Below are 280,921 nucleotides of genomic sequence, written 5' to 3'. Positions count from 1 at the left end.
TTATGGAGTCTCCACAGACAATTACACGCATTGCTCAATGGAACTGAGCCGAGGACTGACGCAGTGTGTGGTCCGAGGCCCACACGGTGAGCGGAGGGAGGAAGGGATGTGTCCTGGACGCACTCATAGGACCCAGCGTTTTTTCAAGGAGCTGGGCCAGGATGAGAAGGGGCAGGGGTATCCGGTGACACGGGGAGTTCTCGCGCTGGTGCTGGCAAGGGCGACGGGCGGCCACTTGCAGGGCGGCAGGTGCTTAGGGGCCACTCGAGAGCACAGAACTACCATAGCTGGAGTCACTGGGCCTAGTGGCTCCAAGGCAAACAAAACGCGGGGAAAAGGCAACGAACTCAGCGGCCTCAGCCTTGACTGACAGGAGGCTGGCTCAGTCCACATAGCGAGCCGCCTTCCCCCTAGGGGGTGTGAGTTCGAGCCCCGTGCTGGGCGTGGAGCCCACTTAGAACAAAACCCGAGAGGGGTGCTGTGGTGTGCGATGGAGGGGACAACACCGTGGGCGAGGCCGCCTTCCGAGGAGGGGGACCTGATGCTCAGGTGTATACGTGCCAGGGCGTGTGGGGCTGAGGTGGTGGCCATGTGGGTCCTGCAGCTGTGTGGCCGTGAGCACCCTGCGTCCTGCAGCTGTGGGCCACGAGCACCCTGCGTCCTGCGGCTGTGTGGGCCACGAGCACCTTCTCCTGCAGCTGTGTGGCCGTGAGCACACCCCGAGTGGGGGGAGAGCTGCCCTCTGTGGGGACAGGGAGGGGCCGCCGCCCTCAGCTGATCTCCTGGTTCCGCTGGCCCCCACCTTCCGGGCCAGCCCACGGTGGGGGGTGTGGGCGGCCACGGACTAGCTGGAGTAACTAAACCAAACCAGGCCCAGACTTGCGTCCCTCATTCATTCAAAAGGTGTGGCGGGAGCCTAAAGGGTGAATAGTTGGTTGACGCTTGAGAAAGGGCTTGAGCAATGGTTTTCAGAGCTCGCTTCTACATGATCGCCCACATAACACAATAGATACAATTTATTCTGGCCTGGCCATAAACTTAAATAGGGGTCTGTGCTGTCCTTGCTGGTCTGTTAACCATATACAATGTTCCTTCGAGGTATATACACCTGGAGCAACAAGCTTATCTATTAACCAAGACCCTAAATCTTCTGCGCCTTGGGTGTGTCTTGCATGCTGGTAGGGGGAAAGCTTGGAGGGATTCACAAATATGCTAAGAATGGACACTTCCTTATCTTTGTTTTGCTTATGCTATATAATGCTGTAGAACCTTGAATAAAGCTGGCACTGCTTGGACGTCATCCACTGTGTCCCTCCTGTCCCCATCTCTTTACTTTTATTTTCCTCATCCCCTTAGGACCCTGATCGTGTTGCCGCAGAGCACACAACGCAGCGGGGGGTGGGGTGCAGGGCCCTCCTGTGCTTGGCATGGCTCTTCCTTGCCTTCCCCGCCGCCCACGTCTCTCCCTAGTGACTCGGGCCCCGCTGCCTCAGTCTCCCCATTCCAGCCCCTGCTTGGCTCCCCGGCCCTGCGGCCTCTGCAGAACTTGGGAAAACGCTGGATCCTGCCATTTGGGTGTAGGAGCCGCTCTGTAGCTTCTGGGCCATGACCCGGTTGGGCCTGAAGAAGGCTCCATGGGGCCCTCGGGTCCCAGGGAAGGGAGGGGAGTGGTGGACGGAAGGGGAGAGCACCGGGGCTGAAGGTGCCACGAGGGCCGCAGGCCGGAGGAGGCCGCAAGGGGGCCGCAGCCACACGTCCTGGCACCTGTGGCCGCGGCGGCCCAGAAGCACCGGCAGGGCCCCGGCGCCCAGTGTGCTCCTCCTCAGGTCTCGGGCCTGTAGCCCCGCAAAGCCCTGTGCCCCGCCGCTGCTGTCTGTGCAGCTGGCCCCTCCCAGTCACCCCTCCACCCCCCAGTTCCAGGCAGGGCCCCCGCAGGTGAAGGCCGCAGGGCATCTGGGTGTATCCCTCCAGGCCTCCGGTGCCCCAGGAGGCTGAGCCACCTGCTGCGCATAGGCAGAGGTTTCTGTCCTCTGGCTTCAGGCTGGGCAAGGCCGACAGGGGCGGGAGGTGGCTGATGGAGGACAGCGGGGTGGCCTCCCCCCACCCCCGCCTCCTCTTGTGGAGCCCCTTGTCCCTGCCCCTGAGGCCGCAGCTCCCATCCAGGCCCTGTCCCTGCCCCTGAGGCCACAGTTCCCGTCCAGCACCCCACCCCACTGGTCCAGCCCCCTGCAGGCTGCAGCTCCAGTCCATGCCCTGTCCAGCCCCCACCCCCTCCGAGGCCGCAGCCCCGTCCAGACCCTGTCCTTTGCCCCTGAGGCTGCAGTTCCCATCCAGCCCCCCGCCCCCCCATCACCCCAGGCTGCAACTCCCGTCCAGGCCCTGTCCACACACAGAGAGACAGATGGCCGAGCGGGGAGGGGCCGGGGGCCGAGGGCCAGGTAGAGAGGACGCGAGGAAAGCCGTTTGGTGGCAAAGCCCAGTAATCACCCTGGGAATCTATGTGGCGCCTTTCTCCCTCTGCAAACGCAGTGCTTCTTAATCCCTGAGCACAAGGCGGGGGGGTGGGGGGGGGGTGGGGGCAGAGGCCCAAAGAAGAGCCACGGCCTCCCCGCGGCCACGCAGGCTCGGGGTGCACAGCGGGAACCAGGTGGAGGGAGGCTTTCCTTCGCCTGCTCTCTGGTCTGCTGGACACGCTGCAGTTGGCTGATAGCAGGTACTGGATGGTGGGTGGGGAGCGTAGGGAAAAATCTAGAGCCCATGGTTTGGTTTTACATCCCTTCTCTCTAAATGCTAAGAACTCTGGCTCAGTTTCTCAACACCTGTGGGTCAGGCAGGAACAGGCTGTTGGAATTTCGGCAATGCTCCCAGGTGTGGAGGGCATGGCCCGCAGCCCCCAGGATGGCTAGGGGCCCGGATTCCACAGGAGAGGATGACACCCAACATTCAGCCTCTCTACTCCCCACCCCGCCGCTGTGTGCAGCTCCTGGGCCCCCCGGAGGAATGAAGGGTAGTACGGCTCAAGGGGAAGGGTAAACCGGACATTTTATTATACACGGTCGCATAAGCGGGCAAGAGTTGCATCTGGAGCGATGCTCCTTGCATCAACTCTCCAATTTATAGGCACCCAGCCCTGACGTCCTTTTCCCGGGCCTGGAGGAGAAGTGGGTGCTCATGTAGGAAAAGGCCGTGGTCCGGTTCAGGAGGACGAGGCCTGGTGCGCGTCTCATAGTCTCAGTGGAGGAGGCCAAAGCCATTTGAAACACGGTGGCCATCCTGGTAGGTCCACCCGACGCCAGGAGTCTCTCAGGCCCACAAGGCGATGAAGGCCATGAAGGCGAACCCGGCAGCTACACAGCCCCACTTGAGCAGAGGGGCCTCGGGGCTGGCCAGTTCCCGGGGCAGAACTTCGAGGAAGGTGACGTACAGAAAGGTGCCGGCAGCCACGCCTTCTAACACAGCCTGGGCCAAGCCTCGCCCCCCCTGAGGGTCCCCTTCAGTGGCAGCCAGCCCCAGGACGAGGCCCACGGGGGACATGAGAGCCAGCGACAGTATGGACAACGCGGCCCAGCGGGCTCCAGCGCCTCTCCGCACCAGCCGCAGGCCCACGCCAAACACCACGAGCCCCTTGTGAGCCAGGACGGCCAGACAGAGCTGCACCGTGGCCGCTACCGTCGGCTGCAGCCCCACGGCCAGGCCCTCGAACACCGAGTGAAAGGACAGTGAGAGCAAGAGGACGAGGGACCCAAGGGGCCCCTTCGAGGGAGAGGGTGGCGGTCCGTGGCTGTGCAGTCCCGGGACGTGAGTGCCACCCCACTCCTCCTCCTGCACCGTGGTTCCTCCAGCGGCCCCAGGACAGCACTGCAACGCCAGCGACTCCAAGAGGAAGACCAAGAAGAAGCCCAGGGAGATGAGGAGCTCTCCGTAGGGGTACCCCATCTGGGAACGCAAAGAGGGGCTGTGAGGCGGGAGGGGAAGAGCCCCAAGTACGCGGGGCGGCCACGGGGTGGGAGGCGAGGGATGACCGATCCATAGAAACTGGCCGCCTGCTTGCCCTGCTGGCTCTCACTCTGGCCTTAGCCCCTCTGCTTCAGATGCTTCCAGATGGATGCAGCATATTGGGCGGAAAGAAGGCCAGGGGAAGGAAGCCAAGAGCAGGGATGGGCAGCGACAACAAGAATCCCGGAGGGACCAAGGAACATGAGGTGTCGGGGTTAGAAATCTGGGGAGCGAGAGGCGTGGCAAAGGGGCCAGAGAAAGGCCGACGGTAAAGCAGAGCTCTTCCTGGGGTCCCACACATCCAAGGGGTGTGCAGGCTTCCCCTTCCCTCTGGGATGTCGGCTGAGGAGCAGAGGGGACGCCCGGTTTCCCGACACCGTCCTCCCAGGAGCCTCTGGGCCTGCTCCCCTCCAGCGCGGGGCCCACGGAGGTACTTGCCTGAGCGGAGTCGGAATCCTCAGAGGCGTTGCCCACCCTTTCCGTCCTGTTCTAGGGAGAGAAAGGCGGGGATCAGGTGCGGGCAGGGCAGCTCGGCTGCCTCCTGCCCCTTCAGCTGCTCGGCTCCCCTCCACGTCCCCTGCGACTGGCCTTCAGGCCCCCGGAGCGGGCCTCTCGCTGGCTCCCACCCTCATCCTCTGCCGTCCCCACCACTCGTCTCCGCCACTCGTTTTGCTTATTGCTCCGGCCTCACCGCCCCGCCGCTCACCTGCATCATGAGCCCCTGGATCTCAGACTCGATTCCCTCCAGGGCTTCGGCGGTCATGTGCATGAGCCCCGCTCCCAGGAAGACCCCCGCGGAGGCGCAGCCCAGGAGGCTGAGGGCCCGGCGGTGACGGCCTAGGGAAAGGAGGAGTCACAATCCGGTGGCCGTGAGACGGCGCAGGTGCACAGGAGCCGGAGGCAACACCCCGGGTCCCCGGCTCGGGGACGGTGAGGGCCTCGGAGCAAGGGCTCGGGATGGGCAAGGGCTGCGGCCATGCCGCCGCTTCGGGGCTGGAGGCGGCCGGCGGTACCTGTAGCTGCATCAGTGTGGAACCACTTGAAGCAGATGGGAATAAGGCCGCAGCCCAGGGTGAGGAGCAGCAAGGCCAACAGGCAGCCAATTTTCGCTCCTAGCAGTGGCTCCATCCTGGGGGGGCAGGAGCAGCAGATGCCTCAGAGCGGCAGGTGGCAGTTGCGGGGTTTGGGGCGGGAGAGTGGAAGCAGGTGGTCAGTGCTGGTGTCTGCTCTCCCGAGTCCAGGAGGCTGCTGGGATCCTCCTCTGTTGCGCTGCCTCTGCTTGCACAGCCTGCATAGCTGCCTGGGGCCCTGCCCCAGATTCCCGCCCTCCCCCTACAGGGAGGCCCCTCCCCCGGCTTCCAGAACGGGAAACCAGAAACTCCGGACTCCCTGCCAGGCACAACCCGAGCTGTGTCTTCTCTTCGGGGCCATGACTAATCCCAAGGCCATGGACACTCTTACTTCACGCCTGGGACTGCTCCAACGCCAGGTGGGAGTCTAGGGTGGGTCCTTCCCAGACCCCTGGGTGCGCCTCATTCAGGGCGTCAGATCTCAAGCCTCCGTGCCCCTTCCACCCCGCCCATGTCCGCAGGTCTCATGGGTCATTGTGCTGATATCCGAACCCTACCTTTTCAGAGGGGATTTGAGGCCACCTTCAGGTAAGGAGGTGGGGCTGAAAGGTGCGGCCCGCCATGCTGTGGGGACTCTACGGAGGGGACTCCCCTCTCCTGTAACCTCAGAAACACAGCTCCAGGCATGGCAATTTCCAGGTGTGTGGGGGGAGTGGAATCTCCAGCATTACAGTATTAATGCTGTTCCAGCTTTTGACCGGGCCGGTTTTCAGATATACGTAGAGCTTCCCCGGCTCACGATGGGACGACATCCCGATGGACCCACTCTAAACTGCAGTGCATTCAACGCACCGAAGCAGCCGATCCCAGCCGAGAGCAGCCTCCAGCGTGCTCATGACACCCGGATGCCAAGCCCGCAGTTGGGCAAGATCATCTAACCCAAGTCTATTCTGTAATAAAGTGCTGAAGTCCACGCACTTTGCCACACGCCGTACGGGACGTGAGAAGCAGAGTGGCTGTGTACCAGCCCTCCTGGCACTGCCGCCTGGGAGCCGTAGCTGCACAGCATCACCAGAGACCACCGTACCCGACTGCCAAGCCGACAAAAGACTGGGTTCTACTGGATGCGCCTCACTTTCATCTCATCTTAAGGTTGAAAAGTTTGAAAATCAAGCCATGATAGGTCGGGACTGTGTCCTGGGGGAGAGAGGCTGAGATTTTAGGGCGAAGAAAACTGCTCTAGCCCTGAAACAGTGAGGCTGAGTGAAAAACTGAGAGACGACCCAAGCAAACCGAAGGGTCCTGCCTGGATCTATGGGGGTAGAGATGGAAAACTCAGGCTCCGTGGCGATCAGCTCTTGAGGAAACTGGGCTGGGGAGCTGACGAACCCTGAGAAAGATAGAAGGAAAAGGGAAGAAACCACAGGCTGGGCAGCCTGGCTCCCCTTCTTAGTGGCCCCCTAACAACCCGATGCCCACTGGGCCGGTGCCCGGAGACTGGGGGCAGCTTTCCCTACCAGCCCCACCACTTCCCCGGGAGTCCTGGTCTCTGGTAGAGGCAGCAGCACTCTTACTGGAGAAGGTGGGCTTGGGGTCCGTGTGGGAGCGTGGGCACTGAACACCTGTCATAGGATAGGCCGTGACGACTGGGCCCTGGACCTTTTAAGAATCATGAGATCCATTTCTACGCTTTGAAAACTTTATTATTATTAAAACCTCTAAAGCGAGAACACACAGGGCTACCAGCGCTCCCACCCTGGATGCCAGGTAGCTTCAGCCTTGGCAGGCCTAAGGAAGAAAACACTTGTTACGCATCCTTGTCGACCCTCAGGGGGTCTTCAGCAGGGGACGGGGGCAGCTCCGACTCTGACGGTGTGATCACGGGTAGAAGATCTCCCCAGGAGCTGACGCGAGCACAGCGATACAAATCCCTATAGTAAAGAGAGGTCAGTGTGGGCTGCAGGGTCCTGCCAGCTGTCCCCAACTTTGGTTACAGCCTTGGTACCTGCCATGCTGGCGGGCTGTGATCACAGCGTGCTGCATGTGCCCATCTGGACAGCACAGGTGACAGTGCACGTGGCGTGGCCGTTTAAGGACAGGCTGAGTGAGACGCGGCCATCGAGGAGCTTCCTCTGGACGCCCCCGGGCAAGAATTACCATCGAGAACTTCTCCTCTTTTTGCTTCTTCTTGTTCTGAGATAAAAATATAGAGACGATTTGAAGGGAAAAGAGATGGGAAATAAAATCATGACCCCCCCTCCCCGAGTCCCTGCAGCCCTTTTCATACTCTGTAAGCCATGCACACCCAGGCCCCCAAACCTCCAGGCTCTTCGCTGACTTCCCCAGCTCTGCCTGCCTCGTACTCTTTATCATCTGCCCCCTCGGACTATTTTCTCTCTGCTGTAGGGTTCTCCGGATACATACCCAGCTGAAGGGGATGCAGTGGTAAGCCTGAGAAAAGCTACAGGCCAGAGGTTTAGAGGCTGCCAACTGGGGACAAGGAAGTTCATGTGGACACTGTGAACACGGAAAAGAACCAGAGAATCATACAACTGAAAACTCAGAGTGGCAGAGTTAAGCAGGGTGAGGGAGATGGGGGCACAGGAACCAGGGGCAGGGAGAGCGGGGAACAACCAAGACCGAGACTGGATGGGGACACAAGACAGCAGAGACTGGCTCAGCTTCACCCTCTCACTTTTCCTGGCCACAGCGGAGTTCAGGTCTTTGCGTGACGGAACGGCAGAGACAACACTCACCGGGGCAAAGACAAAGCCAGGTCGAGGGTCCAGAGGTGACTTCTCCTTCCCCTGAAATAAAAAAAATCAGGCTGGGTCTGAGGGGTGTATTCTTGTAACTCCGCGTCTGTACTCAGTAAACGGAGGCCTCCTTTAACGTTCAATTCTGATAATGACTAACTAGGCTCCTTGAGTTAAGCTGGCTGCTTCTCTAATACTCCAAACAAAGGACTTTTTCTTTGCAGGAGGAGTAAAGCAGGGACTTGGCACGTAACGTGGTGCTCTCCCTTGTCAGCAACCTCTACTTGCAGAAAGGTCCCATTGCAGGACAATTCAATTCACGATCATCCACTGGCTCACACCATCCCCAGAAGATAAGGTTCTTGGCTTAGCAATGCCCTGAGTCAGGGGTCCGCGCACTTTTTCTTTTTTTAAAGGCCCAGGGAGTAGACAAAATCAGTTTCTGTGCTGACTTGTCAACTCCACTCTTCGCAGGCCACATGGCACATACGAAGATGGGTGAGAGGCCAGATGTGCCCGCAGGCCCTGGTTGGCTAGTCACCCCCCTGCACCGTAAGGAGTGCGCGTGCTAACACCCTGAGCGTTACCCCACCACTGCAGGACTCTGAGCAGTGAGGCTCTTCGACTCGCAAGGGAGTAGGGCTAACTGGCGAGATGGTGGCGCAGGAGTGAAAGGAGAAAGAATCCTACCTTGAGGACCAGGTCCCTGGCATCCATGAGAAGGCAGTGGCCAGCTTTTGTTCCATTCTCTACCAATATCTGCTCACCAAAAAGGAGAATAAGCATAAGCCCTGAATTACACGAGGACACAAATGCTAGCAGCTCCGTGGGAACTTCGCCGAGGGAGTCGAGGGCCCTAAAGGAAAGGGCCATCCCCACAGCAGGTGGGGCTGCAGAGCCTAAAAGGGGGACGAACACACCTACGCTTGAGAACAACGGTCAAGTTCCAACGGAGACAAGAGAGAAGGAAACGCGTGAGATCCGTGAGGCTGCTTTACAACTTGAAGGGCAGAGGAATTTCAACTCACCAGAAAGTGACCTGTCTTGCGCCACAGGGTTTGGATGGTCTCAGTGCGGTCAGCCTTGCTGGGCAGTTCACTTAGGGAGAAGGCCGACACCACCACATCGAACTGGACCTGAGAACCAGACGCGGCGCATGATGGACCTGACACTCCCCCGGCCTGGCCCTTCCGGGAGCGTCACAAACTTCCCTCCCCTCGTATTTGTTCTCTTCTATCTTCTAACACTCCAGGCTGGGTTGCAAAACTGAAATCACAGTTTTCCATCTGCCAAATTCCACATTTAAGATTCTCTGAAGGTCGTCACTTGCCTTGGGTGACACAGGGAGAAACTGCCTGAAGAAGACACCTGGAACGTGAGGCTCCCCGGACGCTGAGCCACCTGTGGAGTGAAGCAGAGGCGTGGCAGCGGTGAGTGCGTAGGTATAAAATGATGTCTCGGCAAGAAACACGCCCCCAAGGATGAAGGACGCCACTAGGGAAGGGCGAGATGCAAAAGGGTAAGCAAACTTGCAAAGGGCTGGGGAGACTGGGTCAGCTGTCCTTTCAATCCTACCCGACCCATCCACGGCCCAGCAAAGGCCTCCACCACCCTCTGCTCAGCTGTGAGCTCGCAGGAAATCAGACTCCTCTTCAGCTTTTAGCCCCCCTCCACTCCCCGGTAAAACACCCTTTCCAGTTCCTGCTCAACTCCTCCAACTTCACAAGAGCCCTTCCTTATCCTTTGTCCTCACCTCTCAGTAGCTTTTCTGCCAAATCCAACATAGCAGCTGAGCTGTCCACACACATATACTCACGGAGGCTCTGGCCCCAAGCACTGTGAGCGGCCCTGAGGTGGCAAAATATGAATCACCATTTCTCGCGACAGTGTCAGCCCTAAGAGAGCCCTCTGCCCCCAACCCCACCCCTGGGAAACAGAGTGTTAGTTTAAAGCAGTTTTCTTATTTCATTTAGGACTCCTTAAAAAAAAAAGGGCAGACTCAAAAAACGATCTGTAGGCAAAAAAAAACAAACAAAAAACCAAACAAACAAAAAAAAAACCATCTGGTGATATGCCCTGGACTAAATTCCGTTTCTTTTTTATCTTCCTAAACATGGGTCTTTTGCTCATCAGAAGTTCCTTTAAGTTCTGGCCCTAATCCACATACCCTCTTACGTCTTACCCGATCCGAGGGACTAAACATTCTAGTTCCCTACTCTCTCCTATTCTCCCCGTCTGGTCTCCCAGTGTCTTGGGGTGTCGTACAAGGCTCTCTAGAGCTAGAAATGACAGACTGAAAGAGACTTACCAAGTGACAGAGCCGGTACCCGAGCCAAAGTCCATTAGGGTTTGGGGCTGGAACTTGGGAACTCGAGTCCGGATCTGCAGAAACACACAATACCCCACAGCAGAGTTAGCGGATGCCTCTCTACGGCCCCTCTGCATCAGGGGAGCACGGCAGGCCAGATGAGATGTGAATGTTCCTGGAGAGTCAATGGAAACACTTAATACAATGGGAACCTCCTGAAACAGTGATTTTTAGACCTTTCTTGGGTCACAAAATCCTTTCAGAGGATAAACAGAGCTGCTTTAAAAAATAAATAAAAAAAAAAAAAAAAAAAAAAAGTGCATGCGTTGTCCCTAGAATCATACCCCAGGAGACCACTTTATGCATAAAGGAAGCGATGGTTAAGGGTTGGAAGCTGAGGGGCTTTCACCTCATGGAACGCCCTGGAGACCGCTGCAAAGCCGCCATCCAGTCTTGCCGCCATATATACCAGGCTCAGTCTCTCATTGTAGCTGCCAGAAAAACCAGAGAGTCACAGCCACCAGGGAATAACGCCCATCCCACAGGCATGAAATCTCTAGAGAGGGGAGAACTCTTACTCCCGGGGCTGAGTACTCTCACTCCTTGGAAGGTAGGGGTCCTGAGCTACACACCGGGCAGGCCTCCCAGACGTGGACTGTGTCTCTGTGCTACCCCAGTCTCCAGCTAAAGACAAGATTTCTTTCCCCTTCTGTAGCCTTTCTAGTCCACCTTACGTCAGTTCTTGCCAATGGTAGGTAGTTCTGCGCAGGGTTTGCAGCACGGCTTGGCGAAGCCTCTCCTCTGCCGGGGGGACGTCTAGGGTGAGAACAAGAATCCACGGTGGGGACCGGGGACGCACAGGGCTCAGATCCAACAGCTGAAGATCGGCCTGCCCACGTCCTCTGCAGCTCCCATCCTGGGCAAAACCTCAAAGCTCACGAGAAGCCCAACCTAGGGGGGAAAAAAATCTCAGGTAGGAGTCACCGCGAGCACCATCACCGCCACGGCGAATCAGATGGTAGCCTGCGTCTAACGGCAGCTCGTTCATCAATACCAACCCCACCCCACAGGTTTTGTGCTCTTTTATTTTTTATAGATTTTATTTATTTATTCATGACAGAGAGAGAGAGGCAGAGACACAGGCAGAGGGAGATGCAGGCTCCATGCAGGGAGCCTGACGCTGGACTCGATCCCAGAACTCCAGGATCACGCCCTGGACCAAAGACAGGTGCTAAACTGCTGGGCCACCCGGGGATCCCCGACTTTGCGCTATTTTAAAGGGAAGTGTTGGGGATCCCCGGGTGGCCCAGCAGTTTAGCACCTGTCTTTGGTCCAGGGCGTGATCCTGGAGTCCCGGGATCGAGTCCTGCATCCAGCTCCCTGCGTGGAGCCTGCTTCTCCCTCTGCCTGTGTCTCTCATGAATAAATAAATAAAATCTTTAAAAAAATAAAGGGAAGCATCTCGAAGATTGAAGAGCATCGCGTAAGCACGGTATTCTGTGGATTTTCTCCGGGCTGTGGCGTCTCCGACGTTCCGAGAGGGAAGAAAGCGGGGCCTGGAAGTCTTGGGGCTCAGGATGGCGTGGGTCTGCGGGCCGTGTCCCCCCAGCGCCTACGCTGCACCGGGTGAGGGGAGAGCGGGGAGCACGGGATGCATAAAGGCAGGTGTGTGAGATGGAGAAGCTTCACGGTCGTGAGAGCGGCTCGCTGAGCCCTGCCTGGCCTCCGGGCCCGCTAGGGAGCCGCGTTCCCGGAACACAAACGTAGGCCGTCCCGACCCGGGGCGCCCGGGAGAGGCAAGGGCAGCGGAGGACCCCGTTCGGCGGGACGCGGGCCCTCCGTGCGGCCGACTCTCCTGCAGGCCCCACCTGCGTCCTCCAGCAGCCGCTCCTCCAGGCGCCGCGCGCGCCTCTGCAGCTCCTCCGGCTCGACGGGCACACGGCGGCTCCACAGGTAGTTGCGCAGCGCCGGCACCTGCGCCTCCACGCCCGGCAGCGAGCTCTCTGCGGGTCGGGGATGCAGCGCCGTCAGCCGCGTGCCGCCGGCCCCCGCCCCCCGCTCCGCCTCGGGGCTCGCTCCGCCCCGCCCCGCCACTCACCGAGCAGCAGGGCCCGCGCCGCGGCGGCCAGCACGGGCGGCACCCGCACGCACGGCAGCTGCAGGACGCCGGGGTGCCGGCGGTGTGGCCTCCGCCCCAGGAAGCCGGAGCTGTTGTCCACCTGCGACGCGCCCGGCGCGACCCCCGCGAGCGCCTGCGGGCGGGACGGAGACGCTGACCGCGGCCGGGAGCGCCCACCCGCGGCAGCGCCGCCGTTCCTGAGCCCCGGGGTCCCTCCGGCGCGGGGAGCGGGCACTCACTCGGGACCCGGGGGCTCCGGGGGCTCCTCCGCGCCCGCGGCTACACCGGCTCAGCGTCAGCAGCGGCCGCAGTCCCCGCGCGGTCGCCATGGTGCCGGAGGCGAGCCGGAAGCGGAAATGACGAGACCTGTGACCGCGGAGCAGCGTCAGCCAATGAGAAGAGCGAGTGCTTCTGGTGGCCAATAAACGGTCGGTATCACCTCGGAGGGGATCTGCGCTCGGGTGGGGGCGGGGCCGGGCGGGCAGAGGGCGGGACCGGAGGCGGGGCCAGGATAGAGGGCGGGGCCGGGCGAGCAGAGGGCGGGGTCGGAGGCGGGGCCGGGGGCGGGGTCCGGCCCCGCTGCCCCGAGAGCAGGTGGGAGCGGGGCTGGAGGGCAGGGGGCGGGGCCGGAAGCGGGGCCAGGGTAGAAGGCGGGGCCGGGCGGGCAGAGGGCGGGGCCGTAGGCGGGGCCAGGATGGAGGGCGGGGCCGAGGTAGGAGGCGGGGCCGGGCCGGCAGTGGGCGGGTCCGGAGGCGGGGCCAGGATAGAGGGAGGTGCCGGGGTCGGAGTCCGGCCCCGCTGCCCCGAGAGCAGCTGGAAGCGGGGTGGGCGCGGGGCTGGCGGGCAGAGGGCGGGGCCGGAGGCGGGACCAGGGTAGAAGGCGGGGCCGGGCAGGCAGTGGGCGGGGCCGGAGGCGGGACCAGGGTAGAAGGTGGGGCCGGGCCGGCAGTGGGCGGGGCCAGGGTAGAAGGCGGGGCCGGAGGCGGGGCCAGGATAGAGGGCGGGTCCGGGGGCGGGGTCGGGCGCCCCGCTGCCCCGAGAGCAGCTGGAACCCGGGTGGGCGCGGGGCCCCGAGGCTCGCGTCCCGAAGTCCGGGGGTCGGATGGGCGGGCGGGGACCAGCCCCTTCCTGGGCGCCCCGGAGCCGCGCCGGACACAGGGAAACACTGCACCTGTGTTCCTAGCCTTTCTCTCTGGAAGACTCCGAAGTCTTGGGGTCCCCCTCCTGTGTGCGAACGGCGAATGCAGCTAGGGAAAGATAAGAAAAAGCAAATGGAGGCCCCCCCCCAGGATAACAAAATGATAGTCCATAGATTTTTTCTTTTTTTTTTCTTTTCCCCATGTTATTCCACATAGTACGCTGTGCGCTTGGACGAGTAGGTAACGCGCAGAAGGTTAGGTGCCCGATGCTGCGGGAAGCCCATCCACGCAGCGAGGCGTCCGGGAGACGGAGAAAGGGAGTAAATGGTTGGAGGTCACGCCCAGGATCGCAGAGCTTGTTAGATGACAATTAGATTTAAACCTGGGCAGGTTAGGGATGCCTGGGTGGCTCAGTCATTTGACGGACAGACTCGATTTCAGCTCAGGTCACCATCTCAGGGGCTGGGAGATTGCGCTTCCGGCTCAGCGCCTGAGTTGGCTTGAGATTCTCTCCCTCCCCCCTCCATGCTAAATAAATAAATAAATAAATATCTTTAAAAAAAATGAACCTGGGCAATCCAAGTCTGAGCTTTACCTTTATTATTATTATTATTTTAAAGTTTTAATTTATTTATTCATGAGAGACACAGAGAGAGGCAGAGACACAGGCAGAGGGAGAAGCAGGCTCCCTGCGGGGAACCTGATGCGGGACTCGATTCTGGGATCTTGGTATCAGGACCTGGGCCAAAGGCAGATGCTCAACCACTGAGCCACCCAGGCACCGCTGGATCTTTACCTTTAACCAGGTGCTCTACTGGAGATTGTTGGCATTTGAATGCAAATGAGCAAGTTAACTAGGAACCATAGGCCCAATGTCAATTATGATCACCATAGCAGGAGATCTAAGGAGTATTTTCATAGCTGCCTAGAGCCTAGAGCCAAGATCTGCTTCTCCACATGGGTTCAAGGGACAATTCCTTTAAACCTCATACAGGCCTCTGTTCCTGAAGAGAAACGTAGAAGAAGGAGGTTAGTGGGGCAAATTATAGGTACCGTCACTGCAGTTGATCTCAGGGCTGCTACTGGCCCCCATCCATTCTCTCCTTTAATATCCATTCTAATTTCCCCTCACCCCCCCTCTATCATGTTCTCATTCTCAGGTCTTAGTGGCTGACCTGGTATTACGACCCAAACATTCATTCCTGAGGGGTCCAAACCCTTGATAGTCCTATCTCTCTCCGGCTGAGATTGGTAAACATCCATACTCGCAGTTACGATGGAGCTTGGGAATTCTAGGAAGCACCCAAATAGATCACTTGGGTTCTACATGCATTCCTGTCTATCCCCACTGTGTAAAAGCATCCCTATCTCCTTCCTCCTGCTAAGCAGGACTATTTCACCCTGACAGTCTGGTAACTCCTCTTTTTTTTTTTTAATATTTTATTTTTAAATGATCTCTACATCCAACATGGCGCTCAAACTCGCAGCCCTGAGATCTCATGCTCTACTGGCTGAGCCAACCAGGCACTCCTGGCTATGCCGCTTCTTATCTGCTGGTCCCTGGACCCAAGAAATCCAAAGTGTCCTGGCAGCAGCTGTTGTATGTAGTTGAATGAGAACTTCAATGTGTCCCTTGGCGGGAGTGCATCCACTTTGGGTACCTGGACCTTTGGCCCTGCAGAGCTCAGAGTTACAGACATGAACGTGCAAAATTTCCCAGTGGGTCAGTGGGCGTGTTGTTAAGTGGAGCCACTCCTGCTTCTGCTTTCTGGTTGCTGAAACCGTGAATTCCTCCTGTTGAGGCCACAGTATAACCTGGAGGTCTCTGGTTTAATAAATACACGATATCCTGAAGAGGGGTACCCATCCTTTCAGAATGTTGCCTCTGAGCTGTTACTATAGCTGTGCCTTTAGGAAGCCAGTCTCCCCTCTCTTCCTTCCCTCCTTTCTCTCCCCTCCCCTCTTGCCTTCCCCTCTCTCTCCCCCTCCACCTCTTTCTTGGAGCTGGAGTGGGCCATGTCTTTTCTTTTGGTCTGAAGTAAACACCAGTCAACTCTTCTCCTTAGTCCTCTACTTTCTTGCAGAGGTGAAGTGATATTACTGAAGTATCTTCAGCAGAAATTAGTGGAGCTGTTCTGAACTGCAAGTAAATAGATTGTCATAGTTTAGCTAATTCTTGGTTATAGACCTCTGTGACTTTGGTTTTACTTATTGAGCTAGAAGAGCCATCTGGTGATCATCTTCACTGCCTTTTCATCTCTGATGTTTACCTTTTATCTTTCCCATATTTGATAAATGATTTGTCCTCACTTGACCACTGATGCAAGGTACACAGGAGGTTCCAAGCCATGGTCTTGGTGCCAAATGTGCAACGTTCCTGGTTATGACGGGCTCTTACTGAGATAGAAAGATTTTCTCTTCTTCGTTCAAACAAACCCCCAGGAGCTAGTTGGGGAACTATCTAGTCCTCATTTGTAAGGCACATGGATACTGACGTTACTGGTTATTACTTGTGATAAATAGACGACATCCTCTTTCAACCCTTTCTTCATAGATTAAAGCTCAATATTTGACATATGCTCTATAATTATTATTGCAAGCAAGGTATGTGGGGAAAGGATTTTTAAAATGCAGGCACATGTCTACTTATTCCCTACTATACATATGGCATTTAGCATACATAGTGCTTGCCACATCAAAGGCACTCAGAAATGTCAAATAAGTATTAAAGATCTAAAAATGTCCCTCTGTTGTCTTCACAAAGAGTGTATATATATCAAATATCCTTTGTTTCTTGGTGGCCATTGGGTAGTTTTTATTTTTTCAATGGAATTCCATGGGCTACATTATTTGTATTCCTCTCGTGTGGTCCTCTTTTCCTATTTAGGAACTTCTAAATGCCTTTCCTTTTGTTGTGTTTTAGACATTTTTCAGAAGGCAAAGGTTTTGTGTTATTTCTGCTTATGATGGTACTCTATGTTCTCTATTTCTATAATTAGTTTCCCACCTTTTGCCAAAGAATGTTTCTTCTGTCTTTGAAGATTGATTCTGTGTCTTGTATTTAATGTTCATTTTTGGAATCTCAGTATATTTTAGATCGATTCTCTGGGAGCCAAGTGAGATGCATTACCCTTTTTTCCCCCATGCAATTAAGGGGAAAATATCATTGTTAGCCAAATTACCAAACTCATTCAAATGTCAGATGTTTAGGTTCCCGACATTTGACTAAGCTTTGTAAACTATACTTGATACAATGTAGAAATGGTGATATAATATAAAGATATCAATAAATTCCAAAATAGGAATTTCAGGTTAGTAGGTCCTGTTAATAAGTTTGGGGACCAAGGTACATATTCAGCAGGTAGACATTGTGTATTTCCACCAGCTGGACTGTTGCTGGAATGCAATTAACATGACCCTGGTCTCAGGATGATGGTTGTCCAAGAGAGGATGAGGCCAGGAAAATTCTTAGAGTGACAAAGACTCATTAGATTGGCCAAGTTGAGTGAGAATAAAATTGTTGAATTTCCTCACTACTTACAGCCCATTGACAAGTCCTTGAAACAGGCAGAGTGACATTCCTCTAGGGACTCAGCTGCCCCACTGTTAATACTTTGCTCAGGGCAAAAGGCAATCTTAGCTCAACCCTCAGGATCCTGTAGGTCTACTTTAACATATAGATATTCCTTTGGAAGCTTCCTTTATCTCTACCCGCCCACCCCCAAGATACATGTTGGCGATCATCCCCTAAGTATAGGACCCCCCAATATACATCTGACAGGTCTCATGACTCAGGTTTTACTAGACAGTAATAAATGATCTTTACCCAACAATAGCTGGCTCCCTCAGGGTCCTAGAAACCTTGCTTCCAAAATTCCTTAGAGACTTACACCATCCCTAACCCCTCCAAACTTGAAAGTATACAATGGGCCCCTCCTCATGACCCCAGTGCAACTCCTCAAGTGCCCTGACCCTGCCTTAACAAGGGAGAGGGGGGGCTTGCTGAACTGTACCTTTTTTTTTTTCTCATCTTGGACATGTATTTTATTGTATAGAAATTTCCTGCCGAATTTGTCAAGAGATGCCTATGAGAATCTAAATTGGAGAACAGGGACAGGCAGGCCTGTCAGCTCTTCCTGCAAAACCACACAACACTGGGACAACAATTAGCCGAGCCTTAGGGTACAAGGTGATGGACCACCCAAGGTACCAAAGATGTCTCAAAAATTCTTGGCCGTCGCCTTTGAACCCTACTGTCTTTCCTATACCATATGGTGCCCAATATGGGGCTTTGAGTCTTTTCACCTGGACTCTGAACCTCAATGCAGACTTGGTGAGTACTTTCTCTCCTCTTCCTTTACTCTCATTTCAGGGGCTTTTCAAGGAATGTAGTCTTTGTTTGTTTGTTTTTTAAAGATTTTATTTATTTGACAGAAAGAGAGCACAAGCAGGGGGAGTGGCAGGGAGAGGGAGGGGGAAAAGTTTCCTTGTGGAGCAGGAAGCCCAAAGCAGGACTCCGTTCCAGGACCCTGGTATCATGACCCAAGCCGAAGGCAGATGTTTAACCAACTGAGCCACCCAGGAGCCCCAAGGAGTACAGTCTTATTAGGACACTTTCCTGTCGATTGCTCAGGCTGTAATCCTCTAGCCCGTGGCTACTCTACAGGGAGGAGGAAGCCTGTTTTTTGGCTGGAAGTTAGTGCCTAGCTGGATTGGTAATAAGACCCAGAAATTCGATGCCCTCTCTTTATTCCTGTCCGTATACAAAGTTGTCTGGGGCACGGGATAGCCACCAAAGTCACCAGGACAGCTGCCAATCTTAAGACTCTGTGTGATGTTTCCTCCTCATTGGCCTAATGTGATTCCCCTTAGCATCCTGGCCTAGCTGCTTCTGACTGCAGGACTTCCACTGGGAGCGGGCCAAAATCAGTACCCAATGGAATTAAAACCTAACGGGGGACTGTTTCCTAGGGAAGTTGGCTGTAAGGACTACGTGTGTTGGAATGTTGCTTAGATCATGATGGATTTTTATCTTTACTATTTTTTGTCAATGTCTTCTACTAACTACTTAAGCTACAGAATTGGGTAATTTCCCCTTGTAAAACTCTTCTAGTGTTCTCCATGGGCTAAAAACAGGGTGCTTCAAGGCACCCAACTGTAGCCTAGGATGCGAAGAGGAGGGGGTGTGTGACACTAACATCCCTCCCACAGGGGCCTTTATCATCAGCTGTAGTCATAGGAATTTTTGTTTGAGGGACGCCTCCAGTTGCTTTGACACCAGGAACCTCTGACATATCCTACAGGTGGGATGCTACCCCAGGAGTGGCGGGGGGTGGGGGTGAGGGTGGGGGGAGATTTTCTAGGTAACGGACCTTCTCGACTTCTCTCTCTTTTCTTCAGTTCATAAGGGCTCTCCCTTGGGGGTGCCTTTTACCACACTGGAAACCATTCAGACTGCAAGACTTAGGAAAGGACTGATCTCCTGTCACATTGTGTGGCCTCAGGAGGATCTGTCAGACCTCTTCTGCAGAAAACAGGGAAGAATGTGTTTGCCTGAATGTGTCTGGCTAGTAAAGCTCCCCCTGACATATTGGATGATAATTATCTAGATAGGCTTCCTCCAGATAAACCCAAGAAGAGCACCCCCTGGATCTAACACCACCCACTCCAGATTTCCCCACTAGGGTATCTGGTAAAAAGTGACAACAGGATGGGGATCCCTGGGTGGCTCAGTGGTTGAGCATCTTCCTTTGGTCCAGGGTGTGATCCTGGAGTCCCAGGATCTAGTCCCATGTCGGGCTCCCTGCAGGGAGCCTGCTTCTCCCTCTGCCTGTGTCTCTGCCTCTCTCTCTGTGTCTCTCATGAATAATAAATAAATAAAACCTTAAAAAAATTGACAATAGGGAGGATCCAGGTGGGACATATTTGGTATTTAAACTAAGTTAAGTTTGGCGGTTTAATTAAGATAGACATCTTTAAAGTTATCAGCATTAAATATGAAACTTTTATTCTATCTAGGTTTGGTAAAGGTCAAGTAAGCTTGTGTTATCTCTGTTGCAATTTGTCAGCAAAAAATGACTTAAAATGATGGTGAATCTGCTCTGTCTCAAAGTTTTCATGGGTAATTGTTAAGATAGCTTTCAAAGTCTTTGGTAACATGAAACTTTAAAGTTTTGCTTGGATGATAAATGGGGTTAAAGTCATTGGACATCTAGGTCTTTTCCAAATAGCAGAAAGTGCTAACACATTGATTACTGGACATAGGTTTTTGTTTTTGACTTCTTGAGACATTAAGGATATTTGTGTCTGTTGGCAAACAAACATGCTTTGTGCTTATCTGATTCATAAATTTGCCATCTAAAGAGTTCTGGTGTAACAGTTCACAACTGGTTACTACTTAGTCTTCACTGGAGACTAAAGTTTCTAAGTGCAAAATTCTGCTAAATGTAATTAAGATTGATGGAAATAAGGGAAGCAACTCTGTATGCAGAAAGGTAGGAGGTATGTAAGAAAGATAATGGGAATGGAAATACATTTTTGTTGAAGGTGAGAGAAAGTGATTTTGTCCTAAATGAGACCGGTTGTTTGGAGAGAAATGGCTGCGGACAAAATCTGAATGCATAGGAAAGTTGTAGAAAATGGGAAAACTTTGGAAAGGAGTTTTATATTTGGTCAGGATGGACTAAGACTGAAATGAATGAATTTTAAAAAGATTGAAAGTCTGCTTTCCTTCTGTTAAAAGAGAGTTTTCTTGAATTGTTGGTCTGCTCTTGATTAAAAAATGTAAACAGTTGTTTTTTCTTTGCTTGCCCAGAAAAATGAGTTTCTAGGTTTTACCTTTATCAGGTCTTTGATGATCCCTAATCCTATTTAGTCATGTCAACCTTTTCTAAGGTTTTAACAAACTTCCTCAAGATTAAATCATAAACGAAGTTTTGTTGACAAATTAGGCTTGTTTATTTGGTACGTTGCATTCTGGTATAAGGTCATTGCACCACCAGATATTCTGATTATTGAAGTGTTATGTGTCACAGAAGTAGCTGAATTTCCTTGTCAATTGCATCATAATGAACTTTTAAATTGGATCATTACCAGTGTCCTCCATTTCTGAGTTCTTGTCATTTATAATGGTTCCTATTCCCTTGCAAAATGAGTTTCATCTTCAAGGAGATTCGTAAAAAGGACTTAGGACAAATACAGGTGCTTGATATCTTTAAATTCCTAAAACCGAAATGGGTAAGAATTTCCAGAACTAATTAAGAGACTACATTCAAACTGAACAAGAATTATTCACATGGGAATAAATGAATTTAAAAAAATGACTGTAGTTTTGTGACTCTTGTTTGAAACATCGATGATTCTCTAATGTTTGCTCTTCCAGATTAAGGAAACTTTCTCTTAAGATACCTATGACTTACAAAAATGTGGTAAATTATCCATTTGTGAACAAATTAAAGCATCTCTCTACCTGAACCCTCCGAAATTTAAAAGGTCTCAGTAAGTATTCTTTCTTCCATGGCAATCATAGTCATTTGCCTTCATTCAATTAAGAATCTGTCTTGCAACAGGACACCATTGGAAATATTGGCTATTTTACCAAGGTTTTGACTGGAACGTCATATTTGAGAGAGACATACATAGACTCAGATATGACAAAACAGCTTTAAGGAACTAAGGTTGACTTTATGAAACCTGGAGCCATAAATCCCATTGGAAATGTTGGCTTGACACCTTGCTTACAGAGTTCCTAGCAGCCTTACCAAGTGAGCAAAGAATGTCACTTTCTAGCAGGTACAGGAACTTCAGGATATATATTGGGGACCTCATGAAGAGGAATCCACCCAAACTTAGAGGTCTTGTAGGCAACATCTGATGGCAAATATTTGGCTTGGCTTCTGGCCTTGAGGCTAAGAGTTCAGCTTAGAGATTCCTTATAAAAATTCCGGCAAAGCAGATTTTAAAAGAATCTATATGGTCAATTGCTATTCTTGCTGAGCTTATGTAAATAATTAGGCCTATTTGTTAAAATCAGACTTTTTTTTTTTTTTTTTTTTTTTTATGATAGTCACAGAGAGAGAGGCAGAGGGAGAAGCAGGCTCCATGCACCGGGAGCCCGACGTGGGATTCGATCCCGGGTCTCCAGGATCGCGCCCTGGGCCAAAGGCAGGCGCCAAACCGCTGCGCCACCCAGGGATCCCAAAATCAGACTTGTTTTACAAACAAATTAGCCTCGATTTGGCTATCTCTGGGAATAAAGGTAAGTTTAGAGAGAAAAATTATGTTTCAATAACACACCTTTGCAGATGTTAAATCCTAGTTCTGATTGTCTTTGAATGTCGTTTGCCTAAGCTAGACAGCTTTAGGAAAATTTTGGAGAAATTGCCACAGTAGCTCATGTATAGACAATCTTCATGCTTGTTAGTCTGTGTAGATAATAGCAAGACCCCATGGGCATATGATTATTTGAATAGCTGAAAAATGGAATAGATGCCACAACAATTGTATAACTTTAGCTTCGATCAATTCCGTAAGGCTGGGATGACAAAATTGCTCCTTAAAAGCCAGGCCATAACCTCGCTTCATGGGGTTAACTATGGGTTTGTGGAGATAATGGATGACCACACTTTATGATTAGATTGGATGATGCACTTGGGGATGCTCTTTTCTCCTGAAACAAGTCTTCTCCCACTTGTCAATGATTGTTAAGACTGGACCTCAAAGAGGGCTTCTTGATGGTTTTACCCCTTAGGCATATTTATCCTAGAAGCCACCTCTGTTGATGTATAATTGCAAACAAATGTTTTAGCCAAGCATGCAACAGCTCTCCTGGTAACAGGAGCCTCAAAGCTCACTCTGGAACAGTAATGACTGTAACGACTTCACATCAGGTCCAGAGTATCTTAGCGATCAAAGGCCAGCAATGGATGAGGGAAAGCCAGCTTATTTAATACCAGTCTATACTTATGGATATACCTCAAATAATACTTAAAACCTGTCGGATTTTAAACCCAGCTATCCTTATGCCTGGACCTGACCATTGTACCTTTATAGAGCACAACTATTCAGAGGTTATTGATTTTGTTTATTCTAGTCAACCAGATTTAGAAGATCCCCCCTTTTTAAAAGATGTTATTTATTCATTCATGAGAGACACAGAGAGGGAGGCAGAGACACAGGCAGAGGGAGAAGCAGGCTCCATGCAGGGAGCCCGATGTGGCTCGATCCCAAGACCCCGGGGGTCACGCCCTGAGCCGAAGACAGTTGCTCAACCACTGAGTCACCCAGGCATCCCAAATAAAATCTTTAAAAAAAAAAAAAAAAAAAAACAAGATCAAAGCCCTAAATGACACTCAAAATTGCATTTTTCTAGTGAATACTTAAGGAACACAAATGTGTAAAGCAGTTTCACAAAATAGAGTGGGATTAGATGTTTTAACTGCTGCACAAGGTGGAAGTTGTGTTATCATAAAAAACAGAAATCAGGGTATACATTCCAGATTACTAACAAAATCTTTCTGGGTTTCTGACATGAATACTCAAATCAGTCAAATCTCTTTCCTTTAATGATTGGTTAAACTCCTGGACTGAAAATTTTTGTCAACTATCAAAGGACTCTTATTTGAGCTTTTTCTTTGTATTATTCTAATCATGTTTTGCTGTTTTCTTCCATGGCTCTCCACCTGGTGCCGAGGCTCCTTCACTGCTGTAACTTCGAGCCCACAGATAATCCTTCCCGCTCGGGAAGATCCACGCATGTGGTCTCCCTTGGCGGCTACTGCCTTTGCCTTTCCTAACTCCTATATCTCTAGGAGACCCGATGGACCAGTGTCGACCCATAGGTAGGGACATCTCTACACCCCTATTCGGCAGGAAGAAGCTACAGAAAATGAGACTTTCTAATCTCAACAACCTTAAAGATTTAAGGGTCACACTTGTTCAGGGGAGGGGCACCTGGGTGGCTCAGTCAGGTATAAATCTGCCTTTGGCTCAGGTCATGATCCCAGGGTCATCGGCTCCCTGCTTAGTGGGGGCCTGTTTCTTCATGCCACTCTCCCTGCTTGTGCTCTCTATCTCAAATGAATAAATAAAATCTTTAAAAAAAAAAAAAAGCAACAAATTTTCAGGAGGGATTGATGTGGGAAACAAAAGCAGAAGAAAAGTTATTAAATTTCTGTACTACTTACAGTCCATTGACAAGTCCTTGAAACAGGCAGAGTGACATTCCTCTAGGGACTCAGCTGCCTCTCTGTTGACACTTTGCTCAGGGCAAAAGGCAACCTTAGCTCAACCCCCAGGATCCTGTAAGTCTACTTTAACATAAATATTCCTTTGGAAGCTTCCTTTATCTCTATCCACCACCCCCCCTCCACTCCAAGATACATGCTGGCGATCATCCCCCAAGCACATGACCCCCCAAAATGCATCTGACGGGTCTCATGACTCAGGTTTTACTAGACAGTAATAAATGACCTTTTCCCGACAATAGCTGGCCCCCTCAGGGTCCTGGAAACCTTGCTTCCAAAATTTCCTTAGAGATTTACACCATCCCTAACCCCTCCCAATTTGAAAGTATATAATGGGCCCCTCCTCATGACCCCAGTGCAACTCTACCTGCCCACAGGTCCTGTCCCTGTGCTTTAATAAAATCACCTTTTTGCAGCAGAGATGTCTCAAGAATCCTTTCTTGGCCATCAGCTTCGAACCCTAATGTTTTTCCTACATCGCCCTATTTATGAGATTTCTTAAGAACAATATGATATCATAATTTGACATGGTGAGGTGAAAACCCTCTATTAAAACAAGCTCACGGGATCCCTGGGTGGCGCAGCGGTTTGGCGCCTGCCTTTGGCCCAGGGCGCGATCCTGGAGACCCGGGATCGAGTCCCACATCGGGCTCCCGGTGCATGGAGCCTGCTTCTCCCTCTGCCTGTGTCTCTGCCTCTCTCTCTCTCTCTGTGTGACTATCATAAATAAATAAATAAATAAATAAATAAATAAATAAATAAATAAATAAAAATAAAAAAAATAAATAAAACAAGCTCACTGCAATGGGGGATGAATCTTTAAAAAAATTTGTTTAAGTAAACAAATCATACAATGTACAATATATGCCCAGTATTCATTGACTGACATCCTTCTGATTCATTTCTATGTATCTTAGAGCTATAAGCGCTCTTCTTTTTCTTTTTTCTTTTTTTACAGATTTTGCTCATTCATTTGACAGAGATTGAGAACACAAGCAGAGTGCGAGGGAGAAGCAGGCTCCGTGCTTGGCAGGGAGCCAGATGTGGGGCTCTATCCCAGAACCTTGGGATCATGACCCAAACTGAAGACAGATCCTCAACCAACTGAGCCACTCCGGCACCCCAGCAGTCTCTTCTTGTTACTCACTTTCCATTGTTGAAGAAAAAAAAATTCACCTGAGAATGAGAAGATCTAATTAAGATAGGGAAACTGCAAGGCCCCATTAAAAAAAAAAAAAAAAAAAAAAAAAAAAAAAGCTGTTTTTTTTTTCTCCCTTTCCTGTTTCTATTCTTGCAAGGACCTACACCCCTATCTTACACATGCCTAAGTGTATATCCTCCTTGTCGGGAACAAGTAGTTAATAATTTCTTTGGAGGCTTCCAGCACAGTGGAGAGCATCTGGGGAGCAACAGGCGAGAATAACCGGGCGAAGCCACATGTGTGTATTCCAGACCACTGGCCCTGGACATCTCCATCCTAAGACCCCCTGGCTCCAGGGAATAAGTGATTTATGATGCACTCCTGGTTCCTGTCCTTGTTCTGACCAGTTCCTGGCTGCTGGAGAGGACACATGCACCAGACCACAATTATCAATAAAGAGCCCAGACCCCAAGCAAAGATGAGACTTTCTCTCCTTTCCTTTCTCCGTATCCCAGATCCTCTTTCTGTGTCTGTATTCTCTCTATGTCTTCAATAAACTCTGCTCTCAGTTCTCTGCTCTTGTTTGATTTCTATCCAATGCCAAGCCAAGGACCCTCTGGGCTGGTCCTGTGGGACCCCTTCTGGGTCCTCAAACCTGGCCAACCTGCATCATAACTGGCCTTATTACTCAGTGCATGAATCAGAAACCATCCCATCTAGCAAATAGAGGGGAGCTTAGGAATCATAGGAAATGGAAGGTTTTCACAGGAAAGAGGGTGGAACAAGAAGTTATTAGCAAAAGAAAAAGAAAAAAAAAAAGGTTGTTTCAGATCAGGAAGTCCTCTGTGGATCAGGGGGTTTCATCAGGCCGATTACTGCACTAGTGCTGAAATTTCAGATTGACTGTTAAGAGGTCCTATTCCTGGGGTAAATTCAAATTAATTAAGTCTTTCTTTGCTGTTGTGGGGGGCAAATGATGACATTTTGGCCTTTTGTTCCTTTTCCTTCTCCTCCTCCTTCTCTTTTATTTTATTTAACACCATCAACTGAGAACTACAACCTGGGCTGGCCAGATGCCTTCTAGAGAACGGGGTTTCCACCAGTGGCTCCTTGTCATTAACGTAAAGGAAACCTGGGTGATGGGATGTGTACGGCTTAGAGCAGAGCCTCCTCAACAGGAGAAATAGAACACAGAGTTTTCCCTTCTGACCAAACCTGTAACAACATCTCTGTACCAGAAGACACCACTTCCTGAGTCAAGCTGGGCTGTCATCTGTGAAATCTGGCAGAAAGTGAAAAATAATGACAATTTTTATAAAATTCTGGAACAGAATGTTATTTATTTTTCTATTTTATTTATAAATTTTATTTATCCATTTTGTTTTATGCTCACTTTGAGAAAAGTTTTAGAAGAATGAAACTGCATGTAGATGAAGTCAAGCCAGCACATCATAAATTTCAGGTTTTTATCCGTAAAATATCTACCTCCATCTAGGCTGGCCCAGATCTCCTTCTATATGTTGAGGGGATCCCTGGATGGCTCAGTGATTTAGCGCCTGCCTTTGGCTCAGGGCGTGATCCTACAGTCCCAGGATCGAGTCCCACATTGGGCTCCCTGCATGGAGCCTGCTTCTCCCACTGCCTGTGTCTCTGCCTCTCTGTCTGTGTGTGTGTGTGTGTGTGTCTCATGAATAAAATCTTTAAGAAAAATTAAAAAATTAAAAATATATGTTGATTAAAGAGAGTCTTGGGTTAGAAGAGCATGCATTGGGGTGCCTGGGTGGCCCAGGAGTTAAGCATTCCACTCTTGGTTTCTGCTCAGTTCTTCTTTTTTTTCTTTTTTCTTTTTTTTTTTTTCTGCTCAGTTCTGATGTCAGGGTTGTGAGCTCGAGTCTGGCTCTGTGCTCAGAGGAGTCTGTTTGGGTTTTTCTCTCTTCCCTCTGCCCCTCCCTTGCACTCTCTCATTGGAATAAATAAATCTTTAAGAAAAAGAGCGTGCATTTCTGTTTTGCCAGCAGTGAGGTATGTTGTTAATGCTGTTAAAGAAGCCCCAAATGGAGTCATTTGTCCCCCACAACAGCAAAGAAAGATTTAATTAGTTTCAATCTATTCCACGAATTTGACCTTTTAATAGTCTGAAATTTTCTGATCTGGGCTCCTGCAGTAAGTAATATACATGATAAAAACCCTGCAGCTCCCACTCCCCACCCCAAGATGTCCTGGCCTGATACAATCCTTTCTTTCCTTTTGCTAATAACTTTTTGTCCTACTCTCTTTTCCTATGAAAACCTTCCATGTTTTTATTATTTTTTTTAAAGATTTTATTTATTTATTCATGAGAGACACACACAGAGAGGCAGAGACCCAGGCAGTGTGTCTCCCTGCGGGGAGTCCAATGAGAGACTCATCCCAGGATCTCGGGATCACAACCTGAGCCGAAGGCAGACAGTCAACCGCTGAGCCACCCAGGTGCCCTGAAAACCTCCCATTTTGTTTGATTCCTAGAAGCTCCCTTTTACTTGCTAGATGGGATGCTTTCTGATTCATGCATTGATTAATAAAGCCAATTAGATATTCAGAGTTACTTCATTGAATTTTGTCTAAGAATAGCAGTCTAAATTGGAACAGAACAAGAGCTTCAAGGAGAACAGGTCCCCACCCTGGTAATCACAGGCCCTATAACAGCTGGAAGGGAAAGGCCACCATTGCTGAGGAAAAATTTCAGACATGATTATCAGCTGTCAGGCTGTTGTCCTGAGTGGAGAGAATAACTGAAACACTCAACAATAAGAGAAAGGATAAGTAAATGATGGAAATCTAGGATGGAAAACTATGCTGCCAGTATAAAATACACCCCGGGAGAAAGCTTATGGGAACGGGAAGACATTCTCTTTATTTTGTTATGGCAGGGGAGTGGGGAAGGAGGAGCAGAATCTAAAATACTATGTATCCCATCACACATTGTATTTTAAATATAATAAAAAAATGCTGGTTGGAAATTTGTGAATATAAAGAGTGTTTATCTTTGGTTGGTGAGATTACAGCTGACTTGTCTTCATTTTTTTGGTTTTCTTTAAGATTTGTGATTTTTTCCAGATTTCCTAACATTTCTGTATTGAATATGTGTTACTTCTCTAATAAGAAAAAAAATAAAGATGTATTTATAATATTGGCTTTTTAATTCAGACGTTCTGAGGTCCTTTCCAGCCTCATCAAACCCTCTTCTTGCTGCGGGGGGGGGGGGGGGGGGGGGGACCACAGGCTCACCTAGACTTTTGGACTCCTCCTCCAGGTGGGTGAAACTGATAGAGGAATGTTTGGAATCCAAGGGTTACTCAGAGAGTTCTTAACTGATTTTTTGAGGTCAATCCACTTCTTTCTCCCCAAGAACACTTCAAGAAAAATGCTTCATCCTCTGGATAACTGCAATTTTCTCTCTGTTGTTTTGCAGAAGGTTGAATGCTAGTACACACCATCCAGGGAACCTATACTTTGTTACGAGAATATTTTTCTCCAAGATGAATCACCATTGACTTCTCCCTTGACCTCTTGCTGTTTTTTTCTTATGAAGGCAAAGTTGGTGTCAGGAAGAACATATGAACTTAGGATGAGGACAGATAGGATATCATCAAAAGCCTTGATTTTTACAAATTGAATATATTTGACACAGAATATTGTGTAAATTTAAGATATACAATGTGCTAACTTGACATATTTATATATCATACTATGATTGCTTTTGCAGCTATATTTAGTATCTTTACCTCATTACATAATTATCCATTCCTTTTAGTCTTTGGGATAATTACACTTTAGTCTCCTGGTAAGTTTGGTAATTATGGTACGGTATTCATTACACTGCGCATCAGAGCTCTATGATTTATTTACTACTCATTGCAAGTCTGTACCTTAAACAACATCAGTCTTATCCCCTCACCGTTACCCCCTGGCAACCACCATTCTAATCTCTGGTTTTTAGAAGTTTGTTTTAGATTCCATTTATAAGTGATACCATGATAAACTCGTCTTTTTCTGTCTGAGCTATCTCAGCGTAATGTGCATGAAGTCCATTGGTGTTGTTATAAATGTCAGGATATCTTCGTTTCTCATGGATGAATAATCCATTGTGTGGATTATTATTATTTTTTTTAATCCACTAACCGGTATATGGGCGTTTAGGCTACCTTAAGGGCTTTACGATGAGGAAAAGGCAACGAACTCAGCGGCCTCAGCTTTGACTGACAGGAGGCTGGCTCAGTCCACATAGCGAGCCGCCTTCCCCCTAGGGGGTGTGAGTTCGAGCCCCGTGCTGGGCGTGGAGCCCACTTAGAACAAAACCCGAGAGGGGTGCTGTGGTGCGCGATGGAGGGGAGGGCGGGTGCCCACACAGACGACACCGTGGGCGAGGCCGCCTTCCGAGGAGGGGGCCTCAATGCTCAGGTGTACATGTGCCAGGGCATGTGGGTCCTGCAGCTGTGTGGGCCGTGAGCACCTTCTCCTGCAGCTGTGTGGCCGCGAGCACCCTCCTCCTACAGCTGTGTGGGCCGCGAGCACCCACCGTCCTGAGGCTGTGTGGGACCGAGCACCCTCCATCCTACAGCTGTGTGGGCTGAGAGCACCTTCTCCTGCAGCTGTGTGGCCGCGAGTCCCCCCCCCCCCAGTAGAGGGAGAGCTGCCCTCTGCGGGGGACAGGGAGGGGCCGTCACCCTCAGCTGACCTCCTGGCTCCGCTGGCCCCCACCTTCCGGGCCAACCCGCGGCAGGGGGTGGGGGTGAGGGGTGGGGGCGCAGGGCCCTCCCGTGCTTGGCATGGCTCTTCCTCGCCTCCTTCCCCACCGCCCACATCCCTCCCTAGTGACTCGGGCCCCGCTGCCTCAGTCTCCCCATCCCAGCCCCCGGCTCGCCTCCCCGGCCCCGCGGCCTCTGCAGAGCTTGGGAAAACGCTGGATCCTGCCATTTGGGTGTAGGAGCCGCTCTGTAGCTTCTGGGCCATGACCCGGTTGGGCCTGAAGAAGGCTCCACGGGGCCCTCGGGTCCCAGGGAAGGGAGGGGAGTGGTGGACGGAAGGGGAGAGCACCGGGGCTGAAGGTGCCACGAGGGCCGCAGGCCGGAGGAGGCCGCAAGGGGGCCGCAGCCACACGTCCTGGCACCTGTGGCCGCGGCGGCCCAGAAGCACCGGCAGGGCCCCGGCGCCCAGTGTGCTCCTCCTCAGGTCTCGGGCCTGTAGCCCCGCAAAGCCCTGTGCCCCGCCGCTGCTGTCTGTGCAGCTGGCCCCTCCCAGTCACCCCTCCACCCCCCAGGTCCAGGCAGGGCCCCCGCAGGTGAAGGCCGCGGGTGGAGGGCATGCTGCGTGTCTTCGGTGTGAAGGAAGGCAGGCAGACACATTGGCCTTCTAAAGACACAGATGAAAATTCAGGCGTTGCCTTTATTTCAGCAAAATCACTGTGTTGTTACAGTCTAGCTGTTCTAATTTTTACACAATGTATGTTTTTCTTATGAATGTCAAATTAGCTGATCTTTCTCAGATCATTGTAAGTTATTAGTTTTTAAAAATTAATTTCCATTTGATAATATTTTGCTCTGTTAAAAGGTTGTGGTAGTGTTTATTATCAATACTGTTCTTTTTTTTTTAAGATTTTATTTATTTATTCATGACAGACACACAGAGAGAGGCAGAGGGAGAAGCAGGCTCCAGGCAGGGAGCCCCATGCGGGACTTGATCCCAGGACCCCAGGATCATGCCCTGAGCCAAAGGCTGATGCTCATCCGCTGAGCCCCCCAGGTGTCCCATCAATACTGTTCTTAATGCAATATTTGGGGGAGCCTGGGTCGCTCAATGGGTTAAGTACTCAACTTGATTTCACCTCAGATGGTGACCTCAGGGTTGTGGGATTGAGCTCTGCAGTGAGCCCCACATTGCCCTCGAGCCCTAACCTGGGTTCCTCACTTAGCAGGGAGTCTGCTTGAGATTCTCTCTCCCTTTGCCCCTCCCCCTGCTTCTGGGCATGTGCTTTCTGTCTCTCTCAAATAAATAAATAAAATATTTAAAAGAAAATAAAGCAATATTTAGATTTGAAAATGAGTTGTGAGTTTTACATATCATGTTGTAACATTGAAATGGGGTTGCATGTGTTACATTAAGATTATCACAGTGTTACAGATATTTTTGTCTTATTACATAAAGTTCTGTGACTTCTTTTGTGATTTTTACCACTTCTTCAAGCAATATCTAGATATATAGAGTCTTGTAAAGAATTAGTATGAAGGTTCACACTACATAGGTACTAATTTAAGGGTAAATAAAGTGAATATTGCAAAACATGCCTCAGCTGTCATCGTGCTAATTCGTGAGTACCCTCAGAACTGTGTATTAGAATGTGAAAGAAAAGAAGGAAAGAGATGCTTGGCACCATGATACATTACCTGGGTAATAAAACATAAAAATGCACTGCAGTCATGCTTGCTGTATGGACTCAACCAGCCAAGCACCCCTCACAACGGTGCCTCCTGTCAGTCAAGGCTGATGCTGGTTGGAGTTATTTACCTTTTCCTTAAAATATCAGGGCTTTAAGGTATAGAAGTAGCCTAAATACCCATATATGGGTGAGTGGATTAAAAAATAATAACAATCCACACAGAGTTATAAAAACCAGAGGCTAGAATGGTGGTTGCTAGGGGGTAGGGGTGAGGGGATAAGACTGATGTTGTTTAAGGTACAGACTTGCAATGAGTAGAAAATAAATCATAGAGCTCTAATGTACAGTGTAATGAATACTGTACTATAATTACCAAACGTACCAGAAGACTAAAATGTAATTATCCCGAAGACTGAAAGGAATGGATAATTATGTAATGTGGTAAAGGTACTAAATATAGCTGCAAAAGCAATCATAATACAATATATAAATATGTCCAGTTAGCACATTGTATATCTTAAATTTATACAACATGAATGATAATACACACCATCTGGGGAACCTGGGTAATAAAACAAAAACAAAAAAAAAGGCACAATCTATACACAGTCTTGTCACTCAGACATAGTTCCCTTTTAAGGATGTTGGGCAAGAGGTGTGGAGAAGTATTTCCCTTGGATCAGAGCCATGTCAGTCATGAAAGCAGAGGTTTAGGAATATTGGTCGCCCTGGACGTCAAGTCACAGAGGCACCTGTGTTCCTTAATACATTTATTATTTTGTATGTTTGTGTCAGTTACCTGTCAGCCTTTTTCAAATGTGAGGCCCTGGGAAGGGCCTTGGTCTAAGGCTAGTTTCTATTGTGTCTTCAACACTGAGGCAAAGTCAAGTACACAGTAATAGGTGATTCCTAATAATATCTGATCAAATATTTTTTGAGTGAAAGTGATGCAGGCCTAATAGAGATGTGTTGGTGGCTTTCTGGATGCCCTATAGTTAGTGAATTTTAAGCAAAGAAGAGTTTCTTTAGAGTACAGATAAGAGGGAGAAAGGCTCCAGGGCAGGAAAAGTTTAGAATTGTTGGCCAAAAAGAGATTAGTTTAGAAATGTTCTCCAGGCAAAGTACAAATACAGATAAACTCTTGAATTGGCTTTGTATGGACATTAGGAGAGTAGTTTCTATTTGAGCCATGAGGGCTGGGCCCAGAGTTCAGACTGAAAGAATGCTGCTGCTTCAGAGAGGAAGGCATAAATGGCTCTGGCCTAAAATGGGGACTGGCAATGCGCAACTTTGAAACAACCTGGGGCAGGCTTCAAAGCCTCCATAGTAAGTGCGATCGTGCCAAGCCAAATTGTGGGTGTGAGACAGGATCTATAAATCTTCTCTAATGCTATCTAGGGAAATATTGACTGTGAAAAAAGTCATTGTTACCGTGGAAAAATAATATTTGCTCTTCACATAACTGTCAATCAGAAGAAACAGGAGGAGGTCCAAACCAGGGAGGCATAGGGATAGAATAGAATCTCAGGCTACACTTCTTGAAGAAAACGACTTTGTCACTCAAGGGTGTATCAGAACAACTCAGCCAACTGACTGCCCAGCTGGCTAAGAAGGTCTCGGTGTGGACCTGTCCTTGAGCTACGCTGAGTCAACACCATTTGCCGCCAACCTCTGCTTTCCCTCTCGGTCTAGAGGGTTAGGGGGAGAAGTTTTAGAGAACGGGCTCAGCAAGGTTTAAAGTATAAAAAGGAAGGGCCATTTTCACAGACTTGCACTTTTCCAGAAATTTTAGGGACCTGCTGACAGCTGTCAGACTATATTTCTCACGTATAGCTCTTCTTAAGAAAAGAGTCTGTGATGCGGCGAATCTTAACTGCTTTGGGCCTTGTAGCAAACTGAGGTTGTAAGCTGCCTTCTGGGGCCCAGTCCTAGGGATCTACCTAGCTTAGGAAAAGTCCTTCATTTAACTGCAAGTTTGGGCCTGTGGCTTCTTGCTTTAGGGGGAGAAAGAAATTTGGCTACAGCCTTGGCAAACTCTCGGAAAAGGGTAACTGGGATATAAAGGGACAATTCACAGTAGAGGATTATGGTTAGTGAAATGCGCCTTGGGGAAGGTATCTACCCTCACTAGTGAAGAAAGACATATCAAAACATTGGGACACAATTTCTCCTAATAAAATGGCAGGTTGCAGTGAAACCTATACTCTATGCCTAGCAGATGGCATTGTGAATAGGTACAAATGTCTTGGAGGGCAATTTGGAGTATGTTAAGAGCCGAAAGGATGTCCTTTGATCCATTGATCCCAATTTTGTTTTACTGTAAACACTTACAGGGTCTCTTCCATATGACAGATAACGTTTCAGGCAGAGACATTGGAGATCGATGTTGTAGATCGTTCACTTCAGGAACTAACATTCTGCAGGGGGATGGGGGGGGGGGAGCACAGCTATCATCCCTTCTTTCCAGCTGGCTTTGAAGGGCTCCTTCTGAGGAGGGTCGAGTAGAAGAAGGTGTGACCAAGTGTTTCTGAGATGTGGAGAAAAGGCAGTGTAGAAAAAGTGGAGGGAATTTGCAACAGATTTCTTCACTAGGAAAGGGGGAAGATGCTGTGTCTCAGGCAGGGTCTGATCCCACTTCCTATCCTTCATAGAAAACAGGGTTCTGAGGTGGACTCTCCTGCTTCTGCTGCTACATCAGACTATTTTCTGGGGCCTGGCTCCTCCTCCTCTTCTTCTTTCTCTCCTCCTCCTCCTCTTCTTTTCCTCGTCCTTCTCTTCCTCCTCCTCCTCCTCTTCTTCTTCTCCTCCTCCTCTTCTCCTCCTCCTCCCCTCCTCCTCCTCCTCCTCCTCCTCCTCCTCCTCCTCCTCCTTCTTCTTCTTCTTCTTCTTTCTTATTAAAAAGTAATTCACTCATTCATTTGTTTTTATTAAATGATTTTATTTATTTATTTGAGAGAGAGAGCTGGACGCACATGCACACAACTTGGGGAAGGAGCAGAGAGACAGGGCGAGGGAGAAGCAGACTCCTGGCTGAGCAGGAGCCCAACGCAGGGCTCAATCAAGAGTCACAGGCTCCACTGCCTGAGCCAGCCAGGTGCCCCCAGGCCCAGCACTTCTACGGTGGCATCAGGGCTACAGAAGGTCCGGGACACCCCGTGCGGCCAGTGTCGAGGGCGCGGTGAAGGGGCAGCGCAGGGGAACCGTCTCCAGGCCCTGCAAGTCCATCAGTACCTTCGCTCACAGGAGCTTCTGCGGCGCCGTAGCCGGAATCCCGTAATGGGCAGCTGTCGCCTCAGCCGCCGAAAATACCGGCTCACCAAGTGCGTGGGCTCCAGGCCTGGACCCTAGTGTCCCCGCACGTTTAGGATCCGGTGCACGCGCATCCTCGCACCCGGGGGCTTGTGTGCGGAGCTAGGCGGCTCCTGTGGACGCGGTCGGGGATGTCGGCTCCGCCTTCCGTGCTGCCCTCTTCCTTCCTGAAGCCGCACCCTCGCTGACCGTGGCCCGCCTCTCTCTGGGCTCCTCAGGAGCGGGGGTGGGGGTGGGGGTGGGGTGGGGGGATGGAGACAGTGGGGCGACCTGGGTGGACAACCAGGGAAGGGCCGCTGTCTCCTCCGGGGTAACTGCCCTCTGCCCGGGGTGCGACATCCTAGGCTGGCACCTGCTGCTTTCCCAAGTCTCCTTAGCCCCCCCTTCACCCGGGGAATCTTCGCTGGGTGCGCAGTGCGTGGGTGGGGGGCTGAGGAGGAACAGGGGGAAGCACCTTTTTCCGAAGCCTTGATGCCCCCTAAGGTGATGCTCTCTGACTCTTGGGGCCAATTTGTTCTCGAGCTGCTCTAAGGGAGCCCCGCAGCCCGCAGCCTCTCCCTTAGGGCGCCCGCAGCCTCTCGCGCCTCTACCCGCACCGGCCCGCAGGGGGCGCCCCGCTCCCCGCGCCCCGCATCCGGCGCCCCGCATCCCGCTCCCCGCATCCCGCACCCCGCGCCCCGCATCCCGCGCCCCGCATCCTGCTCCCGCTCCCCGCTCCCCGCCCCGCGCCGCCCCTTCTCGGTTTTGCTTAGCAAAGCCTGAGACCAGCTTTGTCTTCTAAAGGCTCTTTGAGCCCCGCGGAGCGATGGAGAAACAGACACGCAGGACTTAAAGACCTCAAAGTAGGCGGTGCTCTAACCCAGGAGCCCCCAGAGCTCTTGGCTTTTCTGTCCAAGGCCCAGGTTTCTTTTCTAAAACCAGCAAGTATTCAGGTTCTTGTGTCTATCACAGTCCATCCGTCCGTCCGTAGTATATAAGCGGGTACACGCGCACCAGCTCCTCCATGTGTATCGTGTGTGTGTGTGTGTGTGTGTGTGTGTCCACTCCATCTTATCCCCCGCATAGCAGCGTCCTATGCACAGTGTTCTGCACCTTGTTTTTCTGGTCACTAACAACATATTTCAGCACAGGATGTACCTCACAGTAGTAAATGGCGGTATGACCTTCTAGTCTGGTCTAGGGCTATTTCATCATTTCTTTACATCAATTTGTTATTGGGGTGAACACTTTGTTCTAATCTTTTACTACTACAGACCGGCTGGAATAGGTATCCCGGGACAAAATAACAACAAGCGCTGTGTGTTTAGCTATTGACAAACTCACTTTTATGCACTGTCAGTGTTCCTGGGACCTGGTCTAGTTTTTTGCACAGTGTGGGTCAGAGGAAGCTGTGAGTTGGCAATATCAATCACGTGTGTGTCACTGGCCCCATGAAATCCTGGGAAAGTATTATTTTTTAGAATATAACAACATGACTAGAGAAATGTTTTGCTTGAAATGAGAGCCTGGTGACATCTTTGCCCATTGAAGTCACCATTATCATTTCAGAGTCCTGGTATTTTTAATACTGAAGGCAGTGAAAGGAATCCCTGTTTTTATGTGTTAGATAAACTTGGATGCAAGCAAAGGCAACTAATTTAGTTTCTAAATATAGAAGATTTTAGACCAAATTGCAAGCTCTCATTTCCAAGCGACTTCTCTGGGGTAAGCACTTATTTAAATTGACTGACTCATTTCATCCTCAAAACAGCTTGCAAGATAGGTACTACTATCTTCAATTTAAGATTTTATTTATTTATTTATTTATTTATTTATTTATTTATTTGAGAGAGAGAGAGAGAGAGAGAGAGCACATGCAAGAGTCAGTAGAGGCTGGGGGAGGAGCAGAGGGAGAGAGAGAACCTCAAGCAGACTCCCCGCTGAGCTCAGAGCCCAATGTGCACCTCCATCTCACAACCCTGAGATCATGACCCTGAGATCACCACCTGAGTTGAAACCAAGAGTTGGCTGCCCGAACGACTGCAGCACCCAGGTACCCCTATTATCCTCATTTAAAGATGAGGTTGCAGAGGCCCACATAGTTAATAGTAGTGACAGAAGGAAGAGTTTCCCTCAAAAGCCAGAGTTTTCCCATATATTCTGGGCTGCCCCATAGAGGGAACTGGGATGCACATTATCTTTAGGGTAAATCTTTTCTTTCCTTTCGCCTCTATTTCTTCATCTCTAAAATAGGAACAATCATCCAGGATAACTTATCTGTATTACCTGGTGTATTTTCTAAGTAATGATGTTGTTTTCATAATAAATTACGCGTTCTAGAATGTGAGAGATGGAAGGGGTCTCCACTCTGGTGGTTCTCATCTCACTCTTTGTATCCCCAAGGACTCCTGTCATTATCCCTGTCTGTGAAATACATGTTTTTAGAACATTCTAAGTAAACTGGTATGTTTATTTTGGGCCATTGTTATTGACCACATACATACAAATATAGTTGTCAAGCAGCACTTCTCATTACCTGATTTAAATGGAATTATCTTGGGGCCCCTGGATGGCCCAGTTGGTTAAGCATGTACCTTCAATTCAGGTCATGACCCCAGGGTTCTGGGATTGAGCCCTACATGGGGTCTCTCATCAAGCCTTGCATTGGAGTGGAGAGCCTGCTCAGTGGAGAGTGGAGAGCTTCTGCTCAGTGGAGAGCCTGCTTCTGTCTCTCCCTCTGCCCCTTTCCCCCAGCCCTCTGCTCACACACACACACACACACACACACACACACACACACACACACTTTCTCTCTCTCTATCTCAATTAAATAAATACAATCTTTTAAAATGGTATTATCTCTACAACAACCCTCTGCATTCAAATGCTTCCTTATCTCATCCTATTCATTTGTAATGTGAGTAAATGGGTTTTCATTAAAGTTTTGGATTATTACTAGTATACTAGTTTTATCAAGTGTAGCATACTTAGAGGGGAAGGAGTTGTCTACACTGGCACCTGAATTCAGACCTTCCCTACAGCTGCTTCTCTGCCCCACCACTCTTTGAGGCTAAGGATGCAAACATGGTTATCCATTACCAGGCTATTAGCCATGGCAATGGGAGGAGGAGATTAATTGTAGCTGAGCTGTCAACCCAAACATATAGGTTTGGTCACTCAATTAATGACTTTTCCTAGAGATGCAGAAGGCCAGCTATTGCATTAAGGAGTGAAAGAAGGTAGGATTCCGGGAGGAATTTTTTTTTTTTTTAGTCTGTACTAAGATGCCTAAGAAGACTTTATGTAATTTAAAGATTTCTTTATTTTAGAGAGAGATAGTGTGCATGCACACAAGCGAGGGGAGGGGAGAGGAAGAGAATCTCCAGGCCAACTCGGCTGAGCCAGAAGCCTGCTGTGGGCCCCATCCCACCACCCATGAGATCATGACCTGAGCCAAAACCAAGTCCCACGCTTAACCGCCTGAGCCACCCAGGCCCTCCATGAAGACTTTAAACGTATGTGGTGATCACTAATATATAATCCTTGTGTTCCCCTGATTCATAAAGAATCTCATATTTGGTGATTTTTTCTTCTATTGTATTTGGGAAATCGCAGAATTTGAAGGCATTGGAAGTATTTTTGTTGCCCCGCTCTCCTCTCAACAAAGATGAAAACCAACTGTCTTTATAAAGCCCCTCGTTACTGGAGATCTCGTAGGGAGGGAGAGGCTCTGGGGGTTGAAAGATCATGAGGAGAAGAGCTCCGCTGTCCACCATTCTAGTGAGGAGACTAATCTAGCATTCAGCATTTCTTCTGCTTCTGCATAAGGCCTGTTTTGACTAGCATATCAGAAGGTCCAGAATGGCTGCCAAAAAGACCTTGTAAATCTGCTCCATTTGGGGATGGAGGCTGCAGTGATAACAGAACCCCTAATGCCACCTGAATGGGGAGGTCCTGGTGAGATACGAATGGTTGGGGCTGTGGTAGGATATTCTTTTCCTCTGTTGTAGGTTATTCTAGAATAGCCCCCAATATATCACACTACATATATGACCTTGTGTAATCCTCTCTGACACTAACTCTAGGCTGCTTTGACTAATGGAAAGTGGGTTTGGGTGTTGTGACTTGTGTTCACTCTCTTGGAGCTCCGAGCACCACATAAAGAAATTCAGCTATCTTTCTAGAGAACTATTTGGGAAGAAGGATCCTGGCAGGTGAGTGAACACCAGGAGAGAAAGGCCCAGTGTCCATCATCCCATCTAGGGGACTCAGTATGTGAGTGAAGTCATCTTAAATGATAACCGCAAGATCCAGTCCAGCTGACACCAGGGCTGTTCAGGGTTGAGCTAACCTGAGTTCAGCCAATTTACATAATAATGAAAATTAATTTTAAAAATTGCTGCTTTAAGTCACTCAGATCATTTGCTATGCAGCAAATACATGCAGCATATATTTATAAATATGTAAGAAATGTATAGTAAATCTCTATATGTATATAGGATATTTGTGTGTGTGTGTGTGTGTGTGTGTGTATGCCTGATGCAAAATAAGTGTTTAGAAGTGTTAGTGGTTTCTTTCTTTATTTCTATGCCTTCTTAGATAGCCACATAGCAGGTAAAGGGAGAAGGACGCTGAGGGGACCTAAGCTATGTATCACAACAATTCACCACCCAGGACATCTTCCTAAAGTTAAAGATATTTTGCCCTCTTGCTTTCTATTGGGCTAGAGGTAGCTGAGAGCAAGAAGAGAAAAGTTTCCTGCTTTAGAGATATCTGAGAAATGAAACCACTAAATTAATACTTGCTGAGGGATTGACCTCTTCAGGCTATTAGCAAGTCCACTAACCTGATGGTCTCAGAGGTTCTTACTCCTGAAATCACCCCTCGCTCTTCTGTGCTAATCTTTCATCTTGCTCAAATGCAAAAGTTGTTTTGACTATTACATATATATATATATATATATACACACAATATAATATTATATATTTAAATTTTTACATGTGGAGACTTATGTTTATAATGCACCATGCAAATACAATGATTTTATTTCATTTAATCATAATGTGAACCAAATTTACACACATTCACAGGCTGTTTTGAAGGTGAAGAAAAGAGGTGAGCATCTCCCAAGAGTCTACAGTCAGCTAATTGAAGAAGATCTGGACTAAATCCCACACTTCTTGCCCTCAGCCTTCTACTCACATAGCTGAGACCGTGTCATGGCCCCAGATGCCTCTGTCCAAAGAGGCAGCACGCACTGTGCTCTGTGAAAGGGGTGCTGGTGCATACTTTGTCCAAGGAAGTCCCCAGATCTCACTTGCTGTCATCAGGGCCAACCATCCAAAGGCCTATGCAGAGGCTTTGCCCAACATCTGTGCTCAGGATAGGAGACGAGCGCGGAGGCTTGGGTTTCACGTAGGCTGGGAGAGATTACAACCAGGGGAGTGGCCCTTCGGTGTGACCTGTCTGGCTTCTTAGTCATTGTTGGCTCTCCTGCAGCAGTGGGAGCCAGCCTGACCTATCCTCTTATTCCCGGTGTTTCCCACTGTACATGGTTGTGGTAGGCGCTCAAAGTTTCCTGAGGCAAGGACATCTATCTGATCGACACCTGTCTGTGAGGCTCGGTGAGTACTCCCTTCCCTCCGCTTGGGCCACTAGGAGGACAGATGCTGTTGAAATTTTCCTTTTTTGTTCTTGGTCTCGTGTCTCTTACTGATTTATTTCTTTCTATTTTATTGTTTTCTTTTTCTCCCTCTCTCCCTGCCCACCTCCACTTTCTTTTTTACAATACAAGATATCTTAAATGTAAATTTTATGATTAATTTTGTAAAGAAGACTGACTGGCAAATCAGACAAAACTGATCACATTTTTTCCCTTCTGACTCCCTGGGGCTTATTTGTCTCTTGGATGGCAGATACCAGGGGAGGAGGCCTCAGCCTCTTAGCCTAAGGCAGGGACAGGCACAAGTCCATCTGCATCCTGATGCCTCTCAGTCCCAACTAGGAAGAAATCCCGTGGATTGGTACATGGTCTTTCAGTGCAATGGCTTTCCTTGTTTTGTGATATGGCTGATGAACTCATGCTTAAGGGCAACGTTGTCGTGCTGCTAGTGAAACTAGTTCAATCACAGAGCACCCTGCTGCAGGACAGAGGTTTGCCCAATGGATCTGGCTCCTACGGCAAAAACCTTTGCTGGGCACGCTGGTTCCAGAGGGATCATAGTTTCTTGCTGTTGTTGACAACTTATTTTTAATTTTTATTCTTCTTTAAGTAATCTTCATGCCCAACATGGGGCTCAAACCCACAACCCTGAGATCAAGAGTCACATGCTCTACTGACTGAGCCAGTCAGATACCCTAGGATCATAGATTTTTAAAACTCTGGCTGGGGTCGGCCCAGCCAGGGCTCTCTACGGATATAGGACAAAGGAGCACCAGAGCACCAGTCCACATGGCATCACAGAACAGTGCTAGTCTCTGCGTGGGATGGCATGAACAGAACCCTGACATCTTCAGAATATGAGTCATGTTCATGTAGAAGCTTCTTTAGAGGTGCAGCATGGATTTTAGTTCATGATAAGCCTTAGAAGAAAAGCCAAACATTGGGCTCCAACTGGGAGTCTCTCATATCTCTCTTAATGGACTGGGACTTTGACATGAGGGCCACAATGGCATAGCAGGGAGAAGATGTAGACATCTTCTTGCTCAGTTTGTGACTGAAGAAAATCTTAAAATTATCCTGTTGCAACCATCTGGGTCAGGGTATCCCATTGTCCAACAACTAACTTAGTAGTTTCCAGTCTAGACTCAGGAAAGGAGTCCCAAGAAGGAAACTTATATTTGTCATTAACTCATTAACTTCTCCACATGTTCTAGAAATACTGTTTCTAATTCTAATATATTATCTTACAATAGGGACCCATTCAGGAGACAACTTTCTGGAAGGATATGTCAGTATTTTTGAGAATCACTGGGAATGGCCCCTCCCATCCTGGAAGTTGTCTAGAAAATAAAGAAGAGAGGGGTGCCTGAGTGGCTCCACCGGTTAAGCATCTGACTTTTGATCTCAGCTCAGGTCTTGATGTCAGGGTCATGAGTTCAAGCCCTGAGTTGGGCTCCGTGCTGGGTGTGGAGCCTACTTAAAAAAAAAATGAAGAAGAAATATGAGAAGAAAAGGATGGAGAAAGAGAGAGAAAAGAAGGAAGAGAAAAAGGTGCATAGTAGGAAAAGGTATCTGTAAAATGGAAATTATTTTTCATTTCTGAATTAGTGGAGTTCTTTACTAACTGCATTAGATGTGCCAAACTCTGTGTTAGGGCCTAAAATCAGGAAAGGAGGAGAATGTATTATGGGAGGTGCTATCCTATTTTTCTTGTACAATTCTTGTTCCAAATTTACACTTTGAACTTGTGAAGATGCCTTTACCCTAGCTCCAAAGGTACTATGGGCATCAGCCATCAATCAAACCTCCTGAGATTCTACAGGCCGGGTCAGTTCCCTGACTCTCCTTCTTTTTAATCCTACTCCAGCCTACCAAAGGAGGCTACCAGCCTAACATAGAAAAAATACATTACACAGAGGCCTAACATCGAAAAAATAGAATAAGGAGGGACCATTTGCAAAGAGGAACCCATATTCCTTTTTGTTTTTAGTCATATCCCCTTTTTTTCTTCAAACAGACATTCTCCATCTCATCACCTTCCACTGCTGGAAACTTGAGTCTTTGAATTTCTTACTGTTCAAAAATTTGCAGATTGTTAAAGTATTTCGTTAAGTTCTTTCTGTTTTTTTTTCCCCTCTGCTTCACTTGCACTGGATTGACTTCTTTCTCTCATTTTTAGTCTTACCTGATTGCTGCCTCTACTCTATGTCAGCTAACAACCTGAAAAAACACAGAGGTCATCCTGTGAGATCTCAAAAAGAATGAGTGTTGTGTAAGGGACACTAAGTTTCTAGAATCTTGTGTTAGTTCACATGTATGCTGTTTTCCACACACCTGTTATTTATATTCCCAGTGGTTGTTATTTTACTATGTAAAATGGGAATTTTATCTTTATTTATAAACCAGCTGTTTGTGGACTGAGCATTCTATTTCTGAAACTGTGACTCATAGGGTATATTAAGATCCCCAAGTAGCTTATGGGAAATTAGAGAAACCAGATGCATGGTAGAAGTAATAACATTTGTATGAACGTGGTTTTATGGGAGTTTAAGGGATGGAGGAAGTTATTTTCCCTATTGTATCCAGGAATGCTTCCAGGAGGAAGCTCCATCTGAGCAAGGCAATGAGGATGAGCAGGGGTTTGCTGGGCAATAGGGAAAAATGGGCAACCTTGATAAATGGATTGATACGGAAAAAGGCACAAAGGGGAGGAAGGTCTAACTGCTAAGATATACATGTTAAATCACTGATCCAGCTCCTAAGTGAGAAAAATTGGAATTAGAATCTTGAACTAGTATAATATCATCTTCCAACAGAACTAACCCATATCATTTTTTTTACTATCTTTCTATATTCTTATTATCTGAAAATGCAATCATGTTATTGACGTCCTTAAATATTAAATATGGACATAAACTTTGACCTGGACAGGACTGAATGCAGAGCTAGTCATCTGCTTTGTCATCTTGTTTTGTCAAATTCCTCAATTCCTTTGATTATTAAGCGAGTTTATTCACGTACGTGGTATGTGAAGCATTTTGATAGGTGATAAGGATGTAAAAGTGAATTAGGAACAGTGTAATGCTGTCATGCTTGTAGTCTCTGTAATGCTAGTAGTAATGGTTCTAGTCTCAACCGGTAAAGAGCTGAACTTGAGTGTTTGAGAGGCAAAGCCCACACACTGCAGTCAGAGGGGGTATAGCCAGCTCAAGAGCCTCTCTGATTTGCTTATTCAGTAGGTTTTGTTGTTGCTTGTTTTTTTTATTTTTTAATAGGAGTTTTGAAGTTAGTGGTAACTTATCCAAATGGGAATTTTCACATAGAAAATTTGCATTCTGGCTTCCTTAAAAGTAGCCAAATGTACGGTCACCACTACCTCAATGTAACTATCAGCTAGGGAGTCTTGCTAAAACTGAGACTGAATCAGCTTCTAACATACTACTCTCCTGGTGGAATCAGAGTAAATGAAATAAATTGTTGCAAGAATTACTTCTTTATTAACTCTATGAAAAATATGAGGAACATCTCTAGTGAGCGATTCGAAACACTTCCATAATGATGAAAATATGGAGCCTGCTTGGTTTTGAGCAGAATTGGATAAATCTGACCAAATCTTTGACCTTGGGCTTCCATTTTTTCCATAATGTCTTTGGGTCTTTTCTTCTTCTGTGAAAACGTTTTCCAGGTAACGTTTGAGTTTAAAGCTTGAGATAAAACTCTGTAAATATGAAATCTGAATGACGAGTAGGAAGTGAGATGATTGATGTAAAGTGGGGCACAAAAATATTTAAAGCATGAACTGTCGTGTGTTTATTTTAATGCAAATGAATAATCAATACGCTAAATCTCCAGTTTCACATGTTTCATTGCTTAGAACTAAACTGCGTGAAAAAGTGTGTTGATAAAAATAGGAAATGTTAATTAATAATACAGATGGGATGGGAGCCATGGTGCCAGTTTCCTGACGTCTGGGAGACTCTAAGATAAACAGGCTTACCTGGTCTATGCCGTAATTGTCTGGCTTCTCAATTTGAACCTGTTTGCCAACAATGCTGTTTTTCAAGAATAGTCATTACCAATGATATATTTAGTAGTTGGGTCTTTCCCTTTGATGCCTTTTCTGAGAAATTGTTGGTCCCTTAACTGTTAAGATATGTTCATCCCCCAAAGCCAGGGTATTTTCCTGCATGGAGCATCATGCCCTCCTCTCTCCTACTTGCCTCATATCCTTCCGTCAAGAGGGACAAGCTGCATTGTCTGCTAAAGTGCGTGAGCTTTTTAAGAAGGGCTTGACTCACAGCCCTACTATTCACCTACTACGTCATGACCTCAGACAAGGTGTGTCTTTTCTGCCCGGAAAACAGTAAAATTCTTTCCAGATACACAGACCTAAGTCTGACAGTGGGTTATTCTAGATCCTAAGCACAGGTAAAAACACCAGGACGTGCAGAGAGTGTAACCTACTCAACAGCATCATCGGGGGGCTTAACCCCAATTGCCCGGTGTGAAACAGGTACGCCGAAGAGGCCGCGTCTCCTGGTTCATTTCCAATACTCCACAAAGCATACAAATTGTGAGTGATGCTGAGATATTTTAGGCTGCACTGAACCCATCCATCAAAGCTTCCTTTTAGGTTTAATGAGTTTTAGGCCTCTTGTTTTCCTATTAGACCAGAGGTTGAACCCTACTGGAGTTAGGCAAGGAGGGAAACTACCCCACGGATGTTTGTTGACTCCAGGGCGTTAGCCAACCACCACTCTTCACACCTGGACAGGCTCAGGGGCGTAAGATCACCCTGTAGTCTCCTGTGCTGAACCTTTCTCTTGCTCAATTGAAAAACAGCTCTGAGGGATACGGATTTGCATGTTGCCTTCCATGTAATAGTTACATGATTTCTTGATCATCTTAAAGCAACAATAACAAAGCAACAATAATAAATAGACATGTTGCATTAGTCAGGTTTCTCCAGAGAAACAGAGCCAAGAGGATACACATAAGAGATTCATTATAAGGAACTGGTTCACGCAATGATGAAGGCTGGCAGGTTCTAAGACCTCACAGGTGATTCGGCGGCCTGGAGATGCAGGAGAGTTGGTGGTGTAGTTCCAGTCTGAAGGCAGGCAGGCTTGAGACCCCGGGACAGCTGATGCTCCAGGGTAAGTTAGGAGGCAGAAAGCAGCCCATGTCCAGTTGAAGCCCATCAAGGAGGAGAATTCTGTTTCATTTGGGGGAAGGGTCTACCTTTTTATTCTATTCAGACCTTCAAGTGATTGGATGAGGCTCACCCACATTAGGGAGAGCACTCTGCTGTACTCAAACTTTAAGAAAAAAAAAAAACAAAAACAAAGAGGGTGGGTGTTTGGCTGGCTCAGTCAGGAAAGCATGTGGCTCTTGATCTTGGGGTTGTGAGTTCGAGCCCCACATTGGGTGTAAAGGTTACTTAAATAAATAAACTTTAAAAAATGTATTAATCTTACCCCAAACCATCCTCACAGAAATATCCAGAATAATGTTTGATCAAATATCCAGGCACCCTGTGGCCTAATCAAGCTGACACATAAAATTAACTATCACATAAGTATACATACAAACATATGTGTATATATAATAAATTTTGTTTCAGGTAGCCAGGCTATTTCTTCTGGATTTAGGTATAATCTTTTAAGAAAATCAGATTTACATTAGTAGAAAAATTCAGAAACACGAGTTGCATTTTTCATAGACACTCTTCACACACACATACCTACTCATTTCTTTTATCAGGGATTCAGAGAACTACAGAGAGTCTGAGCTGGAAGGAATTTGTCAGGTCTTTCTCTCTAAGTCTTTCATTTAGGAGCTGAGGACCAGAATGGGGGTGTCGTTTGTCTAGCTGACACAGGACATTTGTCTAGCTGACAGAACTGGGAATTAAATACATGGCTCCTTGATATGAGGATTCCACTGGGGCTGTGTGGCAATTAGACAAATGCAGTGGGTCTACGTGCAACCTGTAGAGGTCTCCAGGTAGAGGGATGGAAGGAAGGAAGGAGGCAGGAGCTGGGACTGGGTGTGCAAGAGGAAGGAGGATATGACTTGGTGAACTCCTCAGGGGAGTAGAGTGAGGAGAGAAGAGAATGGGAGAGACTGGGAAGGGCTGAGGGCCTGGGGTCTGGGGAAGGAGGGACTGAAACCAGGGGGATTGAGACACAGGTGCCCTACTCTCTGCCTCTTCATTTCCTCTTCGGGGACAGAAAACATGACTCAGATGTGGGTCCTCTTCCTACTCTCTTCTGGACCAGACTGTCTTCTTCTAGGCCAAGAACGGTGTGATCAACCCCCCAGACTCCTCAGCTCTACCACTGGGGATACGAATGAGAAGCCCTCCCCTCTATGGCAGGGTGGGTTCTCCACGCTCAGCAGCACTTGGCACAGGTGACTACTCCTCCTCCTTGGTGAGGCTTCTTATGACAGAAGCCAGGATGAAAAGCACCCTGAGATCAGTCCTGGCTCCCCCAAGGCAGACAGTCAAGCCGCAGGCTGGTTACTCGAACGCCACTGTGGCTCTTCTGTGACCTCACAGAGCATTTGTTTTCAGCCCCTTCCAAAAGTTCCTTCTCTTCTTCCCGGTACTTGGATTTGGGGGAGCCCCAGGGTCAGTATGTCCTTTCTCCATCTACACACACTGATCTTACCCAGTCTCAAGGCTTTAAATGCCATTGAGATTTCAACAGTTCCCAAATTCATACCTTTAGGCCAGCTCTCTCCTCTGGACTTCAGACTCATATTTCCAAGTGTCTGCTGGACATCTCTGTCAATTCAGTTTAATAGACCTGTCACGTCAAACTTACTATGTCCCAGACGGGAAGACTGACCTTCTCTTCTCTTCCTCTCCTACAACTGCTTCTCCAGTAACATTCCCCTCCTTGGTCAAAGGTAATGTCATCCTTTCCATTTTGAGGCCAGCAGTTCCGGGGCTGTTCTTGATTCCTTTTTTTTTTTTTTTTTTGTCCCCCTTCCAGCCTGTCAGTAAAGTCAGTTGTTTTCACCTTCAAAACTCATGCAGCGTCTAGCATCCAGCCGTCTCTAACCTCCTCCACTGTTACCACTTAGTCCGAGAGACCATGTCTTCCCACCAGGATCATGATAAAAGTCTGGAACCTGGACTCCCTGCTTCTACCCTAAACTTCATCACAGCAGCCCGAGCAATCCTTTCCCACTAGAACTCAGGTCATGCGCATGACCTCGGCTCGCCAGCAGGTGGCTCCCGGAGCTGCCTCGGCGGCGCGCTCGGAAACGGCGGAGCAGTGCCGGGCTTCAGAGGACGCGCGCTCGCTGTGCGCCCCGAGGTCCCCCCCCACCTCGCGGAGGAGGCCTCGCGCCGTCAGGTCAACTGGGCCGCTGCCCTGGTGGCTTGACCTCCCGCCTTTGTTCGGCCTTTGCATTGCCGGGTCCTTCCCACCGCTATGGAGAGGCGGCCCTTTAAGTCTGTATGAATGCATTACCTGTGCAAATGGAAATGTAAATTAAACATCAAAAAAGCAAATCTAGTAAAAAGGATGTTTTCCTTTGGTCCTTGTTTGTTAGATTCCAATTTTCTTATCCAGACACAGTTCAGGGTTTGTTTGTTTGTTTGTTTGTTTTTTATCCTTTCAGTCTTTACACAGTCACATATGTTACACACCTTTTAAAGCTTGTTAACATATATATGTGCACGTGTTTCTCTCCTCTTTTTCCCTTACAAATACATTTCACAGGCAGTTTATTGCACCATTACTTATTTCCCACTAAGAATGTATCTTGGCATACTGGCATCCTTCATGCAGTAGCAAAAGCCTACTTCCTTCTATTTGTATGGTTTTCTGGGTTTTTTGTTTGGTTTGGTTTGGTTTGGTTTGGTTTTCTGTTTAAGGATGTATCATTATATTTTAACCAGTCCCATATTCAGAAAATTCTGTTTGTTTCCAAACTTTTACTTGTATAAACAAGCTAGAACCCTGGAACAAAACAGTAACATCAAGTCCCACATACTTATCCGTAGTGCACATGCTGTCTTCCTTGGAGGTAAGTTCTGAAGTTCCTGCATGGGAGAGGGGACAGGGTGCTGTGGGTTGAAACAGAAAACCCTTCCAGATGCACTTGCTGCTACTGGACCTAATGAAGCCTAGGAAAAGTGAACATTTTTGGCACAACATATTATTATTATTATTAGTAGTAGTAGTAGTAGTAGTAGTAATGGGTGTCGGAGAAGTCAGTATCAATTGGATTAAACTCTGGTCTTTTAATACTGGGGAGAGTTACAGTAATAGTCATTTTAATATATAGTGGACAAGGGATACATGGGTGGCTCAGTCAGTTAGGCATCTGCCTTCGGCTCAGGTCATGATCCCAGGGTGCTGTGACCGAGCCCTGTGTCAGGCTCCCTGCTCAGTGGGGAGTCTGCTTCTCCCTCCCCTTCTGCCCCTCTCCTGTGCTCATGCTCTGTCATCTGTCATATATATAAATAAAATCTTTTAAAAAATTAAAAAAATATATATGGTGGACGAACAGAGATGCTAGGATGGCCAGCTAACTTATTTTTACATTCATTATGAGCGTATTCTGGAGCAAATTGTAAAGTTCCCATTTGTAAAAGAATTTACCTAAATTACCTCATTTAAGCCTCACAATAGACTGTAAGGCAGGGTTGAGTGTCCCCAACTCCGAGGCTGTCTGAGGCCCCGACAGGAATGTGATAGCAGGTAGAAGCCCAGGGACAAGCGTCTACCCCAAAGCTTGAGTGTCCTTGGCTGCGGCCTGTGCTGGGGGAGGCCGCCTGTGCGGGAGGGTTAACTAACCTAAGTTCCATCCATCAGGCGCCTCGGGTTCTCATCCACTCTCAGACACCAGCCTTGCCAGGGTCTTGTTTCTAAGTAGTAATGTTTCCTTAATAGTCTATTTACAGAATGTGAGAGATAGGGGCGCCTGGGTGGCTCAGTGGTTGAGTGTCTGCCTTGTGCTCGGGTCAGGATCCGGGGCCCTGGGATCGAGCCCACGTTGGCCTCCTGCTCAGCGGGGAGTCTGCTTCTCCCTCTCCCTTTACCCCTCCCCCTTCCTCTCTCTCTCTCTCTCTCTCTCTCTCTCTCTCTCTCTCTCATAAATAAAATAAAATCTTTTTTAAAAAAAGTGCTTTCTCTAAATCTTTAAGGGGCCATCGTGGTAAGTCCCGTTGGTGCTAAGGGTTTTTTGTTGACTGCCATTTTCAGGTCTCCATCCTTGAACAGATTGTGAAATTTATTGAATACTTTTTCTGCATCTAATGAAACGGTCATATAGTAACTCCCAATCAGTCAGTGGTGTGGAATGGTATAAAATTTCTGGATGTAAGCAACTCCAGTTTCCTTTTCAACGAATGAAACCTTGATCTGGGCCAGAAGCGGCAATTTACAGGCAATTGCTCATAAAATTTCAACCGGGCAACTGGCATTAGGATCATGTGAGGACAGTAAAATTAGTTAATACATACCAGGGACAATTTCATTTGATAGCACCAATAAAGTAATCAATAAGATAGAATAATCAGAAGCAGCTCAACTGATTAGCACCAAATTAAGAGGTTTTTTTTTGTTTTTTGGTTTTTTTTTGCTTCTCTTTATCTAAATCATGTAATTACCTCTTCCTTCTTTTTCATAAAAACCCATAGCTCTCCCCCCACATGAAGTGGCACTTTTCTGATTTTTCTGGAATCTGTGCTCCCCGAATTGTAACTCTGAGACCCCAAATAAAAGTCTTTGTTCCTTTTAAGTTTCACTTTCTTTTCCTGGTTAACAATGGAGTGAATTACATTAATTGATTTTAGAGTACTAAACGAACGTTGGCTTAAATCCTTTTTAGTTATGCTAAATTATTTTTTTTTATATATAACTGAGTTGACTTTGCTAATATTTAAGGATATTATTTTGCATTTGCGTTCATGAGTGAAATTGGTATGTATTATTATTATTTTTTGTATCATCTTGTCTGATTTTGGTATCCAAGTTATAAGTTAGCCTTCAGAAATGACTTGAAGAGTATTCCTTCTTTTTCTATTTCCTATAATTGGAATTGTGTATTATTTTATTATTTACAGAACTCATCTGTAGTGGTGTCTGGCCCTAACATTTTCTTTGTGACTATTTTCAATTTCTGTTACAATTTTTTTTAATGGTTATGGAGATAATGAGTTTTCTATTTCTTCTTGAGATAGCTTTAGCAGGGTGCATTTTAATCTAGGAGTTTATCCATTTCATCTAAAGTATTTAGATGTATTAGCACAACCAGGTGTTGTATGGAACTGTTGAATCACCACATTGTACCTTTGAAACTAATGTTACAGTGTATGTTAACTAACTGGAATTTAAATTAAAACTTAAAAAAATAAATATATCAGCATGAAGCTATTCATAATCTGTTTAATATTTGGAACAACATCTGATTTCTATTTTTTTTAAGATTTGATTTATTTATTAGAGAGAGAGAGAGAGAGAGAGACAGGCAGAGGGAGAAGCAGGCTCCATGCAGAGAGCCGGACACGGAACTCCATCCCGGGACCCCAGGATCATGCCCTGGGCTAAAGGTGGTGCTAAATCGCTAAGCCACCAGGGCTGCCCCAACATCTGATTTCTGTTCTGACATTTTATTTGTACCTTTTTGTTGATAAAACTTACAGATGTGTCTCTCTTATTAGGCTTATTAAGCAAAGACTTTTTTAGATATGCAGAAACTAAATGAGTTCATTGCCTGAAGGAAGTCCTTCAGACAGGAAAAAAAAAGACAACAAGTAGAAATAGGAATGAATTGTGTAGACAAGGAATGGAAGACATTGGAAATTGTAACTACATGACAATATGAGTAATTGCTGGGAATAGTGCATAGAAATAGTTTTGGAAGTTTTGAGTTATAATCCTAAAATACTGGATTTTGTTCTCCATGAGGGAGTATGCTTATTTTCTAAACCAAAAGCTCTGATAATGTCATTTTATTTAGCCTTCCAATAAATGTCAAATGCAGTAAACTTGTCTTCAAATTAAAAAGAAAAAATCTTGGGCAGCCTGGGTGGCTCAGTGGTTTAGTGCTGCCTTCAGCCTAGGGTGTGATCCTGGAGACCTGGGACCGAGTCCTACATCAGGCTCCATGCAGGGAGCCTCTTTGTTTGTTGAGATTACAGCTGACTAGATTTGGGGGGGTTGTTTTGTTTTGTTTCAAATATTTTATTTACATATTTGAGAGAGAGAGAGAGCGCATGAACATATGAGGTGGGTAGGGGCAGAGGTGAAGCAGACTTTACCTCTGCCCCTTCACGAGGACTCTGAGCTGAAGCCTGCCACTTAACTGACTGAGCACCCAGGTACTCCTGTTTTGTTTTTTTAAGATTTGTGATTTTTCCAAATTTCCTAACATTTCTATGTTGCATATGTGTCACTTCTCTAATTAGAATTTTTAAAAAAATATTATTTAGGATATTGGCTCCTTAAATCAGATGTTCTGAGATCCTTTACAGCCTCACCAAATCCTCTTCTTGCTGTAATGAGAATCACACATTTGCCTAAAATTTTAGACTCCTCCTCCAGGTGGGTGATAATGATAGAGCAATGTTTGGAATCCCTGGGTTGCTCAGAGAATTCTTGGCTGATTTTTGTGGGGCTAGTTCACTTCTTTCTCCCCAAGGAGACTTCAAGGAAAATGCTTCACCCTCTAGATAACTATATTTTTAAAAAATTATTTATTTGTTTCTTTTAGAGGGAGAGAGAGAGAGAGAAAGAGAGAGAGTAAGCAAGTGAGTGCCAGGAGGGGCAGAGGGAGAGGGAGAGAGAAACTTAAGCAGACTCCTTGCTGGATGTGGAACCCAATGTGCAGCTTGTTCTCAAGACCCTGAGATCTAGACCTAAGCCCAAACCAAGATTTGATCATTTAACCAACTACACCACCCAGGCGCCCTAATTGCAATTTTTAAAAAATTGTAAAAATTGTCTTTGGGATTTTGATAAAAATTGCATTGGAACTGTAGATTGATTTGAGTAGTATGAACATCTTAACAATATTAATTCTTCCAATCCATGAACGTAGGATGTCTTTCCATTTATTTGTGTCTGCTTTAATTTCTATCATCAGTGTTTTATAGTTTTCAGGATATACGTCTTCTACCTCTTTGATTAGGTTTATTCCTAAGCATTTTATTCTTTTTAGTGCTGTTGTAGTGGGATTGTTTTCTTAACTTCCTTTTCAGATGGTTTGCTGTTGGTGTATAGAAATGCAACTGATTTTGTATCCTGTAATTTTAATGAATGTTTATTAGTTGTATCAGTTGTGTGTGTGTGTGTGTGTGTGTGTGTGTATGTGTGTGTGTGTGGCCTTTAGGATTTTCTGCATAAAAGGTCATGTCATCTGCAGAGATAATTTTATTTTTATTTTTCATATATCTGATAAGAGGTTAATTTCTTTCTTTTTTTTAGAGGTTAATTTCTAAATATATTAGGAACTATACAAATCAATAGCAAAAAGAATAATTAATCCAATTTTAAAATGGGCAAAAACTTGAATAGACATCTCTTCAAAGAAGACATACAGATGGCCAAGTATATGAAAATATGCTTAACATTATTAACCATCAGGAAATGCAAACAAAACCACTTCATACTTGTTAAAAGATATTGAGATAAAACTTTCACACTTGTTAGAATGGCTCTTATCAAAAAGATAAGAGATAACCAGTGGTGGGTATGGAGAAAAGACAACTCTTCTGCACTAGCGATAGGAGTGCACATTGCTACAGCCACTGTGAAAAACACTACTGAGGTTCTTCTTCAAAAATAAAAAATGGAATGCCTGGGTGGCTCAGTGGTTGGGCATCTGCTTTGGCTCAGGGCATGATCCTGGTTTGGGGATCGAGTCCCATGTCAGGCTCCCTGTGGGGGGCCTGCTTCTTCCTCTGCCTGTGTCTCTGCCTCTTTCTCTCTGTGTCTCTCATGAATAAATAAATAAAATCTTTAGAAAACAAACAAACAAAATAAAAAAAAATGGAATTGCCATTTGATTCAGCAATTCCACTTCTAGATATATATCCAAAAGAATTCAAGTCAAGATCCTGGACAGACAGAGTCTGAAGTGGAGGACAGTCTTGTGCAACTGAACCCTTAATCTGTGAGATATGTACTAACTCTAGGTAGTTACTGTGAGAATTAAATTAAACTACAGGACACCCCGTTGGTGCCTGCAGCGAACTGGAAAATTGCTTGCTGTGGAAAACCACAGCAAAACCACATATAGTGCCAGAAGTTTTGTGAATTAAAAAATAGACCCATAATAGGAAAAAAAAAAAAAAGATCCTGAACAGAGATCTGCACCCTCATGCTCGTTGCAGCCAAGATATGGAAACAACCCAAATGTCCATCAACAGATGAATGAATAAAGAAAAATTGGTATATACATGTAATAGACTATTTTTCAACCTTGAAAAGGAAATCCTACCATTTGCAACACTGTGGATGGAACTTTAAAACATTATAAGTGAAATAGGTCAGGCACAGAAGGATGAACTCTGCATGATTCCTCATAAAAGAGGTATCTAAAATAGATGTATAGACACAGGAGAGTTGTAGATAGGGGGAGGGCGACATGGAGAGTTGTTCAATGTATATCTAGTTAGTTATACAAGCTAAGTAAGTTTGCTGTACAATGTAGTGCCTGTAGCAAACAACAAGGTATTTGGGTATTTAAAATTTTGTTAGGAGGCTAGATCTCAGGTTAAGTTTTACCACAAAACAACAACAACAACAACAAAGAGACACAAAGAAACTTTTGGAAGTGATGGTAACATGAGTGTGTACATGTGTTCAAACTTATTATATGCATTAATTATGTGCAGGTTTTTATTTTTTTATTTTTTTTTAATTTTTATTTATTTATGATAGTCACACACAGAGAGAGAGAGAGAGGCAGAGACATAGGCAGAGGGAGAAGCAGGCTCCATGCACCGGGAGCCCAACGTGGGATTTGATCCCGGGTCTCCAGGATCGCACCCTGGGCCAAAGGCAGGAGCTAAACCGCTGCGCCACCCAGGGATCCCTATGTGCAGGTTTTTAAATGTCAATTATACCTCAATAGAGCAGGAAAAAAAATAAATTGTACTTTCCCTTCTGCCCACAGTTCTGATTGTGGAATGTGTTATAATGAACAGGAATAAATCTTTTGGACTGAGAGGGTTAGACTGGGAGAGCATAGCATTTAGATCAAGAGACCTTCATTTTAGACAAGAGAAGAGATGGACTGAACATAAAATGGACAGACCCAGGGAATTTCTAGAGAACTTACTCTTTGCAGACAATTTCTAAGAGTGTGGAAACCACTTCCTCTTTATTCTTCTGATTTTTTTTATATCCCCTGGGCTTGGAAGGTGGGTCAGGCTTCTCAAAACATAATAAAATTAAGTTTGACTTCAAATATGTCCAGTTTCAAAGACTGCAGACATCCCTTAGCCAAGGGAACACGAAGAGTCTGGAATGAGGAAAATACAAGAGAAGAAAGAAAAAGTAAGATCTCAGCAAAATATCCTGCTTTGCATATATCTTACTGAATTTTTAATTTTCTTACTGAAAAATTTCTGAGCACTGTCTCTGAGCTCTTAGGACTCAGGACTCAGAATAGGAGGAACAGGAAATGATCGGACCTTAAGCCTACAATATCCAATTTACCTCAAGTCGCAGTGTGAGATCCAGTTGCAGGAACCTGTGGCAGTTTCTGCAAAGGTAGAGGTGTCCATGCATTGTGCCCCTCAGCTGTTCTCTCCTGGCCTAACTTAAAGAGACCTTTTGAGGTGTGTGTGTGTGTGTGTGTGTGTGTGTGTGCGCGTGGGTGTTTGTCTTACAGGAGAGGTGAGCCAGGGAAGGGAGGTGATTTGCTTGATGTTTCAGCATCCTTTCCTTAGTCTCAAAAAAGTGGGGATCAGGAAGTTTCTACTGAGTGGCAACATTCCTGAGAGCCACTGTATTGCCCGAAATTAGAAGTTACTGCGCTACAGGTCTTAACAGTTGGGAAGATAATTCAGTGAAAACATGGAATCATTTTGAAAGTGAACACCCTTAGAATGCATCTCTTTGCTCTCACTACTTGTGCACTGTCATGAATTCAGATGCTCCTGGATTTCTCTGACATAGAAGTCTAGAGACTCTAACATAAATCAGGATCTCCTACATGAACATTCTCAAATAGTCTAAAAGTTTATTAAGTAAAAGTACAAAAATGTGTGAAGGTCCACTAATAATACCCAAGCCAGGTTATGCCCAGCTGATTGTCTCTAGGGTGTTCCGGGTCAGCACATAGTGTTAAGAACAGGGACACACGTGTGCTATAGTAAAATGTGAGTGAGCCATGTAATGGAATAGGCCAGGGGATATGAGACATCTGAAAGGAAGAAAAGGAGACAAAAGGAGACAACAAGAGGAAAGAAGGAGGAAGGAAGGATATAAGGAGACAAGAAGGAAGACTCCATGAAAAGATACAGCTCCCAGTGTGACAGGCACTCTTCCTTCCCTAATGCCTGCGGTCTGGTCTTGCCTTGCATGGAGCCCCTTTCCACTGAGTCCACAGGACTGGAGGCTCCCTGGGACTGGGGTGTGTCTTTGAATCCCTATGACCTGGTGCATGACCTGGTTCATGCTGTTTGATTGATGAGTGGGGGACATGTTTACATCTGACCCAAGTTTGCCAAACATCAGTAAGTATATAAATCAGAATATTCTACTGATTGTATGTGGTACTACTCTCTGCTCTATATCTCAGTGATCATTTGTCTGGGTTTCCTGCTTTGAACTCTAGTTGTTCTTTAGGACCAGTGCCATGGTGAGAATCCTAGAGCTTCAAATCTCTTACTAGTGCTCTCCTGTTGAAGGCTGGCTCCGGTTTGTCCAGAGCCTCCCTGCTGCTGGCAGGAGCCTCCCTTCAACGGGCGATTCACTGCAAACACCATGGTTCCCACCTGACCGAGAGTGCCAGGCAGTGCTTGAAACCTCCAGCGGTGTCTCTCCTCCCACAGGGCTGGTTCTTCTAGAATTCTGACATCAGCCTGAATCAACTAAACATTTGGCCTTGGACTCTGGTCATTCTCCTTGGGAGCCAGCTCTTTAGACAGTTCAGTATATCATGATAAGAAGCAGCTTCTTTTACTCGGTAGCCGGTCTTAGGGGTTTCTGTGTGACCAAGAGCCCAAAGTGGAGGACATGATTAAGGGGAAGTTGGAAAATGCATGTGTGAGTATCTTAGGTATCCTAATGAATCCTCTGAAAAGTAGTGGTGTGGAGGGGAACTTGATCCTACTGCACACGAATGCAGCGCTGCCCTGGTTAAGAAGGCTTTACGGAAGGCTCTCGAAACCACCAGTCGGACCATCCGTCGAGCCATGGGGGGGGTTTAAAATGGAGCCACAGCGCCGTGTGGTTTGCCTTTCTTTCCTTCTCCTACAAAGTGAGTTTCAAAGGTCTTTAATGCCCTCTTATCTTAGAAGATTAGTATTGTGGGAACAGAAGATTCCACAGGTGCTCCACTGGGGTGGGGAGAGGAGAGATAAAGACCAAGTAATTTTACTAATGCAGATTAGTCAATGATCTTAATCCTCTTAGATCTTAGAGGAGGGGTATTGCAGGAGCTTTAGTAGCACTGGATGCTCTCTTGAGAAAGAGGAGTTCCTATGTGTTACGGAAAAGTTTACAAAAATCTGTTTATTGTCATTGGTTCTAAGATATTTGCAATGCATGCTAGAACATGAAAAGCTCTGTTATAAATTCAATTTAACTTTATTTTGTTCTTTGTCTCCAGCCATTTAGGCCCTGGAACCCCATTTCCCTGTAATTCCTGATAAACTGGAAAATGCTCTTGATTTATTTCATGATCCCCATTGGATCCTAGGATTCTTTATCTTCCCCCGTTTGCTCTTCAGTTTCAGTGTAATCTTGGTGTCACACTAGCCAGTGAACTGGGACAATAGGAAGAGCACACAGTTCTGAATGGAATTTATGATGCCAGTCAGTTACTACAGCCTTGTCAGATAGAAGCTGTCAATTGCTGATGGAAAGGTCATGTCATTGACCTTGATGGCACAAGACCTACAAGAGTAACATGAAGAAATTCCTCTACTCCTCCTCCAAGATAACCATGAAATCATATTCCCACTCTCCTCTATTCTTCTGAGAGGTGGGTTGTTGACATGAGAACAGTCTGAACGGGGAGGGGTTTGTGAATGAGGCTGCAGAATGAAGTTAGCCCATGGGAAATTTTGTGAAACCTTTCTCCCTCGATGTACATCCATTCTCTGATGCCAGTGAGCCTTCCAAGTCCAGAAAGCCTCTTCTTAAGTTTCCATAGCTTTATGGGTCTCTATTTGCAGGGAGGACGAAGGGAGGGCTTTCTCTGAATAACAGAGCTTGATTCCTAAGAATTGCAAAACAAATAAGATTTTTAGAATGTTGATCAGTTACTTAGAACCTAACAATTTGAAACATAATTCTAATTTAGTAAAATCTTTAATATATTTATTGTTAGAGATGTAGAAGAATTATGTCCTTGAAAAATTCTTTCAGGTTTAATCAGATCAAGTTTGAGACCTGTGAACTCTGCCCTTGTCTCATCTTTTCTCTCTCACATTAACCCCCACAGAGCTCAATGTGCATGGAAAATCCGTTTGGCATTTTGGGAACTATCTGTACTAACAAAGGAAAAACAAAGACCTAAATGAAACTTATCAAATACCAAGGTAGTAACAATGCCATATGGTATAGCCCATGCATTCTGAGGTCACTGCAATTGGGCCACTTGGTGGAAAAGGCAACTTGTTAGGCACTGACCCCGGGGTCCCTCTTTTCATTAAAAAAAAGGGAACCCCCAACAGATATTCATTCCTATTTGCGTGGTGTATAATCCTCATTTTTCCTATTGGAGTTTCTGTGTCTTCCTTTCCTTTCGAACAAATAAAAGATAAGGATATTCCCTCTAGGAAATGGATGCTGACCTAACTTCTGTTAGGATAAGGATTGAATCAGTACATTAAAGCATGCATGTGTGGTGGTGATAGTGGGTGGGGGGAGATCATGAAAATATAAGGAAAAGAGAGAAAGACTTCTAAGGCCACCATCCTTAAAGCAGCCCATGAGGAATTGAAAAAACAAACAAACAAACAAACAGACAAAACAGCAACAACAAAAAGACCCTCTGTTACTTATTTATTTGAGAGAGAGTGAGTGGGAGCAGGGAACAAGGGACCAGCAGAGGGAGGAGAGAGAAGCTCAAGGAGGTTCCATGCTGAGCCTGGAGCCTGACATGGGGCTTGATCCTATGACCCTGAGATCATGACCTGAGCTGAAATCAAGAGTCGATGGCTTCACCGACTGAGCCACTCACTGCCCCAGGAAAGCCTAGATTTCTCAAAGGGGAGACCATGTTGACTGTAGACTCTCATTTGAGTGAAATTTGGATCAATTCACTACAAGGAGTTTATGAGATCCAACCTGAGTACCAGCAGTCAAATCCCAGGTCAACCACTCTCTCCACTGTGACTCTGAGAGCGAGGTGGCATGCCTGTGGGGTTCTGAGGTTCCCTTCAGAGGACAGAAGGATGTAATGAGCCTTGGTACTAGACAGAGAGGAAATGAGTGATGCTTTCCCTTGAGGAGTCATGCTAAGCGTTCTGCCATTGGCAGCAGTAAGTAGGAGCAGTAGGCATTGGAATGATGGTAGTGGTGGCAACAATAAACTATGCTAAGTAATGACAGATTTTGTACAGATGTTAACTTACTGTAAATACTGAGAATAGATAAAAAGTAATTGCATTCAAAACACTAACGCAGAGATTTAGAACCATCATTAGAGAGTGACAGAGAAGGCTGTGAGATGCCCCCACTGGATTACGGAAGATACACAGGGGCTCTCTCTCCATTGGTTCTCTCTATATATGGTTTTCTTTCTGCCAAAAAAGTGTAATAGTTGGACTGGTGTTTGAAAGAATCTGCGTTCCCCATGAGTGATCATGAAAGGCTACTGATGGAATAAAGATCTTCTCTTTGATCGTCCCCTCCTTTCTCAGTGGCCTCCTGAGAGTGGCCTTCTCCTTTATCAGCCTCATTTATCGTGGTCTGATCAGTCTGACCACACAGAGAGCAACAGCCTATCCTCTTTGGGTGCATGGTCGCCATGTGAAGCTGCTAGACAGCTTGTTCTCAGGATGAGGTCATTGAACTCTACTCACCATGTGGTCTGTCCACACATTCTAGATTAAGATGAAGGCTGCCTTCTCATTTCTCTGCTGATGACAAATCCTGAAACTGCACCTGCCCCACTCTAGGTCATCCTGTGTATAGCAATGGCTTTAATCTCCTGGGTCATCCCTATGCACTTGAGCTGTAGGGTTGGTGTGGGATATGGGTTGCGGCTGTCACACAGAGGGCCTGAAAGTACAGACTTGGAGGTTACGCAGAAGCCTCTCCTGCATCACATACGCTCTCTCATCTGTGTGCTTTCTCCCAGTACAGGTTCCTAGAGTCAGGTGTCACATTTAGTTGCCACATCTCTTTAGCCATTTTTAATCTGTAACATTTCCACAGTCTTTGTCTTTTAGATCCTTGAAACTTATGAAGAAATCAGCATCTCTTTTTAATTTTTACTTCTAAATATAATTTTTTAGAACAGTTTTAGAGTCACAGAAAAAATGAGCAGAAAGTACAGAGTTCTCATATGCCCTCTGGCCCCCATGCTTCACATGCACAGCCTCCCTCACTACCAACATCCTATACTAGAGTGGCACATTTGTTATGACTGACGGACCACATCGACACCTCATAATCAACCAAGGTCCATAGAATACATTAAGGTTCACTCTTGGTGCTGTATATATGTACATGACTACTTTTCCCCCCCTTTTGTTAGCCTATCTTTTGTCAGTTTAATTTGTAGGTCCCCAGGCACTGAACCCAAGAGAGTAGAGGAAAAAGTTTCCTCCTCACCTCTGTTTCCTCCACCCATTCTGTAATCACATGTCCAGGGTGAGCCCTGGCTCTTCACATCATCAACCCTTGTGCTCATTTGTTCACTCTTGTAATACATCTAACGTAGTTTGAGAATTGCTCTGCCCACACCACTGTAATGAACAAGACTACCCAAAAAAGTTTAGGATGTGTTTGCAGTTTTATACCTAAACCATAAACTCAGAGATAATAAAAGTTGTTTAGTAAGTGTGCGGTACAGCGATGCATAACCAACACGATGTCGTTAGCCTTCGGTTGTACTGCTGTTGCCTTGGGGCTCAAATTCAAGCCTGTGCTTTTTTTCACTACATTATGTTCCTCAAAGTCAGATGTGAAGTTAAGTGGGCATAGAATCAGGAGCAGAAAGTGGTTTTGAGACTGAGATGGTAATATGCAGATAAGCAGGCATATATATCTGGCCACCCCAGAGGGAGGTCTCTTTTCTTTCCTTTAGACTAGTCAACGGACATGATGAACTGATTACAAAGGGCATGCCTGGAAGGGGCTGGAAGGTCAGTGAAAGTTCAGGACAAATCCCAGACCTCCCTGCCTTACTCCCCACACCAGTCTAACTTCAAATACTTTGTTCTGGAAGAGAGTATTTTCTGAAACTTGAAGAATCACCAAGAGCTCAGAAATGTTAAACAAATACTACATTGTTCACTGAGAACTTTTTTTTTTTTTTTTTTTTTTTTTGATTTTCACTGAGAACTTAAGTCAATAATGATTTCATTATTCAGCTGTAACTCCAGTCATCTGAGCTGGCTGACCAAGCTCCAGCTCTGTGATGTTATCTGCAATGGTGCTTTTTTCTGCGGCCTGGGTATACCTGGGAGATTTGAAGCTGTCTCGAGGCAGCTTCCCCCAGGAGCCTTGCAGGAATCCAGGGCTCTTGAGAGGGAGTGCAGGAGATGGGGCAAGATGGGGGACTGCAGATAAGATAGCCCCGGCTGTGGATCGGCTCCCTTCACCTTTCTGGACACCTTCTGCCTACCAAACAGAAGGTAGTAGTCAAAGGCAACCTCTAGGTGCAAGATGAGCTGCGCTGTTTAGACATCTCTTTCTCCAGCCTTCTTTCACTCCCCTTGCTTCCTATTTACAAACGTATCTGTTGTATTTTTTCCCCTGGGAGACTCAGGCACAGCCAGGGCTCCCACTATCACCCCTGTGGAATTGTGCTCAGTCTGTACATGGAATCCCAGGGCTCTCACAGGGGCACCGCTTTGACCATCTCCGTGCCTACTGCAAGTCACCCCAAAGTAAATCTCAGCGCGTCTACAGTGATGCCCAAGCCCAGATCTGCCTGCATTTTCCTGACACACCCATTCTATTTGCACTGCTGCCCAAGTCTATAAAGATAAAATGTAGGGCGCCTGGGTGGCTCAGTCGGTTACGTGTCTGACTTCAGCTCAGGTCATGAGGAGACCTCAGGGTCCTGGGATCAAGCCCCATGTTGCACTCCCTGCTCAGCGGGAGCCTGCTTCTCCCTCTCCCTCTGCCTGCTGCTCCTCCTGCTTGTGCTCCTTTTGTCTCTGTGTCAAATAAATAAATAAAATCTTAAAAAAAATAAAGATAGGATTTAGAGACTTGTTGGTCTATCCCTCCCTCCCAATCAAAAATTTCAATCACTGTCACCTCTACTAATTCAGAATGAAAACTGAACTTTTAATTTTGTCTCTTGAAGAAACAATATCAGTACTGGTAATAATAATAATAATAATAATAATAATAATAATAATAATAAAATTCTATTAGGGCTTACTATATGCCTTGAATAGGGTGACCATATAATTTACCCTCTGAATTGGGACACTTTTGAGAGTGAAAAGGGACATTATTACTTATTATGCCAAGAGAACAGGCATGAATAGGGATGGTCTTGGGCAACCAGGGGCATATGGTTTCGGAGCCATGAACCAGTTTCTTGCTATTACGTCACATGACAGAGGGGTAAGGGGAGCTCTCTATGGTGTCTCTTATAAGGGCACTCGTCCCATTCACGTGTGCTCCACCCTCATGACCCAGTCACTCCCCAAAGGTCCCCCCTCCAAATATCATCACATTGAGAGTCAGGTTTTAATATATGAATTGGGTGGCGGTAGGGAAACAAACATTCAGTGTATAGCATCTTAGAGTAGGTACTTTAATTATTCCTCATTTACAGACAAGGAAACAAATTACGGAAGTTGACATATTACTGATTTTTAAATTAGTAATGCAGGACTTTTGTGTATTAATCTGCACTCACCCGGAAAAATGCCAGTCAATGTTGCAGGAATGATTTAAAGGGTAAACTGATTCCACACCCCTGTCCAAATACACTCCAATACGTATGCATTGAGATTCTCTTTTATTATTGCTTTGCCAAGTCATCCAGCCTGTGTGTTTTATAGATGATGAAATCGAGGTCCAGAGAGGTGAAATGATTCTCCTGAACATAGCAACCAGTCATGAAGCTGCAACTCATACGTACAGTCTCTCCACTCTACTGGCTCTATTCAAATACGCAAGAGCAGTTTATGGAAATGAATATTATATCGTATGTGCATAAAGAAGCGACAGTTGTGATGTATGTCAAGTACTTGAGAAAACTCTTGAGAGATTGATATCATATTTTAATCTGTATAATGAAGATAAATACGGCAACCGTGACTTAATGTGTATCATATTTTATGTATATGAAATGAGGCGTCTCAGTAATGGGTCGCAGACTCCTTCTATACTAGATAACTGTCCCCATGACCTAGAAGACAACAGAGATGATGCAGACTTTTTAAAAATGATTTTATTTATTTATTCATGAGACACACACACAGAGAGAGAGGCAGGCTCCATGCAGGGAGCCCAATGCAGGACTCAATCCAGGGACCCCGGGGTCACGCCCTGAGCCGAAGGCAGACCCTCAACCGCTGAGCCACCCGGGGGCCCCCAGAATCCTGTTTTAAAACAGAGGTTTGAGGCAAACAAGGCCCACTCAGAGGAGAAAATTCCATTGTTGGAAAGGACGTTCTTCTGCTGCTCATATTCTTAGTCAACTTTGCTGCTTCTCAGCGGCATCCTCTTCCCTGTCCGGTACCCACCTCTCCCTTCCCGCCGTCCTTGCGGGCAAGACAGTCTCCTGTATGTACCTTTTTTTTTTTTAATTTTTTTTATTTATTTATGATAGTCACAGAGAGAGAGAGAGAGGCAGACACATAGGCAGAGGGAGAAGCAGGCTCCATGCACCGGGAGCCTGACGTGGGATTCGATCCCAGGTCTCCAGGATCGCGCCCTGGGTCAAAGGCAGGAGCTAAGCCACTGCGCCACCCAGGGATCCCTCCTGTATGTACCTTTACCCACCTCTGCCCCATTCCTGGGCTACGCTCTATCTCTGCGCTGTATTTTCAGTGTCTTCTCCTGTACTGGGTCTTTCCTCAAGATGTGCACACCCTCATGTCATGTCATGTCACCCTCACGTCATCTTCTCCCCAGCCACCTCCATCTCACGAGTGCACAAACCCGCTCCTTCTCTTCATGGTCAGCCTCCTTGTTAACTCCATTTCCTTGTCTCTTCCTCTTCAACTTACTGAAACTACTCCAGCAAACACTCCATTGCTCTCTCAATGATAAAATCTCATCATCTAATAAAGTATTTCCTTCTCAAACATCTTTAAAGATTGTAAGGTATGTATATGGCGTATGTATATATATATATGATATGTTATGTATATATGAACATACACATAGTGTGTGTGTGTATGTTCTCTGTACACATACACATACAGAGAAAGAAAGGAAGAGTGTTAGATGTTCCCCCCTGCCAATCTTGTCTTTTAATGGGCCCATTTAGCCCATTTACAGAGTATAATTATTCATTTGTATCTACTATCTTATTTTGCCTTTTCTATTTGTCTCATTTGTCTGGCATTTCTATTTCCTCTCTTTTCTTCCCTTCTTTCTAGATTAGTTGTGTGTTTGTCATTCTATGGCAGCCATTAAAGCTGTTCACAAATAATTCTCTTGTTCCAGGCAACTAGAAGGATCCTATTTCTCTGTCCCTTGTACTTAAGCGTGACCATGAGGTTTTCTCTGGTCAGTGAAGTGGGAATAGAAGTGGCATGTGTCCCTTCCAGCAGAAGGGTTAAGAGCTGTTCTGTGGGGTGCTATATCGTCTTTTAAAAAGTTTTTAAAATATTTTATTTATTTATTTATTTATTTATTTATTTATTTATTTATTTATTTATAGTTAGTGGGTAGAAGAGAGAGGGAGAAGGAGAGAGAGAATTCCAAGCAGGCTCCCGCTCAGCATGGAGCCCAACACGGGGCTCGATCTCACGACCCGAGATCATGACTTGAGCTGATATCAAGAGCCACCCAGGCCCCTCAGAGATTCTCTTATCTGAATAAAGGCGAGCCTTCTGAGAGTGAAGCTGCCCTGGGTCCCCACTGGGGAGTTTTACAGCATGGAAGAAGACCCACAACTCACACCTGCAAAAGCAAACATTCGCACAAACTATCTTACTCCCCATTTGTTCCCCTAAAACTCATTTATCTCTCCTAAGAAAACATAAACAAGACCACATTTATTTCCTATAGAGTCCTTTCCCTCCCTTCTTTCCCCTATTAAGTTAATATATAAACCTTTATCCGTAGCTGTTCAAGGAGCCACTTCTTCTGTGCTCCTACATAGGCACATGCACGGACATGGTCTATTTTCCGGTTAACCTGTCTTTTGTCAGTGAATTTGCTGGGTCTCTGATGTGAACCTAAGTCGTCAAGAAAAGTTTTCCTCCCAACCGCAATCCAGATGATGTGAGTGCTATGAAAGGACTGAGAGACAAAGCCTGGGTGTACTGTAGGGTGTTGGACAAACCACGGGAACGTGGGACTAGAAGCTCACACCATACCACAGCTTCCTTAGCCCCTCTTCTACTTTCAAAACCATACAGGTTAGCAAATAATGCTGACTTTACTCAGGATTTCTTGGATATAACATGGCAACATAACAAAAACACTTCCCTTTAAACAATTCTCTTCTTTCCACTAAGGTCCCTCTCTTCTCTCCTCTTCCCCTTTCTTCCTCTCCTCAGGGCTTCAAAACTGCCTACTTTTCTCAGTTCAGGGTTTTAGCAAAACAAAAGCCCTTTACTTAACCTCTAATAAAAAGGGAGTCGGAGATGGGTCAGTGTGAACGAGACACTCTTCATGGAGGATCTCAACACCACCCGATGTGAGCAATCACTTATCGGGCTAAGGACCCTCCAAGCCCTCTGCACATCTTACCTTATTTCGTCCTCGTAATAAATCTAAGACATGCATATCATCATCCTCATTTCAGGGATGAGGTAGCTGAGGAACAGGGAGACAAATTCAATTCTGTAACTTGCCCAGCTCTTAAGATGCAAAATCAGAATTTGGACTGAGACAATCTAAATCCAGAGCACGGCGGGTATTTTGATCATCCTGACTCCAGAGTAATTGCAATTGTCACCCAGCAAAAACAAGTCTTTCTAGGAGGTGTGAAATTGCATAAAATTTCTGGCCATGACCGACTCCATCTTGAAGCTCCATTTTCCCTTTTAATGAACTTTTGAATTGGGCCAGGCCCGGTGATTGTTTTACAAGCAGTTTCTTATAAAGTCAACGGGACACCTGGCATCCTGGATCATAAAACTGTCAGTGTGGGCTTTCGGGTGACCGAGTAATTAATCAACGCATATCACGAAGAGTGAGGTTTGATAACACCAACCGGTTAGTCGATCACAGTGTAAATAAGCACGGCTCAATCTGCTAGTGCCAATCACGGTGTTTTCTCCTTCTCCTCTCTTATTCAGGTCAGGTGTTGGCCCCCCCTCGCCCTCTTCCTCCTGGGACCCCTGCTCTTCCTGTGAGGCAGGGCGCTTCTCTGAGTACTCTGGAATCTGTGCTCCAGAAAATGCAATTCTGAGATCCCCCAATAAGGACTTTTGTTCTTTTTCAATTTTGCCTCATTTTCTCGGTCTACAGAGGGAATTCTGCTGCTAAGAAATATGACGTTCTCTATTTTTCCTCCAAAAGGGATTTTTTTGGGGGGACACCTCGGTGGCTCAGCAGCTGAGCATCTGCCTTTGGCTCAGAGCATGATACTGGAGTCCTGGGATCGAGTCCCACGTCGGGCTCCCGGTGCATGGAGCCTGCTTCTCCCTCTGCCTGTGTCTCTGCCTCTCTCTCTCTCTCTCTCTCTTTCTGTGTTTCTCATAAATAAATAAATAAAATCTTAAAAAAAAAAAACAAAAGGGATTTTTTTTTCTTAAGTAGTTTCCACACCCACCATGGGGCTCAGACTTGAGACCCTGAGATTGAGAGTCCCACGCTCTACCGACTGAGCCAGCTAGACATCCGTTGGGGGTTTGGTTTGGCTTTCATCTCTCTCCTCAACTCTGACCTTACAGGAGTGGTTGCTGTGGCCGAGAACTGCCGCACGTTCACCTGCCACCCCAGGAGTGCTCAAGTGGCCAGCACCGGGCGAGCCACAGGTCTTCTCCTCCCCGCCAGGGCACAGCCCCAGGTCTGCACAGGCTTCCAGGTGGGGGTAGCTAAACGCCTCACTCCCTTCTCCCCGGAAGAGGTGCTGTTGGAATGCTAGCCATGCCAGGGCTCCTGGGGAGAAAGAGGACCTCCTTTCTCCCCCGCTGCTCTGGTGGTCACATGTTTATGAGTCCTTTGCTAACCACCAAGCACTATTTGGTGAAAATCGCCCCCTGAGATTACAAGGGCCTTGCTGGGGTTCAGGCATCAGTACCCTAGTGGCTTTCTCCACTGCTCCTTGGAACCAGCAAACAGATGAGGTTCATATAAAGTTCCTGTGGCCAAGCCTCACCCTTCCCAGCAGTCCTGAAAAGAGTGGTGTGGATGGTTCCCTACAACGTCCCCTCCTCACAATGTCCTTGTTTCCCTCTACACTGAAACCAGGACGCTCCTCCCACCCATCTTTTCTTGGAAGCCAAGCCCCTTTGTAATCTGTATAAGATTCCCTCTCCAGGGATCAAGGGATTGCAGAGACTGGCCTTCTGCTCTCTCCTAGAGACCACGCTAGAGACCCAGGTCAGTGGCCAAAGACGTGGTCTCAGGGGCTCTTTCTGCTTCTGCATTGGATTGGAGGGACCAGGGTTGGGGAGGATAGAGCCTGAGAGAGCCTGGGGTAGGCAAATATAGGGTTGAGCACGCAGGCGGCAGGGAACCAAGGGCACTGGGGGAGCCAAGCATCTGTCTTGGGGCTACAGTGGCATCCCTTTGTGATGCCCGTGTCAGGCACGGGGCTGTTTCCCTTGTGGCGAAGGACAACAGGCCTCTGTCAGTCATGATCCTGGACACGTGATTGCATTTCAGGGATGCAATGTAGCTCATGGTTTATTCAAAAGGATTTTCTAATGAGCTGCTTGAGCACTGGGTATAAGTGTATTTATCTTTCAAACATATTTTAAATTTAAAAATCTCTAGTATTCAGACACAGGATTGTGGGATTTTAGTTCACTCTGGAGGTCACCCCCAGAGGGGAGGACCGCCTCTCCTTAGCTAGCGGGAGTTCAACGCCCTGGAGAGTGGTGCGCGTGGCTGTGTCCTTGCCGGGAGAATTGCACAGGAGGAGGTGTCTCTCCAGCTGCCCCAGGGGGAGGCTGAGAGTGGGGCAGCCACAGGCGGGAGCTGGGGTTCTCCCCCTGAGGCGGCGCTTGTCCTTCTCTCCCCTTCCCAGCTAGGCTCTTCCAGAAGGCGAGCCCGCCATGGCTCAGGAGAAGTTCTTGGTGCTGTTGCCACTAGTGGTCCTGGCGCTGCTGGGGCTGGCCTGCGTGCAGCCTTCTCTGGCCAGGGAGTCGAAGGCCATGAAGTTCCAACGGCAGCACATGGACTCGCACCCCGCCGCCATCAGCGCCAGCTACTGCAACCTGATGATGAAGCGCCGCAACATGACGGATGGGTGGTGCAAGCCCGTGAACACCTTCGTGCACGAGCCTCTGGCAGACGTCCAGGCCGTCTGCTCCCAGAAGGATGTGCTCTGCAAGAACGGGCAGTCCAACTGTCACCAGAGCCGCTCCCAGATGAACATCACCGACTGCCGCCTGAAGAACGGCTCCAAGTTCCCCAAGTGCGTGTACACGACCACGCAGAAGGAGCAGTACATCGTCGTGGCCTGTGAGGGGAACCCCCACGTGCCAGTGCACTTTGATGCGTGTCTGTAGCTCTCGGCCTGAGGCCAGAGAAGCGGGCGCCCTGTCGCAGGTGGCACCTGCTACCCCTCCCCTGCCTTCCTGCTCTGGGGAATCCCTGCAGCCGGGGCTCCTCCGGCTTGCTCCCAAACCCGGGCTGCCCTGCCCAGGGCTGCTCCGCTTGGTCGGGGGGCGGGGGCCCCATGTTAGCCACCTCACCGCTTCTTTCAATAAAGCACAGCTGTGCTCACCTGGGTTTCCCACGCTGTCGCCCTCCCGGTACTGCCTGTGTGATCGCTCCTGCAGGAGCTGCAAACCTGGCTGTAGCTTTGGGAGGCATCATCAGCTCATCCGAAGCCTTCTCTTCTGACGCTTGGCTTTGGTCACCCGAGATCATCCCTTGTAAACCGCCAGGCTGCTAAGCGAAGGCTACTGGGGATAAAAGGGGGCTATAGCCTGGGAGTGGGTGCTGGGTGAGCGGCCCGGCAGCCGAATGCAGAGACAAGAACCTCTGCCCGGAAGGAGGGTAGCCTCAGGAAGACCCTGCGCCGCCCCTGGGTGCGGGGAGGGATGTGGGAAACCAAGATCCTAAATTGTCATTTTCCTTTTTTGGGGTGAGCTATTACTAATCAGAAGAATGGCCATGTCTTAGCTGGAAAGTCAAAACCTTCAATTTAGGAGCCAAAGGGGACTGTAGAGATAATTCCGTTGAAGGAGAAAAAGTAGATTTTGGCTTTTGTATCAACTCCATTCGAAAGGGTCCGCCTAGAATGCTGTAGGAAAAATTCTTTTTTTTTTTTTAAATAAAGATTTTATTTATTTGTTTATTCCTGAGAGACACAGAGAGAGAGGCAGAGACCCAGGCGGAGGGAGAAGTAGGCTCCCTGCGGGGAGCCCGAGGCAGGACTCAATCCCGGGACCCCGGGGTCGCACCCCAGGGTGAACACTTAACCCCTGAACCCCCCCCAGGTGCCCCTAATAAGCAATGTGCATCTCCGGAAGGCACCTTGGACAGACAGACACGTGTGCCCTTTGCCATCGTGGGCCTAATGTAATGCTCACTGTTATAGAGCAACAGTCTGAGTCTCAGAAAGGCTAAGTGACTTGCTCAGGGCCCTGCTGCTTAGGGGCACAGCCGGGACTAGACCCCGGGGCTCCCGGCTTCCAGCCGTTGTTCTGCTACCAGAGTGGAGACAGGGAGAAAATTCTGCAGTCTCCCTTCTCCTGGGGGTTACAGCAGGGGTGCCAGAGGTCTGCCTCTTGATTTCAGCTCAGGTCTCGATCTCAGGATCTCACGGTCATGAGTTCAAGCCCTATGTTAGGATCCACGGAGCCCACTTAAAAATGACAGCGGGGGCACCTGGGTAGCTTCGTGGCTGAGCATCCACCTTCGGCTCAGACCGTGATGCCGGGGGCCCGGGACTGAGTCCCGCATCAGGCTCCCCTGGGGTCTCTGCCTCTCTGTGCCTCTCTCTGCGTCTCTTGTGAATAAATAAATAGAATCTTCAAACAACAGCAATAAAAATTCAAAAACAAACAAAACAGCCCTGCACGCTGTGGACGGAGCTGTGCCCCCCCCCCCCCCCCCCCCCCAGCGGAGGCTCCCTCTCAGGCTTTCAGGGCACTTGCTCGGCTTGGGGCCTGCTTCTGCGCAGCCATTGGAAAGGCTAGAGACTCAGCTTGTGTCACCACTTAACCACTTCGTTTGACCCCTTGTTCACGCTTGCATGTGGCTCATGGAACCAGAGAGAGGCCCTATTTCCATTCATCTGACCAGTCTTTATGAATAACATCTATAAGTGTTGGAAGGGATGGTGTTTCCCCTAAGTAAGGCAACCCTTTTGCTTCTGTGGGAAGGAGAAGGGCTGGGGGTGAGAGGGACCAGACACCCTTGCATTTCTGTGGGGGGATCTCACTCTTACTGGCAGTGAGGATGGAGAAGGAAATGTAGGGTTTCTAGATAGATTCCTTGAGCCAGAATTTGTCTTAGGTTCATCTCAGCCTTGTTCCCCATCCCAGCGCTCCTCACTCCCCTCTTGCTGGTGCTTTCCTGGCGTTCTTAAGGACACCCATTTGGGGTTTCGCTGCTTCTGTATCCACACATCCGCCAGCTCTGGCTTCCAATCTCCCCCACGCCGGTGCTGGGGCCGGGGCCTGCTGGGGCGTCCATCTGGGAACACAGCGCTAGGTGAAGACTGGTCCACACTGGCCCAGCCAGGCAGCCCGGGCGAGGGGGGCAGGCTCTGACTGCGAGGACCCTGGGCAAGGAAAGCCAGAGTCCTGCCTGGAGAGGCTCAGGCGCCATCAAGGAGAGAAACATCTCAAATAGCGTGGGGAGGCAATGGAGCTCCGTTCAGTGGGGAGACTCGCCATCCCACCAACCAAGGAGTACTAACCCCTTCCAGGAGGCCGATCTGGCCGACTGATTTCAAACTTAAGGTGCTGGCGCAGTGAGGGGAGTAGCTGCTTGCAGGCACAAAAGGCCGTAGTCAGTGATTCTTTCAAGGATAGTGCCCATTTCCAGAAAATTCTTCAGACCAAACAAGCTTCAGGAACTCGGGGTTCCCGTGCCCAGACAAGCACATCTCCGGGTCCGGCTTCTCCTCACTCCCACAGCTTCAAGCGTTCCCTCGAGTGACAGCGTCTCCGGCGGCTCCTCTCCTTCCTCCCCGGCTGGAACCCTCCCTTCATTCCTGCGGCCAACGCCCGGCCCGCGCTGCGCCCGTCAAACTGGACCAGCCCTCCAGGCCCAGAGGAGCCCCCGACGGCGCAGACCTGCGAATCACCAGGCTCTGTCTTTCCAACGCTGCTCACCCACAGGTGCACCCGGAGCTCCTGGCTGACCAGAGGGTGCTCCCAGCGCCTGACTCAGCCCTCACCGGGGACAGCGGCCCTTGCAGGGCTCCCGATCCATGATGGAGGGTCCCGCTGAGGGCGCCGGTGACAACGCGCCTCCCCAAGGCCAGACGTGGCGCGTCTGGAAGCATCTCCAAACTCTGCCGAGTGTCACTAGGGGACAAGGTGCACAATCCCTCTGCAAATCATTCAGCAAATTCGCGTGTCCTTTGGGCTGCTTCCTGGATGCGATACATACGTGGATGGCAAGATGCCCTCTTGGCCTCTTCCCTCCAAGTTCATCTCCCTTCTCACTCTCTTACTGTCTTAATTAACAATAAAGAAGGAGTTGTTCCTCTGAAGGAACAGGGTACCACTGGGCGTGTTCGCCCAATGGGTTTGGTGACAATACTTTAAAGCTCATGACTGCTGTCGTTCTCTACTTTCTTCTAGCTACAAGTCTGGGCAGGGCCTATACCCAGGACCAGTTTCCTTCCTTTTCCACCCTCCATGAGAGTACAGCCGGGTAGGTGATTGGGCCAGGGCACCTCATTTAGCCCCAGCCCCACTATCAGCTCCCTGTGCCCTGAGGCAGGTCTATAGCTCTCTCGGGACTACAGTTTTCTAATCTATAAAACCAAAGGGATGGGTTTGTTCAAAGTCCCCTTATGCTGATGACTTTCTAGACGAGCATCCATTCTCTTTCTAGCAGAGCTGGCATGTGTGTGAGTAGGCATCTCCAGAATGGTCGCCTCATTGAGATCTGGTTTAGTTCAGAGCTCTTCTCTCAACACGAAGCCACCTTAGAGGCCTAGTTGACTTCGGCACCTCCTAGTGCAGATTTCTCTCTCAGGCAGCTTTAGACAACCTCCGAGTGTCCACGCTGGCAGCTAGCCTCTGCCAGGGCTTGTTAGGTGTCCTGGGCCTTGACAACCCTTGGATATTTCAGTCTGGCTCTGGTGCCACAGAGGGGAGAGACTAATGCAGAGGCAAGATTAGGGCAGGAGACAAGAACAGGACCTGGAATTTTCTGAGTATCTTCGAAACATGCCTAATAGAGCCTGAGGGGTGCTTAGCTGGCTCAGTTCATAGAGCAAGAGACTCTTGATCTCGGGAATTCTAAGTTCAAGTCCCATATTGGGTGTAGAGATTACTTAAAAATAAAGCCTTTATAAAAAAGAGAGGTTGAGAGCTGGGCCCTGCTTTAGGCCAGCCTGTTTGGCAGCTTCTCTTCCCTACCTCCCTCAAGCTCTCCCTTCCTTTCCATAAACACTGCTGAACAATTATTTAGGAGGAAGGCTGTCCGATAATGGGGGCTTGGGCTGTTGTAACATAGAGACAAAATCTGTAGGTGGACATGACTAGTCACACATGTGGTCATGTTTATAGACCTGTGAAATTAAGGAGCTTCAGGGCAAGGAGGGCCATTTGTGATCTGGCTCTAAGCCCTTCACCTTCAAGGTAGAGAAAATGAGGCACAAAACCAAGAACAGAATGAAGAAAACCAAGTCTTCATTCCTCGAGTGTGTGTTTTTATGCTTTGCCTGCAAATTTTTGTTCTTTTTTTTTTTTAATTTTTAAAAATGATCAGACAGGAAAACTTATCTTTTCCATATACGAGTCTCTGAATTTTAACACAGGTGTAGAATTGTTACTGGATGATTTCTCACTGCCTTTAACTCAGGAAATGCACGGGGAGCCCTGGCCCTACAGAGGTCAACTGTTCCATCCCAGGAACCTCAAGGGGTGGCTGGACAAATTTTCAGCATAGCTCTCGGCTGGATCTGCCAACACTGTTGCCAAACAAACTCAGATAAACTCATCACAAGAGACGCTAATAACTCAAGAGATGAGTTTGGGAAAAAGAAAGGGGGAAATTTATTTCCAGGGCCAGCAGCTGGGGGAGGTGGCCAGCTCAGGCCTTAACAACCAATCTCTTTGCCTGCAAGATGGACACCTAGAGTTTTATAGGAGGAGATTCAGGGCAGGGAATGGTACCTGCAAGAGAGCAGGCAAGGATCATGGGTGGGATGGGCATGTGTTCAGCCCATGATCTTCGGGAAGGAACGGGATATGTGGGATGGTTTTCTAGTCATTCTGTTGATTTCAGGGCTTTTCTGGTCTGGAGGTTGGAATGTTCCTGGTCATTATCAATGCCTCAAGAAAGTGCAATAAGAAATAACCGTTGGGTTCTATAGTTGAGGAAGAGACTCACTGACAGAACTGTACAAGCATTATCCCAACCAGGACACAGAACAGTTCTATCATCCCCATTTCCCCTTGTGCTAATAATCTTATATAGTCATACACTTTCCCCCACTCCCTCCACACCTAAGAACAACTGGCCTATTCTCTGTCACTATTGTTATGTCTTTTCAAAAGATTATACGAATAGAATTACACAGTATGTAACTTACCAAGACTGCCTTCTTTTTTTTTGTATATATTTTTATTGGAGTTCGATTTGCCAACATATAACACCCAGTGCTCATCCCATCCAGTGCCCCCCTCAGTGCCCGTCACCCAGTCACCCCCACCCCCCGCCCACCTCCCCTTCCACTACCCCTTGTTCGTTTCCCAGAGTTAAGAGTCCCTCATGCTTAGTCTCCTTCACTGATATTTCCCACTCAGTTCCCCTTCTTTCCCCTTTAATCCCTTTCACTATTTCTTATATTCCCCATATGAGTGAGACCATATAATGTTTGTCCTTCTCCGATTGACTGACTTCACTCAGCATAATACCCTCCAGTTGCATCCATGTGGAAGCAAATGGTGGGTGTTTGTCTTTTCTCATGGCTGAATAATCTTCCATTGTATATAGAGACCGCATCTTCTTTATCCATTCACCAAGACTGCCTTCTTTTACTCACATAATGCCTTTGAAATTCATCCAAGTTGTTGTGTGGATTATTCCTTTTTATTGCTCAGTAGTGTTCAAGTGCATGGATGTTTCATAGCTTTTTTGTCCATTCACCCACTGGAGGACATTTGAGTTGATTCCATTTAGGGTGATTATGAAGACAGCTGCTTGAAACATCTGTATACATATTTTTGTGTGAATTGGTAGAAGAATAGACACAGGGATCAATAGGACAACCTCAGTAACCCAGAAACAGACCCAGACAAATATAATCAAATATTTTTTTTTAAGTTTTTATTTATTTATTTGTCAGAGAGAGAGAGCCCAAGCAGGGGGAGTGGCAGAGGGAGGGAGAAGCAGGCTCCCTGCTGAGCAACGAGCCCAATGTGGGGCTTGATCCCAGGACCTTGGGATCATGACCTGAGCATAAGGCAGATACTTAACTGACTGAGCCACCCAGGTGTCCCTGATCAAATGTTTTTTGACAATGGTGCAAAGTGATTCTAGACAGAAAAGATATTTTTTTCCAACAAATGGTGACTGAACGTTCAAAAAAACCCATGCAACTCCCTTCCCCAAATTTCTAAATCTTAAATCTTTCTTCCCTTGCCCACTCTTTTTAAATTTTATTTAAATTCAGTTTAGTTAACATAGAGCGTATTATTATTTCTTGTAGAATTTAGTGATTCTTCAGTTGCATATAACACCTTCTGCTCATTAAATCAAGCGCCCTCCTTAATACCCGTCACTCAGTTATCCCATCTCCCCACCCCCTCCCTCTATCAACCCTCAGTTTGTTTCCTATGTTAAGAGTTTCTAATGGTTTGCCTCCCTCCCTGTTTTCCTCTTATTTTATTTTTCCTTCCCTTCCCCTATGTTCATCTGTTTTGTTCCTTAAATTCCACATATGGGTGAAATCGTATGGTATTTGCCTTTTCTGACTGACTTATTTCACTTAGCATAATACTCTCTAGTTCCGTTCACGATGTTGCAAATGGCAAGATTTCATTCTTTTTGATCCCCTGACAGAGGCAACTCTGCACCAGTGGAGATATCACAGAGGCAACTCGGCACCAGTGGAGATACCTATGATATGCTTCTTAGTACTGGACCCACCAGCTGGATTTGCTCTCAACCAGAGAGTAAGTGGAACTTTGAGGTTGGAACAGGGCAGGCAGTGAAAGCAAAGGAAGTGAGAAGAAGGAAAGTACGGGTGGGGCATGCCTGGGTGGCTTAGTCGGTTAAGCATCCAACTCTTGATTTCAGCTCAGGTCATGATCTCAGGGTCCTGGGATCCAGGCCTGCTCCAGGATCCATGCTCAGCATGAAGCATACTTGGGAATCTCTCTCCTCATCTGTCCCTCCCCCCTGCTCGCAGGTGTTCTTTCTCTATCTCAAATAAATAAATAAATCTTTAAAAAAAGTAAGGTAGTAAGGAATTATGGATATGGCGTCAAGGTAGTAGGTCTAGAGAGACTTAGAGGTCAAAGTGATGAGAAAATAAGATAAAAAAGGATGACATAATTGGATACATAGTTCCCTTGGTTCTGTTGACTTCCTATTCTGGAAAGTTCACTGATTAAATCACTCAGGAGTAGGAGGAAAATTTATTTTTTCTCACAGGAAATATACACTTTTCCAAACTTCTGCTTTCCTCTCTTGGGCTTTTAGGAATGGTATGTCCACTCTATGGCAAGCCTCGATATTTTGCTTAGGTTCAATAGTGTGATGTCCAAAACTTGTAGTTTTTAGAGCATCCATGCACTCCTGAAATTTCTTTAGTCACCCTAGATAATGGGAGATGTAAAACCATCATTTCTTTCCTCTTACTCTCTAGTTTGATTCAAGTCATTGCAAATAGCAAAGATTTCATTTTTAATGGCTGAGTAGTATTCCAGTGTGTGTGTGTGTGTGTGTGTGTGTGTGTGTGTGTGTGGCTCTTGTGGACATTGTTGCTATAAATATTAGGGTGCGAGTGCCCCCTTTGGATCACCACGTTTGTATCTTTGGGTTAAATGCCTAGTAGTACAATTGCTGAGTCATAGGGTAGCTCTATTTTTAACTTTTTGGGGAATCTCCATACTGTTTTCTAGAGTGGCTGCCCCAGCTTGCATTCCCACTAGCAGTGTAAGAGGGTTCCCCTTTCTCCCCATCCTCACCAAAATGTGTTGTTTCCTGTCATGTAAGGTGGTATATCGTTGTGGTTTTGATTTGTATTTCCCTGATATGGGGTGATGTTGAGTATTTTTTCATGTAACTATTGGTCATTTCTATGTCTTCTTTGGAGAAATGTCTGTTCATGTCTCTTGCCCATTTCTTGACTAAATAACTTGTTCTTTGGGTATTAAATTTGATGAGTTCTTTATAGATCTTGGTACTAGCCCTTTATCTGATATGTCATTTGCAAATATCTTTTTGCATTCTGTCCTTTGTCTCTTAGATTTGTCGACTGTGTACTCTGCTGTGCAAAACTTTTTTATCTTGATGAAGTCCCAGAGTTCATTTTTGCCTTTGTTTCCCTTGCCTTTGAAGACTGCTCTAGCAAGACCTTGCTGCGGGGGAGGTCAAAGAGGTTGCTGCCTGTGTTCTCCTGTAGGAATTTGTATGTATCTTTCATCCGTTTTGAGTTCAAAATTCAAAATTAAGTAATAGGAAATCAAAATATCCAATTGTTCAATACTGATGGTAATTACACACTTACTTTTTTTAAGGTTTTTATTTTTTATTTTTCATGAAAAATACATAGAGGCAGAAACACAGGCAGAGGGAGAAGCAGGCTCCCTGTGGGGAGCTTGATGCAGGACTCGATCCCAGGACCTTGGGATCACACCCTGAGTCAAAGGCAGATGCTCAACCATTGAGCCACCCAGGTGTCCCAATGGATCACTGTTTCATCTGAGAGACTCATGTGCCTGGCAAAGCAAAGTTTGTTTACCAATCCTTTTCTCTTCTCACCTTCTTCTGAATTGTCTCCCCCTTTTAAAGCCCTAGACCCCTAGCCTTTCCTTAGCTCAGGATGGTCCATAAGCCTCAGTTGGCTAGCTGCTACTTAGTCTCATATTTTTGTAGGGCTCCTGTATTTATGGCATATTAAAAGAGTTTTTGTTCTATTAACTGCCTTTTTATGATGCGGGGACTCACTCTTAGCCAAGAACCTAGAAAGGTGGGGATCCCTGGATGGCTCAGCAGTTTAGTGTCCGCCTTCGGCCCAGGGCATGATCCTGGAGTCCCGGATTGAGTCCCACATCAGCTCCAGCATGGAGCCTGCTTCTCCCTCTGCCTGTGTCTCTGCCTCTCTCTCCCTCCCTCTCTCTCTCTGTCTCTCTCTGTCTCTATGAATTAATAAATGCAATCTTAAAAAAAAAAAGAAAAAAAAGAAAAAAAAAGAACCTAGAATGGTACACGTAAAAATTACTTTTCCTCTCCTGTGCCTAGGACCTAAATGCTTAACCCCAATCAAATTCTTTTTTTAAAAAAATGATGTTATTTATTTATTTGAGAGAGAACGAGAGCAGGAGAGAGGGGAAGAAGGAAGAACAGACTCCCCATGATCAGGGAGCCAGAAGGGGTTCGATCCCAGGATCCTGAGATCATGACCTGAGCTTAAAACAGATGCTTAACTGACTGAGCCACCCAGGTGCCCCTAGCCTAATTTTCATCCCAGTCCTTCAATATCTAAATTCACTACCTGGTCCCAACACCATAACTTCTGTAATATTTCAGTATTTGGCCAAAGCAAGAATGTTCTTAGATCCCAATGCTTTTTCTTTTCTTCATCTATACTTTCTCTTTATGTAATCCAATAGACCATGGGAGAAATGACTCTAAGGCTACAATGGATTGCTATCCCTATTACTATTTATTTATATTTAAAACATTAGTTGATCCCATATGGAAGCCAATACTAAAGATGTAAGATGTGTCATTGTCAGCGTTAGAGCCTGTGTGTGAAAGTACCACGGAGGTGCCTGTGGTACCTTCCCGTAAACATAGGCCATGGGTTCAAGGGAAATATGTTAAAGCCCTGGGCAGAGTGGGAGGGATGGAGAACTGTCTTCTCCAAAGTCCCAGGGACACAGGCTGAGACAAGTGGCAGAGGCCCTGGGTCTCTGAGAAATGAAGGTGAACTGAAGCCCAAATGGTTCTCCTGAGGATGTTGGCAAAGGCAACCTAGGTGGCTCCAAGCTGGCAATTATGGGAAAGGGACCCCAAACACACATATTCACAGTCCTTAGAATGCAGGAGAAAATGATTTTATTGCTGTGAACAGGTGCAAGGACGCTTGGCCGAAGGTGCAAGAGGAAAACCATGGGGCCTGGGCCGTTCTTGGCCCTCTGCCCTATTGCCTTCCTGTAGTCAGCCAGCCACCTGTTTTACTTTTAGATAAAATTATATTTTAACCCTTCACACTTTACTGGTGTTGTTTCCTCTCCCTGGATGCTCTTCCCACCTTGTCTCCTGGTTCCTGACTCACCTGCTCAGCTGCGTTCAGCTCTCCTCTCCTCTGAGCTTGTCCCTCTGCAGGCACAGCTGTACTGTGTCAGCCTGGATTGTCCAGCTCCCACCAGCACCTCCTGCATTCCACTATAATCATGAAATTATATTACCATGTACTGAAGTGTACTTGAAGGGTGAATCCAGTTAGACAACCTCAGATCGGCAGCCCCCGGGGGTTCAGTCAGTTAAGCAACCAAGCAATTCTTTCTGTGGGCTCAGGCGCCGACTCAGGTTGTAAGATCCAGTCCTGAAGTGGGGCTCTGCACTCAGTGGGGAGTCAACTTGGGCTTCCCTCTCCCTCTCCCTCTGCCCTCCTGCTCCTTCTCTCTCTTTCTCTATCTCAAGTAAAAATAACCCCCTCCCCATTATAGAACATATAACAATATATAAAAATTCCTTTTAGTAAAATGTTAAAAGATGGTGTTTAAAATCATTTAGGAAGAAAATGGATTTAAGCACAATCAGTATAATAGCTTGGTGTTGCTGCTTGGGTTTTCCCACATCTACTTTCCCCCATGTGGATAGTTGCACATTCATTTCCTTTCAGGAACTGTCTTTCTCTTTCTTCTGTGCAATATCCGTGGGGTTATCCATCCAAGTTTCGAATCCTCTTCCCCGGGCCAAGTGACGCTCATGAGATTCAGGCTAACCAGCCTCTTTCCTGTAGGAGACCAGAAGGGAGCACCCTAAAAGATGGCTCTCTGACACAAAGATTATTTTGAGAAACTGAAGACAAAAGAGCAGCTCTGAAGGAGAGTATAAATTCCCATTTACAAAGAAGGGGGATTTATCATAATAGAGAAGAGTTATTTTCCTTTCTGTAAGGTAGTTCTTATATTATGTATCTTTTTATTAGAACTTTCTTTTTTTTTCTTAGAACTTTCATGGGAACATTATATTTATTGAAGACATTATTTATTTATTTAAAAAGGTTTTATTTATTTATTCATGAGAGACACAAAGAGAGAGAGAGAGGCAGAGGGAGAAGCAGGCTCCATGCTGGGAGCCAGACGTGGGACTCGATCCCGGGACTCCAGGATCACGTCCTGGGCCAAAGACAGGTGCTAAACTGCTAAGCCCCCTCCCCGTCCGCCCCAGGGATCCCCTATTTATTTATATTTAAAACATTAGTTGATCCCATATGGAAGCCAATACTAAGGATGTAAGTTGTGTCATTGTCAGCGTTAGAGGCTGTGTGTGAAAGTACCACAGAGGTGCCTGTGGTACCTTCCCGTAAACATAGGCCATGGGTTCAAGGGAAATATGTCAAAGCCCTGGGCAGAGTGGGAGGGATGGAGAACTGTCTTCTCCAAAGTCCCAGGGACACAGGCTGAGACAAGTGGCAGAGGCCCTGGGTCCCTGAGTAACGAAGGTGAACTGAGGCCCAAATGGTTCTCCTGAGGATGTTGGCAAAGGCAACCTAGGTGGCTCCAAGCTGGCAATCACGGGAAAGGGACCCCGAACACACATACTCACAGTCCTTAGAATGCAGGAGAAAATGATTTTATTGCTGTGAACAGGTGCAAGGAAGCTTGGCCGAAGGTGCAAGAGGAAAACCATGGGGCCTGGGCCGTTCTTGGCCCTCTGCCCTATTGCCTTCCTTCCAATCACACAGAGCTCCCAATCTGAAAAGCATCCAAAGTCTGCTGTCCCTTACTCTCGTCTCACATCTTGGCCCTTTACTTATTTCTTCTATGGGAACCATGGGAATCAACAAAGGAAAGAGAAAGCAGAGACATCATGAGAGAGCCTGGCCCAGGGGGAGGGACCGCAATGGCCACCTTGGTCTTAACCGAAGTGTGTAGGACCCAGCGGGACGGTGTCGTCTAAGTGGACGGGAAGCAGAAGATTGGGAGGGTAGCCTGGCTGCGAGTTGTTACAGGCAACAATGTAGAACTGGTTCTGGTACGTAGTACGGTAGGTGCACTGGGGCCGGCGCCCAGTGAGAAGGCAGTAGGTCATGTTCACCCTCCCTGCGCTCTTGTGGCAGTTTCCCAGGCCATTCTTACAGGTCATGTTGGGCTGTTGACAGGTAGCAACCACGTTTTGGAAGGACTCTTGCAGAAAGGTGTTTTGCCCCTTACATATGTTAGGGCGATAATTGATCTGAGGCATTTCAGTGCTGCATCTCACCGGACCCGCTCTGACGTGCTCGGTGATAAACCACCGAACGGCAGTGACGCCTGGAGGCGGAGCAGCAGCTGGAGGCACTGGTCCCCATGATCCCAGCAGCAGCAGCAGCAGCAGCGGCCACGGCCCTGGGAGATGCAGCATCATCCCTCTGGGCAGGAGGAGGGAAGAAAATGAGGGAATCACAGTGGTCAGAGCAATAGGAACAAAATGATCCTTCCCAGCCATTAGGTGCTTATTGTGCCTTTAAGGTTTCCTTGCTCCTTTCTTGATCTTCATTTTATTTCATTCTTTTTTATGCTTTTATTCTTGGTTTCAGAGCGAGCGAGACAGCGGGTCAGAGAGCACCCAAGGGATGGGGGCCGAGGGGGGCTGAGAGGCGCACTTGCCTCCGAGCAGGACCCCACAGCCGGGCTCTGACGGGCTCGGGCTTAGCCCCCCCCCCCCGCCCCCGCAGAGGCAGGCGCTCTCCCGGGGCTCCCCGGAGGTCACCGGGGGTCACCGGCTGGTGGTTGTCACCTCACCTGCCCGGCACCTTGAGTGTCCAGGTCCCGGAGGGCCTGAGTCCCACCAGGAGGAACAGGAGGTAGGAGTACTGCACCCCCTGCAGACCCCGGTCCCCTCCCTGTCCTGTCCCCCCGAGGGACTGACCCTGGGCCCGGCCTCCCTTCCGAGGCCCTGTCCTCCCACCGGCCGCCCTGGGCCCCGGGTCCCCTCCTGCCTGGGCCGCGGCCGCCCTCCTACCAGGTGTCCTGCGAGGCTCCGGATGTCACCCAGGCCACGCGCAGCCCGACTCTGAGGTCGAGCCTGCTCCCCACCCTGGGGCGGCCTAAGTACCCCGGGGACCTGCGTACTTCCTGGGCGGGCCAGGCCTTCCTTCCCCTTCTGCAGCAACAGGGCTGCGGCCTTGACCTCAGGTTCCAGCACCAGACCCGCCGCGGGACCTTGATGCTACGGTGGCCACGGCCCTGGACCTGGGGTGCGGTGGGGGCCCCCGGCACGGGTTACCCCCCTGCTCGGTTTCCTGGGCCACAGCCCCGGCTGCCCAGCCTCAGGAGCTCATGACCAAGTGACAGGGACCATCACACAAACAGGCACATCGCAGGGTCAGGACTGAGCTGGGCTGCAGAAAGGAGCGCTGGGCGCAGGGACAAAGGACAAAAACTGAGTGTGTGCTCGGCCGGCTCTCAAGTCTCCTCCTCTACAGCCACCCGGGTTAGGGCAGGTGCCCACCTCCGCACGTCCACAGTCGCCAGGACCCCAAGCCCCCTGCAGAGGAGCACCCCATCAGAGCCCCCGGGGCCGGGCGGGACCCCCCAGCCCGGGCTTCCCGTCAGAATTGCCTGGGAATCTGTCAAGGATGCCAGGAAACAGAGTCTGTGGGGAGCAGGCTGGGGCCTACACAGGTGTGCTCAGCTCCACAGGGTGCTGATCCCCATTCCCAGTGAAGAGCCCGCGTCCCCACCCTGGGTTCCCCCCAACGCTCAGGTCCTGGAGGTTTAGCCACTTGGCACTTTGTGCTCCTTCAGGTGGTGAATTCCTGTCTGGCTGCCCCAGGATAGCTCGGGACAGGGAGCGCAAGACCCCAAGGGAGCTGCCCTCTCCCGTCCAGGTCTCTTCCATGATCTCAGGTCTCACAAGTGCAGGGGAGGGAAGGCCTCTGCCTCTTCCCTCCAGGCCGTCCCTGCGCCTCCATAGAGAAGCAAAGCCCAGACCAAGGAGAGGAAAGCGGGCACATTCCCTTCTGGTCAGTGTGAGGGGACGCGGGAGCCTCCTGGGGACAAGGACCCAGGAGGAGGTTAGGGCTTAGTGTCCCCTGCTGGGTCGGGGACAGGGGGCCCCGAGGAACCCTGGGCCGCATCCAGGGGGGAGCTCAGTGTGCTCGACAGGGGGGCAACACAGGAAGACCTGTGCTCAGAGGTGTCCCTGGCTTTGCAGAGAGGGAGGCTGCTCTCCTCTGGGTTGGGACACCCTGGCCGGGAGGGGTTAGGACCTGCCCCCGGGGAGGTGAGCAAGCCCTCCCTGCAGCCGGCACTTCTCCGCGTTCTTCAGCCGCAGAGGTTCAGCACGCCAAGCTGCCGCATCCCCTCCACGTCGCTGGGCCTGCTGCCTGCAACAGCAACTGAGCCCAGGCCTGGTCCCCGAGATCCCACAGGGTCAGCGTCTCTAAGCAGGCCACAGTCCCTAGGTCCCTTCTCGGCACATTCAGGCTTCCGGGACGCTGCGTCCTCGGGTGGCTGTGGCCTCTGTGTGTCCCGCATCTGACACGAGAGTGACCCGAGCAGTGAGTCTGGGCCTGAGGCTCAGGGCACCCCCGCGTCCCGGGGTGCCGGTCACTTGGATGGCGTGTGAGGAGCTGCAGCCCGGGCTCCTGGGGCCGTGGAGGCCGGTGCCCGGGTTGTCCCGCGGGGGCTCGTGCTGGGTCCTACAGCCTCCTTCTTCTTTCCCCACAGGCGGAAGGCACCCTCCCCTGTTCTCAGGCCTGAATCCACCGCTTTGCACACCTGCTGAGGGGAAAAGTGTGCAAGACCCGCAATGCACGAGAGCGACCACACGTGGTCCCCCATGGAGCGCCCAGACCTCCTGCCAGACGCACCAGGGGGAGCAGACGGGACAGAGGGGACCCCTCGGCGGGTCCGTCATGTTCCAAACGCCACGGTCCACAGCAGGCGATGCTAGGGATTTCCTGGTCACCGCCAGGCACGTGACCTTGGTCCACAGAGAGCACACGTGGGCATAAACCAAGATCACGTTGGAACTGCTTGTGACATTTACTGATGTAATCATTATTAATTAATGAGCCACCCAGAGGAAAACCAGAGGGAAGAGGAGGAGGGGCGGTGGGGACGCTGCATGGAGCCCCGAAGGTGAGACCCTGGCCCTTTATGGACATTCTGGCCGTCTGGTCACCTGAGCTCTTCAGGGCCCTGTCCTGCGGCCAGGCTGGAGTTCGGGAGCGGGGTGGTGGCCCGGGCCGGGAACTCAGGCTGGGCACACTGGGCTGGGCAGCACGTGGCCGCCCGGGGCTCTTCCTCCCTGGTAACCGGGGTCCCGGCGACGAGGTCGGCTTGCCGCTCCCTGATGGCTCAGCGGGTCCCCGGGTCCCCGATGACGCTGAGTTGCCTGCGGGCCTCCACGTGGGCCACACAGGGGGCGTGGGGACCTGCCCCCTGACACTCTGCTCGGCCAGGCCACGGCTCAGGGCCCCCGCACCTGGGCAACACTCCTGAAGCTCTCACCTCTCAGCCTTATTTGACTTTCTTCTTTCTCGAGGACACTGCACTGAACATGGGGCTCGACCTCTTGACCCCATGATGAGAGGTCACAGGCCGGACCACCAGCCACCCAGCCTCCCCCTTCTGGGGGCTCTCAGAAGTCTGCTGGGGTGGCTGCACCTGGCGGGTGCCACCAGAGCCTGGCCGAGGCCCCGATGACCCCTGCCCCCACGCTGCCCCCTCCAGGCTCCCCAGCCCCGCCTCTCCTCTCTGCCAGGGAGCTCTGGGCAGCTTGTGGACCCGGACCCCAGGGGCGTCCCAAGGCCAGGCCCGCGCCAGGAGGCTCAGCCCCGGGTGGGATGTCGCAGCTCCCGGAGGACACAGCTCCCGCACGAGTCACAGTGTGTCACCCCTCCGCACGGCGGCAACAGAATTTGAGTGTCGGGTCAGATGACGTTGAACCTTTAAGGACCGAAGAACAATGTGCGCAGACAGCAAGATGCGGGGCAGGAAGGACCCTTGGGCCTCGGGCGGCCTTCCCTGCTGTCCTAGGTGGGCGGGAAGGGGGCGCAGGAGGCCGTCCAGGCCTGACTCAATCGGCTGATTTGAGACAAAGAGTAGTTTTTCTTTCGAGGCGTCTTTTCCATTTGTAAATTCATTTTTCAAAATGCCACCAACAGTGCCAGGAGAAGCAGGGAACGCGATGTTGCCCACATGGAGGCCTACAGGGGACGGCCCAGCGGGAGGGGACGGAGGAGGCCGCGGGCTTCCTGGGAAAGGGGAAGCTAAGTTCACCAGGATGGGGATCTTCTGGAATTCTTTGTCCCTCTTGGCAGGTCCTAGGAAGTCCTTCCCTTGTGCTCTCACGGGCTCATTTCATTTCCTAAGGTGAGGAATTACCTTTCAAAAAGTCAACAATGTAGATAAATACAAGCCAATATAGAGTACTCAAAACAAATCATATCGTTTTTCATCTGCCTGGCGTATTTCAATAAATAAAATATAAAACCATCGGTGTTCCCTCCATTCTCCTTGCCATTCTCACTCCTCTTAGCTCTTCTCAGATGACATCATAACCACGGAGTGTGTGCAGCCCCGTTTTTACTTTTGTATTTTATCCATAACATATTCCTAAGTGGCATCAACCTCTCAATTGTGCTTCTCTTCAATTTGTTTTGGCTGTTCTACGGGCTTTTGGCTCTTGCCCCTCGGGATGAAGATTCTACGTTTCATAACTCAAGAGGTTTTTTTTTTCTAGCTTCCCCGAAGTTCCCGTAGAACATAGCCTAGTCATGCAAGGAATTTTCTCCACAAGTTTCTAAGGAAGCCAGTCTAGGAGACCGATCTGGGCTTGTCTCCTGGGAACTCCATCCAGATTACCCTCCTCCAGGGTTACCCCTGCCCAGGGCCTTATCACTCTTTTGTGCCCAGAAGTGAGTCTTTGATATTGGACACCTGTGCTCCAGGCTATGCTCAGAGTGAACCCAAGTGCCCTGGATGAGAAGACACGGAGCAGGCTCACAGGGAAGGCTGGCCCCCGCCCCCGCCACACTCCTCATCAGTCCCAGTGCCCCACCTCTCACGACTGCCCCTTTCTTCACTGCTGCACACTTCCTGGCTCTCTACTCTTCAGATCCACGGATTGATTTCCTCGCCCAGTGACACGTAAGTGTTGGATCTGAACAGGGGGAGTCAGAGTTGGGGTTGGTGCCGAGGAGGCTTGAGAGGAAAGGGCCGGGGACACTGGACGGGGCCTCACTGAACCTGCAGGCGGTAGAGTTCAGACTGGAAAGTGACCCAATTTCTAAGATGCAAAGACCTGAAGTCAACTCAGGATTAATCCCACCGGTTGGATCTGTCCCCTCACCCCCTTCTCCCCTACGCCCGCTGCCTCCCCAATCTTCCCAAGGACGATACATTGAGGCAACTTGAATCCTGGTCTTCTATCCTGGTGAGGTCCTGTAGACAAGGTAGAGCGAGCCACCCATGTGAATGTGCCGACTTGATGTCTATGCCTCATACAGCCCTTGACACGCTGGAAGAGGACAAAAATTTCCTTCTCTTTCAAGGTTCTTCCAGCCAGTTTCAGAATTGCGTTGACAGGGACGTCTGGATGGCTCAGGTGGCTCAGCACCTGCTTTAAGCTCAGGTCGTGATCCAGGGTCCTGGTTGGAAGCATGCATGGGGCTCTTTCCTCAGTGAGGACTCTGCTTCTCCCTCGCCCTCTGCCCCTCCCCTGACACATGGTCTCTCTCTCTCTCTCTCTCTCTCTCTTTCGCTCAAATAAAGAAATGAAATGTTTTTTAAAATTAAATTAATCAAAGAATTAAGTTGACACAAGACAGATTTAACAGGAGAAAAAACCCAAGCTTTATTATATGCTCATAAAGCCCCAATAGTGGCAGTGTGATCCCAAAGAGATGACAGAGGCAGACAGTTTTTAGACATTTTAAACAATGAGAAGTTACATTTGCTAGGAATTAACAGGACAGTGAAAACAAATGTCTGAGAGTTTTAATCAGTAAGGACTCCAAAGCGGAATCTGACCTGACCTAGTAGGTTAGTAAAAAGGAAGAAAGTTTGTTTACAGAGCCTTCCTGGCTTTAGAATCCCTGTGGCTGGTGGGTGCCTGGCTGGCTCAGTTAGTGCAGCATGCCCCTCTTGATCTCAGGGTTGTGAGTTCAAGCCCCACTTTGGGCAAAAAGCTTACTTAAAAATTAATGTAAGAAAATTAGTAGTATTCCTCTCTCCGGTGATAAGAACGTCTTTTTATTTCTTAGGACAGGAAGGGTCCCTTTCATATGAGAGGTCATTTTCTACTTTTACGGGGACAGAAGAGGGTCTGAGGGTCCTCGCACTGGCTGTTTTCCAAGTAGCTTCAGGTCCAATAATCAAATGCACTGTGACACCTTGTGGGGGAGCCGGCCCTGGGTCCCTGCAGCAGTCTCAGAAGTGCTCTCACGTACTCGTCTCGTTAGACTCTCACAGGTCTGCGAGGCAGCTATTACGAGGCCCATCGGAGGACCCGGCGCTCAGAGAGCTGAGATCCCGATTAGAGATGCCCTAGGACCCACTGTACTCCTCATGGTCAATGAGGACAGAGAGCGGGCTCATAGGGGAGACCTTCCCACACAAGCCTATGCCCTCATTGTGACCAGGGGAGTTCCCTGTGAGGGCAATTTCAGGCTTGGCACTTAATTGATTAGAACAAGATTTCAAATTTCCTATACGATCCAATTCTTAACGACCAATCCAGATGATTTACAATCATGACCCTGAGGGAAATGGCCTCTGAGAAGGATGTGCACAGTCAGAAGTGACAGCGGGCTTCACACAAGCTTTGGGGAAGTTGATAAGGAGTCAGAATTCGATAAGCACCGTCTTGCAAAATCAGTGTAACTGTAGCCTTGGGATTTCAGTGACCCGAAGCCTTCTTGCTCGGGAAATATCACCCAAGTGTCCACCCGTCTTCCGCATTCCCTTAAGCGGTGACAATGCTTTCCCCTTCACAGCTCTGAAGCTTGGAAATACCAATTTCCCTTAGAGCCATGCTCCTAGAGGGTTGATCTGGACTATAGAGCAGAGTTCACGAGAGGGTGACTGGCTCCTCGGTTTGGGGGGAAGAGCAGGCCGATGGGAGAGGTGTGAACTTCTCGCGATAACCTCCACCAAGTGTTGACCGTCTTGTGTTTGTCTCACTCAGGCTCTAGCGTATTTTCAGCTTTTGTACAGTTTCTCACGCAATGAGATTTATGGTCTCAAGCCTGGGAAGAAAAAGGTGACACTGGGCCCCACGTTGGCAGCAAAGCGATTCTCAGGTGCGAGCCAGCTCTCAGGGCAGGGTGGAGATTATGCTCTCTTGTCTCCTCCCTGTGAGCGTGCAGGTGGCTCTGGCGGCGGAGATGGCATCCTGTCTACCGATGCTCGGCCCTCTCGTGGCCCTGCTGTTTGCGCTCTGCGGGCTGCTGGTCCACGGCCAGAACCTGTCCTGGAGGGCGTTCATGGAGCAGCACTACCTGAGCACAAGCTGGAAGTTCAGCGACTACAAATGCAACAATCTCATGAGGGAAAGGGAAGCTCCAGAGGACAGGAAAGATCACATCTTCATCTATACCTTGTGGCACAAAATCGAGCATATTTGCCTCAGGAAGTGGAGAGATCCTTACAGAAACGTATATATATGGGCCCAGCATCCCTTCCTAATACTCCAGTGCTACCACAAGAAGAACAGAAAGGGCTACAGAGAGCACAGCAGCTACAGCTACGTGGAATTCCACTGTGGCGGGAACGGGTATGTTGATGGCATAGAGGACATCCGGGTGGTACACATCAAAAAATAGGAAAAGAGCGAGTCCTCCCACACCCCCAGGGTGGAGGAGCGTGACCAGTGCTTCCCAAGTGGTGGCCCCTGCCTGCCTATGTCAACAGCTCTCGCGCCCCGTTCCCTTACGTTGATGTGCCAATGTCTTCCAACTACTGAGTTGCGCACCACGTGGCGTCTTCTGGTAGGAGCTGTCTGCATGGTTTCTCTGCCTCCAATACCCTCTGCCCTCCTTTACCTGGTCTGCTCTTACCTTTTGTTAAGATTAAGCTCCCAGGGCAGCCCCTGTGGCACAGTGGTTTGGCGCCGCCTGCAGCCTGGGTGTGATCCTGGAGACCTGGGGTTGAGTCCCCCGTCAGGCTCCCTGCATGGAGCCTGCTTCCTCCTCTGCCTGTGTCTCTGCCTCTGTGTGTGTGTGTGTCTCTATGAATAAATAAATAAAATCTTAAAAAAAAAAACTTACACATTAAAAAAAAAAAAAAGATTAAGCTCACCTGGCTTCTCTCCTTACTGAACCGAGGAGTTTCCTGAGAGTGACTCTCCTCACTCCACCCAAACGGAAAGGTCTTCCCTTCCCTCCATGAATTCGATCATTCCAAGGTGTAGGACATTTATCTACGTTAGGTGTGTGTGATTAGTGTCGGTGTTACAGGCTGCGTGATATCGATTATACTTGCACATGATTTGCACGGAATGTGTTATGGTTATGGACTCAGTCGTTAAATGTGTTTCTAAGAAAATGCAGGGATTTTAGGCAGGTTAAGGCTTTATGTTTCTTGGGAATTATAAATTACGTAGGTGATTATAGCAGGAATGAGCTTATCTGATAATAATCATTTTCACTAGGAAGAGACGTAGAGTGGGATAAAGGACTTTAGAACATAAACTTCCTGAGGGTCGCCGGCGGGCAGGTGGGGGGCAAGATGGGGTAACTGGATGATGGACATTAAGGAGGCCCACAATGCAATGAGCACAGGCTCTTATAGGAGACTGATGATTCACCGACCTCTACATCTGAGACTAGTAACACTTTATACGTTGTTTAATTGCATTTAAATTAAGAAAATAAAAACTGTAAGCTTCTTCAAGGACGGATCTTATAATTTACATTTCGTGGGTAAAAAAACAGGAAATAAATCGCAGAAGGAAATGTTGAGGACACAAGTAAGTAACTGCTGAGAATTCTGTTTGCTAAATGGGCAAGAGAGATGCGGAGAAAGATAAATCTTCACTTCAGATAATTACGCCTCAAGCAGGTACGGGGAGGAGAAATACTAAACATTAGAGTCCCTTGTATCTTCAGCCTCCTGCATGATTGAATGACTCCCGTGTTGAAACAGGTAGAGAAAAGACCCAGGTAACAGCATTTCCAGGGAGGTGGCCGTGTTCCTCGTCCTGAATGTCTGGCCTCAATGAGTAGCCAAGGAATCCAGGTTGGCCATCACGTTCCACGAGCAGCTCTTCAGCTTTGCGATTTTGAACTGCACCTGGGCTTGAGCAGAGACCGGGAGGTGATGACTTATACTAGCCAGACTCACAAGAGATCAGTGTCAATCCAGTTGTTCCCTATCGATGCTCAGTTTATGGATGAGGAATACTGACTGTTTGTCTCAGCTGAGAAAAGCTGCTTCCAAATGCAGTGGCATGGGGCACCTGGGTGGCTCAGTCGGTGACGTGCCTGACTCTAAATTTCAGCTCGCGTCATAATGTCACAGTCATGAGATCCAGCCCCACAGCCAGCTCTCTGCTGAGCCTGGAACCTGTTTGGGATTCTTTCTCTCCCTCTCCCTCTTCCCACTACCCCTCCCCTTGCTCACACAGGCTCTTGCTCTCGCACTCTCGCTCTTCAACATGAAAAGAAAGACAAACCAGGTGAAAACAAAATATAATGGCCTATTTTGTGGTAGCATATTCTGGTTTCCTAGAGTTATATTTCAAAGTGGTCTATTCCGGCCTCTCACAGTAAGTTTTCACAAATACCTTATTTTAAAATTAGGTAAAATTTTTTTAAAATAAATAAAAAGTAAAATAACCAGCATGCTAGACTACAACAATGAAGGGAGAAAAACTCCATAGTCCCTACTAACTTTGTGGTCACACTGTCTAGTGTGATCCCATCTACACAAAAATACAAATATGAAATATAGGAAAGGTATATAATACATAACAATATATTGGCAGTGGTGAACTTTACGTAGAGTGGATTTTAAATGACATATAATTTGAAAGTTCCAAATGTTCTTTTTTCTTCTTTTTTCTCTTTTTGACTATATGCATCATGTAATTTTAAAACAGATATTATCATCTGTTCCCCATCAGACTCTTATCATCAAAGTGCACACAAGGGGTAGACAGAAAAGGGCAAAGTCCATGATTAGTCTCCCACGGGGCTGAAGAGGTGCATAAAACAGAACCAAGCAGAGACCAGGACAGAGTGTGAAGGGACGCTCATAGTGTCCCTGATATGAGTATCGTGCTCCTCATGCTTTCCAAAGGGTCCAGGAGCCAGGTGTCCGGGCTCCTCATCAAAACTCAAACTTAAAAGCAAAAGTACAATAAAGCAATTTCAGGACCCGGTTTTCTTGACTCAGTGTCCCGTGACTGGGGCGGCAGCCCATCTCCCAGGTCGGACGGAGCTTGGGGAGCTGCACAGAGGGAAGGCTTGTATGGGCGGGGCTGTGGGGCAAGGACATTTCAGCCACAGGAAAGAAGGGTTGTTGGAGGCAAGGCCACTTTCTTTAGGAGAAGGTCAGGGGCTCGTGGTGCCAATGAGCTCCCCTTCCTCGGGGACTGGAAAGAGCCCGTGTGGCAGATGACTCCTTGGTGCTGACAGCCGCGTCCCCACCGCTGGTTGACCCTGCATTTCTGGGGTTGGAGAAAGCACAGTGGGGTGAGGTGTTAAACCCCAGCGCGCGGGCTCTCCTGGCAAATATGACTCTATCTCACACTTGTGCTTCTCCTTTTCACTTTCCTAAATGTCCATCGCAGACCCAGGAGACACATGCTCTTATTTCCCTCGCGTGGTCTTATTCCAGGGAAGCTGTGTGGGTCCAGGGCTAGACGGCAAGTTGCTCACTGGAGGAATTCGAACCCAAGAGAAGCAGGAGAGAAAGTCACTGTGTAGATGTGCGTCAGGGAAGCCAACCTGCCTTGAGGACCTGCAGTAAGAGCAGGAGAGGGGGACAGCATTGCTGTAGGGTGGGGTTTTTTTAAGACCTGTTTATTTTAATTTTATTTATTTATTCAATTAAAGATTTTATTTATTTATTCATGAAAGACACAGAGAGAGAGGCAGAGACACAGGCAGAGGGAGAGGCAGGCTGCCAATGGGGAGCCTGATGTGAGACTTGACCCGGGAATGCTGGGATCACGCCCTGAGCCCCAGGCAGAAGCTCAAGCACCGAGCCATCCAGGAATCCCTTATTTTTATTTTAGAGACAGAGAGAGAGAGAGAGAAGGCACAGGAGGGCAGAGGGAGAGGGAGAGGGACGTCCACGCTGACTCCGCACTGAGCGCAGAGCCCCACTCAGGACTCGATCTCGCAACCCTGAGTCGGGGCCTGAGCCCACAGAAAGAATTGCTTGGTTGCCTACCTGACTGAGCCCCCGGGGGCTCCCGATTGAGGTTGTCTAACTGGATTCACCCTTCAAGGTCACTGCCATACACGGTGATATAATCCATGATTACCCGGGATGCGGGGGTGCTGGTGGGAGCAGGACAATCCAGGCTGACACGGTACAGCTGCGCCTGCAGAGGGACAAGCTCAGAGGAGAGGAGAGCTGAGCGCAGCTGAGCAGGTGAGTCAGGAACCAGGACACAGGTGGGAAGAGCATCCAGGGGGAGGAAACAACACTGGCAAAGTGCGAAGGGGAAAATATGATTTTCTACTCTAAACATAAAAGTAAACCGGGTGGCTGCCACAAAGCTGCAAAGACTAAACCCATGTCATTCAATGACATAAATGAACCCCATTTGTCTGGCTTTTTAATTAATAATGAGGAAATCAGTAAATGCCACAAGCAGTTCCAACGTGATCTTGATTTATGCCCACGTGTGCTCTCTGTGGACCAAGGTCACGTGCCTGGCGGTGACCAGGAAACCTCTGAAGCATTGCCTGCTGTGGACCGTGGCGTCTGGAACATGCCGGACCCGCCGAGGGGTTCCCTCTGTCCTGTCTGCTCCCCCCGGCACGTCTGGCAGGAGTTCCCGGCACTCCATGGGGGGGGCCACATGTGGTCGCTCTTGTGCATTGCGGGTCTTGCACACTTTTCCCCTCAGCAGGTGTGCAAAGCGGTGGATTCAGGCCTGAGAACAGGGGAGGGTGCCTTCCGCCTGTGGGGAAAGAAGGAGGTCGTGGGACCCAGCACGAGCCCCCGCGGGACAACCCGGGCACCAGCCTCCACGGCCCCAGGAGCCCGGGCTGCAGCTCCTCACACGCCATCCAAGTGACCGGCACCCCGGGACGCGGGGGTGCCCCGAGCCTCAGGCCCCGACTCACTGCTCGGGTCACTCTCGTGTCAGATGCGGGACACACAGAGGCCACAGCCACCCGAGGACGCAGCGTCCCGGAGGCCTGAATGTGCCGAGAAGGGACCTAGGGACTGTGGCCTGCTTAGAGACGCTGACCCTGTGGGATCTCGGGGACCAGCCCTGGGCTCAGTTGCTGTTGCAGGCAGCAGGCCCAGCGACGTGGAGGGGATGCGGCAGCTTGGCGTGCTGAACCTCTGCGGCTGAAGAACGCGGAGAAGTGCCGGCTGCAGGGAGGGCTTGCTCACCTCCCCGGGGGCAGGTCCTAACCCCTCCCGGCCAGGGTGTCCCAACCCAGAGGAGAGCAGCCTCCCTCTCTGCAAAGATGCGGCCCAGGGTTCCTCGCCGCCCCCCCCCCCCCCCCCCCCCCCCCGCTTCCCCAGCCCAGCAGGGGACACTCAGCCCTAACCTCTTCCTGGGTCCTTGTCCCCAGGAGGCTCCCGCGTCCCCTCACACTGACCAGAAGGGAATGTGCCCGCTTTCCTCTCCTTGGTCTGGGCTTTGCTTCTCTATGGAGGCGCAGGGACGGCCTGGAGGGAGGAGGAGAGGCCTTCCCTCCCCTGCACTTGTGAGACCTGAGATCATGGAAGAGACCTGGACGGGAGGGGGCCGCTCCCTTGGGGTCTTGTGCTCCCTGTCCCGAGCTGTCCTGGGGCAGCCAGACAGGAATTCACCACCTGAAGGAGCACAAAGTGCCAAGTGGCTAAACCCCAGTCCTGAGGACGTGGGTGCTGGGGGACACCCAGGGTGGGGACGCGGGCTCTTCACTGGGAATGGGGATCAGCCCCCCTCGGAGCTGAGCACACCTGTGCAGGCCCCAGCCTGCTCCCTACAGACTCTGTTTCCTGGCATCCTTGACAGATTCCCAGGCAATTCTGATGGGAGGCCCGGACTCGGGGGTCCCACCGGGCCCAGGGGGGCTGATGGGGTGCTCCTCTACAGGGGGCTGTAGAGGAGGAGACTTGAGAGCCGGCCGAGCACACACTCAGTTTTTGTCCTCTGTCCCTGCGCCCAGTGCTCCTCTCTGCGGCCCAGCTCAGTCCTGACCCTGCGATGTGCCTGTTTGTGTGATGGTCCCTGTCACTTGGTCATGAGCTCCTGAGGCTGGGCAGCTGGAGACCAGACGGCCCCTTCCAGTCACGCCGCGAGCTGGAGAAAGCATTCTGGAAAGCCCAGACCCACCCGCAGACATCCTTTGGTTGGTCATCACGCTTTCGTAAAATTCCCCTAGTGGGATTGAGTTGGGGCAACTCCTGCGTCTCCCCTTTACCGGGTCACACTGCTGCACACTCACTGCCCTCTGACGCCAGACTGGGGGGTTCTAGACAGGGAATTTGGGACAGTGGCTGGGTCCTACAGTTTAACTCAACTCTGAGGCTCCCTCCCTGGATGTGGGGTCAGCTCCCCCGGCTGACGGGTCAGCCCTGCAAGACTCCCCCATTCAGATGCCAATCCCAGTCCAGCTTGTCACCTGTACTCCGGGCACCTGTGCCTGGCTATCGATCTGACCTTCCCACCAGCCCCTTGTGTGTTGGGTCGACTTGCAGGAGCCGCTCCCAGAACTCAAGGGAACACTGAGGGTTTAGCAGTTTAAGAGAGGATATGATGGGGACAGAGAGCAAGAGGCGGAGAAAGAGATCCGTGGGGTAAGGTCCGAGGGCCCCTCGTGCAGGAGCTGCTGTGTCCAGGCACTTGGGGCACATGCCCTCCCCGGGGGGCTGATGCGGGACAGCCTTAGGGCTCCAGGGTGGCGGCCAGGAGAGATTTCTTGAGAAGTCTTTGGTGCAAAAAAGCTGGTTTTAGTAGCACCCGGGCACAGGCCCCGTGGGCAGGCGGAGCCACACTGAGGCCTGATGGGAGACCCACCAGATACTTTCAAGGTGGAAGGGGGGCTGGAGAGAGAGGAATTCTCTAAGGAATTTTGGAATCTTGTTTTCCAGAACCTTGAAGGGCCAAGCTAGTTTTAGAAAGGGGTCATTGGGGCAGCCTGGGTGGCTTAGCGGTTGGGTGCCTGCCTTCCACTCAGGGCAGGATCCTGGGGTCTGGGGATCGAGTCCCACGTCGGGCTCCCTGCGTGGAGCCTGCTTCTCCCTCTGCCTGGGTCTCTGCCTCTCTCTGTGTGTTTCTCATGCATAAATAAATAAAATCTTAAAATTAAAAAAAAAAAAAAGAAGAGGTCATTGGTTACTATTTGGTAAAACCTGAGTCATGAGACGGTGCAGATGGATTCTCCGGGGCCATGTGCTGGGGGTCACACAGCACATCATGTATCTGGGGGCTGGAGATAGAGTCTCCAATGGAATTTTCATATGTTCTAGAAGCTTCACCAGATCCTGGAGGTCAGGCCAAGCGTGCCCTTTGCCCTCAGCAAGGTATTAATATTGAGTCAGCTGAGGCCCGGGAGGAAGGTCACTCTGCTGTGTCAAGGACCCGGCCGCGGGCTGCAGCAAGTGAGGAAGTTTCCTTTTCTATTGCCTTCGTGGCCCACATCGTCGATGTGGCTGCCCCCTGCAAGGCCCCTGAGCCCACTGTCGGGGCTTCTGTAGGGTCTCCTCACGTGCGTAGGCTCAGCCGATGCCTCCACGGAGCCCCTGTGCCCCGCTGGAGGCTGAGGCTGAGGCCGAGGTGGCCGAGCTTTCACTCCGGGCTGCACGTCCCTGGTGCCCCGGCCCAGGCAGGGGCCACCCGGGCCCCCCCCCCCCCCCACCGAGCTGCTGCCTTTCCACCCAAGATGCTCCTGGGCTCTCACCACTTAGGGATCGGCCGGGCCTGTGGGCGGCTGCCGGGGCTCCGAGGCCGAGAGCAGTAGGTGTTTGCTGTTGTCTCATGGGGATGATGTTATTTATTTATTTGAGAGAGAGAGAGCAGGAGAGAGGGGCATAAGGAAGAGCAGACGCCCCACGATCAGGGAGCCAGGAGGGGTTCAATCCCAGGACCCTGAGATCATGACCTGAGCTTAAGGCAGATGCTTCACTGACTGAGCCACCCAGGTGCCCCCAGCCTAATTTTCCACCCCAGTCCTTCAATATCTAAACTCACTCCCTGGTCCCAAAACACCGTAACCTCTGTTATATTTCAGTATTTGGGCGAGGCCAGAATGTTCTTAGATCCCAATGCTTTCTCTTGTCTTCATCTATGCTTTCTCTTCATGCAATCCAATAGATCATGGGAGAAATGATCTAGTGCTACAGTGCATTGTTAACCCTATTCCTATTTATTTATATTTATATATTTTTAAAATTTTATTTATTTGTTCTTGATAGACATAGAGACAGAGAGAAGCAGAGATAAAGGCAAAGGGAGAACGAGGCTCCATGCCGGGAGCCCAACACGGCACTCTATCCCAGGACTCCAGGATCGCGCCCTGGGCCAAAGGCAGGTGCTACACTGCTGACCCCCCAGGGATCCCCTATTTATTTATATTTAAAACATTAGTTGATCCCATATGGAAGCCAATACTAAGGATGTAAGTTGTGTCATTGTCAGCGTTAGAGCCTGTGTGTGAAAGTACCACGGAGGTGCCTGTGGTACCTTCCCGTAAACATAGGCCATGGGTTCAAGGGAAATATGTCAAAGCCCTGGGCAGAGTGGGAGGGATGGAGAACTGTCTTCTCCAAAGTCCCAGGGACACAGGCTGAGACAAGTGGCAGAGGCCCTGGGTCCCTGAGTAACGAAGGTGAACTGAGGCCCAAATGGTTCTCCTGAGGATGTTGGCAAAGGCAACCTAGGTGGCTCCAAGCTGGCAATCACGGGAAAGGGACCCCGAACACACATACTCACAGTCCTTAGAATGCAGGAGAAAATGATTTTATTGCTGTGAACAGGTGCAAGGAAGCTTGGCCGAAGGTGCAAGAGGAAAACCATGGGGCCTGGGCCGTTCTTGGCCCTCTGCCCTATTGCCTTCCTTCCAATCACACAGAGCTCCCAATCTGAAAAGCATCCAAAGTCTGCTGTCCCTTACTCTCGTCTCACATCTTGGCCCTTTACTTATTTCTTCTATGGGAACCATGGGAATCAACAAAGGAAAGAGAAAGCAGAGACATCATGAGAGAGCCTGGCCCAGGGGGAGGGACCGCAATGGCCACCTTGGTCTTAACCGAAGTGTGTAGGACCCAGCGGGACGGTGTCGTCTAAGTGGACGGGAAGCAGAAGATTGGGAGGGTAGCCTGGCTGCGAGTTGTTACAGGCAACAATGTAGAACTGGTTCTGGTACGTAGTACGGTAGGTGCACTGGGGCCGGCGCCCAGTGAGAAGGCAGTAGGTCATGTTCACCCTCCCTGCGCTCTTGTGGCAGTTTTCCCCACTGGTGGTACAGTTCATGTTGGGCTGTTGACAGGTAGCGAGCACGTTTTCGAGGACTCAACCAGAAAGGTGTTTTTCCCCTTATATCTGGGAAGCAGATTATTGATCCGAGGCATTTCAGTTCTGCATTGCACCTGATTCGCTCTTAAGTGCTGGGTGTTAAACCACTGAAGGGCGGTGAAGCCTGGAGGCCGAGCAGCAGCTGGAGGCACCGGCCCCCATGATCCCAGCAGCAGCAGGAGCAGAGGCCACGGCCCCGGGGGGACACAGCATCATCCCTCTGGGCAGGAGGAGGAAGGAAAATGAGGGAATCACAGTGGTCAGAGCAATAGGAACAAAATGATCCTTCCCAGCCATTAGGTGCTTATTGTGCCTTTAAGGTTTCCTTGCTCCTTTCTTGATCTTCATTTTATTTCATTCTTTTTTATGCCTTTATTCTTGGTTTCAGAGTGAGCAAGACAGCGGGTCAGAGAGCACCCAAGGGATGGGGGCCGAGGGGGGCTGAGAGGCACACTCGCCTCCGAGCGGGACCCCACAGCGGGGCTCTGACGGGCTCGGGCTCAGCCCCCCCCCCCCCCCGCAGAGGCAGGCGCTCTCCCGGGGCTCCCCGGGGGTCACGGGGGGTCACCGGCTGGTGGTCGTCACCTCAACTGCCTGCTGCCTTGAGTGTCTGGGTCCCGGAGGTCCTGAGCCCCGCGCGAGGAGGAACAGGAGGTAGGAGGACTGCGCCCCCTGCAGACCCCGGTCCCCTCCCTGTCCTGTCCCCAAGGGACTGACCCTGGGCCCGGCCTCCCTCCCGAGGCCCTGTCCTCCCACCGGCCGCCCTGGGCCCCGGGTCCCCTCCCGCCTGGGCCGCGGCCGCCCTCCACCAGGTGTCCTGCGAGGCTCCGGCTGTTGCCTAGGCCATGCGCAGCCCCAGACTCTAAGGTCGAGCCTGCTCCCCACCCTGGGGCGGCCTAAGTACCCCGGGGACCTGCACACTTCCTGGGCGGGCCGGGCCTTCCTTCCCCTTCTGCTGCTGCAGGGCCGCGGCCTTGACCTCAGGTTCCAGCACCAGACCCGCCGTGGGACCTTGATGCCATGGTGGCCACGGCCCTGGACCTGGGGTGCGGTGGGGGCCCCCGGCACGGGTTGCCCCCCTGCTCGGGGTCCTGGGCCACGGCCCGGGCTGCCCAGCCTCAGGAGCTCATGACCGAGCGCCAGGGACCCAGGCACATCACAGAGTCATGGTTGAGCTGGGCCGCAGGGAGGAGCGCTGGGCACAGGGCCAGAGCTCCCTGGCCGGGTGATCGCACTCCCGGGTGTCCCTGCAAGGACATGACCCAGAGCTGTGACGGGACACTGCTCTCCAACTTCGTGGCAGCAGGGCTGGGACAACCGAGCAGGGAGTGCCGATGCCTGTGGACTTGGGCACAGAGAGAGAAGGTGCCATCTCCGGACTCCGGGGACTAGGCCGCAGCCTCACGCCAGCACCACCTGCAAAGGCTCGGGTGGAACCGGAGGGGATTGTGTGAAGGGAACAGAAGTCAGCGGGAGGAGGACTATTTTCATATGGTTTCACTCAGATGTGGAAGCCATTTAAAATCCACGTATAGTGTTTTATAATCTAGATTTTCATTTACTAATATCCTCTAAGGATTTCTCAAACCATAGAAATCTTTGAGCGCATCATACAGGGGAGCCTGGTGACGTCACGAATGGTCGTCCCCACTTTACTTAGCCAGGCCCTGAGAGGGTTACGTTTTCCCAACTGTAGCGGTTATGAACCGTGCTTTAATGACTATTCTTCTGTATTTCCTTAAAAAAAGCCTCCCCGATGCATCAAGTCCCCACGGCCACCTCACGCCGGTGGACTGCACACCCCCCAATTATCTCGAGGCACCCACACCCCCCATCATGGTTCAAGGAAGCCCTCAGCCTCCTCTCTTGTGCTCACCTCCTTCCCCAAACATACCGAAGCTGCTCCCAGTCTCAACAGGGCAAAGCCACTTTGGGAATCATGCCCTGCCTGCCTGTTGGGCCGCCCGTCGGATAAAAACGCTCTCTTTGATTAAAAACCAGTGTCTCCTCGAGCAGCCCGGGTGGCTCAGAGGTTTAACGCTGCCTTCAGCCCAGGGCGTGATCCTGGAGACCCGGGATCAGGTCCCACATCGGGCTCCCTGCATGGAGCCTGCTTCTCCCTCTGCCTGTGTCTCTGCCTCTCTCTCTATGTCTATCATAAGTAAATAAATAAATTAAAAAAAAAAAACCTTCTCAGGATTTTAAAATGCAGCAAGTTCACAATAGCACATGTGATAGGAAATGTCTCAGCCCAGAACCAAGAGCGTAGATAGTGGAGCCAGCTCTCCCTCCTCAGGCCCCTCACACCCACTCGCCATCAGGAGTATGGATATGAACTAGAGTGTGGCAGTGGTTTGCAACTATGCATAAGAATATTTATAGAATTAGTATGATTTTTGTTGTTAAAATATTATGAAAAGATCTGTCTTTGATTAAGATCTATGTTCTGGATAAAGCAGACTCCTGTGATGGGCTATCCCATGGGGCCACTAACATCTGGAATTTTGCCAGTCGACCTCTACTTGAAGACAAATTACTCTGAGATCACCAGGCCTAGCTGGTAGGTAAGTTCTGACTAGTTTTAATGGTATTTTTGGTAGTTACGTGCATATGTGTGGTGTTTGTATTTCAGCCCCTAGACCAAAGGCCATAAAAGTGCATGAAAATTTGAGAAAAGCTATTGACCTGCTGTCTAAACATGGAAACAGAACAAGATGCCTTCAAACACTTTCAGTGGGTTCATGGGTTCATGAACTTCTTGAAGTCCTCAGGTTAGAAGCAACTGTTCTAGAAAACTTGATCCCCTTGGTGGATGGACACCAGCTTTTTCATCCTTATATACTAGGGCCTTGAGGAGTGACCCATTATATACTTCCAAGTTGGCAGGAGGTTAGGAATGCATAAATCTCTAAGGAATTTGGAGGCAAGATTTCCAGAACCTTCAGAGGGAAAGCTATTCTTAGGAAAAGTTCATTTATTGTAAGTGCATCTCCCTCTTTAACGCAGAAACAGAGAGATGACTATAAATCACAAGAAATTCTTTTTAAAAATTTACATTCAATTAGCCAACATGTAGTACATCATTGGTTTCAGATGTAGTGTTCAGTAATTCATTAGTTGCATGTCACACCCAGTGCTCATCCCATCACGTGCTCTCCTTAATGGCCGGGACCCCGTTACCCCATCCCCCCAAACACCTCCCCTCCAACAACCCTCAGTTTCTTTCCCATGAGTCTCTCATGGTTTGTCTCCCTCTCTGATTTCTTCCCATTCCATTTTCCCTCCCTTCTCCTATAATCTTCTGTGCTGTTTCTTACATTTTACATATGAGTGAAACCGTGTGATAACTGCCTTTATCTGATTGACTTATTTTGCTCAATATAACACCCTTCAGTTCCATCCACATCGATGTAAATGGTAAGATTTCATCCTTTCTGATGGCTGAGTAATATTCCATTGTATATAGAGACCACGTCTTCTTTTTTTCTTTTTTTAAGATTTTATTTATTCATCCATGAGAGACACAGAGAGAGGCAGAGACACAGGCAGAGGGAGAAGCAGGCTCCCTGTGGGGAGCCCGATGCGGCACTCCATCCTGGGACTCCAGGATCACACCCTGGGCCAAAGGCGGTGCTAAACTGCTGAGCCACCCGGGTGTCCCTAGACCACATCTTCGTTATCCATTCACCTGTCCATGGACATCTGGGCTCTTTCCATAGTTTGGCTATTGTGGACATTGCTGCTATGAACATTGGGGTGCAGGTGCCCCTTTAGAATCACTACATTTGTATCTTTGGGGTGAATACTTAGTAATGTAATTGCTGGGTCATAGGGTAGCTCTGTTTTTAACTTCTTGAGGAATCTTCACACTATTTTTCAGAGTGTCTGCACCAGCTTGCATTCCCACCAACAGTGCAAGAGGGCTCCCCTTGCTCCACATCCTCTCCAACATTTGTTGTTACTTGACTTGTTAATTTTAGCCATTCTCACTGGTGTGAGGTGGTACCTCACTGTGGTTTGATTTGCAGCTCCCTGATGCCAGATGATGTTGAGGTTTTGTCATGTGTCTGTTGGCCATTTGTATGTTTTCTCTGGAAAAATATCCACAAGAAACTCTTATCAATGAAAAAAAGAAAAGAAAACTATTTTCAATGGAGAAGGCATAGACTTAAATATGCATAACAAACTTTATCGTTGTTTTTTAAATTTTATTTTAAATAAATAAAATTTGAGAGAGAGAAAGAACACAAGAGGGGGTAAGGTCAGAGGGAGAAGCAGACTCCTCACTGAGCAAGGACCCTGATGCAGGGCTTGATCCAGACCTGAGCCAAAGGCAGATGTTTAACCAACTGAGCCACCCAGGTGCCCCAAACCACACCATCGTTTGCTTGATTTTCCTGGTAACCTCCCATAATTGGCCTCATCACTCCCATTCCAACGTCTTTCATTGATCTTTAGCTGAAGATGGTATTCAAGGTGGTGGCGTGAGCCATTATGGGGAATTTTACTCAGTTTTTCTGGATATCTCCCACATATACACAGAGAGAGAGAGAGAGGCAGAGATGCAGGCAGAGGGAGAAGCAGGCTCCATGCAGGGAACCCGATGCGGGACTCGATCCCAGGACTCCAGGGTCACACACTGAGCCAAAGGTGGACACTCAACTGCTGAGCCACCCAGGCGTCCCATCTGGTGCACCGTAAAATCCAGCTCAAGTAAAGCATTCCTTAAATAACAGGGAACCATAGGCTGATAACTGACCGGGGGTTGTGTCATGGGCATACCGTGAAGGCGCACACACGAGTTGTGTCTTTCCACAATGTCAGCTTTAGTCAATCATAAAGCAAAGTTAAATCATAATTACAAAGTAGGTTCAGGGAGCCCCCTGGGTGGCTCCGCGGTTTGATGCCTGCCTTCGGACGAGGGCATGATCCTGGGGTCTCAGGATCAAGTCCCGCGTTGGGCTCCCTGCATGGAGCCTGCTTCTCCCTCTGCCTGTGTCTCTGCCTCGATCTCTCTCTCTCTCTCTCTCATGGGTGAATAAATGAAATCTTTTTAAAAAAATATGGTAGGTAGAGGATTCCAAACGCAATGATATTTCACCATGTGGTTAAACTTGGCTTCTCACACAGCAAACAGAGCAGGACATAAGACAAACCACACAACAAAGCAGATAACAGAAGGGTGTAGTAAGTTAACGAACCAAACTTGGGAAGTGAGTCTATGGCCAGACGGTTGAGATAAGGCCTCGGTCAGGCCCAGGTCAGCTCTGGGCACTTAACCGCTTCTGATTATCTCAGTTCTGTTTGGAGATCAACAGGGCAGAGCCTTTGGAGACAGTTGCTTTTTTAAGTGGTAAGACATAGAGGGGTCAGGTCTGAAGAGTCTGACAGTTTGCTGCCCAAATCCTCCCCTTTCTAAAGGGATTGAATCGGCCTTGAGCTTCTGTAGACCCCTCTGGTTCTGCTTGTCACCAATTCTGGGCTTTCAGGTGATGATGGTCCTGGGAATTTCTCCTGGCTGAAGTACTTTTAACTACCGTGTCATGGCTTGACACAGGCCTCTCCCTGACACAGGCTTCTGCTTGACATGAGAGACTCCATTTTGCCTTCTACAGGTTGTCTCAGATTACACACCATCAATCCAACTACTTTCTAGTGTTTTGGGGTAAAGAAGAAGAATAAAAAGACAGGAATTCTGGGCACCTAGGTTTGAAGGACTTGAAAGATGGCTTTGAGAAAAATTAAGATGGCCTTATATATATATACAGACCTTCCTAACAAGTTCATGTGATCCACGGAAGACCTAAATCAGGATAATGATTCTGTGAAAGTAGAGGGAGGAGACGAGGAGAACTATGGGGGCTCCCGTGTGGAGGGGCAAGCTCAGAAAGAGATCCACGGTTTTGCAAGGCATCACATCTTACTATACTTTGGGACTTGAGTGGGTAATTTTGAGAATTATAGGAAGCAATGCATGTGAAAATATGTTTTTAAACAATAAAGTGTTATGTCGATATAAATTGCCCGTAATATCATCATAAGCTTGTTCTACCCCAGTCATTTCAGTTTGAACTAGTTAATCCAGTGTTTCTGGAATAAGTGTGATAGTCTACTTTTGATGTGGAAGACAAATTGCTGCGAACCCCCAGCCATACATCCATACCTTCAACTGTGAGCTAAGCAAAAAGCTCTACGGCTTCTCTGAAATAAAGCCAGTTAATTAGGAAGCACCTTAAACTGAACTATAGAAACATATCCCTTTATACCTGCAGAGATCAAGCAAGTACAAAGCAGCACAGAAAAGTGAGTTAACCATTGTTCCTGGAGCCGTTTGTTTGGTCTGCTTCCTAGAGTTCTGTCTCCTCACTTCTCTAACAGAAGCTGTTCGGGTTGTGGCTCCTAATTTGAGTTCCTAAAGAGATATTATCTTTTAAATACAAATTTAAAGTCATTTGTTGATTATATTCTTTATTTAAACATTTTCCGTGACTTTAACTTCTTCCTATTAATTCCTTAGGATTTCCCTTTGTTAACCACTATTCAGTGTTTTGGTACAATCATTTCTCAAACCGTAACAGTGATAAATGTCCTCAGGCAGATGATGATAACATATTAGGGTGTCTTACCCTGGACTCCATGGGCTTCCAAGGATTCCATGGATGGAATTTATAGGGTCCATGAACTGGCATGGGGTGTTAACCTCAAAAAATAAAACTAGCAGTTATTTTACCAGCAAAAATGAGCTTATTCGGGAATAGCAGAGAATTGTAATCAGGGATAAGCAGGCTACTATGGCAAAACTATAGGCGAGTCCCTGAACAAAGGAGGGGAACTTTTTCTTTTCTAGAGGAAAGGAAGAAGTACGGAAAGCTGTTATAAACTGAAAGTCCGCTGGCGTTCCCTGGGAGTTGGAAGGATAGTAGCTTTCTGTTGGCTGGGTTGTGACCGGCTCAATAGGCTGGGCTGTTGGGGAGCCGGGTGGAGAAGCCCACCTTCCTGCTGGGATAGTAGAGCAGCAGGACTTGCCAAGTAGTCTTTTCCTGTTGGATCTGCAGTTGGTATGAGTGGTAGGGCATCAAAGTGCCCCCTGCTGGCCTCCACAGCCCTTCTAAACTAGGTTTCCTTTTATTAATTTTCACAGGGAAATAATGTTAACATCTGTATTTTCACTAACTTGCAACTGAAATGTAACAATTCCTTCATTTTGGGGGGCACCTGGCAGGCTCAGTCGGAAGAGTATGTGACTCTTGATCTTGGGGTCATGAGTTCAAGCCCCACATGGGGTGTAGAGGTGACTTAAATAAATAAAACAAAAAAAAATGTCTTTCTGTTGATGGTCTTTTTGGTTGTTTCCATATCTTGCTACTGCGAACAATGAACATAGGGGTGCGGGTATCTCTTTGATATCTTGGTTTCAGTTCCTTCGTATAAACCCTCAGAAGTGGGATGGCTGGATTATAGGTGGTTCCATTTTTTTTAAGACTTATTTATTTTGAGATTGGGGGAGAGGAGCAGAGAGAGAGCATACATGTACAGGTGCAACACAGAGAGAGAGAGAAAAAGAATCCAAAGCAGACTCCCTGCTGAGCATGGAGCCTGACATAGAGCTCGATCTCCTGACCCTGAGATCATGACCTGAGCCAAAATCAAAGTCAGACTCAACCAACTGAGCCACCTAGGCACCCCAGTAGTTCTATTTTTAATTTTTGGAGGAATCTCCATATGGTTTTCCATAATGGCTGCCCTAATTTACATCCCCATCAGTAGTGTACCAGGGTTCTCTTTTCTGCATATCCTCATGTTTAACGTTGGTCTCAGCTATTGGATAGTGATGTCATCAACTAGGGATGCCTGAAGGCATGTGCATTGCCCCCCACAGACATTTTCCCAACCAGAGCTGATTCTGTCGCTGGACTGGCCCTTGTGGCTCATATTATGATTGCAAGATATACCTCAGCAACAACCATCAGGGAACTTTGAAAAAACAAGACTTATTATTCATATATTCTGGAAGGTACATGGCACGCCCAAAGCCACATAAGTTCTTGTGTAGAGAAAGAGGGCACAGACTTGGGGCTCTGCCTTTATTAGGGCCTAGGGTGGGATGCCTAAGATTTTGAGGTTTCATGTTTTATTGGTGAATTTAAAACATAAAAGCAGGAATGAAAGCATGGGAAAGGAAAAGCAGGGTCACACAAACGGTCAGGTATCTATCTAGATCACCCAAGGCTGAAAGGGGAACTTCGTGGGCGGGATGGCATGGCTCCTTATCTAGTTGTACAGCTGGCAATATATTTATTTGAGATGGATGTTTTTGAAACAGATGCCTTGGCAATCAAAAGCTTCTTGTCAGGCACTTTACACTCACACCTGTCGTTTTGTTTTATCTTAAATGAGAGTCATCCTATAATAGATGCGTGGTGATATCTCATTGCAGTTTTGACTTGCATTTCCCCGGTGGCTAGTGATGGTGAATGGCATAAACATACAATGGAATGTTATTCAGCCTTAAAAAGGAAGGAAATCCTGTGATTTTTGACATCATAGATGGACCTGGTGGACATTATGTTGAGCGAAATAAACCAGACACAGAAAGACAAATATTGCCTGATCTCACCATATGTGGAATCTACAGTAGTCAGAATCATAGAAGCAGAGTTCAGTGGTGGTTACTAGGGGCTTGGGAGGTAAGGGAATCGGGGAGGTGTTGGCCAAATTTCAGCTGTGCCACTGAATAAATTCTGAGATCCGAGGTGTAGCATAGTGACTGTAGGTATGTTGAAACTCAAAATAGAGTTGCTATGCTAAGCCCCACATCACCAAATTGAGACTTCACGACAGTTTTGGCTCGTTCAGCACTAGTTAGATCATCTGCCGATAGATCCCTGCCATCCCCTGAAGGAAAGTGATCTTGCAACAACTGATCTGCTTTTTTGCCAAGTATAACATCCTTGTTCCTGCTTCCTCCTGCCTATAAACATCTTTCATTTTGTACAGCGCCCTGCAGGTCCTTTCTCTCTGCTAGATTGGATGCCGCTTGATCCATGGATCACTGAATAAAGCCAATAAGACCTTAAAAATTTACTGGGCTTAAGGGGTCCCTGGCTAGTTCAGGTCCTCTTGATCTCTGGTTTGTAGGTTCGAGCCCCACGTTGGGTGTAGAGATTACTAAAAATGAATAAATAAACTTAAAAAAAAGAAAGTCAGGGCAGCCCTGGTGGCACAGCGGTTTAGCGCCGCCTGCAGCCCAGAGTGTGATCCTGGAGACCCGGGATCCTGGAGTCCCACGTCGGGCTCCCTGCATGGAGCCTGCTTCTCCCTCTGCCTGGGTCTCTGCCTTTCTCTCTCTCTCTCTGTGTCTCTATGCATAAATAAATTTTTAAAAACTTTAAAATAAATAAATAAAAAACGAAAGTCATTTGAAAAAATGTACTCAGTTTCATTTTTTTTTAAACAGGTGGCAATACAGTACTATAAGCTCGAAATTTACCGACAGGATAAGTCCTGTTTCTTAGCACACACAGAAAATGCTGCCTATGTACGGTGATAGATTTGTTAATCAGCCCGATTGTAGGGTTTATTTCAGGAAGTATATGTACACCAAATCACTATTTTAAAAAGATTTCTTTCTGTATCTGCTATAACTCAAATGATTCCAGTTTAGTGCTTACACACACACACACACACACACACACTTACTTTCCTAGCATCTTCCCACATCTCCATTCCCCAATTTGTTTAAAATAGTCAAAGGGAGAAGGAAAGGGTGTGAGAATTGGGAGGGATCGTTCCCCCTCCACACACAGACACAGTGGTTTCTGTGTCATGGTCATGGATCTGGTGGGCATTAGTTTTTGACCAGAGTATATGAGGATACTAAGGTGTGTGCATGCTTATGAACGTAAGAATTAAAAGAGGGTAGGGGAAAAATTATCGCCCCCACAAGAACCACAGCACAGGCTTCTCAGATAACGTACTCTAAGTCCTTTATTACAAGGAAAACATGAAAGATGTTTCAATCAGGAGGAATGAGTGAGTCTTAAATGATCTAGCACATTCTTAATATTCTGACTTGCAAGAGTGATTTAAAAGATGGGAAAGAAAGAAAGGAAAACTCTTGTATCATTTCTCGGTCTTGTCAGACCCCAGCACAACAAGGAGCCCGATTATGCAGATAGAGCTCTCATTTTGCCAGCCTGCATTTCCAAATTTCTAATGCTTCTCCCAACAGCTGACTTTTGGGAATAACAAAAAGCAATTGCTTTCAAAATGCTCCCTGTGGTGAAGTGGAAAAAGCCCTGGATTAGTAGCCAGTTCAACTGGATTTCTGTCTCAGCTTTTCCGCGGATTTCACGGTCTTCCGCAAATCCCTGAACTTTGGGCTCCTACATACAACAGCATCAACAGCATCCCCCAAGTGCGGGGCCATTAAAAGGAGATGATTTAGATGAAAGCACTTTGAAATGCTGTTTAAATCCATATAATGACTGAATTCCAGAGGACAGGCTCTGAGAGCTAGACTGATTAGTATTATAAAAGAAATCAAAAAAGTTGAGTACAGAAAAGCCCAGAGTCATTACAAGTTTACGTCTGCATTTCTCTTTGATACAATTGTACTTAACTGAATGGATTATAAAGAGAAAAAAGTAAAAAGCAGAGGAGACAGAGCTTGGGGCAGCTCCCGTGCACTCCTCGCTGCTATTCAAGACGTAGGCTAAAGGCCAAGGTGTCTATCTGTCAAAGTGCACAGGGAGCTCCGGGTCCCCCTCGCAGGCAATGACCACGTGCCGAGTGCTCGCCGACGCCCGATACCTGCAGTTGGGGGCCCGGGAGCTGCCCGTCTCCCTGCAGTCCGTGACCTTCACTACGCCCTCATGGCAGTTCATCTTGCCATTCTTACACTGGATGTTGGTGGTGCTACAGATACTACGAATGTTCCAGATGTCTTCATGGACGAAGGTGTTGAAGCGCTTGCACTGGCGCGTGGTCATCTTCCGCCTTTGCATCATGACGTTGCAGTAGGTGTCGTTGCCACCCTTCCCCTCAGGGTCCACGTGCTGCCGCAGGAATCGCTGATACATGCGGTCCTGGCCGTCGGCGGGCTGCACCAGCCCCAGCCCCAGCAGGGTCAGCAGCAAGAGCAAGAGCAGAGCGCGGGTCCTCGGCGGGGCCATCACTAGCTCGGAGATGCCTACACGGACACCCAAGAGGCGGGAGAAAGCAAGGTGAAACCCGGGAACAGGGGAGGGGTGCTGAGAGCGGCCGACTGGCCTCGCCCCGACTCGGTCCCCTCTCTGCTTACAGGACTTTGTGTTGACCCCTCTTGATGGTGGGAACAAACATTTGTTTTACAGAGTCAAGCACGCAAACAAACAGAAGCCTCCGGAGCAGCAGCAACGAAAGCACCACACTAGAGACTTCAGAGCTCTGACTAACTGAAGAAAGGACCCCAGGCCCCCGGCTCTAAAATCTGTACTCTCACCACCATCCTGACTCGCCCATCCCGCTTCCTAAATATTCAAGATATGAACCACGTCTATGCTCAGAGTTGCTTCTCTCTAGCAACAGAATTCTTTTATTTAAAGATTTTACATTCGTGACAGACACAGAGAGAGGCGGAGGGAGATGCAGGCTCCCTGCAAGGAGCCCAATGTGGGACTCGATCCCAGGATCCTTCCCAGAACCAAAGGCAGACCCTCAACCACGGAGCCCCCCAGGCGGCCCCTAGCAGCGGGACTGGATCAGGGCTGGTGCTGCCTCGGGCTGTCGGACTGGGACTGGCAGGAAGTGTGACCTTGACCCACAGGGCCCTGGCTGGGACCAGGCCTGTCACAGGGCGGGAGAAATCGTCGCCCATCCAACAGGGAGAGAGCAACCCAGAGTGGCCGGGGCAGCTCCCGGAGGCAGGCAGGCCCAGGCCTGCCGCGCCGCTGAGCCTCCACCGAGCTCCCCGGACAGCTGCGGCCGTGCCACCGTCCCTCTGGGGTGCCGCCTCCTGGAGCCCGACTGAGGCACCGCCTGCACCCGCACTTTGGTGAGGGCCACGGCCAGGATGAGGCAGAACCGTCTGCTTGCCCATGGACCCTGCTCCATGCCCCCTCCTGTGTCCACAGCCGCCCTCCAGCTTTCCACAGAAAGCTGGAAGCTCTAGGCCCCTTGTGGGGCGTCACTGATGGGTGCAATGGCGCCAGGAAAAGGGGAAGCCAAGGGGCAGCGAGCCAAGGCGCTCTGCTCCTCAGCCAGCACTCGAGGGCACAGCTGGCACCCTGGTAATGGCTTCACTGCAGCGCTGTGCTTTGGGTCGTCTTCCCCAGGTCCAAGCCTGGCCTCTCCTCTTGCACAGAGCAGTCGACTTTCCCCCCTCCTGCTCCTTTATGACCGAGCTTGGAGTTCAGCAAGATAACTGGCTACAGAGAAGACTTCACTCACGCAAGAGCAAACCCACGGCGTCGGCCACACCAACCAAATTTAACAAGACACAGCAAAATATTTGCAAGCAGAAGTCCAGTGCAAACATTAATGGGTACAGCCAGGCATAGCAGAAAACCGAATGACCCCAAATCATTGCAACACATTCTTTGTGGTCAGAGCTTGCCCCAAAGGATTTGCTGCTGCACCAGGTTGACTCTCAATAAGAACTAGGTTTTTTTAAAGATTCTATTTATTTATTCATGAGACGCATACACACACACACACACACAGAGAGAGAGAGAGAGAGAGAGAGGCAGAGACACAGGCAGAGGGAGAAGCAGGCTCCATGCAGGGAGCCCGACGTGGGACTTGATCCTGGGACCCCAGGGTCATGCCCTGAGCTGAAGGCAGACGCTAAACCACTGAGCCACCTGGGCATCCCAAGAACTAATTCTGATACTGTGACCCCAAACACCTAGCTTTGCCACATTAACTGTATGACCTTGGGGATATTACTTAACCTCCCAGAATATTTTCTCAAAAATAAAACAAGCATCATCATAATCCCTGCCTCTTACAGATGTTATAAAGAATAAGTGATGAAAAAAAAAAGAATAAGTGATGAAATCCATGTAAAGTGCTTATCACAATGCCTAGCCCATGATAAGTGTTTAGTAAATGTTGGCAGTGATCTTTTCACAATTTCCATTCTTCTTGGTTTCCTCTGCTTCCTTCAATCTGATAAAAAATAATGAATGACTACAGCAAATTGTATATATTTTGGATCCTCTCCCTTTTATTTTTTAGAGTATTTCTATTCCCAAGGAACTACAAGGCTCTTCTTAAGCTGAAATATCTCACCTACTAGAATTTTCTGCTGTGTCTCTAAGAGAAATGTGTCCTCTCCACATTGCATGGAATTTTCTTCCTTGAAATGCCACCATGCCTCGAAGGACTTGACACTTTTGAGGCTTTTCTTCACTTTTCCTTGCAAAGTCCATAAAGTACAGCCGGCCAGCATTTTAATTCCTCAAGTGATTCACGCGAGGGAAAATGACCTGCTTGTGACTCGGTATTTCATACTAAACAGCTTTTGACCGTGAGAGAACTAGAAACCCGAGCAAAGAGTCCTAGGACTGGCTCCACAGCTGCTAGCAGGACGGGAAGCACCGCTTCCCCCTGCTTTGCCGTCTCCCAGGAAACAGTCATTTGCCCCAACATAGAGCAGAGTGTGCCATGGTAACGCTCTAAGCAGATTTTTGGAGAAGACACCAGTTTTCACAAATATGGTGTGACTGGCCCATGCCTTTGACCTTCTCTATCAAGAGCTTGAGGGGGGCACTGATCTGTATGGAAGTCACTTTGCCCCATATCAGGGAGACAGTACTGGTTGGAGAACCTGAGAAAGGGTCCAAAATATTCTACCAAAACCTGGAATTTTCTTACTCCTGAAAGAGTTTTTTGATATTTTATATTTTTTATTTTATTTTATTTATTTTTATTTTATAATAAGGCAAATTTTTAAATAAATTTTTAAAATAAGGCAAATTTTTGGTTTGGAAAACTTCTCCCTAACTACAGTGTCTTCAGTTTTGAAATAGATAAAGTAGACAGATTCATGGGATGAGTGTACACCGGTAACCTACTTCTCCATCACTTGTTCCCAAAATCTGAATCTTTTCAGTGAGGCTGGGCTCCCCCAGGTGGCACCGAGACATTGATCTATAACCCGAGTATCGAGCAACTAGGTTTGGGGCCCATTTCAGGGCAGTAGGGGAGGCCACTGTTGGCAATACTGTGACAACAAGAGTTATATATTCACAAGATAGCGAAACTGTAACTTTTGACTGTAATTCATTAACTGCTTTCCAAATAAAATACTGAGGCACCAGTTGATAGAAATTAGGTTAGCAGGAAGTTAATCATTTAACCTGTGGATCGATTAGTATATTTTACAGAGTATCATTAACCTAAGTGTATGTTTACTTGAAGACCAAAGCTAGATAAAGAAGAAGGGATAATCTTCTATGGCTTCCCTAGGCCTCATAGTTGCCAGATAGTCGATAATGGAAGAGGTTAAGGAGAAAAGTAATGTAATAATGAATAAATAAATACATAATAAAATAGCCATGAGGATATCTAGGAATGTTCCCTTCAAAGCAACATGCGGAAAGTGCCTCCTCCTTAAGGCGAGGGGGAGCTACGCTTTGGTATCCTTGCAGGGGCACGTGTGCACTTGTGTGAAAGGAGAAAGTGGGGTGCACGTGTTGGTGTGTAGTCCTGGACTGTTCTCCTCAAGGTCTGACACTTGTAAACGTAACACTGGCTTATTATTTGCCCCTTCTGAAAATTCCTAGTTGCCAGAAGCCCTTGATTTTCCCAGTCCTCTCTGTAAGGTGCACTTCACCGCCTTACCTTTACGGGAAGCTAACTTCCCCTCCCTGCCGACTGATAAGGGACAGGGCACTTCCACCCTCCCAGGTCCTCGCAAGGAGTTGCTGAGTAAAGGAAACTGGGTAACAATGGGCCAATAATCAGCGAGAAGACTTTGGTTCTTACCGATTTCAGAGACATTTTTGTTTCTTAAACATCTTGTAAGATGGAAAACGGGCGAAGCAGGTTGCTCATGCTCTGGGCCCGGCCCTGCATGTTGCGGCCCCACGCCGGGGCCTGGAGGGAGCCGGGGGAGGAGAACAGAGCCGCTGGGGCCTCTGGCTGCGCTGCAGAAGGGACTCGGACGACGACGTGCCGGAGTCCGGGTCGCTCTGTGCCCGCCGGGGGCCGGGGGACCCGCCTACGTGCCTGCAAGTGGTGACCTGGAAGGGAGACTTGCTCAGTCTTAAAGCTTGTCCCTAAGGGTCCCATTCTTATTTCCGCACGCGGCCTGACGCCGGCCCTGTTGCCGTGAATAAAGGTGTTGGTGTCCTTGCGGGGTGTCCCGGCAGGTGCGGCCGGCCTCAACTCGCCCGCTGCTCTCACGCTACCTGTCATCCCGGCCCGCGGCTTGGCACCATGGTGCCCGGGCAGGACGTGTCAGTACCTGGAGTCCTCCTGGGCCCGGCTCCCCGGGGTCACAGCCGCCCCAGCAGCAAGAAGACCAGCAGGGGCCCAGGCCCATCACCACCTACCGACACAGGCTCCTGCCAAGGGCAAAGGTGGCGCCGTGGGGCCCAGAACACCCGGCGAGTCAGGCTAAGAGGCCGTGGACTTTCCTCTCCATGACAATCAGGTATCTTCGGTCCCTAGTCACATCTTTTCTTATACCTTCCTCATTAATCTCAAACTTTTTGTCAATCCATTCCTTTGGAAGGTCTATTTAACAGTTTCCTGAATGGGGGCACCTGGGCGGCTCAGTGGATGAGCATCTGCCTCTGGCTCAGGCTGTGATCCTGGGGTCCTGGGAGGCCCAGGGCGTGACCCCGGGGTCCCGGGATCGAGTACCGCACTGGGCTCCCCACGGGGAGCCTGCATCTCCCTCTGCCTGGGTCTCTGCCTCTCTCTCTGGGTCTCTCATGAATAAACATATAAAATCTTTAAAGAAGAAATAAAAATTAAAGTTTCCTGAACAAAACCTCCTGCCCCAATCATTCTTTCCTATCCTTTAGGATTGCTCCGTATTTTTTTTTTTTATTATTTCGGTTAAGTGTGTCTGCCTTCAGTTCAGGTCTTGGTCTCAGGGTCCCGGGATGGAGCCCCACATCGGGCTCCCCACTCAGCCCAGAGTCTGCTTCTCCCTCCGCCTCACTCCCCTGCTTTGTTCTCTCTTGACTAAATGAATAAAATCTTCCTTAAAAGGATGAGGGGACTTTTAGGGAACCCTGGGCCCAGGGAAGGACCAATCAGAGGACCCCTGCTGGCTATGAGGAGAGCAGTTGAGAGCAGTTTTATCCTCAGGTGAACGGAGGCACACCTCATTCCCCCAAGAAGCAGGTTGTTTTATAGCCAAGGGTGGAATTATGAGGAACTATTTAGAAAGAACAGGGAGGAACACGGAGGAACCCATGTAATGCTTGGAGGTGGGTCTGTGTCAACTCCCTTGGAGGACTGGAAGACGAAGAAAAGCTTATTCTAGGCGCTGCTTCATTGGGAACTCTTTGGATTATTCTCAAAGAATATTTCCTAATTTTCCCCCGTGTGTGGACATAGACTTTACACCACAGGCAAGTGATGTTACCATGGAGTAAAACCAAAAACAAACCCCAAAACAACACCTTTGATTTTTTTTTTTTTTTAAGTCAGCTGTATGCCGCACATGGGACTCTAACCCACAACCCTGAGATCAAGAACCACCTGCTCTACTCTCTGAGCCCTCCTGGCTCCCCTCCTTAGGCCTTTTCATCACGTCAAAGGCTTTACAAGTTGCTGCGATGCTTTCTCAACTCTTTCTCCAAAGAAGAAGAAAGAGGAGGGATCCCTGGGTGGCGCAGCGGTTTGGCGCCTGCCTTTGGCCCAGGGCGCGATCCTGGAGACCCGGGATCGAATCCCACGTCGGGCTCCCGGTGCATGGAGCCTGCTTCTCCCTCTGCCTGTGTCTCTGCCTCTCTCTCTCTCTCTCTCTCTCTCTCTCTCTCTGTGACTGTCATAAATAAAAAATAAAAAAAAAAGAAAGAGGAATGCCACTATTATCGCTCAGAGCTGTGATCTCAAACTCTAGATCCCACACAACCTGGGGGTGGTGTGTCACATACACAGACACGCCCACAGAGGAAACACGGTACTTCTTCCTGGAGCATGACTTTAACTCAGTGATAGATAATTTGAAAACAGAATTAAATAAGTATCGATCATAACAAAACCGAGAACAGATTTTTTGATGAGCTTTTAAGATTTCATCTCTTATGAAATTTGAAGATTTGAGACTTGAAAGTTTGGCGTTTGCAGCAGGTAGTTTCTGATTAGACCTTTTAGTTCTTTGGACAAAAATTTAAAGACTATCCAGGGCCTTTAAAAACCACCATAGTCCACGCTCACTTTGGCAGCATGTATGCTAAAACTGGAAATGATTTAAAAAATCACCATAATCCTACACATTATATCAAATACATGTGACTACACCCACATCCAACAAAGACAATGGATTTCACTGTAAATCCGAAACTGATTTTATGGGGCACGTGGGTGGCTCAGTCAATTAAGCGTGGGACTCTTGATTTTGGCTTAGGTCATGATTGAGCCCCCATGTCTCCTCGGCTCCATGTCTGCTTAAGATTCTCTCTCTTCCTCTCCCTCTGGCCCTGCCCATCACTCCCTCTCAGAAAAGAACTGATTTTTTTTTTTTTTATAGTTTTGCTTTGCAAGTTGTTTGAGGGTAATTCATTTAATTTATGACTGGCTAGGGTTCCTTTGGCATCACACATACTGAGAAATTCTTGCAAGGGGAGAAAAATCTGACCTTCAAACGATTCTTAAGTGTAATATAATTCCTATGGATGCTACATTCAAAAATAAATGATATTTTCATAGACACGAGAGGATTAATTTTTATTTTATGCTCTCTTCTGTATAAGTCATGCATATTATTTTCCTATCAAAAATTTTCGTAGCCCTCACAGAGGCCATAGGCCCTAGCACTAAGCCTGTAGTGTTGCCAAACAGCCCGGGAGTATGACCCTGAATCTAGAAAAACAAGGAAATCTGTGGTTTTGCCGGTTACATGTGACCGAGTAAGCAAAGTGAGCTCTCTTTCTCATCAACATTTGGCATTGATCCACCTTGCCTGTGTTTCATAATAACTACAAACAAATTTGGTACGGTGCAGAAGAAGGCCAGACAGACACTAAGACACCTTTTGACCCTCCACGATACTGGTACAAATAGCAGCTGGAAAGGTTTCCATTAAGCACTTATAGTATCATTTGTAATAAAATCAGTGAAATTGCTTTCTTGGGAGTTTAGCAAAAAAAAAGTGTCACATAACTGCAGAGGGGAGAGCCACCTCTAAAGGAATGACGAGTATTCCTTCGTGGCTGCCAAGCTCTTCAGGTCTATATTGTGCTTTTCGGCCTCCTGGGTGTGTTTACTCCTTGTAGTTTTTCCGGAAGACCTCATCAACGTTTCATTGTAATCAACTAAGTTTCTCGCGCAACAATGGACAAATATTGCCTTCTAGTGTCAAAGATAATTGTAGGATCACAGGATCTCAAGTGAGAAGGGGCCTCACATGTGGCACGGTCAACACCTCTGCCAGAGGTCAGAATGCCAAAGTCAAAAAAAAAAAAAAAATCAGCGAGTAGAACCAGGGCTGATAGTACCCAAAAGAGTCATCAGGTGGCAGTGGTGGATAGGAATGTTCCCAACATTGGCCCCGTGGAAGAGAGGGGGTCTTCCTGGGAGCACAGGTGTACACAGGCGGTGGGGATACTGCTGTTCAGAGGCCTGCTTAGGGTCTCTGTCCAAACACCCTGTGCTTTAGATATTAAGTTCAAGGACACTTTACTAGATCTAAGCGGCAGAGCAAAAGTCACAAAGCTGATCTGTCCACAAGGATCTCGTCAAATAAAGATTTACCTGTTGTCAGGTTTCATGGGTGCCATTTCCAAGCCATTATCTGTGTGATCTCGGGCAAACAAGGACCTGTTTACTTGTCGGTGTTCCCTAACCGTGTGTGATCTGTAGGAGGGCAGAACCTGTATTGATCACCCGGAGTCACAGTGCCTGCCTCATGGTAGACCTCAATAGTTATGTTTTTAATGATTGACTTCATTTTCCTCTCCAGGCCTAAAGTTGTCCATCTATAAAAAGAGAGAGTCGCTAACTGTAAAGGCCTGACCACAGTTCGCATTAAAGCATAAAAGAGCCTTTTCTTTTCCTCTCCTTTTCTTCCCCAAGAATGGAATTGCAGAGGGACGCCTGGGTGGCTCAGCGGTTGAGTGTCCGCCTTTGGCCCAGGGCATGATCCTGGAGTCCTGGGATTGAGTCCCACATCGGGCTCCCTGCATGGAGCCTGCTTCTCCCTCTGCCTGTGTCTCTGCCTCTCTCTCTAGGTCTCTCATGAATAAATAAATAAGATCTTAAAGAAAAAAAAAAAAGAATGGAATTGCAGAGACAGGTTTGTGCATAAATTTAGTTGCTGACAGAGGCACCAGCCAGAAGAAATACCCAATAGATCGACTGAGATGCATCATCTCCTTAAGGCTCAGCAGGTAAGCCAAGCCCACAGGCCATCTCTAGTTAAGGCACTGGACTGACACAACATAGGCACTTCACGTCCTAAGAAAGCATGTGCTTGTGGGGATTTGAAGGCCCTCCTGGCTCAGTCTTAGAGGTTAAGGAATAGCTTTGTTTACAGGACTTGCACATTCATTCTGCAACAACTCAGCCAAGGTTTGCCCAGGCTGCTTGGAATCTTAAACCCTAAGGCATCTAGAAACCAAATTCCAGCAAGTATACACTAGGGCCACCAGTATCAACAGCTGTTCTCCCACTCATAACTTCTTCACTTATAAATTCCATACTAAATTTCCCAAAAAGAGAGGTAAAATGGAATCGGGAGAAGACAAGTAAGAGATTATATGGGGCGCAGAAGTGAACCTGCCTAGGCCAAGTGTGTAGAGCCTCCCAGATGCTGGTCAAACTCATTCACGTGTACCCTTCGACCCCTGAGCCTGTAACTGTCAGATTTTTGTCAGTGGAATTTGTCCCATAATTTGTTTTTTAGACTAACTTCACCTTCTGTCTCAAACCAATCTCTTGGTCTTCACAAAAATTAATATACTCTTTCTCTCCCCACAGGCAATGTTTTGTATTCAAGGGATCCATCGAACTTTATGCACCAGAGAGTTAACGTGACAGTTTACAATTATAACTATGGCTCCGGCTTCCATAAATACAGCCTCACACTTCTGTGTGTCCTAGGGCGAGTTCTCCAAGGTGGAAGCGAAACTCCCAAAGCGTATACCTCTATCTCCTTCCCTTTTTCCTTCTCTTCAACCTGCCAGTATACCTTTTTTTTTTTTTTTTTAATCTTGGCATATGTTGTTTCATTGTGCTTTCAAAGAGCATCCGAAACTTTCTTAGGCAAGAAATTTGCAGGAAAGTTTACAAGAAAACAGAGCTAAAGTACACTCTCTGGGTCTTGTAAGCCTTAAATAATGTTGGGGGTGGGGGTGGGGTTCCAGATGCCCTTCAGCAGATGCTTTTCCTAGATCTTTGGGCACTTTATCACAATTTAGGGACACCCCACCCCAATCACACCACTAGCTCCCAGTCTTACTAATTTCCCTTTATCCACATTTAGGCCGTCCCAGAAGATATGTTTGCATTTTAAACTTTAGAGTCTAATTCATTTCCTTCTTCATTCATGAACTTGGGCCAAGAGTTTTTAAAAGGGAAAAAATGGTTTCATTAAAATGGATGGATGTCTAGAAATAGTATACATATAAACAAATAGAAAAATGGATTACCCGGGAGGAAGAGTCTTACAAAAAGTCTGGAAGTTTCCCTCCAACTGAAGATGGGTTCCAGCTGTTTGTTCCTTGGCGATGGGTTCCAGCTGTGTGAAGCTGGAGGTACCTCTCGGTTCTGATTATATAGTGATCGCATGAACGGGGAGGGAAGACTAGATCTAAAGATCCCTCATGCTGGCAGAGACATTAAAACCAAGGGCACTGCTCTTGGACAAGGGAGGAGAGTCATTCACCTCTTCCCTGGGCATGACTGAGTCGAACATTAACCCACATGAATCAGAGATTTGTTCTGTGAGGCTTAAGTTCGATAAACATGGCCTTTTGTCCCTCATTTGCCTTTTTCTGATGTCTGTGTTTCTCACTCTTGCCCGTGACACGACATGCTGTGGTCTGGATCCATAGGGTGTTTCTGATCGTATGGGCCATCTCCAAAAGCCATCTCGGAGGAAGCCTGCGGAGTAAGACACGGCGTCTCAGTGGGACGCTGCCCCATGGCCTTTTGTTCTACCCACATATTTGGTGTCATGAAAAGATGCTAAGTAGGCTCTTTCAAAGATTTCACAGAAAGAGGACAGCATTCCTAGAGAAGGTTATGGGAGAGCTGTTAGTACCCTACCCTCAACCTCAACCTTCCAGCCACCAACCCTCAGAAGTTTCCTTTCCCTATTTCCGGGGCTTCTCCTTTCATCCTTACCTGTTCACAAGAGATTAACCCCAGCACTCAACCTTCTGTCCCTTGTAAAACTGACCATCTCCACCATCAGTGCAACAGCCATATTGCCTCTACTCACAATGTTGGTTTGTCACTTGAGTAGAAAGAAGCCAATGGGGTCAAAGGTTACTGAGATCACTTTCTAAAGATTCTGTAGTTTCAAGTATCAGGCAGCAGCAGGATGCCAACTGTGTCACAGACCCCCAGCAACCACCTTAGCTGGTGCTGAATCTCCAACAGTGCTGTTTTTAAAAAATCCTCAACCTGCTGTTGTCATCCATCTACAGTTTTCAGTCTGCCTATCTTTGAGAAGGTGTCAATAAAGATAGGCTTCCTGCCAGTAAAATAACTGTCCTTGAAATCATCACCGTAATTATGATCATAATAATTAGTCTTTGCCTTTCGTTTTTGTTGTTGTTTTTGCCTTTCGTTTTATGACTCTCTCACATACATGATTATATTTCAGTCACCAGGACTATGTGAGGTAGATGTTATGTGAGTCAGGTTTTCTTATGAAAGAAACTCCCAGATCAAACAGCAGAGGAATGGGGCAGTCAGACTGCAAACCCCTCATCCTCAGGGAGAGGACCTGCTCATCCTTCCAGGCTCGGCATGACCAACACCTCCTCTGAGTCCTGACAGGCCCTCCTCGATCCCACCGCATCCCAGGAGAAGTGCTTCCTTTGGGAATTCTCTGTACGTGGCGCACACCGTGCTGAAGCAAGCATGGAGCAGCTGCACGGGCTCTAGACTTTGGCTGTGTCGCAGTGTGTGTATAAAGCTGGGGAGTCAGCCAGAGTGAAGCCTGTTTGTGTAAGAGTCTGGGATGCCCTGGGAAAGGGTTCACCTAACAGAAGGACATGATGAGAGGAGGGAGGAAGATGCTAGGGCCATGTTGGGCAAGGATGACAGCAGGGTTGGCAAGCGCCTGGCCTCCTGGGGCCTAAAGCGAAGACAATAAAAACTTTCATAAAAATCAAGGTTGTTTCATTAAATTTCTCTAAGATTCAGAAACCACACAGCCAGTCAGTGTAAAGAAATGCATGCCATGGTTGACTGGAGGTAGTATGGGGTGGGGCAGGACGGAAAGTCCCTTCCCCACTGAGGGGATCCTGTTGGGACAGATTTGAGGCAAGTCTGGAGAGGAGCTAGAGCAACAGGTCAGACCATTTGTTCTATCGAAAAGGAAGCGGATGCTGCATGTTGGCATTTTTTTTCTTTTTTAAGATTTTATTTATTTATTTATTTGGGATAGAGCATGGACGGAGGGGAGTAGGGAGTTGGCTAGAGGGAGAAGCAGGCTCCCCGCTTAGCAGGGAGCCCGATGGATGCGGAGGCCCCATCCCAGGACCCTGAGATCATGACCTGAGCCGAAGGCAGACAATGACAGAGCCACCCAGGCGCCCAGTGTGTTGGCATCTTTAGACATTTCCAGCAGCATGGGCCACCCTGTAGGGCCGGGATGGACCTCACCCAGGAGGTGGAGCAAGACAGAAGTCAAAGGCAGCCCCATCGTCTGGGTTAAAGGGGCCAGCCTGCAGACACGTGTACACCCCCCCCCCCCCCCCGGGAACTTGGGGAAAGCTCGGAGCAGACTGTGCGCTGCCCTGGAGTTCCTACAAGGCGCGCGTGGAGCTGGCCTACTGTAGGTGGGCACACAAGCCATGGGTCGGCGCGCTCCGACGACTAATTCACCTTCTTGTCTCTCCATTAGGTGGAACCCTTAGAAGAATAATTGTGCAAGTCATCTTCGCATTCTTAGTGTCTAGGAGAGCGAGTGGCTCCTGGGCCCCAAGGCCTTGGGATCCCTCGGGGCTTCTAGAAATGTACCAACTGATCTCACGGTGGCAATCCCAGCCACACAGACTCTCCTGCCTTCTCTCAAGACGTAGAGACCCAACTGGGTTGGGCAGCAGTTATCAAACAAGGCGAAGCCTGATTCCCGGGCGGGGCGGGAAGGCTTCCAGGGCTGGGGAGAGCTCTGCTTCCGGCCTTACTGCTAAATCCTGACCTCGATTTCTTAGGTATTGGTCCCCCTCCCAGTGCAAAAACCCCTCGGGGGGTTAAGCCCTCGGTGGCTCCCAGCCGCTCACGCCCGTGCTTTAGAGCCTGCCTGAAGAACAGTTTCGGTACCTGGGACAGTGAGGGTTGGAGGCCGAGACGAGCGGGCCTGGGCGCACCAAGCACCGCCTTTCAGCTGCGGCAGCCACGGTCCTGCCTGGGCTTCGCTTCCCCGACCTCCCGCCCGCGTCCCGCATCCCCACCCAGGCTCTGAGTCTGGCCCCAGCACGTGGCCACAGTCTGCCTCCCCCTCGGTGCCCGCTGCTCGGGGTCACTGAAGCCTCTGGAAGGGAAGGCAGAGGTGGTCTGCCCACACAACGTTCTATCAAAGAACAAAGTTTAAAGTCCTTCAGGCACAGAAAGAACCAACGAGGCAGGGCTCCCTGAGGGGCCTCCACCCCCCAACAGAGCACCGCAGCTGACCTGCCCTTGGTGGGCAAACCACTTGAGTGGTACCTACTGAAAATTAATGGGGGGTGTGGGGGGCAGCCCGGGTGGCTCAGAGGTTTAGGGCCACCTTCGGCCCAGGGTGTGATCCTGGAGACCTGGGATCGAGTCCTGCATCGGGCTCCCTGTAGTGGAGCCTGTTTCTCCTTCTGCGTGTGTCTCTCTGTCTCTCATGAATGAATAAATAAATAAAGTCTTAAAAGAAAAAACCCAATCATAAAATTTTTAACTTTTTTTATTTTTAAGATTTTATTTATTTATTCATGGGGGACCCAGAGAGAGAGGCAGAGACACAGGCAGAGGGAGAAGCAGGCGCCCTGCAGGGAGCCCAACCCAGGACTCGATCCCGGGACCCCAGGATCACGCCCTGGGCTGAAGGCAGATGCTCAACTGCTGAGCCACCCAGGCGTCCCCCAATCATAATTTTTTTTTAAATGTTCTGACACCTTGAACTTGAAAGTAATTCTCCTTTCCCTGAAATTTGTCCTGTGTTTCTTCTTCACACTAGTAGTTTCCTTGCACATAGACACAGGAAGGCCAGGGTTCTCCTTCTAAGGACCCAGGTGCTGGTGTCCTATACCCTTTATACAGAGTATATACGTTTAATTCTGTTTTTTTTTTTTAAATCTGTTCTTAAGACTAATTATAAAATTAGGTGATTGAGATAAGTGACTAATCTCTAAATTTGGTCTAACTCCAACATTCTTTTAGGTTTATAAGCAAGAAGCTTATTTACTAACAGAAACAATGGTTAAAAAAGGGTGAAGTTCCAAAGAAAAGAAGGCTCTCGTCTCCAGGAATGGAGGAAGCTATGACTGAGGGTTTCGGGGCCAAAGTCTTGTTGACATGCCTGTGTACCTTCAAACAAAGACAAAACTGACACATTTACTTTTCGACAAACTCTGGGCCTTGTGCCCATTCTCCTTCCCAGATATCACAAGGTATTCTTCTGAGAATAACTGTTAACACAGATCACTCTTTGCTCAAATATGGATTAAATGAAAACTCCTAATGAGGGGTTTCACTGGCCTGCTTTGGCCCATTTTCTTAGCCATCTACTTTAATTTCTGAATCACACGAGCAAATGCTTCCAAACATAACTTGACAAATCTCTTACCTTTGCCTACTTATAACCTGACATCGGCTCTTTCAACAAGAGCCAGAGCCACTCTTCTCTTCCTAGAATGGTTTTTCCCATCCTTTCTCCCAAACTATAGCTCTTGTCCACGTTACTAGAGCACCTTCTTTTATATAAGTGCCATCTTACTAACACCCTACCACCCCCCTGAAGTCATAGAATAAGAAACAGGGAGGGGCACCCAGGGGGCTCAGTGATTGAGCTGTCTGCCTTTGGCCCAGGGCATGACCCCAGGGTCCTGGGATCGAGTCCTACCTGGGGCTCCCTGCAGGGAGCCTGCTTCTCCCTCTGCCTATGTCTCTGCCTCTCTCATGAATAAATAAATAAAACCTTAAAAAAGGAAAAAGGGAGACCTGAAGGACTATCTATCAAGCCCCCATTTTACAGATGAGGAAACTGAGGAACAGAGAAAGAAAACATGCACTGCCCAGGGAACATCTGGTGTTCCAGGGACTAGAAGCTTCCCAATGTACCACACAGCTTTCATAATCCACGCTAGCAATTTCTAGAAAATGAAAGATCATTTAACAGGTGCCACTGAAGTTGCTATTTAAGGGAAACCTATCGAGTATTTCCATGAATTCAACAAATATTTTACTCTCCCCTTATCTGTAAAAAGAGTTGCTTAAAATAAAAGGTATGTAAGAAACCTCTCCGTCTGCAGCAACTGGTTAGTTCACGTGTAGTTACCTAGTCCTTTGAACCTCTGAGATTGCTTCTGGGAAGTTGGCCAGTGCTGTTCAGATCATTGTGTCACTTGGGCTTCTAGTGATTTCATTTATGACTTGCTCATAGGGTTCTTAATGACACAGAGGGAGGGTCTTGCCCCATTTGAGATTTCCCTGGTCTCCAGGATGATGCTGAAACTGTCTGTAGGGCCCTTCCTAAATAAAGATGCTCTGTTTTGCCTTAGTGCTACCAGGTGTCACCATAGGACGTGCGGTCTCAGTGCAAGAAGGCCAAGGATCCCAATATTCTCCCAAGAAAACTTAAGAGGCTTTGCATGTCTCCCAGAATTTCCGGACACAGGCTGAGGGGGGGGGGCTAAGGGTGAGGGGAGAGAAGTGAGGAACCAGAAAACAAAAATGCAAGCCCCAAATGTCAGTTATGCTGGCAAAGGCCGTACAAGGCCTGCTCGTGAATCTGGCGATCATCCTGGGCACCAAGTGAAGAATCCAGGCCTTCCATGGCCTCCGTGGCCTTGGCCAGGGAAGGAGGTGTCAGGGCGGGGGTGCAGCCTCCGCAACTCAAAGGAGAGCGAGGCCTTTACCTGCGTTCCCGTTCCTCTGGGCTCCAACCCTGTTCCGAAGACGCCTGCCCGAGGGGCTCCACATCGCTTCTGCTAAGAGGCTCCTCGGCCTAAACTGGGCCTAAACGCTGGGGGTAGAACCACTGACGAGGAGGAGGGAGGGAGGAGGGGGAGGAGAGAGGAGGGGGAGGGGGACGATGGGGAGAAGGGTGAAGGGGAGGAGGGGGAGAGGAAGGGGAGGGAGAGAGGAGAAGAGGGGAAGAAGGGGGAGAGAAGGGGGAGAGGAGGAGGAGGGGGAGAAGAGGGGGAGGAGAGGGGAGAAGGGGGAGGGGAGGAGAGGGAAAGGAGGAGGGGGAGAGCAGCATGTAGACCCACCTGGGCCCGGGGCGCAAGGCTGCAGAGACGCGCAGGACGGGGGAAACTTTTCCCCAGCGGCGTATCCCCCTCGCGTGATGCTAGGAGCTGCCAGAGACGCAAAGACTTCCCCTGAAATCTTGCTTTGGGCGCTGGGTGGCGTCGCGGGCGTGCGTGTACACGAAGGGCCGGGGTGCGGCGGGGCGTGGAGGGCGGCGCCCTGTTCCTCCCCGGGAGCCCTCCCGCCCGGACCTGCCTCCGGGGTGGGCGCCGCGGGCCGGGCGGGGCGGGCGGCAGACCGAGGGGCAGGCGGGGCGGCCGGGGGGACGAGGCCGAGGGGCACGGCCTGGGAGCGCGGGGCCCGGGAGCGGGCGGCAGGACACTCGGGAGCGAGAAAGTTTGCCGCGAACCGCACTTGTGCGTTGTTTCTGAGGGAGGATGAAAAAGCAAAACCTGGGGCTCGTCCGGGATTTGAACCCGGGACCTCTCGCACCCAAAGCGAGAATCATACCCCTAGACCAACGAGCCGGGACAGGCAGGCTGCCCGCGTTTCCTCTGAACAGCGCTCGCGCGCCCTCGGCCGCCCGCCGCCCGGCCCGCCGTGCAGTGGACCCGCCGCGCCCCGCGCGCATCTCCCGGACGGCCCGCTCTCCCGAAGCCCGGCTCGGCCCGAGGCCCGCACCCCTCCCGAGGCCGCGCGGGGCGCGCAGGGGCAGCTTTCCCGACTGCAGGCCGCGAGGGTGAGCCGCGGAGCCCCGGCCGCTGCAGGCGCCCGCTCGAGACCGGCGGGGGCGCGGGGGCCGCGGGGGGCCCGGAGGGGGCGGGGCCTAGTGGGGGGAACCTGGCCGGGGGCTGGGGGCCCGGCGGGGGCGGGGCCTGGCCGGGGGCGGGGCCTGGCCGGGGGCTGGGGGCCCGCGCCGGGGGGGGGGGGGGGGGGGGGGCTGGAGTTCCAGGACCGGAGCTGAGCTGGCCCGTGAGGCTGGCGAGTCCCGAGCCCCACGCAGGACTCGTGGGCAGCGTGTCAGGTGAGGTCGCGCGAGCCCACGTCCTAGGGGAACATCCTGGGGGCTGGGAGGGGTTGGGCGTCCGATCCCGCGAGCGGGGTCCGTGGGAGCTGCACCAGCCCACGCGCGGTCGGACCGCCCAGGCCCTGGCGGGGACTCGCGTGTCCCTGTCCCCACGTGCGTCCTGGGTCTGGAATTCTCTCTCTCTCCCAGTCTCAGCCCAACTCACGTCAACTCCTGTTTCTCTTTCCTGCTGTGGCTCAAAATCCTTTTTGTGGAACTACAGAAATGCATGAAAAGACCAATAAAGTAAAGCTGCCGTGTCGGGGCCTCCGCGACCTGGACGCGCGGCAGAGGGTGGCGGCGGGCGCTGGGGACGGGGTTCGTTGGGGCCGCAGGGCGCAGACGGGGCACCGCGTGGACACGTGCTGCTCCTTGGGGGCCAGCGGCCCCGCCCCGCTCCGCCCCGCCCCGCCCCGCGGACTTCGGCCGCTCGCGCGTCCGCGGATCAGCTGGAGGCCGAAAGGACCAGCTGCGGGGCACCTCCGCGTCCGCCCGGCCCGCGGTTTGCGTGCGGCTTCGGGAGGCTCAGACTTTCTGCAGCGGGAGTGAGGTCTGGGGAAATGGACTCCGGGCACAGAGCGGAGGCAACGGGCGTGCAGAGCCCAAGGCCGCGGCTCCTCCTTCCAGCGGGAGTCGAACCGGCGGCACGAGGGTGCCCCCCGGGGTCGAACCGGCGGCCCGCGGTTCGTAGCCGACCGCACCACGGTGCCCCGCTCTCCCGGCTGAGCTGCCGAGGGGGCGCGGGGATGCAGGGCGCGCGCGGGGTGCCCGAGAAACGCCCCCGCCCGGGCGGCCTCCCTGGGCGCGCAGCCCCGCAGCTCCCGGACAGCCGTCTTCGCGGAGGGGCCGCCGTCGGGCCCCCAGGCCGCGTGCAGCTCGGGGCCGTCCGGGGGTGCGGAGCGGCGGGTCCCGGGCTGCCTCCGCCTCGGGCGCGTCTGCAGCGGCGAGCGCCTCCCGACGCGCGTTCACGCGGCCGCAGCCCCGGGGCGGAGGATGCGGAGTAGGGTGCAGGGGAGCCCTGGCGCTTCCGGACAAAGCGCTTTCAGAGCCGAAGCCACAGCTCCTCCGAGTCCGTAACCAGCGTAGCGACCGCGGTCCCGGCTCCGTCTCCCGCGGGGATGGAGAGGGCGCCGCCCCCCCTCTCCCCCGCCCTCCCTGCCCCGCGGGCCCCCCTACCCGCCGGGAGGGGCGCCTGTGCGGGCTCCGGGGGCACCCCCACCGCGCTCACTTAGGGCCCTGGCGTGGGGTCTGCACCGCCGGTCCGGGGCCCGCAGCGGGAAGGCCGCCCGCCGCCCCGGGGCGCAGAGCCGCGCCTGCGCAGAGCCGCGCCGGGGGAAGCGGAGCCGCCGGGCGAGCCGCCTCCGGGCTGCGGGGCGGCGCGCGGGGCACGTTTGCCCCCACGTTCCGGGGGCGCTCCAGCTGCTGGAGGGAGGGGGCCCAGGAGGGAGCCAAAACAATAAGAAACCCGGGGAAGGCCCCAGCGAGATTTGAACTCGCGACCCCTGGTTTACAAGACCAGTGCTCTAACCCCTGAGCTATAGGGCCTCGCGGGCGCTGGTGCCGCTTCTTTCTCAGAAAAGGCAAGTCGGGGAGGTGGGCCTCGGCGGGGCGCCTGGGGTCGGGGAGGGCGAGAGCCGAGCCGAGGGTGGAGGGCCGCCCGGACAGGCAGCGCCTGCGGGACGGGGCCGGGGGGGGGGGGAGGGGGTCGGCGCCCCCGCCTGCCCGGGCCGCAGGGGACCCTGGCGCTGAGGACGCGGCCCCGCAGGGCGCCCAGCTGACACGGGGGCTCCCGCGGGCTCCCCACGCCGCGCAGCCGCCGACCTGCGGGAGCCGCTCGGGGCCTCTCGAGCCTCTGCCCAGCGAGCCCGGGTCAGGTCGGCTCCGCCCAGGTGTGCGGGAGGCAGCGGGCACGGAGCACCAAGAGCGAGGCCTCAGATGGCGTCTTTAACCCGGGGGCCCTATGGGAGCTCGGCGCAAGAACGTCGGTCCTTAGGAAACACAACAGTGGGATTGAGCTGCGCCGGCGTGAGGGTGGAGGCGCCGAGCCTCACCGGGAGCGGGCGGGGCACAGGCGGTCCTGCAGGTAGCGGTCCTGCCGCTGGGGGGACTCTAACACCCGGGCCTGGGAGCTTAGTGACCTCGAGGGCGGGGGGGGGGGGGGGGGGGCAAATGTCCGAGCCAAGTCCGGAAGGGAAACTGAGGCATTTAAGGAAACCGCAGCTGGGCCAGATGTCCGCCCTCCTGGAACCAAGGGGAGGTAAAACGTCAGGGCAGCAGGACACTGAGATTTCTGGGCCCAAGTTACAGCCTCCGGAAAACTGAGAATGGAAACTCAGCAGGCGTGGATGCGCCGAGGGGCTTGAAGGGAAGTGAAAGGGGAGCGGAAGGAGCACCGGGGACCGGCCGCGGCGCCCACGCTGGGACACAGGACTGCGGGAGGTGGCAGTTATGGAACTGGGAGGGAGGGGGGAGAAGGAGGGATGGGGAGGGGGGAGGGGATGGGAAAGGGGGGAGAGAGGGAGGAGAGGAAGGGGAGGAGGAGGGAGGGGGAGGGAAGGGAGGGGGACGGAGGGGAGGAGGACGGAGGGAAGGGAGAAGGAAGGGAAGAGGGAGGGAGGGGGGGAAAGAGGGAGGAGGGGGAGGGAGGGGAGGAAGGATGAGAAAAGGAGGGGGAGGGAGGGGGAGAGAGGGGGAGGGAAGGGGATGAGAAAGGAGGGGGAGGAGGGGGAGGAAGGAGGGAGGAAGAGGGAAGGGGGACAAAGGGAGGAGGGGGAGGGAGGGGGAATGGGGACGGGGAGGGGGGAATGGGAAAAGGAGGGGGGAGGGAGGGAAGGAGGGAGGAAGGGGGAAGGGAAGAGAGGGAGGAGGGGAGGGAGGGGGAGGGAAGGGGGAGGAGAAGGAGGGAGGAAGGGAAGGGAGGAAGGGGGAAGGAGAGAGGGGGAGGGGCAGCGGGGGAGGGAGGAGGGAGGGGCAAGGGGGGGAGGGGGGGGAGGGAGGGGAAGAGAGGGAGGAAGGGGGAGGGAAGGGGGAAGAGGGGACACAGAGGGAAGGCAGATTATGCTGAAGCTAGATATGAATAAAGAGTAAGTGAGAGGGATAAAGAGTCAGCGAAGACTCTCAAACATTATACCTGGAAAAAGCAAGATGGGACCTGCAGGGGAAAAAGCAGGCGGAGGGAGGGGTGGGTACCTGGAAAGAGCAGCGGGTGGAGTGCAAGGATCCAGGCAGGCTGGATTTGAAGTGAGCTTGGGGCTGTTTGTGAGAATTGTTCAGTAGCAGAACGGTCGTGGTCTGGAAGTCTGTACCTTGGTAGGTCACGCTTAGATCAAATTACATGAATTATCCGTTGAGTTAGAGCCTCCAAGAGTTACAGGCTCATAAAGGAATACAAGAGGGAAACTGAGGCCTGAACATGCGCTGAATAGCTCTGATGGAGGCATTGGTCCTATAGAGTGGATGTCCAGGGTTTGTTTGGGTTTTTTTTTTTTTTTTTTATCCTTACATTTGGCAATTTCACATATAACAAGTAAGTCTGTCCCAGAAAATTTGCTTCGCAGCTGGCAGCTGGCAGCGGACATGTGACCTAGGTTCCGGCAATCAGATTCATCCAGGGAAGATTTCAATTTAGCTGTACAAAACAGGAGTCAAGGATACATGTAGAAATCCCATGTTTTTCCAATGGCAAGATATGGGATTTCTTGTCTGTAGATTGTTATCTTTCTTCAGGTCCGGAAAATTCCCGGTCAGCTTTTCGTATGTTGTTTTGCTCTGTTTTTCTTTCTCCATTTATGAAACTGGAGTTAAACTTTCACACCTTGTCCTTCATTTATTTTACCTTCCCTTCCATATTTTCTTTTTGTCTCTCCATGCTGCGTTCTGAATAACATATTCTTAATCCACTAGTGCTCTCCACCGCTGTTTAATCAGCTGTTAAATCCACCCAGAGTCAATGTAATTTTGAGTAAACTGTAATTTTCAGTTCCAGAAGTTCTATCTGATTCTTTTTCAAAAACATGAAGCCAACATTTTTTCAGTTTTATTGAGATATAACTGACATACATCACTATATAAGTTTAAGGTCTATAGCATAATGGTTTGACTTCCGTGTATTGTGAAATGACCACTGTCATAGCTAACTAAAGCATCCACTGTCACATGTAATAAAAAGAGAAAGGAAAAAAAGAAAAACATTTTTCCTTGTGATGAGAACTCTTAGGATTTAGCCTTCGAACAATTTTCATGTATATTATACAGCAGTGTTAACCGTCATCATCATGCTGTCCATGACATGTTCTTAAGTTCTTATTTATCTTGTAATTAGTAGTTTGTACCTTTCCCCAACCCCTGCCTCTGGTACCTGCAAATCTGATCTGTTTTTCTATGATTTGGGCGTTTTTTTCTTTTTGGTTTTGGTTTTTAGATTCCACATATAAGTGAGATCATACACTGTTTGTCCTTCTCTGTCTGACTTGTTTCACGTAGCATAATGCCCTCAGGTTCCATCCATGTTGTCCCACATGGCAAGATTTCCTTATTTTTGTGGCTAAATAATATTCTGTTACATACACACACACACACACACACCACAACTTCTGGATCCACTCATGAGTGGACACTTAGGTTGTTTTCATATCTTGGCTATTGTAAATAATGAGGCCATGGATATGTGGGTGTAGGTATCTTTTTAAGTTAGTGTTTTTGTTTCCTTTGATATATTCCCAGAAGTGGAATTGCTGGATCATATGGTAGTTCTGTTTTTTTAACTTTTTGAGGATCCTCCACTCTGTGTGCTATAGTGGCTGTACTAGTTTATAATACTAAGAGTTAAGTCAAATTTTTGAATTTCCTATTCCTTGCAGATGTTTACCAGCTTGTCTTCCATATCTTTAAATACAGTAATTATATTCATTTGAATAGGTATAACTGATAATCCCAAAATTATTCTGTCTACTCTTCTAGCTGATTCTTCTTACTCATGTCACTTTGTTTCCTTGTGTGATTGATCGTCTTTGAATGTGCACTGCTCAATATCCTGGCAAAATTATATGCAGTGAATTTTTGAGGCCAAGATGAAGGTGACTTCCTAAAAAAAAAATATATATATATATATATATATAGCTTTAGTTTCTCTCAGGCATCTGGAGCACTATCAACCCAAAAGGATCCTTAACAAACTTAATGGCCAGACATTTCCTGAGCCTTCAAGATGATGTTAAACCCAAGCTACAAATCAGGGAGAATGGAAACTTGTGGTTACAGCCTCTCAGGAAAAGTTGAAAGCTCATTCTTTCTAGTTTTCCTTGCTAAGCTCAGCTGATTTCTGCTGAGCTCCAGAACAACTATTGGAAGTGGGAGGATAGAGGTAGATTTATTTCCTCATCATCTTTATCTATGGGAATGGCTCTTTAATATTAATACCAAATTAATATTAGACTTAATATTTTGGGAGACTGTCCTACTAGATTTAACATTTTGGGTAGGTGCTGGGTCTTGACATCTTTCTCTTATGTCGCCCATCAGAAAAGGCTGCCAAAACTATAGCCCAATTTTGAAGTAATTAGCAAGTGTCTTCAGAGCTACAAAGGTCAGTGCTTCCCTTACCAGATTCTATCAGATTCCATCTTTTGCTTGGATTCTGGCCTAGTAGTGGCTTACTGCCATTGTAGTACTTTGATGCTTTTAAGGAGATTTGGTAGGATCTTATCCAACATTTTTATCATTTTTCTTCAAGGAGTTTGGTCCAAATCAATTAGCCCACAATTACTAGAAAGAAAGTTGGAGTTGTAGGAGCTGTAACGTCAATCATGTTCCATTGCACGAAAGTGGAGAAAGCATTGCCCTAGAAAGAGCATGCCAACACACAAGGAGAGGTGACAGCGAGAAAGGGAGTCTGAACACCTAAGTCCCTAGCTATGGCTCACTCCAGAGGCCTCAGTGTGTTTTACTCTTGGAACCTATGACGTTTTCTTGGATTACCACAGAAATCCTCTTGTTTTATTTTAGCAACAATTGTTTTCAACGGAAAGACTCTCAACTATGCTGAAGTACTCTCGGTATGTGCCGCTCTACCTTACAGCTTTTATCTTCTAGTATTTAGATTAACATTTATCAAATGACAGCTGTATATTGCCAACAGATCTTTTTCCAGTCAACTTGATCCACTTTTAACCCCCCAAAGAGAACTCACACCTTTTCCAGTTGTGATCGTTTGCTTATTATTTCTTCACCTAGGATGATCTCCCTTTTCACCATACCTGTCAAACACTATCTATCGTGGAAAGACCATCACAATGTTCTTCTCATTCACAATGCCTTTGCTGCTTACCAAGTAGATTTCACCTGCTACTCTCCTCCAAAATTCATGATACTTATTTCTATCATTGCCATCCTTCCTCTTGACTTCCACTCTCAAGGTACCGAACAGAACAGATATAATGGAGGTGACCTGTGGCACCTAGAAGTAAGTATCCAGGGGGATCCCTGGGTGGCTCAGCGGTTTGGCACCTGCCTTTGGCCCAGGGTGAGATCCTGGAGTCCCGGGATCGAGTCCCGGGATCGAGCCCCACATCGGGCTCCCGGCATGGAGCCTGCTTCTCCCTCCTCCTGTGTCTCTGCCTCTCTCTCTCTCTCTCTCTATCATAAATAAATAAATCTTAAAAAAAAAAAGAAGAAGTAAGCATCCAAACTGACGCTACCCCTTCAATATATATTCAATTGTCTATGAAAACGTCAAACTGTTCTGTTCTCCTTTCCATATCCCTCCATTTTACATGAAAGATTGTGAAAAGATAATGCACATTTTAATTTTATTTTTTAAACTTCTAGAATTTCTTCTGAATTGTGGTTTTCTATCTATTCAAATGCCTACCTTTTTAATTTTTATTTATTTATTTATTTTGCCCACCTTTTAAAAAAAAATATGGGGCTTGAACTTGCAGCCTTGAGATCAAGAGTCACATGTCCCACCAACCTAACCAACCTAGTACCCTATCTATATCCATCTTTTTTAAAATGCTACAAAAGGCACAAAGAACAAATGAGAAGGCAAAGAAAAAAAGGAAGGAAATTCTAGTGCACTTAGCTATAGACTACCTAGTTTATTTTGTTTCAAAAATCCTATGCATTAGTGTAGTGTCCTCAGCTTATTTCTTAGCTCCCTGGAGGGGAAGGTTATATGATTCATACTTCTGAGTCTCCAAATATATAACAAAGTGATCAGGACATATCAGGATATTAATAAGTACTCAAGACGGAGAGCAAACAAATACAGACGTATGTGTAGAGGGGGGAAAAGGGAGATTACAATCCACAGAAGTCTGGAATGCCATGGAACCTTTTAATTTTCTCTTCCTGGAATTCTTGGTAAAAGAAGCACTAAACATCTCCAACAGCTCTCCAGCTCTCATCCAGTTTAGGTGTAAATTCCAGGAAACCAGTCTGAATTCAACTGGTGCCAATTCTCATAGGTATATGGTCACTAAATGGTATACCAGATACCAGCCCACAGAGTGTCCTTACAGAAAAGGAAAGAAGTTACTGGAACGTAAACATATGGTTACCTATTGAGCATAAGACTCTCTAAGGCAATGTTCTCCACCAAACCCCAGGGAGAATCAGTTTGACATGGCACGTGCATTCAGCCCTGCTGGGGCAGGTTTCCGGAAAATGTCAGACCTCCTTTCTTGAGCCAGTGCAGGGTTTCAGATGCCCAAGGAAACAGACTTTCCGCTGAGAGAAGCCTCATTCAGTCTTGCTAAGGGTGGCCAGTGCCGCCCACCTTTGGGCTTTTTTGCAGACCTGAGCAGCACTGGATGTGACTGGAGCTGCCTCTGGGTGCTTTCAGGTCTTGGCAAGTAGTAGACTAAGGGGATGCTAAGGGGAGATTTCTTGGATTCAGCTTCTACAGAGTCTGATTTTGTAAGGCCTGGGCAGAATGACCTTCAGTCCCAAACCGGTTGAGCTTAATTGGGGGATTTGAGCAAGAGATTTCATGTTTTCAACAGAGGGCAAGGAAACCAAAACTGGGTAATAAAAGGATCCGAGTAATAAAAGTGTAGCAAAGAACATCACAAGACTTCCCAGAAACAGCCCGGGATGGGTGGCAAGCATGTCCTTTAAAGGATGTGCCCGGTCAGGCCTTTGGTTTTTTTTTGTTTGTTTGGTTGGGTTTTTTTTGTTTTTGTTTTTGTTTTTTAAGATTTTATGTATTTATTCATAGAGACACAGCTAGAGAGAGAGAGAGGCAGAGACCCAGGCAGAGGGAGAAGCAGGCTCCATGCAGGGAGCCCCACATGGGACTGGATTCCGGGTCTCCAGGATCAGGCCCTGGGCTGAAGGCGGCGCTAAACCGCTAAGCCATCGGATCAGGCCTTTGGCTCATGATATGATTCACATCACATATGATTCTCACTTTGGGCAACCAGAGGGCCAGGATTCAACTCCTTAAGATCCAACCTTGTGACACTTACTAAAAGCAATAGTGACTCCCCAAACCTCATTTCTGCATTTCATTAGTGCTCCCCAACCCCCATTTTGGATCCCACATCTTTGTAGTACTGCTCTGTCCCATCTATTAGGAGATTCAAACCTTGCAGTATCCTAGACACAAAGTAAGGAAACGGGGCATATATCCTTAGCTCGGCCAGAAGAAGAGGACAGCAGTGTTTATGGCATAGCTTATCCTTGAGCCACTGGGTCCATCACCAGGCTGGGGAAGGGTTTCAGCCGACTTTCTGCGAAAGGTGACTGCTTGTGTCCTAAAGGAAATCTTTTAAGAATTGAAAAGTCAAGCCCTACCCTACAAACATGGGCCTAGTGCCCAGGAATTATTGCTAAATTATTTTGCTTTCCATAGCCCCATTAAATGTCACCTAAAGATCACTTTGGTCTCCTGCTACCTCTGTTCAGACCTTCCACTATTGTCCTCTTGACTTTGATTTCTTCCTGCTTACACAGCTCACGGCTGTCCACCTTTTTTTTCTATCAGGATCATTTTGTAAGCTCTGCTCTCAGGCATATGCCGAGGTGAACCACCAGGAATGCAGAAGACCCATGGGCCCGTGGGCTGGCTAGCTCCTTAGAGGGAGAGGGTTTAATGAAACTGAAGATCTTAGATACGCAAAAGAGAAAACTTGAGGGGCATCATCACCATGCTCGAATACTTGATGTGCTGCCACGAGGAAAGAGGAAACAGAAGTATTCTTTGTGATAAAAGGGAACCAACTCTTCAAGTTACAGGAAATTGTTATTTATAGATGTTATATATGCACACACCTAAATAAAGAAGTGAAAGACTTATACTAATGAAGGAAACTAAATAAGACACAGATAAATAGACATTCGATGTCCATGGATCAGAAGAATTCAAATTGTTAAAATATCCAAACTACCCAAGGTGATCTACGGACTCAAGGCAATCCCTATCAAAATCCCAATGTCATTCTTTACACAGATAGAAACAATCCTAAAATTCACATGAAACCACAAGAGTCCCTAATGTAAACCATAATTAGGGGTGAGAATGATGTGTCAGTGTTGGTTCATAACAAATACTGGTGTGGGATGTTAATAGAGGAGGAAGCTGTGCATGTGTAGGGGCAGGAGGTATACGGGAACTCTTTGTACCTTCTACTCAATTTTGCTATGAACCTGAAACTGCCCTAACAAATAATTTTACTTGAAAACCCCCACAATAGAGGCACCTGGGTGGCTCAGGGGTTGAGTGTCTACCTTCAGCTCAGGTTCGATCCTGGAGACCCGGGATCCAGTCCCACATCAGGCTCCCCGCAGGGAACCTGCTTCTCCCTCCACCTGTGTCTCTGCTTCTCTGTGTCTTTCATGAATAAATAAATAAGATATTTTTTAAAAATCCCACAATATTCCTGAACTTCTATGTATCTAATAACACAGCTTGTTATAAGATGTAAGGATAAAAAGATATGTTTTAGAAGATAAAAAAAAACCAAAATAGAAGAAGTATTGTAAGAAGAGATACATAAGAGGCAAAAGTTGGCAGAACTAAGAGAAGAAATAGAAAAATACACCATCATTTTTTCATTGGATATTTCTTTTTTCTTTTTTTTCCACAATCATCATTGGATATTTTAACAATCTTCTCTCAGTAGTGTTCAACAAGTAGACAAAAAAATAAGTAAGGACATAAAAGATTTAATCAACATAGTAAGTAACCAATACCTGGTTGTGAGGTAAGTGAATAGATTCCTAAAGAAATTTTGCATAAATTTTACTGTGCGTCTTTGGGTAGATCAGTTGACAGAGTGGGGGACAGTAGGATGTACATCCTGGTAGACATCCTTGGGTCTCTTACGAAGGATCAAAGGAGAGTACAGGTACCGCACACTACTGCCAAGGGTGTGGGCTCCACTGTGTCTAAGCCCATACAGCAGTTATGATAAAAAAAACAACAACAACAACAACAAAAAAAAAACACAAAACACTTGGACTTAGAAAATCAAGTGAAAAAAAAAAAAGAAAATCAAGTGAAATAGATAGTAAATATAAACCGTATTTATAAGTTGGTTGTTTTCCCTGAATACTGAGCACACTTGCACGATCTCTACCCCCATAGTCGTACAGAGATTTATGTTAAGTCTTTGAATTGGGAGACAAAATATTCTACTTTTGAAAGTCGAACAAGAAAGAAGCCACACAGTGGTGGATGGGATGCCCTATTCTTGGGCTGGTATCTTGCAGGTGCATTATTCTGGGACCTCAGGCTTCCCAGGCTTCGAGTCTCCGAACAGATGGGAAAGATCCTTAGCAGCGAGGTTCCTGGGGGGCCTCGGGTGATTATTTGGGGCACATACAGAGCTTTCCGAATGATCCAGGAGAGGGCAAGGCGGCAGGCATACCTCCTGGTTTCTCCTGCATTTTTGCCGGTCATTCTGTCGTGTCTGGCAGGACGGATAAACACGGCCAGAGACCTCGGAAGACAGCACCAGCGGAATCCATTCTGTGTGGCTCATTTGAGACTTCCAGGGTCCCCAGAGGTGGGCATCCTTAGGTTGAAGTGCTATGGGCGTCCCAAGGGGAGTAAAGTGGCCACTACATTCTCCAGTATGGGGTGAAGGTCCTTAACATCAGGCTTCGCTATTTTGGCAGGCTTTGCTCCCTCACTTATTATTAAGGTTTCCCATCTATTCCCGCGGCTACCACGCTGAGCACCCCGCTTCCCTGGGCGCGGCTCTCAAGAGGGGCACGGCGCGGGCGGGGGAGGGGGGGCTGGAGCTCCGGGGGAGGGGGAAGGGGGAGGGGCGGACTCCGGGGGCGGGGGCGGGGGCGGGGGGGGCGGGGCTGGAGCTCCGGGGGAGGAGCGGACTCCCGGGGAGGAGAGCGGGGGCTGGAGCTCCGCGGGAGGGGGAGGGGGGCGGACTCCGGGGAGGGGGAGGGGGAGGAGGCAGAGGGGGCTCGGCGCGGGCGGGTGGGGGGGGCTGGAGCTGGGGGGTAGGGGTAGGGGGGCGGGGGGCTGGAGCTCCGGGGGAGGGGGAGTGGGGCGGGGGCGGGAGCTCTGGGGGAGGGGGGAGGGGCGGACTCCGGGAGAGGGGGAGGGGGCGGGGCTGGAGCTCCGGGGGGAGGGGGAGGGGGCGGAGGGGGCTCCGCGCGGGCGGGGGGTAGGGGGGCCGGGGGGTGGGCTCCGTCCCAGGCTTGCTGAAGACCCCACGACTTCTTCACCCCGCGCCATCCGGGTCCGAAGCGGCCCCTGCCTCCGCGCAGTAAACCGTTTTTAAGCGCGTCTTGGGCGCCCGGGGAAACTGAGGCGACCCCTGACCCCGCGCTCGTCCCTCCAGATCCTGAGGGCCCCGCCTCCGCAGCGGGTGGTCTGCCGAGACTGTTGCCTGCGGCCTGCGGGCGGGCGAGGGGAGGGGTTCAGGGCGGGACCCCCCCGGGGCGAGGGCGGGTATGTACTCGTGTAGGCGGACCCACGCCGCGTCGGTAGCGTGGCCGAGCGGTCTAAGGCGCTGGATTTAGGCTCCAGTCCCTCCGGGGGCGTGGGTTCGAATCCCACCGCTGCCAGGATTTTGCTTCTGATCCTAAGTGGTCACAGCCTTCGTCTCTAGGGAGGGACTCGACCAAATCTCAAAACCCGGCATCTGAGTTTTCCGAACACTCGTCTAGACTGACGGGATGCGCCTTCTGAACCAGTGACTCAGTTTCCCTCCGGCTCCGCCATGCCTGCTCTGCTCCCAAGGGAAGGCCAGCAGCCCGGGGCAATCCGGAGAGAAGAGCGGGTCTTGGACGCTTGACGTGACCTGGAAGAGGGAAAAGGCAAGGTGAGGCCCTGGAGGGGCCCCTCGAAGTGAGACTTGGGCGCGGTTCTTGGCGGTCCCACTCAGAGCCACAGGACCGACCTTGGACAGATGCACGCTGAGCTCCAGGTGTCCCTGCAGTCCCTGGCTCTGCCTCGCGGCCCCTAGGGGGTTGCCCATACGGTGTACCTGCACTTGCTCCTGGGCTGGGCACTCTTGGGGTACCCTCGCCCCTCTGTCGTCAGTCCGTCCTCCGGGGCGGCCAAGACGTGTCCAGCAGGAGACTGAGGGAGGTAGCTGCTCAGCAGCTCAGGGACGGGCCTCCAGCAGCAGGCTGCCCAGCGAAGGACAGCACCCAACTCCCACCCACCGGGCGCCCAGAGTCTCTGGATGGGCTGGAGGTCAGGATCCCAGGATCAACTCCCTAAGGAGGGCTCGCGCCTTCTGGCTTTAAGGCAATGTTCCCAGAGGGTGCGCTGGGCGTAACTGGGAGACATGGACACCAAATCCCTATGCATATTCCATACAGATATGAACCCAGGCACCCGGGCTCCTCAAGGCTTCGGGAAGGAGTTACAGGCTCATGTCAGTGGCTGGTGTTGGGCCCTAACTGGCCTGGGCCCTAAATGTGGCTTCTTACTCTAGTCAACCTCAACAACAACCTCAACAGTTTTGAACTGGATACTTCTTAACCGTGGGAGTCCAGGGCCCTGCGTATTTGGGATGTTTTTAGCATCACTGGCCTTTACCCACTGGGTACCAGTAATACTGTACCAGTTATGACAACTGAAAATATCTCCAGACATTCTCAATGTTCCCTAGGAGGCAAAAATCATCCTTAAGTTCTCAGGGTACAACTAATATGTCCCACTGTGTGGTGTGTCTCCTCAACAGTGCCTTTTGAAGGTCAAAGTTTTCAAATTTTGATGAAGTACAACTAATCACGTTTTTCTTTTATGGATCATGCTTTTGGTGTTGCACCTTAAAAAAAAAATCTTTCCCTGATACAAGGTGACAAAGATTTCATTCTAAATATTTTGTAGTTTTGGTTTGTGATCCATTTTGAGTTAATTTTTTTATGTGGCGTGAAGTAAGGATCAAAATTATTTTTTGACTTTTTTTGTTGAAAAGACTACATTTCTAAAGTACATTTATCATGAGCACTCAGTAACGTATAGAATTGTTGAATACTATATTGTACACCTGAAACTAATATAATGCTGTATGTTAACTATACTGGAATTAAAATTAAAAACTTAATAAAAATAAATTTAAAACGGCTACCTTTCTCTACTCAATTGCCTTTAAAACTTTGTCAACCATCAATTGGTAATATATGTGTGGTTCTATCTCTGTATTCCTGTTCTATAGGTCTGTTTTTTTATATATTTAATGCCAATACTGCAGTCCTTTTTTTTGATACTACAGTCTTGATTATAGTAGCTTTTATACATCTTGATGTCAGGCAGAGTGAGTTTGCTCTAACTTTATTATTCTTTTAAAAGTTGTTTTGAGCATGCTATGTCTGAATTTTCATGTGAATTTTGGAATCAGCTGGTCTGTTTCTAAAAACAAAACAAAGCCAGAGGTGCCTGGCTGGCTCCGTTGGAAGGCATGTGACTCTTGACATTGAGATTGTGAGTTCAAGCCCCACATTGGCTGTAGAGATCACTAAAAATAAATAAGCTTTAAAATAAAAAACACATCTTAAAAAAGAAATAAAAACCTAGCCTTGTTATTTTGAATAAGATTATATTGAATTTATAAATCAATTTTGGGATAATTTATATCTTAAGACTATTGAGTCTTCTCATTCACAAATGTGAAGTGATTTTACTTATATTCTGGTTTTCTTTCATCTATCTCAGCATTTGTGTGTGTATAAAAAATCTTGGACATATTTTTCCCTAAGTATTTCATATTTAATGATTCTGTTGTAAATTGAATTACTTTTTAAATTTTTAATTTCTGATGGTTCGTTGCTAGGTACAATTATACATATGTAGATATAGTATAAACGGTAATATATGCAATTAATTTTAATATTTATCTGTGTCCAACAACTTTGCTAGATTCACTTATTATAGCTTTCAGTAGATTCTGTAGGAGTTTTACATAGCCTTTCATGTATTGACTGGGCAAGAATCCCCAGTACAATGTTGAACAAAACTGATGAAAGCAGATGTTCATGTTTGCTCCTAATCTTGCAGGGAAAACAGTCTTGTATTATTAAGTGTGAAGTTTTTCGTAGCTTCCCTTTACCAAGCTGTGGAAGTTTCCTTCTTTTCCTAAGTTGCTGAGAGTTTGTGTCAGGAATGAATGTGGACTTTGTCAAATGCTTTGCATTTTTCAGTAAGATCGTATGATTTTTCTTTTTAGTCTTTTAAAATAATAAATCACATTGATTTTGAATATTAAACCAACTTTGCTTTTCTGGGATAAATCCCCCTGGATTCAGATACATTGTCATTTTTTATATCGTGGATTCAACTCCCTAAAGTTGTTCAGCTGGGGTGGGGGGCTGGATTTCACGTTTTAGACCCTGCCTGGTGCACTAACTCCCGAGTTACAGCTTCTTATTGGGTTCTTGTAGGAGAGACCTTCATTTTGTTGATCCACAATCAACAAAACTGGTAGGAGGAAGAAGGAACAGATACTTACCCCTCGGCTCAGGTAACTGCGACTCACCCTCCCCAGGGCCTCACACTCGAAGAGGAAGCCCCCGGCTTTGCCACCCCTCCACCCCAGACGGGCATAGATCTTCCAGAGTGCACCTGCGGGTCTGAGTTGGGCGGAAGGCCCGGCTACAACGCTCCTCACCCCCTCCCCACCGCCTCGGATTCATCCTTCCCGATACCCTCTATGACCTCTAGTCTCTCCTAACCCGGCAGGTTATTGCCGGTGCAGATGGCTTTGAGAGTGGCTGCAGACTCCCCCCGAGGACTGCCTGGGACCGCCTTCCCGATTCCCGGGCCGAGGCTTTAGGAAGAGCGCTGTGGTGTTTCGAGAGGCTTCTCTGTCCCAGCTCTTCTATAAACTGCCTAAAAGGTCATGGAAAAACCAACACTTTAAAATATATTGATAGCCTCCGGGGAGTAAGTGAACCGTTTAAGATCCGTGCAATCTTGACCTGGAAAGCCCATTTTCAGCTGTCTTTTAGGGATGCATTTGCTCTTAAAACTAAGACGGTCAATCCCGAGCTCGCCCCAGGTGTGCGGGAGGCGGGGAGGGAGCAGGGAGCCCTAGTTCACCTTGAGGCGCAGAGAAACACGAGGCTGAAAGGCAAACGGAGGAACCTACAGGGATGAGGGAAGAGCCCTTCCTGTTCGCGGCTCCTCGCTGCGATCTGGTCCCTTCCAATCACGGGTGGTGGTTGTGGTCTGCTGATGGCCACCAAGCAGCACTTGGTGACTGCCACCGAGGCCTCGAAGCATGGGCCCGGGGACAACAGGCTGGATGTGACCCGCAGGACAGTGAGATGTCCTCGCAAGGACTGGAACAGCCTGTGGGAATAGCGTCGGCGCTGCTCCTCTAGGCGGGCTGCGCTTGGGGAGCTACAGAAGCCCAAGCTTAGACACCCCGGGCAGGTGGACAAGCTGCTCACATCAAGAGCAGCCCCGTTTGCACCGCTGGCCGCTCTCGGGGAACAAGGGCTCCTCTGTGGCCCGCCATGCGCCAGCCAGAGCTCGGACCGAACCAGGGGGCCTCTTGAGACACGGTGCCCGCTGTCAAATGAGGGAGGCTCGTAAACGGGGGCAGAGTGTCCCGCAGTTGTGCGACCTGCCCAGGGAGGCAGCTGCAGGGACCGGAGCCAGTGGGCACCGCGGGACCGTCTCCTGTCACTTCCAGCTGACACGTCTTCCTGCAGACGAGGAGCACAGGTGTTGTGGGCCCTGGAGGAAGGCCTTGGGGTTCGCTGGCCAGGCCGAGTCTGTCGCCAGGAGCTGGGCCCCGTCCCCTGGGCCGGCTGGGGGGAGGCAGGGTCGGGGTCCGGGCCACCTGGGAGACGCCCAAAGTCCAGCGCTGTCCCGCTCCCTCTGACAGCACCAGGAAGCCACCTCCAGTGATTCGGGTGCGGTGGGAAACCACAGAAGAGCTTCGCCTCCTTTGAGAAATACTGCACAGAGCCAGGCGTGCGAGCTGCCCGCTGCCTCGGCTGGCAAAAGGACTGCAGAGTGCCCTGGCGTCCTTGGGCGGTGGGTCAGTGGGTCAGAGCCTGCCCTAGGGGACAAGCACCTGCAGGTGTCCTCAAGCTCCATCCGACACGTCAGGGTACCCCCAACCTGGGGAGTCGTGGCCTTTGCCGGCTTGAACCTTCCTGTGGCTTCCTAAGCAATGTGTGGCGAGACCGAGGGAAGGCCAGCAGGGATAAAACAGAGCCGACCCTCACAGAGGCCCAGTCCCGTTCCGAACCTCAGTCTCTTGGGGAAACACTCCCCTTTAAGGCCTGGGCCTGGGTGCCAGATGAGCAATTCAGAGCCTACGGAGAACACCTGCTTTGGCCATGGGCCCTGCTGTCCTCCGAGTGCTTCCTGCACTTGCTTTTAGGGTCAGGACTTAAGAACAGGAGTCTGTGCGGCAGACCCGGGACGCGAAGGAAAGAAGTCACCATCAGAGCAAATAAGCAGAAGCAGCCGAGGCATGTGGTAGCGTGGCCGAGCGGTCTAAGGCGCTGGATTAAGGCTCCAGTCTCTTCGGGGGCGTGGGTTCGAATCCCACCGCTGCCAAGTGGGAGTTTTGCCAGCTCAGAAACTGAGGTCAAAAGATGATGAAAATTACTCCGGTGCTTGGATAGGGCAGCACTAGACTGAGTCTGGGGTGGGGGAGTACACGCTTTCAGATCAGACGCTCAAGTGCAGGGAGCACCTGTTTTCTGGCCGGTAGACGGTTCACCAGGAGGTTAGGGGTTGGGAAGAAACAAATTTTAAAGACTTGCCAGTGGCATGTGTGTTCCCAGAAGAATCTGTCACATGCAGATTGATAGGAGGATTGATGGAAGGGCCAGGAAGTGCTTTTTCCTTGGTTTTACTCCCCCCCCCCCCCCATAAATGGAACAGCACAGAAGCTTTGCAGCCAGTCTGAGCGAACTTCAAGACACAACTCCTTTGGCAAGAGCACAGGGCTCAGACCCTTGGGTCTGTACCTTTGCAGTGAATATTAGAGTTTCGAGGGGGCTCCTTGGTCCTCCGGCCCCCATTGGACCCATAGCTCTAGCCGCCCCGCCCCCCTTTCTGCCTCCACAATCCCAAGCCCCATTTCTGCTCTGGATGCAGCATCTCTCCTTTCTCCCAGGTCCTCTGTACCTGGAAGGAGAAGGGAGGAGAGGCCCTGAATGAGACTGTCAGCAAGGAGGCAGTACTTATGGCAGGAGGGCGGTGTTTCAATTCTTGGAGGCTGCAGTCAGGGATCCTTGACAACCAATCTGGACATGAGCTCACTGCTCCTACGTGGGTGCTCTCAAAGAGCCCGAGAAAGTGTCAGTTCTGAATCTGAACTCCTATTAGACATTTTCACCTCCTGACCTATAAGAACTTCTGGACCTGTGCGTGTGGTCTGGGGGCTCCGGAGAGCGGGTGGGTGGAATTTGGTGTCTACTGCAACCCTAGTTCCATCGAAGAGCTGCCTGTCCTAAGAGTGTCTCTTCAGAGACCTTGTGAAGGAGAGAGCGCCTTTGGGCCGAGGGGAGTCTTCATTTCAAGGTGGCGTCCCAAGAAGCAGAAGTGCCGTGTCCTTAAAAGAGTGATGAAGAGAAATCTCGTTTCCCCGCGGACTTGTGGATCTAGGGCTTTGAGTACGGCGCTCCCTCTTCTGCTTAAGCACTCTCACTTCACAAAAACCACAAGTCCCGTCTGAAGAGGGCGTTCAGGGCCTGCGCTGCCCCAGCTTATCTGGAGGGCAGGGAACCGGCGAGGCCGAGCCCGGGATTAAATTCCCTGCGGGGATCTCAGGCGCATCTGCATGACAACATTACCGTTTCCACAAGCCCTTATGATCCCCTCATCAAATAAAAATAACGTGTCCTGGCCGCAACAACGGGGCACACACAAGGCGCGCCCCCACTCAATGCTACTTGGAGCCTCCACGCGGCTCTTTCTAGGTCTCTTGGCATCAGGCTAACAAGTGGGGTAAAGAGCTGAAATTTGGGTGCAGGGTGGTGAGTGGAAGGGGACATTTCTCTTCCCCCCTCTTCCTCCCCTCCAACGCTCCCAGGGGGTGACGTAGATCAAGGTATGTGTGTCTTCCACAAATTAGTGGGCACCTACTTTTTTGCCGGGGATTGTGCTTGGCTCTAGGAGGCAGGTTGGTCTTCAGGGATTTCAGTTTCTACAGTGCCAAGAACCGTTTTCTCAAAAAAGGTGAGGCTCAACTCAACCACTCTCCATCTAGACTAGAAAATGTGAAAATAAGCAAAGAGGGTAAGTGTGAAGTAACGTGCGGAGAGGTCCACGCCGCAGGGTTTGGGCTACAGTCTCTTGGATTTGAGAGTCTGAATTCCACCACCGCCGACGCTTTGATGTTTTTTAAATAAAAAACCAGCTGCTTAAATTTCTCTCACATGCTAAAAAGTTGGTACAAAAAATGTGATCAACAGCAGGCGCCTCACTGGTGGGGCCTCAGAACCCTGCTGTGTACGCGGCACTGACCCCCCACTGAGAAGACACATAAATATGCCTTTTCTATAGTCGACAGAGAAAAGAGTGTCGCTGCTCCATGAAATAATTGCAATAGTGTGGTCTCTAAAAACCATTCTGATTAAGAAGAACTAGGGCTTCTTAGAAGACTGGCTGATTTCATACTTGGGGCAGGAAACATACACAAAGAGCTGGCAAAAAAGCAAGAATTTGAGCAAACTACTGGACCAAATCAGAAGTTCTCAGGAGCCATCAAGTTTCCACTGGCCAATGACGGAACAAACTGATGACCAAAAAGAAATCTTACTGCAATATATTGAATATAAAAACATACAATGATCTCTTAAGTACAGAAAGAAAAAAACGACTCATTGATCACCAGTGGGGATAACTCAGAAGAAAATAATTTAATCTGGCAATTAATGGATAAGAATTTGGCAATTAATGGATAAGAATCAAGCATTATCCCTGCCTACTGTATGTAAAATCTGCTTAAGATAACCAAGTAGCCCTAGTTGGTGAATAAAAGTTCTACGAAGAGGAAAGTCAACCAGTAATTATGGACGAAATATAACATTGGAAATCATGATGTAGCTGTGATGATGCTCACATTGAACCATAAGTTGATGAAGGAATTTACCATGGAGGGATCAGCCTCTCCATGCGTGAACCCGCTAACACCAACATTCAAAATTGAAAGATTATGTGCTCTTGAGGTGACATTCAGCGCATGAAGGACATAGGCTTGTTTCTGAAGTACTTTTGTGAAAATTCTAACCTGAGCTTAATCAAGCATTAACAGTTAAGGTTATATTTTCAAGAAATAAAAGAGCAGTATAAATTACAACAAAAGAACACATTAGACTAAAAAAGAAGATACAACATTGTCCAAAGCACGTCATTTAATTTCTTTAAATTAATTTCCTTTATCTCACTAGCAAGGAGAAGAGAGAGGAGAAAGACATGGAGAGAGAGATTGATCTGAAACAGAGGAGACTTGGAGAAAAAGCAATCAAATATACGTGTAAAGGGTCAGCCTGGGTGGCTCAGCGGTTCAGCGCCTGCCTTCAGCCCAGGGCGTGATCCTGAAGACCCGAGATTGAGTCCCACGTCGGGCTCCCTGCATGGAGCCTGCTTCTCTCTCCGCCTCTCTCTCTTCCTCCTCTCTGTGTATTCTAATGAATAAATAAATAAAATCTTTAAAAAAATATACGTGTAAAGTTTGTTTCACTCTTGATTAGATTAAAACTTGTTTAAATGCCATTTTGAGAAAATCAGAGAAATTTCATTATGCAATATGAATTAAATGTTACCCAAAAATGAATGTTAATTTTGTTAGGTATAAGTTTGTAGTTATGTAATAAAGGTTCATATGATTAGAGAATTATGATGAAATATAAATAGTGATGACACATAACATCTGGATTTGCTTTATCATACTTCAGTTAAGAGACAATAGCAGAAGGGACCCTGTCTGGCTCAGTTGGTAGAGCATGCTGCTCTTGATCTCAGGATCATGGTTCAAGCCCAACATCTGGTATGGAGCCTACTTTTAAAAAGAAAATAGAAAAAAAAATTTTTTAAATAAAAAATAAAATAAATAAAAATAAAATAGAAAACAAAGGGATAAAGAAATTAGTAAAACCCTGAAGATTGTTGAATTTGGATAATGATTATGATTATTGTGTCACCATTCACTTTATATGAAAATTGATAAAATGAAGATAAAAATGAAATGTCCTTAGACTTTTGAAAATGTCACATTTTTATACTTAGTATTTACAAAAACCTGATGTGAAACATGAACTTCTACTTAGGTAGGTTAAAAACCTTCTCATTCTCTAGAACCAACTAAGACTTATTATTTTATTTTAGTGTCCTGATATGTATCCAGGATGTGTAGGTATGATTTCTTTTATATTCATCTTGTTTATCCATGATTGGACTATTTCATTCTGTGGATTAATTCCCATTAGTTCAGATTACTGTTATTTTAACTACGTTTACCAAAGTCGTCTTTGTACGCCCTACCAAAACTCCTGTGAGATTACAGTTAGATGTTCAGGATTGACCACTCGTTATTTTAACATTTACATTTTATATTCTGTATCTTGGTATTCTTAATGTTTTGGGGGAATAGCTCTCTTAGAGACTGGTAAATCAGTATATAGAGATATAAATAAATGCACACACACCAAACGAATTTATTGATTTTTTTCAACTAATACTCTTTATATTTGGGGGAGTCTTATGTCAAATTAAGCGCAGAGTGCACATAGCTCCCATGTAATCCAGCTGTCCTGGTCCACTGTGTGCTCCCGTAAGGACAACGTGCACTGGTGCCTGTTCTGTTGCAACCCAGGAGACCGTTTTGACGGTTTATCAATAATCAAAGCCCAGAGACACATTCTCACTATGTCAGAATGCCTGTGCACAAAACAAAAGCTTGCTCCCCAAAACGTAAGTAGGCGAGGGCTGCGGGGAAGCCGAGGACCAGAGCCCGGAACCAGCCCGCGCCCCGCCCGCGCCCCGCCCGCGCCCCACACCGTCCTGCAGGTGCAGCCGGCGACCTGCCCGGAGCGACCCCGCGCCCTGGGGACCCTCCGCGCGGGGGTGGGAAGGGGGGGGTCGGGGTGGCGAGCTCCAGCAGGCGAGTCTGCAGTATCCGTGAAACCCGTGGGGGGGCAGAGGAGTCCCCGGGACCCCACCGGCGACCCTGACCCTCGGTGCCTCGGGAGGCCCCGGGACCCGGAGCGGCTTCGAGAAGCAGCCGCCGGTGCCAGGGGGACCGCGGGGGGCGCAGGGGAGCCCAGTCCGGCGCCCCCACCCACCCGCCGCGGCCCGACTGTGGGGGTGGCTGTGGGCGTGGCCGCCCGCCCCGCCCCCCGGACTCCGCCCCGCCCCCCGGAGTCCGTTCTTCCCCCCACCCCCGGTTCTCACCCCGCCGAACCCCGAGCCCAGGGACGAGGCAAAGAGGGAGAAGCTGACTCCTGGCTAAGCACAGAGCCCAGTGCAGGGCTGGATCCCAAGGTCCCGGGATCATGACCTGAGCCAAAGGCAGATGCTTAACTAACTGAGCCACCCAGGCGCTGCCCCCCCAAACCAAGATCTCTTGAAATTGTCTTCTCTTTCTCAAACTTCAGCATTTCTTTACCACGTGGGGAGCATTTCTCAGTGAGTGCTGCCTTGAGCGGGGTCTCAGATGCCTGGATCAATGTACTCATCTAATGCAGGCCATCCCCAATAGTTCTAAAGAGGTTCTAAATAAAAAGGTTCACCCTTCGGCAGCCCTGGTGGCTCAGCGGTTTAGGGTGTGATCCTGGAGTCCCGGAATCAAGACCTACGTTGGGTTCCCCGCATGGAGCCTGCTTCTCCCTCTGCCTCTCTCTCTCTTCTCTGTGTATTCTCATGAATAAATAAATAAAATAATTTTTAAAAAGGTTTACCCATCGATAATGGGATTAATTAGAAGCCATAGCTTTTGTTACTCTCTTCCCTCTCTTGACTCCAGCTAATGCTAATAGCAGTCAGGAAGGATGTAGCCTGGGGTGCCTGGCTGGCTCAGTTGGTAAAATGCCCTGAAGTGTCAGACTCTTGATCTCATGGTCATGAGTTCAAGCCCCACCTTGGGCAAGGAGCCTACTTAAAAAAAAAAAAAAAAAAAAATCAGATATCTGATAAAGTCAGAGTCGGCTCCACCTTGTGGGTAAACAGCTGTGGGGTTTGTCAAGGAACTGGATGTCATAGTCCTCAGCACGCTGGGGATACGTGAGGTCCTGACTCTTGACCCCGTATTCTCCAGGCACAGCTCCTCAGGCCCCCTCCTTGGGGATATAGCCTATTCTCTTTACCCTTTGAAGTAAACATGTTTTCCTCTGTTTCCCAAAGTTAATCATTCCTACAGCTAATCTGCTAGATCTCTTAACAAAAGCTGAATGAGACCAAGCCTCGGAGCCCAAGTCGGAGTGCTCCCAGTCCCCTTGTCCCCCAGTTAAACTTCAGTGAGACTCCGAGTCTTTCTTCATATCATCGCCTCTGACTAACCAGGTTCCGTGGCTCCACCTAAAACCACTCATCACTTTCCAATAAATAAAACTTTCTAAAACAGGGGAGGATGAGGTTTTGGGGGCTGGTCGCTGTGACTCGAGACCATGAGGCACCCCCCCACCCCCACTCGTTCTTCCAAGGGACAGTGTCTGAAATGAAAGCCTTGAAAGCCTGGAAAACGAGCGGCTTCTTCCCAAGCAGGGCTTGTTTTCCCGAGGCCCTCCCCAAACCTGCAGCTTCACGGCCCCCATTATGTCGCGTAATAGGGCAGGACTCGGAGTCCCAGGAAGGGCAAGTGAGTTTGGGCCTGTGTCCTGGAGCCTGGCCCAGCCCTGCCCTGGCCCTGCCCCAGAAGATCAGAGCTATGGCCCTTGCTGTATGGCCTTTCCTGCCTCTCACCCCAATGTCCTACTGGCAATACCGGAGGCCCCAGAGGGCCACATCCCCAGTAACTGCCTGCTTCAGTTCCCCTGCCTCGCGGCCCTGCGCCCCACCTCTGTGACTCCGTGGGCCTGGTCCCTGGTTTATGACCACAGGATGACAAGGAGGTTCTCACTCCGCTTGATGCCTCTGCCTCCTTTTATCAAATTCCTTCCCATTCTCTCCGACTCCTTCCAGGATCATCCTTTACCTGAATCCTCTCCCAGCCGCCCGGGTCTTGGTTTGGCCCTCCTGCCCATGGGCCCTGTGGTGCTCCTGGTTACCTTTGCCCTTCCACCTGGCGGGTGACACCGAGACACTTTAGCAGCCTCTTGCGGAGTGGGCTCCTGGAAACCTGGGGGATGCTGTGCTCTTCCCTGTGTCATCGACACCTTGCAGGGTGCCCTGCACAGGACACCTCTGCAGCTGACAATAGGAAATCCTTAACTGGCCTCGGGCATTTCAACGTCAGCTTAAGCAAGATGGGAGTCCAGCAAGAGGCCTGCTGCATTGGAAAAAAGAAAAAAGCCCGCAACTTCTTCTAAGATGACAACCAGAGAGGACACAGATCCCATGTAAAGAGCCCGGGGTTTTCCGTGATGAGAAGCAAATGAGGAAGTGCTGGGAGTTATGCGGTGATGTATTGGAATTAACTCCACTGCTGAGGAAGTCTGATCTGAAAGTTGAAAAAGTATATGAAAAAATCTGCTTGAGGGACACTGGGTGGCTCAGCGGGTTAAGCATCTGCCTTCACCTCAGGTCATGATATCAGGGTCCTGGGACGGAGCCCGGCGTCGGGGGCCCTGCTCAGTGGGCATCTGCTTCTCCCTCTGCCCCTTCCCCTGCTCATGCTCTCTCTCTTGCTCACTCTCACTCTCTCTCTCAAATAAATAAATGAATAAACTCTTAGAAAAAAAAGAAAAGAAAATATCTGCTTGATGACATTGGAGTAGTAACAAGGATGAGAAGGGTTACAGCCAAAATATGGGAGATGTAAAAATCCAGACTGATAATAACTAGAAAATCCCCACATATAAGGAAATCATTCATATTATGAAGCTGGTGTAAATTGTATATCAAAAGCAGAGGAGGACATAAGAGAATTACTATAAGCCAATTTCATTCATGGACATGGAAAATTCTATGAAATTCTATAAATTTCTATGAATTCTATGAAAATTCTACGAAATTCACATCAAAAATTCTAAACAAAAAATTAGCAAGCTAAATACTGCTATATATAAAAATTATAACATATCTGACAGAACTAAGCTATTGGATGAAAGTAGGATTGATCTCACATTAGAAAAATCTATTTCACCACACTAACAGATCAAGGAAGAAAAGTAATGACTATTTTAATAGATACAGAAAATTCATTTGATAAAATTCAATATCTGTCATGATAAAAATGATAACTTGGAATAAAAAGATAATTTCCTTAGTTTGATAAAGGGTATCTACAAAAAAAAAGTCTCTTTGTGTCTTGTATCTAACAGCATATTTAATGGTGAAATGGTGTTAGATTTCCGTCTGAGTTGAAACAAGATTTGAATGCCCGCTAATCAATCTCCTATTCAACATCATACTGAAGGTTTTCATTAGAAGACATGAAAATGAAGGAATGATTGTGCAAAAAGAAAATTTAGAGAAATCTACAAAGTAGCAATACTGTTGACACCGTTTGTAGGATTTAAGATCCACCAACTGATAATGAATGAACGCCTAGGTGTTTCTCCCTCTTGGCAGGTGGGGTGGCTTTTGATGACAATAGTTAGTCTCAAGCACCTTGTCTTCTCCCCTCTCATCTCTCTGGTGAGATTGTAAGGTGTGAGAGCTCACGCACACCTTCCCCCACCCCACAGCTTGCTTTAAGCTGATCCGGGTGTCCAGTGCTGGCCGGAGATGTGTGAGCACAAGTGATACAAGTGTCCCCTGTGCCAACTCTGTGCTCTCCTCCTCATCCCTGCTGACTGTGCAGGCCTCACATTGAGGAGCCTGGATCTCCAAGGCACTTGTGGGCTACATGAGTGAGAAAGAAATCTTCACTGTAGAAGGAAAAACAAAAAAAAACAAAAACAAAAACAAAAAAAGAAAAAGAAAGAAAGAAACCTATTATTGGAGAATGAAAGAAAAGCTACATACATGGAAAGACAGTCTACGTATATGGACTGGAAAACTCAACACTATAAAACTCAATAGTATAAAAATGTCAAATCTCTCAAAGTGTCCTATGATCTTAAAATCCAATAAAAATCCCACAGTTGGTAGTGCAAGGTGACACTTCTAAAGTATGGTTATGCTAGGGCCAGAACTAATTCTTCTCCAAGAGTCTACAAATAGAGAAGCGTGCTGTGTCGGCTAGTAGTCAGAATTACTATGCAGACATAACGGAGTCAGCATGGCAGTGACACAGGATAGGCAAATAGCCCCATGGAACAGTACAATTTAGAAATAGATGAATGGGGGCACCTGGGTGGCTCCATTGATTAAGCGTCTGCCTTCAGCTCAGGTGGTGATCCTGGGGTCCTGGGATGGAGCCCGTGTCAGGCTCCCTGCTCAGTGGGGAGTCTGCTCCCCTCTTGCTTGTACTCTCTCACCCTCTCTCAAATGAATAATAAAAAAAAATCTTGGAAATAGATGGATGGTTGGGGCACCTGGCTGACTCTGTTGGTTAAGTGTCAGGCTCGTGATTGTGGCTCAGGTCATGATCTCAGGGTCCTGAAATTGAGCCCCGTGTCCAGCCCTTTGTTGGGCCCCACCCTGGGCATGGAGTCTGCTTGAGATCCTCCTCTCCCTTTCCCTCTGTCCCTCCCAAACTTGCCTCACTTTCTCTCTCTAAAAAATTTTTAAAAATTAAAAAACAGATGAATGGTTGACTACTGATTTATGACAAAGCTTACACTAGGGCAGTGGGGGAGAGAACTGTTTTCAGTAAGTGGTGATGGAACATTTAGCTAACACAATGCAGGAAGTGAACCTTGATTTAAAGCACATACCACATATAAAATGATGAATGATAAACCTAACTGCAAAAAGTAAAACAATAAAATTTATTTTAAAAAACATAAGAGAATATCTTTCTAAAAAATCTTACTTCAATTCAATTTTCAACATATAACACCCAGTGCTCATCCCATCCAGTGCCTCCCTCAGTACCCATACCCCCTGCCCGCATCCCCTTCCACTACCCAGAGTTAGGAGTCTCTCATGGTTTGTCTCCCTCTCTGATTTTTCCCACTCAGTTCCCCTCCTTTCCCTATAATCCTTTCACTATTTCTTACAGTCCCCGTATGAGTGAGACCATATGATGATTGTCCTCTGATTGACTTATTTCTATTTCTATGAGTGGGACATTTTTAATCAGAACCTCGGAGTGGTATGGACAGATACCTATCTGTCTCTATGTGTATCTCTCTATATTTAATTTCCCAGGGGATTTTAAAGCTGAGGTTGGACTCCACTGACTTCAAGCTTTTCAAAATTTCCAATATGCAACGTGTGTTTCAGCAAGCGTATGTGTATGTGGGGGGAGCACCTTCCCAGATAGTTCCACAAACTCAGATTTCTCCACTCAGTCTTCTTCTAATAGAAAATGGCTTACTTAGTGTTTACATTTCCATTAAGAAAAAGTGATCCTGGGACACCTGGGTGGCTCAGGAGGTTGAGCGTCTGCCTTCGGCCCAGGGCATGATCCTGGGGTCCTGGGATCGAGTCCCACGTCGGGCTCCCCACATGGAGCCTGCTTCTCCCTCTGCCTGTATCTCTGCCTCTCTCTCTCTGTTTCTAATGAATAAATAAGTAAAATCTTCAAAAGAAGAAGGAGAAGAAATGAGTCGGACAGTCAATTGGCGTGCCATCTCCAAATCTCTGGCATCCTTCAGTTTGATTCCAGCCCCAAGGAGGTCAATTTTGCCTACAGTGGTTCTCAACCAGGGGCAATTTTGTGGCCTTCCTACCCCATTCCAGAGATGTTTGGAAATGTCTGGAGACATTTTTGGTTGTGACAACGTGGGGGGTGCGGCAAGGGATGAGACAGAGGAGGAGGTGTTGCTACTGGTAATTGGTGGATAGAGGCCAGGGATGCTGCTGAACAATCCACAGTCTGGAGCACGGCTCCCTAAATTAAAGAATCATGGAGCTCAAATTGGTAAGAGTGCTGTGTCCTGAAAGAGGACTCCCCTCTGGTGAGGGTCAAGCCGAAAGACAGAACCAAGCCAAAAATGAGAAAAGGAAGGGTTTTGCTTGCAACAAGTAAAAGAACAATAAGAATATTTCCCAAAGCAACATCTCCTGGACAATGAGATTGGGAAGCTTTAAGCTAAAGGTAGATACATATTCATGAAGGGGCTTGTGCGATGGGGGAGCACAACATGGAATTGGGGAAAAAGTCATCTCAAGGTGACTGGATCCAGGCCAAAAACTCTAGGGCTGGCACGGGCAGGATCATCAATTCTCAGGCTCCAGCTGGTCTGGTGTTTGAGTGCACAAAGGGTTTTAGGTCCTGCAAAGATAACTCAAGGATATTCTTCAGGTCAATATTAATTTTTTCTACCTGGGCAAATAATGTTTCATTATTTTTTGTTGTTGTTTGGTTGGTTGGGATTTTTTGTGGTTTTTTTTGTGTGTGTGTTTTCTTTTTTTTTTTTTTTTGCAAATAACGTTTTTTCTTTTTTTAAATAATAAATTCATTTTTTATTGGTGTTCAATTTGCCAACATACAGAATAACACCCAGTGCTCATCCCGTCAAGTGTCCCCCTCAGTGCCCGTCACCCACTCACCCCCACCCCCCGCCCTCTTCCCCTTCCACCACCCCTAGTTCGTTTCCCAGAGTTAGGAGTCTTTATGTTCTGTCTCGCTTTCTGATATTTCCCACACATTTCTTCTCCCTTCCCTTATATTCCCTCTCACTATTATTTATATTCCCCAAATGAATGAGAACATATAATGTTTGTCCTTCTCCAACTGACTTACCTCACTCAGCATAATACCCTCCAGTTCCATCCACATGGAAGCAAATGGTGGATATTTGTCGTTTCTAATGGCTGAGGAATATTCCATTGTATACATAAACTACATCTTCTTTATCCATTCATCTTTCGATGGACACCAAGGCTCCTTCCACAGTTTGGCTACTGTGGACATTGCTGCTAGAAACATCGGGGTGCAGGTGTCCCAGCGTTTCATTGCATCTGTATCTTTGGGGAAAATCCCCAACAGTGCAATTGCTGGGTCGTAGGGCAGGTCTATTTTTAACTCTTTGAGGAACCTCCACACAGTTTTCCAGAGTGGCTGCACCAGTTCACAGTCCCACCAACAGTGTAAGAGGGTTCCCTTTTCTCCGCATCCTCTCCAACATTTGTGGTTTCCTGCCTTGTTAATTTTCCCCCATTCTCACTGGTGTGAGGTGGGATCTCATTGTGGTTTTGATTTTTATTTCCCTGATGGCAAGTGATGCAGAGCATTTTCTCATGTGCATGTTGGCCATGTCTATGTCTTCATCTGTTCATGTCTTTTGCCCATTTCATGATTGGATTGTTTGTTTCTTTGGTGTTGAGTTTAAGAAGTTCTTTATAGATCTTGGAAACTAGCCCTTTATCTGATACGTAATTTGCAAATATCTTCTCCCATTCTGTAGGTTGTCTTTGAGTTTTGTTGACTGTATCCTTTGCTGTGCAAAAGCTTCTTATCTTGATGAAGTCCCAATAGTTCATTTTTGCTTTTGTTTCTTTTGCCTTCGTGGATGTATCTTGCAAGAAGTTACTGTGGCTGAGTTCAAAAAGGGTGTTGCCTGTGTTCTTCTCTAGGATTTTGATGGAATCTTGTCTCACACTTAGATCTTTCATCCATTTTGAATTTATCTTTGTGTATGGTGCAAGAGAGTGGTCTAGTTTCCTTCTTCTGCGTGTGCATGTCCAATTTTCCCAGCACCATTTATTGAAGAGACTGTCTTTCTTCCAATGGATAGTCTTTCCTCCTTTATCGAATATTAGTTGACCATAAATTCAGGGTCCACTTCTGGGTTCTCTATTCTGTTCCATTGATCTATGTGTCTGTTTTTGTGCCAGTACCACACTGTCTTGATGACCACAGCTTTGTAGTACAACCTGAAATCTGGCATTGTGATGCCCCCAGATATGGTTTTCTTTTTTAAAATTCCCCTGGCTATTCGGGGTCTTTTCTGATTCCACACAAATCTTAAAATAATTTGTTCTAACTCTATGAAGAAAGTCCATGGTATTTTGATAGGGATTGCATTAAATGTGTAAATTGCCCTGGGTAACATTGACATTTTCAGAATATTAATTCTTTTTTTTTTTTAAATATGTGTTTATTTATTTATTTATGATAGTCACACAGAGAGAGAAAGAGAGGCAGAGACACAGGCAGAGGGAGAAGCAGGCTCCATGCACCGGGAGCCCGATGTGGGATTCGATCCCGGGTCTCCAGGATCGTGCCCTGAGCCAAAGGCAGGTGCTAACCGCTGCGCCACCCAGGGATCCCCCACAATATTAATTCTTCCAATCCATGAGCATGGAATATTTTTCCATCTCTTTGTGTCTTCCTCAATTTCTTTCAGAAGTGTTCTATGGTTTTTAGGGTATTGGTCCTTCACCTCTTTGGTTAGGGTTATTCCTAGGTATCTTATGCTTTTGGGTGCAATTGTAAATGGGACTGACTCCTTAATTTCTCTTTCTTCAGTCTCATTGTTAGTGTATAGAAATGCCATTGATTTCTGGGCATTGATTTTGTATCCTGCCACACTGCCAAATTGCTGTATGAGTTCTAGCAATCTTGGGGTGGAGGCTTTCGGGTTTTCTATGTAGAGTATCATGTCATCAGCGAAGAGGGAGAGTTTGACTTCTTCTTTGCCAATTTGAATGCCTTTAATGTCTTTTTTTGTCTGATTGCTGAAGCTGGGACTTCCAGTACCATGTTGAATAGGCAGTGGTGAGAGTGGACATCCCTGTCTTGTTCCTGATCTTAGGGGAAAGGCTCCCAGTGCTTCCCCATTGAGAATGATATTTGCTGTGGGCTTTTCGTAGATGGCTTTTAAGATGTCAAGGAAAGTTCCCTCTATCCCTACACTCTGAAGAGTTTTGATCAGGAATGGATGCTGTATTATGTCAAATGCTTTCTCTGCATCTAATGAGAGGATCATATGGTTCTTGGTTTTTCTCTTGCTGATATGATGAATCACATTGATTGTTTTACGAGTGTTGAACCAGCCTTGTGTCCCGGGGATAAATCCTACTTGGTCATGGTGAATAATTTTCTTAATGTACTGTTGGATCCTATTGGCTAGTATCTTGTTGAGAATTTTTGCATCCATGTTCATCAGGGATATTGGTCTGTAATTCTCCTTTTTGGTGGGGTCTTTGTCTGGTTTTGGAATTAAGGTGATGCTGGCCTCATAGAACGAATTTGGAAGTATTCCATCTCTTTCTATCTTTCCAAACAGCGTTAGCAGAATAGGTATGATTTCTTCTTTAAACGTTTGATAGAATTCCCCTGGGAAGACATCTGGCCCTGGACTCTTGTGTCTTGGGAGGTTTTTGATGACTGCTTCAATTTCCTCCCTGGTTATTGGCCTGTTCAGGTTTTCTATTTCTTCCTGTTCCAGTTTTGGTAGTTTGTGGCTTTCCAGGAATGTGTCCATTTCTTCTAGATTGCCTAATTTATTGGCGTATAGCTGTTCATAATATGTTTTTAAAATAGTTTGTATTTCCTTGGTGTTGGTAGTGATCTCTCCTTTCTCATTCATGATTTTATTAATTTGAGTCTTCTCTCTCTTCTTTTTAATAAGGTTGGCTAATGGTTTATCTATCTTATTAATTCTTTCAAAGAACCAACTCCTGGTTCTGTTGATCTGTTCCACAGTTCTTCTGGTCTCGATTTCGTTGACTTCTGTTCGAATTTTAATTAACTCTCTTCTTCTGCTGGGCGTAGGGTCCATCTGCTGTTTTTTCTCTAGCTCCTTTATGTGTAAGGTTAGCTTTTGTATTTGAGTTCTTTCCAGTTTTTGAATGGATGCTTGTATTGCGATGTATTTCCCCCTCAGGACTGCTTTTGCTGCATCCCAAAGATTTTGAACGGTTGTATCTTCATTCTCATTAGTTTCCATGAATCTTTTTAATTCTTCCTGAATTTCCTGGTTGACCCTTTCATCTTTTAGCAGGATGGTCCTTAACCTCCACGTGTTTGAGGTCCTTCCAAACTTCTTGTTGTGATTTAGTTCTAATTTCAAGGCATTATGGTCTGAGAATATGCAGGGGATGTTCCCAATTTTTGGTATCGGTTCAGACCCGATTTGTGACCCAGTATGTGGTCTATTCTGGAGAAAGTTCCATGTGCACTTGAGAAGTATGTGTATTCAGTTGAGTTTGGATGTAAAGTTCTGTAGATATCTGTGAAATCCATCTGGTCCAGGGTATCATTTAAAGCTCTCGTTTCTTTGGAGATGTTGTGCTTAGAAGACCTATCGAGTATAGAAAGAGCTACATTGAAGTCACCAAGTATAAGTGTATTATTATCTAACTATTTCTTCACTTTGGTATTAATTGATTTAATTATTTGGGAGCTCCCACATTCGGGGCATATATATTGAGGATTGTTAAGTCCTCTTGTTGGATAGATCCTTTAAGTATGAGATAGTGTCCCTCTTCATCTCTCACTACAGTCTTCGGGGTAAATTTTAGTTTATCTGATATGAGGATGGCTACCCCTGCTTTCTTTTGAGGACCATTTGAATGGTAAATGGTTCTCCAGCCTTTTATTTTCAGGTTGTAGGTGTCCTTCTGTCTAAAATGAGACTCTTGTAGACAGCAAATAGATGGGTCCTGCTTTTTTATCCAGTCTGAAACCCTGCGCCTTTTGATGGGGTCATTAAGTCCGTTCACGTTCAGAGTTACTATTGACAGATATGAGTTTAGTGTCATCATGATATCTATTCAGTCCTTGTTTTTTGTGGATTGTTCCACTGAACTTCTTCTTAAAGGGGAATTTTAAGAGTCCCCCTTAAAATTTCTTGCAGAGCTGGTTTGGAGGTCACATATTCTTTCAGTTCCTGCCTGTCTTGGAAGCTCTTTATCTCTCCTTCCATTCTGAATAAGAGCCTTGCTGGATAAAGTATTCTTGGTTGCATGTTCTTCTCATTTAGGACCCTGAATATATCCTGCCAGCCCTTTCTGGCCTGCCAGGTCTCTGTGGAGAGGTCTGCTGTTACCATAATACTCCTCGCCATAAAAGTCAGGGATTTCTTGTCTCTTGCTGCTTTAAGGATCTTCTCTTTATCTTTGGAATTTGCGAGCTTAACTATTAAATATTGAGGTGTTGAACGGTTTTTATTGATTTTAGGGGCGGGGGTCTCTCTATTTCCTGGATCTGAATGCCTGTTTCCCTTCCCAGATTAGGAAAGTTTTCAGCTCGGTTTTGTTCAAATACATATTCTAGCCCTCTGTCCCTTTCGGCGCCCTTGGGAACCCCAATTAAACGTAGGTTTTTCTTCCTCAGGGTGTCGTTTATTTCCCTTAATCTGTCTTCATGGTCTTTTAATTGTCTGTCTCTTTTTTCCTCAGTTTCCCTCTTTGCCATCAACTTGTCTTCTATGTCACTCACTTGTTCTTCCACCTCCTTAACCCTTGTCGTTAGGACTTCTAGTTTGGATTGCATCTCATTCCATTGATTTTTAATTTCTGCCTGATTGGATCTAAATTCTGCAGTCATGAAGTCTCTTGAGTCCTTTATGCTTTTTTCTAGAGCCACCAGTAGCTGTATAATAGTGCTTCTGAATTGGCTTTCTGACATTGAGTTGTAATCCAGATTTTGTAACTCTGTGGGAGCGAGGACTGTTTCTGATTCTTTCTTTTGAGGTGAGGTTTTCCTTCTAGTCATTTTGCTCAGTGCAGAGTGGCCAAAAACAAGTTGTATTGGGAAAAGGAGAAAGAGAGAGAGAAGGAAAGAAAAGATAAAAAGAAGGAAGAAAAAAAGGAAAAAAGAAAAGAAAAAGAGAAAGAAAAAGAAAGAAAGGTGAAAAAAAGGTGGGGGAAGCAATCAGAAATCAAAAAGAAAAAAAAAAAACACGGGGGAGTATCTTCTTATTCTGTATACTTTAAGTCCCTTGACTTCCCCTGGAACTTGTCCCTCTAGCTGGTCTTCTGGGGGAGGGGCCTGTTGTGCTGATTTTCAGGTGTTAGCACTTTGGGGAGCTGCTCAGGCCTCTGCCTGGTGCAGGGCTCAGTGGGGATTGTTTACCCCGTGAGGCCCCAGGAGGAACAACCCCAGTGGCCGGGCCAGCTCTGGAGCCCTGGATTCAGCTCCCGCAGTAACTCCGGGGCTCTCCGTCTGCAGGGCCTGGAGGCTCCGGGCGGGGCCGCTGATCTGCTCAGCTCGGGGCAGGAGCGTCCTTGCTGTCCTGGGCCCTCCCGGCCTCTGCCTGTCCGGGGGAGGCCGGATCCTGGGCTGTGTCCCGGCGCCCTGTGCTCCCGGTCTGCGCTGTTGGATTCGTGCTCCCGCCCCGCAGCCCCCTCCGCGGAGCCTCTTCCTCCGCCCAAGCCCCTCCGAGCTGCTCCAGGTCCCGCTGTGTGCGCTGCAGCCCTTTAGGGAGCTGGGCGCACTCTCCCCGGGGCACAGGTGTCTGTTAGTGTCCCAGGGATCCTGAGGGCATCCCCGCCCTCCTGGGGTCCTGCTCTAACTTCCTGTCCTGGGGACACTCGCCCCGGCCTCAGCCCGGCTCCTCGCGGGGCCCCTCCCCCTTGGATGCCTTTTGTTTCTTTATTCCTTTTTCCCCGTCTTCCTACCTTGATAGAAGCATGAACTCTTCTCACTGTAGCGTTCCAGCTGGTCTCTCTTTAAATCTCAGGCCGAATTCGTAGATTTTCAGGATGATTTGAAGGTTATCTAGGTAATTTGGTGGGGTCAGGTGATTTGGGGGCCCTACTCTTCAGCCATCTTGCCCCTCCTCAGATTTTTTTTTAATTGAATCTGTAGATTACAGTAATTCAATGGTATTCATTTAGTAATACAATTTTAAGATTACCTTCAGCCCTTGAATTATATAGGTCCACCTGTATTCAGATTGTTTTTTTAAATACAGTACAGTAGTCTAAGTGTATTTTTTCTTCCCTATGACTTTTTAAACATTTTAAGATTTTATTTTTAAGTAATCTCTATACTCAACTTGGGGATCTAACTCACAACTGTGAGATCAATAGTCACGTGCTCTACTGACTGAGCGAGCCAGGCACCCTCCTGCCCATGACTTTCTTAATAACATTTTCTTTTGCTTACTTTATTGTAAGAATACAGTATACTATATATATAACATACAAAATATGTGTTGATTGGCTAGGTTATTGCTAAGGCTTCAGGTTAACAGTAGGCTATTAGTAGTTAGCTTTAAATGGAGTCAGAAGTTTTACTCAGTTTTTGATTGTGTGGGAGTGCCAATGCCCCTAACCCCAACACTGTTCAAGAATCAACCGTATTAAGCCTTTTAATCCAGGAACATGGGATGTCTATCCTTTTAATTAGGCATTCTTTAATTTCTGTCAGCAATGTTTTGTAGTTTTTATTTTTTATTATTATTATTATTTTTTTTAATTTATGATAGGCAGACAGTGAGAGAGAGAGGCAGAGACACAGGCAGAGGGAGAAGCAGGCTCCATGCACCGGGAGCCCGATGTGGGATTCGATCCCGGGTCTCCAGGATCGCGCCCTGGGCCAAAGGCAGGCGCTAAACCGCTGCGCCACCCAGGGATCCCGTGTGTTTTGTAGTTTTTAATATACAAGTCCTACATTTCCTTGTTTGTTTGTTTGTTTTTTTGTTTGTTTTTGCTTGTTTCTAACTACTTTATTCTTTCTGATGCTATTGTAAATGGTGGAATTGTTTACTTAATTTAATTGATTTATTTTTAGTGTATAGAAATGCAAATGATTTTGTTGACCTTGATTCCTACAACATTGCTGAATTCATTTATTAGCTCTAATTTTTTTTGATGCGGATTCTTTAGGATTTTCTTTATAAAAATTATATAATCTCCTAGTAGAGTTTTAACTTCTTCCTTTCCAATTTGGAATATTCCAATATTATGCTGTTTTGTTTTGTTTTGTTTCATCTCATCCTGTCTCATTTCATTTCATAGCATTCCATTCTATTTTATTTTCCTAAATGCCCTGACTAGAATTTCCAGTACAATGTTGAATAGAAGTGTGGAAAATGGTCATCCTTGTCTTACTCCTGATTTAAGAGGGAAAGTTTCCAGTCTTACACTATTAAGATAGATATCTAATTAGTGTTTTTTTAATAGATGACTTTTGTCATATTGAAGGCATTCCCTTCTATTCCTAGTGTGTTTTATGCTTTTATCATAAGGGGAGGTTATATTAGTCCAATGCTTTTTCTTTATTAATTGAGATATTGTGTTTCCCCATTCTATTAATATGGTATATCTTACTGATTTTCATATGTTGAGCCATCTTATATTCCTTAGATACATTGTGGTTGGTCTTGGTGTATAATCCTTTTACTGTGCTGCTGGATTTGGTTTGCCAGTATTTTGTTGAGAATTTTTGCATTTATTTATTTATTACTTAATTTATTTTTAGAAAATCAGAGAAGGGCAAAGGGAGAGGGAGAGAGAGAATCTTAAGCAGGCTCCAGACCCAGTGCAGAACCAAAGCAGGACTTAATCTCATGACCCTGAGATCATGATCTGAGCCGAAAATCAAGAGTCAGATGTTTAACCCACTGAGCCACCCAGGTACCCCTGGATTTTTGCATTTATATTCTTTGGAATATTGGTTGCTACTTTCTTTTCTTGTGATATCTTTGTCTGGATTTAATATGAAAAATGATACTGACCTTTTAAAATGAATTAGGAAGTGTTCCCTCCTCCTCCATCTTTTTAGAAAAGTTTGAGAAGGATAGGTGTAGTTCTTCAAATGTGTGGTAAAGTTAACCAATGAAACTGTTTGGTCCTGGATCTTTTTTGTTAGGTTTTGATTATTGGTTCCATCTTTTTCTTTGCTATAGATCTGTTCAGGTTTTCTAGTTTTTTTTTTAAAGATTTTATTTATTCATGAGAGACACACACAGAGGCAGAGACACAGAGAGGGAGAAGCAGGCTCCCTGCAGAGAGCCTGATGCGGGACTTGTTCCAAGGACCTCGGGATCACAACTTGAGCCAACTGGGCCTCCCAGGTACCCCCAGATTTTCTATTTCTTTCTGGGAAAGTTTTTTTTTTTTAATTTTTATTTATTTATGATAGTCACAGAGAGAGAGAGAGAGAGAGACGCAGAGGGAGAAGCAGGCTCCATGCACCGGGAGCCCGATGTGGGATTCGATCCCAGATCTCCAGGATTGCGCCCTGGGCCAAAGGCAGGCGCCAAACCGCTGCGCCACCCAGGGATCCCTCTTTCTGGGAAAGTTTTGAGTAAGTTTTGATAGGTCATGTGTCTCTAGAAATTTGTCCATTTTAGGCTATCTAATCTAGATTATCTAGGTTAGTTTGTTGGCATAGGATTGTTCATTTTATTCTCTTATAATCTTTTAATTTCTATAAGATTGGTAGCACTGTGTCCACCTTAATTTCTGATTTTAGTAGTTTGAGTTTTCTTTCTTTTTTCTTTGCCAGGAAGCTAAAGATTTGCCAACTTTGTTCATCTTTTCAAAAACCAACTTTTGATTTTGTTGATTCTATTATTTTTCCGTTCTTGTTTTTATTGTCTCCACTTGTCTCCACACTAATCTTTATTATTTCCCTCTATCTGCTTACTTTGTGTTTAGTTTGCTCTATTTTTTTTATTTAATTTTTTATTTATTTATGATAGTCACAGAGAGAGAGAGAGAGAGGCAGAGACATAGGCAGAGGGAGAAGCAGGCTCCATGCAAGGAGCCCGATGTGGGATTCGATCCCGGGTCTCCAGGATCGCGCCCTGGGCCAAAGGCAGGCGCCAAACCGCTGCGCCACCCAGGGATCCCAAACCTTTTCTTCTTGAACTTTTTTCTTCTACCTAAAGGTTGAAGGTTATGTTATTAATTTAAGATCATTTTTTAAAAGATTTATTTATTTATTTATCAGAGACACACACACACACAGAGAGAGAGAGAGAGAGAGAGAGAGAGAAGCAGAGGGAGAAGCAGAGGGAGAAGCAGACTCCATGCAGGGAGCCCAATGTGGGACTCGATCCCAGGTCTCCAGGATCAGGCCCTGGGCTGAAGGCAGTGTTAAACTGCTAAGCCACCGAGGCTGCCCTGATTTAAGATCTTTTTAAGTGATACTTGGGTGGCTCAGTGGTTGAGCATCTGCCTTCAGCTCAGGGCGTGACCCTGGGGTCCTGGGATTGAGTCCCACATCAGGGTCCTCCATAGGGAACCTGCTTCTCTCTCTGCCTGTGTCTCTGCCTCTCTCTGTGTCTTTCATGAATAAATAAAATCTTTTTTAAAAAGATCTTTTTTCATGTAGGCATTTACAATTCTAAATTTCCTTCTGCGCATTGTTTTTGCTGCATCCCATGAGTTTTGGTATGTTGTGATGTTGTTTTCATTTATCTCAAAGTATTTCCTAATTTCCCTTGTGGTAGCTAATTTGGCCAAGTGGTTGCTTAAGAGTGTGTTGTTTAATTTACACATATTTGTGAATTTCTCATATTTCCTTCTGTTACTAATTTGTAGTTTTACTCATTGTAGTAAAAAACAAAGACACTCTATATGATTTAAAGACTTTGATTTATGGTGATGAGTTTTATAGACCAACGTATGGTCTATTTTAGGGAATGTTCCATGTGTACTTGTTGGGCGGAGTTTTCTATATATGTCTGCTAAGTCCAGTTGGTTTACAAGGCCGACATCTATTTCCTTGTTTATCTTTAACCTGGCGATTTATCCATTTTTGAGAGTGGGGTGTTGAAATCCTTGACTATTATTGTAGAACTGCTCAAATATTTTTTTCCATTTAAAAAATTAGTTGTTGGTTTTCTTATTAATGAGTTTTAAGAGCTCTTAAAGTAGAGTCTAGATACATGTCCTTTATTAGTATATGATTTCAATATATTTTCCTCAGCCCATGGCTTATTTATTCATTATATTAGAAGCTCCTTTTAAGAAAGAAAACTTCAAATTTTGATATAGTTCAGTTTATCATTTTTTCTTTTATGGGCTAAGCATTGATCATTTCTAAGAAATCTGAATAAATCAAAGTCACAGATTCTTCTACTCTATTTTTAGAAGTTTAAAATTTTTGAGTTTTACATTTAAGTCTGTGATCCATTTTGCTTAACTTTTGTATATGGTTTAAGGTGTAGACCAAAGTCCATTTACACACATATATATATGGATAAATATTTCTGCAACATTTGTTGAAAAGACTATACTTTTTGCACTGAATCCTTTTCTCTTATTGAAAATCAAGTGGCCCTGTATATGTGAGTCTACTTCTGCACCCTCTATTCTTTTTTTTAAGACTTATTTATTTATTCCAGAGAGAGAGAGTGAGCACACTTGCAAGTAGGAGGAAGAACAGAAGAAAAGAAAGAGGGAGAGGGAGAGAATCTCAAGCTGACTCCTGGCTGAGCACTGAGCATTACAATCCCAAGATCAAGAATTGGATGCTTAACTGACTGACCCACCTAGGTGCCCCTGTGCCCTGTATTCTTATTTAATAGATATTTATCTACCTTTATGTCACTTAACATTTCTCTCATATTTTATCCTAGTTCTATATTCTAGAAAATGGTCTTCAGCCAAATCCCTTTTATAATTGATATATGTCTACATTATGTGAATTTGGATAATTTCATTATTAGTGAAAGAAACCTTTGCTTCTTTTTTTAAAAAATTTAATTTATTTATCCATGAGAGACACAGAGAGAGAGGCAGAGACACAGGCAGAGGGAGAGGCTCCCCTCAGGGAGCCCTAATGTAGGACTGGATCCCAGGACTCCGGGATCATGATCTGAGCCAAAACCAGATGCTCAACCACTGAGCCACCCAAGAAACCCTTGCTTCTTAGAATCTAATTTTTATAACAACTTGTTCTTGAGTTATGAAAATTTAAATTACAATATTAATACAAATTTGAAAAATTAAAGATTATTTTCTTTTCTGTTTTTAAGTACCTGTTTTCCTCTAAGGTCACTTGTCCTGTTTTATCCTTCTCTTTCCATTGTGGCTATATTCAAAGCCAGGTGATATTTGGGTATCATTTAAAATGTATTGATTAAGGACTATAGATATCTCCCGTTTGTATTTAGATTTACATTGTATTTCTCTGTTCTTTTAAATTCAATTATCTGACTTTTTTTCTCCTAGAAATTTCTTTTATGTAAAGATTTGGTAATGGCCCTCTGCCTTGTTTTTCTGTGTTGTCATGTAGTTATCCTTTTAAAAAATGAAAAGGCAAGAAAAGGAGGAAGAGAAAATATAAGTTTTATTTCATTTTAAAGAATTTGTCATAGTGAAAAAGGTTTCTGTAGTCAGTGTGCTATTCTAATCCAATCTCCCCATTCTGAACTGTGTGATTCTGTGTGAATGTGTGTGTGTTTCTGCATTATTTTTGGATCAGAAAACAGGGTGTTGCTGAGAGAGGAGAGACTTGAATTCCTCTTGGAATTGGTAGTTCATTATAGTTTTACATTTTCTGGCTCTGAGTAGCCCATAAGGTATTTAAGATTCCCCAGTGGCTAGTTGGCTAATTCTACGGAATTAGAGTTGCTATCTTTAAGATGAAGTATTTCTGACATTCATTAATTTTTAACTAATTTCTTTAAAAAATAGAATTTTCTTAAAATAGGGACTTAATTGTCATATTTCTGAGGCTTTTTTATTATGAAAATTTTCTCTTTTTTATTTATTTATTTATTTATTTATTTATTTATTTATTTATGATAGTCACACAGAGAGAGAGAGAGAGAGAGGCAGAGACATAGGCAGAAGGAGAAGCAGGCTCCATGCACCGGGAGCCCGACGTGGGATTTGATCCCGGGTCTCCAGGATCACGCCCTGGGCCAAAGGCAGGCGCCAAACCGCTGCGCCACCCAGGGATCCCGAAAAATTTCAAACATACTAAAAATAGAATAATATAATGAACCACAGTGTAATTCATGCACATTGTAAACCAGTGCACAGTTCCATGAATTACCAACTCATGGCCAAGATAATTATATCTATACTCCCAATAGCTTTATTTTTTTACAAAGATTTTATTTGTTTATTCATGAGAGACACACAGACAGAGGCAGAGACATAGGCAGAAGGAGAAGCAGGCCCCTCTCGGGGAGCCCGATGCAGGACTCTATCCTGAAACCTGGGATCATGCCCTGAGCGGAAGGCAGATGCTCAACCACTGAGCCACCCAGGTGTCCCCCAATCACTTTATTTTGAAGCAAATCCCAGATATATCATTTTGTTATAACTTATTATTTTTGACACGTAACATTATATGAGTTTCAGTCAAATCAATAATGATTTGATATTAGTATGTATTTCTAAAAGATCACTACAATAAGTCTAGTTAACATGTCACCACACATATTACAAAAATTTTTTCTTGTGATGCAGACTTTCAAGAACTATTCTTTTTTTAAAAAAGATTTTATTTATTTATTTGAGAGAGAGAGAGCATGAGCAGGGGAAGGGGCAGAGGGAGAGGAACAAGCAAACTCCATGCTGAGCAAGGAGCCCAATATTAGGCTTCATGCCAGGACATTGGGATCATAACCTGAGCCAAAGGTAGATGCATAACTGACTGAGCACCCAGGCACCCTCAAGATCTATTCTTTTAGAAACTTTCAAATATGCAATACAGTGTTATTAACTATAGACACCTTGCTAACATCATATACCCATGTCTTAATTATTTTATAACTGGAAGTTTGTTATAACTTATTTTTATTTATAAAAGATAATTAAATTTTTTGATACAATTTCTACTATAGTAGGACTTCTACTGATGAGGAAAACTAATCAAGAGATATCAAACAATGATTAAAGCAGAAATATAGGGGATCCCTGGGTGGTGCAGCGGTTTGACGCCTGCCTTTGGCCCAGGGCGGGATCCTGGAGACCCGGGATCGAATCCCACGTCGGGCTCCCGGTGCATGGAGCCTGCTTCTCCCTCTGCCTGTGTCTCTGCCTCTCTCTCTCTCTCTGTGACTATCATAAATAAATTTAAAAAAATTAAAAAAAAATAAAGCAGAAATATAATTCAGGAATGTTGCAATACATTCATTTAACACGTTTGTCGAGCTAATAGTCTCCTTAGTTTAAGCATTTTCTTTCTGCCTTCTATGTACAGACAAGGAAAGTTCTCCAGGGTATCTTAAAACAAGAAACAAGGTGCAGAACAGCATAAGAAAGTCACAGGTAAATAAGCATTAAGATATTTGCTTATATACACAAACACACTGAAAGGATGCACAATAAAATAATGAAAGTAATAAGGGAAGAGATGTAAGGTGGATGGGGAGGGGCACACCAAGGACTTTTTAATCTATGCATTTTTATATTTTTTGAGTCATACGAGCATGTTTTATTCTTTAAAAATTTTCTTCTCAAATGCTGTATTTCATGCAAAAACTAAGATATTCTTATGATCAAGTCAGTTCGAAAGTATTGTTTTAAGACTCTATTTATTTATTTATTTGACAGAGAGATAGTATACAAGTAGGAGGAGCAGCAGAGGGAGAGGGAGACGCAGGTTCTCTGCTCAGCAGGGACCCCAGCTCGGGGCTCCATCCCAAGACCCCAGCCAGGATCACAACCTGAGCTGAAGGCAGACACTCAACCAACTGAGCCATCCAATTTGAAAGTATTGCAAGCTGAATACCAACACTGTTGTCAGCTGGATCAATAACTATGTAACGCTTAAAAATTACCTGACTTTGATCTCGTTTCTTTCTGCTGTACTTTTAATTGTTACAAGTCAATCAGAATTTATTTGTTTATTTATTTGAGAGAGAGAGAGAAGCGAGGAGAGGCAGTGGGAGGGAGAGAATCAATGCCCAGTGAGGAGCCTGACACGAGCCTTGATTTCACAGCCCTGAGATCATGACCTGAGCAGGAATCAAGAGTGGGACACTTAACTGACTAGCTACCCGCGTGCCCCTAAACAGAATTTTAAAACACATATAGTTTAAGTGTGCTTTACTAGCTCTCAGACTTCATGGGTCTCTCTTTTTGCTGAGACCTCTCCCTCTTATAGATAACAACAAGAGCTTCAGTTTCTAGTTTGGTTTTGTTTGGCTTAGCTCAGCCAATTCTTCTAGTGTCTGTTCCTACTCTGCCCTCAAAATGCAAAGTGATGACACTCCTTATGCCTCATCCGTGCTTCCATTCAGGTATTTTGTTTTCTCTAAAAAGGAGTAGGTACAGAAGGATGGACTTAGCCATACTAAGTCCCAGGGAGATCTATGTACTCTTCCTCCCATCGTTTAACTGGTATTCACCTCACAAAAGCAGCTGCTTCTCAAGTTGGGGGTTCAGAGGAGTTTAGTTTATATACCATTTATTAAGCACCTAATGTGTGCCAGGCACTATGCTTGGTGCTAGAAATACAGATATCAAAATACAATTCTTGCCTTAGAAGTTCAGAGCCTGGAGCGGACATGGATGGGAAAGCAGAGGTATAATACAACGGGTTAAGTATTGAGATTGAGGTCAGCCGAAGGTGCCCCAGTTCAGGTTGGAGTGTGGGCAGAGTGGTGGGATTGAGGGGGGTTGGTAGGGGAAGATTCTCAGAAAACGTGATATGCACTAGAGTATGAATAGGAGTTAGGGGCATAGAGTAGACACAGATGAAAAAATGTGAACAATGGTCCAGAATTCTAAGCAATATTTGGGTTTGTGGTACAGTGTATGCTACAACTGGAGGATAAAGTCCAAGCTGGAAGAAGCAGAAGCTAGAGGTGACTCAGGGAGCCTTTCCCTATCTTATCATACCTTGGGGGCTCCTATCACTTGCCAACCCAGAAGCCAGGTTAGGGATTCCCAGTTATCATTTTAGGTCCACAGGGAGAAGACACAATGCTTGTGTTACCTGGGGAATAAACATTTCCCTTGAGTGCCATGCCGAAGAGTGTTGGATGATGACTATGGCCCTCCGCGGTTGGTCAAACTCCATCCTTTTTCTCATTCCTACTGTACTGCCCCAGGACTTTTGGGGCTGCTGGGCTTGGGGTGGGGGGTTAGCAGATGGAGGCAAAAACATTCCCAGGCATCCTTGTTGAATGAAGGGTCAGCCTCTTTCAGATTTATCAGAGATGGAGTCTGGGAAATTTCCATTGAATTGCAAATCTCCCTTGAGTCTTTCAGGAATTATTTTCTCTTTCTCTCTCATGATTTTACCTCAGTGTTGTGTCTCTCTTCTCTAGCAGGCACTGCCGCCAGCCAGGCTCCTGATGTCTAGATTAATCAATCCGCATTTGGGGGAATCTCCATTGGAAACTGAAGTTATGCATGAAGGATCCTACCCAACGATGGAGGGATTGGTTAGAAACCAATAACTTCTTCAGCCTCTTCCTTCTCTGCACTTGGGCTAATGCTTGGATTTAGGGAGGAAAACTGACAGTTTGTAGGTACACTCATCAGCAAAGCCGTGAAGACCTGGCTTTAAATGGAACATTTCTCAGCTATTAGAGGTGAAAGCAACTATAGGTAAGTGCAGTAAGTCCTTTCATAGATAAATGGTTTAACCTCTCCATATTCACCCTTTGCACTCCAACCCCATGTTATTCTCAGGCCATTGTCCTTCGCTTGGAGTGTCCCTAGTCAAGCCTAAGGCCGTGATCACATTGCACAAGATGCTCTTTCTACAGGAAGGGAAAGGTGGGCGCGATGGCTGAGCTTCACGCGGCCCTAAGAGGAGCAGTGGGATGCAGTCACCTCAGGATCAGAAAGCCCCTTTGTTCACAAGGTAGAGGAACAATTCTACCCATGAGAAAAGCACAAGAGAAGAAGCAGATTACCCAATTGCTGCCTGCTTTCCCAAGTGCTTTGCCACCCTTAGGAACTCCAGGCTCTTGTTAGCCTCACACTACAGGGCATGAAAAGGACCAGGGTGGAGCAGACCGTTGAGTCATAAAAAGGGAAAGAGAATTCTTAGAAGGTGATCCCCACCCTCGTGGAACAACAAGGACATTCAAGGGTAGGTAGGAGGGATTCCTTCCATATTTGAGGTTGGGATTCATCTTCTCACTTAAGATATAGCTAGGCTCAGTTCAGTGGAAATACTTTCACAGAGAGCCAGAAGAGCCCCCTTCAAGGTGACTAGTTCTATCTCACTCCACTCCACACCTTGTATTTCATGCTTCAGCCCAAATGTACTGTGTTACATGCTACTCTTTTCCATCACAAAACCTCTTTTCTCTCCTATGGAATCCATACCCATTTTTTTTTAGCATCTATTTTAGGCCTCACCCTTCTCCAGAATGCCCCTCATCTCTCTAAATCTCAGTTTGGCTCTTTTCCCACAGCCTCCTTAGGCCCTATTCTTACCTGTGACATTCCATCTGTGACCCATATTACCTTCTCTGTCCTTCTCATTAGACAGTGAGCTACATGAGGTAGTGACAACGTCTCCTCTATTTCTGAATCGCCGAGTATACCTGGCGCCCAATACATTACCAATACAGAAGAATTGGATGATTTTATTGACAGTAAGGTAATTTCTATAGGAGCTGGAGGGAGACGAGCCTCTGAATGGAATCCCTAGGGAGAAAGACCACGGAATTGCTTTATCCTAGACAAAGGTCCAAAAATGTCTCCTACAGACATTGTAAGTAAAGAGGTTACTGTTTGCTGGGAACAAAGACTGTCAGAGTGTGCGAGAGAACACAAGGCTGAGAACTGGAGCCTAGTTCTCATGCTCTAATCTCATGCTTTGCATGGCTAAAGGTGATCGTATTCTAGTAACTGAGGCATTTTTAAAACCAGGTTTCAGACTATCATTGATTTGATTCTTATAACTGGTGGTGATCTTCAAAACTGGAAGGATTTGAATCAAATGGGAAGGACTTCATTTCTGATTTCATGAGTCATTACCTGGAATTCCTAATTCTGTCTTTGGCAAGTCACCTAATGGAACCCAAGTTTGTGAAAGGGCTTTGGATCGATGTTATGGACTGAAAGAGCATAAGAGACTCATCCTAGGCGTGCCTGCGTGACTCAGTGGGTTAAAGATCTGACTCTTGATTCCGGCTCAGATCATGATCACAGGTCATGATCTCAGGGTCCTGAGATAGATCCCCAAGTCTGGCTCTGCGCTCAGCAGGGAGTCTGCTTCTCTCCCTCACCTTCTGCCCCTCCCCCTGCCCAGAAGTGTGCACACTCTCTGTCTCTATATAAATAAATCTTAAAAAAAAAAAAGAAAAGAAACTCATCCTAATATTCCCCTGATTACTTAGATTAAAGTTGACACTAAATAAATAAATGTGGATCCCTGACTGAGTGATTCAGTGTAGTTTAGCCCTGTTCTACCTTTTGAATATGCCATAACTTGCTTTAGATAGGCAAGCATTTTATGACAAGCTGAGTTCAGTTAGTCTCTTAGGTTGCTGGGGGAAATTCTCCATGAAAAAGGTAATTTTATAAAATAGACGTACTAATGACCTAGATTCCTATGACTCAATCCACAGCTGAGCAGGTGAAGGACAAATGAGCTGGATGCATTGATCATCTTCCAAGGAAATGGCAAGCCAAGTCTAGAGTCTGGTGCCCAAACTTACAGGGCTTTCTCTCCACAGCATTTGTCACCTAAGTGCTAGAAACTCTTGAATGCTTTACACTCTTATTTCACTTGCTTCTCATGGCATTTCACAACTGAGGAGCACAGGAGTGGTTCTTAAATAATTTTCCCAAGGCTACTTGGCTAGAAAATAGAGATGCTGGAATTCAAAGCTATGCAGTCTGGCTCAAGTCCTGATCCTGGTGGAATGGGAATCATATTCTTCACGAAATTATTTTTTTGATCTTTTTGTCCAGCTCAGATGGTCAATGATATCATTATTATAAATGTGAGTCATTGCCATTTAAGATCTGAGGATGGAGGCTCCTGGCCTTTCCATACCTAAGTGTTAGATACCCTTGCTGGAAAATCTTCTGCAGCTTTAGAAGTAATTAGGTGTAGGCCTCAGGTTCTTCAGATCTCTACAGCGACTGGAGAAGCGGGGATACGTGTGCCGTATCACAATAAAATAAGTTTCAGCATTGTTCTGGAGAAGATGCATCCCCCCCAGCACATGTTGGTGCTGTCGCGCAGGTGAGAAAGAGAATGGCTCCTGGCGAGAACCAGAGCAGCGGTGTGACCGAGTTCATCTTGGCAGGCTTCCCAAATCTCAACAACACAAAAGCAGAAGTGTTCTCTGTCTTCCTTCTTGTCTACCTGCTGACTCTAACAGGCAACGTGCTGATTGTTGGGGTGGTGGGAGCGGATGCTCGCCTGCAGACCCCCATGTACTTCTTCCTGGGCAACCTGTCCTGCCTCGAGATCTTGCTCACTTCCGTCATCATTCCCAAGATGCTGAGCAATTTCCTTTCCAGGCAACACACCATCTCCTTTGCTGCATGCATTACTCAATTCTATTTCTACTTCTTTCTTGGGGCCTCTGAGTTCCTGCTGTTGGCCGTCATGTCTGTGGATCGCTACCTGGCCATCTGTCACCCTCTGCACTATCCCTTGCTCATGAATGGTGCTGTGTGCTCTCGGGTGGCCTTGGCCTGCTGGATGGGGGGACTTGTCCCTGTGCTTGGCCCCACGGTGGCTGTGGCCTTACTTCCCTTCTGTGAACAGCACACTGTGGTGCAGCATTTCTTCTGTGACAGTGGCCCTCTGCTCCGCCTGGCATGCACCAACACCAAGAAGCTGGAGGAAACAGACTTCGTGCTGGCCTCTCTGGTCATCATATCCTCGCTGATGATTACTGCTGTGTCCTATGGCCACATAGCTCTGGCTGTCCTGCGCATTCCCTCTGTTTCCGGCCGTCAGAAGGCCTTCTCTACCTGTACCTCTCACTTGATGGTGGTGACCCTCTTCTATGGAAGTGCCATTTTTCTCTATGTGCGACCATCACAGAGTGGCTCTGTGAATACCAACTGGGCAGTGACAGTGGTAACAACGTTTGTGACACCGCTGCTGAATCCATTCATCTATGCCTTACGCAATGAGCGAGTCAAGGAAGCTTTGAAGGATATGTTCAGGAAGATGGGAGTAGGCTTTTGGGGGAATCTTCTACTCACTAAGAATTTCAGTAAGAAGACAGTGAAGTGAAAGTGAAGGGAGTGTAATAACCAGTTGTGAGTCCAAGTCTTCTCTGTTTTCACTCTCTTTCCTATGGTTGTCATGGACATCACCAAATGACCAAATTCTGGAACCATGAAAGAACCCCAAAGTCATCAAGCCTGCCCTTCTTTTTCAAGCAAAATTCCTTGATTCTATCTTATAAATAAATCCATTTATTATTGATATACATAATCAATTACATCATAAAACCCTCCAACCTGTGAGATCTTAACCTAAGGGTCCATGGTTACCAGGGAATCTAAGGATGGGCTTCAGAAAATCTGTTGCTGGGGATCCCTGGGTGGCTCAGCGATTTAGCACCTGCCTTTGGCCCAGGATGTGGTACTGGAGTCCCAGGATCGAGTCCCAGGATCGAGTCCCAGGATCGACTCCCAGGATCGACTCCCAGGATCGACTCCCAGGATCGACTCCCAGGATCGACTCCCAGGATTGAGTCCCATGTCGGGCTCCCCGTAGGGAGCCTGCTTCTTCCTCTGTCTGTGTCTCTGCCTCTCTCTGTGTCTCTCATGAATAAATAAATAAAATCTTTAAAAAAAAAATCTGTTGCCTAACTAGAATTTAAATAAATTAGAAGAAAAAAAAAAGAAAATTTATAAGCCCCACTAGTATGCAAATTTTATGTGTTTGACTTAAATGCATTTGTCTGGGAAGAGGATCCACAGTTTTAATCCAATTCTTAGAGAGATCTATTTGTGACCTTTGCCAAAAGTTAAAAACCGATTAAAGTTCTCATTAGAGTCTTTCAGTTGTTTATGGAAATCAATAATCTTAAGAAAATTGTCCTTATAATCTTAAAAATAAATAAAAATAAAAGAGATAGATTGTGTATTTTTGCATACACTTCACAAAACATTGTATGCAAACATTGCATTTACTGTCAGGTGGAAATGAGGTAAAGCAAATTGAGTAAGTGACTTACTCACGTCTCCACAGTAACCCCAGGTGTCTTTGCAAAAGCAGACCCAAGAGAAAGTTCATGAATAGTAGCATTTAATGTGATTTTCTAATTTGCACTGTATTACAAAGATGAACTAAAGACACCAGTCATTTTTCACTGGGTTGTGTCCCTTTCATTTGCCCACTTTTTACAGTCTCATATCTGTTGTGTTCAATTTCATTTTGTTTTTAGTAAAATTGGACTGGGACTAGAACCTTTAATATCAAAGAATTCTGAATGCCAACTCTTGTTGTACCTACCAGGAACCAGACTTTGTGGTACATTTTATGTTCCTCACCAGATATTTGAAAGGAAGTGAGGATTTCTTTTATATACACAAATATGGACAGCACATCAACCTCAACATAGGGTTGCAAAATTGGCAAGCCGAGCGATTAGCATGCAAAGAGACAGCCATAAAGCTTCAGTGGGCACTGGAAATAGTAATGCTTTCATCTAATTCTATTAATAATACACACAAACACACACTAAATATTTCAATCCCCAAAGTATTTCTGAATGGAAACTAAAGGAATGAAAGGAATGACCAGCGGTTTGAAAGGGAAAAAGAAGTCTTTTGGAGTGATCTAGATGTGCTGCCCCGAGAGCAGATGAACTATGATTGCCTTACAAACTCCCTACTTTCACAGAACCTAAAAATCTGAAGCCAATCCCAGATGCTGGCCTAGGAGAGGAATTCCTATAACAATTTATAATAACCCCTAAGTTTTAACAATAAAGCACATTAAACCATCTATTCCATAAGGAATTTTTTCTTCATCTTAATGTCAGAAGCACTTCACACAACCGATCTTAGACTCTTACTTAAAATAGTTTTGTTCTTTGGTTCCTCTGGGACTGCACTTGCCTGGTTTTCTCTCCACATTTCCAGCTACTTTATTTTGTTTTGCTGGTGCACCCTCTTCAATAAAGCTGTTAAATATTAGCTAATTGTAAAGCTATTCCTAGAACTCACAAATTAAGAGGAAGCTGAAAATAAGAATGTATTTCTAACACTTATAACAGAGCCCGGTCCACAGACTGTGCCCAGGAATTATTTGTTGAATGAATTACAGACTCATGAGCAGACGATAGCCACTGCCCTGAGACAGATGCTAAACTCAAGCAGCCAGCAGCTGGAGTGTTAGTCCTCATTCCCACGATAGGCCTACTCTAGGGACTATGTGAAACTGAACCTCTCACATACAGCTTGAGCGCTTAATTTGCAGTGAAACAGTGAAAAACAATGTCCCTTGCAGCAATCAACGAATTTGTCTGCTTCTAGGAAAGAGTCATCTTTGAGAATTCTAAACTGAAGCTCTGCCATCATACTAAAAATTTGTGCCATCTGGGGTTACCAGAGAGGAGGTGATGGGTATAGGTGAAATAGGTGATGGGGATTAAGGAGGGCACCTTGATGAGCACCGGGTGATGTACAGAATTGTTGAATCGCCATATTGTACACATGAAACTGATATAATACAACTATATTAAGATTAAAAAAGAAACAATAAAAAACAAATATTATGAAAAAACATTAAAACTTTTATGTCACCTGGGAAACTGCAAGGTAATACATTAATATAAGCATTATTCTCTTAATATTCTCAGGGCAGAATGAATATAACTTCTCTCAAGAGAGTCACAAGAAATAGTACAAGACTCCCTTAGATAAAGCTATCTTGAACACAAGTGCACAATTCCAAAATAAAAGCACATCCAGGGAATTTCATAAAAATTTAAGATTTTTGTGCTTCAAAGACCATGGAAAAGATGTTGTCACAGAATGGCAGGAGGTATTTGCAAATTATATATCTGAAAAAAGACTTCTATCTAGAATATATAAAGACATCTATTATCAAAAACACAAAGAACAATTAAAAATGGGCAAAGGGTCTGAAGAGGCATACAAAATTACACAAAGTCAGTAAACACATGAGACTCGACATCATTAGTCATCAGAGAAATCAAATGAAACCACATACTCGCTAAGATGGCTATAACAGGAATGACATTAATAAGTATTGATGAAAATGTGAAGAAATGGAACACTTATACACCCCTGGTGTATAAGCCAGAAGACAAGCTGGGGGTTCCTCAAAAGCTTAAACACAGTATTACACATAACTCATCAATTCAACTTCTAGTTATAGATCCAAGAGAAACGAAACCATTTGTGTCCACACAAAAACTTGTATACATATTCATGCAGCATTAGAAGGCCAAAAAGTAGAAACAACTCAAGTGCCATCAACTGATGAATGGACAAATATCCATACAACAGAATATTACTTGACAAAAAGGAATGAAGTGCTGATGAATGCTACAACATGGATGAACCTTAAAAACATAATACTAAGTGAAAAAAGCCAGTCACAAAAGATGATGTATAGTATGATCCCACATACACGAAATATCCAGAATAGGAAAATCTATATACAGAGAAAGTAGATTAGTAATTGCCCAGGGCTGCAGGAGAGGAATGGGAGGAAATGAGGAGTGACTTTTATTGGGGTACAAGAACTATTTTTGGAGTGATAAAAATGCTGTAAAATTGATTGTGGTGGTGGTTCAACTGCAAATATTCTTAAAAAAAAAAAAAAAATTTTACCTGGGAGCATCTGGGTGGCTCAGTGGTTGAGCATCTGCCTTTGGCCCAGGTGGTGATCCTCGGGGTCCTGGGATCAAGTCTTGCTTTGGGCTCTCTGCAGGGAGAGAGGGAGCCTGCAGGGAGCCTGCTTCTCCCTCTGCAGGGAGCCTGCTTCTCCCTCTGTCTATGTTTCTGCCTCTCTGTGTGTGTCTTTCATGAATAAATAAATAAAATCTTCAAAAAAACCCACCACTTGCCTGTACATTGTAAGTGGGTGAATTGTATCAATAATTCCTATACTGCATGTTAGTCTTCATCCACTTATACTGGTTCCACTATGAATCCTAAATGATATACTTTCTCTGGCAACTGGCACCATTTTCTCTGTTTCCCCATTATTTTGAAAAAGTGCCTTGAAGACAGAGACTGGGTCCTACCTGAGTTTATCTTCTTGCTGATAAGAAGAGTACTTGGTAATTCAGAACACAGCAAAATCTCATCACATTGTTTTTTGAAGGGACAAGTGACATAAAGGCTGAATAAATATCAAATAGCCATGTTCACTGGTGATTTGCAGGGGACTCTTTTGCAGGATTCAAGGCAGGGGGTGTCATGTTGATAACAGAGTAGAGTACTAGAGGCCCACATCAGCTCACACAATCAACATTACTTAAAAAGCTGTTATACTACAAAAAAAAAAAAATAAGCAACCAGGACTCTTTTTTAAAAAAATATTTCATTTATTTATGAGAGACACAGGCAGAGGGAGAAGCAAGCTCCCTGCAGGGGAGCCTGATGTGGGACTGGATCCCGGGTCTCCAGGCCCACGCCCTGAGCCAAAGGCAGATGCCCAACCACTAAGCCACCCAGGCATCTCACGACTAGGACTGTTAAGGGTCAACAGATAGACAATAAAAAGCCGGCTTAGACCCTTAAGAACTTCAGATAATATAACTATTATTTGGGTTCTGAAACCTACATCTGTCTCCCACCCAAGATCATCTTAAATCTCTTTCTGCTTTTCAGAACCGACTTCCCTTCTTTCACCTCCCTCCTCAGGCTGCGAGCTAGTCTCCTCTAATCTGCGCCTCCAGGCCTTTGTTCAGGTTCCTCCTGTCTTGCTTGGAAGCCCAGCCGGGATTCCTGTCCTCGCCGTGGTAATAGGAGGAGCAATGGTGCCCCCTTCACCTGCTCTAAAAACCCCTAAGAGTCCCTGACAACCCTAGGAACCTTTGCCCAGGGTTGAGAGCAGGGAAAGAAAGGACCCACTAAACAATCGTGAACTACTCCCCAAGGCCTTTGGGCCACGCGTGCGAAAGCTCTTGGTCTTGTCTTCCCAGCCAAGCCCCTGCAAGGAACTCTTAGTCCTCATGCTCACACTTTCCCTCCTTCTTCAACCCACCCAGCTCCCCGTCTGTCTCCCCCACCTTTCTGCTGTAAATGCTGGTAAAGCGGTGCACAGCCGCAGGGGGAGCCAAGTGGCTGTGGGAGTGAGGGCCTGCCGGGGCTTCCTCCAGGTCCCCCCCCTCACTGGATGCCAGTCTCAGCTTTTTACCCGGGTCATCACCAGGGCCTGTCCTTAAATGCTTTGCATTTGCTCTTCCCTGTGCATTCTCATCCAAACCAATGTTGACCAACGCCTTGTGGCTTTGTTTTATTTTTATTTATTTATTTATTTTTTAAACTGCAGTCGACGCACAATGTGCCATTAGTTTCAGGTGTACAACTGGCGGTTCAGGAACTCCACACCTTATGTTCACCGCAGGTGTAGCTACCACCTGCCACCAAATTTACAATTACTAGGTTTTCAATTCTTAAAATTCCTTTCTTCCATTTCAATCTTTCTGCTTAACCCCAGGACTTTGCACCCAGCTTCCTACGGTGCACCTCCCAGTGCAGGCTAGGTCCCCCGCGTTTCTGAGGACATCGAACTGCAAGTCAGGGCCGACTGCACTCTCTTTCCCCAACCTCCCACCACGGATCACAAGACTCTTTATTCTTGCCTGGCCTCATGCCCCTCCAAGAAGGGGACCTCGGGGCGGACAAATATGCCCGAGTGTGTTGGAAATCCAGTCCAGGGCTCCCCTGGGCCAGCGGCTTTGGAAGGGGAGCGAGCGCCAAGGCCGGCGGTTGGTCCCAGCGGCTCCAGGTTTGGACCCCTCTCCAGAGCGCAGTGGCCGGGCCGCAGGTTTGGGGCGCCCCCTCTGCAGCTCGCGGGGCTCCAGGTGAGCGAGCCCAGAGCCTGGAGGGTCCGCTGCATCCTCGCTGAAGGGCCAAGACGACTCTCCCCGCGTTGTACCGGGTCTGGGGAAAGCTGCACTGAAGGCCCTTCGGCTGGGACGGGTGTCTGTGCCCTTTGAGTCCCAGGGTCCCCAGGCCGCCACCTGCGACTGCAGGGCGGGGGGTGGGGGAGTGTCCGGGAGCAAGGCCTGGGGCTCTGGCGCGGGCTGGAGCTGGCCCCAGCGGAGGACAAGGGCCCGGCCCTGCGACCCTGGCGCGCCTCCGGGCGTCGCTGTGGCCCGTGGGACGCGCCCTGGCGAGGGGGGCACTCGTCCCCCCCATCCTCCCCGCGAAGGGCCTGCTAAGAACAGCCCGAGCGGCCGAAGCAAGCTGGTCCTGACCGAGGAGCCTGCGGGAGCCGAAGGGGGCGGCCCGGCCTCACCACGCCCCCCGCTCGCGGCTGCGTCCTCCTAGTCCTTGGGTCGCTCAAGGGCTTGGGCGGTGCCGCCGTCCTTTGGCTCCAAGGGGGGAGGGGAGAAAAAAACCGAAACCGCAGCTGGGGCTCGTCCGGGATTTGAACCCGGGACCTCTCGCACCCAAAGCGAGAATCATACCACTAGACCAACGAGCCAGCCCTGCAGGTGGGTGTCCCTCGCCCGTGATGCTCAGATGCTCAGCCTTCCAGGAGCCGCGGCCGCTCCGGGGCGAGCCCAGCCGTCGCCTGCAGACCCCGCGGCCTCCTGCGCGCGCCGGCGTCGGAAGCACACGGAGTCCGGCCCCGCGGCGGGCGGGGGGGCGCTCACGGGCTCAGCGCGCGGCAGCGCACGCCCCACGGAGGCCACGGCCGGTCACGGCCCGTCTCAGCCCCGGTCACGCCCCGGTCACGCCCCGTCTTGCCTCGGCTCGTCCCGGTCACGCCCCGGTCACGCCCCGTCTCGCCCGGTCACGGCCAGTCACGCCCCGATCACGGTCGGTCGGCCCCGGTCTCGCCCTGTCTCGCCCTGTCTCGCCCCGGTCACGCCCCTTCTCGCCCCCTCTCGCCCCGTCTCGTCCCCCCCCCCGCCCCCCTCTCGCCCCGTCTCGCCCCCGTCTCAGCCCCGGTCACGCCCCGTCTCGCCCCGGTCCCGTCCCGCCCCGCCCCGCCCCGCCCCCTCTCGCCCAGCCTCGCCCTGTCGCGGCCCGGCCCGCGCTCCGCCGTCTCCCTCCTCCCCTGGGCCGCGAGCTCTGGGCGCGGGCGTCGGGCGGCCCGGCGGGGCCGACAGCCGTGGGGCTGCGCTGTGCTCCCGCCGCGCCCGCCGGACACCCCGGACCCGAGGCGACCCCGCCGCCGTCCAGGAGGCTCAGGCGGGCGGGGAGGTGGCCGCGCGTGCCTCCCGTGCCCCCCCGTGCCCTCCGTGCCCCCCCGTGCCCCCCGGGCCCCCCCATGCCCTCCGTGCCCCCCCGGGCCCCCCGTGCCCTCCGGGCCCCGTGAAGCCCCCGGCCGCTCCCCGCGGTCGCCGGGCTCCCCCCGTGCGGGCCGTGCGGGTGGACACGCCCCTGCCGGAAGGTGCTTCCTTCCCAACCACCTCCCGCCCCTTCGTGGTCTAAGGCTCCTCTAGATGCTGAAGCCGCGGGGCCGCAGGCTTTAAAACAAGGGATTGAACGGCAAAAATCCGCTTGTGGGTCGGCTCTATAGCTCAGGGGTTAGAGCACTGGTCTTGTAAACCAGGGGTCGCGAGTTCAAATCTCGCTGGAGCCTGAGGTGGGATGCTTGTTTTCCTGCCACGTTAGTCTCTGTTTTTGCACACCTGGCGTTTGCAGAGGAGGGCAGCTAAGGCCCACTGATCGCCTTGCCCCCGGCGGCGTGGGGTCCCTGAACCTGCCAGCTGCGGCCAGCCGGCCCGGGGGTTCTGCTGCGCCCCTGGAGCGGGTTTTGGGGTGAATCTAGGCCGAGTGGGGCAGAAGCCAGGCCCATGCGGCCCGATCCGGCTTCCGCTCCGCCTGCATGCTCACTTTCTCCGACTCCCAGCCCGCGTCCCGGCCCCCGGCTGCTCCTGGGATTCGCTTTGTTATCGACCAGACTGTCTGGGGACTCGGGGAGCTTCCGTCCTGGTCGGAGCCCCGAACACGAGGAGGCCGGACCCTCCCTGGCTGTTACCGCGTCCACAAAGGCCTGTCCCCGGGGACGCTGGCGTCGCGCCCTTCGATAGCTCAGCTGGTAGAGCGGAGGACTGTAGAGGCAGGCGGCTGCTGTCATCCTTAGGTCGCTGGTTCGATTCCGGCTCGAAGGAGCTGCCTTGTGTTTTGTCCCAGTCCCGATAGTTTTCTCCTCCCCACTAACTAGTCCCCTACCCGACTTCCAGAAATCTTTCTTCTCCCACCCGGATGACCTGGATTCTATTTTCAGGCAACCAGAGAGCAGCTTTCCCCCCACCAAGAAACTAAATTTCACTTACCTTCTTTGTGATAACGCGGTAGACGTGGTTCAGTTTACTCAGAAATGTGACCTAATGGGCTTTCCTATTAGATTTGAATCTGTTACCTCCTCCTCTTTGGGTCCAGTTTACGTGGATTAAACATTGCCGTAACATCCCTCAACCCCTCAACACGAGATACCTGCACTTTTTCATAAGCCCGAATACCGTATATTAGAAAAATCAGGGCTTAAGGAGAAATACGTTCGAAAAGCTGACCTTGGCAAGGATAAATACACAACAGAGGATGAGCAATGCGAAAAGGCTAAATATGCACATGGAGCTGCTCCTTCATTAATAAGAGAGAAATACTAATTTAAACAAGAGTATATTGCTTCATCACCAAATTAGAAAACGTTGATTAATATTTAATACTGACCAGGATGTCGTGAGAAGGACATTCTTGTTGAATGTCACTATTTTCTGGAGGGCCCTGGGCATGATAAATTGGAAACCTTAAAAAGAAGATAGTCTTGGATCAAGTATGCTATTCTACTGCTATAAATTTATCATTTACACATGAAAAAAGGAAATATGGCAAAATGTAGTTATTTTTGGATGTTTGTATTCATATTTTTATGTATTTTTTCCAAATATATCATGTGTATACATTAATAAAAAAGGGTTTTAACCTTACAAAATGAAGTCTAAACGTATTCTGTGAAAAGTATGTCCACACAAAAACCACAATAAACTGTGTACATTGATGCAAATGGAATATTTATTCAGCATTAAGATGAAATGAGACATCAAGCAATGAAATGATATGGAGAGACTTTTAATGTGTATTACGAAGTGAAGAAAGCCCGCCTGAGAAGGCTACATGCTGTACGATTCCAACTCTATGATATTCTGGAAAACGCAAAATGATGGAGACAGTAAAATGATCAGTGGTTGCGAGTGGTTAAAGGGAGGGAGAGATGCACTGGCAAAACTCAATTTGTAGAGCAGTGAGACTATTGTGTATGGCTCTAGAGTGTAGTGGTGGATATCGAAGTCATTATACAGTTGTGCATTATACCGTGCACATAACTTATACGTGTTATACATAAAGTGCATAATACAAAGAGTAAGCCCTAATGTTAGTTATGGACTTGAGTTGACAATGATGTACAAACGTATCTCACTAGCACAGGATGTTGATGACAAGGAGGCTTGTGGTGGGAAAGACGCACATAGATAGGAATCTGTGTTTCCTTATCCAGTTTTGCTGGAAACCTGGAACTGCTAGTCTTGGGTCAGGCTGCTGTAACAAAAATACCATTGTGGCGTAAGCCAATAATGTGTTGCTCACGGCTCTGGAGACTGGGAAGTGGAAGGTCCAGGTGCCAACAGCTTTGGTGTTGGACAAGCCCTTCTTACTGGCTTGTAGACAGCTGCCTTGTCTCTGTATCCAGTGCACATGGCTAAGAGAGAAATCTCTCAATTTCTGAAAAAAAAAAAAAAAAAAAAAACATGGTCCCTTTTGTGCCATAGGTGCCAGAGATATTTCTTGGTGAGAGGTGGGTGAAAAGGAAAGGAATGCCAAAGAGAAGTCATCAAAGTGAAATGAACCGGGCCTGGGAGAAGGTAGAAGAGGATTTTGAATGAGGAGGGGGCGAGTCATAAAAAGGAAGACACAAAGGGAGGCATGAAAAACGCCCAAGAGTTTTAGGTTCTTGCAGAGTCCTGGTTCCCTCCTCCATTTATTTCATTCACTCCTCATGACACTGTTGGGAATCCTCTACCTTCAGGGGAGCTGCCTGCTGGAGTGCAGGTGTGCGAATGTAGGTAAGAGGGCCCTAAGTGGCTGAAAAGTGCAATGGAACAGGCCCTCTCAGAGGAACCACCAAGAGTCCTGGAGTGTATGGTCTGCTCTCTCCCACACTCAATCAGGCCCTGCGTGGGAATTATAGTTGAGTGGGGTAGACACTGAGAAGGCCTCCGCGAGGAGTAGATCCACTTGAAAGGAGCGGGTCAGTGGCTAAGCCAACACCATTCACAGCACAGCCCCCTGGGCCCCGCGCAAGGAGTCAGCCAAGAATCAGCCTGGAAGAGTTTTGGAATCGCAAACCCACCTGCAAGGTGAAATTCAGAATAACTGTGTACCTGCCCTGCCACCCGGGGTGCAATGATGCCTGAGTGAAAGTGGGAAGCCTGGGAAGAGTGGGCTTTCGCATTCATTCATCATATTCTGTTAGAAAAGTAATGTAATTAAAACCCCAATCGGGTGTGTGCAGGTTATTTCTCGAAGTATAGAGCTGCGACTCCCATAACCAGTGCCAGCAGCGGGCTGATGGGGGTGGGGGGCGGGCGGGCGGGCAGGGAATTTCCGGGAAGTCTTTCTGAGCAGCTGATGCCCATGCGTCGCCGTAAGAATGAATCCGTGTGAGTGTGGATTTTAGAAGAGGGAGACCGAAAACCTTCTCGATTGAGGGGACCCAAAAGCAGGGCCAAGCCTAGCCGAGAAGAAGGTGCGCCGCCAGTACTAAGCCCGGGAGGGAGGATCAGGAGAGGGAGGATCTCCGGAAGGAAACAGCGCTGATTTGATTTGCAAATAGAGAAATCCGTGTCCCGTAGGAACTTTGTGATGGGGAAGAGGAATTTTGCATAGCTTTTGGTACTTAGTCTTTTACCAGCTCCCCTTTTAACAAAGAACAGTGTTGGGGATTTCTAGCAAGATTAAAACGCTCTCCTGGCAGTGATGGGATTCGAACCCACGCCTCCGAAGAGACTGGAGCCTAAATCCAGCGCCTTAGACCGCTCGGCCACACTACCACAGCCTCGGGGGCTTTTTTCCATCTCTGAGTTACTTACCCATCGCAGCGTGCAGGCTCCAAATTCGGAATTTTTTCTTCTTCCGTGGTTAGAAGGGCTCCCCGCGCCGTCCTCGTGCACCCCCGCGGACCCGCTCCCCCCGCCGTCCTCGTGCACCCCTGCGGACGTGTGCAAACGCAGGGAGGCAGGGTCCGCCGTAGTCGCGCACCTAGAGAGGGGCCACAGTATAGTCGCCGGGTACCAGTGTGCGTGTCCCAGGAAGGCTGTGCCTTTTCTTTGACTTGGGCGATAGGACGCAGGGGTCATCCGCCCGGCAGCTTAGTGCAGGTGGAGGACCGGTGAGGAGCCCGGAGCTGAGCGCTCGGGCGGCGGGGAGCGAGGCCGCAGCTCGGACCCCGCGGGAGCAATATCGTGAGCCCGGTACCTCGGGGGGCGCCCCCCCTCCCGCTGCTCCAGGACCTCGGGGGGCGCCCCCCCTGCGAGCCCCGGGACCTCGTGGGCGCCCCCCTCCCGCGGCCCCCGCCCACGCCGCCCGCCTCTCCTCCTGGCCTGAGGCGGCTCCGAGGCGGTTCCCCAAGGCCTGGGGGCCTGCGGTTGGGTCCCGTGAGCTTCTGTCCTCGCCGCCGGGGCGGGGGGGGGGGGGGGGGGGGGGGCGACAACGAACAGATGCGAAGTTCTAGAAGAGCTGCTTGGAAATGGGGCGCAGAGAGCATCACGTGGACGTAGAGGGTCGTGGGGAAGTGGAGCCAGAAAGTTGGGCCCCGGAGGAAAGGGCCTGGATGGACCCAGGTCACAGGTGGGCTCTTGGGCGCCAGGACCGCTACCTGCTGGGCCACGGCCTCTCCAGCCTCCCACCTCACCCCTCCTTGCAGACAAGGTATTAAGTACCTCCTTTTTGCCTTCTGCTTTCCTCTCTCTAGTTCTAGAGCTCCCTGGGCACAGACGGGTGTCCACCCTCCGCTCCAGGCAAGTCCCTTTCCCTCCAGAAGCTCCCGGAATCAGGAGCCAGGCACAGGCTTGGAGGCTGTCTGCAGGGAAGGCCACTGGGCACTGTCCAGTCTCACGGGAGGGTCAAAGGTGTGGCTTCTGCGCCCTACACCCTGGAGGCAGAGGGATTCAAACCCCTGTAGCTTTGGGGTGAAGGGTAGGACTTCCAAGAAATGTCACTTTGTGTTTCAGAATCCTCAGAGAAAAGCAAGTGTGAGCAGCCTGCCTTCAGCAGCACACCAAAGTTTTTGCCACTTTGGAAAGACTAGGTTTTGTGTAACCACCTCAGTATGATAAGGAAGCATCAGTCACAAAGGGAGAAAACAGTCAGGGGCTTTTTATTACTTCAAAGAAGTGGGGAGGAAATGGAAAGGGGAAAGGTCAGCGGAGGGGCCTGGCTGGCTTAGTGGGTGGAGCATGTGGCCCTTGATCACAGGGTGGTGGGTTCAAGCCCCAGATTGGGTGTGGAGCCTACTTAAAATTTAAAAAATAAACAAAATATTCGTTGAACTATTATGCCTCCTACTGAGCCAGACAAGGAACTTGGGCCCATTAATAGGTCTTGGGAAGGCCTCATTGACACTTTTGATGAGCTCCCAGATGTGATTATACAGGCACGCCTGTGTCTGTGTTAGGGCACATACACATTTGAATAAACCACGATTTCTGTAACTATGTTTTAACTTAAGACAACAACAACAACAGAGATTCTCATAAGATGGAAGTGACCTGAGCCCTTCTTCATCAGGCCCTAAAAAGAAGCAGTCGACTGGAAAGAACCTGATTGTTACAGCAGAGCTCCCTTTGATGCTGAGATGCCGCATGTTCCGCATCCAAACTGACCGATGCGAAAGCACGTTCTTATCAGGAGAGAAAGTACCACACTCTCCCTTACCTGGCTGAAGTGTCTGGCCCCTTTCTGCACATGCTGTAAAAATCTTGTTGAAAATTAAACACTAATAAATAATAGGTTCCTTTTGATGAATGTAGCAGATAGTCCTTTCAGCATTTATTGAGTCCCTACTTTATATTTAGCTCCTACGTGGTCTACATGCTAATTACATCATCCGTCACAGTAGTGCTGAGTACAGCGACGTGCTTTTACTTGCAAGTTTTCTAAAGTAAACATTCAAAGGAAAGGAGAGGAGGGTAATCACTTTCCTCATTTTCAACAGGGAGAATCAAGCCTCTTATTTTTAATTTATATTTTTCCCTTACAATGTTCATCATCTCAGGAAACCAACCTACTATTAAGTCAGACTTACCAGAAGTCCGGCCACTATCTCTAATAACAGTCCAGGGGGCCGAGCAGGAATCCTGTAACAATCAGTCCCAAGTGGCCAAGACTTGATTAGTAACTGATGGCTTTCCTAACATTTGTTCCCGGAGCAACCAAAGAAAACCAACCATGGCCCCTAACCAATCACATAGGACACCTGCTTACAGATGGGCTGTCTGCAGCTTCCCCGCGCCAAGAGTCCTCACTCAGCACTCCCCGAAGCCGCCTTCTTGTTTTCCCCTATAAAGCTTTTCCACTTTTCTGTCTGCCTCGGAGTTTCTGCCCAAACTCAAGTGATGATGACTGACTTCCTTGTGACAGCAAGCTCTGAATAAACAGCCTTTGCTTGCTGTCGTTTAGTTGGTCTTCATTTATTTCCACACTAGAGTTAAAATTTTGCCAAATCAAAAAAGTTAAGGGAAGATGGAAGAAATACAGATAAATAAGGAAAAAAGTAATGAAACACAATCCTAAGACGCCTAGCAGGAGTCAAGTGATTCTAGAGAACTTCTAATTGGCCAGAGCACCAAGAACATGCCTTTTTCATGTTGTCCTCTGGAATGGGCTAGAGGAATGGGTTCTGAGACCCTCGAGTCAGGCCAAGTGAGCCGAGGGCACCGCGTGGCTGGAAACACGAGAGCCTTTGATGTAAGGTCCCGAGACAAGCTCCAGGGGGAGGGGATAGGCCGTGTGCAGACCGAGCCTGCTGGGCAGATGTCTATTTATCCTGGGAGAAGGGTGACCGCATGTCCCTGACGTCGGTCATGGGTGTGGACCTGGCTTCTCCTCTTGGAATGCTCCTTTGAGCCTTTTAAATTCCTTTCAGGTGTGTGGCTAGCAGGGTACAGTCACGGGGCGGGGGGGGGGGGATGTCCGTGCACGCAGGGAAGAGAGCTTGCTGAGCCATGACGGGGTGAGGGCGAGGGCACGGAGGCCAGGAAAATGTCAGAGGAGCCAGGAATGCCCCAGAGAGTGAGAGAGGAGAAACCGCCTAAGCAGGGAGGGGCGGGGAGGGGAGGGGACAGAGAGGGGACGGGCAAGCCGCTGGGGAGCCGATTTTGACCCCTTAGCCATGTCGCCTACGGCCAGTGTCTCTGGGTAAAATGACATTAAAGGTGGTAGTAATGATGATGGTATCGAGCCCTTATTCCCAAAACAAGGACACCGTCTCTCTGTAAGGTTCCGTAGCTGGCCCAGGGCTTTCTAGCCACTTGGCTACATCCCCACGTCTACACACACCAGCACAACACACCACCCGGGACTCAGCATTTGTTCTGACTTGGTTTTCCTGCCCCAGAGAGAAAGTCAAGCACCCTGGCGTTTCCTCAAGGATTATGGCACCTGTCGCTAGGTGCAGAGGGATGCCCATGCCGTGGCCTCCGAGGTTTCCACTGCTAAAACGCCCCCCATAGGTCAATGGGGTACGGCGACCGAGCCTGGATTCCCCAGAGCAGAACTGCTGGCGATGGGTCCCCACGGCGAAGGTCCCAGTGGGGCCTCGAAGCCCCAAGGACCAGGAGCAAGCTCTTGCCCTCGCAGGCTGCACCGACTCAGGCCTCCCACAGAGCAGGCCCAGTGCCCGCAGGTGTTCACCTCTGTGTATCTCGGGGCTTGTCCACATTCTAACTGAGGCCACACGGCGAGGACTCATGGGACAGGAGGACCCGGAGCTGCCTGCAGCCTGACCTGGCGTCAGATGGGGTTTCCACCTGGACCAGCACTACATGGCCCTTGGCCCTCCAGGCAGGCTCTAGTTGCTGTTTGCAGAGTTTTCTGTACAGACAGTTCCTTCTGGAAGCTTCCCCACGTAGTCATTCCCCAACACAGAGGAGTCAGTTCAAAGCCTTGCAGTTCCCTTGCACACGGGGGGGTGGGGGGGGGTGGGGGTGGGGGGAGATATTGTCTGACAGAGAAAGACTGAGGTTTGAGCACCAAAATAGCATTGGGAGAAGCAGCTGTTGCCAACCCACAGAAGATGCTATCACCCCCTCTGCCCTGAACAGGTGCATATGTCATCCCATCTGAGGACATCGGGAGGCTTCTCCCTGACTCATCCCTGAACCAAGAATATCTGCCACGAATGCCTGATTTTGCCGATCTAGAGATTTCTCTTCCTTAAAAATGCGTAAGGTCAGTGGCATCATGTTTGACCTCAGCACAGCTGACAGGAGAACTGCAGGCGGTGTCTTCCTGTGGGATATGGGCTCTCAAATGTGGGGCGATGATCTAGGGGAAGCCAGTGGGGCCTGAAGTGAGAGAACTCGCCTGAAGCAGAACAAAGGCGGTGGAAGCTCATTGAATACACCTCAGGGGAGCCGCGTGCAGGAGAGCAAAGGAGGAGCTGCGTTCAAGGCCCAAGGTCAATGGATGGGCCAGGGAACGGATGGAATGTTCCATTTCTGTGACTGTGCCTGGTTGTGGGTAGCCCATGGTCAGTAGGGCCCATGGATACTCCGACGTGGGTCACCCGATGGGCCTGTGTGGGTACCGCGGGTCCTTGGGTCTTGGTCGAGTCTCCATTGCTCAAGCCTATCGCCTGAGGGTGGCCTTGACACTGGAGACCTGGGGCCCTGGTGCCTCTACGCAGCCAAACCCGAAGGAGTCATGGAAGGTTCCTGGGCTTGTCATGAGAAACAATTGAAGGACAGACAGACATACGGCACAGCGGGTGAGCGGGGCCAGCAGGGAAGTTTATTAAGGCACAAGATACGCTCCTGGGATATGGGGGCGAGAGCAGGCGAGCGAGCACTGTGTCCAGGGGGTTGGGTTTCTCTCTTTTACCTGCAGCTGTTAACTAGGGGGTGGAAGTTCATTAGTTGGGGCGAGCAGCAGGTTTCCCACTTTTTCTTCCTGAGTCAGGGGTTTCCTGTCTTGGCCTCGCCGTCCTGGGCGCACGTCTGGTCTGGTCCCGCTTCTTGGGGAGCGCGGCGGGCACAGGCCTCTGGCCTTCCTGGAGGCTGGCATGGGGCCCTGCTTGCTGACCTCCCAGCTGTTGTGTTGGGCCCCGCCCTCCGACACAATGGGTCATAGGTCACAGAAGCCTTGCACATTTCTAGGCCTCGGACAAAGCAAAACATCAACAAACAGTGCTGGAGCAGGTGTGTGGGCAGAAAGCCTGAAGCTTACAGAACAGATTTGCTTCGCTCTTTGGGGGGTTGCATGAATCGGGGCCTTTTTCCTCATCCGTGATGATGATATTTGCAGTAAGAAATAAGTATAAGATCTTAATTTTCAGTTCCTGCTCAGTAGCTTATATAAAGAAGATTTTCAAAGAGTGAAAATCCTTTTTAAGAAGTTATATTATTTTCATGCCCAACCTGCACGTGAATCTGCGCATGTGTTTAAGGCAGGGTCACACTCTTCCTCCCCAATACCCGTTCCCCCCACTGCCTTGTCTCCCTAAATCCTCGGGGGGGAAGCAGTAGCTCCAAAGGACACACTTGGGGTGCGGGGCTCCGGATCCAGCAAGGACAGCCCCGCCCTAGACTCCTGTTCACCCTGCGCAGAACCCGGCGGGAGGAGCCTCAGGGCCGGGCCCTCCTCCATCGGTCCTTTCTGGGCCCAGACGCGCGTGTTTCCGGGCGAGAGACCACAAGGCGGCCTGGTGGCGGCTCTTCTCAAAACGGAATCTTGCCGAAGAATCCACGGGACCGAGGAAGGCCCCGAGCTGGAGGCCGGGCCTCGGGTCGGGCCGGGCTCCCCGCCGCGGCTACAAGGGGCGAAGACGAGCAGGGACGCGGGAGGTGGCTCCATAGCTCAGGGGTTAGAGCACTGGTCTTGTAAACCAGGGGTCGCGAGTTCAAATCTCGCTGGGGCCTGCGGTCCTTTTTTCCTGCGAGTCGCCTGGGGCCACTGGCTGGCCCGCAGGACCGCGGGGTTCCGGGCCGCGCCCCCGGGGCTCCACCGCCCTCCCCCAGCCCCCCCTCCCCCCCCACGGGGACGCCCGGATTCTCGCTTAGGGCGCGAGAGGTCCCGGGTTTAAATCCCGGAAGAGCCCCGTTTGGCGGCTCCAGCCCGCGGACGCCCTCTCCGTCTCTGCGGCGCGCGTGGGGTGGGGAAGGGATGTGCAGAGGACGGGGCCTGCCCTGGGCGCGGGCGCGGCGCGGGTCAGCGTTCCAGCGAGGTTGACCTGTGGCTGACCTGAGGCCACATCACAGTGGCTTTACTTTCTCCCTTGCCCTCCCTCCTCCCCCTCCCTCCTCTTTCCCTCCTCCTCCTCCCCCCTCCTCCCCCCTTCCTCTTCCCTGCTCGGTCCTCATTCTACTCGACCCCACTGGCCTTCTGTCTCAAACACAAGGCCCTGTTTCCTGTTCTAGACCTTTCCCTTGCTATTTCCTCTTCTTGGGATATCATTTCCTCAGATATTCCTATAACTTCCTCTTCAATTCCTTCTGTGCTCAAACGTCACCTCTTGAGACAACGTGCTTGATCACCTTTTCCAGAACAGCCCTCCACCGTCACTATTCCCTACGTTATTTTTTCTTCGCAGCACTTAATCATTTGACAGGATTATGTACATTCGTTTTTTTCCTTCTCTTTGCCCCTATTAGGATATGAAGCCCAGAAGGCCAAAGGTTTCATTATGCTTGCGTCTGTGCCCTAAGCACTCACCACCGTGTATGGGATGTGGTGGGTGATCAATGCGTGAACGAATGAATGAATGAGTGAATGCGTGAATGAATGAATGAGTGAATGAAGGCATTCCTGGACACACCAGCCGGCCTCCGGAAGCCACGACCCCATAACGACCCCATAACGTGGCGTTCGGGCCTCTGGGTGCACCCTGCGAGCCGGGCTGCGGGCTTCCAGGGACACAGGCCTCCTCGAGCCTCCAAGCCCCGGGGTGAGCCTCCCCGCACCTGCGGACGCCACTTACCAGGATCGGTACCGGTGATAAAGAGACTTTTTAATTTTTTAGCCAGACTCCCACGAAGGCTTCTTTGCTCTCTGAGGTTTCCTGTACAGTGTGCGTCCTTGCTCGTCCAGCCTGCGGTGGAATTTCAACCCCGATGGGCGAAAACAAGGCTAGGCCTGTGCTCTGAAATGTGTTGGGTAGGTGCTTAAGTCACGGGAACACGCAGGCCGTGGAGCGCCGGGCTGTGCGCCGAGCACCTCGCGCGTCGCTGAACCTGCCCCGAGGCTCCCGGGAGTAGCGCGAGGAGGTCGAGGCACGCAAGACGAGCCACCGGCCTGGGCCGCACCGTGGCGGGAAGCGGAGCCCCGGGGCCCTGGGCCGGAGCTGTCCCTGCAGGTGTCCCCCCAGATGTCCCTGCAGCCGCTCTCGCAGGTGTCCCCGCAGCCGTCCCCGCAAGTGTCCCCATAGCCGTCCTGCAGCCGTCCCCGCAGCCGTCCCCGCAGGTGCCCCCGCAGGTGCCCCCGCAGGTGTCCCCGCAGTCGCCCCCGTAGCCGCCCCCGCAGCCGTGCCCGCAGCCGTCCCCGCAGGTGTCCCCACAGCCATCCCGCAGCCGTCCCCGCAGCCGTGCCCGCAGCCGTCCCCGCAGGTGTCCCCACAGCCGTCCCCGCAGCTGTCCCCGCAGGTGTCCCCACAGCCGTCCCGGAGCTGTCCCCGCAGCCGTCCCCGCAGGTGCCCCCGCAGCCGTCCCCGCAGGTGCCCCCGCAGGTGTCCCCGCAGCCGCCCCCGTAGCCGCCCCCGCAGCCGTCCCGCAGCCGCTCCCGCAGGTGTCCCCGCAGGTGTCCCCACAGCCGTCCCGCAGCCGTCCCCGCAGGTGCCCCCGCAGCCGTCCCGCAGGTGTCCCCGCAGCCGTCCCCGTAGCCATCCCCACAGCCGCCCCACGCACAGCAGCGCACGGCCTTCCGCGGAGGGCACCGTCTTACAGGGCCTCCAGGCCGCTCTGCGGTCGTGCGGCCGGCGGGCTTCCTGGCGGCGGCGTTCCTCCATTCTCGACCGCCCGGCGGTGTCACTAACAGGCAGAGCGGGCCACACCCGCTCTCCGGTCGAGTGGAGGGCGGCGACGCGCGGGTTGCGGGCGGAGGGTGTGCGGGGCCGGCGCCTGACCCCGGGGACCAGGGCCCCGCGGCGTCGTTAGGAACCCGCGGCGAGATCACCGCCTTTCCAGGAACAACGGAGTGCGGAGGGCGGATACCCGGGGAACCCGCAGAGCAGCGCGGGCCCCGCTGCACAGCAACTAAAGAAAGCGGCGGAGTTCGCGCCCCGACGTGGCCGCGCCGCAGCGATCATCGCCGTCCGTCACGGGTGGGTCAGAAAAAAGTGGATGGCAGCGGTGGGATTCGAACCCACGCCCCCGGAGAGACTGGAGCCTTAATCCAGCGCCTTAGACCGCTCGGCCACGCTACCTGCCGGGGCCCGCCGGCGGAGGCGCACTCCCTAGCCTTGCCTTCCCTGCCCGGCTCCGCCCCGGCCCCGCCCCGGCCCCGCCCCCGGTGCCCAGGCCCCGCCCCCCGCCCGGTCAGTCGGTCCGCGGCTCTCCCGGTTCTTCCCTGGCCGCCCCCTCGCTGGTTTCCCGCGCCTGCTTCTTCGGGGCCGCAGGGCTTGAGGCCGGCGGAGGGAGCCCCGCGCTCCCGGAGCCACAGACTGGGCCGCCCGCCCCGCCGGGCAGCGCCGGGACCCGTAGCTCCGCGGGGGCGGGGGGGAGGAGGGGACCGCGGGGGGGCGCGGGGGGCGCGTTCCCTGAGCCGAAGGCGGGGCCCGGTCCGCCGCGCGCGGAGCCCCCGGAGCCCCCCGCCCTCCCGTCCCCCTGCGCGCCCCTACGCTGGGGCCTCCCCGCACCGCCGCGGCATCCCTGGCTCCCCCTGCAGCGGAAGCGTGCGGGGATCGTCCCCTTCGGGCCCGCGGGTTCCTAAAAAAGACTCGTAGCCTAAGGAGCGCCGCCTTCGGGAATCTGCGCGCGGGCGCCGCGGTGCAGGTCCCCCCCGCCAGGCCGCACCCCACGCCCGCGGCGGGGAGACGGGTCTCGTCGGACGCCGCGGGCGCCTCCAGAACTGCCTTTACTAAATGGGAGAAATGAGCGGCCGGGCGTGCAAGGCTCGTTGGTCTAGGGGTATGATTCTCGCTTAGGGTGCGAGAGGTCCCGGGTTCAAATCCCGGACGAGCCCTGTTTTTCTGTCGGGAGCCTGTGCACCTAGTGATGCAGGACCAGCAGGAGCACCTGTGCGCCTGGGAGCACCTGTGCACCTAGCGTTGCAGGACCACTGCCCCACCTGTGCACCTAGCGATGCAGGCCCCTGTGCACTTAGCGTTGCAGGACCAGCGCCTCGGGGAGCACCTGTGCACCTAGCGATGCAGGACCAGCGCCCCGGGGAGCCCCTGTGTACCTAGCATTGCAGGACCAGCAGCCCGGGTGTGTACGTTACTCTTCAGACGCATGCACTTGGCGTGAGTGACTCGGACTCGGACCAGATGCCATCACGTGTAATTCACACAGCGTTTCTTCTAGGAAGCCACTGTTTGTAAGATCGACCATGAGTTCTCTTCTGCCGCTTCTCGTGATCACCCAAAGTCGTGCATTCCGGATGGGGCGCGGGGTATTTTCTATCAATCGTCTTGCGTAACCCTGGATTTCCGTCCACTGCCATCACGGGAGCCCTCCCTTGGGTGCTGGGACCCCCGAGGGTGGCAAACACAGGGAGGTGTCTCAGCACGCAAGTCAGGGCCCCCTCCGTCCTTGCAGCCGGGCCTTCCGGGGACCGTGTGCATGTGGGGCTGCCACCCCCCAGGGATACACTGAAACAGGGCGCCCAGGCCTGCGCGTGTCAGGCTCACCTGCGGAGCTTTGTCCCCATTCGCTGGAGTGCGATCCTACCCCACACCAATTTAGTGGGACTCTGGGAGGAGAGGCCTTTGGCCTTTGTTTATCAGTTATTTATTAAAAGCTCCCAGCTCTAATGGGCGTCGGGAGCTACAGATGCTACCCATGGCTCTCCGGGTCACGGCGGGAGACTGTGCCCCGTACCCCAGTCACCCCGGGCATCCTGTATCCCATCTGCCCCCCTTACAACCCCCCTCCATCCGGAGCTTCATCTTCCCTGGATACTGGATATGGTCTGTTCTGGGTGCAAACCGGAGCCAAACGTAGCCTCTCTGTGAACCTCCCCACGGCCCAGGCTCCGGAAACAAGCCCTGCTAAGAGTGGGGAGCTCCGGAAGAAAAGGGGTGGCCCAGTGGATCAGCTTGGTTTCGGGGGGCCAGGTGAAAATGTGCGTGCCTCTCAGTCCTCACGGAAAGGACTAGACCCCACAGGATGTGCCCACACACTCCCTACCTGCTGGGCACTCGGTGCTCACAGCCACTGGAGGTGCCCGACTCACCTGATGAAGGAGACCTGGGACCTCCCGGGCTGTTCCACGTGTCTCTCAGCTCTGGGGCTGAGATCGAACTTCTGGCACCTCGTCGAGATTTGCGAGAAGTCCTAAATAATCCTGGGACCCCCAGTAGCCCTCCACACCGCTCTCAGCCCTTCACCAGGTGACGCTGGCCGGACGCTGAGAATCTCTTCAGCGCCCACGGCCTTCTCACCACCTGCGGCAGCCCCGCCGGAACCTGTGCTGCTGCGGCAGCCCTGACGGGGTCTCCGGTCGGCCTCGTGCCCCTCCGGGCCCTGGCAGGGTCTCCAGTTGGTCCTTGTGCCCCTCCGGGCCCTGGCGGGGTCTCCAGTTGGTCCTCGTGCCCCTCCAGGCTGTGCCCACAGAGCGGAGCAGTCTTGTAACCTAGGCCGGAGCTGCTCACTTCTCAGCTTACAAGCCCCTGTGTCTCCATGTCACTCAGCGTAGCGTCACAGCTCCTTGTCGTGGCTTTAAAAATCTCCAGGGGTTTTGCTGCTTCCTGGCCTCCCCCGGCTCCCGACCTCTCCGGGCACCCACTCCTTCCGCTGGCTGCGTTCCCACGACGTTAGCCGCGAGTACGCCTCTCGGGTTCCCACCCCAGGGCCTTGGCACATGCCTTTCATTCTGTCTTGCGTCTTCTCTCCCTGTTGCCCGCATGGTTCAGCACTTCACTGCTTTTAAGCCCCCTGCCTAGATGCTGCCGCCTGCTGGAGGGGCTCGTCTGACCCCCACATGGAATAGCTCCCACCCTCCTTGTTCTCTGTCCCCCTTCCTCTGAGTTTCCTCTTTGCACAAACCACGCCTGACTTTGGCTCCTGCCACTGTGGCTTTTCTTTTCTTTCTTTCTTTCTTTCTTTCTTTCTTTCTTTCTTTCTTTCTTTCTTTCTTTCTTTCTTTCTTTCTTTTTTTTTTAAGATTTTATTTATTTATTCATGACAGAGAGAGAGAGAAGCTGAGGGAGAAGCAGGCTCCATGCAGGGAGCCCGATGCGGGACTCGATCCCGGGTCTCCAGGATCACACCCCGGGCCGAAGGTGGCGCTTAATAAACCACTGGGCCACCAGGGCTGCCCAGCTGTGGCTTTTCTTAATGCCCCCTCGCCGGCCACCAGGATAGAAGCTCCCTGGGGACAGGATGTGGCACTGCTGCCGTGTCAGGGCCGCCGCAGTGCTTAGCACCCAGTGGACCCTTGGTAGGTATGTGGTTGGTGCACGGTAGGAGTCACGGGGACCAGAGTCCCCGAGGCTGCCAAGGAGCCCCGGGCCTGTCGCAGGGGTACTGGGCCTGTTGCACAGGAGGCGGGCTCCTGGGCGTGGGGCACGTGCCACCTGGGGAGAGGCTGAGCGGGGCGGCGCGCCTGGGAGACAGCACTGCGGCAGCCGTCCTGTGGGGCCGCAGCGAGGCGCGGCCGTGTCTCCAGGGAGCCCAGAGAGGCTCTTCCAGCTGGACGGACAGCAGGCGCCAGCAGGCTGTCGGAGGTGGGACGGCGCCCCTGGCCCCCGGCCCCTTGCACACCTGGCCGCCGGCTGCTGGAAGGCAGGGCTGCTCCGGAGACCCTGACCCACGTGGTGTCTGGGGTAGCGCTGTAAGGTCACATGGAACAGGGCCCTAAAATGACTCATTTGATAAGATGAAGCACGAAAGTCCACGGTAGGGACGCCAGAGAGGAGGAGGAAGGCTAAGGTTAGGAGGGGGTAGCTCCTGTGCTGGTGTCGCGCTGAGGCGTCGCCCTTGGGAGCTGCCGCGGCTCTGCCCTCGGGCTCTTATGGGACACACGGGGACAGGAGCTCATTCTGGGTCCCCCCGGGTCTCCTGCGGACCCTGCCGTGCGCGTGGTAAGACGGTGGAGCTTGCAGGGAGGCAGCTGTGCTGTTGTTCACGGAGGGGCGCTCAGGCAGTTAAGCTGGACAGTTTATCTATTTTTAAAGATTTGATTTATTCCTGAGAGACACAGAGGCAGAGACGCAGGCAGAGGGGGACGTAGGCTCCCCGCAGGGAGCCCGACAGGGACTGGATCCCAGGACCGGGGTCACGGCCTGGGCCCAAGGCGGATGCCCCACGGCCGAACCTCCACCCCGCCTAAGGAGGCCGGTGAGGCCCACGGAGGCCCGCTCAGACTCAGGGCCACGGAGCCGGCCAAGCCGGAGCCGTCAAGGCGGGAACCTGGCCTTCGGGGCTCCCAGGTGCTGCGGGCCGGAGCTGGCTTGTTCACTTATTGGTTTGTTTTCTCAGATGGATGTGACCCCTTAGGGCCTCAGTGATTGTGTGGGGTCGGGGCGGTCATTCGTCGTCTTTCAGGAATCTTATCGGTTTTTCGGGGGGCCCGGCACTGGCCCCAGCGGGGAGCAGAGCCCGGGAGCCCGGGATGGATCCCAGCGCCCTGGCCCCTGGCCGAGTGCGGGGAAGGCTGGGCTAAGGTCCTTCCTCCCGAGGTTCAAAGGAAGCTTCGGGGGCCTGGGCCGAGCCCGGGTCAGAGCACTCTCAGAAGGGGAAGTCCGAAGTGACGGTGGCCCCCGGGTAGAAAGCCGCACTCAGGCAGCCTCCCAGCCGTGGCCTGGTGGCAGAACTTCCAGGGACTCACGGGAAGTCACGAAACAAAACCAGAAAGGCCTGCTTTGCTGCAAGGGAGAGCGGGATCGGCCCCGCTCACAACCTGGGGGTTTTCACGCAAGGCGCAGACTGATAGGCCCCAATCCGAACGCCCGAGGCAGGCACGGCTTGTCCTCGGACACACGCAAGCTTGAGTCTGAGGTCCCAGCCGCAGAAAGCCGCGGTGAGGTAGCGGGAGGGCGGTGGGCAGCCGGCCCAAGGCTTCCAAGGGTGTCCCCTGAATGCTGCAGGTAACAGCTTGTCTGGGGAAATGCTCGGCAGTTGCCAAAGGTAGCCAACAAACCCCCAAAGTAGGAGAAGTAGGAGTGCCTCGTGCACCCACCCCTCGGGTAGTAGTAAGTGTTCTTGATTTGGGGAGGCATGTGATCCTTCGGCCAGGATACCGCCTTCCGACCCCATTTCACAGGGCTGCTCCACACCCACCGCCGTCCGGAATCAGCTCCACCTTCCCCACCTCTGGGCCTGGTGGCCGGGAGGCAGCTCCCCGCATCCCCATTGCCCACCCTGACTCCAGCCTGGGCGGCAGGGGCCACACCTCCACTCCCTCCATGCCTGGGGGGATAGAGTGGTAGCCAGGACACCGTCCTCGTTAGACACTAGCCATCGGAGTCATGTAGCAAAGCTCAGAAACAGTTCGTGACCGCAGAAAGGGACCTTACGGACTCGGATTCTTCCTTCATTCTTTTCTCCCACCTCCATTTTAGGAACGATGGGACTCGGACTCAGAAGTGACACACAAGACCCGACACCTTTTACTTTTCCATCTGTTGAGCAACAGCAGACAAGACGGCAAGCTGCAGAATAAATGCATTTCTTTGGGGTCGTAGGGGTTGCAGTCTGGGGGCACAGGGAGGACCCGACGCGTGCTCTGCCGACACAGAGGGGGTCAGGGTGTTTAAAGAGGAGAGAACTCGCAGGAGCTGTTCTGCATGAAATGCGGCTGGTGCCGTCGCCAGGATGATGCTGAGCTGCCAGAAGCACCCGGAGGGTCACAGGCAGTGCTTGCCAAGGAGTTTTTCTGGCCTTCCGGATCCTTCCAGGATGCAGTTTGCACAGGCCCGAAGTTCAGGTTCCGCGTGGGTGGGGCGAGCCTCAGGCTTACTGAGAACAGAGCCTGAGGTGGGGCTCGACCTCAGACCCCCCGGGACCCCCAGGACCCCGGGATCATGACCTGAGCTGAAGGCAGACGCTTAACCAGACTGAGCCCCCCAGCTGCCCCAGGAAGATCAGTTTGGGGCAAGGTATTTTTTAAAATCCTCCTGAGAGCTTCTAAAACCTTTTGGGAAGGGGACTAAAATTCTAGCAGCAGGGAGGGCTGCAGTTTGGATTTTTTTTTTTTTTTTTTTAAGAAAGGGAGAGGGGGAGAGGGAGAGGGAACATCAGCGAGGAGCCCCAGGCAGGGCTCAATGTTATGACCCTGAGATCATGACCCGAAGGGAAACCAACCCTTGGACGCCTAACCGCTGAGCCACCTAGGTGCCCCGGGTTATTTTCATATGAACATTAAAGGAAGAACAATCCCCCAAATCTAATGACCTGGGATTAAGTTACACTCCCTTCACGTATTGTCTCCCAGTCCCACCCAGAGCCATCTAGGGGCCTGGTCTCCCGCGTCGTTTCCCAGACGGATGCTTCGTGGAACCCTGTCCCCTTGGATGTTAAGAGTGGGACCCCTCAAATGAAGCTCCAGGCTCAAATCCGTTTGTAAAATTCTGAATTCGATGAAATTGGTCAAGCTTCTCAGAATCTCACGCTTTGTGAATCTCGTGACTCTCCAGGGGGAAGAATATAGTAAATAACGTTTCTGAAACTTTTGATCCCGAAGCTTTTTTCTTGAAGCATATGCTCAGCAGCCTTTTCCAGAACAGTTTCCCCGAAGGCAAGTAGGAGAAGCGTGAGTGTGAGTGGTCTCCTGTGTTTGTTTTCCCCCTCTTCCTTAGTCGTAAGAAACCAGAATTTTGGGGCACGTGGGTGGCTCAGTTGGTTAAGTGACTGCCTTCAGCTTGGGTCTTGGTTTTGGGGTTTAGGGGTCATGGGATTGAGCCCCACATCGGGCTCTGCAGGGAGTCTGCTTCTCTGTCTCCTGTCTCTCACTCTCTCTCAAATAAATACATAAAATCTAAGAAGGAGAAGGAGAAGGAGAAGGAGAAGGAGAAGGAGAAAGGAGAAGAGAAGAAGAAGAAGAAGAAGAAGAAGAAGAAGAAGAAGAAGAAGAAGAAGAAGAACAAGAACAAGAACAAGAACAAGAACAAGAACGAAGAAGAACAAGAACAAGAACAAGAAACCAGCATTTTAGCCAGGCACATGCTCACTCAGAATAAGCCCAGCATTTAACCCCATCCCTTGCAATTGACTGTGCCTGTGCAACCAGGTGATTGCCAAGGAGACGTGAGGGGAGATAGCACATGAAATTCTGGGGTGCGCCCTTAGAGGGCAGTGCCATGCCCCTTATGTGCCTTCCTTCTCCTTGGTGGCTGGAAGGCAGACATGATGGCTTGAGCTACAGCAGCCACGGGAGGGGAGTGAGGTCCAGCACCTGGGGCACCTCCGCAGGACAGCCCTCCTGCTGGTCCGCACCCCGGGGCGCCGTGGGTGCTGCAGGCCCCGGAGCCAGGCAGGCACCCTGCGGCCTCGTCCCCGAAGTCCCGGGGGACCACCCGCGCCGGCGACAGGAGTGGGACGGGGGCCAAGGAAAGGACGGAGACTCGGCGCCCTCAGAGGGCAGGTGCGCTGGACGGTATCCTGTGGCGCCCTGCTCCAGGGCTGGCCGGGCGGCTGTGGGGGCGCCTTTAGGACACCGTGCCTCCCAGCAACCCCCGCCTCTCCCTCCTTTTCCTTCTCCCCCTGTGCAGTCATCCTCTCCTGGCTCCCCCTCCTCCCCCTCCTCCCCCTCCTCCTGGTCCTCTCCCTCCGCCTCCTCCCCTCCCCTTCTTCCTCTTCTCCTCCTCTTCCCCGTCCTTCAACTCCTATCTTTTCCCTTTTCCCTCCTCCTCCTCTCCCTCCTCCTCTCCTTCTTCCTCTCCTTTGTCCTCTCCCTCCTCCTCCCCATCCTTCAACTCCTCCCCTTCCTCTTTTCCCTCCGCCTCCTCCTCCTCCTGCCTCCCTCCCTCCATCTTTCCATCCTTTCCCTTTTCAGGCACATGGGACAGACTTGGACCGAGTCCCTTTGCAGCCCATGCTAGGCCTCTCTTTTGTTTCATTCAATTTTATTACTCCCCCTTTATTCCTTCTGCTGCTTCTATTTCTCTCGCTCTCACAGCATTTCTTGATCCATGTTCTTCCCTCCCGTTCAGCTATTGGGCCCCCTTGGAAAATACGCTGTCTTACCTTGGAGCATGGATGTTTTAAATTTAAGTATTTAAAGGGAGAATCTTCCTTCAGACTCTTACCGCTCATCACACAGCACCATGTTTTCTTCGAGTTCTGGTCGTTTTGCTCTCTGTAAGTCTAGTGCATTATGAGACCACTTAACATGATTTTATCTCACGTGTCTGATGCTGCCTTTTTTTTTTTTTAAGATTTTATTTATTTATTCATGAGAGATACACAGAGAGAGAGCGAGGCAGAGACACAGGCAGAGGGAGAAGCAGGCTCCATGCAGGGAGCCCGACGTGGGACTCAATCTCGGGTGTCCAGGATCACGCCCTGGGCTGAAGGCAGTAGCTAAACAGCTGAGCCACCTGGGCTGCCCCCCCCCCCCCGCCCCGACGCTGCCTTCTTCATCCACTCCCTTCACGGGGACACCGAGGTGGCCTCCAACCCTGCTCTGCCGCTGGTCGTGGCTCCATGGACACCCCTACGTGCGCTCCCCTCAGAAGAACTGTCAGGGTCTGGACCTGGGACGGGATGGCAAGGACTCAGGGACCACCCCTCAGTAATTTCACCAAATGCTTCCAGATTGTCTTCCAGTGTCCCCATACCAACCTTCATGCCCACTATCATCTTTGCCAGCACTTGATGTAAGATTGTCTCTCTCTTTTTTTAAGATTTTTCTATTTTTCTTTATTTATTAGAGCATGAGCAAGGAGGAGATGGAGAAGCCGAGGCCGGCTGCGCTGGGAGCCCGATGTGGGGCTCCACCCCAGGACCCTGGGCCATGACCAGAGCCGAAGGCAGCCCTTGACCAAGGGAGTCACCCAGGCATCCTAGATGTTCTAATTTGTTATAACCTGATAGTCATAAACTGATCTCTTGATTACCTTAATTTCCATTTATTTGATTACTAATGAAGTTGAGCGTCGTTCACCACTCATTTTGGCTTTCTCTTCTCAGATTGACTTTTCATTGTTTTTGACAGGTTTCTCTCCCGTGAAGTGTCCTGTCTGTCTCCTGCTGACGCAAGCGAGGCCCTTACATCTAGAAGGCAACTCCTGGTTAGTTTTAGGCATCACAGGTGTTTCCTCCCGGGCTGCTGGTGTGAACCCAGGCTCAGCTCAATTTCTGCAGAGTGACACTCTGAAAAGCAGGGACAAGGCTACCTGCCTCAGTTGAGGATGAATTTTGTAACAAACGTTGCCTCCGGTTTTATAACCGTAATATACCATTTGTAGTTCAGCTACTTGGAAGTCCCAGCGGGATATGTTACAATATGTGTATTTATTTCTCTTTATCCAGTGGAAATGTTTCTGCAGATAATGTGCAAATCAAAATTTGTTCACTAGAAACAATTAATTATGTATTTATGGGCAGCTCGGGTGACTCAGCAGTTTGGCGCCTGCCTTTGGCCCAGGGTGCGATCCTGGAGTTCCAGGATGGAGTCCCGCATCGGGCTCCCTGCATAGAGCCTGCTTCTCCCTCTGCCTGTGTCTCTGCCTCTCTCTCTCTCTCTCTCTCTCTCTCTCTGTTTCTCATAAATAAATAAATCTTTTTTAAAAAACTATGCATTTACATCTTGGGGGTGCCAGGCAACACATATCCCAAACGAAATGGTTTCAATTCTGAAAGGATGCCCATTATGTGAATTTGGGGAAAGTAAATAATAACCTCCTGGGTATCCATTTCCATGCTCTGGAATTACGCTTTTGTTGTTATTGTATAGAAAGAGACCCATTCTTTGAAGCCTTTTCCAGTATTTTCCACCCCAAAATCATTTTCTTCTTACCAGTTAGAAAGACACCGATGTGTACAGAGGAGACTACGTAGCTGTCTCTCCCGAAAGAGAAATCATTTCAGGGCAAGAAGTAATAAAATCAAGTCAATTTTCCCCATTTCTATATCAAATGACCAGGAGATGGTGGCAACAAAACGTCTTCTGTTTCTCAATGCTTTATGCCACCGTCTTTCACCAAACCCTCGTCCCCTGCACCCCATGTCGGTGTCCCAAGAGTTCCCAAGTTTTGCTCCATATTAGAACCACCGGGGGAGCTTTCACTAATCTCAAACCCAGGTTACACCTGACAGCAGTTAGAGCAAAATGTCTCAAGGTGGCGTCGAGAAATTCCCAGGGCATTCCAATGCCCAGCAGGGCTTGGGCACCTTTGCCATACTCTGCCAGCAGCCCAGGGCTTTATCAAAACTAATGGTAGGGGCGCCTGGGTGACTCAATTAAGCCTCGGCCTTCCTTCTGCTGAGGTCATGACGCCACGGCTCTGGGATGGAGCCCCGGATGGGGCCCCCTGCCCAGCTCCTCCTCCCCCACCACCCCCCCTCCTGCTCCTGCTCGAGTCGACATCGACATCGGGGACTGTTTCTGTCCGGTCCTGGGCCTCGTGGGAATGCCGCTTGCTAGAACTTGGCCTTCGACTGTAGAGTGTCGAGAGGGGGAAATTGTTGTGACTCATCATCCCCCCTCCATCCGAAGCGTTCTGCAGCTCACCTGCTCTTTAATGAGGGGGTAAGGGCTACTTCCCAGGCTTGTAGAAAGGCCTGCACACCCGGAGAAGAGAGGGGGCTGCGTGGGACACATACCAGGGCTCCATAAACGCTGGGGAAGTCCGCGCTGGTTTACGGAGGACGCGACTGTCCCTCTGAAGGGAACTTGCTGTTCTTCCCCGGTGGCGCCCAAGCAGGTTCCCACAGGCTCCTCCCTTTCTGCTCTTTTTACTTGGGCCCACCCCGCACTCACCTGGCTCCCTGCCCATTATTGTCAGGGAACAGCGAGACACAAAGGACAGTCTCAGGTCCACGGTCCACAGTCCACGATCCACGATTGCAAGGATATGTTGCCTGTGAGAGCTGCAGCGAAAACAAAAGGTGAGAGTTGCTGGCCGCGTAGGAGAGGTTGGGAGGAACTGGGAAAAACAGATCGGTAGATAGGGCCGAAAACCTGTGGAATTGGATGGAATCAGCATTGAGACAATTATGGGAAAGGGAGTCATCCAGCAATAGGGGGAACAACAATCAGGCCTGGTAGTTTTGAGCATCCTGCTACATCTGCGCCCCATGATAAGCGCTCTGGTGGTTCGGGAGCAATAGGGGCGCTTGGGGAGCCTGCAGAAGCAGAGTAAGCCCAACACAAGGGATGGTCGGAGAACAGTTCGACACTAAACTCCGAGAGCCGAGATGGCCTGAGAGGGCTTTCTTTTTTCTTTTCTTTTCTTTTCTTTTCTTTTCTTTTCTTTTCTTTTCTTTTCTTTTCTTTTCTTTTCTTTTCTTTTTCTTTTTTCTTTTCTTTCTTTCTTTCTTTCTTTCTTTCTTTCTTTCTTTCTTTCTTTCTTTCTTTCTTTTTTTGCAACTATTTGCTTTATTTCCAGAGAATCTCTAGGAATCAAAACTCACCCAAAATGTATTTCTTGTGCTACTTAATTATTAGCCTAACACTAAAACACATTTAGATATTATCAAAATTTAAAAATGCGTTTGAGAAAAGAAATAAGGAGGTATAAACAGAAAATCAGTCGACAAGTGGAATTTACTAGAGGACAATGTTGCTGGTGCACCCGCTGGTGGCAGTGTGGCTATCCTCAATGCCACAGCCATGAATGGCATTTTGCAAGTATTGTGGCTGTCTACACAAGCATTCACTTAAGTTAACGGAGTTTTGCCATTTCCTTTGTAGCAATCTTTCCTGATCTGTTTACTCTGTCTGCATTTACTGTATGAGAATTGGCTCAACTTACTTTATTATGTAGGCTTCTTTTTACTTGGTGATATTCGCTGAAGAAATACGGGGCTGACATTAGTTTTAATAGAAATGCTATACAGCCTGGGCTTCACGTACCAATATAGTCAAGGTTTTTGTGGCCTGCTCCATATTGATGTTCACCAATGCCAATCTATTTCTTTTTATTCTTGTAATTTCATATTTTTTTATTTTAAGGTAAGTAAGAAATCCTTTTGGATTCTAGCATGTAATATTCAGCATTTAAATAAACAAAACTCTAGGGATCCCTGGGTGGCTCAGTGGTTTGGCGCCTGCCTTTGGCCCAGGGTGCGATCCTGGAATCCCGGGATTGAGTCCCATGTCGGGCTCCCTGCATGGAGCCTGCTTCTCTCTCTCTCTCTCTCTCTCTCTCTCTCTCTATGTCTATCATGAATAAATAAATAAAATCTTTAATAAATAAACAAAACTCTGTTTTGCCATAGAAAACCACATTACTATCACTTTCGGGCTTTCTTGAAGAGCCGCACCTCTAGCTGGAGTTTGCAGGGTCCCACGAGAGTTTAATTAGCAGAGAGAAGGAAGTCAACTCTCCCAAGGGTTGGGGAGCACAGTCAGGGGCTGCGGCTGGAGGAATCTGATTGCCCTCTGTTAGGTCCTGTCGCTTCTCACTCTACAGGAATTAGGGCAGAAGATGTGAAGGGACTCTTACCCCTGATGATCCTAATGGTGATCATTTTCCTGCTGCTTCTGTTCTGGGAGAATGAGCTGCATGAGGAAAGAGAGGTGCCAACCCTGGAGCACTTGCACGTGGACTACCCTCAGAGCGACATTCCTGTAAGGTACTGCAACCGGATGGTCTTACAAAGAGTCATCAGGGGACCTGACAACACCTGCAAGAAGGAACACGTTTTCATCCACGAGAGGCCTCGAGAGATCAACAGGGTGTGCACCTCTCCCAAGAAGAGGGTTTGTCAGAACCATTCTTCCATCTTATGTTTCCAGAGTGTGACAAAGTTCAAAATGACAGCTTGTCAGCTCATCGAAGGCACCAGATATCCCGCCTGCAGGTACCACATTTCCCCCATAATGGGGTTCGCTGTTGTCACTTGTGATCACATGGGGCCAGTGACTCTGCAGAGGTATGTTGAGTAAGTGGAGACCAGTGCCTGAGACCGTCTCTTCCCTCTCTCAGGGATGCTAGCCCTCACCGAGGTGCACCTGAACCATGGGCCTGGGTAGTGCCTTGAGTAAACTGCGTAGCCACTGGGGAGGAATCCATTTATCCTCCCAGTATTGCTGAGCTGGAATCTTTTTATTCTGCTTTAATCTAAAAACAAAAACAAAAACAAAAACAAAACAAAAACAAAAAAACAAAAAAACTGAATTAAATCATAAACTGAAAAATAAATAAATAAATAAATAAATCATAAACTCTGCATGTGTTTTAATTTCTTTTTTTTTTTTTTAATTTTTATTTATTTATGATAGTCACAGAGAGAGAAAGAGAGAGAGGCAGAGACATAGGCAGAGGGAGAAGCAGGCTCCATGCACCGGAAGCCCGATGTGGGATTCGATCCCGGGTCTCCAGGATCGCGCCCTGGGCCAAAGGCAGGCGCTAAACCGCTGCGCCACCCAGGGATCCCGTGTTTTAATTTCTTGTCCCTTTTCTTGCAGTCATTTGTCAAGAGCCAAAAGTGAATCCGAGGCGGAGCTGGGATTAGGGTAAAGTGAGGGAGGCACTCACTTCACGTTCAAAATTTAAGGGGCACCCAAAATCCCAGTAATCTAGATAAACGGAGTTTTAAAAATCAAATTTAATGCAGAAATGTCTGAAGAATAAAATACCCAGGTTTTAAATAAAGACCTAGTCTGACAGGATTGGATCTAAGGTGACATGAGTTAGTGAGTTTTGCCGGTATAGGGTCAGATCCTATTATACAGCGTTTTGATATTTCATGATCAGAGATTATTTTGCATTAAATTAAGATTCTTAAGTGTTGCATTGAGATATTAGGACTCTTGATTACTGGGCTCTTGGGCACCCTCCCTTAAGTCTTGGGCCTGGACTGAGCGTCTGCTTTGGTCACACCGCACTCCCGGGCTTGCTCCTGGGTGGAGAGGCACTTGGAGTAGTTTAGGGTCTCCTCTGAAGGGTACCTATAGTTCCAGCTGCACCTGTTCCCACTCAGCAGCTGCCTCTGAGCCTTGAAAGAAAGGGAAAGGGAGATGGCAAGGACTGCCTGCCTGGTCAGAAACCACGTCCCTCGGAGCCGGTGAGAGGAGTGACCAAGGGTTTCCCAGGAAGAGATTGAGACTCTCAGAGCTCGGTGTCCCTCTCGGGCATCCCAGAGGGAATAGACACCTTGCCATCCAGGGTCCTAACTCCTGTCCCCTTGGCGGCCTTACAGCCGGTTCTTCAGCTGGCCCACATCCAGCCGTGGGCAGGGCATCCTCGGGGCTGGGGCGAGCGCTTGGAGCGAAGGGAGGAGGCCTCCTTACTGGGGGGGGGGGGGGGAACCTCGTGAAGTCCTGTTCTTTCCCGAGCAGTGGTCCTCACACCCAGCAAGCCAGGCGCTCGCCCCAGCCCGTCTTTGAGGTCTCCAGGCCTGTTACTCCACAATTCCAGTTCTCCTGGTGGGAGGCCAGGGTCAGTACAGAGAGTAGTGAGGAAGAAGGGCAGCTAAGCGCCAGATTATGGGGTCACTGACTCTGAGGTATGACATTGCCGTCCCGGGAGAACCAAAAACATGGTGAGCTGCAGCGGGCACCGGCAGCGCACGAGCCTTAGAGGCCCTTTCTGTTCTCATCTTTTCAGCTGAGAGACTCCGACTATTGCATTATTTATCTGGATTTAGCGGAAGGTCAGATGGAAAAGGGGGGGGCACCTATGCTGGTTGTTAGCTCCATCATTTGCAAGCATCGAGCTCCAACTGCGTGAATTCAGAGAGGCAGGATGTTGACCACTGTGAGCAGCCTGCGCACGGGCAAGCTTGCTCCTTACCCACCTCTCTAGGGGCGGGGGGGGGGGGGGGGGGGGGTCCCGCTGTCTTTCTGGAAGTTTGGAGGTCACCAAGGAAGCGGAGCCCTCAGATGCTGAGCAGGATCAATTGGTCCCCAGCAGATGACTTGCTGGGGCCCGAAGCAGCATCGTTTCTTGGGCAAAATTTTAAAGTGGCAGAAATGTGTCTTTGAAGTCCCCATTTCTGTGTTCAGAATTCTGATTCCTTGTCCTTCCCCTCTCCCTGGGCGGTATTGGCTCTTTTTTCCTTCCAGCTGCTTTTTCATCCCTTCCTCCCTTAACCTCCCTCCTTCTAAGGAGAAACAAAAATCTTGCAGATAAATGCATTCCCACTAAGCTGTAAGTAACTGAGACTCTCAATGGAATCTATTCTCAGAATGTTTTCAGTCAATGGGATCAAAACCCAACTCAAATGAATTGCAATGTATTAAGCATTTGTAGTCTGAGAGGGTATTTTTTTTTTTAGATGGGCACCTTAGCAGCCCAAACCAAGCCCAGGTAGCTGTGAATTCTGTGCACCTAAAAAAGATGTTTCAGAAAAATAGTTTCAGTGTGGAAACTGCATTCTTCTTCCTTTTCATTTTTCTCCTCATTGTCTTTCTGTTTTCCTATTATCACCTCACTACTGATGTTGACAGTAGAGAACATTTAGGAAAAAATCCAAATCCTCTTTCCCTTGTCCCTTCAACCAGCAGCATGTCTATGCTCCAGACACACACATGAACACATCCACTTAATTCCTAATCGTCAATCAATAATCAATCAACCCAATTTTTTAAAAGATTTTATTTATTCATTTATGAGAGACTCAGAGAGAGAGTCAGAGACATAGACAGAAGGAGAAGCAGGCTCCTCACAGGGAACCTGACATGCGACTCGATCCCCAGACCCAGGATTGTGGCCTGAGCGGAAGGCAGATGCTCAACCGCTGAGCCACCCAGGCGTCCCTCAATCAACCCAATTATCAAGGCTTATATATTCTTAGTACTCAGTCTTTCCTCTAATTTCACACACAGAACATTTTAAAATTAAATATAATAAAAATATAAGTCCACATGTCTTCTTGTCAAGTGGTGTAAGAAGCAAATGATTATATAGAATTATTGAACCAACATGTTGTACATCTAAAACTAACACTGCATGTCAATGATACTATAATAATAATAAAATAAGAAATGAAGGATAAGAAGATTGGGGAAGTGAACAATGGATCTGGTGGGCTTAAGTAGTGAAAAATGTGTTAAAGAAAGAATATGATCTGAATTGGACTTTGAAGAGGTGGAAAAGGGTAGACCGTCATGAAAGGGCCAAAAATGGAGAGCCAGAGTAGGGTATATTCAGAGAAGGGTGGGTCACGCTGATTTGACTAGAGCAGGTTTGTGTACCAAAATAATGAGAGACAGCCTTGAGAGGCAGGTTGAGATTAGATCAAGAAGGGCCTTGACTAAGTGGTCCCAGGGGACTGGATAACCTCCAGCTGGCCATAGAAATATCTCAAGGTTTTTGAAATAATGTCATTGCAAGTGATGTTTTTAGAAAAGTAGTGTAGGGGATCCCCGGATGGCTTAGTGGTTTAGCGCCTGCCTTGGGCCCAGGAAGTGATCCTGGGGTCCCGGGATCAAGTCCCATGTCGGGCTCCCTGCGTGGAGCCTGCTTCTCCCTCTGCCTGTGTCTCTGCCCCTCTCTCTCTCTATGTCTATCATGAATAAATAAATAAAATATTAAAAAAAAAAAGAAAAGTAGTGTATCTAAGGATTGGAGGGACAAGGAGCAACAGTTAGGAGGTAAGAGTGAAAATGCAGGAGATATAATGGAATGAGGCCCTTAGAGGAGAGAGACAAAGAAATTCTTTCTAGAGCAAAAGAATTATCACCCTCTACAACCGATCTTTCTAAGATTTTCATTGAGTTTCCCAGCATTGATCTCAAGTAAAGGATCCTCCACACTAGTCAAGCCATGTTGTGTTGTGTCCAGTGTCTGATTCTGCACAGAATGAAAAGGAGCTGAAACTAAGTTCCAGGCTCAAGGAATTTGCAGCCCTAAAAAGGAGGAAAAAAGAACTCTATATATCAATGAACTTGAAAAAAAAAAAAAAAAGGAACATATAAAATGCTCTGCAATGTCATCTATGCTGTAGGTTTTTTTTTTTGTTTTAAGACTTATTTACGGTAGACATAGAGAGAGAGGGGAGCAGAGACAGGAGGAGAGAGAGGCAGCTCTATGCTGGGAGCCTGACACAGGACTCGATCCCGGGACTCCAGGATCACTCCCTGGGCCAAAGGCAGGCGCTAAACCGCTGAGCCACCCAGGGATCCCCTATGCTGTAGGTTTTCAAAAAAGCTAAAAACAAATCAGTGGGTTAAAGTCTACAATGGAAGATTCCACAAAAGAGGAAACAGTGCTGCTGCCCACGTCACAGGGCTTCTGACGGCCGGACCCACACTTTATGAGGTCCTCTGAGCACCCGTGCTTGTCGTCCCCTCCTCTGTCTCGTGCCACTCTCCCTCCCTCCTTCCCTCTCTGACACCAGCAACAGAGACTCCAGGAAACAGAACAGCTTCGGGTCTCGCCCTGCTGACAGGCTGGGTTCTCTGTGTGCGGCCCCACGTGCCCAAGGAGCTGGTAACGAGAAACTCCATGACAGGGGGGTGGCGGGTGAGAGTGGGGGAGATCACAGGTTTGAAATGGCTGCCACGTGCCAGGCACTATGTGAGGCTGTGGGAGACCCGGTAGTAGTAAGGCCGTGTTGGGCGAGAGTACCGTGACCACGGTGTAGACCGCAGGCCCTCCCAGTGGGACAGGAGATGAGGGGGAAGGGAGAGGTAACTACTTGGTTTGGGGCACTTTAAACACATTCCCTTATATAATTCTCACCTTTCTTTCTTTCTTCCTTTCTTTCTTTCTTTCTTTCTTTCTTTCTTTCTTTCTTTCTTTCTTTCTTTCTTTCTTTCTTTCTTTCTTTCAGATTTTATTTATTTATTCCAGAGAGATGCAGAGAGAGAGGCAGAGACCCAGGCAGAGGGAGCAGCAGGCTCCATGCAGGGAGCCTGACGTGGGACTCGATCCCAGGACCCCGGGTCACACCCCGAGCTGAAGGCAGACGCTCCACCGCTGAGCCCCCCGGGGGTCCCTCTTTTTTTTTTTTTCTCACATGGGAGAAACTGAGGTCAAAGGAACAGAGTAAACTGTGCAGGGGTGGATTAGCAGCGGGGGGCTCCAAGCAGGGCACTAGGATTCCCACCAAAGCGCCCGAGCTCACGTGGAGGGACAGCCCTGGGACCGGTGCCGTAAAGAAAGGACAAGACGTCCTTATGTCCATCTTCCCCTTCTCGAGCTTCCTCCTGGAGCCGAGGCTCCCCGGGACCTGGGCTGGACACCCGGGCCCTGCTGCCCCTCGGCCTGGCTCGGTGTTGCAGGGGTCGCGAGTGCCTCCCCAACATAGTCAAGGAAGGACTCTCAGGGGCAGAGGGGCGACGTGACTTGGCAAGTGGTGTCCGGGGCGCAGACTCGTGGGTCACTAACGAACGTGACTCTTATGTAGACGTACCAGCCTCGGGGGGACCGACGATGTCCCGTCTTCCCCATCACGGGTTCTCGGGAGGTGACACGGTGGCTGCCCGGGGGCACGGCCCAGGTAGCGGTGGCGGCCCTCGCAAGGACACGGTGGCCGCAGACGAGCTCCGGGAGCCGGTGGTCACGCGAGCTGAGCTGGGACTTAGCGACTCGAGGCCCCACAGCTCCGGCTGCGGGCGGGGGTTGGCACAGCCGCACCTGGAGCCCCCGCGGCCAGCTCAGCCTCTGCAGGTGACCCTCCGTGCCTACGCCGCGGTGCCCGGTGCAGGACCTGGCCGCGCACACAGGCGGGTCCCTGGCAGGCTGGGCAGTGAGCCGCCTTAGTAGTGACCCCCCGGCGCCCATGTCCCCCAGCGCCCATGCCCCCCGGTGCCCCCGGTGCCCCCCGATGCCCCTAGAACCCCAGTGCAGGACCTGGCCACGCACACAGGCGGGTCCCCGACAGGCCAGGCAGCGAGTGGCCCGTGTCCTGACTCCGGGCCTGGAGCCCGAGCCCCGAGTCCCGCTGAGGAAGGCCCGTCGCCAGCCCGCCCGCCCTCCACACCTGCCCTCGCAACCCTACACTGACCTCTCGGTCGCCTGTACGAACCGGAGGAACGAAAGAATCCGGAATTGTGGAGAATTGCATGGAAGTGTAGACCTGCTCCCCCAGCACAGGTCCCCCCGCTTCTCTGAGCCAAACCAGGTGCCATCATCACTCAGCTGTAGACGCAAGAAGCGGCATCCACCCCCCGGGGACAAAATCAAGGAGAAAAGGCCCCAAACCGGTGTTGGTACTTGACGCTCAGTGGCTCTGGCTGTGACACTAGAGAACTGCAGGGCGAGTGCCGGGATGTTACTGTCGCTGCTTCTTTTCAAATAAGTGTGAGCACTGTGCACACGACCGGGGTTGCCACCCAAGTGACCGGGAGCGACCTCCACTCCTCATCCTCAGCGCCACAGGCGTCACAAGCGTCACAGGTATCACAGGCACAGCAGGCGCCAGAGCAAGGCTGTCATCACCGCACTGGCTGGGCCCGGCGTGGACACCCCGGGTGGCCTCCAAGCAGCAGGAGACGTGGCGAGCCTGTGCCAAGTGCGCAGGGGGCTCTTGAAGCTCGTCTAGGAGGTGTCTGGACCTTTCTGCTCCCAGCGGTTCACTTCTGCGCTTTGGGGCCCAGCTCCCTGCACGAGGTCCGCGCGACTGTCCTGCCAGGCGCGCCTCACTCCCTGTCCCCTCTCCGTGCCCCTCCCGAGACCACGCTTATTTAAGGTTCTGATTTCAAATACAGGCACGTGAACAGGTCACATCGCTGTAGCGCTTTTCTTACTGTGCATCACTCCTCCTTATATATCAATTTGCCTAATGTTTCTCACATTTTTTATTTTTTAAAGGTTTTATTTATTTATTCATGAGAGACACACAGAGAGAGGGGCAGAGAGCCAGGCGGAGGGAGAAGCAGGCTCCCTGCTCGACACGGGACGCGATCACGGGACCCCAGGATGACGCCCTGGGCCAAAGGCAAGTGCTAAACCACTGAGCCACCCGGGGATCCCCTATTTTTCACATTTTGTGCGGAATCCTCATATTAGAACCGCAGAGCTCTGACAATGAACCGACACGCGGCACTGGGGCAGATCCTCTGGGTCTTCGGGCTGCGTTTCCGTCGGCGCCGTGGCCTGGCCCAGGCAGGGGTGTAGCAAGCACTCGATTTTCCCTTGGCAGCCAGGGGGGGGGGGTGACGGAGGGAAATGCCTGGGCTCACCGTTTTCTTCCCCGTAGGGAGAGAGCCCAGGGCCCCGGAGGGGAGGTACTGGCCGTGGGTTCCACTCCAGGGGTGGCTCCAGGTAGCGAGGCTGCTGCCACCGCCCACTCCCCAAACTCGGGTCAGGCCCTCTCGCTAGCAGAGCAGTCCAGTCCCAGGCTCTCCTCTTGATCCAGACTTAGTTCAGATTTTAGTGACGTCCTTCCTACAGTGGAGTCTGACTCCAGAGCCCAGTTCTTGTCGTCGCTCCGTTGCCAGGCTGGTCCTGATACACTAGGAAGTCTTCCCTTTCTCATTGCATCACTCCAGTCAGCGCAATCACACAAGACCGCCTGGCTATGAAGAGCCCACGTGTCTCCTGCGCTTGCTAGAAAGACACCTGAGAGCAAACATGTGTCATCTCCCTGTGGTGGCAGAGATATTACAGAGGATGACAGGAGGGGACAAAGGAGACAGACACAATCATGAGGCCCATGGGAGAGAGAGTTGGATAGAGTTGGATAGAGCATGCAGTAGAGACAGGCTTGAGCAAAGCATAGTAAGAGGATTATTTAGCACAAGGAGCAGTGTCCTTCTTGATTCTAACCATTCCCTCGGCTTTTCCAACATAAAATGCACTAAATTCCCTTTAACCCACAATTCTAAAGCAAAACAGGTTCCTGGCTCCAAGGGCCCAGGGAGGTGCTGAAATAAGGATAGCCTCCGTGACATCACAGGTAAGTTCTCACATCTTTCCTGACCCATTGTGCCCCCCAGCCCGAGTCGTGCCACATCCCTAGGAGTCAATTTCCTTATCTATGCAATGCACACGCTGGAGTACACCTGGCTTCTTAGACTCAGGTATGCAGCACAGCCATTGTGATGGTACTTTCGGGTTGCCCACCCCAAACCACGCTCCTCAGTCTCAAGTCAGAGAGGTCCAGTGAGGCCTGGGGCTTCCCTGAGAGGCCTCTTTTCCCAGGCTCTCTGAGCTGAAGGGACGTGTCCCACTTCACAATATCCAGGTCTTGTGACAGTGGACTGGCCTCCTCCGTCATTTTTTTTCTTCCCAACAGCTAGATCCCAAAATGGACATGAGTGTGACTCAACTGTAGTCACTCACGGTGTTCTACGAACGGGCTAAGCAGCAAAAGGAAAGGAAAGCATGTGCCTGAACACTTGCGTGAAGAAGATGTATCTTGACCATCTGGACTGCTTAATTTGGGACTATTAGATGACAGAGAAATAAATATGCATATTTTGGGGGACACCTGGGTGGCTCAGCAGTTGGGTGTCCACCTTCAGCTCATGGCGTGATCCTGGGAATCCGGGATCAAGTCCCACGTCGGGATCCCCGCAGGGAGCCTGCTTCTCCCTCTGCCTGTGTCTCTGCCTCTCTCTCTCTGTGTGTGTCTCTCATGGATAAATAAATAAAATCTTTTAAAATAAATAAATAAATACATACATAAATAAATTTTTAAATGTGCTGTATTTTGAGATTGTATTCTGTTAGCCAAGCCTTACCCTAAAAATCTACTAGCTTTAGGAACTATTATTATTATTTTATTTTTTTTTAGGAACTATTATTAAATACAAATCCCCGGGCTCTAGTCCGGGAGCCGTGAGTTCTGTAGATCAGAGACAGGACTACGGCACGTGGGATTTGTACCAGCGTTAGGCTTGCCGATGTGGTTCGAGGTTTGAACACCCCTAGATTAGATGACCTGTCTAGGTACAGAGCATCCTACATCTAGTTCCAGTGAGAGACGGAAAGTTGCTCCCTCCACACGCCGAGCTTCCGAGGACAGCAGGCGGGCAACACAGGCCAGTCTCACCGAAAGGCACCTGTCTCATACACGCTGTCCCAGGACTGGCCACACAGCCTGTTACCCTGAAGCCCCCTGGCCGCGGGACACACCTGCGAGTAAATACAGCTGCACCACTAGGGGGGACTCATGTTTCCAAAAGCACAAAGTAGCCGACGTGCTACTAGTGCCACACGTACGAAAGCCACCCTTTCCCTCCAGCGACAGGAGAGCCGGCAGGCTGCAGCCAAGGCAGCTGTTTTAAATGTCTAGACCTTTATGTTTATTGATATATTAGACTTTTCCAAGGTCACATATGATCATTACCACAGGGATGAATAACAGGTGATAACAAAATTAATAGTAACAACCGAGCTCTCATACTATGCCAGGCACCGGTCCAAAATGTACACATTGTGGTTTTATTCTCAGAACAATGTCCATGAGATAGATTATTATTATCCTACTTCAGCGAAGAGGAAACTAAAGTACAAAGACTATAGGTAAGGTACAAAGTCACGCACGTAGTAGGTGGTCCCCCAGGAACAGACAAGGAGGTCTGATTCTGTAGCCCAAACTTTTGGCCATTCATCTTTATTTATTTATTATTATTATTATTATTATTATTATTATTATTATTATTATTTTTGCAGCTTCATGGTTGGTTTTGGCCAAACTTTTTATTTAGTATTCTGTAGTTGCTTAACACACACTTAAATGGTCTTATTGGAGGAGGGGATAGGGGAGGTTCTTGTAGATTCCCAAGGAAATGTCAGAAAGGCAAAATATGGCCAGCTTTATCCATTTGCTTTTTTGGATTTACTGGGTGACTAGCACTTTCCTTACATAAGCATCTGATCTCAGGTTTTTCATTACTGAGAACATTGAGATTTCAGTTTGAAGACACTCTGAAATCCTAAGAGTAGCATATCCCAACCACCCTCTAATAGCTAGCTTGTTTGTATAGGCAGAAGGATTCACCTCTCCATTTCAGAAGGCTAGATGTTTGCGGAAGGTCTTAGAATTGCTTTGCCTCATTTACTGGGAAAAATCAGATATAGGAAGTGGCCTTTAGGGACACTTTTAACTTGAAAAATTACAACACTAGTACACAAGTCAAGTCTTAACACATTTAACATTTGCCTATTGAAAGCAATGTCATAAAGTCAAATAAGATTAAACAGGTTTTACTTTTTTCCCTCACAAGAACATAAAAATTATGGAAGGGGAACTTAACAGGAAATTTTAAAAAGGTAACACCTTTTAGTAGTCCTTGGGTAGTTATGACAGAAAAAGTTCCACTTTTTTGTTTGTTTTCTTCATCTTTATTTTCTAAGAGAAAGCAAACTCGCCCATAACTTTACAGAAAAAATAATGACGGAATGCTCCTGAATGAAAACCTCACCTCACAAGATTGTTCTGAGAATTAAATGGCAGCTATCATTACTATTTTCATTACCATTAGACCAGGGCACTGTGTTACACAAAATTAGAGAAAAGCGTTTGCAGTATATATGGCTGACAAAGGGCTGGTGTCTTTAATATATAAAGAGAGCTGTCTATTTAATAAGATACAGATGAATACACCTACAGAAAAATAAGTCAGGGACACAGACAGAAAATTAACAAAAGAAGAATTAACAGTCAATAAACATTTGGAGATTTTTCCCCTCTTTCTACTAAAGATAATATGAGGGCAGCCCGGGTGGCTCAGCGGTTTATTGCCACCTTTGGCCCAGGGCGTGACCCTGGGGTCCGGGGATCGAGTCCCACGTCGGGCTCCCAGCATGGAGCCTGCTTCTCCCTCTGCCTGTGTCTCTGCCTCTCGCTCTCTCTGTGTCTCTCATAAATAAATAAATAAATAAATAAATAAATAAATAAATAAATAAATAAATAAAATCTAAAAAAAATACATATATAATATGAATAAAAACAGTGTGATATCATTTTCTACCTGTCCAACCAGCAGAAGTAAGATTTAAAATGGTCATATAGTGGTGGTAAAGGTACAGGAAGGGGGGACATTCTCGTGTATTCCTCCCGGGAGAACAAATTACTACATTTGCTGTCTCTCTGGAAAACAGGTTGGACTAAGCCTCATCCTAGTTTTCAGGTTCTCTGCACATTTGATTTCTTCACTTCACTGATGACACTCCTCCCTCCTCTATAGGTAAGGGACTCAACTCAATTGACTAATTCTGGCCCTTATGACTTTGAGTTTGGGATCTCACTGGGGGCCTGAGTAGGCCCCTAGGGCTTGTCCTGCAAATGGTCAAAGAACAGGCCCTAGGCTGGCGGAGCCCGAGGCATGAAAGCTGCAGGCTGTGCCGCTCAGTTTGCTCCCTTCGCTCGCCCCAGCTCAGGCTGTTCTAAGAACCCCATGTTCTTTTTTATGGAAACATGAGCTGAGCTCTCAGACCACTCCATTAAACCCCCCTCCTGGCCACAGGAGGCAGGACCCCCCTGGAGGAAGAATCTGGCAGGAGTAGGGACGCAGGAGCAGGGACGGAAGGATGGGCTCTTGAGAGATGCCCACACTTATTTCTTATTTCTCCACTTCTGACACCTTTCTACTCATATCCCTTTCTCATCCAACATCCGTGTGCTCTTCTTTTGCCCAGATCGCACCCTCAACACGAACTCCCTTTTGCCCAGACTGCGCCCTCAATACCATCGTCTCCCTTTTGCACCCCATGGTGGCTTCTGCTTTCTATTTTCTTTTCAGGCTTTGCATCACTTGACTTTGTGCGTCTTGCATTCAAACACAATGATCAGGCGTCATGACAAGCTGTACAGGTTTCTGGAGTCAGGCCACCTCACTTAGAGGCCACTATTCAATCTGTCATGGTTTCAGCACCTGTTAGCCCACGGCTCCTGGAACACGGAGCTCTGACTTTCACCCAGGTGGAAAAGGACAAGAACAATCATAAAAAAAAAAAAAAAAAAAAAAAAAAAAAGATCCCTGGGTGGCGCAGCGGTTTGGCGCCTGCCTTTGGCCCAGGGCACAATCCTGGAGACCCGGGATCGGATCCCACGTCGGGCTCCCGGTGCATGGAGCCTGCTTCTCCCTCTGCCTGTGTCTCTGCCTCATTCTCTCTCTGTGACTATCATAAAAAAAAAAAAAAAGAAAGAAAAGAAAAGAAAAGGACAAGAACAGCATGAGTTGCTGGACTCCCCCTGGGTACACGTCAAGCCCCTTTGATGGGTGCCTCTGCTGGTCTGCCAGCAGCTCTCTGCTCTGCTAAATTCTCCCTTGTCTTCCTTTAGAAAGCCCTGGAATTGCTCTGCTGTCTTTATGAAAATCATACTCATTGTAACTGTTTAAATGAATTACTTCGTTTTGTGCTTAATTACCAGACAGTACGATTATGGCGATGAACGTGGCTCAGTGAGGAGCAAATTATATTACAGCTCAAAAATATGTTCTGGGATGCCCGGGTGGCCCAAGCGCTTGAGCACCTGCCTTCAGCCCAGGGCGTGATCCTGGAGTCTGGGGATCGAGTCCTGCGTCAGGCTCCCTGCATGGAGCCTGCTTGTTGTCTACCTCTCTGTGTCTCTCACGAGTGAATAAATAAAATCATATATATATTTTTTTAATGATTTTTTTTTAGTTTCATTTCTCATGTCAGGCAGTCATCTATCATAAATTATAAAACTTGAAAGGTGGGGTGCCTGGATGGCTCTGTTGGTTAAGCATCCTCTTGATTCTAGCTCAGGTCATGATCTCAGGGTCATGAGATCCAGCCCTGAGTCGGGCTCTGTGCTCAGTGTGGAGTCTGCTTGGGATACTCTCTCTTCCTCTCTCCCTGCCCACCCCCCACTCCCACTTGCATGCACTAAATAAATAAATCAATAAATCAATCTAAATAACAATAATAATAATTGAAAGACATGTTTGTGTAAGTCCAGACTGGTTGAATGGGCCCTTAGACCTGGTGGAGAGAACTGTAATGAGATTACGGGGACGTGGCCTATTAAGGGGGCAATTAGAGCAGTTAATAAGTAGATATTTATAGATATTTACAAGCAGTTGAGAAACTTCCATATGTAAGGCATTTGCCAGCTACAGTGAGGAAAAAGCATAAATAAATGTACCCTCACTCCACAGAGGATTGGATACAGGACAATAGAATAATATCCTAAGAGAAAGAGGGGCATATGTGTCTCTTTTGCCTGGAGGGATTAGTGTAGGTACCTATGAAAACTAAAATCTTGACGTTGATGAATGATCCATTCAAACAGCTAAGATTCGAAGAGAAGAAGAAAAAGGTACTAGGAACGGGAACAAACACGTAAGTAGGAGTAGGTGGAAAGATTGCTGTAGACAGATGAGTACTGGATCCTTTGAGTGTTAGAATAAATAATAGGTTTGCAGCTTTCCCTAGAGGCTTGTAACGCTTGAATAATGGCTCCCAAAGATGTCCAGGTCCTAATCCCTGGAACTGGCGACTGTTACTTTATATGGCAAAAGAGACTCTGCAGATGTGATTAAGTTAGTGATCTTGAGAGGTGGATTATCCAGGTTGGCCCTGGGTGCAACCCTAAGTGCCTCTGTAAGAGGAGGTACGTGGCCAGTTGACTGCAGTAGAAGAAAGCCACGTGCCTGGAGCAGGGTCCTCGCAGAGCCCTGGCCTTAGCCTCAGCGGGCCTAAATCGTCTAACACAGAGCCCTACCTTGTAACAAGGGGTCGGATAGCTCATGAGATTTTCGAATACTGTCCTAAAAGTGTAAACTGAAAGCTTGGAACGGGTGCAGAATAGCTGTAAGTAGGGATCCCGGGGTGGCTCAGTGGTTGCACACCTGCCTTCGGCCCAGGGCGTGGTCCTGGAGTCCTGGGATGGAGTCCCACGTCGGGCTCCCTGCATGGAGACTATTTCTCCCAATGCCTGTGTCTCTGCCTCTCTCTCTCTTTCTCTCTCTATGTCTATCATAAATAAATAAATAAATAAATAAATAAATAAATAAATAAATAAATCTTAAAAAAAAAAAAGAATAGCTGTGGGTGTCCCCGACATTTGCCCTCATCACCCGTGGCCACCCAGCATCATGGAGCATGGGATCGCATGTCCCTAGCCAGCCCCCGGGAAACGTCCAAATCAAAGTTCGAAGAACAGTTTTTGCTGAATGTGTACCGCTGTCACATCGTCATACAGTAAAAAAAAATCATTAAAAAGTCAAACCATCGTTAAGTACAAACACAAAATAGAGGAGCGGTTGCAGGAGAACGGGGAGTGATGGCAGATGCACATGAGGGATCTTTTAGAGGCCATGGAAATCCAGTCCTAAAATTGGATTGGGTGACAATTGTACAACTCTACATTTACTAAATGTCACGGAATTGTGCATTTTAAATGAGTGAATTTTATGTTATGTAAACTATACTTCAACAAAACTGCTACGGAAAAACCCAAGGAATTTATCTTTGACACATTTTCCTGATTTCCTTTATCCATCCTAACAGCAGGTCCTATGATTTTTATGTCCTTAAATAACTTTCAAGTGTATCATTTATCTCCTTTCTGTTCTGCCCAATTTTCTTTTTTTTTTCTGCCCAATTTTCATTTAAGATTTTCCCAATCACTTCCTGACTTCTTCCGACACACTCTCAAGCCTGCCCGGCCATTCTCCACTGTGTGAACACAATTTTCTGATCAAAATATGAATCTGTAAAAAATATATATATATATGAATCTGTTCACGTCTACTCAAGGTGAGATTCTTTTCAGATGATATCTGGTCATTTACAAACACTATTTTCTGTTGGCCAACGGCTTCTTTTTTATCAGTAGGAAGTGATTTTCTTTACATATTACAGATATCACCACCTTTCCTGCTATGTGCATGGTAGGATCATTTATTAAGATACTAATTTGGTTGCTTTTTTTTTTTTGTCCTTCTCTAAGAGACAAAAAAAAATGTATAATGCATTTTTCTCTCTTCCATCACCAAATAAGGTGAGTTTCTGTACATATGCCATGTGAGTTGTTTACATCTTTTGTATTTCAGGCCAGGTAACAGTAGTGAGCAGTAGTGAGCAGTAGTGAAACATGTGCTGGTCTCCCAGAGATTTCAGTATTAGGCCCATTAAAGAGAGCCATAGCCAGGAGTGAAAGAAGAAAATACATTTCCCTGAAAGTGGAAATCCCCGGATGGCTCAGCGGTTGAGCGCCTTCCTTCAGCCCAGGTCGTGATCCCGGAGTCCTGTGATCGAGTCCCACATCAGGCCCCTGCGTGGAGCCTGCTTCTCCCTCTGCCCGTGTCTCTGCCTCTCTCTCTCCATGTCTCTCATGAATAAATAAATTCTTTAAAAATAAATAAATAAAACAGCTTTATTGAGATAGAAGTGACATATGATAAACTGAACATATTTAAATTGCCTAATTTCCTAAGTTTTGACATACGTCTGTGTCCATTAAATCATATCCAACATTTACCAAGTTCCATGTCCTTTAGCTATTCCTTCCTCTCACCTGTCCCCACCTTCAATCCCCAAGAAACCACTGATCTGCCTGGTTAATCTTTTCACTATAGATTAATTTCCATTTTCTAGAGTTTTATAGAGATGGAATCATACACTATGTACTATTTTGTTTTTGTTTTTTTTTAAAGACAAACTTTTTTTTCTTTTTTTTATTATAGTCACAGAGAGAGAGAGAGAGAGAGAGAGAGAGAGAGGCGCTGAGACACAGGCAGAGGGAGAAGCAGGCTCCATGCACCGGGAGCCCGACGTGGGATTCGATCCCGGGTCTCCAGGATCACGCCCTGGGCCAAAGGCAGGCGCTAAACCACTGCGCCACCCAATTAAACCTTGGTTTTAATTAAGTGGTTGCATGAGGCTTTACCGTGTATGTCTATGACTTATAGTGTACTTTCAACTGATATTGTACTGTTTCACTTACAGTATAAAAACCTTAGTATAATATACTTATATTCCTCTCCTCTCAGATTTTATGTACTCTCAGATCCCCTATGTACTATTTTGTATTTGGCTTCTTTAACTCAATTATTTTGAGACTCATCTATGTTGTTGTGTGTATTGATAACTCATTCCTTTTTCTTGCTGAGTGGCATATCGTTACGTGGATCTACCACAATTCACTCATCTATTTACCCCATGGTAGAAATTTGGGTTGTTTCTAGTTTTTGGCGATTACAAATAAAGCTACCGTGAACATTCATGTAAAAGTCTTTGTGTGGACCTACATTTCCTTTTCTCCCGAGTAAAACCTAGTAGGGGAATGGCGGGATCACATGGGAGATGTTTATTTACCTTCCTAAAAAACTCATTTTACATTCTTGCCAGCAGTATATGAGAGACCCAGTTCATCAACATTCTCACCCACACTTTGTAAGGTCAGTCATTTTAATTTTAACCATTCTAGTAGGTGTCTGGTGGCATGTCATTGTGGTTTTACATTGCATTTTAACGTCATTAAACATCCTGTTCATGTGTTTGTCATGTCATCCATATATATCTTCTTTTCTCAATTGTCAAAACACTTTCCAATTTTTTATAGGATTATTTGCATTTTCATTGTTACATGTTCTGGATACAAGTCCTTTATCATCTATATGCATCGCATCTAATGCAGATGTGTAGTGCAGTTTTCTCTTCGATTCTGCTCTAACAGCATCCCACAAATTTTGCTATGCTATGTAATTGTTTTCAACAGTATTCAGATCAAAATATTTTCTGATTTCCATTTTGATTTCATGTTTGCCCTATGAGTTATTTAGAATTGGTTGGTTTAGTTTCCAAATATTTTGACATTTTTGAGAGGTCTTTCTCTTACTCATTTCTAATTTCATTCCAGTGTCAGAGAATATATTTTGTTTAACTTGAATCCTTTTGAGTTTATTAAGACTTGTTTTGTGGCAGAAAATTTGGTATATCCTGGTAAGTGTTCTGCAGGCATTTGAACAAGTGTGTATTTTGCTTTTGTTGTAGAGTATCTTATAAATGTCAGTTGGGGTAAATTGTGGATTTCACTCAAGTCTTCGATAATCTTGCTGATTTCCTGCCTACTTGATCTATCAGTTATTGAGATGCAAATATCGAAAGCTCAAACTATAATCCTGGATTTGTTCACTTCCCCTTATAGTTCTGTTTGCTTTGTGTAATTTGAAGCCCTATTTTTAGGGCCATAAAAATTTAGGACTGTTATGTCCTGTTGGTTAATTGACCCCCTTTAGCTTTGTAATATTCTTTGTTTTGAAATCTACTTGGTCTGATATTGCTCAGCACTCCAGCTTTCTTTTGATGAGCATTAGTACAGTATATGTTTCCACTTCCTTTATTGTTGACCTATTTTTATCTTCCTATAAAGTGTATTTCTTGTAGAAGATGTATATTGAAATTTGTTTTTTAATCCAGTCTATCACTAGCTTTTAATTGGTATGCTAAGATTATTTGTATTTAATGAGATTATTGATACAGGTTAGTTGTAGTCTAACTCTTGCTATTTATTTTTTGTCTCCTCTATCCTTTGCTTCCTTTTCCTGCACTTGATTTACCAATTTTTTTTAAAATTTCTATCCATTTCTATCTCCTTTGTTGGCTTTTTAGCTTTTAGCTATAGCTCTTGGTTTTATTTTTTTATATATATATATTTTTTAATTTTTATTTATTTATGATAGTCACAGAGAGAGAGAGGCGCAGAGACACAGGCAGAGGGAGAAGCAGGCTCCATGCACCGGGAGCCAGATGTGGGATTCGATCTCGGGTCTCCAGGATCGCGCCCCGGGCCAAAGGCAGGCGCCAAACCGCTGCGCCACCCAGGGATCCCCTAGCTCTTGGTTTTAATTAAGTGGTTGCATGAGGCTTTACCGTGTATGTCTATGACTTATCATAGTCTACTTTCAACTGATATTGTACTGTTTCACTTACAGTATAAAAACCTTAGGATAATATACTTATATTCCTTCCTCTCCTCTCAGATTTTATGTTATTGTTCACCATGCATCTTATTTTGAAATAGGTTACAAATCCCATTACACATTGCTACTAGTTTAGTGTGTCTTATTTTATTTTATTTTATTTTATTTTATTTTATTTTACTTATTTGAGAGAGAGAGAGAGAGTGAGAGAGTGTGTGTGTGTGTGCACAAGCACAGGGAGGGGCAGAGAGGGCCAGAGGAGGAGGGAGAGTGAGACGGACAAGTAGACTCTGCGCCGAGCACAGAGCCTGACACGGGGCTCAATCTCACAACCCTGAGATCACGACCTGAGCTGCAATCAAGAGTCAGTTGCTCAACCCATTGAGCTACCCAGTCACCTGTAGTCTGTTTTATCTTAAATAAATTTAAATAGTAAGAAAAAGAATAATATTTATTTGGCCATGAAATTACCATTTATAATTTCTTTATTTTTTTGTGTAAATTCACATTTCCAAGTGGTATTAATTTTCTCTCTGCCTGTTTGCCTTTCCTTTAAATTTTCTTGTAGTGAGAGTTTGCTGGTGATGCATTCTTTAAACTCTGCAATCTGAAAAAGTTTTTATTCTGCTTTAGGGTTTTATTTTATTTTTTTTAAACAGTCTTTTTTTTTTAATTTATTTATGATAGTCACAGAGAGAGAGAGAGAGAGAGAGAGAGAGAGAGGCAGAGACATAGACAGAGGGAGAAGCAGGCTCCATGCACCGGGAGCGCGATGTGGGATTCGATCCCGGGTCTCCAGGATCGCGCCCTGGGCCAAAGGCAGGTGCTAAACCGCTGCGCCACCCAGGGATCCCTGCCTTAGGGTTTTAAAGATATTTTTGCCAGATATAGAATTTCTGCATTGAAATTTTCTTACTTAGAGTACTTTAATGTTTTCCTACCCTACTCTTACTTATATATTGTTTCAGATAAGAAATCTAATGTCACCCCTAACATTCCTATCTTTGTTTCTCTGGCCATAGCATATCTATTTTTCTGAGGTTGCTTCTAAGGTTTTTCTTTTCATTATATTTTTTTTTTTTTTTTTTTTGCTTTCCAATTTGGTTATGATGTGCCTTGATACGGTTTTCTTTTCTTTTCTTTTCTTTTCTTTTTTCTTCTTTCTTTCTTTCTTTCTTTCTTTCTTTCTTTCTTTCTTTCTTTCTTTTTCTTTTTGTACTAGGAGTTTGTTGAGGTTTTTTTGGGTTTGTGAACTTATACTCTCCATTAACTTTTGCAAGTGGCCACTATTTCTCCTAATTTTTGCTTCTCTTTTTCAGAGACTCAAATTATCCATCTGGGGTCGCTTGAATTCATTTTACAGCCTGCTGATGTTCTTTTCACTCTGCTTTGTTTCCTTGTTCTGTTTCACTTGAATTAACTCTGGAAACTTCAGATTCACTAAGCTTTCTTCTGTAATATCTAATCTGCCATTAATCCCATCTGGTGCATTTTTTATCTCACACATTTTAGTTTTTATCTTTATAAATTTGATTTTTCTATTGCCCATGAATCTAATTAATTTTCTGCACATAAGTGCAGTCATAATAATAGGTTTAATGCCTTTGTTCTATGCCTGTTTGGGGTCTAATTCAATTGGATGATTAGTGTGCTCATTATGGTTTGTGTTCGTTTCCTTTCATGCTTAGTAATTTTTGATTAGATGCCAGACATTGTGAATTCCACCTTCTTGGTTTAACTCACAAAGATATTCTTGTATTCATGTAAACCTCCCTGATCTTTTTTCTGGGATACACATCAGCTATTTGGAACCACGTCAATCCTTTTGATTTGTTATGAAGATGCAGATCCGTGGTGATCTAGGGCTAATTATTCCCTGCTACTGAGGCAAGACCTTCCCTAGTGCTGTCTAATGCCCCATGAATTTTGACTTTTTCCAGCCTGGCTCATGGGCCAAGGCACTATTTCCTCTGATCCTTTTAGACAAGTAGACAAGTTATTTTTCCCAGCTGCAGGTGGTTTTCTCCCCCACATGTGATAAACAGTCCTCTGCTGCATACTTGAGCTCAAGGCTCTGCTCAAGGCAGCTCTTTCCTTTCTGGTACTTTGTCCTATGGACTCACATTTCTTGGCCTCCTCATTTCCTCAGTTCCTCCTCCTCATGTCTCGTGGTCTCCAGGCTCTTCCTAAGCTTGTCATCCCCTCACTTTTGTCTGGAATCTCTCTCAAGGCAGAACCCAAGCAAACTGTATGGCTCACCTTGCTAGTTTCCTGTCTCCCAAAGTTCAGTGTGTTTTGTTGTCTGATGTTAGTGTCTTGAAAGTAGTTTTTCCAGCATTTTGTCAGTTTATTTTTTAAGACTTTATTTATTTATTCGTGAGAGACACAAGAGAGAGAGGCAGAGACACAGGCAGAGGGAGAAGCAGGCTCCATGCAGGGAGCCCGATGTGGGACTTGATCCTGGGTCTCCAGGATCACACCCCAGGCTGCAGGCGGTGCCAAACCGCTGCACCACCGGGGCTGCCCGCATTTTGTCCGTTTTAAAAATTGTTTCAGGTGGGAGGGTAAATCAGGTCCATGTTATTCCATCTTGACTGGAAAACTGTATTAAGCCTTTTTTATATTCTCATTTTTTTCAAGGATTTCTTTATTTATCTGAGAGAGAGAGAGTGCATACCTGTGAGCACATGCAGAAAGAGGGGCAGAGGGAGAGGGAGAAGGAGAGAGAAACTCAAGCAGACTCCATGCTGAGCACAGAGACCAACACAGGGCTTGACGCCACGACCCTGATATAAGACCTGAGCTGAAAACAAGAGTTGGAAGCTTAACTGACTGTACCACCTAGGTGCCCTTCTACATTTTCATTTTAAAACCACATCTAGAAAAAAAAAAATAAAAATAAAAAAATAATAAAAAAATAAAAATAGGGATCCCTGAGTGATAGTTATGTGACTATCATAAATAAAAAATAAATAAATAAAAATAAATAAATACAATTTAAAAAAATAAAACCACATCTAGGAGCAGCTGGCTGGCTCAGTCCATGGAGCCCTCCACTTTTGATCTCTGAGTTGTAGGTTTGGGCCCCACGCTGGGTATGGAGATTGCTTGAAAATAAATCTTTAAAAAAAAATCAAAAGTATTTTTATCTAAACAGGCTCCTTAAAATTTTTGGAGCTAAATGACCTTGCCTTGCTTTTCTAGTGGGAAGGTATCTATATCATGGCAGAGTCACCCTCATGGTGAGTTGCTGATGCAAAAGCTAAGAAATGCATGGATTGAATGCAGATTTCATAGGAAATAAGAATACTTTGTTAAAGCCTAAATGAGCATTTTGTTTTTATTGCTGTACAATATTGGAAAAGAAAGAGAATTCTTCATAACAAAAGAAATTGTCATACTTCGGAGTCTTGGTGGTGGCTCTAAGGGATGTAAATGTTTTAAGAATGATGACTTTTTTTTTTTTTTGAATGATGACTTTTAAGTTAAGAATTTTAAGGGGTGCCTGGTTGGCTCAGTGGGTTAAGCAGCTGCCTTCAGCTCAGGTCATGATGTCAGGGTCCTGGGATCGAGCCCTGGAATCGAGCCCTGGGATGGAGCCCCTGCATCTGGAGCCCCGAGGAGCCCTGTTCAGCAGGGAGCCTGCTTCTGCCTCACCTTCTGCCCACTGCTCCCCCTGCTTGTGCGCTCTCTCTCTCTCTCTCTGTCAAATAAATAAATGAAATCTTTTTTTAAAAAGTTAAGATTTTAAGAATGTTATCTAAAAGGTGAGGCAACAACAGCACTGTGTTCCATAGTAAGACAGTTTGTAACAACAAGAGAAACTGCGAGGATGTCGCCACTCAACACCCACATGCCAAAGCTGAACTTTCTCTTTTACCAGGACAAATTCAGATACTTCGATTTTCCTAATTATGTAAGAAAGGTGGAAGACATCTAAAATACTAACAGAGGAAAATTTTGCTGCCACCATTAAGAGCTGGGGTTTTGGTACAGATATGTTGGATTTAGAAAAGAAACTCACACTTTGCTTACACCTGAGTCTGAGAAGCAATTTTATACTGAATATGTTTTCAAAGTATTTTTTTTTCCAAGTTGTTGCTTTTTAAATTTTTGCGGGGGGGGGGGTGTCTTTTGTTATTAGGGATTATTATTATATTATCTGTTTTGGGTGAGGTTTCTGTGTACTTGTGTGTATGGGTATGTAATTCAGTCTGTGTGTCTGTAATCAAGTCTTTCAATAATTTTCTTTGTGGCTGTGCTCTTGTTTGGTTTAATAAAAACATCCTTTCTTAACTCCAAAATTGTGAAAAATATTCTACTATATATACTTGTCTCAATATCCTTAATGTTGTTTTAAAAATATTCTTTTGATAGGGGTACCTGGGGGGCTCAGCGGTTGAGCATCTGCCTTTGGCTCAGGGTGTGACCCCGGGGTCCTGGGATCGAGTCCCACATCGGGATCCTTGCATGGGGCCTGCTTCTCCCTCTGCCTGGGTCCCTGCCTCTCTCTGTGTATCTCTCATGAATAAATAAATAAAATCTTTAAAAAATAAATAAAGGGGATCCCCGGGTGGCGCAGCGGTTTGGCACCTGCCTTTGGCCCAGGGCGCGATCCTGGAGACCCGGGATCGAATCCCACATCGGGCTCCCGGTGCATGGAGCCTGCTTCTCCCTCTGCCTATGTCTCTGCCTCTCTCTCTCTCTGTATGACTATCATAAATAAATAAATAAATAAATAAATAAATGAAGTAGGCAAAAGATAGGCCTCGTATCCTCAAAATAATCTTAACAATTACAAACATTCTTATTTGCCACTATGTATCTATATAAAGAATTACTACTTTGAGAGTATTTGTAAACTCTTATCACCCTTATATCTCCATTGTGAAGGAAAATCTATTAAAAAATGCAAAGAAAAAAGTTGTAGAGAAAACAAAAACAAACAAAAAGAATCCTATTAAAACAAGAGAAAATTTTTTTTTTTTTTTTTTTTTTTATGATAGTCACAGAGAGAGAGAGAGGCAGAGACACAGGCAGAGGGAGAAGCAGGCTCCATGCACCGGGAGCCTGATGTGGGATTCGATCCCGGGTCTCCAGGATCGCACCCTGGGCCAAAGGCAGGCACCAAACCGCTGCACCACCCAGGGATCCCTAAAACAAGAGAAAATTAATCAGCTTTTTAAAGCTTTTTGTTATATTTGCCAACTTTTTCATTCTAATCACAAATGTGTGATTGCCCACTGTACACACTCACCAGCATTGAGTTTGTAAGGTATGATTATCAGCAATTTGAAAGATACAATTTTCGTTTTTCCCTTTGTGACTAAAGCTATATAAGTATTTTATGATCATAATCCATTGATGCTCATTGTAAGATCTGTTCAAAATCTTGCATTTTAAAAATAATCTGCTTTTAAAAGACCATTTAATAATCTCTCTGGAATATATATTCGTCTAAGGGGCTCATGACTCCTCTCAATCTTTTACTTTTGTAAAAATAGTGGTTAAATACAGAGTCCTGACCAGGGACTCAGGACCTGCGTCATAGAAGAGGCCTGGGACCCACAGTCCCTTTCAGGCTCTTCCCCACCTATAGACCTAAGCTTCCCGAACCCTCCCAAGCAAGTTTACAAGCAGAGAGGAAAAGTAGGACCCAACCAGATGTTTGTACACCCACTTTCAAAGCAGTGTTATTCACAACAGCTAAAAGGTGAAAAGCAATGCAACTCAATTTTTTTTCCAAAAACATTTGCTGAGAAGGCCTAACACTCTCCACGCTACTTGGGGATGTTTTCTATACCATCAGTTACATGTTTATGGGTATAAGGAAGTGCTTCCCCGACGTTAGTGGGCTATGACTCACCTTGTGAATTTGTTAACCGTGCAAATTTATGGGCCCATTCACAAAGATTTTGATTCATGAGGTCTGAGGAAAAACCAAGGAATCTATAATCCAGAGGGAGGCCAGGTGGTTCTGCTGTGAGGCTGCCAGGTGAAAACTTAAGAAACACCGCCTGAGCATGATTCGGTGCCATCTGTTCTGTGTTTTCTGTTTCCGTCTGTCTGTCTGTCTTGCTCATTTCCTGTTCATCTCCATTCCTCTCTTCTGCCCCCAAGCAACCAGTAATCGACTTTCTGTTCTCTCTGTGCTGGTTTTTGAACAAGCAGAGGAATGGATGTGGTTTGCTTTATTAGATATCAAAATATTTTGTCAAATGAGAATAAGGAAAAGCATATCACTGGCACACAAATAGATAAAACTACTATCAAAAAACAATAGACAGTTCAGGAACAGAATTATTTAACATATACGGTAACTTTTATTTTTTTAAAGGTTTTATTTATTTATTTGAAAGAGAGACAGAGATATCGAGAGAGAGCCTGAGCAGAGGGGAGAGGGAGAAGCAGGCTCCCCACTGAGCAGTGAGCCCGACTCAGGGCTCAATCCCAGGACCCTGGGATCATGACCTGAACCAAAGGCAGACACTCAACCAATGAAGCCTCCCAGGGGCCCCATAAGGTAACTTTTAAGTTAGAGGTGAGAGGGGAACCTGGATGGTACAGTTGGTTAAGCATCAACTGTTTTTTTAAAAAGTTTTGTTTAAATAAATAAATAAGAGATGAGACAGTGGATTGGATTTCATTCCCCAAATAACTGATACTGGGATTATGGACAAATCATGTGAAAACAAAACCCATCTCTTACCACACTTCAAAATAAATGAATTCCAGATGGGTAAAAGACTTAAGTCATTAAAAAAAAAATCCATAGAAGTAGTAAAATAGGATAGAAGCGAAAATGTATACACTTTCAGGATGAGAAAGGATTTTGACAAGGACAAAAACTACAAGTTGAATTCATAACTATAGGATTAAGAAGTTTAGGCTAAAAAAAAAAAAGAAGAAGAAGTTTAGGCTATAAAAATCAAGGAGGGGGCAGCCTGGGTGGCTCAGCGGTTTAACGCCGCCTTCAGCCCAGGGCATGATTTTGGAGACCTGGAATCGAGTCCCACATCTGGCTCCCTGCGTGGAGCCTGCTTCTCCCTCTGCCTGTGCCTCTGCTTCTCTCCCTCTCTCTCTCATGAATAAATAAATAAAAATATTTTTTTAAAAAATCAAGGAGGTGTCGCAGACAAGCCCAAGGTGTGTCCTGGGCAGGAGCCTGAGCTCTGCCATCCATGCACTTGCTGTCCGGTTCTCTCCAGTCCAAGATGCCTCAGTGGCTCCAAGTTTTCACTTGCGGGAGTGTGTGCTGAGCTCCCTGGACGGTCACGATGACGGGGTGCTCTCCTGAAGAGCCTCCCTGGGCCACGGGTGGCCTGATGAGCTTGTGGGCAGGCAGGGAGGGAGGGAGGACTCAGAGTAGGGCAGGGAGGGAGGGCCACCCCTTCCCCTGTCCACCCGCCGGTTTTCCTTTTCAGTCCACTTCTCCTCTCCTGCTTCAGCCTTCCGTCGGGTGTGCACAACACCTGCATTTCTTGACTCCTCTGACTGCTCACATCGACACCGATCAGATCCATCCTGGAATCAGGGGCTCTCTGTCTCCATCTCCACGTAAGTCAGAGTGTCTGGGTCATGAGTAATGGGAACCCCTCAGGTGGCCTTAAGGGGGGACTTCCTGATGCCAAGGCCTTGGAGTAAGAAAACCTGCTCCTGCAACGTGCAGCTAGGCCTCGGCCGGCAGCCCTCCCCGCGGTGCCCCAAGGGCTCGGGGACGGTTCTAGACCTGGCCGTGCACTCGCGGTTTCTGGTAGAGCTACGAGGACAGCAGAGGAGGGACACAGTAGCCCCAGGAGGGGAAACCGGACTGGTGCAGGCCCTAGAGCAGCGAAGAGACGGGCCGTCAGAAGGGCCCGTGAGCCGGGTTTGCCCAGGCTGCTGCTGGGGCCAGCGTAAGGTTTTCAGCGACTTCCCGTCACCAAGAGAGGCTAATTACAATAGAACCAAAAACAATACTAAAAAGCAACCTGTTTATCAAATGTCGTTGGGCAGATGAAGATGGTGCACGAGAGCGCTTAGCACAGGGGGGCCCATCACCGCTCCTTATGCTAGCCGTGATTATTTGTTATTGTTATTTTATTTTGGGGTGACCCCAAGACTGCATGTATTCAGCTGCTCAGACTTGTTTTCGTCCCTTTCCACTCCAAGCTCCTGCGCTCGCAGGGGAGGCCAATACCCTCAGTGTTAGGACCTCTCCAGCCAAAGCTAGAAACAACCGTTCTCTGGGGCCCAGACACCCCAAAGACTGAGCGCGGTAAAGAGGTCATGGGCAGAGGTGGCTCTGGAAGCCTGTTCCCCAGCATACCTCAGGTGCCTGCCTCTCTCTGGGAGGAAAGCCTCTTTGGAGAATTAATGCTTAGCAGCCAGCTTTGGACTAGAAATGGAAAACGATAGCTAGGCCCTGGGGCTCTCTGTGAAAGATGACACTTGGCTCGAGAGGGACCGATTTTGCCCTGCCGTCCAGCAGCAGGGCACCGTTCCTGCCACACGGTGCTACTGCTCAGGCTCTCGCAAGGAACGCTTTAAAATAGTTCTTCGATGCAGGGTGGAGAGAGATTGGGGATGTGAAGCCTGGTCACCCCGGAAACAGGAAGCCTAGGAAGCTTACCGAAGAGAACAAGGAAGGATGGGGAACCCCACAGGGTACGGGGTGCGCCGCAGCTCTCCGGAGAGGCAAGAGAGGCCGCCCAGGGGACGGAGCAGCCCCAGGGGAAGGGGTGGCGGTGAAAGCGCCTGAAGCAGCAGCAGGTGGTGCTCCGCTGACCGCCCCACCTGGCTCCATCCCTTCTTCCCGGGCATCTGCAGTCCAGGCAGAAAGAGAAGTCACAAGATGAGGAATCTTTGTCCTCCCGGAACAGGGAGTGTGGGTGTGGGGGTCACTTAGGCTCTTTGCAGTGCAGGTTCCCAACTCCCAAGAAGGGAAGGGAGGCATCTGTTCCAGAGGGTTAAGAGCCCAAGAGCCCCTCTCGGCCTCTCTCCCCAACGGCCACCTTGGGCTCCTGTCTCCTCCTGCCTGCCCTCCACCCCTCCTTGCTCTCTGCCTCACCTTCCTTGTTTCTTCCTCTCTCCTTTTCTCTCCCTTCTCCCTTCACCTTCTCCTCTCACGTCCACAGTCTTCCAGGCTGACCATGGGCTACTTTTCAGTCCACGTTTCAGAAATATTGAAATATATTCTGAGTTGTCAATTTGAAAATTGTCCAAAGTCTTAGAGCTCAGAACAGCAGGAGTTAATGTGGCTGAGGAACAAAAGCAGACACACTGTGGCAGTGGCACTTATCTCCTTATCTCTCCTAGTCTCCGCAAAAGGACATGTGGACTCTGCTCACCATGCAGCCCCTGGCTCTGCTGCTCCTGCTGATGATGCAGCCACTGCAATTTATAATTCTGAAGAACTTTGGTGATTTCACAGATGAAAAGCTAGAAGAGTTTGAAGATTACTTGGGGGACATATACAGCCCAGGACCTGCCAAACCTCCTACCAAAGATACTTTCCTAAGGCGTATTATTATCGATCCTGGAAGACCACTAACTGATTCAGCCTACTGTACTGAAGAAATCAAGATGAAAAACGTTCACAACAATTTCAGTTGTGTCAGAGAACATTTCTTCCTCCAAATAGCATATGAGGACGTGCAAAAGACCTGTAAAAACTTACATGTGCCTTGTAAGAATGGAGTTAAGAAATGTCACAGGAGCAAGGAAGTAATAGAAGGAGTCTATTGTAATTTAACACGAGGAGCTAAAATGACAGACTGTGAATATGACTCTTTTTATAGGCAGGGCTATGTCCTTATTACTTGTCGATGGCAAAATAATATTCAGGAAATTGTTCCTGTTTACGTAGATGATATTATGGCTCTGGATAATGATGTGAAAGCCAACATCTACCACAATGCAAAAAAGTAGCCATTCTAAAAGAATATTCTCTAAGAAGGCAAGAGTAGGAGGATATAACCTTCTCCATACTGATCCTTGCAGGTCAAAATCAAGAATGCTCATTTTGATCCCATTCATTTTAGTCATCCACCATCTCCCTTTCTTCTCCTAACACCATGCAAAGGCAACGTGGGCTAAGTTGGTTGATGGCGCTCTGAGAAGTGGTTTCAAAAGGTCAAGTACTTTAGCACATTTTGAGTGTGTTATGAGGATGAACGCCTGCAGTGACAGAGAGCCAGCTCCAAGAGAAACAGGAAATGGTCGTCTGGAGTGTACTCCTGTGTTGTGTTCATGTGAACCCCTAGTTGAGTAGAACTAATAAAGTGCATTGACCTAGTGAAGTCTCTCCAGTATGGCTATGTGGGGCTTTGGGGTTTGGAATTGCCTTTCTCTGTAGCATAATTTGAAATGAAACGAACCTGAAGCTCCTCAAGAAATTGTGCGATTCAACTTTCCAGTACTATATTTGTGGACATTTCACTTGTTCTGTTCTTTCCATACAACGCAATGCTCAATGAGAACCTGAAGATGTAGATTCTAGTAGGAGGCACCTCAGGATAAACACCTAAACATTCGGGATAGCAAGCTCCCTGACGTACTTTTCAATTGTCCAATGCTGTGTTTGTAGATTCCCACATTTTGGCTTTAGCTTAGACATCACTATTCACAAAACCCCAAACAATTCCTCACTTTCTGGCACAGTCACATTTATTTACAGTTCCTTTCCTCACTTGCCAGTAGATGTGGCTTCATCTGAGAATACGCCACTTCCAGAAAAGGCTGGAGAATCTGTATGATAAAGGAAATCTGTCTTTCCGGTACAGGTAATAATTTCTCTCCCTGTGTCTGTGAAGTTCCTTAATATCCTTTAACTATGATTCTCAACAACTCATGGAAAATGGGATAAGAAGTAGTGAAGGGAGATGGCAGGGATAGTGTCTATTACTTTCTCACATTGCACTGAAACCCAATCTACTCATTTATTACTCATTTATTCCCCAGTCTTTGTTCTTCTCTTCAGAATCAGAGCTCAGAGCTTACTTGATCAACCAGTTGACATAAATAAGGGCCTAGAGCCAAGTACTGCCAGACACCGTTTCGGCGACTAGGGAAAAAATACCAGAAAATCAAACTGCTCTTCACATGGAAGCTTGTGACTTTTGATTGTAATGTCTGAATGAATGAGGATCCCATCAAACTTTAGAAATCTCACGACATGCTCTAAAAGTCAACCTCCTATACACCAGCCAAAGAAGTTCTGCACGTAGGCTAGCCTGGGCACGTGCTATGGGCCATCTCACCTGGGCTGTGCTCATTCCACCTATCTTGGGACTATACAGTATACAATATATTTGTGAGAGTCGGATATAGTACAGTAAAGAAGGCATGAAATCATCATGATGTTATCTCCTTCTCTCCAGATAAATGGTCCGATCCATACACAACCTAGAACTAGAATCGTGGAACTAGAACAAGGATTATTTACATGGATTGTTTTTTTTTTTTTAATCTAGTATTGCATTAAAAAAAAATCCAGATCCCAGCCTCTATCCGCTGGATTCCTTAAGATAGATCAAAACCATAATTTTCAGCTTTACCCATCGTAAGATTTCAAAAGATTGTCATCCAGTCTCCATTAGCATTCGCTCTTCAATAATACCAAACTAATGTGATGAATATTGTCCATAACCTTGACTCACAGCACAATTTATTCTTTTTTTTTTTTTCACAATTTATTCTTTATGTTAGAATCCACTGATAGGGGTGCATGGGTGGCTCAGTCGGTTGAGCATCTGCCTTGGGCTCAGGCCCTGATCCCAGGGTCCTGGGATCCAGCCTCAAGTCAGGCTTTCTGCTCAGTGGGGAGCCTGTTTCTTCCTCACCCTCTGCCTGCCACTCCCCATTTGTGCTCACTCACTCTCTGTCAAATAAATAAAATAGTAAAAAAAAAAAAAGAATCCATTGATATGATACAACAGTAATTTTTTTAATTGTGGTAAGATATATATAGCATACAATTTACTGCTTTAGCCATTTTTAAGTGCATACTGCAGCGGCAGTAAGTGCATTCACACGGTTGTCTCCAGAAATTTTTCATCTTGCAAAATGAAACACTGTATGCATTAAACAATAAGTGTCCCATTTTACTTCCTGTCTCTTATAAATTTGACTACTCTAGATCCTTCATGTAAATTGAATCACACAGTATTTATCCTTTTGAGCCTGGCTTATTCCACTTAGCATCATGTCTTCAAGGTTCACCCGTGTTGTACCACATGTCAGAGTTTCTTTCCCTTTTAAGGCTAAATAATATTCCATTAGATGTTTATACTACATGCTGTTTATCCATTCATCCATCGATGGACGCTTACTCTGGTCACTTCTACTTTTTGGCCTTGCAAACAATGCTGTTATGAACAAGGATGCACAAATATCTGTTTGAGTCCTTACTTTCTATTCTTTTGGGTCTATACCCAGAAGTGAAGCTGCTGAATCATAAAACGATTCTTTTTTTTTTTCTTTTAACTTTCCAAGAAACCAGCACACTCTTTTCTATAGCAGTTGCACAACTTTACATTTCACCGGCCACGCACTAGGGCTTCAATTTGTCCAATCCTCACCAAAACCTGTCAGTTTCTTTTTTTATATATATAATAACAATCCTAGTGGTGTGAAGTGGTGATGCAAAATTCATTTACAATTTTAATTACTCAGTGAAGGACTGTAGGCAACAGCACTTGTAAGAGTAGGGAAGGGACGGCTGGGTGGCTCAGTCCATTGAGCATCTGTCTTCAGCTCAGGTCATGACCTCTGGGTCCTGGGATTGAGGCCTACATCAGGCTCCCTCTGTGTCTCTGCCTCCCTTTCTCTGTCTCTCATGAATAAATAAATAAAATCTTAAAAAAAAAAAGAATCGGGAAAAAATACATACCATCTTTGTCTCTTAGCCAAAATAAACCCATTTGGTATTCTCCTTTAAAAATGTATGATGCGGGGCACCTGGGTGGCTCCATGGTTGAGCGTCTGCCTTTGGCTCAGATCATAACCCCGGGGTCCTAGGATCGAGTCCCACGTTGGGCTCCCCGCAGGGATCCTGCTTCTCCCTCTGCCTGTGTCTCTGCCTCTCTCTGTGTGTCTCTCATGAATAAATAAATAAAATATTTTTAAAAAATCTATTACCACCTAAAGACATTTGGTGGCACATTTAGACAAATGGACAGTGAAAGTCTGTTAGTATCTCATTTGTTGACATTCTGACTCTGGCATTTTGGAGATGGGTTTAGTGACAGGGATGCAACAAGTAAGTAAAGATCGGAGACGACTGGTCCCGTAGGCTTCTGTTGTCATTACGGCACAGAGGAATGTGACACCGCAAAGACTCCTATGATACAGCACCTCGACAGATAAAAGTCCACTTCTCCTTCCCGTAAGAATCCAGGGGAGGCGGCTGTGCTCTGTGTGATCACTGAAGGACTGGGCTCTTCCTAGGGGGCCACTGTACCGCATCTGGCGCTCTAAGGTGTTGCCTTTGTGCAGGTGGCTGCAGCCAGCTCACCATGCACCTGTGGGTGCATCAGTGCCCCGAATGGAAAGTGAGGAGAGACACCAGCTGTCTCTGAAGGAAACATGGCTAGGAATTGGCTCCCACTTCTTCGACTCACATAACGCTGCCAGAACTTAGTGCCAAGGACACATTTAAGGCAAGGAATCCAGAGAGTGTAGTTTAGTACTCAAAGGAAGAATCGAAAAAAATGTGTCTTGGGAAACAATTATTAGCCTGTCAAACATCTGATCTGACCTAAAGAAATGCTTTTCCTGATGGAATTGAGCATCACTCCTTAAACATCTGTCTCCACCACCTCCAGGCCTCTACAGAAATTCAGGGAACGTACTCACTACTCACCTGCCTTCAAAGATGAGCATCTCTAGGTAGGATTGTAATGGAGGAATAATAGGGTGTTGGCTCCTCATGCAGGACCTTACTTCAGCCAACCTGGAACACAAGTACAGAATCCATGACCGACAGTGCCAGCCTAAAGGGATTGCCAAAACCTAGCTGCAAAGATTTGGTCCAGTGATTTTCAACCCTCACCCATGGACCAGAATCTTTGGTAAAACTTTAACAAAATTGCTGAAGGTTCTGGAGATTTATTGCATTCACTAGGGGTGGAGGAGACGTGGCCATCTATTATCTTAACAAGCTCCACAGGCAATGCCAAGTTTCAGCCAGAGTTCGGGATCACTGAGTCTAGTGTCACCCAGAAGCCTGATCATAGAAACAAATCAGCAAGAACATATTATACTCACGATGGGAAATTCCTTTCACTAGACACGTACGCATCAGGCTATCAGATGGCTGATAAAACTCACCAAGATCCTGCACTCAGGTCTCCTTGCCGTGGTTGCTGGAATCAGGCAGCCCACTGGAAAATGACCAAGGGATAAGAATCAGTCTCTCTGGCAGTTCTAGGTCTCATTTTAATTTGTATGATTTCATTCTAAGTTAACGTACAGCAACACATTTGCTTAATCTGGGCTGTGCTGGTAAAATTCAATGTCTGGAAAAGCAAAGCTAAAAACCAATGCTCAGTTGCAGTAGTCTTAGCAAAAGGCAATGTTAGCTGGCCTCAATTAGGGACATTTTTGCCACATCTCTAACCTGAGTGCGATAATCATCATGAAGAACAATCTTAAAATTCACCTTATGCAAAAAAAAAAAAAAAAAAAAAAAAAATTCACCTTATGCTACAACCCGGATGTGTAGACAAGAAGGCAGAACCCTTAATGTGTGGATTACCAGCGTGACATTCTCATGAGGCACCCACTCACAGGGAAGTGACCCCGCTAACCCAGGCACTGGTTCAGCTCCAGCGTAAACTCATTCAACAATTGAAACAGCCTGTTAGTACATTGTTTCTCCTTGAGGTGAGGATGTCCAGAGCCTAGAATATGCCTCCCTCCCTTTTCCACTTTTCTGTGGAAAGGAACCACCTGAGGAGAAAGGGACAGGAGAGCATCGGGCTGAGCAGGTATTGGCACACCCGTGTCCACGGCGGCCTCACTCGTGCCAGGCCCGGGAGCCCCTCCGAGGACGTGCGCAGAGACAGCACGTGCAAAGTGCACAGGGAGGTTCTCCGGCGCCTGGCAAAGGCAGGGGGTTCTGTGCGTGCAGCAGCATGGGGAGTCTCGCCCAGTCAACCGAATTATTTAGTCTCAAAGGAACAAGAACCGCATGACCCCACGCACACGAGGTGCCGAGAATCACCAAGCCCCAGAGGCACTGCGGCCCGGGCCAGGGCCAGGGGCCCACGCGAGGAGGGCCTTGGGCGACAGGCCTGGATGGTGCCACCCCCGCAGGTGCACAGGCTGGAGGATCAGCGGCTCCTCTAGGGGCTGGAGGGGAGCCCAGGGGACGAACAGGCCACAGGCCACCTGTTCCCCCTCGGCGGGCAGCCGGCAGCCGTGGGCCTGAGTCGGCTCTGACACCCGGGTCGGCTGGGGAAGCAAACAAAATCTAAGCTTGAAAAGCTTCCAGGTAAAAAAAAAAAAAAAAAAAAAAAAAAAAAAAAGCTTCCAGGTGAAAAAATCAAAACCTAAGGACGACCAATCCCAAGCAGCCAACCAGGTTTTCCCAAACGAAGGGAGCTCAAAACGACCACCAATCAAATAATTTCCCTTCTTAGCTTCTTACATCTTCTCTGTCTCCGTGGAAGTCCTGTCCCCTAGCTCCTTTCTGGGGCGCCCCCCACTCCCCGTCGGGCACCTGCTGGGAACCGGGTTATCACCACATGGACTGGAAAAGTCCTTACCTTTCCCTTCTGGGCGCCTGGGGGGCAAGGCCCCGAGCCCTGTGCGGGGGTGGGGTGGGGGACGGACCCTGGCTCCTCGGTTCCCAGCAGCTCCTGTTCTCCCAACACACCTGTCCTGGGAGCTAGGGCGGCGAGGCCAGGCTGCCAGCTAGGGAACGAGAACGGCCACCTGCAACCGCCCCAACGGCCCCTCCCCGCAGGACGCCCTGAGGTTGATGAACATCTGTGGGGCGTGCAGGCCAGCACACACGGCCTGTTGTCCCTCAGTATCGGTGTCCTTTCTTTCTTTTTAAGATTTTATTTATTTATTCATGAGACATAGAGAGAGGCAGAGACACAGGCAGAGGGAGAAGCAGGCTCCCTGCAGGGAGCCCAATGGGGGACTCAATCCTGGGACCCCGGGGTCACGCCCTGGGCCGAGGGCAGATGCTCAACCACTGAGCCACCCAGGCATCCCAACTGCTGAGCCCCCAGGGACCCTTTGGGGAAACTTCTGAATCTCCTGGGGGTGCTGACGTCTTGCAATCCTGCAGGTCCTTCAGGTCCTTCCCACTGCTTTCTTTCTCCAGGGGTCATGTCCACGGAGGTCGCAAGCCCCCTCCCACTGATGCTGCTGCTTCCAACACTGCCTCAGGGGCACAGGAGGGAGCCCGGCTTCCCTCTCATCTTGGGCCCCAGGATCCACTATTTCACTCCCTTCCTCGTCCAGAGCAGAGCTGCGATTAGACAGAAACAGCTTTGGAATTAAATTTCAAGATAACAGAATTTTAAAAATTCAAACAGCAATAAAATACATGGAAGTTGGCATCATTATCTAAACCTCTTTGTCTTTGGCAATCTTTCCAAAGGATAGAGCCCTAGAAGGAAACGTTATGGTTTATGTGCATATTTGGTTTGTGATTTTCCCTGAGATATGCTCATTTTGTATACTTTTCTACAACTGTTATACTTCAATTTTAATATGCTTAAATTTTTCTGGGTCAGAGAAAAATTACATTTTAAAACCCAGTGTGGGGGATCCCTGGGTGGCTCAGCGGTTTGGCACCTGCCTTTGGCCCAGGGTGCGGTCCTGGAGTTCCGGGATCGAGTCCCGCGTCGGGCTCCTGGCATGGGGCCTGCTTCTCTCTCTGCCTGTGTCTCTCTCTCTCTCTGTCTATCATAAAAAATAAAAAAAATAAATCTTTAAAACCCAGTGTGCGGGGGATCCCTGGGTGGCTCAGCGGTTTAGTGCCTGCCCTCGGCCTGGGGCGTGATCCTGGAGTCCCCGGATCGAGTCCCTGGATCCAGTCCCCGGATCGAGTCCCACGTCGGGCTCTCTGCATGGAGCCTGCTTCTCCCTCTGCCTGTGTCTCTGCCTCTCTCTCTGTGTGTCTCATGAATAAATAAATATAATCTTTTAAAATAAATAAATAAAACCCAGTATGCATTGACAAGTTTTCTCCCAAAAAAACCTATGTTAATGCATAGTCTCATAAAGAGTTTAAGTCCTTCTAACATTACTGTCAAATATATCATATTCCATTCTGAAAGATAAAAAATTCTCTTTGTACGGTTATTATTAAATATCTCAATGGTTACTGACAATTTATTCTTTTGTGAATTTCCTTTTCATATAGTTTGCATTTTCTTCTACTGGGTTATTTATGTTTATTGATTTTAGGAGCACTTTACATACAATGGATATTAATTCTTCTAGTGTATGAGCAAATAGTTTTTCTATTTGGATGTTTCTTTCACAAATTTGTTTGTGATATCTTTCCTCATCCAGAGGCCTTAAAAGTTATACACTGAGTCACAACTGGTGATTTGCATATCCTTTAACACTATAAATACATTTTACTTTTTTTTCTGCTTTGCTTTTATAATGTGATTTTTAAATGTCTTAAACTTTAAAGATTTGATTTGTATGAAATCTTTTTGTAGAGTATGATACAAGATAGAAATCTAGCTCTACTGACTTTCAAAAAATAGTCCAATGTGTCTTCACTTGAGATGTTATTCAGTCCCCCTGGTAATGTGGGAAATGCAAGCTGTTATGAAAATTAGATAATTGCATACATAGTGCAACTTGGAATTCTTCCAAGTATATACCCTAGAAAAACATATATATAGGCAAAGGAAGATGCACAAGAAAGTTCATTAAAGCACCATCTATATAATTACTGCCCATTTATAAAGGAAAAATAAATAATCTGATATACTTGCAATATAGAATACAATAGTAAGAAATCAACAAACAGGATCTAGATGCAGTGGTGTTGATAATGCTGATTGTTAACTACAAGCAGCAAAGAATATGCACAACACGAATCAAGGTCTATACATTTTAAGAACACAAAATAGTATATTACATGTATTTGTATAGACTGTCAATGGTATATGCAAAGCTAATAAAAGCACAAAAGCATCCACAGGGAAAATAGCCACTAATATCTCTTGAGTAGTTACTTCTGGAAAATGAGAAGAAAAGAACAGTGGAGTAACAGTGGCTGCATCTGTGTCCTTTTAGTTTTTCTTAAAAAGAATAAAAAGGGGGCACCTGGGAGGCTCAGTGGGTGAGCGTCTGCCTTCGGCCCAGGCCCAGGTCATGACCTCGGGGTCCTGGGATCGAGTCCCTCCCTGCATGGAGCCTGCTTCTCCCTCTGCCTGTGTCTCCACTTCTCTCTCTATGTCTCTCATGAATAAATAAATAAAACATAATAATAATAAAAAGATCTGAACCAAATATGTCCAGTCGTTAACACTTAAAAAAATAGTAATGAAAGTATGTATGTTTTAGTATTATTTTTATTCTTTTCTATATGGTTGATTTATATTATCATTTTTAATTTTATTTTATTTTTTTTTTACTTATTTATGATAGTCACAGAGAGAGAGAGAGAGGCAGAGACATAGGCAGAGGGAGAAGCAGGCTCCATGCACCGGGAGCCCGACGTGGGACTCGATCCCGGGACTCCAGGATCGCGCCCCGGGCCAAAGGCAGGCGCCAAACCACTGCGCCACCCAGGGATCCCTATATTATCATTTTTAAAAAGAAATGAGAGACCTAATTATAGAGTTCTTAAACATGGAGATAGGAGGTGGTGGAGAGGGAAGTGTCTTCAATCTTTCTTAATGGAATTAGATGAAAAAGAACATTCTGGGCAGCCCAGGTGGCTCAGCGGTTTAGCACCTGCCTTTGGCCCAGGGTGTGATCCTGGAGTCCCAGGATCGAGTCCCACATCGGGCTCCCTGCATGGAGCCCGCTTCTCCCTCTGCCTGCGTTATGTCTCTGCCCATCTCTCTGTGTGTCTCTCATGAATGAATAAATAAAATCTTAAAAAAAAAAAAAAAAGAACATTCTGATGAGTCTATTCATGAGATTAGCTTTGGAGTGATAATCTGAAATAATGACAGGGAAATAATTAGTGAGTCACCATTTTGTACCTTTATGCTAGTTTCTTTCCCTCACAACGGTTGAAAGCTGTGCACTTTATGCTGAAACTGAACTATTTTACAGAGATATATCATTTTGATTTGTATCCCTCAAATAATGCATAATATAATTGCTGAAGACTAAGAAAAGAGAACTATTGAAACAATTAAACAAATCCTGCCATCCAGGAAAGATTATGATTAACTTATTGGTTAAACGTCACAGATTTTATTCAGTAAAATAAATACCTGAGTATTCTAATTTTTATTTATTTTACTTATTTTATTAGTTCCACAGGTAGTGTTTAGTGATTCACCAGTTGCATAGAACACCCAGTGCTCGCAGGTCGCGTGCCCTCCGTAACGCCCATCACCCGGTCATCCCGTCCTCCGCCCGCCTCCCCTCCAGCAACCCTCAGTTTGTTTCCTAGAATTCAGCATCTCTTATGGTTTGCCTCCCTCTCAATTTTTATCTTATTTTATTTTTCCTTCTCTTCCCCTATGTTCATCTGTTTTGTCTCTTAAATATAAGTGAAATCATATCATATTTCCCTTTCTGCCTAAACTTATTTCCTGTAGCATAATACCCTCTAGCCCCAAGCATGCTGTTGCCAACGGCAAGATCTCACAGCTCTGAATTCCCCCACCCCCACCCCAGCTCTGAATTTTTAAAGAAAGCTGGGGGCCCAGGCCAGAGCCAAGCACCGGTTTTATGGTAACAATCGTGAAATTCATGCACTGGTGCCCTCTGGTGGCACAACTCATACACATGGTAGATGCCGTGGGGTTTGTTTTTGAGTCAGGAAAGCACAAAAAAAAGAAAAATTAGAGCCACCATAAACTCCGCACCTACCACTTTCCTGGAATTACACACCCATGCACTATGTACACACATATGTATATGCTTACATGTATCGTTTAATAAGACTGAATTCTCTTTATTTTTTAAAATTATTTATTTATTTATTCATGAGAGACACAGAGAGAGAGAGGCAGAGACACAGGCAGAGGGAGAAGCAGGCTCCATGCAGGGAGCCCGATGCAGGACTCGAACCCGGGTCTCCAGGATTCCTCCCTGGGCTGAAGGCGGCGCTAAACCGCTGAACCCTCGGACTGCCCTGAATTCTCTTTATTTTAATGAGAAATTTACTCCCCCAAGTCTCCAAAATTAGTTCTGTCTGCAAAATCCATTTTCTTCACATATTGAATGGTTTCCACATCTCTTTGAAGATTGCAGTTAAAAAAAAAAAAATGAAGCAAAAGCAAACTTCACGGAGCAGAGACCAGAGGGTAAAGTCCTAGTAATTAATCAGGAGGCCTCGATCAGTGTATTCTGAGTTTCCAGAGGAGCTATTGTTTTCATAAAGCAAAAACAGGATGCTAGGAAAAAGCAACGACAGAAAAAGAAGAAATACTTGTAAAATAAGTATATGAATGTCAGGGGGAACAAAAGAATCAGTGTTAGAATTAAAAGATAAGGTCAAAGAAATTACCCGGCGCTGCAATTGGTGCCTCTTAGGACTTGGACGGGATTCAGGAAGTGGTGGGGAAGGGATTGTAGCTTCAGCTCTGGTATGTATTAGTTTGATGAATACAAAATGTGACTTGAGTGACAGAGTTTTTGTTGATCGAGTCCCACGTTGGGCTCCCTGCATGGAGCCTGCTTCTCCCTCTGCCTGGGTCTCTCGTGAATAAATAAATAAAATTTTTTTTAAAAGTTTTAGAAATCAGATGGTAGTGATGGTTTCACAGCATTGTAAATGAAGCTAATGCCATTGAATTGCATACTTTAAAACGATTAAAATGGAAATTTTTATGTTTACATATATTTTACCACAATTTAAAAAAATGCATGACCCAAGGTAAGATTCATCTTTTGCTGAGTCCCTGAATTCCACAAGATGGACTTAAGTGACCACCACTGTGAAGAATGAAAGAACTGTGGAACCAGGGCACTGGTCTTGGTGAGGTTACCTGGTTATTTTTGGATGTGATGCTGCTTGTTTAGAATAAAAAACATGCGACCCCATTAAACAGGGCCTTCCAGGGAGAACAGCTCCCATTCTACAAATGGCTTACTCTTTTCTCTTTTTTCAATCTAGTCTTGGGATTTTTTTTTTTATTTTTTATTTATTTATGATAGAGAGAGAGAGAGAGAGAGGCAGAGACATAGGCAGAGGGAGAAGCAGGCTCCATGCACCGGGAGCCCGACGTGGGACTCGATCCCAGGTCTCCAGGATCGTGCCCTGGGCCAAAGGCAGGCGCCAAACGCTGCGCCACCCAGGGATCCCCTAGTCTTGGGATTTTAACTAAATCTCTTCCCATCCTAGGATTAGCATTAAAAGAGTCACTTCCAAAGGGGCTGAGGTGAGCAATCTGGGCACAACAAGCTGTAGGAGAAGCCTGGGCTGGGAGCGGCGTGTCCGGGCTGCTGCACAATCTCAGGAACCATGAACACGGACGCCGGCGCCACCCACGGAGGGTGTCGGCCAGACTAATGGGGGCAAGTAGTGGGACGTCCCTGGCACTTGCCCCAGCTCAGCACTGTGATGGAATTTCCCTCCAGGAAATCTTGCTCTAAGAGGAATTCCTGAGCCATCCCTCCCCTGGGTATCTCCCTCCACGACCCCAGACTGAACAGGCCAAGCGCAGGACTGAAGACACCACGCAGCCATCATGAACCATCCATTCAAAGGTAAAGAGTGTTTACTTTGTGGTTACAGAGTATCGGGGTGCGTATGTGGAAATCAGGTTCACGAGGGTTTGTGTCAGAAAGTGGAAAGAATCCCAGGGAAGAGGAGACACCGGGTCCTTAACAACTGGTTTAGAAATGGCCTGTTCAGTAAAGGGTCTGCAAAGGTAAGTAACGTTGAGAAGCTGTATTTTGACAAAATACAGGCAAAATACACCTGTCAAACTATCAGAGATTAAAATAAAAGATAGGGCAGCCCAGGGTGGCTCAGCGGTTCAGCACCACTTCGGCCCAGGGCATGACCCCGGGGTCCCGGGATCGAGTCCCGAGTCAGGCTCCCTGTATGGAGCCTGCTTCTCTCTCTGCCTGTGACTCTGCCTCTCTCTCTCTCTATGTCTATGATAAATAAATAAAATCTTTAAAAATAAATAAATAGGGATCCCTGGGTGGCGCAGCGGTTTGGCGCCTGCCTTTGGCCCAGGGCGCGATCCTGGAGACCCGGGATCGAATCCCACATCGGGCTCCCTGCATGGAGCCTGCTTCTCCCTCTGCCTATGTCTCTGCCTCTCTCTCTCTCTGTGTGACTATCATGAATAAATGAAATCTTTAAAAAATAAAAAAAATAAAAATAAATAAATAAATAAATAAATAATAAAATAACATACAGCTAGTAAAATCTTTAAAATCTGGAAAATGCTAATATATAATTTGAATGTTCAAAAAATGTAAACTTCCCTTTCCTTTGCTTATTTCCCCTTCCCTTCTCTTTGCTTCCCTCCCTTTATTTCCCCTTTCTTTCCTTCCTATGCAATTCATTCCTGAAGCCTCACGTGGGACAGAGCACGGTTGGCACCCACAGGAAGGATCAGGCTGGCGTGGAGAATAGGAAGTCAGAGCCTGAAACAGGTGACCAGGGCATCCATTTGGGGGCGAGAGGGATTTGGGATGGGGAATGAGGGGCCGATATCCAGCATGAAGAGTGGGAGCTTGAGCAGCTGGAGGAGGTGCCCGCTCAGAGGCTGCCCCGGGGTGGGGTGTGGCAACTGACGCGGGGAGCGTCCACGTAGGGGGGCAGCCTGGCACAGTGTCAAGAGTCCGAGTGGGCAGTGGGCACCCATATGGGAGAGGGACAGCAGAGATTGGTTATACACGTGGAGATCGATCGAATAAATAAAGATATTGCAGAAGATACTGGAGAAGAGGGTCATAAATGTGGAAATGGAGATATAAGCTGGAAAGGGAGGAAACAAATATGAGCCCTGTGGGGTTAGGGTTAGGGGTTAGGAATACCAATTTGAGGTATTGGTGGTTTTCAGTGTAAGGATATGAGTAACACACATGTACGTCTGTGGGTGCATGTGTAATTGAATCTCTTTGCTATAGTCCCAGGCTCTGTCCACTGACAGTCTTGGAGCTCTCTCACCCCAGCAACCCAAAGCACACAAAATACTATTCTCCACCCAAACAAGGTGGAGAAATGACGGGTCCAGGGCAAGGAAGATACAAGATAGACTTGGACCATCTTGTCTTTCAAAGCAAGGAGGTACCTTACGAATAACGGAGATATGGCAACAGCACCCAGAAGCCAGATTTAGAGGGCTTCCACTGACTAATTCGGGACCAATTATACAACTCCTTGAATAAAAAAAGAAAAAAAGAAACCTTGAGTCTCTACTAATAGAAGTAAATAAATACATTGAAAATGTGATAAGGAATTAAATACTTGCATAGCTGCCACGTGCATCCACCACGAAATATTTTATTACTATTAGTTACAAGAGAAAAACAACGGTGACTTTAGTAGAGAAACCTGGCAAATTCTACCATAATAATGTGGACAAAGTAAACATTACTGGATCAGCCTGGAATTGAAGGGGAACTGGATGCAGTGGGAAGAACGAACCTCACTTCCATGGAGAATCCAAATCTAATCGGGACAAACCCATGCCGAGGGACCTTCCACAAAAAACACCTGGCTTATAACCTTCCAGAGTCAAAGTCACGTGCCAAAGAGAGCCTGAGGAACCATATCAGACCCAAGCAGGATAGAGACATGACAACTAAAAAAAAAAAAAAAAAAAAAAAAAGCATGACTCTGAATTGGATTATTTTGCTAAAAAGGACATTATTGGGACACATGGTAACATTTCAATAGTCTGAGCTAAGTGGTAGCCTAATGTTAGTGTCAAGGTCCTGCTGTGGACGGTTGCCTGTGTTTACATATGCAAACATCCATGTCTGTAAACAAGATACACTAACATATGCAAATAGCAAATGGTTTAGGAAAAAACATTGTACTGAATTGTAGCCTTTGAGCTTGGAATTACTTCAAACACTTCAAAATATACTTTTAAAATATAATAAGCTGCGAATGATATTTGATTCCAATCATGCTTTTAAAGATATACATGTTTGTATGTATATTTGAGCATAAAAAGGCTAAAAGTATATGCACCAAAATATCGACTGATTAACTTTGAGTAAGTTCACTTGACTACGACTTTCTTTTGTTCTGTATTTTTCTAATTTTCTTTTTTTTTATTTTCCTAAGTTTCTAAGATGAATTGCATTGCTTTTTTTCTTGATTCATTAAATCACTAGAAGAAAAAGTAGAAATACAGATCAACAACAACAAAAATAATCAATTAAAATTACCCTCTCGGAATACCTGGGTGGCTCAGCGGTTTAGCGCCGCCTTCAGCCCAGGGCCTGATCCTGGAGACCCCGGATCTAGTCCCACATAGGGCTCCCTGCATGGAGCCTGCTTCTCCCTCTGCCTGTGTCTCTGACTCTCTCTCTCTCTCTGTGTGTCTCTCATGAATAAATAAATGAAATATTTTAAAAATTAAATTAAATTAAATTAAATTAAATTAAATTAAAATAAAATTACCCTCTCATCACTAAAAGGTAACCACAGATGATATTTTGACATCTATCCTTCCAGGATTTTTTTCCATGCAAATATATACATACAGTTTTTTTATGTTTCTGTAAAATGGAATCTTAATAAACACATTATAATTTTTTTCACTGAATTTATCTACATTTATAACATCCATGTTAAAAGTATAGGTATTCATTATCACTTTTAGAGGTTGAATAGGATTTCACTGTGAGATTACTGTCATTTATTTAAATGATCCCTATTGTTAGACCTTTAGGATTTTCCCCTTTTTACTATTATAAACCATGCTGCTCAAAAAAAAAAAAAAAAATATATATATATATATATACCATGCTGCATCCTTGTTCATACAACTTCATGTACTTACCAAATTAAGTCCTTGGGATAAATTTGAAAAGTAGAATCCATGGGTCAAAGAATATGAAAAAATAAGTTTTTAGGAGCTTTTATTGCACATTGCCAAATTGCCCCCTGGAAGCATGCATCAGTTTACATCCTTACCCCCTGGTACCCTAACCCAGGACATCATCAGATATTATCATTTTTTTTGCTTGTAAGGAACTTATATAATCCAAATAAATAATAATCTTTAACCTTTCTGGAGACATTTTGATAAACAGATGCATTTCAAAAGCTTAGAAATGTCCTGGGAGTGATAGATTATCTTTGTTTTTTAACTAAGTCAGTAGGTCAGTTATGAGCTGTGGGGTGGGGGTCGTGTCATTGTTTGTTTGTTTGTTTGTTTTTAAGATTTTACTTATTTGAGAGAGAGAGAGGACAAACAGGGGGAGTGGCAGAGGGATAGGGAGAAGCAGATGCCCAGCTGAGCAGGGAGCCAGACCGTGGGGCCCGATCCCAGGACCCTGAGATCATGACCTGAGCTAAAGACAGACATTTAACTGACTGACCCACCCAGGGGCCCCGAGTATCATCATTCCTTAGGTCCCAGGTAAAGAAAAGAAAAGAATGATCGTGAATGAAGAAATGAAAAACACCATAACGAGCCATTCCGGGACAGAAATCTTTTGTTTCATAACTATATTCATCACTTACTTCTGTCTAACAAAGTACCCTAAACTTAGCAGCTTAAAGCAGCAAAAATTTATTATGTCACAGTTTCTAAGGGACAGGAGTTTGAAAGCAGGTGAGCTGGGTGGTTCTGATTCAGGGTTTCTTAAGGAGTTGCCATCAAGGTTTTAGCCAGGGTCGCGGTCATTGAACGGCTTGATTGGGGCTGGAGGATCCACTTCCAAGAAAGCTCACTCACATGGCTTTTGGGAAGAGCACTCTGCCTGGCTGACGTGCCCGGGAGACCCTAACTCCTCACCACAAGGGCTATTTGAGTGTTCTCATTACCCCAGAGCAAGTGATTCAAGAGCAAGAGCAATGAGGAAGCCTTGGCTTTCCTTGACCTATCTTGGAAGTGGCATGCCATCACTTTGGTCACAGGACGTCACATTTGATCGACTATAAATGAATCATTAAGTTCAGCCCATACTCAAGGACCGGGAATTAAGCTCACCTCTTGAAGGGAAGAGTATCAATGAACATGTGGACATCAAGCCACCACAGTAACTAAAAACCATAAAGCTCTTTTCGAGGTCCCTATGGAAGTCTCAGATGTTGATGACAGGTGGCTATCTCCAGATCAAGAAAGTTGGAAACATGGTATCATGGGTGATGCTATTGATTTAAGGGCCAGGAGGTCTAGCCCATCTTTCCCTAAGGTAGTATTGACTAGATACAAAAAGAGGATCAGGGCAGCCCGGGGGGTGGGGGGTGGGGGGCTCAGCGGTTTAGCACCGCCTTCAGCCCAGGGCGTGACCCCGGGGGTCCCGGGATCCAGTCCCATGTCGGGTTCCCTGCATGGAGCCTGCTTCTCCCTCTACCCATGTCTCTGCCGCTCCATCTATGTCTTTCATGAATGAATAAATAAATAAGATCTTTAAAAAAAAAAAAAAAAAAAGAGCATGAGGACATATTAGCCAATGTTGGAGAATGGGCCCTGTAAATATATATATATGTATATATATATATATATATATACACACACGCACATATTCAGTATGTGTCCCTTGAGTGCCTAAATGGGCAAGGCACTGCTGTTCTGTTGAGGGCACTCCACCCTTGCTGACAGACAAGAACCGGAGAAGTTACTTGCCCGGGATCAGCTGGTAAATGTTGGAACTAGGGTTTTAACATAGGCTGTGAAGTTCCAGATCCTCTTTGCCCAACTACCCATGATGCCACGGTGACCTTCTAGAATCCGCCCTGCCTGTCTGCCTGAAGGAATCTCCAATAAAATGAATTATTTACTCCTTCCTTAGACTATGTGTGTCCTAAAGCACCAGCCCTGTCAGGGCTTGCCCTTTGCCACAGTATTAGGTGATGTCGCCCCAAAGCAGAGCCTGAGGTCTCCAGGTAGTGACTCATTGAGGGATGTTCTCAGGGGGCCCAGGTGAGGAAGTAGCAGAAGCACCATATAGGGCAGAAGAAAAAGTCCAACAAGGATGTCATTTTAGCTAAAGTCCAGCCCCAAACCCGACCCCATGGAAAGCTCTAGAGCCTAGAGGACATCGAATGAGGGCAAGAGGAAAACAAAAAATTAAAGCAAGAGGTCCAGGGATGCCTGGGTAGCTCAGTGGTTGAGCATCTGCCTTTGGTTCAGGCCCTGAGCCCAGGGTCCAGGATCGAGTCCCACGTCGGGCTCCCTGCATGGAGCCTGCTTCTCCCTCTGCCTGTGGCTCTGCCTCTCATGAAAAATAAATAAAATCTTAAAAAAAAAAAAAAAGAAAAGAAAAGCAAGAGGTCCAGGTTCCTGTTCTTCTGTACCAGTCAGTCCCCGTGGGCTGCCCTCGGGAGGCTCTGCCCTGAGGAAGCCCCTCGGCCGCCGGCCCAGGGACTCTCCCAAGACGAGCACAGCTGCGCACCCTGATAGCCCCTCTCGGCAGCGGGCGGACGCAGCACCTGCCTCCACCAACCCCTCCATACCCCCTCCTTCACCCCGAAATACATTCTTGTGCCCCAGTGTCCTAGTGCCGTCGCCTGCTGTATGCCGGGCCCCCAGACAGCCCTGACCGCGTCGCCCCTCTTCCTGGCACACTTACCCTCGATGCGTCTCATCTGCGGATGTGCTAAAATGGCAGATAAAATCATTGGTTTTAGTTTTGTGGGGTTCTTAAATTTTTTTATTATTTATTTATTTTAAAGATTTTGTTTATTCATGAGAAACACAGAGACCCAGGCAGAGGGAGAAGCAGGCTCCACGCAGGGAACCCGACGTGGGACTCGATCCCAGGTCCCCAGGGTCACGCCCTGGGCCGAAGGCAGTCACTCAACCACTGAGCCACCAGGTGTCTCTCTTCTTGTTTTTTTCCCAGAAAACAATGTCCATCCAGTAATAGCCACCTCCGAACCCTGGCAAAAGCATCCATAGAGGAAGTGCTATTTTCTTTTTTTTTTTTTTTTTTAAGAGATGAGACTCTTACTCTTTTTTTTTTTTTTTAAACTATCTATTTATTTATGATAGTCACAGAGAGAGAGAGAGAGAGAGAGGCAGAGACACAGGCAGAGGGAGAAGCAGGCTCCATGCACCGGGAGCCCGACGTGGGATTCGATCCCGGGTCTCCAGGATCACGCCCTGGGCCAAAGGCAGGCGCTAAACCGCTGCGCCACCCAGGGATCCCGGAAGTGCTATTTTCTTTTTGCTTTTCTTGGTGTCGTCTTATACAGGTACTGAAAATCTCACTAATTGTTTGAAGCTAAAAGTCTTATATCCTTATAGATAGAAATGCACAGTCAGTTTACGAGGATCTGGTTCCAAATACGAGGCTCCCGTCAGGGACGGAGAGCTTCTCGGCGCCTCCTGAAGTCCCCCCGTGGCAGGTGAAGCTGCCGCGCCCAGCCTGAACCCTCGTGCTGCTAGTTGCTCCTTCTGCTCCGCCCTAACACCTCATTTCCCTCTTCTCCCCGATTCTCCCCCTAAATCCATTGTTTACTTGAATTATAGTTACTCCGAGCCATAATTCTATTAAAGAGCCAGCCCACTTGCTCCGGGAGGTGGCATCTCCGTGATCTGAGTCACTTTGGGCAGCTAACTGGAGCTCCGTCTGCCATGCAGAAGAGGACGTGGCAGCCCTGGGGGTAGGGCACAGGGTACAGAGGCAGCAACATTAAGAAATCACGTGCTAAAGCAAAGGCTTGCTGGACATAGCACCAACCCCGTCCCTTGGGCCGCGCTTCAACCCCGGGGGGACGAGTCTCTGCCAGGTGATACTTTACAGCCTCGAGGAGGAGGAGGGAGGAAGAGGCCCAGTCCCCTCTGTCTGCTCCTGCCACGCGGGAGCACTCCAGGAGCCAAGGAAGAGAATCCAGGTCCAAAGCCCAACCAGGTCAGGAGACACAAGACACGACCTTGGGTTCAGCTCTAAGCACAGCTGTCCTCAGGGTGTGTGAGGCCCTGGCCAAAATTTGTGGGGGAAGAGTAGGGACTCTGTGTAGATAAGTAATATGATTTTCAAACGCACTATAAAATTCGTGGGCCCAAGTGAACTAGAGGGATGTATTGCTGCAGATTTAAAATTATGGGTAAAGATCCATGTTTGTTTATCGTCCAGTTGATGAGGGAGCAGAAGGTAAACTGAGGACAAAGCATAACCCGAGGAGGAGGGGCAAGATGGCAGAAGAGTAGGGTCTCCAAATCACCTGTCCCCACCAAATTACCTAGATAACCTTCAAATTATCCTGAAAATCTATGAATTCGGCCAGAGATTTAAAGAGAGAACAGCTGGAATGCTACAGTGAGAAGAGTTCGCGCTTCTATCAAAGTAGGAAGACGGGGGGAGGGCGGGGGGGGGGAAGAAATAAAGAAACAAAAGGCATCCAAGGGGGAGGGGCCCCGTGGGGAGCCGGGCTGAGGCCGGGGCGAGTGTCCCCAGGACAGGAGAGCCCCGTCCCGGAGGAACTGCGCCCCGGGGAGAGTGCGCCGAGCTCCCTAAGGGCTGCAGCGCACACAGCTGGACCCGAGAGCAGCTCGGAGGGACTCGGGCGGAGGAAGAGGCTCCGTGCAGAGGGGACTGCGAGGCGGGAGCACGAATACAACAGCGCAGACCGGGAGCACAGGGCGCCGGGACACAGCCCAGGATCCAGCCTCCCCCCGGGACAGGCAGAGGCCTGGAGGGCCCAGGACAGCAAGGATGCTCCTGGCCCGAGATGAGCAGGTCAGTGGCCCCGCCCAGGAGCCTCCAGGCCCTGCAGGCGGAGAGCTCCGGAGTTACTGCGGGGGCTGAATCCAGGGCTCCAGAGCTGGCCCGGCCACTGGGGTTGTTCCTCCTGGAGCCTCACGGGGTAAACAACCCCCACTGAACAGGCCCCTTCCCCAGAAGACCAGCTAGAGGGACAAGTTCCAGGGGAAGTCAAGGGACTTAAAGTATACAGAATCAGAAGATACTCCCCCGTGTTTCTTGTTTTTGTTTTTTTGTTTGTTTGTTTTGTTTTTTTGTCCTTTCTTTTTGTTTTTTTTTTTTGCTTTTTGATTTGTTTCCTTCCCCCACCCTTTTTTCCTTTCTTTCTTTTTCTTTCTCTTTTTCTTCTCTTTTTTTCTATTTTTCTTCCTTTTTCTTTTTTTCTTTTTCTCCTTTCTTTCCTTCTTTCTCTCCTCTCTTTTTCTCCTTTACCCAATACAACTTGCTTTTGGCCACTCTGCACTGAGCAAACTGACTAGAAGAAAAACCTCACCTCAAAAGAAAGAATCAGAAATAGTCCTCTCTCCCAGACAGTTACAAAATCTGAATTACAATTCAATGTCAGAAAGCCAATTCAGAAGCACTATTATACAGCTACTGGTGGCTCTAGAAAAAAGCATAAAGGACTCAAGAGACTTCATGACTGCAGAATTTAGATCCAATCAGGCAGAAATTAAAAATCAATTGAATGAGATGCAATCCAAACTAGAAGTCCTAACGATGAGGGTTAACGAGGTGGAAGAACAAGTGAGTGACATAGAAGACAAGTTGATGGCAAAGAGGGAAACTGAGGAAAAAAGAGACAGACAATTAAAAGACCATGAAGACAGATTAAGGGAAATAAACGACAGCCTGAGGAAGAAAAACCTACGTTTAATTGGGGTTCCCGAGGGCGCCAAAAGGGACAGAGGGCCAGAATATGTATTTGAACAAATCCTAGCTGAAAACTTTCCTAATCTGGGAAGGGAAACAGGCATTCAGATCCAGGAAATAGAGAGATTCCCCACCGCCCCCCCCCCTAAAATCAATAAAAACCGTTCAACACCTCAATATTTAATAGTTAAGCTCGCAAATTCCAAAGATAAAGAGAAGATCCTTAAAGCAACAAGAGACAAGAAATCCCTGACTTTTATGGCGAGGAGTATTATGGTAACAGCAGACCTCTCCACAGAGACCTGGCAGGCCAGAAAGGGCTGGCAGGACATATTCAGGGTCCTAAATGAGAAGAACATGCAACCAAGAATACTTTATCCAGCAAGGCTCTTATTCAGAATGGAAGGAAGAGATAAAGAGCTTCCAAGACAGGCAGGAACTGAAAGAATATGTGACCTCCAAACCAGCTCTGCAAGAAATTTTAAGGGGGACTCTTAAAATTCCCCTTTAAGAAGAAGTTCAGTGGAACAATCCACAAAAACAAGGACTGAATAGATATCATGGTGATACTAAACTCATATCTCTCAATAGTAACTCTGAACATGAACGGGCTTAATGACCCCATCAAAAGGCGCAGGATTTCAGATTGGATAAAAAAGCAGGACCCCCCCCCCAAAAAAAAGCAGGACCCATCTATTTGCTGTCTACAAGAGACTCATTTTAGACAGAAGGACACCGACAGCCTGAAAATAAAAGGTTGGAGAACCATTTACCATTCGAATGGTCCTCAAAAGAAAGCAGGGGTAGTCATCCTTATAACAGATACACTAAAATTTACCCCGAAGACTGTAGTGAGAGATGAAGAGGGACACTATCTCATACTTAAAGGATCTATCCAACAAGAGGACTTAACAGTCCTCAATATATATGCCCCGAACGTGGGAGCTGACAAATATATCAATCAATTAATAACCAAAGTCAAGACATACTTAGATAATAAAACACTTATACTTAGTGACTTCAATGTAGCTCTTTCTATACTCGATAGGTCTTCTAAGCACAACATCTCCAAAGAAACAAGAGCTTTAAATGATACACTGGACCACATGGATTTCACAGATATCTACAGAACTTTACATCCAAACTCAACTGAATACACATTCTTCTCAAGTGCACATGGAACTTTCTCCAGAATAGACCACATATTGGGTCACAAATCGGGTCTGAACCGATACCAAAAGATTGGGAACATCCCCTGCATATTCTCAGATCATAATGCCTTGAAATTAGAACTAAATCACAACAAGAAATTTGGAAGGACCTCAAACACCCAGGAAATTAAGGAAGAATTAAAAAGATTCATGGAAACTAATGAGAATGAAGATACAACCGTTCAAAATCTTTGGGATGCAGCAAAAGCAGACCTGAGGGGGAAATACATCGCAATACAAGCATCCATTCAAAAACTGGAAAGAACTCAAATACAAAAGCTAACCTTACACATAAAGGAGCTAGAGAAAAAACAGCAAATAGACCCTGCACCCAGCAGAAGAAGAGAGTTAATAAAGATTTGAGCAGAACTCAACCAAATCGAGACCAGAAGAACTGTGGAACAGATCAACAGAACCAGGAGTTGGTTCTTTGAAAGGATTAATAAGATAGATAAACCATCAGCCAGCCTTATTGAAAGAAGAGAGAGAAGACTCAAATTAATAAAATCATGAATGAGAAAGGAGAGATCAATACCAACACCAAGGAAATACAAGATTTTAAAAACATATTATGAACAGCTATACGCCAATAAATTAGGCAATCTAGAAGAAATGGACGCATTCCTGGAAAGCCACAAACTACCAAAACTGGAACAGGAAGAAATAGAAAACCTGAACAGGCCAATAACCAGGGAGGAAATTGAAGCAGTCATCAAAAACCTCCCAAGACACAAGAGTCCAGGGCCAGATGGCTTCCCAGGGGAATTCTATCAAACGTTTAAAGAAGAAACCATACCTATTCTCCTAACGCTGTTTGGAAAGATAGAAAGAGATGGAGTACTTCCAAATTCATTCTATGTGGCCATCATCACCTTAATTCCAAAACCAGACAAAGACCCCACCAAAAAGGAGAATTACAGACCAATATCCCTGATGAACATGGATGCAAAAATTCTCAACAAGATACTAGCCACTAGCCAATAGGATCCAACAATACATTAAGAAAATTATTCACCATGACCAAGTAGGATTTATCCCCGGACACAAGGCTGGTTCAACACTCGTAAAACAATCAATGTGATTCATCATATCAGCAAGAGAAAAACCAAGAACCATATGATCCTCTCATTGGATGCAGAGAAAGCATTTGACAAAATACAGCATCCATTCCTGATCAAAACTCTTCAGAGTGTAGGGATAGAGGGAACATTCCTCAACATCTTAAAAGCCATCTACGAAAAGCCCATAGCAAATATCATTCTCAATGGGGAAGCACTGGGAGCCTTTCCCCTAAGATCAGGAACAAGACAGGGATGTCCACTCTCACCACTGCTATTCAACATAGTACTGGAAGTCCTAGCCTCAGCAATCAGACAACAAAAAGACATTAAAGGCATTCAAATTGGCAAAGAAGAAGTCAAACTCTCCCTCTTCGCCGATGACATGATACTCTACATAGAAAACCCAAAAGCCTCCACCCCAAGATTGCTAGAACTCATACAGCAATTTGGCAGCGTGGCAGGATACAAAATCAATGCCCAGAAATCAATGGCATTTCTATACACTAACAATGAGACTGAAAAAAGATAAATTAAGGAGTCAATCCCATTTACAATTGCACCCAAAAGCATAAGATACCTAGGAATAAACCTAACCAAAGAGGTAAAGGATCTATACCCTAAAAACTATAGAACACTTCTGAAAGAAATTGAGGAAGACACAGAGAGATGGAAAAATATTCCATGCTCATGGATTGGCAGAATTAATATTGTGAAAATGTCCATGTTACCCAGGGCAATTTACATGTTTAATGCAATCCCTATCAAAATACCATGGACTTTCTTCAGAGAGTTAGAACAAATTATTTTAAGATTTGTGTGGAATCAGAAAAGACCCCGAATAGCCAGGGGCATTTTAAAAAAGAAAACCGTAGCTGGGGGCATCACAATGCCAGATTTCAGGTTGTACTACAAAGCTGTGGTCATCAAGACAGTGTGGTACTGGCACAAAAACAGACACATAGATCAATGGAACAGAACAGAGAACCCAGAAGTGGACCCTCAACTTTATGGTCAACTAATATTCGATAAAGGAGGAAAGACTATCCATTGGAAGAAAGTCTCTTCAATAAATGGTGCTGGGAAAATTGGGCATGCACACGCAGAAGAATGAAACTAGACCACTCTCTTTCACCATACACAAAGATAAACTCAAAATGGATGAAAGATCTAAATGTGAGACAAGATTCCATCAAAATCCTAGAGAAGAACACAGGCAACACCCTTTTTGAACTTGGCCACAGTAACTTCTTGCAAGATACATCCATGAAGGGATCCCTGGGTGGTGCATCAGTTTAGCACCTGCCTTTGGCCCAGGGCGCTATCCTGGAGACCCGGGATCAAATCCCAGGTCAGGCTCCCTGCATGGAGCCTGCTTTTCCCTCTGCCTGTGTCTCTGCCTCTCTCTCTCTCTCTCTCTCTCTCTGCGATGACTATCATAAATAAATAAATAAATAATTTTAAAAATTAAAAAAATAAAAAGATACATCCACGAAGGCAAAAGAAACAAAAGCAAAAATGAACTATTGGGACTTCATCAAGCAAAGAAGCTTTCGCACAGCAAAGGATACAGTCAACAAAACTAAAAGACAACCTACAGAATGGGAGAAGATATTTGCAAATGATGTATCAGATAAAGGGCTAGTTTCCAAGATCTATAAAGAACTTATTAAACTCAACACCAAAGAAACAAACAATCCAATCATGAAATGGGCAAAAGACATGAACAGAAATCTCACAGAGGAAGACATAGACATGGCCAACATGATAAATGCTCTGCATCACTTGCCATCAGGGAAATACAAATCAAAACCACAGTGACATCCCACCTCACACCAGTGAGAATGGGGAAAATTAACAAGGCAGGAAACCACAAATGTTGGAGAGGATGCGGAGAAAAGGGAACCCTCTTACACTGTTGGTGGGACTGTGAACTGGTGCAGCCACTCTGGAAAACTGTGTGGAGGTTCCTCAAAGAGTTCAAAATAGACCTGCCCTACGACCCAGCAATTGCACTGTTGGGGATTTACCCCAAAGATACAGATGCAATGAAACGCCGGGACACCTGCACCCCGATGTTTCTAGCAGCAATGGCCACAATAGCCAAACTGTGGAAGGAGCCTTGGTGTCCATCGAAAGAGGAATGGATAAAGAAGATGTGGTTTATGTATACAATGGAATATTACTCAGCCATTAGAAATGACAAATACCCACCATTTGCTTCCACATGGATGGAACTGGAGGGTATAATGCTGAGTGAAGTAAGTCAATCGGAGGAGAAGGACAAACATTATATGTTCTCATTCATTTGGGGAATATAAATAATAGTGAAAGGGGGGATCCCTGGGTGGCGCAGCGGTTTAGCGCCTGCCTTTGGCCCAGGGCGCGATCCTGGAGACCCGGGATCGAATCCCACGTCGGGCTCCCGGTGCATGGAGCCTGCTTCTCCCTCTGCCTATGTCTCTGCCTCTCTCTCTCTCTCTGTGACTATCATAAATAAATAAAGATTTAAAAAATTTTTTTAAAAATAAATAAATAAATAAATAAATGGGAAGTCTTTAAAAAAAAATAGTGAAAGGGAATATAAGGGAAGGGAGAGAAATGTGTGGGAAATATCAGAAAGGGAGACAGAACATAAAGACTCCTAACTCTGGGAAACGAACTAGGGGTGGTGGAAGGGGAGGAGGGCGGGGTGGGGGTGGGGGTGAATGGGTGACAGGCACTGTTGGGGGCACTTGACAGGATGAGCACTGGGTGTTATTCTATATGTTGGTAAATTGAACACCAATAAAAAATAAATTTATTTAAAAAAAAAAAAGCACAACCCGACATCTGGCAACCTCAGCCCCCACCCACTGCCCTGGGATGAGCCCTGGACACCCCTCCAGGAAGCTTCCAGCTATATTAATGCTAATGTAAGGTCTCCAGTCTCCTGAGGGTCTTCTTTAGCATATGAAAGTCCTTTTGTGTTTTGGGGTTGTTGTTTTTTATGAAGTTCCTTTTGGACACCTCCCCTTTTCCTTACCCCAACTCCCAACTATATAATCAGCCATTCCTCACAACCTCAGTGCAGCTGCTCTTTGGCCCAAGGGTCCTGTCCCTGTGCTTTAATAAAATCACCTTTTCTAGGTGCTCGTGGGTGGTGGATCAGTGGGTGAAGCATCTGCCTCAGGGTCAAATCAGGATCTCAGAGTTCTGGCATTGAGCCCCCAGCCCCCCTCCCACATTGAGCCCCTTGCTCAGCAGGGGATCTGTTTCTCCCTCTCCCTCTGCCTCCTCCCCCCTGCTCATGCTCTGTCTCTCTCTCAAATAAATAAATAAAATATATTTTTTAAATCACCTTTTTTTACACCAAAGGCATCTCAAGAATTCTCTCTTGGCTGTTGGCTCTGGACCTCACCCACATCCCAAAACTAAATCACACAAAAAATCTAGGATTCTTGATGTGTTTTTTGGAATGTTAGTAGGGTTTGAAGCCGACGGGCAAGGATTCTTGAGACATCTTCAGTGCAAAAAGTGATTTTATTGAACCATGGGGACAGGCCCCGGAAGCAGAAAGAGCTGCTGCCCTGGGATTGTTAGGACTGGCCCATTACAGGCTTGGGAGTTGGAGGAAAGGAATGGAAGTTCCAAAAGGATCCTCATATTCTAAAGAAGACTCACAGGATAGGGACGCCCGGGTGGCTTAGCGGTTGAGCATCTGCCGTCAGCCCAGGGAGTGACCCCGGGGTCCTGGGATCGAGTTGTGGGATCAACTCCCTGCAAGGAGCCTGCTTCTCCCTCTGCCTGTGTCTGCCGCTCTCTCTCTCTGTGTCTCTCATGCATAAATAAATAAAATCTTAAAAAAAAAAAAAAGCAAAGCATGTAATGCAACAGCTGTTCAGCTTCCAACTCTAAATAGACACCGTAAAACAAAACAAAACTGCTCAGTATTTAAGTTTCTGCAGTACATTTTCCAGTAGAAATGCTCTGTAATCAGCTAGTAATAAATGGGAACAGGGCCTTAGAGCAGAAGTCCTATTACTTCCCTCCCCCCCCCCTTCTCTTATAATTAGAAGGTGGAGGTATTAGAGGATGCAAAAGTCCAAGGAAGAAGAATTAAAAAGAAAGCTGTCTTTTGTGGACGAGAAAGGAAGACGGCGTTTTACAAATGTTCAAAAAAATCCCAAGGCGAGCCACACAATCCGTTCACTATGCTCCTACCAGAAAGAATAAAGATACCGGCTTCTTACCATACAACACCGTACTTTGGGAATCACATGCAGGCTCAGCAGAAGCTACGCAGACCTAAGAGGCGGAGCAGGCCCAGATCCAAGCTCCTGCCCTTGGAAACAGGAAGCTCGTGTGGAATTCCCACGAACTCGCCCCCCACCCCAGGCGGTGCTTGCTCTACCTCCTCCACCGCTTCCTGGGATTCTTCTCCTTTCCTCCAGCTCCCAGTTGCTCCACCCGGGACAACAATTTAGCAATTCTTTCATCTGACTCGTGAACACGTGAACAGGTCCCCCTCTGCTGCCCTCAGGCCTGACTCCTTCGCAGCAGTCTCCGCTCCTCCTGTGCTCCTCCCCGGGGGTCTGCAGGGAAAGGCAGGGCCGACCCACGGCGGCATCAAGGGCAAAGGAAAAAATCCAGTTCTTTGGATGCAATTTTGTGACCTGCTCTATAGCCAGGCTGTGACTCCTGGACATTCTCCAAGATCCGTTCTAGCCCCAGAGGGGACGTCGTGGGGCAGCAACAGAGAGGCGGACTGTCGCCCACTCTGTCATCGCCGAACTTGACTTGTTGGCAAGAGAATCTCCATCCCAGGGGGACCCCATCAGCTGGCCCAGCATCGTGGGAACCCCGTGGCCTGATCCCCTACTGATGTAGGAAAGATGTTAGAGTTCAGAGCCGACGGTAAGAAAGAAATCCTGAGACGCCTTCAGTACAAAGAGGTGGTTTTATTACAGCAGGGGGACAGGGCTCCTGGGCAGATGGCTCGTTAGACACTTTCCACATGGGAGGGGTTGGGGGTAAGGTAAGCCTCCCAGGTATTAGGGCAACAAGGTCTCCAGGACCCGGAGGGAGCTGGTGGTTGTTGGCCTGTGCCCCTACCTGCCACATCGAGTCACTGCTTCACCGCAAGGAGGGTGGGCAAGGGGCCCCGGGGCAGGGTAAGAAGAGCAGTCCTGTTTACGTAAGGAATGGCCATCCTTCACCTTTATCAAGACCAGTCCCAGGGAGGACACCATCACCCGCCCATCAGAGGCAAGTGCAGACCTTGATCCGAAGGGCCCCAGAAGTGCCCCAGTTCGCGGGGGTAGCCGCCCCGCCCTTCCGTGGTGTGCAGCATGACCCCTGGGGGCCTGCGTAGGGGGCTCGCAGGGGAAGGAAGGGACTGTGGGCAGGGAAGGAACGGGGCTCCAACTAGGCCCGGAGGGGATTTCATGCATGCAGACGCTGGGACAGAACAAAAAAGATCAGGAACCAAAGATCAGACTACTCTCCAGCCGCCTGGGGAACCAGCCCCCTGTCCCAACGGCTGGGGTCAACATGTTTTCCCAACAGTTACACCATCACCATAGAAAATAGAAAATAACCACACAAAAGAATGATCGGACCTCAAAGGAGTTCACTATAAATTCCAACCAGATCTAGGGTCACAGATGTCACAAGAAACAAAGACTCCCACGCAGAGTACGAGTGTCACGTCAAGCTCCACCCTGCTGACCTAATGGGGAAAGTCGTAACAAAAGGCCAGGGGTGAGAACCCTCGTGGGCGACCTGGTCGGGAGCCCTCGGACCCCTGAGAGCCTTCTCTGTATCCTCGCTGAGCAAACTCTACCGCATTGCCCACCCCATTTGTCTGCGAGGTTCAGTCTCCAACTCGGGGAGACAAGAACGCCGGCCCCCTGCTTCGCTGCTCCTTGGCCCCGTCGAGGGCCATAGGCCAGAAGGAGCCGAGCAGGACAACGTGATGGGGCCAGAGCCTCCCACACGTGCTCTCAACCCCCAGAGTCAGTCGCAACCTCTGGTGACCTACAGCCCTAAATTCATCCCGCGTCTAGGACGTGTTTCACCCCACATTCACACGTGAGCACCGTTCTGGCACCCCACATTCATGTGATCCCACAAAAGAAACATCACGGTAGCCAGAGAGAGGGACCCACTTACCACCCCACTGTGCTGGAACCAGGCCTTGGCTTCAGGACGCTGGGGTGACTGCGCACGTGCCAGTCTCAGAACTCCCAGGGGGCGGCTGGTGGGCTCCGCATAGGGGAGCAGTGCCCGGAGCGGGAGAAATGGGTCTGCAGCCCACACGGGGCCCGGTTCAAGCCCAGGGCACGTGCCTTAGAGGGCTCTGTTGGCCCCGGTCACTACCAGACCCAAGAGGAGGACTTCCTAGGTGAAAGGCCCTCCAAAGAGGAGGGGTAGGCCCAGGGCGGGGGCCCCGTTTGCTCAGTTCTAAGGACTGCACTAGCCCCACGTGTGTAGACATCGGGGCCATCCAGGGATGAACCTTGGGAAGATTAACAGGACCCCACATATTAGCCAATGTCCCCGAAATTGCGACCTGTGTTGAAGTTACATCTTGTATTCTAGTAACTGCTTCCAGAAGGATCCTGTCAAATGGTGTCGGTGTTCGGTGCTCTCCCTGGGGGCGACCCGGCCACGTGACCACCAAGTGCAACGTTGGGGGATCGAGCCCCATCAAGGACAGTCAAGCCCGCCCCGGCCCCATCAGCACACCAGAGCTCCTCCACTAACAGCGGAGCTTGTGACGGCTGCATAGAACAGACTCCCCAGCTCTGCTTAGCCCAGCGCCTCCCGGACCTTTGAAACACCAGTCCCCGCCGACCCCCCCCACCAGCCCCCTGCCCGGCCTGGGCTCCCCCTGATGGCCAGGTCCCGACTCAGGCAAATCAAAGGATATTTCCCTGGGATGGCGTATATTGCCTTTTAAAAAAACATTTAATTAACTAATTTATTTAGGAGAGAGTGAGCGAGAGCACAGAGGGAGGGGAAGAGAGAGAGGCAAGCTCAGCACTGAGCACTGAGCAGGGAGCCCAGCTCGGGGCTCAACCCCAGCACCCCGTGACCTGAGCCAAAGGCAGACTCTCACCCGGCTGAGCCCCAGGGCAACTTGCTGTATCTTTGCAGCTGGGACTTATATCTGTTGCATTTTTGAAGTTCCCGAGGAGATTCTAAGGAACAGCCAGGGTTGAGAAGCACTTGTACAAAGTGTCCTGAAGACAAGATTTTAGTACCTTGCAGATAATAAAGGAGTTATTTCTTTGCCCGGGTCCCTCCCTCCCAGCCCCCGTTGTTCTGTGCAGGGTCACCCAGCAGGCAGGGCAAGACAGCCGGCAACACAGGGGCCAGAAGGGAGGGAATGTCAGGGAGATCAAGGAGATTGATTTTGATTTTTAAAAAATACATATTTTTTGTGTTCTCAAAAGGATTAGTCATTCAGGTAAAAATCCAAATTTTGTTGAACTTCCAGATTAATGTACTAGGATTTCATTGGGTTTTTATTTAATTTTTTAAAAGATTTTATTTATTTATTCATGAGAGACACAGAGAGAGGCAGAGACAAAGGCAGAGGGAGAAGTAGGCCCCACGCAGGGAGCCCGACCTGGGACTCGATCCCGGGACCCGGGGTCATGTCCTGGGCTGAAAGCAGCCGTTCAGCCACTGAGCCCCCCGGGCGTCCCTAACTACACTATTTCTTGATAGAAACTGATTCAGAGGAACAGGCCGAGGGCAGCCACCTCTATTCTCTATGTAGACACCATAGTCTTCCCACCCCGTGAATGGATCCAATCCCTTCTCCACTGAAATTATTCTTTCATCAACGTTCTTCTGCAGAGCAAAGGGGGGCAGAGGTGACACAGAGAATAAGGCTCCCCTGACCCCACCCATTGTACATCCCCGAGCACCTAAAGGGAGCACGAGTCTGTTTTCTGGACATAGTTTGGAAATAGGGCTCCCTCCCCCCCCCCCATCCCTCTCATGACCTGCCCTCCTTCCAACTCCCTGTGCCGGACTTTTTAAACCATAAGACCAACATCTTCTTACCTGCCATAGTGTAAATTATCAGTGTTGGCTGAATGAACTTTTTTTTTTTTCTGTGTTTATTTATTGGAGAAAGAACATGCTTTTTGGCAGAGTGGCAGAGGGAGAGGGAGAAGCGACTGCCCGCTGAGGGCAGAGCTGGGTGCAGGGACTCTGTCCCACCACCAGGAGATCTTACCCGAGACTCTGATGTTTAACCTGCTGAGTGAATTTCTAAAGGGATTTGGAGAAAGAATAGGGAGAGCCCCAAAAGCAGAGGAAAAGGAAAACAGAGGGAAGCAAAGGGCAGCAGGGAGGAAGCAAAAGAAAGAAAGTGATGGAGAAAGAATCGAGACAAAGAGGCAGGTAGTAAAAAATGGGAGGGCAGAGAAAAGGCCTGAAAGGGTAAAAAAAAAAAAAAAAAAAGCACTGCTCCTGCCGGGACACACGCTCTATCTCCATCCGCACCAGCCTGCACCTTCCCAGCAGACCCCTAGGACTAATCCTCTGTTTGGGGGACTCCAGACGGGAACCCTGATCCAGGGCTTCACCAGGGCAGCGCAGCTCCAGGCGCTCACCTGTATAGCTGCACCACCAGCCTGCTCAGAGGTGCCCGGGAAAGCCTGGGAGACCAGGTGAGTGTTCCAGAAGCTCGCAAACTGCAGGGAAGGATCATGAACCCACAGGGGAGGCCACGTCAGCCCCTGCAGTCCACACCCAAGGGCAGAGAGACTGATGCCCCGGTCCCCGCAGACGTGAGAGCAGCTCTTCACTGCTGTCCCTGCAGGGTAGGGGCGACGGAGGGCCTGAGCCACTGCGGCCCCTGACCCCGGGCGGCCACCTCTAACCCCAGGAATTAAACACAAGTTGGGTGAAACTCTGGGCACAGAAGGACTGTGTTTTCGGGGGAGAATGATATGGAATAGGCCAGCCTCTGTCTACAGGGCCAGTCTGCAGAGCACCAAGGGGGATGCCGCATGAGAAAGCAGTGGGAGGGGGTGAAAGAAGAGTAGGGGGAGAAGAAGGAGAAGAAGGAGAAGAAGGAGAAGGAGGAGGAGGAGGAGGAGGAGGAGGAGAAAAGGCTTTCATTGTCCAGACACTACCTGGACCTTCATGTCATTGCAGGATATGATAATATACTTTTCAAAAATGAAAGTGACATAATGGCAATGAGGAGTGACCTGGCCCGGTTTGGACAACCTACAGAAGGTCAAGTCAAAAGGACGGGAGCTTCTGTGGCATTTGCCTCCCTTGAGCTGACAGGCCACGACGGGACTGTTGCAGACGGCCTGGACGGTGTCAAGGTCCTCATGGATGAACGTGTACTGGCTTATGCACGTGCGGTTGTGACCCTTCACCTTGGGCGCCATCAGGGTGTTGCATTCCCTGGCCAGCAGGTCAGACCGAAGGTAGGCTTTGTTGCTGGGAAGGAGAGGCTCCCCTCCCACCTTGTTTCCCACCACTTCGTCTTCACCGAGGATGGGGTCTTCGGGCCAGCCGGGGGGCAGCACGCCTTTGCTGCTAAGCACCAAGTTCTCCGTAGTCCGGCTGCCCTCTCCTTTAGTGGCCTCGGCCGTGTCCTCCGAGTCGCTAGACCAAAGCTCCATCAGGGACTGATCGCTGTCCTCCAGGACGGCTGCAGCCATCCGAAGCCCCAAGCCCAGGCCCATTCCCAGACCCAGCAGGAGCAGCAGCATCATAAAGAGGATCTGCACCACAGTCAGCTTCATTTTTCCTGGAGGGGAGAAGGGAAACAGGCCTGGCTTGGACATGAAACGTGGCTTCCAGACTCCTTTAACCCTGACACCTTAGTCTTTGGAGTCTCCCCGCCCTCCCTGCCCTCAAGGCAGAGGATTTTTCTCATTCTTGTCCCATTTCTCTGGTCCCTCCCCCACGACATTTCTGTTGCTGGTTAATAACACGTGATCTTGCAGACCAGGAAGGTGCCGGGAGAAGCAGTTCTGAAATTGGTTCACATATGGGGAATCAGTGGGGGAAGGTTGACATCAAGTGACTCCTAAACAGGAATTAGTTCCAAATAACCCAGGAAGATGGGTGAGAAGACAAGCAAGTGCAGTGCCATACTTTCCTTGAGAGAAATCCCTATAGAAAGCCTTGTTTTGGGTAAAGGACTAGACTTGCCATAGGAGACCGTCTCTCGATTTTTATCCCAAATTCATTTCTGCTCATTCAAGTATCTATTAGTCTCCTTGCTACGCATCCTTCCCCTCAAAAGATAAAAAGGAATATGGGGCCCTTGGGGGGCTCAGCAGTTGAGCATCTGCCTTGGGATCAGGTGATCTCGGGGTCCTGGGATCGAGTCCTGCATTGGGCTCCCTGCACAGAGCCTGCGTCTCCCTCTGCCTGTGTCTCTGCCTCTCTGTCTCTCTATGTCTATCATAAATTTAAGAAAAATAAATCTTTAAAAATAAATAAATAGGGGATCCCTGGGTGGCGCAGCAGTTTAGCGCCTGCCTTTGGCCCAGGGCGAGATCCTGGAGACCCGGGATCGAATCCCACGTCAGGCTCCCGGTGCATGGAGCCTGCTTCTCCCTCTGCCTGTGTCTCTGCCTCTCTCTCTCTCTCTCTCTCTCTCTCTCTCTCTGTGACTATCATAAATAAATAAATAAATAAATAAATAAATAAATAAATAAATAAATACAAGAATATCTTCATTCTTAAAAAAAAGAACCCTGAAATACTAAGAAACAACAGGGGCGTGCTGTATGCAGCCTCACCTCACACGGTTCAAAATACAGATTCTATGTATGTATATACATGTGTTTACAGAGAAAGAAAATGGTTTTTTTTTTAATGCGGAGGAAAGTTTCTTTCATTATGTATCTGGATAGAGGGCATTCAGAAATTCTTTGTACTATTGTTGTAACTTTCCTATAAAGTTGAAAATATTTCAATTTTTCAAAAAATTTCTCTAAGGAAAAAGAACTTCCCCCAATTGTTCCTTGGGGCACCCAACACTACTGGGACTTACCTCCTCCACACCTAAGTAGCTTCAAAGACGTCTGTGTCCTCCTGTTCCCCAAGCTCTTCCCTCCCAGGGTTTCCTTCTTTCTCAAAAGTGCCCTGGATGCTGGTCTGTAGAAAAATGGTTAGCTCCTGCTGCCCCGTGCGCGCTTAAACCCAGACTTAATTCCTAAGCCCATCCTCCCTCCAGTCCTCCCACCAGCACTGAATAACCATTCACTCAGTTCTCTCTTCTCCCACAAACACTTTGAAGTAAAGCTATTTGGACATTGAGACAGACCTGTCCAGGGCAGGAAATGTGTCCAGCCTGGGAACCTGCAGACAGTTTTATAAGTGTCCCATCCTGACTGACACCACTGTCCCGAGCTTTTTTTTTTTTTTTTTTTAAGATTTTATGTATTTATTCATAGAGACACACACAGAGAGAAAGGCAGAGACACAGGCAGAGGGAGAAGCAGGCTCCATGCAGGGAGCCCGACGTGGGACTCAATTCCGGGACTCCAGGATCACACCCTGGGCCAAAGGCGGCGCTAAACCACTCTGCCAGCGGGGCTGCCCTGCTTTTTACATTTTAGAATCGGATCGTGACTTAATTGGAACGTTGGAGTATCTGAGTCAATCATAGATATGCACATACTTAACCTACGAAGCCTAGCCCTGCCCTCCACTCCCTTCTCCCTCTTTCCAACCCAACCAATGACCACATTCTCATCAGAACACCCAGATTTTTGGGTGGCCCAGCGGTTTAGCGCCGCCATCAGCCCAGGGCATGATCCTGGAGCCCCATGATCGAGCCCCATGATTGAGGCCCGTGATTGGGCCCCACGTCGGGCTCCCTGCATGGAGCCTGCTTCTCCCTCTGCCTGGGTCTCTGCCTCTCTCTGCATCTCTCATGAATAAGTAAATAAAATCTTTAAAAAAAAAAAAAAAAAGAACACCCAGATTTTTGCAAACCTGATAACTGAGCTCTAGGTAAGTCCACATCCAAAGCAGCACCATCACTTTTAATCCCTGTGGTCCGGGGGAGTCAAACCAGGAGGTCCCACCGGTGATTGCCTTCCCTTCTTTAGGAGGATGTTTGCTTAGTCATTCGGGCGGGCCGAGCTGCCTGAGCTGCCGATGGAGGTCAGGAGCTCCTCTGTGACGGCAGAGTCCATGCGGCTGACCGCTGCAGTGCCCTGGCGGACGGTCTACAGTAACTGTAATAAGGACAGCTAACCAACCTGGAGCACTTACTGTCTTTTACCTTCTATTTGCTGGTCCCATCCCTCTTTGGGGTCCCTTCTGCTGAGGTCTCGGGACAGCAGGAGGAAGACGTAAAGACTCCTCTGCTGAACCCACTAGCTGTTGAGAGTCAGCAGGGGTAGCGTATTCAACCATACTCATCGTCTTCTTCTCAGTAAGTGGGTGTTTGGGGCACTACCAGGGACTGTTTGAAATTTATACTTGATTGAAGGGAGAAAAGACCTACGTCTGTGGTCTAAGTATGACCTTTAGACGGGCAGGGTTTGGGTTTCATTTTTCCCCTTTTCTAGGCCACAGTTTTCTCATCTTCTAAAGGTTTTTTTGTTTGTTTGTTTGTTTGTTTGTTTGTTTGTTTGTTTTAGGGGCTCCTGGTGGCTCATTCAGCTAAGCATCTGCCTTTGCCTCAGGTCACGATCCCAGGGGTCCTGGGATGGAGCTCTGCATCAGGCTATCTGTTCAGGTGAGAGTCGGCTTCTTCTCCCTCTGCCTGCTTGTGCGCTCTCTCTCTCTCTCTCTGTCAAATGCATAAGTAAAATCTTTTAAAAATGTCATAAATCGCCACCCCCAATGTGGGGCTCAAACTCACAACCCTGAGATCAAGTCGGTCACACGCTCTACCAACTGAGCCAGCCCGTGCCCAGGTTTTCTAAATTTGAGTAATAGTATCTCTATCCACAGGGATGTTGTGAATATTATACAAGACACTGCATGTAAAAGGATGAGTATATTAGCTATTGTTTTTCTTGTTATCACCAGCAACAACCAATACATCCTCATTACCTGATCAATACATTTTCCCATCGGAAATAATACCTACTGGGGCATGCGGGGGGCTCACTCGGGTTAAGCATCTGCCTTCAGCTCAGGTCATGATCTCGGGGTCCTGGGATCCAGCCCACATCAGGCCTCTCGCTCAGCGGGGAGCCTGCTGCTCCCTCTCCCTCTGCTCATGCTCTCTCTGTCTCTCTCTCTCTCCCAAATAAATAAATAAAATCTTTAAAAAATAAACAAATAAAAACAAATAAATAAAATCTTTTTTAGAAAAAGAAATTTAAGGGGGAATCCCTGGGTGGTTCAGCAGTTTAGCACCTGCCTTCGGCCCAGGGCGTGACCCTGGGTCCTGGGATCGAGGCCCGCATAGGGCTCCCTGCATGGAGCCTGCTTCTCCCTCTGCCTGGGTCTCTGCCTCTCTCTGTGTGTCTCTCATGAATAAATAAATAAAATCTTTTTTAAAAAAAGAAAAATTAAAAAGAAACTTAGAAAAAGAAAAAGAAAAAGAAAAAGAAAAAGAAATGATACAAACTAGGGCTGCAGCTACCAACATTGCTCACTGCTTCTCCCAGAAGTCAAACAACATCTAGAATCTCAGAGAAGGAATTAAGGCCCATATAGACTAACGCTTCATCTTACAAATAAAGAAAGTGCCCGGAAGAGGTTAGCGTCTCAGGTGCCAGAGATCAGTAGTGGCAGTTCTGCCGTTGGATCTCCCGGCTTCTAATGAAGCAGAACTTAGGAGAGATCAATGACTGGACAAAGGCAACAAAGGGCTGTGATGGTCAAGGGAGGAGAAGCGAATGGGATGAGTTGCTCCCCCAGCTTACGCCCTGGGAAGTTTCTAGACCAGGAGGCACAGAGAGGAGGACCCCCTGAGCTGAGGAAATAGAATGGAGGGTCCAAGGTTGGGTCAGCTCAGGTGCAGAACCCAGGGGGACAGCACTGCAGGGACCTGCAGTGGGGACATCGCCATGCATCCAGCAGAATGCCCACAACGTCCGGGGTCATGTGCTCTACCCACCGAGCCAGCCAGTGGCCCCCAAAGGGAACCCTTCGTGGTAATGAAGCAGCTCTGTACCCTGACTGCAGTGGCGGTTGCACAAGTCCGCACGTATAAGACGGCACAGACCTGCACACGGGCCTATGCCAACGCCGCGCATACAGCATGCCAGCACGAGGTACCGGGCTACAGGAGGCCCGGGAGGGTCCCCGAGTCCTCCATGTGTTCTTAGCAGTGGCCTGTGACCAGTGATTTTTGCAAAATAAAAACTAGTTGTAAGTCTCAGGGCTCATGACAGACGTTGTACACAGCAGTGCGGATGCACGCACAGGACCCCCCTCTAGAAGGAGGCTCGCGTCTGGGGGCATCGGCGTCTGGGCAGGTAAACAAGGTGGGAGACTGAACGAGCACAGGGCTCAGGACAAGGGGGTTTCTACTTTGTTGTGTTTGCTTTTCAGAAAAGAAAACAACAGCTTGTTTATTGATAATAAGAACTAAGCAGAGGGCGCGGGGGCCTCAGTGGGTTAAGCGTGTGCCTTGGGCTCCGGTCAGGACCCCGGGCCCGGTCCCGGCTTCTCCCTCTCCCCGTCCCTGACCTGCTCCCCTACTGTGCGTGCTCTCTCTCTCTCTCTCTGTCAAATGAATAAACCATCTTTTAAAAATAATAAAGGCTAAGTGGAGAAGAAAACCAATGATGAAGGAGTGAAGGATGGGAATTGTGGGAGCAATGACGTCTGAGGGCTCGGACTCTGAAGACGAGCCCCTGGAACACACGTTGGGCCCGTGCAAGTCACCCCTCGGGGCAGGAAAGGGACGGCCGCCCCCCAGGACAAGAGGCAGGGGAACGAGAGAAGGGAGGAGGGACGGCCCGGAACACGGAACTGGATGCTCAGGCTCCTCGCATCCCACGGTCCCCACGGTCCCCAGGGTCCCCAGGGTCCCCAGGGCCTGTTGGGGCCGTGCCCCCAGCCCAGGTCATTGGAGGCTCCAGGACCCTGAGGGCCACCCTAGGGTCACCCCGGGCTGTCAGTTCGTCTGAGGTGTTGTGCCCAAGATTGCGAATCTGAGAAACCACCAAGAAGCCGACACCAATGCAAACACACGTGGGTTTATTTACAAGCTCCAGCTTGGGTCCAAGTGCACCCAACACAGCAGAGCAGGGACTTGGACCCTAAGCTAAGAGGCGCAGCAGCTTTATAGGGGCCCGTGGCCAATGGGATTGTAACACACATAGAAAGTTGTCCAGTCATGTTGGTCCGCATGCAGGTGGCCAATTGAATCACGATTCACCCTATAGTGACCATTTGAGCTGGCCTATCACTCTGGTAGGAACTGGCGCGCAGTTTTGGCAGGCACGAGGCGGGGTTACATTGTTCTGAGCCGAATCCGGTAAGGGTGTCCCCAGCGGCTTGACTAGGGTGGGCAGCGCCTTAAGCAATAAGCAGGTCATGTGGGGGTCATACAGGAGGTGGCGGGTGCAGCACAATATGGAGTTAGTCCTGCTCTGCGTGTCCAGGGGTAGGGGGTTTTTGTTAAATTTCCTGGGTCCCACAGAGGCAGTAAGGGCCGGGCCGTGGGGGTGGCCACCCTTCCCCACGCGGCCATGACGTGGGGCCTGTGTCCCCGCAACAGCCCCGGGGTTCAGCTCTGCCCGAGGCTGGCCCTGCCGGGTCGGGAGCGGCAAGCGGCACCGCCAAGCTGACCCTCCAAGGAGGCGGCTCGGTGTCCCCCTGGTCCCGGGAGGCTTGAAGTGCCCGGGGGCCCCACAGACGGGGCCGCGCTAGAACCCGCTCTCTCCTGGACAAGGGCCCATGGCCTTGAGGGCTCCCGGCTCCACCTGCTGCTCCCCCGGCCCAGCGGCCCAGCCCCGGAGCTGCCCCAGCGGCGGCCTTTCCACGGCGCTGGAGGACCCGGGTCACCCCCGAGCCCATGACACCTTTAGGACCATCCATCCAAGATGCAGTCCCAGTGACTACTGAGAACCTTCACCAGTAACAGTCATAAATAAATCCACGGGCTCCCCAGGGGCTGGGGGGGCCGAGGGCTGCCTTCGGGCCAGGGCGTGACCCCAGGGTCCCGGGATCAAGTCCCGCCTGGGGGCCTGCTTCTCCCTCTGCCTGGGTCTCTGCCCCTCTCGGTGTGTGTCTCGTGAATACATAAAATCTTTTTAAAAATGAGTAAAATGGGTTCACGTAAACCCACTCACCATCCATAGAACTCGACCCCTCAGACCTCGGCCAGGTCCTTACTGCCAGTCTTGCCCTCTCACTGCTGCAGTCCCCCCGCCTTGGGCTTGTCTTGTGCAGGCCCTGCTCCCAGCGGGTAGGCGACCCTCTGGGCACTCATGGCACTGTCCTGTTCTTTCTGACTCAATGATTTTGGCACTTTCCGTGATGTCGGAGGAGTTTTGCTAATGACATATGATCAGTTCACAGACCACAACCACCCCCGCCCTGGTACAACAGGAACTCCCAGAACCAACAAAGTCTACAGAATGAGCTCCCCCAAATCACGTCTAACATCCCACTCCTCTGCTAGGAAAGATGCCCACTCACGAACATTCTGCATTGCCTTTTCTTTTTCTTTTCTTTTTTTTTTAAGATTTTATTTACTTATTTATGAGACTCAGAGAGAGAGGCAGAGACACAGGCAGAGGGAGAAGCAGGCTCCTTGCAGGGACTCGATTCCAGGACCCCAGGGTCACACCCTGAGCCGAAGGCACGTGCTAAACCGCGGAGCCACCCAGGCTGCCCTGGGTTGCCTTTTCTATGAAAATGACGTTAATTCATTTTTATCAATCAGCATAAGTAACAGTCAGTGACTTCTTTGGAATAGATTTAATCGTCTTTATAGACATATTGTCTAAATTTATTTTAAAGATTTTATTTATTTATTTATTTATTTATTTATTTATTTATTTGAGAAAGACACAGCATGAGTGGGGGTAGGGAGGAAAGGGGCAGAGTGAGGGGGAGAAGCAGACTCCGCGCTGAGCAGGGAGCCCAAAGTGGGGCTCGATCCCAGGACCTGAGGTCACACCTGAGCCCAAGGCAGCGCTCAACCACTGAGCCACCCGGGGGCCCCTAAAGGATAAATTCTTAAGGACACCTTTTTGAGTTAACATCATTTAGACAATTTTCATACCAAAACCACGGACTGAGCCAAGATTTCCAGAACTTTTTTTAGTCAATAAGCAGACAGCTTCATGGAACTGCTACTCAAGATCCAGCAGGACAAGAATTAGTTGGGGGCTCGCTGCTCAGAGGGGAGCCTGCTTCTCCCTCTGTTGCTCCCCTTGCTTGTGCTGTCTCTCTGTCAAATAAATAAATTAAATCTTAAAAAAAAAAAAAGAGTTAATTGTATGGGACTGGAGGAATTGATGAGGGAAATTTGTTTAGAATATTGTTTTAGGGACGCCCGGGGGGCTCAGCGGAGCGGCTGCCTTTGGCCCAGGGCGTGACCCGAGGGTCCCGGGATCGAGTCCCGCGTCAGGCTCCCTGCAGGCCCTGCTTCTCCCTCTGCCTGTGTCTCTGCCTCTCTCTCTGTGTCTCTCAAGAACAAATAAATTAAATCTTAAAAAAAAAAAAAAAAAAGAATATTGCTTTAATGTTCTACTTCAATGTTTTACTGTTCTATTCTGAATATCAGAATAAGGCTTTTTTCTTTCTTCTCAAACTCTCTGTGATCTAAAACAAGTTACTAGATTCTGTTTTTTTTTAAACTGAAATAAACATTCCTTTTTTTAAAAAAAGGTTTTATTTTCTGATTTGAGAGAGGGAGAGTGCACGGGAGTAGGAGGGAGGGTAGAGGGAGGAGTGGACTCGGCTGAGCAGGGGGTGACGCAGGTGGGAGCCCCCCCAGGAGCCTGAGATCAGCAACCCAGCCGCAAGCGGACACTGAGCCGGCTGAGCCACCCCGGTGCCCCTGAAATAAACATCCTGAAAGGGTGTCTGATTGTCACTCACTCACCATCCCAAGAAGTCAGAAGCTTAGGAAGTCTTCTTACTGTTCAACAGCGCGTAGTTATTTGCGTGAGTTCAGTAAGCTTTTGTCCTCCTCCTTACTGGGATATACTGGAGAAAGGGTCTGCAAGCAAGGCCTTGCCCAGGAGTCACTTTTGAGAATGATGCTTGTTTGATCCACTGTGATGAGGTCTACAAAATCCTCTCGGGAAAGGCTGCTTAGGACCTGGTTGACGGGATCCCAGTTCTGAGGCAGATGAGGACGGTCGGCTCTCGCAGGCCGGGAACTCTAGGAAATCCTGGGGACCTTTTTTTTTTTTTTTTTTTAATTTTTTATTTATTTATGATAGTCACAGAGAGAGAAAGAGAGAGGGGCAGAGACACAGGCAGAGGGAGAAGCAGGCTCCATGCACCGGGAGCCTGATGTGGGATTCGATCCCGGGTCTCCAGGATCGCGCCCTGGGCCAAAGGCAGGCGCCAAACCGCTGCGTCACCCAGGGATCCCAATCCTGGGGACCTTGAGAAAAAAGCATTCGCCCCAATGCATAGGCACAGTGGGTAACCTGGCGGAGGGTACCCCCCCCCCACTTGCTCTTTCTAAACGCAAGGTAGCGAATAATAGAGGCTTTTAAAATCCCAATCTGAGATTCTTCTGGAAGAAGAAGGAAAACTTCTGGAAAGAAGTGAACTTGGTGGCCTTGTCAATAACGTATGGCTCTAGATTCACCAAGCAGGTTGAGAGGAATGTGCGGTAAAAGGAGCAGTGTCGCAGCAAGGACGTAATAACCAGGCCACACTGATGGTCTTGCCCCCGCTCTCTTCCTTTGCTGTCACACTGAGAACTTCCTACCTGTCCCCTGCCCTCCGTGCCCAGCACAGGGTCTGGCACGAAGACGGTGTGCAGCAGTATTTCCCGGAAGGGTACAGCCGGGCCGGCCTGACTCTGGAGGGCTGGGAGGCGGGGGCTGGGAGGCCCGGGCACCCACAGGAGGCAGCTGCCGCCAAAGCCCTTACCAGGCCTGGGCGCGGGGCTAACAGCGCTGCCGCCACCGGGCTGCGGCCTTGGGAGCTTTGCCACAGAAAGAGATCATAAGAGTCGCCCTAAGGGGCAGCCAACCATGCGGAGCAGTCGGAGGGCGGGGGGGGGGGGGGGGGGGGGGGGGGGTTCACGGGAATGAGGGGTGAGTGAGTCGGGCAGTGGGGGGTGGTCTGGGCTTTGTGCCCCGGCCCTGAGGCCCCCCCAGCACCTGGCTGCCCCCCTGGCTGTGCGTGCGCCCGTTGCTCGGGGGCACCCGGGCGGCGACCTCAGCCCGACCTCCGCCTGACCTCAGTCGGACCTCACCCCGACCTAATCCCCTCACCCTGACCTCACCTTGACCTCAGTCTGACCTCACCCCGACCTCAGCCCGATCTTAGCCTGACCTCAGCCCCTCACCCTGACCTCAGTGTGACCTCACCTCGACCTCACCCCCCGACCTCAGCCTGACCTCCAGCCTGACCTCAGCCTGACCTCACCTTCACCCACCTGGTCTTCAACCCAACAGCCTCAGACATTGCCGAGAGCAGCATGCGATGTAATGTTCTGGGTGGGGGGGGTGCTGCAGACCAGAGTGGTGTGCTGGCAGGTGGGAAGCTCTGGGTCCCCGTGTCACTCCCTGCCCGTCGTGCGCCCTGCCCCCGAGGGAGCCAGCCTGTCCCAGGAGGGAGGGAGCCCAGGGAAGGACGGCACCCCTCTCCTTCAGGTCCTCCTGGGGTCGGCAGGGCTGCGCGGCCAGTGCCACCGCCACGCAGGTAAGCGTCGCCCCAGGATGCGGGGCTGGGAGGCCTGCTTGTGTCGCGGTCCCCGGAGCTCCCGCTGCCAGCGGGGCACACTGTGCAAGTCTCTGCCGGGGGGACCCACCCCTTAACATTCACCTGCTTTCCCTGCTTTTGAGGGTTTTTAATGAAATTATCCCCGAAAGGCTTCACACACTTAACTGGGCTCGAGTCACTAGCTACTTGGTGTGGTTCCCTGACACCAACGCACCGGTCCATCCCCAGGAGCCACGGAGCGCCGTGGGCCCAGGGGCCACCATGGGTGATTCCCACCCCCCACCCCACCCCCGTCCACGCGGAACCTGCTGGGAGACACCCAGGAACGTGCGGCCAGTGAGCGACGGGGACAGCGTTTGGCCTCCTGCCGAATGGCCGCACGACACCGGCCCCCCAACTACGTGGAGCAGGGACTGAACCCTCAGACGACTGTCCCTGCGTGACACCTCACCCAGAGGCAGTGCAACAAGTTCCAGTGGGTCCACACTTCATTCAACTGGCAGAAAGCCCCGGAGCCAAGGGAGATTCACCTGCTAAACTTACGGCTTCTGGCCTTCCCGTGGCCAGGGACACGTCTTCCTATTCCCAGTCCCCTGGAGTCCCTTGAGGCCACACTCGCAAAGTGCACCTACTTCTCTTGCTTAGAGAAGAGATCACAGAGGCTGCTGCAAAGACCCTGTGGCCGCAAGGCACCACAACTGCCCTCTCGCCCCCTCGGGGCCTGTCATCCTGTTGTCGGGGCCTGTCCTCAGGGCCTGTCCCCGGCTCACGGGTCCACACACGGTCGTGTCTGACACACACGGTCGTGTCTGCACACCTGACGTTTTTCTGTCTGGAGGGACTGATGCATACTAACTGCTTCCAAAAGGAAACTATAAACAAGAGCTGCACTGAAAAATCTGTACCGTGGGAAATAAAGATGAACCGCCAAGGACGTAAGACAACGGGCCTCGAGGAGCTGGTCGCGGGGTTGGCAGGGGCTGCAGGTGGCCCTGGGGTTCGGTCAGGCCGGGGTGACAGGAACCAGCGCGACTCCAGCCTAAGGACCGAGGAGCGCCCGGGCCCTGAGCCGCGGTGGCTGCTGAGGAAGCAAGTCCAAGACTCCAAATTTCTCTTGCCCCTTCCAGCCCCGACCCCAGTCTCCTTCTTGAAATACACTTGCATGCGCTATTACTCAGCCACCCAAGGAAAGAAAAAAGGAAAACGAGATTTTACCATTTGCAACGACATGGACGGAACTAGAGGGTACTTTGCTCAGCAAAATAGGTCAGTCAGAGAAACACAATTATATTATTTCACTCGTGTGGAATTTAAGAAACAAAACAAAGAATCATCGGGGAAGGGAGGGAAAAATAAGATGAAGCCAGAGAAGAAGGCAAACGGGAAGAGACTCTTTCTCAATCATAGGAAACCAACTGAGGGTTGGGGGGCGGCGGGCAGGCAATGGGGTAACTGAATGAGGGCGCCTGAGGCTACGAGCCCTTGTGTTTGTTTGTTTGTTTAAGATTTTATTTATTTATTCATGAGAGACACAGAGAGAGGCAGAGACACAGGCCGAGGCAGAAGCAGGGGACCCCGGGGTCCCGCCCTGGGCCCAAGGCAGCCGCCCCTCCGCTGAGCCCCCGGCGCCCCAGTCCCGGGTGTTACCTGCAACTGATGAAGCACTAAACCCTACCTCTGAAACTAATGATACATTATGTATTGATTAATTGAATTTAAATTAAAAAGTATATTTGCAAGCCTGCTAGTTTGTATCCTTTTATACTTTACATTGTTCCCAGAAAGGATTAAAGGCAGTTCATGAAATGGTCTACAGTGAATGACAGCACGACTCCAATTCAGGTGAAAGCAAAGAGAATATAGTTTGATCCCCTGAACTTCAGTTGTGGGGATGCTCAGATCACTGTGCGTGCCTGAGCCTGCATTTTGATCCCCAAAGCTGGAGTGTGTGGGTTCTCAGCACCCACCCTTGACAGATTAGGCATTTGGGTAGATTAGGAGTTTGATTTCACAATTGGTGGTTCCTATTTACCAAATGCTGATCTGATCTGACCTAATTCTAAGATGGCACCAAAAATTTTGAGATTTTGCCATGACATTTACAAATCACCACAATTTAATCTTCCCATTTGGATTAAAAAAAAAACAACAACAAAACTTTTTTTTTTTTAATTTTTATTTATTTATGATAGTCACAGAGAGAGAGAGAGAGGCAGAGACACAGGCAGAGGGAGAAGCAGGCTCCATGCACCGGGAGCCCGACGTGGGATTCAATCCCGGGTCTCCAGGATCGCGCCCTGGGCCAAAGGCAGGCGCCAAACCGCTGCGCCACCCAGGGATCCCAACAACAACAAAACTTACCAAAGAGTTTCCAATAAGAAGGAGATAACCAGGGTTGCCTCAATGCATTGATACTATTCAAATAAACTTAGTTTTTGTTATTGTGTTGCAGTCTTATTTACAATAAACTTGTGGCTTTCATTAAGATTTCTGAAATAATGGGACGCCCGGGGGGCTCAGCAGTGGAGCGTCTGCCTTTGGCCCAGGGTGTGACCCCGGGGTCCTGGGATCAAGTTCGGCATCGGGCTCCCCGGGGGAGTCTGCTTCTCCCTCTGCCTGGGTCTCTGCCTCTCTCTCTCATAAATAATTTTTTAAAAAGTGAACTGATATAATATCAGCAACAACTTACTTTCAAATGGCTCAGGAAAAAAGAAGTACAGCTGTGGTATGATGCTAACAACTGATGGTGGAAGACACTAGCTCTCATTACGTTATTTTTTCAACTTCTCTATAGGCTTGAAGGTTTTCAAAGTAAAAAACTGGGGACAAAGTGAATGTTAAAATTCCCAAGAAACATATCACATCATTGTAAGTACACAAAACTGGTAACAGTGCCTATCTTGGGCTGAAGGGTTCCTTTTTCTTGCTCTTGTTCTTTATATTGTCCAATTGTTCTACATTAATCTGTATTGTTTTTGTAAACATGTAAAATATTATTTTTATTTATTTATCTTTAAAGATTTTATTTACTTATTCATGAGACACAGAGCCAGAGCCACAGGCAGAGGGAGAAACAGGCTCCCTACAGGGACCCCAATGCCGGGCTCCATCCCAGGACCTGGGGTCACGCCCTGAGTCAGGTAGAGATGCTCAACCACTGGGCCACCCAGGTGCCTCATGTAAGATTCTAATTTTATTTATTTTTATTTAAAATTTATTTTTAGGGGTATCTAGGTGGCTTGGTCAGTTGAGTGACTGACTCTTGATTTCGGTTCAGGTCATGATCTCAGGGTCCTGAAATCGAGCCCCACATGAGCTCCGTACTTAGATTCTGTCTAAGAATCTCCCTCCTTCCCCTTTCCCTCCCCCCGCCCCCCCCCCCCCCCCCCCCCCCCGAACTCTTTCTCTCTCCCTCGCTCTCTCAAAAAAATAAATAAAATCTTAATTAAAAATTATTTTTAGGGGAATCCCTGGGTGGCTCAGTGGTTTAGTGTCTGCCTTTGGCCCAGGGTGTGATCCTGGAGTCCTGGGATCAAGTCCCACATCAGGCTCCCTGCACGGAGCCTGCTTCTCTCTCTGCCTGTGTCTCTGCCTCTCTCTCTCTCTCTCTCTCTCTGGCTCTCATGAATAAATAAATAAAGTCTTTTAAAAAAATTATTTTTAATAATAAAATAAAGATTAAAAATAAAATTATTTTAAAACTGTATATCTTATTTTCTTTACACAGGGCTAAAACTCATGACCTCAAGATCAAGACCTCAGTCCCCCCACACCCCGCCAATGGGCTCTGCTTCTCCCTCTGCCTCTCTCTTTCTGGGTGTCTCTAATGAATAAATAGATAAAATCTAAAAAAATTGAAAATCAATAAAAGACCTGAGCTGAGGGATCCCTGGGTGGCGCAGCAGTTTGGCACCTGCCTTTGGCCCAGGGCGCGATCTGGAGACCCGGAATCGAATCCCACATCGGGCTCCCGGTTCATGGAACCTGCTTCTCCCTCTGCCTGTGTCTCTGCCTCTGTCTCTCTGTGTGTGTGTGTGACTGTCATAAATAAATAAAAAATTAAAAAAAAAAAAAAAAGACCTGAGCTGAGATCAAGAGCTAGACACTCAATCGACTAAGCCACCCAGGGGCCCCAGAACTGTTCATCTATTTTTTTTTAAAGATTTTATTTATTTATTCATGAGAGACAGAGAGAGAGAGAGAGAGAGAGAGAGAGGCAGAGACACAGGCAGAGGGAGAAGCAGGCTCCATGCAGGGAGCCTGACGTGGGACTCGATCCCAGGTCCCTAGGATCACGCCCTGAGCTGCAGGCGGCGCTAAACCGCTGAGCCACCGGGGCTGCCCTGTTCATCTATTTTTAAAGGCCACAGCAAGGACTCTTCCTTCTACCCCTGTGGCCCTCCTCACCGCACCAGACCCCTGCTGTCACCCCGCACCCAGACCGGCTGGGCAAGCTCCCTCCAGACCCTGTTTCTCAGGAGTGCTCCCATGCGCATCACTGGCTCCGTAACCTGCTTCCACACAAACGCTTTGCTCATACGCCACTGCCCACACAAACCTCCTTCCTCTAAACTGCTCTCCTGGAACAAACGGCTTCTTTCACCGCTGACTGCTCCTCTGTGCAAAGCTCCCACCCATAAACCACATAAACCACCAAGGGGCCAGGGAGCACTCACTCCACCCACCCTCTCTGCGTCAGTCCCCTGGTGAATGCCTCCTGGTGTGCCGCCCAAGATTTCTCAAAGGCTAAGGCAAAGGGTTGGTCTACCCGCCTGGTCTACCTGCCGGAATTGCTCCCACTCTTGTCTGGGATCAGCTCCCACCTCTCCCGAGCTAGTTCTCCCACCTCGCAGTTCCCGTCCTGGAGCAAGTCAAGCGGAAATGCACACGCGTGGATACGTGGTCATTGCAACATGAAAGTACCGAGTAACCTCCCCCTTCCCTCCAGGTAACTGGAATGCCGGGGAAAGGGCACTACTCAAGCTTTTTGCAAGCAAGCCCTTTTGTTCCAAGTGACTTCATTTGCATAGAATTTTAGAGGTGGTTAGATGGAAGATTTCCCTCTCCAGGCTTGCCAGATACTCTGCTGGCCCCTGCTTCAACATTTCAAGAATTCAACTCAACGATTTCTTTTCTGTGGGGTCTTCACTGAGTGGAGTCTCTCTCCCTGTGCTTGGCTTAACTCTCCAAAGCTGCACAGCATAAATTTGATTCTTCTACATCGGCATCAATAATC

The 280,921-nt window shown here is 48.4% G+C and overlaps 9 protein-coding genes, 7 long non-coding RNA genes and 11 other non-coding genes across 49 annotated transcripts; 18 read left to right on the top strand and 9 right to left on the bottom strand.

Moving 5' to 3' along the window:
• Positions 1–3,025: 3,025 nt before the first annotated feature.
• SLC39A2 (solute carrier family 39 member 2) lies at positions 3,026–6,643 on the bottom strand. 2 transcript variants are annotated; one of them, XM_038558428.1, is made up of 4 exons: positions 5,010–5,124; positions 4,703–4,833; positions 4,435–4,485; positions 3,026–3,936 (listed from the first exon to the last, which is right to left on the bottom strand). In XM_038558428.1, exons 1-4 carry the CDS (start codon positions 5,122–5,124, stop codon positions 3,304–3,306), a joined length of 930 nt encoding a protein of 309 aa, XP_038414356.1. In that variant the 3' UTR covers positions 3,026–3,303. The 2 variants fall into 2 exon arrangements, with proteins under 2 accessions (XP_038414356.1, XP_038414357.1); XM_038558429.1 differs by having other exon boundaries at positions 3,803–3,936; positions 4,435–4,480; positions 5,010–6,643.
• Positions 6,644–6,748: 105 nt separating this feature from the next.
• On the bottom strand, positions 6,749–12,594 carry METTL17 (methyltransferase like 17). 2 transcript variants are annotated; one of them, XM_038558425.1, is made up of 14 exons: positions 12,489–12,594; positions 12,229–12,382; positions 11,999–12,133; positions 10,865–10,946; positions 10,540–10,621; positions 10,131–10,204; positions 9,576–9,670; positions 9,153–9,223; positions 8,851–8,958; positions 8,513–8,581; positions 7,823–7,873; positions 7,491–7,583; positions 7,072–7,259; positions 6,749–6,997 (listed from the first exon to the last, which is right to left on the bottom strand). In XM_038558425.1, exons 1-14 carry the CDS (start codon positions 12,576–12,578, stop codon positions 6,874–6,876), a joined length of 1,416 nt encoding a protein of 471 aa, XP_038414353.1. In that variant the 5' UTR covers positions 12,579–12,594; the 3' UTR covers positions 6,749–6,873. The 2 variants fall into 2 exon arrangements, with proteins under 2 accessions (XP_038414353.1, XP_038414354.1); XM_038558426.1 differs by having other exon boundaries at positions 6,807–6,997; positions 7,076–7,259.
• LOC102151676 lies at positions 12,458–25,344 on the top strand. Of its 5 annotated transcripts, XR_005370352.1 has the most exons (6): positions 12,458–12,677; positions 17,444–17,721; positions 20,770–20,885; positions 21,454–21,645; positions 23,080–23,227; positions 24,591–25,344. It is a non-coding gene; the product is annotated as an uncharacterized LOC102151676 (long non-coding RNA). The 5 variants fall into 5 exon arrangements; XR_005370351.1 differs by lacking the exon at positions 23,080–23,227 and having other exon boundaries at positions 12,462–12,677; XR_005370353.1 differs by lacking the exons at positions 12,458–12,677; positions 23,080–23,227 and adding an exon at positions 12,778–12,843.
• A 14,527-nt stretch (positions 25,345–39,871) lies between these two features.
• Positions 39,872–84,818, top strand: LOC106557526. 4 transcript variants are annotated; one of them, XR_005370346.1, is made up of 3 exons: positions 46,715–46,772; positions 46,873–47,053; positions 47,184–47,663. It is a non-coding gene; the product is annotated as an uncharacterized LOC106557526 (long non-coding RNA). The 4 variants fall into 4 exon arrangements; XR_005370345.1 differs by having other exon boundaries at positions 47,140–47,663; XR_005370348.1 differs by lacking the exons at positions 46,715–46,772; positions 46,873–47,053; positions 47,184–47,663 and adding exons at positions 39,872–40,100; positions 83,079–84,818.
• LOC475395 (ribonuclease pancreatic-like) lies at positions 67,118–68,553 on the top strand. The gene is made up of 2 exons (NM_001313784.1): positions 67,118–67,203; positions 67,853–68,553. Exon 2 carries the CDS (start codon positions 67,881–67,883, stop codon positions 68,334–68,336), a length of 456 nt encoding a protein of 151 aa, NP_001300713.1. The 5' UTR covers positions 67,118–67,203; positions 67,853–67,880; the 3' UTR covers positions 68,337–68,553.
• A 531-nt stretch (positions 84,819–85,349) lies between the features above and the next one.
• EDDM3B (epididymal protein 3B) lies at positions 85,350–88,676 on the top strand. Of its 3 annotated transcripts, none has more exons than XM_038558424.1 (2): positions 85,350–85,505; positions 87,718–88,676. In XM_038558424.1, the coding sequence occupies exon 2, from the start codon at positions 87,743–87,745 to the stop codon at positions 88,178–88,180; it is 438 nt and encodes a 145-aa protein (XP_038414352.1). In that variant the 5' UTR covers positions 85,350–85,505; positions 87,718–87,742; the 3' UTR covers positions 88,181–88,676. The 3 variants fall into 3 exon arrangements, with proteins under 3 accessions (XP_038414352.1, XP_038414350.1, XP_038414351.1); XM_038558422.1 differs by having other exon boundaries at positions 85,351–85,505; positions 87,544–88,676; XM_038558423.1 differs by having other exon boundaries at positions 85,355–85,505; positions 87,725–88,676.
• Positions 88,677–96,195: 7,519 nt separating this feature from the next.
• On the top strand, positions 96,196–104,340 carry LOC111099003. The gene is made up of 3 exons (XR_005370344.1): positions 96,196–97,704; positions 99,507–99,614; positions 102,666–104,340. It is a non-coding gene; the product is annotated as an uncharacterized LOC111099003 (long non-coding RNA).
• A 2,674-nt stretch (positions 104,341–107,014) lies between these two features.
• On the bottom strand, positions 107,015–123,995 carry RNASE4 (ribonuclease, RNase A family, 4). The gene is given in 2 exon segments (NM_001313871.1): positions 107,015–108,241; positions 123,849–123,995. A coding segment is annotated over 1 exon segment (444 nt). The 5' UTR covers positions 108,225–108,241; positions 123,849–123,995; the 3' UTR covers positions 107,015–107,780.
• A 288-nt stretch (positions 123,996–124,283) lies between these two features.
• On the bottom strand, positions 124,284–124,355 carry TRNAP-UGG. The gene has a single exon. It is a non-coding gene; the product is annotated as a tRNA-Pro (tRNA).
• A 2,011-nt stretch (positions 124,356–126,366) lies between these two features.
• On the bottom strand, positions 126,367–126,439 carry TRNAT-UGU. The gene has a single exon. It is a non-coding gene; the product is annotated as a tRNA-Thr (tRNA).
• A 10,406-nt stretch (positions 126,440–136,845) lies between these two features.
• Positions 136,846–136,927, top strand: TRNAL-UAG. The gene has a single exon. It is a non-coding gene; the product is annotated as a tRNA-Leu (tRNA).
• A 2,824-nt stretch (positions 136,928–139,751) lies between these two features.
• LOC111098886 lies at positions 139,752–144,949 on the top strand. The gene is made up of 3 exons (XR_005369922.1): positions 139,752–139,833; positions 140,052–140,208; positions 144,731–144,949. It is a non-coding gene; the product is annotated as an uncharacterized LOC111098886 (long non-coding RNA).
• Positions 141,806–141,887, top strand: TRNAL-AAG. Its single transcript has one exon. It is a non-coding gene; the product is annotated as a tRNA-Leu (tRNA).
• A 21,581-nt stretch (positions 144,950–166,530) lies between the features above and the next one.
• Positions 166,531–170,521, top strand: LOC111098885. Its single transcript, XR_005369921.1, has 3 exons — positions 166,531–166,622; positions 168,629–168,911; positions 169,803–170,521. It is a non-coding gene; the product is annotated as an uncharacterized LOC111098885 (long non-coding RNA).
• Positions 170,522–171,464: 943 nt separating this feature from the next.
• On the top strand, positions 171,465–172,798 carry OR6S1 (olfactory receptor family 6 subfamily S member 1). Its single transcript, XM_038557599.1, has one exon. It carries the CDS (start codon positions 171,526–171,528, stop codon positions 172,519–172,521), a length of 996 nt encoding a protein of 331 aa, XP_038413527.1. The 5' UTR covers positions 171,465–171,525; the 3' UTR covers positions 172,522–172,798.
• A 6,062-nt stretch (positions 172,799–178,860) lies between these two features.
• TRNAP-UGG lies at positions 178,861–178,932 on the bottom strand. The gene has a single exon. It is a non-coding gene; the product is annotated as a tRNA-Pro (tRNA).
• A 1,034-nt stretch (positions 178,933–179,966) lies between these two features.
• On the top strand, positions 179,967–180,039 carry TRNAT-UGU. Its single transcript has one exon. It is a non-coding gene; the product is annotated as a tRNA-Thr (tRNA).
• A 441-nt stretch (positions 180,040–180,480) lies between these two features.
• TRNAY-GUA lies at positions 180,481–180,571 on the top strand. The gene is given in 2 exon segments: positions 180,481–180,517; positions 180,536–180,571. It is a non-coding gene; the product is annotated as a tRNA-Tyr (tRNA).
• A 2,858-nt stretch (positions 180,572–183,429) lies between these two features.
• On the bottom strand, positions 183,430–183,511 carry TRNAL-UAG. The gene has a single exon. It is a non-coding gene; the product is annotated as a tRNA-Leu (tRNA).
• Positions 183,512–189,522: 6,011 nt separating this feature from the next.
• TRNAT-UGU lies at positions 189,523–189,595 on the top strand. Its single transcript has one exon. It is a non-coding gene; the product is annotated as a tRNA-Thr (tRNA).
• Positions 189,596–192,011: 2,416 nt separating this feature from the next.
• Positions 192,012–192,093, bottom strand: TRNAL-AAG. The gene has a single exon. It is a non-coding gene; the product is annotated as a tRNA-Leu (tRNA).
• Positions 192,094–192,779: 686 nt separating this feature from the next.
• Positions 192,780–192,851, top strand: TRNAP-AGG. Its single transcript has one exon. It is a non-coding gene; the product is annotated as a tRNA-Pro (tRNA).
• Positions 192,852–200,361: 7,510 nt separating this feature from the next.
• On the bottom strand, positions 200,362–272,510 carry RNASE10 (ribonuclease A family member 10 (inactive)). Of its 12 annotated transcripts, none has more exons than XR_005370339.1 (6): positions 238,478–238,636; positions 237,039–237,091; positions 236,572–236,661; positions 202,503–202,861; positions 200,887–201,043; positions 200,362–200,523 (listed from the first exon to the last, which is right to left on the bottom strand). XR_005370339.1 is itself a non-coding variant. In XM_038558418.1 (3 exons), exon 3 carries the CDS (start codon positions 265,635–265,637, stop codon positions 264,993–264,995), a length of 645 nt encoding a protein of 214 aa, XP_038414346.1. In that variant the 5' UTR covers positions 265,638–265,642; positions 266,900–267,003; positions 272,118–272,224; the 3' UTR covers positions 263,901–264,992. The 12 variants fall into 12 exon arrangements, 3 of the variants coding, with proteins under 3 accessions (XP_038414346.1, XP_038414343.1, XP_038414345.1); XR_005370340.1 differs by having other exon boundaries at positions 202,595–202,861; XR_005370341.1 differs by having other exon boundaries at positions 202,752–202,861.
• Positions 202,722–205,153, top strand: RNASE12 (ribonuclease A family member 12 (inactive)). Its single transcript, XM_038558420.1, has 2 exons — positions 202,722–202,879; positions 204,406–205,153. Exons 1-2 carry the CDS (start codon positions 202,846–202,848, stop codon positions 204,879–204,881), a joined length of 510 nt encoding a protein of 169 aa, XP_038414348.1. The 5' UTR covers positions 202,722–202,845; the 3' UTR covers positions 204,882–205,153.
• Positions 230,120–233,004, top strand: RNASE9 (ribonuclease A family member 9 (inactive)). Its single transcript, XM_038558419.1, has 2 exons — positions 230,120–230,285; positions 232,026–233,004. Exon 2 carries the CDS (start codon positions 232,041–232,043, stop codon positions 232,635–232,637), a length of 597 nt encoding a protein of 198 aa, XP_038414347.1. The 5' UTR covers positions 230,120–230,285; positions 232,026–232,040; the 3' UTR covers positions 232,638–233,004.
• Positions 244,338–246,958, top strand: LOC102157132. Its single transcript, XR_005370342.1, has 3 exons — positions 244,338–244,586; positions 245,408–245,489; positions 245,967–246,958. It is a non-coding gene; the product is annotated as an uncharacterized LOC102157132 (long non-coding RNA).
• Positions 271,226–279,459, top strand: LOC119869314. Its single transcript, XR_005370343.1, has 3 exons — positions 271,226–271,300; positions 278,480–278,553; positions 279,413–279,459. It is a non-coding gene; the product is annotated as an uncharacterized LOC119869314 (long non-coding RNA).
• Positions 279,460–280,921: the final 1,462 nt, after the last annotated feature.

This window comes from Canis lupus, chromosome 15, assembly GCF_011100685.1.
Source record: "Canis lupus familiaris isolate Mischka breed German Shepherd chromosome 15, alternate assembly UU_Cfam_GSD_1.0, whole genome shotgun sequence".
NCBI classification, from domain to species: Eukaryota; Metazoa; Chordata; class Mammalia; order Carnivora; family Canidae; genus Canis; species Canis lupus.
Note: the sequence above shows the minus strand (reverse complement) of the source record. Positions and strands in the feature narration are given on the sequence as shown.

What these genes read in the sequence shown, in the direction of transcription:
- RNASE10 (XM_038558415.1), bottom strand. Translation starts at nt 268,278, where the DNA reads ATGAGTATGGTTGAATACGCTACCCCTGCTGACTCTCAACAGCTAGTG. An exon ending in ATGGGACCAGCAAATAGAAG is followed by an intron (nt 267,004 to 268,138) that starts GTAAAAGACAGT and finishes ATTTTTCTACAG; the next exon opens with ACCAGCATCCAGGGCACTTT. An exon ending in GCTACTTAGGTGTGGAGGAG is followed by an intron (nt 265,643 to 266,899) that starts GTAAGTCCCAGT and finishes TCTCCCCTCCAG; the next exon opens with GAAAAATGAAGCTGACTGTG.
- EDDM3B (XM_038558422.1), top strand. Translation starts at nt 87,692, where the DNA reads ATGCTCTCTTGTCTCCTCCCTGTGAGCGTGCAGGTGGCTCTGGCGGCG.
- LOC475395 (NM_001313784.1), top strand. Translation starts at nt 67,881, where the DNA reads ATGGCTCAGGAGAAGTTCTTGGTGCTGTTGCCACTAGTGGTCCTGGCG.
- METTL17 (XM_038558425.1), bottom strand. Translation starts at nt 12,578, where the DNA reads ATGGCGACCGCGCGGGGACTGCGGCCGCTGCTGACGCTGAGCCGGTGT. An exon ending in GCAAGACAGGTCACTTTCTG is followed by an intron (nt 8,582 to 8,850) that starts GTGAGTTGAAAT and finishes TTTGGTGAGCAG; the next exon opens with ATATTGGTAGAGAATGGAAC. An exon ending in ACTGCATCCCCTTCAGCTGG is followed by an intron (nt 7,260 to 7,490) that starts GTATGTATCCGG and finishes TTTTTATCTCAG; the next exon opens with AACAAGAAGAAGCAAAAAGA.
- RNASE9 (XM_038558419.1), top strand. Translation starts at nt 232,041, where the DNA reads ATGTGGACTCTGCTCACCATGCAGCCCCTGGCTCTGCTGCTCCTGCTG.
- RNASE12 (XM_038558420.1), top strand. Translation starts at nt 202,846, where the DNA reads ATGTTGCCTGTGAGAGCTGCAGCGAAAACAAAAG. An exon ending in AGCTGCAGCGAAAACAAAAG is followed by an intron (nt 202,880 to 204,405) that starts GTGAGAGTTGCT and finishes CTCACTCTACAG; the next exon opens with GAATTAGGGCAGAAGATGTG.
- SLC39A2 (XM_038558428.1), bottom strand. Translation starts at nt 5,124, where the DNA reads ATGGAGCCACTGCTAGGAGCGAAAATTGGCTGCCTGTTGGCCTTGCTG. An exon ending in CCACACTGATGCAGCTACAG is followed by an intron (nt 4,834 to 5,009) that starts GTACCGCCGGCC and finishes TCCTTTCCCTAG; the next exon opens with GCCGTCACCGCCGGGCCCTC. An exon ending in AGGATTCCGACTCCGCTCAG is followed by an intron (nt 3,937 to 4,434) that starts GCAAGTACCTCC and finishes TTGCGTTCCCAG; the next exon opens with ATGGGGTACCCCTACGGAGA.
- OR6S1 (XM_038557599.1), top strand. Translation starts at nt 171,526, where the DNA reads ATGGCTCCTGGCGAGAACCAGAGCAGCGGTGTGACCGAGTTCATCTTG.